Here is a 288,358-nt window from a genome sequence, read left to right as displayed (position 1 = left end):
TTATCCATGCATTTTCTGACCATGACAGTATCTCTCTGCTGTACTCCTGCACAATACTACACTTATGTATGTATATTTTTTTCTAATCCATTTTTTATGTGTAAAATATAAGAACCACAAATGATAAACTCCCCTTTATCAATAAACACTGACTGTGTGTTTTTTACAGGACCTACCACAGATGCCTGGTTGCTGTGTGTGCTAACACATGCCTGCAAATATTCCACAGTCTGTTTTTTTTTTTTTTTTTTTTTTTTTTAATACAGCTGATATGGACACAGTTCAAGGAGCCCAGCTGCTTTAGTTCAAGTGTTTGATCACGGTTCACCTCATCATCGCTTCATTCGCATCAGGACATGGTGTATCCCTGCTTAGAAGCAGGATTGTCTGCATTTACATTCGTAAGTTACAAGGAAATGCAGAGCGTGTAATACATGTGATCGGGTTGCAGATGGAAATCTTTGGTCCAACAGCACTTTATCAAACTGTAATAACGTCTCCTTATGGATATTACTCAGACTCTTCAAAGCAAACATTGACTAAATGTCATCAGCTATTAAAAAGCACCGGTAATCTGAATGAAAAAAGAGGGTAAATCCTTTTCTTTCGTTCTTATTTTAGTTTATTATTATTATTATTATTGTTATTGTTATTGTTATTGTTATTGTTTTTATAATAATAATAATAATAATAATAATAATAATAATAATAATAATAATAATAATAATAATAATAATAATAATAATAATAATAATAAATCAATTTTATATAGTGCTTTTTTGGGACTCAAAACCGCTATACAGAATACAGACAAATAAAGGAAAAAAGAAATAACAATAAAAGTAAAAGAAATGTTAAGGAAAATTGTACATTCATATTTTTTTTCAAAAAGGCAGAAGCAAGAAAGCTTATAGGAGCCTACCCCATATTCTATTATCATTACAAACATACAAATAGCAACATCAAAATGATCTACACACACATATATATATATATATATATATATATATATATATATATATATATATATATATATATATATATATATATACATTATATTGGTGTTTATCATATAACATTCATATTAATTCCCAACTATTACAGAGTTACGTAGTTAAAAAAGAAATATGGTCTAATGTAATTTGCACATTTCTCCAAAACACTTCTTTTATCATGTTTTTTTTTTCAATTGCTCTAAACTAGCAGCACTTTATTTTGTTTTCATTTCATTTTGTTTGACTATTGTTTATTTCTAAATAATAATTCATTTCCTAAATAAGGCAAACATCAACAAAAAAAATAAAACTTGACTTGGTTTTAATCAGACTTTCTCCACTACCAAAGCTGAATAACATCCCTCATATATACGTGCATTATTGTTCAATTTACAGACGTGCAACAGCAGAGATGTTTCCTAAAAAAAAACTTCCAGAAGATGTGTAGTGCTCTCTGCGTCAAACCTCATGTGCAATAAACGTGAAATATTGGAGTGAAATAAGCTGAAAGCATGCTCCAGGAGAAAGACTTAGAGATGAAAACAAACCCAATTGCTCTGTCTGTCTGCTGTGAACGGAGGATTTGCTATTGAAATGTGAAGTAAACCCACAAGAGTAATTCCTTTGTAATAGACTGACAAACAGCTCCCTTTGCCTATAGTTGGTATGAGGACCCCTACCCCATTACCAGCGCCTCCACCCTACCCCTGCCACCCACTTTCACTTGCTGCAATCCTAGTGCGAAATTGAGAAATGGTGTGAACCTGCATGATATTTATTCACAGCTGAGCCCATTTTCTTGTATTGTTCAAAAAAAACAAAAACATTTTGGTGTTGCCGTTCCCTGTCTTTGAAACAAACATGGTTTTTTACATCCACACAAACTTCCAGCACTAAAAAAAAAACCTGTATTTTTAAAAAAGAATATCAATGTTGGGTTAGTATGGTTAAAATACGAGCCCAACAAAGCAAGACCACTCCCAGTTGTTTGTGCACTTCTACCAGATGACTCAATCTACTTTGACGTGGACACAGTATGTTCATTCTGCCTTTAACCTCTGTGCTATGTTTGGCAGATACTCACAGAGGGATCGAAAAAGCCATTCTATCTAATTGCAACGCTGAGCATTTTGATTACACTCTTGCCTTGAAAGCACAACACTGTAAAAGAACAATTGCTCCGAGAGCACCAAGCAGCAGGAGATGCAATTTCAGCCGCTTCTTAATGAGTGAACATATCAAAAGGTAAAAGGGAGGAATTTATACTTTAATTCCATTTTTTTGAAGCAATAAAACATGGGGTTGGCTAATTTATCGGTTTATTAAAGGAGAAACCAAACCCATCCCTGTTTCTAATGTCATTCTGTTTGAGGAATCCTTCCATCTGGGCCTATTTTATCCATATTTCTGAATTATTAACCTCAAAGATTTCCCACAGGGGTTGAATGATGTAATGGATTAATAAAATGACTATTATGCCCTCTCTGCAGCATCTTTGTCTCAGGGACATGCCTTTCACATTAAATTGAACCAGTATAGCTACATTCATAAAAAATCATATCGTTCAGCATCATATTGCATTACAACCACAAACCACATAAACTAGAATAGAGCTCTTAGACATTTCTCTTGGAAGATTAACAATTTTTAAAAGCTCAGAAATAGCAAAAAATGCAGATTAGATAGCTACAATTTTATTTTAACATATGCTACTAAACTGGCCATTCTGCATTTCAGCTGTTAGATTTTTTTTTTCATCCCCTGTGTGATATGCTTATATTTATGGAGCATATCTTGACTTTTAAAAATTCCTTTAGTGAATATATATTAATGCAGAACATACAGTAGGCCTATAGTGTTGGGGCACATTAGTTCATCATTTTTTTTATTTGTTAGTATTAGATTTATTTATTTATTTATTTATTTATTTATTTATTTATTTATTTATTTTTGTACGATGATAGATTTTTATTTTTTGATGTCGTGTGTGTGTGTGTGTGTGTCCATTTTTTTTCGGAATGTGTATCTTATTTATGGAATTTATGAAGCTTTTATTCTAACACAAGTTTGACATTCCAGCTTTAAAAAATTGCTTCAATGTTTGGTCATTTTCCTCTTCTTTTTACTTTTACCTTTATTTAACCAGGAGAGTCTCATTATATATAAAAGAGTATTTTTTTAATGTTGTTTTTTTTTTTTGCTTTTTTTTATAAATAGTTACAAAAAAAAAAGACAAATATCGATATGATTTGCATTTCACCACTAAGTTATATCATTGTTTGAATAGAAAATGAAGAGAAATGTTTTGGTTTTTTTTTTAAAGAAGAAGAAAATGGAAAAAAATATATTTTTTATGAAGATAAAGTTTGAGTTTTTTAGCTAGTTACATTTAACTGTCTTAGTTAATGATAAAAACATAATCAATTTGAAATTTGAAAGTCCCTTGAGATGCAACATCTCATTTTTGAGGAGGACCAAAAATATATAACATTTCATATACAGCAAATTACAAAACATAAAGCAACCAATACTGACAAAGAGACCATTTTGCTCACAACCCACAATCTCCCACCAACCCACATCTCTGGGTAAATATATACATCTACACGTAAGTGTTTTCAGTATATAGATCCACATACATCATACAACCAAATACAGCAGACTTGTACATACATGGCAAAATACATACATAATAATATGTAATAATTAAGATTGTTATCATATAAAGGTCTGAAGTGAGAGCCCAAATACCCCCAATCAGTGTTAATGCCTGAGCAACCAGTGTGCATCTAGTTGAGCCATGTATTGCATGATTTATACAGTTTGTATCCAGTCAGCAGGCAAGGAAAAAAACAACAAACCCTAAAGGTAAACAATGTTGATGCACCGGGACACACTCGTCATGATTAATGAAAGGAAGTCAGATCTGATGCAGATTAGAGCGGCAGAGGACAGCATCCTCTGTGAATGTTAATATCCCTTTAAGAGGTGTTCCCTCTCCTCCAACCATGCACAGTTCACCTAAGAAGGTCACAGAAAAAGCATCTAAATTTATGTGCTTCATTAATGGACTACAATGATAATTAAATCAAGTGCTTTTATTTTTTTTTTTTGTACATCTAGGTGTTCTACAGGATGACATCAGCTTCAAGGAACTTTACATTTTAAAAGGATATTGTTAGAGTTATTCCATAATACATGCTGCCACAGGGGAAGATATGTTTTGGATCACCATATAGTATGATACAATATAATTATAATGTATAAACACGGTATTATAATGTGTGAACAATAATTGCACAGTAAAATATCATGTTTGTACAATATAATTGTATTGTTTGTACAATGTACTGTCATGTTTGTACAATATAATTATATTGTTTGTACAATATACTGTCATGTTTGTAAGAAAACATGATCGTATATTGTACAAAAGTGACAGTGTATAAACATGATATTATATTGTACAAACAAAATAATTATATTGTACAAACGTGATATTATATTGTACAAACATATCATATTGTACAAACAATATAATATCACATTTTTACAATATAACATGTTTATATGAGCATGTTTGTTACAAACAGGATTGTATATTGTACAAATAATATACTTACAGTATATTGTACAAACAACATAATTGTTTTGTACAAACATTGTATTGTACAAAATATTAAATTGTACAAACAATAGGATTTCATGTTTGTACAATATAAGTATATTGTTAGTACAATATGTTGTTTGTACTATATAAATTCACGTTTGTACAATATACTGTAAGTATATTATTTACAATACAATATATGTTGTTTATTACAAATAAGAAAAACATAACATTTACATTGTTTTTTAATAAATCTTTCTGGATTTATTTGTAAACTTTTTTTTTTGTTCTTTTCATTTAGTTTTAAAAAAAATCTTTCCAAAAGCTGTAAATGAAGCTCCAAATCATGCTGTTAAGCAAAAAAAAAAAAAAACTTTATAAAGCCAAGCTCTTTGTTAGGCTAACAAGGAGCTGGCAGTGCTAACCCTGAACAATAGTGAAAGTGACCTTGACAGGTAGCACATACGGTATCACACCCTTACGATGATTGATCTGAGAAGATAGCAAGGTATAGGACTTATCCAGTCCTTTCACTTGTCACTGTTCATGAAGGAACGGAGGAAAAGAGGCGACTTCTGCTGCAGGGTATCACTGACAGAGTGAGTGTGTCTGAAAGATCGGTGAGGGAGATTAACAGCTCAGTCCATCTCTGTCACCGTGCAGCGCTAAACCTTGACACAGCTTAGAGGTATTACGAGGTCACTGAAGTAAATGACATGGCACAACTGGAGGATGCATGTATGGGTGCACCAGAGGAATATGAGGCAACAACGCTTTAATATTTCCTGCATAGCACTTTTTTTGAAAAGCATAATTTCCACCAAGTTTCTTATTAAAAGCAGAAATAACACACATCAACATCCCCCGCCAGATTGGTTCTCATTATAACTCACAATCTTTTCCTAAATGTCCTAAATCTAAGAACTTAAATGTATACATAACAAAATATTATCACATCAGAAAATAAAATTACTAACCATCTTCAACGGTTTCTATGAAAAGCTTTCCTCTTTAAAGATACCATGAAAATAGTAAAGAAAAACAGAACAAGGGCAATAACTCCGTAAAAAATAATTGCGCACTTCTCATTTTCAAACTCCATTAAGGTATTGATACCCTGAAGCCACACCACTGAATTTGGTATCTTATCTTTCACGTTTTTAAGAAAAGCTGTCCCCTTTGAAGATACCTTGAACAGAGTCAAAAAAACGAAACAGGGGCAATCACTCCGGAAAAAAAATTGCGTGCTTCTCATTTTCGAACTCCATCAAGGTATTGATACCCTGAAGCCACACACTGAATTTGGTTATCTTATCTTAAATGGTTTCTGAGAAAAACTGTCAAAGTAAAAAAAAAAAAATGGAACAAGGGCAATAACTCCGGAAAAAAATATTGTGCGCTTCTCATTTTCAAGCTCCATCAAGGTATTGATACCCTGAAGCCACACACCACATTTGGTTATCCTATCTTAAACAGTTTCCGAGAAAAGCTGTCCCCTTTAACTCGGGCGGACGGACGGACAGAGATCAAACCTATATCCCTCTTCCACTTTGTGATGGGGGATAATAATCTATACCTCCTCTCAGCCACAGACTTTGTGTTTCTTTACAGTATATTTGAGAGCTATAACATATTGGAGTCAGGCTACAATGTTGCAGCCAACTGTAATGGGAGAAACTCTACTGAAGAATCAATATTTCATTCAGGGGCAGAAAATTACATGATACATGTGATGCAAGCAGGGTTGGGATCAATTACAATTAGGTCTTCAATTACCCATGTTCAATTACTAAAAAACGTATCCTTCCTCTTGCATTACCTTTCTGGTAGCATCTCTTATGATAACAGGCCAGTTTTGACCCATATCTTAAATCAGCTGTAAAATACAATAAAAATATTATCAATCATCTGATTAGTTTCTCATCTCTTGGTCACCTTTCCAGGCTTTTCCTCAGAAAAAAAATCTAAAATGTTTCAATTTTTATGCCTTCTATATATAGTCCTACCTCCGAATTTTGGGTATTTTTTCATTTTTCATGCCTCAGTACATTTTCACCACAGTTTAAGTGTGCTCATTATATTTGAACTCTTTTTAGGGTCTTATGAAAGCATTATCTCATGTAATCAGTTTTCATACCAATTACAATTACAAAGTTACAATATTACAATAATAATGGACCCCAACCCTGGATGCAAGGGCAGTCATGTTTCTAAAATACAAAGGTGACAGTCAAGATAAGGTTTCAGGGCCTTCAGAGAGTCACAATACCCAAAGTGAAGTGTTGCTGCTGTGTTTGATGGAGCCGAGGAGTGGAACTTGAGAGCTGTGGAAGTTGTATTATGAGGGGTTTTACAGTGCCTACCTTGCTCAACTGTCTGGTTAATACTATCATCAAACAACTTTTCCTCCAAAGATGGACACATACAGCAGATCTGGTTGGAATCTCGTTGTCTGTTTTTGACAGAATGCTGTGAAAGTAAAAGCTAACAAAACTACCAAGCAGGTCTGTCTGCAGATGGCAGCCTGAGTGGTGTGTGTGTTGTGCATCTGCGTGGTGTGTGTGTGTGTGTGTTGTGAGAGAGAGAGAGTGAGCCTTTTATAAAAATGGACAAATTAAACCAAAGTCAAATTAAAAAGACAAGACGCTGTTTAGACAAACACATTTGAATTTAATAGCACTCTATTGTACATTTTTTTTTAAAGCAATACTACTCTCACCATGTCTATATTGTTTTGTTTTTGTTTATTTTGTTTTTTAACCAGTAGAATGTACATAACTTGCAGTGTTTATATTGTTTATATTACTCCTCCCCCCCAAGGACTACAGATGGAAATGAGCTTTTAAGATAAAAAATAATACATCAATTTTATATAGCGCTTTTTTTGGACACTCAAAGTGGCTTTGCAGATTTAAGGCATTATTCTTCCACTCCTCTCTTCGTGGTGGTAAGCTACTATTGTAGTCACAGCTGCCCTGGGGCAGACTGACTGAAGCGAGGCTGCCATAGTGCGCCATCGGCCCCTTCGGCCACCACAAACACTCACTCACACACTACATTCATACTAGGCAATGTGGGTGAAGTGCCTTCTCCAAGGACTCAGTGACAGATACCACTGTCCCCTACTGTTGCACCAACTACTAACCAGGCCCAGACCTACTTAGCTCCAGAGATCTAACGAGATCGGTCAATGACAGGCTGGTACAGCCAATTGAGATAATAATAACATTAAGTTTCTGGGAGAACTTCTCGATATCCTGCCCTCAACAGCTCTACTTCCTCCCTTGCCTCTGCCAATCTACATCTCTATGTTGTGCACAAGCATTGCAAAGTCCGAACTACAAAAACTACACATTTATTGTTAGAGTGCCACAACTTTTGATTAAAACATGTTTATTAGCTGTCCATGAGAAATGTCGCCCAAGTCCTGGTCCGTTCGGAATCATTTTAAAAGCGGCAAGTTCCTCCACCTTTGAAAAGCAGCTCCGAGATAAATCCTGTGGCAGTCTGGAAAATGATTATCCACAAGTTTTGTACCAGGACTTTTCTTTTCTTTTTTAGTAGAAGCGTTGGCAACACAGACTGTAAAACAGATGGATGTGACAAGCTCCTCCAAGCTCCCCCTGCTGACTGGCTGCTGTATAGGTCATAAACCCCGCCTCCTCAATGATAACGGATGGGATTTGGGTCAAACTGTGAAGTTAAAATACTCATCAATAATTTATTTCCAAACCTAAACTCTGCTGTGATCATTAGTTATTATCACCCTACATTGTGTTCAAATGCTAATTTTTCTGTGGTTTGTTTTAAATAAGTTATTTGAAATTGAACTACGGGATTTGACGTCATATATTACGATTGATTGACAGCCGATGATTGGGCAGTACGCTAACCAGGGCTCCTCCCCCGGACCCTACTGCACAGACTCTGGCTCCAAATGATGTCAAATTTGCAAGATGGAAGCGCCCCTAAGCGCCGTATTTTGGCTTCATGAATGTTGAGGGGGATTATGGAGGACATCACGTCCATCTTTTTTTACAATCTATGGTTGGTAATCGTGGGATGGGTAACTGGAGTTTCAGAGCGCTCCTCCATGACGCTACCTGTTTGTTGTTGTGACGGTGCACGTGCATTCACTTTGATTGACAGTGGCCCGCTCCAGGAAGTCAAAGCCTATTGGCTGGGCGAATGTGGCGCTTTCTTGCATTTGTATAGGGGTCTATAGGACGAAGGTAGAACATTAATGTATATGAATGACCACCAGCAGTAGACCATATAAAAGACTAGTTGGTATTTTTTTGCATTTAAAAAAAATGATACATAAACATAGATTTCTCAGAAACTTCGGATATCAGCTTTAATGTAGAGTCTCGTAAAAACATCAGAATCAGAATCAGATGTACTTTATTTATCCCAGGGGGAAATTTCTTGTGTTACAGCTGCTCAGAAAATTATTACAAATAAAAAGAATAAACACTAAACAAAGAAGACACATTACAGTAGTGGAAAATTTTATAAAATATAATAAAATAAATTAAATGATAATTATACAAATATACTATAAATATATACAACAATCAAAGCTGTGAGGTTACAAAGATGAATCGTACAGTTTGATTGTCACAGGCAGGAATGCTTTCCTTTGAGATCATCTCTGTTTTTATAACTTCATGTATAATAAATGTATGAATTAAACCAAAACAAAATAAATGATGCTGGTACACTTCATTGATTTAATCATGACTGTTATTTGGATGATTTTACATCATGTATCAGATAGAATGCAGTGGTGTATCAAAGGTTCTCTTAGAGTATATTTGTGGAGAACTGTCTTTTTGTCAAGATGATCCTGCATCTCAGTCAAAATAAAAGTTGTGAATGAGTATAAAGAGAGAAAAAAAAAAAAAAAAAACTGGTAAACTAAATTGGCCCGGATCATGTGGGGGTGTGTTTTTGTTTCGGTGAGAGAACAATTGAGTCTGGGCTCGCTCATGGTTCTTGGGCACACAGCGGGGGGATGGCAAAAAAAAAACATGAAAAATACACACTTGATACCATTTACAATATGAATAGTCTAAATACTGGAGATGGATTCTTCTACTGGCATTTACTACTAACATAACAGGTGGCCTGGAGCTGACCAGGACAAAGTTGTGAATATCAAACACAAATGTGTCACAAATGAGCTTTGGATGGTAAACTGTCCTCACTGCAGTCCAAAGACAGCACAGACTACAATTCAGTTTGACTGCAACTTAAAACTACTCCTGCAATAACTATTTTTGCAATTCTAGAATGCCTGCAAAATGCATCACGCAGCTGTGAAAAAAAAAAAAATTCTGTCTTTTTCTCTGCGTAGCAATTGTATATATTACCGCTAGGCTCTCTGCCTGCAGCAGCCCGGAAGATAACCAATGGTTCCCCTGAGGATGGAACTTATTACCTTCTTAAACTGTTGCCATAAATATCAACTTGATTTATACTCAGATTTACACCTGTGGAAACCAAAAAGCAATTAAAGGGGACGGACAACCCACTCGGCTAAGTGTCCATTACTCTGTGCATTCATCGAAAAGGGCAGAAATGGCAGAAATGCACTGTAAACTTTATGAGTCCAACAGACATGTGATCACTGTCATCTGTAACTGTAGATCTCCAGCTGTCATCTAACATTACACCTCCTCATACATTTACTGCTCTTGCTCTCTGTGACTTTACAGTATAGATGTGTTTGAATTTGTGAATGTCACATAGACAAATACAAGTACAAATACTCAACGTTATATTTACCCAAAATGTACTTTTTTTTTTTTTTTAAATTAGGATGTGTGTTGATGGTTCATAGTTATAGAACTAACAGAAAATATTTTTAGTGAGAGAAGGGAAATAGATTATGATTAGATTATGGAACTGCCTAAAGGATGAAAATAAACAAAGCCCCAACATAAACCAGTTTAAAATGTGTTTTAAGTCAGTATAAGAAAGAAGAGCAATGATTCTCCCTATAAGACAGCAATAATATATAATATATAATGGTATAAAATATATTAATAACATAACAAAATGTGTATATATATATATATACATATATATATATATATATATATATATATATATATATATATATATATATATATATATATATATATATATATATATATACTGTATATAAACCGCTACATTGGTACAAACTTTATTTATCAATTTATCATGTGCATGTCCCATAGAATTAAACCAAGGAAATTGCACACAGTATTTTATGAATACATACTTCCGGCGGGCACTAGACTAATTAATATTAACTCAAATATTGCCACACTATATTTAGTATTTAAAATGAAATTAATGAAATTTGTGTTGTAAATATTGAATAGTATATTGTTAATATTACGTATGTATGTGTGTATATGTGTGTACGTGTATGTGTACATAATTATTAATATATATTTTTTAGATATTATCTATTCTCGAGAGCCTTTTTTGTGATGGGGTAGGTGTGTATAAGTGTTTGCTTCAACCTGTACCCTATTCTGTTTTTTGGGGTTTTTTTTTTTTTCTTTTTTTCTGAAGACTGCCAAAATAAAATTCTAATTCAAATTCAATTACAAATTCAAACAGAACACAGTCAAATATTATTATTATCTTTTTCAAATGTGATATACATTTTCAATCTAAAAGGAAAAAAAAGTGCATAAACACGGATCACTGAAGAATAAAGAAATCAAACATAATGTCCTTTTAAAACGTTATTTTATTAGGTGCCCTGGTTGTGCATAGGACAGCTGTCTCGAGGCACACTACTACTATTTTTTCCCATACACGAGCCTTTATGTGTCTATTTGTATGCTGAATATTTTTGCTCTCTGCTCAGGAGGGCCAGCAGATATTTAGGAGACATATTTGCCATTACAAACAGTGCCTCAGGGAGACTAACTGAAGATAGGTACCCAGAAACAGGCCCAGCAACTGAAAGCACATTTGGTTTGATATTCCAGTTTGATAAATCCATGCAACATCCTGAGTAAAATTATTTCATATGCTGAGCCAACAGAAAGAAAGATATGCACCGCTCATAAGTTACCCCAGATGATTAGTTTATTACATCTATATTATGGGGCAGATTTAATATTATGATCGTGTTGGCACACAAATGAAATATTTACCAATGCAGTATTATTCAAGTTTCAGGCAATGTGTGTAAATACGCATATATACGGGAAAGCAAACCACATGCAGATCAAAATTTCTATTTGATATATACAGACATTTGTTAGTCATGTTATAAACCAGGGGTGCGCTTGGTTTAAATTCAGAGAGCCCCTCATTGTGAATACAATAAAGTGCATGCATGCATGCATCGTAGTTGTGAAAGTGAGAGAGACTTGCTGATCTGGAACACAATAATAAAGCAGATTCTTGACACTCAGAATGGGAATGACATAAAATATGGATGTGGCAGAATATGTTTCAGCTTTTTGTGTAGATGTCGATTTTAAATATGGAGTTTTACAAAGATTTTCGTGTTTTATTTGTTATATTTCACCTGTGTTGGCCTATCGCAGATGGAGAAACATTCCATAAATGTTGACGTTTTGAAGTCTTGTTGATGTGGACAAATATTTTTGATTTAGTTTTAGTCATTTTCTTTTGGCTAAAATGCAACTTCTTTTTAGTCAAAATCTTGTTATCAATACTATTTCAGTTACAGTCTATTGTTTTAGTCAAATAAGTCAGTTACACATATATTCAACTAGAATATAAACCATAAGTGTATCTATTAAAGATCCAATTACCATTTATCACCCTGATAATGGGTTAATGTTTGTAAAACAAACAGACAGATTTGATGTGATCAGTATGAGATCTGATTGGATTTCGTCCCATATGGCAAAATCATAGTTCTGTTTTTATTAGAAAACATCAATATATTTTGACAGCTTTCGATCACATGTATTGTTTTCTTAATTATTCACTTGATAAATGTAGTGAATGAAAACTGTCAATGAAATGAGCACCTTTATTAATTTACACTGAAATAATTAGTTTTCATTTGGTGTTTTGGGTATAGCACATAACTAAGTAGAAAAATCATTACCTTAAATAATGGGCTTTGTATGTTAATGAAAAAAAATTAACCACAATGAAGCTAATGATGCTAGCCGTTCATAGCTCTTTCGTCATTGTTCCCGTGTGGAATATAATGCACTGCATAATGTACTTCTGTTTGCCTGCCAGGAAATACACAGAAAGACGGTGGTGCACCTACTGTATGTTCTTGCGTACCATTGAGCAGCATTGGAAGATTTAACTAATTAAATAAGGCATGTATGGCGTTTGACCCATAGTACATAATTAAGTGCAGCACGTTCCCCTAAATTATCAGCTGCAGATGGAAGCCACATTTCATTGGTGCAGCTGCAGCGCAGTGGCTTCAGGTATTCAATCAGCTCGGAGGGAAGGACCTTTTCAGCAACTGTAGATGACATAATATGCAAGAATAACACAAAATCCATTTTACTCACACAAGACCCTCATGTAATTGCAGTCAGATTAGGGGAAAAAATGATGTAAAGGCAGCCCAACATTAATAATGTTTCTTTTGTCATTTAGGAGAGAATTATAACTGTGCTTCTCCGGATGAATAACAACAAGAAATTTTGGTGCATAAAGTCACTAATTTGCACTTCTTAAACAGTGTTTAAGGTCATAGTTTTCTTTTTTTTGCAATAAAAAAATGTTTGGTTTTACTTTTTTAATTTCAACATATGTGTAAAGAGGTGTAAAGAGTCCTGATAAATCCTACTTAAGTAGAAACTTGATTCAAATTGTACTCAAGTACAAGTAATTCATACATAAAATACTCAAATACAAGTGAAAAAGTAGCTCAATTATATAGTTCTTTAAGTTACTAGTTACTTTCACCACTCACGTTTTTTTTTTTTTTGGTAATAAATATTGTCATGGTTCCCTTGCATACAGTAAAATCTCATGTAGACCAAATCTTTTTCACAAAAGGCATCTGTATAAAAAAAAAGGTTTGTCAAAATGTACAATTATTTATTATGATTTCAATTCAAAAGGCTCGAAAAAATAACTACGTACATTTATAAACTCTAAAACTGAGAAAATACCCTCCATTCAACGCTGTTTTGGTGCCGTGCATGACGTTTAATCTGGTTGTTCAGTTATGATGTGATGCCAAACAGAAAAGATTGTTGTCTGGTCATTTTTGTAGTTTCACAATGTCAATCATTTACTCAGTAACGGTTGGGTGTAGAAATGTAACAAATGACTTTACTTACTTTAAAACGTACTTAAAGTACAAGTAAAATTACTGATTTAGAAATATACTCAAAAAAAAAAGTACAAGTACCCATAAAAGCACTACTTGTAATCAGTTACTTTCACTTCTGCATATAAATCATTTTCATATTTGCAGTGGAGTAAAATGTGACTTATTATTGAATCCCAGTCAATGTTTTCTACTATGTTTCCACTCACTTTATTCTTATCTTTATTTTTAAACATATTATAACCTTTTTCTTTGTATTAACAGCTTAGATCTGCAGTGCATAGATTCAGAAATATATTACAGACACAAGTTCAGATGCATTTGTAAATTCGCTGTATTAAGTTGAAGGTTTTGCAGATAACACCGGGGCTTTGTGATTTATAGAGATTCCTTTCAGGATGAGTGCAGTCTGTCAAGCTCAATGGCAATAGCCAAGTGTGTCACAGAGACATGTTGCGTAGACACGGTTTTACCACAGCAGGTGTCTGAGAAAACACTTTCAGTAAAGACCTCACGAGTGTATACCTGCCTCGACCAGCTGTCATTCCACACTAAATTGTTATCTATCATTGCTGTGAGAGCCTTTACCTTCTTCTTGAATCCAACAGCATCCACAAACAATACACTGTGAAAATGACAAAATTCACCCAGATGGAAGCATCCTTATGAGGGAGATAGGCCTATAGATAGTAGCAAGATGTTCTAACAAATATAAAGCTGCATGATGGCTCCATCTCTGACACTGAGGAGAAACTTTATTCCAGCAGAAGGATGACAAATATAAGGTGGGTGCAGTGTCAACTATAGAGCATAATGATGATGAATGAGTGATAACACATACTTGATATCAACAATTTCTGGTGACTCCAAAGACTTCTTTTTTTTTTGTCGAGAATTAGTTTTTTATCATGTTTTCAAATATATATATATATATATATATATATATATATATATATATATATATATATATATATATATATTTTTTTTTTTTTTTTTTTTTTTTAACTACATTTTAGTTGAAAGTGAAAGTATAAATTAGAGGTAGAATCATCCAAATATGCCAAGGTGCCAGAGCTTAAAGCATATTTGTGTGAAAAAGAGATCTGCACACTTGGATCAACGCAAGTAAAAAAAAAAAAATCCAAGCATTTGGTCAGAAGACCTTCATCAGGATAACAAAGTCAAATTATAGAAATACAGTAGTTTAGAATTGTGTGTTTAGCATTTAGCACATGAACAAGCTAAATAATAAACAAGCTAAATGCTTGTTCATGTGGATCTTGTTGGGTTCTTTTTTTCTTACAATGGACTTTATAGTTTGTTCAGCGCTTTGAGATGACTTTGTTGTATTTTGCGCTATATGAATAAAGTTGAATTGAATTGAATTAAAAATATATAATAATAATAATAATAATAATAATAATAATAATAATAATAATAATAATAATGAAAACTTTTCAAAAATCAATTTTAATTTAGTGAATTGACTGATTTAGTTGTTCCTGAATAGTTGTCTCTCTCTCTCTCTCTGACAATATATTTCTCTCTCTCTCTCTCTCTCTCTCTGACCCCCTGTAGTGCCATCGCGTACCCCCTTTTGAGAAGCACTACTTCAGACCATCCAGTTCTCCTTGCAGGAGAAAGTTAAAAAGACAGAAAAAACATAAAAACATAAATGACTGTATAAATTAGTAAATAATTCGTAGATATCTCAGCCCTTCAAAATACACACATTCAATAAAACGCCACAATATGTGATGGATCACAATTTTTCCATTTTATTTCATTAAAAAATAAAAAAATTGTCACAAAATCAAATATATTTAAATGAGAAAATCCTGCAAGTACTGATATAGGTCAAACGCCTGAATATTGTCAGTGCCTTACATCCTTTATGTATCATTTATACGTCATGTAAAGTGCAAACTTGGGGACATTAATGTTGAAAACGCTTGTTTTCCCACCTAAAATCTGCGGCCCACTTTAAATCAATCAAACTACTTATAGTATTTGGCCCCTGAAATAAAATGATTGTCCTGGGGTAAAGTTTAACATGTCTGCCTTAAAGAAAGAAGAGGTCAGACACCTCAGAATTTTCTGTATGTATTTCAAACATTACGTCCGTGCTTGCCTGGGTTTTCTCTGAGCATGTGCAACAGTGCAAGACTGCTGGGATGCTTTCAAGCCTGAGAAAATCCATCTGCTGTGTGCGAGTGTTGTTTTACATGGTTCTCAACTGACAGAATGTAGGACACATGCCATTAAAACAATACAGGGATTTGGCATTATCCTCCGACAGCTGCAAAATAGAAGTAAAATATGTTTTTTTTTGGTTTTTTTTTTCCCCTCCCTTCTAAATGTGTATCATTCAGTCACAAAAAGGGATTTTTATTATCATTTTAGGGCGACCATGGCCCAGGTGGTAGAGGCGGTTGTCTTCTAAGTAAGAGGTTGGGGGTTTGATCCCAGTCTATACTGGTTGAAGTGTCCTTGGGCAAGACACTGAACCCTAAAATGGCAGCTCAGTTCCATTGGTGTGTGAATGGGTGAATGAGCTGATATGGTAAAGAGCTTTGAGACTACTTCAGTGTGGGGATAGAGTGTTTTTATAAATCGAGTCCATTTACCATTTGTTTTGTAAAAAAAAAAAAAAAAAAAAAATTCCAAAAAAGTTTACAAATAGGGATTAATTAAATCGGATTTTTTAGGAATATAAAGAGCACATATACAGTAAATGTCCATTTGTTTGAATGTAATAATCAGGCTCAGCATGATGTGATAATATTGTCGTATTAAAGATGCAGTGGGTAATCATTTTTTTGTGCTTGATAATGTGGTGATTGTTAAAGTCAGCTGCAGCTAAAATGTGAATGTGCGTTGCCAGGTGCAGAAAAAAAGCCCACCCCATACTCTGCATCCATTGCTTTATTTTAGAAGGGGTGCTGATCATATGTTTCTCATGCAACCTTGTATTAAATAACGTAACATTTATTAATCACCATAGTGAAATTCTGCGCTGCATTTTACCCATGAATTGTAACTTTGATGGTATGCATGGTTTTGACCACATTTTTCATGCTTAAGAGCTACAAACGAGAAAATGAACGTCGACATATCTCTCTGAGGTGGCTTTTTTTTTTTTATTGCTATATCTAAATGTGTCCAAGTCCTACAAACTCAGAGAAAAGAGTAAAAAAAAAAAAAAAAAAAAAAAAAAAATGGCCATCAGGGAAGTGTGGGTAGAACCAGAAGAGACCGGAAGATGCAGGTGTTTGGCTGCTTTCTGCACAGCAGGTGCAGAGCGAGTGTGTGCATTTGTGCACACTCAAGCAAAAGGATAATGCTAGGCCGAAAAAAACGGTGAAAGAATTACTGACTACGCTCAGATAGAAAATGTTAAAAAATGACGAGGGACACCAGATGATTACCGCATTAAAGTCTTTTCCCCCAAGGTCCAAACACCTGCATGCTACCGCCATTGTTTTTAGCTCCACTGGCAACAACGCATATATGTATAAAGACGCCCCAGCACTCTCTCTGTCTCCCCTCACACAAATAGGTTTTCCACACATCGTTTAATTTAAATGGCCCATCGAACATAACAGGGAAAAACAGTAATTTAAACAAAAAAAGTCCTGGATGCTACATTGTTGCATCATATTTTAGTTTCTGTATAGGCCTCTGCTGAATAAATGTTTGCCCGTTTGCTCGACTACAAATGTCTCTTTAATTTGAATGAATTAGCCAACTAAACACATAAAAGGGCTCACATGAAAAAAAAAAAAAACAATGTTTTTTTTATGCTGTTTTAGGAGAAATTTTCCCTCTCTTGCTCTTGTAATTTAAAAACTATGTCTACAATTACATTTAAATAAATCTCAAAGCAAAGTACACAACTAAACAATATGAAATTGCCTAATTTATTAAATTATTATTATTATTATTATTATTATTATTATTATTATTATTATTATTATTATTATTATTATTATTATTATTATCTTGATAAAAACATTTAAACTAAATATGAATATAATGAAGTTAAAAATGTACAATAGATGTATATTTGAAAAGTACAGAAATGAAGTAGGAAAATTTAAATATCACAGATGTTGATGGTGCTTAATCATTTTGTTTGTTTTTGTTCTGTTTTTCTCAATGGCTCGATTGCAGTATTTATTTGTATTGTTAATTTAGTTTATTTCATTGGATTTTGCAGTTGTTAGTGATGAAGAACGTGGATCGGACTTGACAAGCCTAGGCTTCTGCCTATCCCTTGTCGAGCAAATCAAATTTGTATTATTTTGAATTTTCCTTATTTTTTTATTTCATAGAGATTTCTGTTGAGATTTTTGTATTTGTTTGTTTGAAATAAATTAATAAAATGCTATTTTTTTTTTTGTAATAAAAACAACAAAATATCCATTTTATACCGGACTGATTCCGGTTCTAATTCCAATGAGGAACCAATGGATGATTGAATTTGATGGTTGTGAAAAAAAGAAGAAGCTGCCGCCGTTTACATCCAACTGCTAAATAGAACAATGAAAACCTCTCCGCTATTGCATGGAGCTCCCGACAACATTAACAATAATCTGTACATTGTGTAACACTCAAAGTCAAAATAAAAATAAAAATAAAAAAACCTGAGAGGCCAGTTGAGAGATTCCAAAATGTGGAAATAATGTCCAATGAATAATTCATACATATTCAATGGGAACACAGTGGGATGCATGCTCAGTCCTGTTGATGTTCACCCTATAAATAGACTTTCTCTGCAGCTGAGCCCATTTAAACACCATGGATACACGCGGCTGTCCCATGGGAGAAAGGTGTCATTGGATCAAAACATGAGAAATAGTCGGTGGTTACCATGTAGCCTTCACCACGGTATCGAGCAGTAAACATCTGTGTCATTACGAGTGCGAGCTCCAGAGGACGAGGCCTGGGAAGAATCTGAGCAGGCAATTAGAACAACCTGAGGCCAGCTGCTCTCCATCCCTGCAGCGACGAGGCCTTCTTCTCGTGCAGATAATTACATAACAAAGACTGTCTTTAATCAGGTCTCGCCTGCCCCCATAACAACCACCCCCCTCCCGTTTTTATCGCCTTTATGCAGTCAGTGAAATGGACAAGGAATCTAAAATTCAATGAGAACCTGTTATATTGCATAACTTTAGTCAGGAAAGGCAGCTCTGTGTGTTCTATGTTGGTCAAATTACTTAGAAATAGTCATTATTAATTAGCGATTACTAATCCAAGGAAGTAACCCAGTGACTTTACTGATTACTTATTACAAAAGTAATTAGGTACTTTAATTACCACTTTGTATATTTAAGGTACATTTGATTTGAAATTGAAAATGTAATCAAATGAAACGGTCTCTTTTTAAACCTTGTTTTATTCAATTTTTTTTTTTTTTTTTAACACTTTCAGAATCAGAATCAGAATATATTTATTTAACCTCAAGGGGTAATTGGAATGGCAAAGAGCAACATATATAAAAAAAAACAAAAAAAACACTACTAACAATAATTATACACACGCAGAAAAAAGGAGCAAAACTACACAAAGAAAATGTGCAAATGAAAGATAAGGTGCAACAATAAAAAAAAAAGGCCAGCTGTGGTGAAAAAACACACATTGTATACTGTATACTTATTTATTTCTCATTCCACCAAATTTTACTTATTATTATTATTATTATTATTATTATTATTATTATTATTATTATTATTATTATTAACTTATATTTCTGACTTTCTCTGAGGTAGCTTGATGCCGTTTTTGGCCAGTATTTTTTCTATGATGGGTCGGAATGATCCGAGTCTACGGTGGAAATTGGAAACACGTCCTCGATAACAGTGACGAGCTTCATCAGTTCAGCAGCACCAACTCCTGTCAATCTTAAATTTCTTTTCACCTGTTTAGCAGGAGATGGGCCTTCAGAGTTTGGCTCAGTGGAAGTGGATGTTGTAGCAGCAGCGAGATCTAACTTCTAATGCTTTACTGCCAATCACTGGTTCCTAATGGTTTTTTTTTTTTGTATCCCCAACAAAACCTAATCAGTGTCAAAAAGGGAAAAAAAGCTTCTGGGAATATAATAAATTCATAAAGTGAAGGATAGAGTCACTCTGCAGACAGTGAACCTGGATTATTTAACTGTGAGTCATTAGTTCTAATTAATCTGTGTCATAAAGGGGTTTTTGAATAATTTTCTAAGTTAGTCACAGAAAGTATGCAAATCCCGCCATTGGTGTTTGGAGCGCTGCAGAAACTGACTTCACGCTTGCTTGATCTTAACGATTAGACAAAGGAAGAAAAACAAAACGCTGTATTTGTGATCTCATGTTTGCTAATTTACCACCTTAAAGGACACTGTGTAAAATCTGTATTTACTGATGTCTCTTTGTACATCAAATCTGCACAATTGGATTAGCAGTTTGATATAAAACATAAAACATAACACATTCACTTTGCACTCATTAGCCTTTCGCAAGACTGATGATTAATTACTGAACTACCCTAATCACGTGAATCCTGGGAAATAAAGTAAGTTAAACTCACTTCTGCTTGAGAAGCTACAAGATCAGAAGCACACATTCCTCTAACCCAGACATGGGCAACTGGTGGCCCGGGGGCCACATGCGGCCCTCGGTCTAATTTTATGCAGCCAGAGTAAACGTACAAAATGACAGAAAAATACACAAAACAAGAGAAAGATGACATTGAAAAATACAAAAAATTACAACATTGCAGAAAAATACAGTAAAAGACAAGATGGACACAGAAAATACTCACAAACTACTACGAAAATGAACAAAGTGACAATAGTAACGCAAAATTACTCCAAATAACACAAAATGACAACAACAAAAAATACAAAATTACAGAAAATGACAACAAAAACACAAATGAAAGCGCTCGTGCAGCGCAGACTTTCGAAAACGCCTAATTTCGTTCTTAGCCGTTTTGACATTTTGATAAAGGTCACAACCCGACATCAATTCACCAAATTTGAATGAAATTAAAACTTATTCAAACTGTATAGGAATTTTTCAAAGTCGTAAACGAGCTTTCCAATATAAATTTTCGGACCCGCATCCTTTATTGGTCAAATGTTGCATGTCATAGCCTTACATCATCCTCCAAAATGTTGAATAAATTGATGAAGATATGAGTTGTAGAAATTTTGCCCCATGCTACAGAAAGGGAATTTTGTGATATTTAATATTTTTTGTGACTTTAAAACTTGAACCTACCTTCACCAAAACTGAATGGTCTCAACTGTGCCCAAAAACCAATTAACAAAAAAAAAAATTGAAGTGAATTCGTCAAAAATTGAGGACACAAACAGACACACAAACAAACATGACGACCAATATACTTTTGAATCCCGTTTTCAAAATAAAAAATTACCCACAGTACTAAAAAACAAGCAAAACAACAACAGAAATACACAATACTGGAAACATACACAAAAGGACAAACAAAATGCAATCACAACAAGCAATACAACAACAAACATGCACAGAATGACAGAAAAACACAATTATTATAAAAACTATTTCTTCTTTCCCGTGTTAACTCTGACTGGTCATTATTCTGAAAGTTGATTTTGTGGCCCCCACTGTGAGAGAAGTTGCCCACCTCTCCTCTAATTTAAGAGACTCAACAATGCCTGAATAGTGAAAGTCTAGGTACAGTATATATTGTTTAACAATTGTTGTTAAACAAGCCCTGAAACTCTAGTATAGGTAGAAAAACATTCATCGTTAGATTGTTATTGCTTTGAACAGAATCAGGTTTGTTTAAAGCCAAAGAATGCATTTCATTCATCCCACACACTGACACAGGTTATTGTCCAGGTTATCGTCCACCCACATGGACAAGAGGGCAAAAACTTTCCTGCAAAATACAATTGAGTTAGTGAAGTTTCTCAAGAATAATAATAAATAAAAAAGCTTGAGGGAAATTCTTCAACATTTTAACTTCTTTGTCCTTTCTTTTTTCCCAGCTCATCAATGTCCATGCTGCCGACATTCGACTCTAACCCTTGAGATAAAAACCAGGAGAGGTTAAAAAAGAAATGTTACCAAAAAAGTTTGACTGTTGTTCACAGCTTTTTATAGGTCTCATTTCAATTCTTATTTCTCTATGACAGATATCCTCAGGAAAAGCCAGCGGGAGCTGCTCGTGGCATTGCTGACAAGGAAGAAAGTCTTTACATCATTTCTGAATGTTCATTTCACAATATGCAATATTATTGCTACTTAATTATTCAGAAAACCACAATCCAACTTCATCAGCACCAAAGCCAGATTTTTTTTTATTAACTGAATTCATAATTTCATTTTAAAAATGTATCTGGTCCAAGAGGCACCAGAATAAATATTACACATTAATGTGTGTTTGTTAACCACCTAAACCGCATGTGTCAAACTCATGGCCCGGGGGCCAAATCCGGCCCTTGGGATCATTCAATTCGGTCTGCAGGAGAAAGTAAAGATGGTGGAGAAAACATGAATCATTGTGAGCCCCAACAAATATTTTGAGTTTCATTCACACAGTTTTTCCAGTGCTTATAGCGCATGATTGCAGTCATTTTTAATGTTGAAACTCAAAATTCTTACAAAATCCTTACATTTTCCTCAAATTATGACATAGTATTTCCCTTAATTCTCTGGAAATTGGTCACAAAATCTAGGGAATTTAAAGTGAAGACCCTGTTGCTTGGAATTGCTTGGATATTGTTGGTTTCTTACGTATTTTGTAATTTATATGCAGGTAGAAATGCAAACTAGACACAACGATGTTGAAATTACTCATTTTCCTGCATAAAATCTGTGTCCCCACTTGACATGAAACTGCTCCGTATTTGGCCCCTGAACTAAAATGAGTTTGACACCCCTGACCTGAACAAAACGTTATGTTGAATTGAAGATTCATGTTCTTCAATGATTTTTTTTGTTTGTTTTTTTTAATTCAAAGAAAACATTACATTGTCAGTTGCAGTTCAAAGCACAAGTTTAGTTGGAGTCTAAATATTTTTAAAAGCATGATGGTTTTTTAAATTTGTACCTGCTGTGTATAAACATGTTCACACACAGCCTACATTGTGTCCGGATGGATCTATAGGACCGTCTCTGAGGGAAGTTTACAACTGATTTCCTCTTGGATCTCTTTCGTTCTTTTCGTCACAACAGGAGCCTTCCCACTCTTGTGCTGCCGAGCACAGCCATTCTAAGTTTAGGACCAAACATCCATCACAGTTAATGTTCTTAAAGAAACTCTGGGTTATCCTAATTATGGCAAACATGCGCTAGCACAATTTACTTGTTTAATCAAATTGTGCATTTTGTTTAATTAGCTGGATATGTGTGTGCGAATAGGGAGGGGAAGGATAGAGTTTTGGGACGAGTGAGAGACAGAAAGAGCCAGAGAGAGATGGAGTGAGAGAGATGGGTGCGCATGTTTAAGCACTTTTTGCCCGAGGACAAAGGGAATTAAAAAGAAAATTACAAAGCTATCGTACAATTTGCACTCAAAGCACAAAAAAATTTGGGACAATTCGCGACAAGTCTTGCAGAGAAAAAGGTGCAACTAAATCTGTTCTAAATTAGAAAAGCAAACACTCGACACAGCATTGTTAAAAGCATCACTCAGTTACTGCACTGCATGATACCATGTTTTTATTACATGTTTTTTGCATGTTCTGCAAACTCAAATAATCATGCATCCCAGGCTTGATCTCAGTGTCATCTGGGAAAAAAATAGTTGTCATTGAACGATCTGTTAACGCCATCATTTGTATTGAGTCCAGCTAATCAGCTGTCAGAGGTTAATTGCATTTCTCCTTTTCTTGTGGGTAATCCTCCGTGACTTTGTCGACTGTTTGCTTTTTACGGAGAAATTAAGCAAAATTAAATGTACGTTTGTGTGTGCATGAGGGTTCTCTGAAAATCTGCATTTGTGCACTATTTATTCCTTTCATTAGAATAATTACTATGGTCTCAGTATTTGATATTTAACTTCCTGAACTATTCTGATTAAACCATACAGTCTTTATTTTTTATTAAATGATGACGTGTTTGGAAAAAAAAAATAGATAATTTCTCTTTTTGTGCAAATGAAACTTTTTACATTGCAGAAACTTACACTAATATAAATTTGACCCTAAAGTGTTCCTGTACTAGTGATGCCTACGACACCAATTTACTTCAGTTTTCTTTCAAATAAAATAAAATAAAGAAAATAAGAAAGACATGCCGATTTATTACTAAAGTGCTTCCCTAAATTGTTGTATTTCAACAATGTAATTTCTTGAAATACAACAGATGATGAACAGCCATTTTGCCAGGATGTGATGTGGTAGCATTGATTCAGTGGCAGTTTTTTATATATTTATTTATTTATGTATGTGTCTTCTTTAATGTTGTTCTTGTTTTTTTGTTATATGAATCAACGCTGTGAGGACCATGGGTGCCTCAGTTGTGAGCTTTCCCCAAGTGGAAGATTGTCTTCTGTTCCCTCCACACTCTGCATCCTGCTCTTCACCTCTCCAATCCTGACTCCTCCAATCCAACCCACTACAATGTCAAATGAGATCAATTATGTCTCCCACCAGTCAATCGTTCCCAGCAACTGAACCACTATCAAACTCATTGATTGAGAACAAGGCTCAGCAGAAGGTGATCAACCCCTCACAACTGTTATCAGCCACATTGATTTGTTTTTTTTTTTTGTTTTTTTGGGCACTGCACTTTGAGTAGATAGAAAGACATCGTTGGCCAGAGTACAGTAGATAACACCTTCTGTTAAAAAGTAGCTTTGGATCCTTTTGATTGAACTGCGGAAAAAGTTTCTTTAAAAAAAAAAAAAGAGTTTAGTTTCTGTGGATTTTTTTTTTCCTTCAAAGACAAAATTGGTAAAACACCACATACTGAATCTTCACAACTTCTCAATTATAACAAAAACGCAATCAACCCCGAGGATATCACAGATAATGCTGATTTATTAACCTATTAACAATTTTTACTATTCCATTTATTTCAGACGGTTTTGAGATTGCAGAATGACTGCACACCAAAGCACAAAAATATTAATGATGGAAAAATCTGATGTGAAAAAATCTGAATAGCCCTCACAGAATCAACTCAATATACATCAACTATCACAAATGGAGAGCAGAGACTGTATCTTTTATTATGGTTCATGCCACACCACAAATGCTCTTGAAAAAAAATTGCCAAAATGTTGTCAGATACTGTTGACACTAGTGATGGGCGATTTGGACTAAAAAAATTATCCCGATAATTTCTGGTATTTATCACAATAATGATAAACATCACGATAAATAAAAAACTATAAATAAATTAAACAATTCCCAACTTTAAGGGTTAACAGGTTCCTTACAATCACAAATAAATGTGAATACATTAACAGTAGACACGTTTTTTTTTTTGTTTTTTTTGCACATATGCTATTCTTCCCCACCTTTTCTATTTCCTGTCTTGAGTCTCTCCTCCCTGCTCCCTTTCCCCTCCCCTTCCCCCTCCCCCTCCACTTAGGTGTAACACTGCTCTCCCTTTTTATACACTCCCTATAATAAAAGATTTCTTACCCTTCCTTAGGGAGGGTTGGTGATGGTCACAATTAAGCAATAAAATAAATCAATGTATTTTATTGCAATAACAAAATATGCATTGCTGTCTCATAATAATTGCACTTCCTGTGGTGTTGACCTTTGACAGCATGTGCAGACAAGAGAAAAAAACAAAAAAAAAACAGTAGACATTTAAAAAGGCTATAATAGCTGCTGACTCAAAGAGTTCATCAGCTGATATTTTATGGAACATATTAGTGCATGTGGGTCACTCTATTAGTGTTATTGTATGGAATTTATTTATTTCAGCACTTAAAATGAAATTTTCTAAAAAAAAATAAATTAAAAAAAATACATGAAAAACACAAATAACTTCATCAGTGTTTTTACTGTTGATGAATCTTGTTTATTTCATATTTGATGATGAGTTACATAAAGTTATTACGGTGGCTGGAAAGTGTCAGGTGAATGCATTTACAGAAATGAACACAAATGCAAAAAGGTCACAACACGAATGCAAAATGGCCACAACGGAAGTGTTTCCGACGGACCGGTATTACAGGCGGATGTTTTTAACCCACCAGAACAGTTAAGAACAATAAGAAGACATCGAAACGCGTATGAAAGTAAGTGAAAGTTGATTAGGATACTCTTATATTTTTCATATCAGGCTATCATATCATAATACCCGTCCAACTGTAATACCGGTCCGTCGGAAACACTTCCGTTGTGACCGGTTTGCATTTGTGTTCGTTTCTGTAAATGCATTCACCTGACACTTCCCAGCCACCGTAAGTTATGGTTAATAAATATCTCTGATTTCCTATATTTAAAACAGATCAAGCTGATGATTTAATCATTCAGTGTATTTTGGTGTAACTATCTCAATAGTTATATTAGTCTAATGGGACCAGCTTTGTCTGCGAACATGTGAGATATAATTATAAAATAGTGAATAGTGACATTAGTATTTATGCTAACATTTATTTCACACAACATGTGACATGTTAGCTTTTATTCTTCCATACAAGTGTTAAATCTGACCATAAACAAATCTATGGCTCTCTGTGGCTTTATGACAGTAAGACGTGATATTTTAATCTTTTTACTTGGTCTGTTCCTTATATGGAGTGGTTAGCGTTAGCTCTTAGTCCAGTCTGTGTGTCGGTAGGTTAGCTTAGCATAGTTAACTTTAGTTGAGTTTCCAGTTCATAATCGTTGCTCCAGGCTCATCTCTGCCCTCGTGTTTGTGGGAACTTTGGGTGAATCTGACGGAGGAACTTGGATTGGTTCACTTTGTTGGATGGTCATCTGGTTTTAACCAAGTAGCGGTCCATGATGTATCGCAGCACGGCAGCTTCAGGTTGCCATGACGAGCACCGCCGTCTGTGTGTGTGTGTGTGTGTGTGAGGGCTGAGGGGCGGGAGCGGCGGTGGTGCACACCGTGGAGGCTTCCCTGAGGAGCTTCCGTGAACAGCACTCTGCTGCAGAGAATAATAAGTTGTTGACAACAAACTTGGGGGCAATTTTGGCCAACAAGGTTTTTATGGGCATTCTTGGCTAAATTGAGGGACAAAAGGCCCATGGCCCTCGCTAATTTCCGACATGGGAATTTATTGTTTCTATTGTGGGATTACATATTCTTACCGATGAGAATGTTTCGCACATTCTTAGTTGCCACACTCTCTGATTTTCTACAAAAGGATAACTCCACACTAGACAATTAATTCATTTTTATTGATTTCACCTCTCCTAATTATTACAGCATGTCACATTTTTTTTAATTTCAGGAATCTATAAAAAAAAAAAAATTAATTTTATTTTTCAATCAAAGGCCACCAAATTCACCAATAGCAATAGTATGAATAACTTTATGTAATAATAATAGCATATATTATAATGTGTTCATTGTGTGATTCTGACAAGACATGGGCATTTCTAAAATAAACCTCAAGTCAACATGAACATTTGAAAATGAAGAGAACATAAGCACAGATGGTAGAGATAAAGGCAGCTTTTAAAGTATTTTTAAAACATACAAAGGAACGAGTGTGTTTTTAGTGCTATTATATAACCACCCTATTTGTGACTTGTAAGGAGATCACAGATACTGATTCAGTGAGTCATCAGTTCTGCTGAGAAATGTTTTACTGAAACAAAAGAAGTGTCGCAATTTTGCTAATTCAAGGCTATGCATGGTTATTAAAGTTTTATATATATCCAGTAGCATTCCAATGCATTTTGTCGTGTGCGTGTATTTTTTTTTTATTTCTAGATGGAATATGTATATATTTAAAATGTCTATTGTGGCCTTAACATATACCTGCAAGCACGTGTCCTCCCCCTCTACTCCCCCTTCTTTGAATGGTAACATTAAATAATGCACTCTGAGAATTGTCAACCTCGTCTTTCAAAACTACGTATAGATGTTTTCCTGCTAGGATCCATTATATTCTCTCCCTTGTATCATTGTGAAGTCAGAAAACAAATCTGTTGCCCTTGTTGGAGCTCAAGGACACATGGTACAGTGTGACCAGTGTTATCAAATTGACTGAAGACTAAACCCTGGGAGATACAGGCTACAACTGCCTTGAAACGTGCTTTATTCTTATTTTTGTATTTTAGCTGAAAGTAAATCTTTCCGTGAAGTGATAAGACCTCAAAAGTTTAGATAAGCGAAGCATATATTAGTAAATCTGAATCTGAATGTAGAAACATTCAAGAGGCCCCACATTCCAGCCGCCAAAAAACAATTTCTGGTTTTCACCATCTGTCTCATATTCAGGTAAAATGATTGATTGGCGAACACAGAATTTTAAGTCAACATTTAATCACATATCATGTGCCAAAGATGAACAGAATCTTTCGTGAAATAAATCGGTAAAAATTACAAGAAGGTTATCCGATGATTTAGCCGGCGTTTTGAAACTTGTGCTTTTCACCTGTTGGCCGTCGATTCGAGGCGACATCAAATACACGTTTTTGACCTGCTGTCTCGCGTTTTAAGCCAAAAAATTCAATAGAGCTCCATTTTATTTTTCTGACCCTTTGACTTTCAACTCAAGCCAACTGTGTCCGTCACATTTTTTTTAAATTGCTTTTTAGAAAAACCTACTCGCTGCCGTTTTCAGCTAAACACCAAGGTATGTGTGAGAGATGCTTTCGCAATTTTAGACTGGGTGACATTGGCAGTTATGCATCCGATTAAAGTGATCAAAGCAAGCTCATATGAGGGGACTGGAGGGACACATTTCAAATTAAAAAGAAACACTGCCAAAAAGTTGGATTATTTTTCCTTTTTAACATTTTTACACTCATGTTTGGTCAACTAAGAAAATTGAAACACTTTGTGTGTCTAAACCTGTTTTATAGGGGATTGATGAAGTCCCAGCTATTGTCCAAGTTTCAAACTAAAACATATTTGCTGTTAGGTAACCATGATAAAAAAAAAACATAAGTGCTGCCCAGAGCAGAATGAGATATTGTATTTTCTCTTGGTGAAACCTTGCACATTGAAATACTCACAGGGAAGCTTTATGACCTTTACTTAAGTCACCTGTATGTTGGCATAGTATGTCCTTCGCTGATGGAGCCTGAAGCTTAGAACCTTGGGCTAAAAATAATGGGGCTGCAAAGACACACTAAACACACTCGATTGAACTTTAGATGAATTCTTTAAGTTTCCTAACATTGGAAATATTAAATTAAAAAGGTCTCTTGAACTCTTTTAAAACACAGTCTGGAAATAATTGGTTAGCAATAATGATAAATTTGTCTCTCAGAAGGTATTATCCTAAATCCTACATGCAGTGTCTCCTAATACTCTGGTTTCTCCAATAGCTAGACCATCAATTGGAGATTTATTAGGGTCCATATGACAAAATCAATACATTGGGTGAAAGCTTCTTGCTATCACATTGTGGGGCAGCATTCAGCAATTGCGTCACATTTAAACTAAAACTGACAGCTTCTCAAGAAAATTCTAAAAGCTGGGATCTATATTTTTACTAAGACGTGGTTTCACGCACACTCTGGCGTAGTTGGCCAGACCATAACACGCCAGCTGAAGCTGCCTTCACAATGGCAGATGGACAGGGAAGGTCTTTAAGGCTGTAAAAATTGAAGACTAACAAAGTTTGTGATTATGAGGGCAGGGGTTGCCAACCATTTAGGGGACCTTTACCCTTAGGAAGTTAGAATAGAGTACGACACAATGCTTGTCACAGTGAGCAGATGTAGATGATTGTTGAAACCCAGGCCTTAATTTTCCTGAATGTCAGAAAAGGCTGGTTTCTAATGACTAACTCGCTACCACAAGCCACATTTCTATTTTTCTGGCATTTCTGTTCAGGACAGAAGTAAATAATTGCTTGGCCAAGGCCATTACGCATTGGAATTTGACAACCAATTAACTTTTTATCTTTCTGGCTGAGCAAATGGCGTACTATAATTTGAGATCTTACAGAGTCTGTGGAAACAACTTGCTGTGCCGAGCAGTCATTGTTGGCCAGACAGCCAGAGCTAGAGAAATTAGACTTGATGAACATAAATCAATGTTGCAATCCTAATTCAAGGTGTTCCTTTTACTGCTTTGATTATACTTTTAATTATGTTTATTTCATTAACATTAACAGTTGGAGAATTACTTCAGAAAAGTCTTCATTAAATTAAGATCACATTTTTGCACACAGACCACATTAGATTCTTGTATTGTCAAGGACAAATGTTTGACAAAAATAAAAAAAATAAAAATCAACTGAAAGTAATTATCTTGGCAATGTAAGTAGGCTTCAAATAACGTTAAAAAATCACCATTAAAATGCACATTGAAAAGCAGAAGGGCTGTTTGGAATGGAATAATGTCCCCCTTTTAAAGTTAATGAATTAAAGAAATCAGTGACTTTAGAGATAAGTGAGTTAGTGTGATGGCCACAATCTATCTTCACTGCTTCACTACACTTATTTACCAAATCTTAGCGTTTCTAAAAGGCCCAAACCAGAAAGCACATGTCGGCATGGGTTTTTTGGCAGCCGCGGTCATCAATCATCTCAACTGGATTCAAATACTCCAGAGGCCTGGACATTTGAAACGTTCCAGGGCAGAGCCTCACTGTTTCATTTGTACACGGGAGAGAGACCAGAGAGAGTGAATTCATGTTCTGTGACGACCTAGAGGTATAACAATTCTCTAAGAAATATCTACAGTTCTTTTTTTTTTGCTTGTTTTTTTTCCCGCTTCAATTAAATCAATGTTTTACAATACATGTAAGAAGCAGTGTAGGACTGTACTGGGCAAAAATAAAAGAAAATTGAGTTATTAATAAATAACCAAAACACCAGCACTGATATGAAATGTTTAAAAAGGTTTCTTAACAGAAGTAGCCTTTTGTCTCAATAATTCCATTTTAAATATATGTTAAAGTTTTGTTTATTCACACAGTTTTTCAGGAGTGAACTCATTGGGACACATTAATTCATATCACCTCTGAGGAAGACTGGCAGTTGACAGTCGAAACATGTCAGGAGATAAACATTTCCTGAAAAACCTTGTCTGAATAAACAAAACCTTAACATATAGCCTTTTGTCACCCTACTATTATTTCAACTGTGGTCTGATCAATCTCAATTATATTAAATATTCAGAAACAAGAATGTGGATTGGAAACTATCATTCAAGACAAAAAAAAAAAAAAAACAGACAGGCCATGTAAACCTATTTTTCATTTAAAGTGGTAGTTTGAGTGTCTGAATTAGGGTTCAAAAGCAAAACAAAGAATTTAACACAAATGCCTTAAAGCCAGTTATCATGTTGCCCTTTATAAAGAAAAATGAAAGAACCCGAAATAAAAAATTGCTGGCAGAATGTGCTGAGTCTGACCTTACAGTGATGAGTTTCCATTATTATTATTGTCCCTGGTGTCCTCACTGTAAAGATCGGGTGTTTCAGCTGTCATCACGCTGGTCAGCTTACAGTATGGGAATGAATCGCTCTGATGAGTGACCTTGATGACACCACAGTGTCCAGTGCACAACTTGAAAGAGCAACCTAATGCAGGGGGCAGCACTGCCTTATCAATGATCTATTGATCCATTTTGTGTGAACATGCTTCAGCCAAGAAAGCAGCCTGCCAGCACCTCTCCTCCCCACTGCTGACAGCACCACTTCTGCAGCACTTCTTCAAAAATGCATGGAAATTCATCTCCTTTTTATCTTTTACAGTTGATCAGGCTCCCCTCTATAAATCTTGCCCGACTTTTCTGTAACCATTCATTCAGGCGCCTCCCCAGAGCAGCGCTGGCAGGGGCCCCAGTCTTGCGGGATCAATCGTCATCACCAGACAGATGGCCCATGCTCTGTAATGGCAAACTTCTTAGCAGAGCCTTAAGCTTTCATCAATGAGCTCTTGACTGATGAAGACACTTATCATTCCAGGTTAGGTGACCATTAGCGTAGGATCATGTCATTTATCTCATTGTGACAATGTCTACATTTTCTTAAACGGTATCTTATCTAGACTTTACACTACAGAGAAGCCTATTTAAATAATAATAAAGAAAAGATGTATGATACAGTCTAAAATATGGACTGTATCATACATGTTTTGTTTTTAGTTTACTAACATGTCTTTGAAGAATAAGTTAATACATGTTTTGCTATTTTTTAAGTTATAGTGAGCTTTTTCCTTTTGAGAACCAATGGTAAAAAAAACATTAATTTGTATTTAATAAAAATTCCTGAATGCTGAACTTTTCAATTCAGTTGAAACATACCTCAACGGCACATTTGTTACTATGTTTTAACCAAGTGATGATGTGTTGTTGCAATAGTAATTCAGTGAAATGTTCCTACTACGTAATGAGAAGTAATTTTCATGCACATGCAAACTACAATTTCATGTTCTGACATATGTGTTAGTCCTTTCAAATGGCACGGGAAAGGTAATGTTTTCATTCTTTATAGTTTACAACATTGCTCCTGATTTTTTCTTATTTCTCTGCCTTTTCCTTCTTCTTATTATAGTACATTAAATTCTTAGAACACCAAAAAAAAAGAAAGAAAAACAGACAATAAAATGTCACAGAACCAGCACAGACACTGCATAGACCATTAAACCCCTTTTGCATCGTTGACAGAGTTTATAAACCTCTATTTAGTGTTTTTATTCTTGATTTCAAACTGTTTGGTGCTTTTAATGTTTTTATTATTGATTTTTCAAAATCCTGCAGCTTTATTCATGTATAGCACATTGAAATGGCCTTGTGCATGAAATATGCTATACATTTCCCTTGCCTTGCGTAGATTAAAAAGCTTAAGCATGAAATACCTTCAAAATACTATTTTTACCCTTTGTTTATACTTGCTCCACTGACTTCACTCTAATCTATGCAGAACATTTTTTTTTTTTTTTTTAAATCCCAGTATTTTGTATTTTGATGAATATTTGTCGGAGGAGTTAGGTCAGAAGGTCGCATTAGCTTTAGGTTTTTCTTGTAGCGCTGATTATTTTGCCAAATGTTGATCAAAGTGCAGGATGCGGTCTTAATCAGCTATGTTGTGGTTGTACTCAGCTATGATGAGTAAACTGGGCTGCACACAAGTTTAAATCATCATTCAAGTGAGTTTTTATCTGTCAAACATCCAAAACTCTCAGATGTATTTCTGGTTCTGGAAATGTTTGTGTCCATCAGCTTTAACACAGAATACATAGTGACTTACAATTCCATAGCATTAGAAAGGAAAGAATGCAGAATAGTTTGACTTTGAGGTTGTTACTCTCCGGCTCTGCTATAATCAAACAAGATTACAAAGAGAGTCAAACTTTGGTCATCAATGGCGATGGGCTAATTTTGGTCATTGACTGAGGAATAAATCAAGGTAGAGAAAGAAAACAACATGCCATTCTTGATCATTATTAAACTTTTGGCAGAAGTTCAAAGTGTTAGTCAGAACTGCGGCGTTTTCTTGATCACTGTGTGGTCTGCGTAGGCATGCCAGTGTTTACAGAGAGGGTTCTGATGAAATCCTTTGATTGCATGATGAGCATCCTTGTACTGTGCTGCCGCGTTAGCACTTCATGATACAAAACTCCAACATCAGAATATTCAAGTACCGGTAAAAGTACACATTTCAAGAACTGTCCTGAAAAATAGGTAATCAATTTAATGACGAAAACCAAACAAGCTGTGCTTAACCATATTGTTATGGACATCTATAATCACACTTCACTTGGAGTACAGTATACACTACCACACAAACACAGAGAGAACATACAAACTCACTGCAGAAAGACCAGAGCCAGAGTGTGTGAGTCAGTAATACTAAATGTCCTGGCACCAAACAGCTCAATAGTAATGATAATAATGTACAGGGAAACTTAATCAAGGGAATGAAACAGTCTAGTGATAATTGGAGGTGAGAGTCGATAGACCTGTGTGCAATAACACAAATCCAATGGACAGTAATGAAGAGAACGTAATGAGTTGGACCCCTGAATTAGTTTGAAATGTTTTAATCGGCTTTCACAAACTCCATCTGTTTTCCACACTTTCTTTCTTTTTGGTTTTTACTGACTTTTTTTTTTTTTACATTTGGTTACTAATGATCACTTCCAATCATTTTGTGTTCTTGTTTTAAGAGGCATAATATTCCGATCAAACTGCAAACTAATGTAAAGGAACAATGGCAAAACCCTTACTTTTGACCACAAGAACTTAGTGACACTAATGAACTGATCAGTCAACCTTAATTCTACAGTTTCAGCTTTTCTTCTATTCCCTTAAATGTGTAAAAGGACAAGTTTTAAATGTCAAAAGAAAAAGGTAGAGTAGTCTCTCGTTTATCACAGGGGTTACGTTCGAAAAATAACCCGCAATGGGCAAAATCCGCGAAGCAGTCAGCTTGTAAAACCCCTCACCACACACTTTATATACTTTTCTCAGACAGGAAGTAACATTTGTCTCTTGTTTAAACACTCTTAATGTTCAAACCTTCATAGATTTTAAAACATAAACCTGTTTTCAAACATACAGCACTTCATAGTCACACTGCTAGCGATCAGACATTGATGCCGAATGCATTCAGAGTCTTCAGACAATGACTTCATGTCAACACAGACACAGGTCTGTTCACCCGTTCAACCATGGAGTAGAAGCTGTGTGTGACCACCTGGAGCTGTATGACACGGCCTTTATAACCGGGACCGGACTAGGAAGGATTTGGCGTGGAGGAGAATCAGCGAGGAGGTGGTAGCAGCAGGTAAAAGTTCTCTCTGTGGTTTTCAACTTTGAAATTCTACACTGAGCTAGGCTAGCATTAGCCGCTAATCACACCATCTTTTTTCACTCGTGGTTTATGTTTACGATAGGAGAAAAAGGAGCACAGCTCCTCGCTTCAGTAGGCAGTGAAACTCACCGAGTTGGATGTGTCGCTGGTGGGTGAACGCAGCATTAGCTAATCAGGATGCAGAACACAATGCACGTTCATGCCCTGTAAAAAAATGCATCAAAATTGCACTGTAAAAAAAATCCGCAAAACACAGAGGTCGCGAAAGGTGAACCGCGTTATAGTGAGGGACTACTGTATATTACCAACAAGTGCAAAACACACCCTCTGGATAAAACACGTCATAAAGATATCGGAATGTTGCTCGATAGCTATTTTTGAGTCTCTAGATGTAGCTGTGAAATAAAAGAAAGAGAAATGAAAATCTAAAATTTTAATTAGAAACATACAGTACATGTATGATACAATATGTATTTCAGAAGAACTTTAATAGAATATCTTGTCATGATTACCTAAATCAACACATCAAAACAAGGCCCAGGTAGAAATGGTAGTGCCATTAACACGTATCATCATCAACAACAAAGTGATCATGAAATAATCCAAAATTATAACTGACAAACCTAAACTGAAAACCCAGCTGACGAAATCTTTCATATGCACACGGAAAAATAAGTTCCAATAGCCGAGGATGTACAGCAAAAGTGATTGAGCTTATGTCTATCTCAGCTGAATGGAAACTTCATGTGAATGCAATCAGAATTTCAATAAAGCCTTTCATTTGACAGATATGCAGTAAAGCAGACTTTTAAGATGATGTAATTATCTTGCTTAGGTTTGTGGTTACGGGTCAGTAACAAAAAGCAAAGTGTCACTTGTTCGTTTAGGACCATGTGGCCAAACACAGCAGTGACATGATATGGTTCAAGGTGTTTGTCTTATTAGAAATGATTTAAGTGACAAAATAGTTAGGAAGAGGCCCCCAAATGGAGTGAAATAGGTTGTAAAATGATTTTTAATTTTCAACTTAGACACTTCCAATTTGCAGTAGGACAGTTCAATGGCAACTAGACATTCTTTAATGCATGACTGATCCAATTCTCCAAATGGAATTTAAAGTGGTTCAGATGCCTGAATCCAGCACTCACTGTTTGCTAAAACAGACACACCAAGCAATACCTGGGCCTTTATGGGTGAATTCCTGATTAGCTCCTATCAACATTAATGATTCCCTCTGAAACATAATTTCAAGCCTTTGACAGAGTATGCACCAATCTTCAGCAATGTTATTAAGTGAATTGAAACAGAAACACACCACTTTGTGGTTTCTAATAGCAAATAGCAATGCCAGACATGTTTTGAGGGTCAACTGACTGGGTGGGCGAAGGATGGACGACAGGAGTCATTATTTTTTAAGCCACTGGATCTGAGCCCAGACTCTTTGAATTGGTGCCTACCAGGGGATTTTAAGGAGAAGAAATTCATCAAGGTCTTCACTTTTTATAACTTTTTATGCGACTCTCGACTTTATGATGAATGACGAGCCCACTTTTTATGGCCTACTCAGACCAGGCTATAATGTATCTTAGCATGACAACGTTCTCCCTGCATACAGATGTTGCTGGCTGGAATATAAAGCCCGGACATCAGCTCAGGCTTTTGACCTCGGAGATTACTTGGTCTGACAACTGCAAATTCCTAATACCATGTCCTAAGCCACAAGTGTGACGTGAAGTCATTAAAAGAGACCAACATTTTTTACTAGTTCTGGCATGCATATGACTCCCAGCATTCAGGCACATACTGTATATATATATATATATATATATATATATATATATATATATATATATATATATATAGATATATATACTGTATATATATATATATATATATTCCTCCATATGTGGGAGAGGCCATTTGCTGGGATTGCCTCAGGGCTCTTAGAACTGGAGCAGTGGTTTGAGCTTTGCTTTGCAGTCAGGAAAAGTTGGGGTCAAATCTGTTAATGATTGGCCCATTTTGCCCAACAAGGTGTGGAAGTGTCCCTGTGCCCCACAGCCCACACTCATCTATTTTTGAATGTAGTGTCCATCTGGCTGAAAAAGTACTTGCACCATGAATGTTCTTTTTTTTTCTTTTTTTAGGTAACTGGGTCACAAGATCAATTTTCTTGTCTTTAAACAGCTTAAACTTGTATTTTAATGAGTGATATAAGTCGCTTTTTAAAAAGTACACTACGGCAATAAAGATGGATATAAAATAAAGGTGCATTTTATCCCAAATTTTAAACATTATTAAACCATTTTGTTAAAAACAGTTTGTTAAAAATTATAATTTGTTTAATTAGTTAGTCATACTTTCTAAAGTAAGTTACTCATATTAAATAGAATAGAATAGTTGCAGCAACACCATAGAATAGCAAAAGTAAACAGTAACAACAAAAATAAATACCAACATTGGATAATTGTGCAAATTTACAACTGTTGGATGAAGGTAGGTGTGGATTAGACATTAACTTTGATTAAATTTAATCAGATTCATAGACAATATTAACAATAGGCATGCATAAATGCATTCTGATCAATTATTTTGTTGCTTTCACATAGATTCGACTTTTAGTTTAGAACTGGCTGTATTTCACATACCGGCTCAATACGATTGATGTCTGAACACAGAAATGAGAAAGTAACAGAACATGCCACACATGTGAATTAAAGGACGAAAACAGAACAAAAGTGTATAGTTGTATTAATTGATATTTGGCATCACATTAGTTTTCTTGCTTTAACATTGAAGAATGTTTTTAGTTTCTTCACTTTGCTTCTGTGTGTCACAGTCTCATAGCATATGATCATGTGACCTAAAGATAGCAGAGTCATTTCTACATGAACCAGTTAAAAGGCATGGCATGGTTTTCTTTGTGTGTAATAAAGGTGCTTTACTTGTCACCATTCAATTCAAGGTCTTGGTGGAGGATTGATCAAGCTGATGCAACGTTGCACAGAGCAGACACACACACTCTCTGGTGCTGGCCTTGAAGCCAGAAAAGTGATAAAGGAAGTTTATGACTTCCTGACAATGTTCCCAAAATCTATAAAAGATTTCTTTCTTTTTTGGAGACTTCCTGAAGTTGATGCATTTAAATGCAAGTTAATCATGTTAGCAATAATCACATTTGTTATCATGCTTTAATTCAAATTATGTGATTACTTCAGTTACTTGATATAAAATAAAGACATATTGTTGATCACTAACTTTGAAACTACATTTGATAAGCTGTGTTTTTCTTTTTTTTTTCTTTACCTGAATTAAACTCATCCCTCCATTTCCAAAGATAAGTTTTCAATGCAAAGCCTTTCTTCCAGGTAAACTGTAACGCAATATAATTAACTGCAAGTCTTTGATCTTCTTCTAACAAGGGATCATTCAGAGGGAAGAAACCTAAAAAAAAAAAACAGTCAAACAACACCAAATTTATGGATTCAGGTCTTTTCTCTTTCCCCCCCCAAATTTAGCACACCATCTTTTGCAGCTGCTGTTTCTTCTTTTAAAGCTGTACCTACTGTACTGTAGTAATGTACACATCTCAGTCCAGAGGCGTTTTTGTTATGATGTTTTGAAATAGCCAGTATGGCCTTGGATGGTTCTTAGCATTTCCATTGCGACACAGAACAGAAAATCACACATCTCTGCATTACTAGTGCTAAAGGAATGCCTGCTGCACACTGTTCCTTTCTCTTCTGTGTGGCGTATAGTATCTATTTGTCAGAGTATTAGGAGATTAGTCATGTTGGACCTTCCTTCCTTTGAGTGTTATCTGTGAATTATTGCCTGTGAAGGGCACTTTTACCAGCCATCAGAAAAAGAATCTTTCACGTTTGCATATTTCTTTTTACACACATTTTTTATGCTCAATGGGCCCACATGGGGAGTCTTTAGCTGGTCTCTACTCCCAAAACTCTGCCAGTAGAATCAAATCTAAAATGCTACATGATCGAATCAGGCTCACAAAAGGAAATATTTGCTTCTATTAGATTTTTTTTTTTGTTTTTTTTTTTTTTGGATTTTTTCCGTCAAACTTTGGAGAAAATGCAACTCATCCATGACTGAACTCCACTGGAGGAATTTTCATCTCTGCCTTTGGCCAGTTTCACGGGTCAAGGTGACTGAGCGTGACATGTGGAGGTAAGCTAATGCTGTTAAAAGTTAGTGATGCATTTTACCAAAGACGATGAAAAAGGCTCTGCGGATTTAGATCACTGTCGACAATATAGTATATTTGATTTGCTCAATTTCCCTGCTGTGAAAGTCCAAAGAGCAGGGTGTTTTCAGAATGTCAATGTTGTGTATCATGGCTATCATAATGCTCACATATCCATCTTCAGGACACTAAGGTCTTCTCAAAATCCTGTGCACACGCTGAAACGAGTGATTCTCAGAGATATCCGAGGATATTGCTTTTTTTTTTTTTCTCCCAACAGATGAGACTATTTATGACCAATATGTCATTTTTATTCCAATCTGTTTTCAACGAGCATAGACGACAGGTTCTGACATCTGTCAGCCCGAGCAGATATGTTCTGCTGACCAGCAAATGCTTCATATCGAGAGATAAAGATGTTGCTCCGTGGCACTTTATTAGCATCTTACAGCTGACAGGGTCACTCAGCAGATTAGGGACACATTTCAGAACTGATTTAAGCGTGGAACAGTTCCCCGTCATCAGATTCACACAGAAACGAAGCTTCAAATCTAGTGGTGAAAGGCCAATTAAGACCATTGTGTGCTGCATCAAATTGAATGCTCCTTATTTCATTAAACACTGTTTAAAGTAACAAAATAGACATATATAGCGGCAACGAGATACGTTCCTTGACGATAACATTTCCAGATCTGTTTGCAGTGGCAGCTGGCGAGTACTCATTGAGAACATTCACTTTTTTTTTTTTTACAAGGAGTTTCTATTGGGAGTGCTTTTGTGCAGAAGGAGACAGCTGTTCCTGGACACCCTGTGACACTCTCCGCAGCAATAGCTTGATTAGGGTTCTTCAACTCATTCTACAAGTGAGATTCAAGCAAGACTTTCATATCAAAATGTATTTAAAAAACAAAAACTATTAGAGTGTGTTGTAGTTTTGTGTTGACATAACTGTTGCATTGCCGCGGCTTAAGTTTGAATGTTATATTTGCACAATGCACTTTTTCTCTATATGTAGATCACTGCCACTTAAAATTGTTTCCTGAGCGTGCATCTATTTTACATAGCAACATAAACATGTTTTATTCAAATGATGAGCAATAAGAGCACGGGTGGAAGCCATAATCCCCTCAGTGCCAGCAGGCAGGCACGTACACAGATCCAGCCTTGCTGAGTAAATTGTCTTTTTTTTTTTTTCTAGCAGTAAACTGGCAAACACATACACTTAAACACACAAATGTGCCCACCAGGTTGACAAAAGGCGCACCATGGTGTTGTCAATAACAATGGCTCCCTATGGCTTATTTATTTTTCTATCAGCTTTAATCAAACTGTGTTGACAGTGACATCTGTGCTGAGCAATATTCAAACGCTGTTAAGGTTCAACTAAATGTTTGTTTTGTTTTGTGACATATGCTGGCGACGCATAATTAGGCAGTTGTGTTTAAAGACTTAATTTTAAGGATAGTTACAAATGTTTTCGAAATGACTTGTTTTGAACCTGAATATCAAACAAACAAACAAATGACCTTTGGACCAAAACTTCACAAATCCATATATTTCATATTGGATCATTGTGTGATTGCAAAAATACCTAAAAACTTTAAGTTAAATTGTGCTTTGTTGACTTCGAAACTTTGTATCAGTGAAAAGCAATGACATTGAACTCATCACAATTTTGGAATTAATCTTTATTTGTTTTTCATTAATGTTAGTTTTGGAAAAGTTTGTTTTCTTGAAAAAAAAGTAATACACACTAGGTAATAATTCATTTTTTGATCAAAAGTTTTATGGAAGTTCAAGAAAGTTTTAGACAGATCTACCTGAATAATTTCTTTTTTTGCATGTTCATGTCAAAAGTACTTAAAGATAGAACTTTTGCTATTAAAGATTCCAATAAACTGTAATATACTGATTCTGGAACAGTTTGAAAAAGTTTCTCTCATCTCTCATTATTGGCAAAATTTTATAAATTCATATCTCGGTTTGTTATTGACCATCCTTTATGAAATTTGAGGCAGTTATATCAGGTTGATTACTCAGTTAACCCCACTGAGTTTCATCTGGATCAGATCATGATTGTGCATTTTATTACAACTTAAAAAAAAAAAAAAATGGGGGTGCCCATAGATTTGGTTTGGACCAACTGTATCATTATTAATGAGGATACAAGTTTCTTCCAAGCCATTAAAGTGTGAATAATGATGGAACCATGATCAGGATCATTGATCAAAATATTTACAATATCTGGAAAAGAGGATATACTATGTTGTAAATTCTCTTTAAATGATTGTACATGTTTGACCAATGGAATTTTTCTTTTTAAATACGAACACAAGAACCAAATTAATCAAAATATTACACCTTTTAAAGGCACACCGCAGACTTTTTGACTATACAGAGTTGACCCATATGAGTAATTTTAAATGATTCCTCAGTATAAATGACAGTATCAATGCGCCGAGCGGAGCTTCCCTCTTGAAATATTGACTATGTAAGTTTGGAGAGACGGACCGTCTTTGGCCACGTCATGTGACCTGGAGAATGGCTGGAGTCATGTGACCACAGGTTCGGATATACTCATTGGGCTAAGGCTTTTGCTAGGATTTTTTTGCCTGTTCGACTCCTGGTCATGGCCGAGGCAAGCAAAAAGTTTAAAACTGCTTCTGAGGAGACTAAAAAGACACCGCCGAGACCCGGCCGCCTCAGCCGCCCAGCGCATGCCGGGTTGCCCATCCCCAGTCCGCCCCCGACGACCGGCGAAGGGGGCCGACAACGGCGGCGAGGCCAGGGAGTGGGGGGGAGCACCGGGCCTCCGGCGGCGGGGGGGAGGAGGGCGGTGGCAGCTTCTGCTCCTCCAGCCCAGCCCCGCTTCCCACCCCAGCCCGACCGACCCAGCCCTTAGAGCCAATTCTTATCCCGAAGTTACAGGTCAACTATTGTCTGCATACACAATCAAAAGACAAGGGAGGCTGGCCCGACTGACGGTTTGTTGATTTTTGCAACAGTGCTACAATGCTTGTGGCCTCTAGCGGCGCTTGACGTGAAAGTTACAGGACTTGCACCCCAAGTGGCCAAAAGTTACACAGTGTATCTTTAAATAACATCAATATGCCTGGTCTTTGGTTATCTTATTTCAAGACCGTCCGTTGTCTAAAACTTTCCCTCTTAACCCGGGTGATCTGAATGTCAAAGCTGTATTTATGAAGTCAAACTATCAAGGGCTTTTGATTTCTGTAAAACACTGAATAAAGGCTGTCCAATATTGATTTATGATTGACAAATGTATGAAAGTTTAACACAAAGACTCCAACCTTTTGCCCTCTGGGATAGCTGCTGCTTTTGGACAGCTGTATGATTGACTGCATCTCCACTGAGGAGCACATTTTTCCACTTTTCTGCCTGGCTCAACTGCCGGGTATGCTGTGAGGCGTTTGCCTGTCTTGAGAAGTGACGCTGGACCGGTGGGTAAATTTGTGTGTTCGTGTGTGTGTGTGTGTGTCTGTGTCCATACAGTTCTGTGTAGTATACGTGTATCACCCATGTCTACCTCTCTTACTTGCTGAATCATATCCATCCAAATTTGACAGCACGGGGGCAGACAGCCATGTTACAGAATTCTGATCATTTAAATGCTCTGAGGCCGGCTTGAATAGCAGAGGTGTTTAAAAAAGAAAGAAAAGACACATAGTGAGAAAGATGGAGAGCAGCCCTTCAAATGCCTTCATATCACATAAGGGACTGCCTGCCACGTTCCTGTGAAAATAATGCTCGCCTGTCAATCTTCCAAGAGCCAGCAAGATAGCCGCCAGTCCCATAGAGACCTATTGAGGTGTATACTTTGTTTCATCCGGGGCACGCCTCAAAGGAGTTTGGAAATGCTGCATTTGCGATTCGCCTTCAAAATAAGAGGCTGGATTTGGTAAAAGCCTTGAACTGCTGGGCTTCCACCCGCCAACAAAAGGACTTTAAACGTTTACACTGGCAAGAAGAAAGACTTAAAGTAAAGACTCTCAGGCCAAGTATTTTTCAAGTTTTGATAAAAATATCAATATATTAGAATACAGTGAAACACAGGTACTATAAACCTGACAAACTATTTCAGAGAAAGAAACAATTCAAACACGTGTTTGATTAGATATTATCACTGACCTGATCGCTTTACGTCCAATCCGAATGTATCTATAAAGCACCAAATATTACACAGTCATCTCATTGCACTTTTTATTTCGTTTTTAAAAATAGAAAGTGGGAAAGCCTGGAATAAACTAATCAAAACCATATATTTTTAATTTAATTCTACCATCATTTTGAGCCAAGAAGTTCCTGAATTAAGCATATACAGTAGCTACTTACTGATGATGAATTGACCAAAACATGGTTATAATATGCAATTTTGTTATGTTATCCCAGGAAAATAATCTCTGTTAACCCCACAACATTCTGATTGTATGGAGTTAGGTATCTTTGCAAAAAGAGAGAAAGAAATGACATTCTAAAGTCACCTTAATTGTAGTTTCAGATTACACAGCACCAATCCAAATGAAAAATAATGCCTGTTGGGAAATGAAATTTCCGCAGCAGAAGAATTGTTTTGTCAGCAAAGAGTAGAACTTGGAAGAGATTGTGTCCCTTTTATCCTATGAGCAGACTAAATTATTGAAATTCAAACAGTCGTCGTCTTCTTTTTCTTCTTCCATTGATGAAGGTGTTGGATGTTTTGCACTGTTTTCACAAGAATATTAAATCACAGTGGTGGCAGGGTTTCCAATGATAGGACAGGATGCTTCCCGATATTTTAATAAACATGTCTTGAAAAACAACAGCTGCAGCAATAAAAGCCTCTGCTTTAAAAAATAAAAATTGATAAGTTAATGTTCAAAAAGGAAAAGCCTGAGCTTATTATTCAAATTGTTCCTGTGAAATACATCAGCATCTCAATGACTTTATTTGCCCCCATTGTAGCTACACTATATGAGTATACTCTACTTCATTTATCTATATTATGTCTTTTTCATATTACTCAAAATGAGATTTCTTTCTTTTCTGTCTTAAAAACCTTCACATTTCATCGAGGTGATGAACAGTGACTGAAGAGACTTCAGGACATTTGCTATGGGTCAGTCAACCAAATACTACGCAGTATGTGACAGCTTCATAAAGCATTTTCGCATCATGCAGTGACGTTTTAATAATGATCACCAGGTATGCCGACACAATGAATGAAAGCTGTTAATGGAAGAACGACTGAATATTAGATTTATGAAGAAAGGTTTGTCATTTTTTGTCATAAGCAATTCCAACTGATTCATTGCCCAAATAGATAAACACCAAGAAGCCTCAGTGTGGATAGAAACTGGCACTATTATCACTAATATGATCTGTTTAGGACAAGATGTTGATTTATTATTATTTACTACTTAATCCCCTGGACTGGGTCACAAGGGTCTGCTGGGGTCCCTCCCAGCTGAATCTGAGTATAAGGCAAAAAGATAATCAACAAGACTCCAGGCTATTACTGCAATACTACAAGGAGAAGGTCAATAGCTAGGTTTCTATTACAGATTTTTGCAAAATAAAAGCAATATTTCTAAATGTTGACAAAGTATAATTGTATTTTGAAAGTGTTTCCATTGAAGGTCGTTTTGGGCAGGCGCCTCATAACTCCGAAGATGGAGGCTCCTAACCTCCTTTTAACACTCTGCATTCCTTTGTTGTTTGATGTCTAATGTGGTAGTAATGATAATAATGAAAGCACAATACTTCGAAATGTCCTGGTCTCCTCTTCTGTTTCCACGTACCGCGCCATGTTTTCTCGGAGAGAAGTGGTCATACTACCAGGTACCTCACATCATGTGACTATGTACGTCACGTTCCGTGATTTGTATTTGGGGAAAAAGTGTTTCCATAGCGCTTTTGCAACATATTTCAATATCAAAACGTCTGGAAATCCTCCTCATGAAAGCCGAAAAACCTTTTTGCAATATTTGAGTCTTTTTTCTAAATTTAAATTTCCTTTACCAGTTTTTATTTCGCTATTTAGATTTTGCGCATTTCCAAGGGTAATGAAAACGCAGCTCACGTCTTGCACACTATAAAGCTTTTTAGTCAATTTAGAGTCTCTAACAAGAGCATTCAGAGAAACCTCAAAAACCTTCGCCAAGCACTAAATATCCTCTTTGCTAGATATTCTTGAACTTTTCTTGCTTGGACTATGTCCACCAAACTGTACAATTAGAAAAAGGACAACAAACCTTTATTGATTTAGCTATAACATTGGCCAAAAGAGTGATTGCTTCCTCATGGAAGGACACCAAGTCTAAGGGAATGGTTTTCTGAACAGTCCTCGACACTGCCCTTAGAGAAAATTACATACATTGTAAGGGGTAAATAATCTCTTTTTGACCACATCTGGGCCCCCTACATCAACTATCTTGAGAATTCAGGAACGATACACCTGGCAGGAAAATCTAGGGATGAGTAGTTGTTCCTCAGTAGTTCCCACATTATAAGCACGATATTGACTGATGTAGAACTTTGAGGCTCTCCATTCAAGGACATCCATCTTTATATATATATATAATATAATGCATTTGTATTCTTTTCATTTTTGAATTTTATTTCTATTTTCTTTTTATTTATTATTTTATATTTTCATTATTATTATTACTTAGAATCTGCATGTGTGTATACGAGTATGGACACAAGAAATGTGTTATGTCTTTTGTTATTTGCAAGCTTGTTTGTGTCTGATATGTTGGTTGTGCACAGAATAAACAATTCTGTGTGTACAATTTGTATGTGTAAAACTGTTGTTCAAAAGCCAATAAAAATAATGTTGGAGAAAAAAAAAAAGTTTTTTAAGAAATGTATTTCCCTGTTATTAATGAAACAGTGTAAGTGTATGGGCACCCTTTCTGAAAAAAAAAAAAATCGCAATGAAATGCGCAATCTGGATCTGACCAAAGAGTCAATTTTCATGGAGATAAATCATTAACAAACTGACAATTTTTGAAATTTCACGAATAATGAGGGATAACGATTTTTTTTTTCTGTGTAGTCGTGATTCCCTCCAAAATCTAATAGAATCTTTAATGATGTAAAGGTTTATCTTCAAATATAAAATATTGTCAAGTACCGGTACTTTTTTGTAATCCTGCTGACTGTCAATTAAAAAAACAAATCAATAAATGAATAAATAAAGGCAGGTGAAACTACCACCTCCTTTGGCAGAAGTAATAAACCCAGATCTGACGCAGAAGCACTAACCATCACAGCAGCCAACTTTCAAGTTTAGGGCGCAGCCACACTTGCAATCTGTGCCTTTGCTGTGTCGAAGTAGGAATTTCATCCAGATGGCCTGCATTCACACTTCCCTCCAACACATACATCATCACGTTCATATATGACATAAGCATCATTGGACTTTTTCAGCAGAACAAGTCTGAAAACATGTCTCACACTTTAAAGACGGTTGGTCATTTTTCAAGACTTTTTTTTGGATCGATTTTAAGAACCATCAGCACTCGCAAATGATTTATTGCGGAGAGTTGCTTGCACAGTCGCATGTAATCACTATGTTTTGTACGTTAATGTGACGTAAGTGCGTCCATTTGCGACCACGCATGCCAAATGGACCACATCCAGAGAAGCCAGCCTTGCTCAAGAATCTACAATCAAACAAGCCAAATAATCTGGATTTTAGGTGTCAACTGTGAGTGCATGCACCCTTACAGCTGATTACTTTGACTGCATATAGATCCAAAAATTAAAGTACAAGGTTTTGCATCTTGTAAAAGTGCAGCCAAGAGACTGATGAATAATAAAATTGTGTTTCTGGCATGTTTTCAGAAATGCAAACAAAACCAAAAAAAACAGCACCAGAGTCATGTTATCATTTATGTATTCTGTCTACCTGGTTTTGTCTGTTAGGGCTTTATGTCGCTAAATCTTTGATGAGTGAGAAGCCTTGGAACAAAATACCTCACATCTGTTGCAAGTGAGTCACAGAGAAGACAGTTAAGACAGATAAACACTTGAAAAGTCGCCCCTGCTGGGTATTTGCTAATTTTTCTAACCAAGATCTTGTCCTTGAAAAGAATATAATTAAGCAGGGAACTAAGAAGCTCAATAAATTAATTTAAATTCTGTCAACACTGATAACTCCAAACCATATGTTTTAAATCTCAGCCCCAAAAATGATATCTAAACTCTTAGGTCTTCATTAACCTTGATCTTTAAGGTCAAGTTACAATGAGAACCCTACAGGAACAACACTGGTAAAATGGTAATAGTACAATGACTGAAGGGAGGTGAGATTACTCCAGCAGATACTTCTGTTGAAGGCAAACATCACCTTATTCCCCCCTTACTTTGTTGCACTTCGTCATTATGCAGGAGAGCAGCTGTGATGGTTAACTACACAGAGACTGGGTGAGAACCTGTGGTGACTCTGGCTAATGCAGGTTAAAGGAAATGACACTCAATTTCCCTTTTTTTTTTCCTCTGGGCTTTTGTTTTAACCTGATTCTGTTTTCATGACACTTTCTTGATTTGATAAGCAGATATACACTAAGCAGGTCAAAGATAACTGCACATTTGTGACCAATACATTTATGAGTACAGAAAAGTAAACCTCTTGTATTCACTCCGCAAGAGCAAGTTTAGTGATGCAACATTTGGATTTGTTGTGCAAGAGGTACACAGTAAATTAAGTTTACCAGACTTAATTACAATAAACCATAAGAACTAAATCAAAAGCAGGCCAGCGCCAACAAAAACAGCAAAAACAGGGAGCCACCAGAATTGAACCAACAGCCAGATTAGCTGACAGTGAATACTTAAATAGTCCATCCACTGGGTGACTGGCCAGGTGCTCCCAATCAGTCTAACGAGGCTCCACCCACCAGTCAGGTGCTCCCAATCAGTCTAACGAGGCTCCACCCACCAGTCAGGTGCTCCCAATCAGTCCAATGAGGCTCCACCCACCAGTCAGATATGTGAATATGACTTTATTTTTGTAACCTGTAAACTAATTTAACTTAAATGATGAACGTTTTTTCTTCTGTGCATGATCAGCAACTCTATACTGCACACAGTGTTGGGACATTACCATTTTTATTTTTTTTAAATTATATATTTTTTTAGCCTTTGTTTAGTCAGGAAAACCACAGTGAGAATAAAAATCTATTTTACAAGTGTGTACTGGCAGCAGTACATATTGTGCGAGTGAGCCGTACATATTTTCTAATTTATTTATACGAGAAAGTGCAAACTAGAGCACAATCATGATTAAGTTACTAATTTTCCTAGCCAAATACAGTGCACAGAAAAACAGGAGTAAACAGCATACATGCGTGTTTGGATGAGTACTGAAGGGGGCGTGTTCATGGGTGCGTCTGACAAGCTTGGAGTTTCTTAAAGAGACAGAGGCGAAATTGAAGCTTCATGGATTGTGTGCTACACAATCATTGCTGCATTTTCCCCAAAAATGTGGGTAGCATAGCTATTTGAGTATGCTATAGATTGGTACAATTTGCCTGAAAAAAACATGATTATCACCCCAACCTCTCGATCAGAAGATGACCCTCTACCACGGCCGCCCATAATAGTCTTAGTAAAAGTAACCAATGATCTCCCTTTTAGCCTCAGACAGAGGGTTGATCTCGGTTCTGGTGCTCTTAGTACAAACAGTCGGAACCGTAGTCATTGTTCTTCTGCGTAACGACTCATGGACTATATCAATAAAATAATAATATGGGCAACTTTACTGTCGATTGTATAATGCCTTAATGTATTATAAAATGCCAAGTTCATCAAGTTTAGATTAAATAAATAGGGAACAGACAGATAGAGACATAAATTAACACGGGAGCACCAAACAAATATGGACAAATTTGCTGCTTAGCTTTGTTTGGAACCAGTTGTGTTTTTGTCAGCTGTTGTCAGATAGTATTTCCTCTTTCTGCTTTTGATGGCTGTACACTCACACCAAATGCTCCATCTGTCACAGTAAACATGGAATATTTAGTTTACAAACCAGTGGGTGGCTACGCCACAGAGATGACATGGAGAGGTTTCATGCCAAGTACAGTGCATCGCTTAATTACGCTTCTTACTTTCCTTTTAATCCATGACCAGTATAAATGACCGTGAAGCGAGCCTTGCGAGTGCCCGTGAACTGATTGCGCTCTTTTAATCATTTTGTGATTCAGATTAGTACGTTCTCTTACAAGCTTTTCCAAATAGGTGACAAATGGTGTCGGCCACACAAAGACGCATCCAAAACAACAGGAGTGATGTCAACTTTTCCGAACAGATGAAATGAATTATTCGCAGTGGCTATGAGTAGACTCGTCATAGCATTGCACAATAGTGGAAAGAGCAGGGAGTTTAGCATGAAATAAATGACCTCAATTAGTGCTTATCTGCAGTATTTTAAGAACCGCAATTCTGCATGGCAGATTTAGAGCGATCATTGTCACTCACTGTGAGAGACTTTAACAAATGACATTATCTCCTCTCCACCAGTTAGTCATCATTTTTTGAGGGCTTACTTTTTATGTGTGTGTGTTTTTGTGTGTGTGTGTAAAAATGCAGACGTGCAACTAAAATGTGGTTGTTTTTTTTCTTAAATGAAACAGTGGAAGTCAGCATTTTCCTTCTCTGCGTCTTTTCTGAGGGTGTTGATTAAATGCAAAAGGTGTAAATATACAATCTTGAAAAAAAAACAAACAAACCAATATATATTCATGAAGTTAATTATAGGATGTGCTAAAATTACATCTTTTGACTATTACATCAATTGTCAAATGAGAAATAATTCTAAAAAAGTATATATACACATTGTAACTTCATCATTTATATAGATATAAAGAATTTTTTTTACCCCATTTAAGCAGGTTTCTGAAGCTGTTAAACAGCAACACAGAACGGTGTCTTGCGAACATGTTATTTTAATTATTTTTTTTTAGTCTTGGGAACATGTAGTGGGTTAAAAATAAAAGAATATATAGTAATTATTGTTTTTTTTTTTAAAAAAAATGGATATACTATAACCTATATGTTTTGCTAAGAATATAACCTGTTCATCACTGACATTAGACATTTATTGTGTTTGAAAAAATATACCATTATGCAGACAAAGGAATGTGTTCAGAAGTTGCCTAACAACTTAAACAATATTTATTGCATTTTTTTGCATTGTAAGGTATTTACTGCAACCACATATCTTTTTTACCTCTTACCTTAGGATGCTAAAATGAGCCTATAATCATAGTTTCTTTCATTTCAGGTAGGAAACAAAATGCTCTGATTGCATACTGATTTGCAATTGTGTGTTGCAATTGGTTGTGTTATATGTATTTCAACCAAAGAGGAGCTTGTAAACTAACTCGGGTCCAGAACAACAAACAAGACGAGCATCGCTGCACAATTACCCGTTTCATTATTCAGAGAAGCCGATATGTTGTTGATTAATGTCGGTAAGCGAGTATGTGTACAGAGGTGCTTGTTAATCTTCTATGTCATTTTTAATCAAGTGGACCTGTTGTTTTGTTTAGCCATTTAGTTTGTCTGCCAGCCGTGCACTTTTACACTGTTATCAGGTATTGATCTTGACGGAGGGAGAAAAATCTGCAGAGGGCCTGAATCTAGTCGACTGAAGTGTTTTATTTCTCCATCCACTTTCCTCTCTATATCACCTCTTATCTGTTTCCTCACTCAACTGTTCTCACACTTTCCCCTTCCTGCAGCATTCAGAGAGAAGCTGTGACTGTATACAGCAGTTTATCATGCAGTGGGGAGAGTGCGCACCTCTGTCAGCCGGGCCTGACCCAAGTGGATCTCTGCCACGATCGACCGAGTGACCCATTGTACTTTAAGAGAAAACAACATTTCCGCGGCAAAGTCCCTTAACAGTGAAAGGCGAAGCGGCAATGTGACTGACACCGGGTGACAAACACTTTGAACCCAGACAACAGGAAATTAATGCAGGCAGAGAAACTCAAGGCACAACCCATCTCATGCTGCACTCTTAAATTGACACGTCTATCCAGTTGACACATGTTGATGCTACAGCTGTGGCCTCGTCTTCACTTGTGATTCGCTACAATTGGTTGTCCTCCACCAATGCAGGCACACAGGCCACATAAAGACAGGCCTCACAGATAGCACTGCTGCCCTTTGAATATAAATGTAAGCAGTCTACTTTTTACAAAATAGCACAAATGTCAACATAGCGCCAGAAACTCTATAAGTGTAATGTAGAATCAACAATGGGCATTGTGTAATAAAATGACCTGAATAAAAGTCACTAATTTCAGGCTTTGTTGCAATCCAGTTTGAATGCCGGTGCTACGGTATCTGGTTTTACGCCCAAGGGTCCTTTAGATTTGTAAGTGCTTAATCTTGTTTGCCTACTGAACCAAGTGACTCTTTGTCAGAGACTCTTTGCACGGACTACTTGAAAATGCAGGCTTAAGGTGAAAACAGCCTTTGTCAACAATAGCACTGTTGTAGTGTGTACACCTGCTCGCAGCAAAACTTTTGCCCAACATAAATCATGGACTAAAGCTACCATCTGAAGCTTGGGTTACCATCAACAGAAGGTTGTTGTACCCAGAGCCGTTTTGAGAAAGAGTTACGACAACAGAAGTTCGAAATGCTGGAACATCACGTGATTCATGGAGACTCCAAATAGTTCCCGGAAGTTATTGGCGGGCAATTTAAATCCATTGATTCCGAGTAATTTGTCATCAATAACTGCATTGATTTACATAATTTATACAGTACACCGTCCTATGTATGTAAAAATTCATACAAGTTTATTTTCTTCCATTTCAGTAATCCCATGGTAAAGGCCTATGTAATCTTAATGATTTAATGTAATCTTTGACTTTCAGATAGGACAGATCAGAGCCCTTGAAAGAGCTCTGGGACAGACGAGGACAAAAGGAGTCTGACAGGTGACTATCAATGACCGTCAACTGACAGCACAACAGGTCAGCAGAGATTAGCATCAGCAGCATGATGCTGTTGCGTTGTTCAAGAAATCCATTTCAAATACATTGAATTTAATCTTTCTGTTTACAATTTGCATGCAACCCTTCCTTTCATAGCACTATGTATACATCAATACATAATATTTACAAATTCAGAATAACTTCACTATCTACTTTATGTTTTGCAAAAAGCAGAAATATATATTTGGCTTGCATGTGCAGAAATCTGAAAAAAGGACTCATTAAAAAACACGCCACATCTAGACTGGACACATTGAAAACATATTAATGTTTATACATGTATAAAAATAGACATTACTATGCACTTATGTACCAAGATGAATGGATTAAATAAATGTCTAACAAAGTCAGAAACATGAATAACTTGTCATGCAGTTTGTCTGTGCCTTTCATACAGTACCTGGTGTGTAGTCACTGTGTTGCTGTGCTGCATGAGGATGCTCCAATTGCTCCGAAAAAGGAGTAAAAATGTATGGCTTCCCAACCGAACCAGAGAGGAGAAAGAAATGGTTAGCCAAAGTCAGCAGGAACAATAAATCTGGATCATAACACTGAAAAAATATTTTAGGTGAACATATTTAAAGACTTCATTTGCACTTTTTCACAAATAACACAATTGAAAAACTTACTGTTTGATTAAAAAAAAAAAAAAAAAAAAAAATTAAATATGTAGCCTATGTGGGTAGATAAAACTGAGGTGTGTGTGTAGAGTAAATGCTGTGTATCTGCTAATGATCGCTTAATCTACTAGTTTAGCAGGAGATAATCCACTAACATGCTTTAATGCACACGTTAATGAGTTTAGATACGCTGATAATAATAATCATAATAATAATAATAATATCCAATATGATTATTTAAACGTCTTACCGTTCAAAAGTGCACCACAAACTATCTACTCCGCTGTAGCTCCATTGCCTTGCAATAGTCAACTGCTCGCTTCCAAGAACTATTGATGGTTCTATGAACCGCCATTGCTATAAAAAAAAAAAAAAAAAAAGGGTTCCATTGGTGTTCTTGCAACTCTCTCTACACGGCTCTGGTTGTACCTGTAGATCATTCTGTCACAATGATTAATATGTGTCTTATCAGTTTCCTTACTTGTTATCTGTCTGGTTATCTTCCCTCGCAGGTAGTTTATGGATACAGCCACGTTGTGAAGTCGTGATTACAAGTTGTCATTAAACCAACTAAATACTTACCATGAACTCCTCACACATTTCTACAGTACCCAAAGATTTTTCTGTAACACTTTACTTTAAGTTTTATACATAAGGCTGACAATACGCTGTCAATAGCATGAATAGGTGCCATGAAGGCTGTCACTAAGTGTTGCTCACTAAAATATGACACCTTTCGCTAAATTATGATACCTTTGGAGTTATGTTGGCATTGGTGGAGGGATCTAGTGGGGTTAGGGTTAATGTTAGGGGTTAGGGTAAAGAAGGGTTAGGTTAACTAAGAGTTAGGGTAACAAACAACACTTAATGACAGCCTTCATGACACTTTATTCATGCTAATGACAGGCGTCATGTCATAATAATGACCATGTAATGTCAGCCTTTATGTATAAAAGTTACATGACAGTACTAACTATAAAGCACCTAATATTAAATGATTCTTATCTTATGCCAGGATGCAAATTGATCTGTTTTGTTGTAATTGTACAACAAAATGAAAAGCTAAATGTGTCAGTGGGAAGGATTGACTCCAGCTGTTGTGTCCATGCACTGCACCACATTTAAATAACTATAATAACGCCTTCTTTAGTGGAAACCGGAGCACCTGGTGAAAACAAATAGGTCGACCACAAGAGCTTCATACGGCGAAGCAGAAGTGCGAACCACTAATGCACTGTAGCTGCCAATAGCCAGTACTAAAACACAATCACAGAAACACACAAATTTACTTCACTCAAGTTTTGGGATTTTTAGAGGAAGCCAGATTCCACTTGTAATCAGAAACAGAAGCGAAAAGATCTGGAATTCATCTGATCTCTGTGTTGTGCAGAGGTAATGCAAAGGTCTGACACACACACACCCACAAATGCACATGGAGAACGCTGTTTAAACACACATTCGATGTCAGTGATATCGACGATACTTAAGCTCTACTAGTGCTCAACTATGTAGTATACATGTAGTCAACTTTAGTTCACTAGTACACTTTACTAGTGAAGTAAAAAGTGTTACTAGTACTACAAGTAAGCTTTATATGCTAATGAGGGGGCGGGGAAAAACAAATTCAGGTTTACCATTGGTTTTCAAAAATATTACAACAATTAGGGTTCAGGATGTTGATATAATCCCTCCGACTTTGCATTAGGTCTTCAATAGTACTACTGGTGATTTTATTTTTTTTTGCTTTATTAGTAACACTAGTAGAATGAAAACTCCTAGTACTAATAGTGAGATTTTGATTCACACACACACACACACAGAGATCTAATTTCAGTGATCGGCTAGTCACAGCTGTAAGCTGTAACATCAAAGTGAGTCATATGCTGGCTCCTGGTTGATATCATCTTTAAGCTGAAAAGCCCCGGTGCACTCAAGACAAAACAACCGTTCCACATCTGTTTGAGCCTCCCTGGCCCAATTTGAAAACATTCAAACAGTAGTTGTGCATGGTGAGAATAATGTGAATCCCCAAAAAACAGATAGCAAAAACGAGCTTTTGCCATAATGATTGCAGAACACTGAGGGCTTAGGGATTGTCAGACAGACTGCAGTCTGACAATAAGATTATTTCCAGTTAGAATACAGGAAAGACTTGTACCATACATTAAGGATGAATTTAATCAATCAGGTGGCAGCTCCATCATATTCCATTACTCTCAGCATTATTGAAACGCATTCATATTAAAAAGTCTATTTCCAGGGCTTGTGCCAGAACCCATAATAGCCCCCATTCACAGAGCTGCGTATCAATACTGTGGTTATCACAAATAACATAAAAGCAATTTCCCCCATTATTAAAGGCAGAATGACTGGCCATCTGACATTACAGCTCTGATCATTCAAATCTATTTTTGATTGCTGCGGATATGACACTCCAGTTCAGTTATCATTAATTGCTTGTCCTCCTTTTTCAGACAACATAATACTTTTCCTCCTTCCTCTTTGCAACGTGATCCATTGAACATCAGACGTAATTTAAATGACCGAAAAGACATTTTATTGTCATCTGTGAGACACCAGACTTAAGAAGTTGAAAGAGGAAGCTCTAAAGGTCATGCTAGTAATTTAATCAGCTAAGAAACTTACAGTGAAAGGATCTCAATCTCCAAACTGGATTCATTGTGAGCTGCATGACAATTATCCCTGATGGTTATTCCTCTTCCAAAGCACTTTTTGAATAAACACTTGCAAACTTTACAAACTAGGTTTTGTTTTGTTTTTTCTTACATTCAACAGTGAAAATTATTAGAGGTTAACCAAATGGACTTGCATAACCAGAAATCCAGGCCTGATCATTGGGCTGGGTCTAGGTGCCCAGGGCTCTGTAAGTGTTGTTTGTTTCCAAAGTCCAAGATCTTGTTGATTTTTAACATTAGATTACATGCCAGTAGAGTATTGTACCCATTGGGTATAAAGTATTGTGAGGCTCACAGTTACAGTAAAATTAGTTCACAAATACGTAAAGTATTTTGAAATGTCCCCTGAACTAAGTTAATATACTGTATATACAGTAGTCCCTTGTTTATCGAGGGGGTTACGTTCTAAAAAATAACCCGCAATAGGCGAAATCTGCGAAGTAGTCAGCTGTATTTTTTACTACTATTTTACATTTTTAAGGCTGTAAAACCCGTCACCACACACAGGAAGTAACATTTCTCTCTTGTTTAAACACAAGTTCAAACCTTCATAGATTTTAAAACATAAACATGTTTCCAAACATACAGGACTTCAGAGTCACACTGCTAGTGATCAGACATTGATGCCGAATGCATTCAGAGTCTTTATAGACGATGACGTCAGGCCGTCAACACGGACACAGGTCTGTTCACCTGTTCAACCATGGAGTAGAAGCTGTGTGTGACCACCTGGAGCTGTATGACACGGCCTTTATAACCAGGACCGGACTAGGAAGGATTTGGCGTGGAGGAGAATCAGCGAGGAGGTGGTAGTAGCAGGTAAAAGTTCTCTCTGTAGCACTGAGCTAGGCTAGCATTAGCTGCTAATCACACCGGCTTTTTTCACTGGTGGTTTATGTTTGTGAGAGAAGAAAAAGGAGCACAGTTCCTCGCTTCAGCAGGCAGTGAAACTCACCCAGTTGGATGTGTCGCTGGTGGGTGAACGCAGCATTAGCCAATCAGGATGCAGAACACAATGCACCTTCATAGGCTGTAAAAAAAAATTGCATCCAAAATTGCACTGTAAAAAAAATCTGTGAAACACAGAGGCCGCAAAAGGTGAACCGCGATACAGCAAGGGACCACTGTATAGTCAAAAGAACTGTTGCTATCAATGAGCTACTCAGCTACAAATGCTATACATTTACATGGGCAGAATAATCTAAAGCGCTAGTTTATGAGTGAATTAAACAATTTCAAGTTCTTCTTCTTCTTCTTCTTGCTCTCCAATTATATGTAATTCTGCGAGTTCCCTCAATTGTATCCACAGCACAAATTATGTGTATTAGAATGAGTTAATGTGAGTAGCATCCAGGGCAGAATGTTCCCCACCTTAAACCCGAGGTTCCAAACCCCATGACCCGATTGGTCCTATAGAGAAAAATTCATCCAGTACTTCATACGTGGGTTCTATTTCTTCATTTGCTATGGTATGAAGTTCACAAAAATACAGCTTAATCTATATTTTGTAAAATAATACAACAAATAGGATGATGACAGGGGTATAAACGAATGTAAGATGTAAGTAATACCGCAGAGATTCCAGCTCAAAACAGAAAATAATATTCCTTGAGATGTATGCATGCACACAATATCTTAGATCCCGGGGGACAACTTGCCTGGGATTAGCATGGCAAGATTCTACTGCAAAGGCGCCTCTGAATGTTAACAAGAAACCCCAATCCAACAGAGACCTTCATTATATATTTTTGTATCTTTCCTTGCACATACGCCATCGGTGAGGAAACTCCACATCAATATTCAACTGTGATGCACACCAATGTGCTGAAGGTTACAACTATTTTCTGTTGCTCAATTATGAAGAGAATACCTGAACATAAACATGTGAAGCAGCTTTGAATATAGATCACTTATGAGTTACCATTGATGTGTTACAGGATTTAAACACAAAATAACTTTTTTAACTGGTTGGAATTGACTTTTGAATGTTTTTATTGCTTTATATTTACTTTGAGAGGTGTCAATTTGTCTTTTTATCCAATTTTGTTTTCATGTTATTTTGCTAAGTGTTAAGTTTTTAGCAACAACATGAATCATATGTTGTTGGAACAGGTTTGTTGCATGCCCTGTGATAGATAAGGATAGGACATGCATGTATTGCAGTGCGTTGTTCAGTCAAACAGCTTTATGCCTATGTATTTTTTCTTTTCAATTAGAATGTATTTGAAACAAGGTCACAAGTTGTTTGAGTGTAAATAAGTTAGTTCTCCTCCACATACAATACAGTATATGAAGTATCCTTAAGGAGGTATTATATTTGCACAAACTCTTTCCCCTCTTGACAAATGATGATTAGATGTTGATGCTCTGTAAGAGAAGCAAGACAATGAAGTATTCTGTACGTAAACTATGGAAATCATGTTCATGAAGGGAAAAATGTAATTATTTTGCTCCTTAACTGTCCATATTTGGCAGTGTGGGGCCTCCAAAAGGTATCCCGTTTAGGGCCCCAAGATGTCTTGGGACCGCCATAGATGTGATTCAACCATGGATAAATGCAATATTTATATGTGAAACACGATTTTAAAAGTACTCGGATCGGGCCATGTGTGGTATCAACGAAAAGGTCTAGTCCCCCCAAGTCCGGAATAAAGTGTTCATTGTGTGAAAAATGAGGTATTAGCGGACAGGTCCCCCCCCCCCCCCCCCCCCCTGAGTCCGAGTAAGTGCTTGGTTTTCGGATAAAGTCTGAAATGGGCCCGCTGGAGACCCCGGAAAGTCGGTACGGCATATTTTATTTTGAAAATAATCCCCCCTCATTTCCGTTGTGACTTTTGTTGGTGTGTTGTGACTTTTGTTGGTGTCTTGTCTCGTCTGGTCCTGTCTTGTCCTGGGCCACCGTAGTCACAGTTTCAAACCTACTTGTTCAAAATAGAAGTATCTGTGCTGACCAACAACAAGGTAAAACTTAAAAAGGTTTGCCTAAAAACAATATGCATATTGTTAGAATGTTCTATAGAAATAAAGAGGGCATCATACATGATGCATTTAAGCAGATCCACTCCAAGGAATAGAGAAACTAGTTGGATGTGTGTACAGCTAGATTCAGTTTTTATTATAAGTCTTGATGAATAACTTCATACATGTATCCGCTGATCTCAGGGATTTAACTTCCTCGATCTCTTGTGTCTTGTTAGCTTGTTTTGTTCTTATTACAAGGGCTTTCACAGGTCTCACCTTCAAATTGTGTGGTAAGAATTAGCCATCCCTCCGTGATGTAAGTCAGTACTCAGTATCCTGGCAGGGATACGGAAATGATTCATTTTATCTTTTCTTTTTTCCTAAGCCAGACGCTCTCATCCCTTTTTCATTTGAAATCCTGCATCTAGTAATTTCATAATTATGGGAGGGGATTATAATGAAGGCAGCTGGAGCGGCAGGTTAATTGGATTTTTCACCTCAACGGGACCAGATCTAAGTCGCCCATGGGCAGGAAATCTGCACATTTGAAGTTGGGAACAGGACAAAAGAGGCTGGGGGAAGAAAAGTGTAAGCAGTTAAAGGGTCCCCTTTGACTTCAAGAGTTTGGGGAAGTTACTTTTGTGCTGCCAGTTACTGTTTTCAGCTTCAGAGATTTTCCTTTTGCATGTAAACAATCACTTTAATCCACAATGATGGCATCTTTAATTGGCAATCCTTTTCATTCTCAGGAGTTACTGCTACAGTCACTACTTACAACCCTTCCGGGGTTTAAGGAGAAACTACTTAAACTTTCTACAAACACATCAACATAGGCTTATAGCTCCATTAAAGCCATTCCACAAATTTAAAAAAAGAAACACCTCTCTGGGCTCAAGGCTAAGTACATTCTTGTGTTTGTAAAACTGGAGGTCAAACGAACCTACGGTATAGTAATAACCATCCAAATTTGAAGTTTAACGGAAAAAACAATACATTGAGTTATTTACATTTGGGTTTTTATTATACTAATAATTCAGTTTTTGCTAGATCAACAAGATCAATTTTGCACAAACAACCTGGAAGCAGAGGTGCATTTCTGCTGTTGGGGTCAAAATGTGGAATTCTTTACGTAGCGAGATAAAGAGCTGTTTTTTCAGTTTAAGAGTACAAAAAGAGACTCCTAATCAGGGTTGTGGTTATAATTGTAATTGTGTAATTGTTAATAATTACAATAATTATAATACATTTCATTTAAAAGCGCTTTTCTAGACACTCAAAGACACTTTACAGCTTAAAAACAAGAACAAGTACAGTGATTAAAGAAAATATGAATCAGAAAAAAGACACGAGTGAGTGGGTGGTTAAGCGTTAAAAGCCGAGTGAAACAGGTGAGTTTCACTCGGAGGTCGGTGCAGTGGATGTGACTTGGGAGGGAGTTCCAGAGGGTGGGGGCAATGACAGAGAAAGGTCTGTTCCCCCAGGTTTTGAGCTTGGTCCTGGGGACAGTGACGTAATTCTAATTGTAATTGTATTTGAAAAAAATATGTTGCTGTTATAATCACATAATTGAGTTGTAATTGAGTTCAGATAGTTGACTTTGTAATTGTAATTGGCCTGAAAACTAGTAGTTCAAATATGATGAGCGCACTTAAACTGGGGGTGAAAATGCAATAAGGTATAAATAGGAATATTTATAAATTAGGAAAAATGAGGAAAAACACCCAATTTACAGCGGTATGGCATAAAAATGGGGGAATAATGGGATTATTTATTTATTTCAAGTTCGGTAATTGAGAACATAATTGTACTTTGATGCAAAAAAGAAAATAATAATTTTAATTGCAATTGTAATTGTAAAGTGATCATAATCATAATTGAATTGTATTTGAACATGGATAATTGTAGTAGAAAAATGTAATTGACCCCAGCCGTCCTAATAAATATGAACATGCTGATTATTTTGTTTTCCTATTTTGGTACTGAGAGTAGGTGTGTACGTCCTTGAATTTGTTAATGCATTTTTTTCTTCTTCTAATAATGCTGTAATATCATAATCTCAGTTCGTGTAAACTGGGCAGACCAATTGTTTGAGGTTTTTATTGAGTAAGGGGCATGCATTATTAGAATTTTTCTTCTCCCTGCTCCTTTCTCGACATGGAATGTATAACGAGGTTGAATATTCCTTGTGAAAAAATTGTGATCTCTACCATGACAGAACGAACGGGAAAAAAAAGAAATATATCACAAATATGTTTAGTTTTCCCATGGGCTGTGCAGAGTTTTCGTTTCAGCCAAATCCTGGATTTAAAAACTCAGTCCAACCTTTGATCAAAAGCAAAGTTTGTTTCATGAACTTACATCATAACGGTATTTCACAGGTCCTGGTAATTATTCATGACATGACAGCCACAGCTAATACACATTACGATCGTCATCTGTTGTTCATTCCAATGCTGCAGAAAGTATCGTCTCTCCTCGTGAACCCTGCAGCGTTCAGCCCCTCAGCTCGTGTCCTGCTTCTCAATCAATGTTTGACAAAAGGTGAGTTTCTCCCAGAGCAAAGAAAATGAAGAATTAGGAGTTTCTTGCATAGCGAGACGGTCACACGCAAAGCAAGGGGGGGGGGGGGGGGGTATCCACATTCTTTGTCACGGACGGGCAGAGATCATATTTCCCTGCCCCTGATAATAAAAATAAACCTGCTTACCCACAAAGTTTATCCAGTCTGAGTTGGCGGTGTTAGAATAAACAAAGTAAAGTTAGAAAAATGAGGTGAAGGAAGGTTGACAATTTATTATCTAATGCTTAAAGCTGATATCCAGAGTTTCTGAGAAACGTCTCGATGTCCCGCCCTAAACAGCTCCACGTCCTCCCCCTGCCTCTGCCAATCTACCAGAAGCCACGCCTCTACTTTTCTGCACGCGCATCGCAGAACATAACAAGGTCACATTGATATAGGTCTATGGGTCAGCTAAGAGCCAAAACCATATTTACCTGTTTACTGTTGTGACACGGCCTTGTTTCTGTGCACAGTTCCACATTCACTTTGATTGACAGTCTCAAAAACATAAAGTCGAAGCCTATTGGCTGGGTGCACTCGGTGATCGTTTCCATTTGTATAGGGGTCAATAGGACGAAGGAGGGACTTATATACATTAATGTATATGAATGACCACCGGCAGTAGACCATAGTAAAGGCTGGGATACACTGTGATTTTAAGAGAGAGTTTAAGGTCAGCGGGTCCGTGGCACTGCTTCAACTGTGAGATACCCTCACAAGGAACGACTAGATTTCAAACATATTTGATTTCCTCAAGACCATACGATCCCTGATAGGGAGGTGTTGATCGCTTCTTGTGACCCCATATATACTACACGATGCCTGACACACGATCTAGCAAAGACTCGCACGATCCCACAAAATAAACGCACAAGTCGAAAATCGGCTCAAAATGGACCAAAAATCGCACAGTGTAGGCCTGCCTTAAAAGACTAGTTAGGTATTTTTTTCGCATTTCAAAAGAATCCTACATAAACTCCGGATATCAGCTTTAAGGAAAAAACTGCATCTGACATCAGTGAAATATAAGGTAGTGCTAAAAATGTCTGAGAAATTACAACTTTTATTTTTATTTGCTGGAACCAAAATAAAGATTAAAAACAATGAACAAATGCAGACTTATAGGTGACAACACAATAAAAAAAAAAAAAAAAAAAAAAAAAAAAAAAAAAAAAAAAAAAAAATGAAATGTCATTGTGATCCACTGCTGTAAAAAAAAAAAAAAAAAAGAAATGTGCAAGTGTTTCATTCTCAGCTGATTTCTTCCGCTTCGACGTATTTATTTACATATTTTTAATGTTTACTTCCACTGAAAAACCTGGAAGACAGCATTTACTTTCTGTTAAGTAATAAAAGAAAAACATACAAATACACAAATCTGTGTGGGGAGACTTGATAAGCCGTGGCTACATGTTTCCGGATGTAAAAGAGAATTTATATTAAAAAAAAAAAAAAAAAAAAAAAAAAAAAAAATCTTTTTATAATGCATGCAAATAGGTCTGCCATTTTAACAGACAACAATCACCCTAACCTCCTTCAAAACTGACATTCAAGAGGTCTGCACAAAAGATTATAAAAAGAACAGCTTTTTTTCTTCTACCATTTAAAACTGAGGATAATTGCATAAAATGTCACGTAATTGTTGAAAAAGTCACAACAACGTGTAGCCCACACAGCACTATGAGGAGCGACAAAGAGCATTTTTTTTTTTTTTTTTACGAACTTCGGAATTATTTCCTGCAATGCCAAATGATAAACAGTGCAATTCCAGCCACCCTGCTGCGAGCTGTCAGTCTCCTTCAGCTGGTGTTAGATTAAAAAGCTTCATGAATTAGCATTACCTGAGGCACAAAACTTCCCAGGCTGTTGGCTTCAGCAGCAGCAGACATTAATTAGAGCAAATACATGTCATCTGAAGGCTGTATTACATATAATACTATTCTGCGACGGCAGCCAAGTGTAACACTGACCCCTTGTTAAGTCCGGAGACATGTTCCAATTTCTCACAGAATTAAAGCTAACATTTACAAGATCTCTGGAGCACATGAACCTCTAAATGAGCCCGCAGTCTTTTGTTCATTCAATAATATACTAAGTGGACAATGCTTTGAACCAGTGTCATTTTTTTTTTTTTTTTAACCTTTATTAGTTTTACAACCACACAGAGGAACATTTACAATGCAACTTTTTTCCTACCTGAGTTTTTTATCTTTGAATCACATGGAAAGATTTGGCTTCTCTAACACATACGATGAAATGAGCTCTTTCTACTCTGCAGTGATTGAAGAAAAAGCAAATCCAGAATAGCAAAAAAACAAAAAAATAAAATTATCAATTACCCTTTCAATGTTGTGGGGACCTATTTCAACCTGAGTCAAAAGTCTTATTTTGTCCTTAGCAAAAATAATTAAGCGTGTTTTCTCTAATACGTCCAAAAACACAAACCATTAAAAAGCAACTGGCATTTGACAAAAAAACTCACATTTATTTTCATTTGTTAAACAAGTGTTGAAATTTACATCAGTCTTTAAAGTGATGCGCCCCCTTGGTAACATGTTTACATAAAAATTAAAATTAAAAATTAAAAATTTAAAAAATGAGCTACGGTACAGCATGTATACCAGTGCTGGAAAATATTCACACATTTCCCATTATTATTTTTTTTGGAAAGATTTTAATAAATAAAATTCTCAAACCCAAGCGGAAGAACTACATTTATGATAGAAATATTCTTTTGTGAAAAAAAAAAAAAAAATCAGCTTCATTTGAGTTACTAATGCCATGACCTGTCAAAATATCTATTTCAGAGTTACACACAAAAACATGTGCAATGCGTAAAATCACCTTAACAAGGTTTCTGCATTCCTGGTCTACTAAATGCCACTTTGGCATAAAAAAAATACAAATAAAAAATAAAATCAAGTTTGAATGGGCAAAATCCATAGAACTTATTATGCAAGAAACACTGTTCACAAGTGGAAAAAGTGATATTTCATCTTTGTAATTTGTTATCTCCTTTCTTTATGTTCAAACATACTACAAGTATTGGAACCATAAACACACTGTATATCACATGTGCAACCTCTACACAATAGTCTCTCAAATGTTAAACTTTGCGATTCAAAAGTTTCTTCATATTTACGGAAATCAATGATTTTTTTTATTTTTATTTTACATTGGCAATACTACAAAATATATTTCTTAGCCATTTTCCTTGACATCAGTGTCAAGAGACAGTTGAGAAAATATAAGGCCAGGGGCTTGATTGCTAGTGGTTATACAATCCAAACTTGATAAAGATTGTGGCGTTCCAGATTTACTGTTCCTTTTGTTCCACAGTCTGCTCAGGAACATTTCCCAAGAGTCTGAATCCTGGGTGTTGGTCTGTTGAAAAGCTAAACAGAAAACTCAACAAAAGAAAAATTCCAAAAAGGTTTCAAGTAGGAGTTGGGAGTGTATGTACAAGCTTTTAATGGGGGCCTTGCTGATTGAATGTACTTATTATTATTCATTTTTTTTTATTTTTTATTTTTATATACTTTTGTACCTTAAAATGTATTCAACAGCAGCAGCACATTTAAATACGTAGTTGGCTTGTCTCTTTAAATTGAAAATTAACTTTTGTATTCTATGTACAGACTGACAAAACCTCTGCACTGCCATTGGTGTGCTCCAAGTCTGTTGGTTTGGAAGGCAGAAAGAGTGGCATTTTTGTGGTAAAAGTGACATGGCAATGCAGACGAGTTTGTAAATGGCTAGGGTATGTGTCAGGGCTGCCAGACTGTCTTTAAAAAAAAACACAAAAAAAACAAAAACCAAATGTGTCCTTTCCATTCACAGGTGTGTGTTTCATGACGTCAGTTATGCAGAACGGCCGGCGGAGGTTTTCCCGGATGATTTCAGAACATTTAAAGGCTTGTCACTAACTGCATTTGTCCTTCTCGTACATCGCCTTCAGGGATGCACCCATCTTTACTAATGGGTATAATATAACCGTCACTGCTCCCTCTGCCTATCTGGTAATAGGCTTGAAGTTGGTGGCCAGACCCAAGGTTAGGCATGCTCTTGTAGTAAATGTCCTCGTTCTCGCTTCTCTTGGATGGGGACAGGTCCTCCACAACTTCAGGGCTGCTCTCGGGGAAAGGAGAGTCTTTGAGATTAGGCATACTAGTGTACAACGAGTCTCTGTTGGGGGACTGAAGATCGTCGTCTGGCTCGGTGGGGTTCAGCTGGCTGACCAAGGTGTCAACTCCCCCATCGGTTCTCACCTTTTTCTGCGGTGCGTACAGAAGCGAATGAGTCCGCTGGGGGATCAGCGGTGCCTCCAGCTCCTGCTGATGGTGGTGGTGGTGCAGCCCGAGGCCGACGGCATCGCCCACGTGGACCAAGGACGAAGCGTCGGCTACGATGGCGTCATCGTCGCTGCTGCTGCCACCGACAACTGTCACCTTGGGCGGAGCCCGCTCCGTGTGGTGGTGACGGTGGTACTGTGGTGGTGGCTGCTGCTGGTGGTGGTGGTGGTGGTGGGGTGGATGGTGTAAACTGGGGTGCTGCTGCTGTTGGTGGCTTTTGTTACAGGCACGCAGGTTGTTGTGTACTAACTCAGAGATGATCATTTTCTCAAAGGCAGCATCGTCCAGACTGAGGCCACAGTCTACTACCTGCACACTGTCGCCAAAGTCCCCATTGCGTAGTGAGTAGCTATTATTAAAGTTACCATTTAGCGGTAGAGTATCCATTGCACTTGTATCCCTCACCGCATGGGTCAGTGAGTGCCCTGGGAAGAAAGAAAGATGTGAAGGGACCTCACGTTAGTCAGTTTCAATCACTATGAAAAGAAGAAATTAGGTTTAATGCTGTTTAGGATGCAGTTTTTGAGTGGACCCAAGTCAAATTAAGCCATGCCATAAATTTGTTAGTGGGGCACAATTCATAAACATGCATTACTGTAATGGGAAATCATTTTACTTTCTCAAAATATACATTTAGCCTTTTCATCTTAAATACTGCCTTGAAATAAGCAGGGTATTTAAATCTGCCACAAACGTGACAAAGCGACGAGAATGATCCCAAACAACATTAAGACACAAACGAGAAAGCAGTTAACACCATCACAACACACCGGGCAAAAGTAGATGTTCACATGTATGATGCCACAAACGGGCGAGTTGCAACACTTAAGAGGTTTGCTAGCAACAAGTAGGTTGAATGTGCGGATGTGAACAAAAACAGAAATGGGGTAAAAAAAAAAATTCAAAAATGGCAGACAAAAAAAAAAAAAAAAAGGAAAAGCAATGATAACAAATTAACAGGGGCAGCCATCTTTGTTCTCACTACAAGGGGAGCCCAACAAGCAGCACTCCATCACCACCACACACAGCAGGTGAAAAGACTCACTTCGGACAACTCACATCATGTTTGTCTGCTCAGCCTATCTGGTCTAAGAGCAGCTGATGTACAAAAGAAAGTAAAATGATTTATTGTAACATGAAAAAATCGCTTAAAAGAATAACAAAATGTAAAGTAAAATTCTTAACTGCAACTTAGCAAGAGCAAGGGTTCAACAAAGGGAACGTAACAAAGCGATAAACCAGCTTTGACTTTAGGAATTGAATGCCATCGGATCATTTTAAATACTTTTTTTTTTTTCCTGGTACACTTGTTGTCCGTTAGCTGGAAGTCTGTGCACCCGAGGCTAGCAAAGGGTCAAAGCTAGCCCACAGTCCAGCACTTGGCATCAGTCACAGTAACAGTCCCCAGTGAGACCCCCAGTCACTAGCATAGCCGTGCACAAAAAACGCAGCCACTGCAGAGGTCAGATGCAGTCATGTTAGGAATTTCTTTAAGCATGGAGGTCATGGAAAACCACAGCACAAGGATAAATATTAGCTATGCCATGATTGAGAGAGCAGATAAAGGAAAATGTGCTTTGGGTTATCATGCCTCCTAGTAGAATAACATGTGAAAAAAAACTTTGGGATTATGTTGCAGTGCATGGTATGTATATACAGAGGGAGTGATGATTAAAGCATGAAGCATTGTGGTGTCTGAATTACCATCTCCACTGCGTAATAAATTATTTTTTAAACAAAACAGACTCATTTACAATATAATCTTCGTGGTATTTTTTTAATTTGTCACAAGTTGCCACGTTTACATTATGTTTTTTAATTATTATTCTGAATAAAATCATTTGGAATTAAAGTGTTCTGCTTCGTGTTTACATGGAAGTAGTAGGGCCGGGCAACTAATCGATTTATCGAATTTGAAGATAAGGCTTTTTCGTGTTCCGTCCTTGTGGGTTACCGTAGCGCGATATGTTGTTTACATGTGTTTGCCCTTTGAGTAGTCTATATGTGTGCCACACATATAGATGTGTATAGGCATGTTTCATTTTTTATTCGCACTATGCTGAGATGCTAAAGGAAGAGTTTATTATTATTATTATTATTATTATTATTGAATGACAGAGCCTCATTTACTTTTTATTTTGGGGTCGTTCTATGGATTTTAACATTTGAGGACAATCACAGCAATAAAGTTGCACTTTTGACAATATATCTGCAGTCATTTTTAAGTGCATTGGAAAAAAAAAAATCGGAAATCGAATCGAAACTCAAATTTGTTTTAAAAAAATCACATATTTTTCCCAGCCCTAGGAGTAGTAATTACAAATTGAGATTTACATGGATAGCAGGTTTATTCGGCTTTATTCAGTTCGGCTTTAGGTCTGGGGGTTGGGAAGGGTTCTGATTGGACAGGGGGAAAACGTGACGTATTCACGTCTACCGGGGAAAAAAACACAACAAACCTTTTATTGTCGGCTACAACATTGAAGACTGCACGAGAACTGTTTTCACTTTTATTTGTGATTTTGAAGCAGCAGCTAGACAATAACACACGGTTTCACTTTGGTCAGCTGAGAAGGAGAACGAGATAGAAACTAATCGCGGCTAAATAAGGCAAGTAAAACTCCAGAAAACAATAACTAGGAATATATATTTGCTTCCTGGTAAAGATAGTAGCTTTAACAACCAGTACAATGATAAACTTGGTGATATACAGCTGTGGATGCAGTACGGGGCCACATTTATGCCGCCTCCGGGTTTTAGTATCACCCATCCAGTGAAGCCTGTTCCGTTTGCCGAGGACCGTGTCAATGTCCGCATGTTTGTGCTTCCGTCCATCCACTCTTTTCATTATATCCATGTTTTTTAAGGCTCTTATTAAATAAATTGTCTCGGCTCGAGTCCAGGCGGCCATCTAAGATTATGTCGTCAACAGTGCGTCATCGCGACAAGCCGAGAATGCGCAGAACAACCGGAACGGACTTAAAGTGGAAATAAACGTTTACAAGATATAAATTATAGAATTATTTGATTCAGAATTAAAAAACGGAATAAACCAGCCACCTAATTTGGATTTAAATTTAATTTGGAATTACATTTGCATTTGGAATTAAGTGTTTACAAGGTCAGTTTAAAGAAGAATTAAAGCTCCCATGTAAACGTGGCCAGTGAGTGGTGCCTGTTTAAAGGCAAACCAATAATTATTCAAAAGCGCTGGAGGCGTAAACATATTTCAAAACTGCAGGGTGTTTGGGTGGAAAAGGGGAAAAGAAAAAAGAGCAATTATGAACAGCTGTGACCATGACATCCATGTGTGTGTCTTTGTTCAAAGAGGAAATTTAGTGTCCAGACAGGTGTTGTCTGGTGAAAGAGTGTGGGGCGCACCGCTAGGCACTGTAACTGCTGAATACCACATAAGAACGGACAAACAAGAAATCAATAACAAAAAAACTAAACAAGGAAAAAGGAAAGAAATCGGTTTGTCTTGCTTGCAAAAAAATAAATAAAAGTTGAACCAAAAAAAAATGGAACAAATATGGTTGAATTTATTTATTTATTTTTTTTAAAAAAAAAGATCAGATTAGAGGCAGATTTGGAGTAGATAAATACTTTTGTGAACCACTTGCTCACAGTGAGTGTGTGTGCGTGTGTGTGTGTGTGTATTAATGGTCTAAAGTAAACCAGTGACTGTGCCGGGGGTTTCGGTTGTTGTTTTTTTTTAATAAGCATGCTGTAAAAAATTTACATTTGATAGGCAAAGTTAAGTTTTACTCCCATACTTGTCTCTCTGTAGGTCACTAGAGGGAAGCACAAGGGAAAAACAGAGAACATGACAAAAGATGCCATTTCAGTATCAAAAAAATAAAAGCTCATATAATTGCAGGGCAGCCTTTTAGTGTTTAGATGCCATCTGATATGCCTTTGTGTTCATCACTATTAAAAAACTATTAAAAAAATGTATCCGTTTTAAACAAACTGCTGTAAAGCTTTGGGCAGAATATTTTAGTTTTTGTGCATATGTGAATGAACATATTTTTGAGCTACATAAAAACAACAAATCATCTTTATAGTGAAGTGGTTTACTTTACAAATAGATCACTAGACAGGAAATGTACGGCAGTGAAAAAATGTTTTGGAAAACACTAATTTTTACTATTTAAACTATCATAAACATAAAAAAAAAAAAGTCTTTCAAATTGCATAGTTTTGCCTCACAAACAAACAAATGCTAACGAATTATATGTTTTAACTAATAACAGGGTTGGGGTCAATTCAATTTTAAAATTCCAATTACGTTTTCAACTATCCATGTTCAATTACAACTCAATTACTATTAGGTTGAGCAGCCTATTTCCCCCAATTACAATTATTGTTTTACCTCTGGAATCAATTACAATTATTATTTTACCCCGGAATCAATTACAATTACATTCTCAATAACAAAAGTTCAATTACAATTAATCGCAATTACTGAGCCTTTAATAAAAAAAAATCTTATAGAAAATCACCTTCCTCTTGTGTTAGCATCTCTGATGATAACGTTTCAGTTTTGACCAGTTATGACTTACATCAGCTGTAAAATACATAAAAAAAGATTATATATATCATCTAATTTCTGTTCCGTGTCTTTGTTACCTTGTTAGGCTTCCTATTCAATGAAAATATTGGTATTATTATTTTTAATGCCTTTTTCTGTTTGTGTACCCCTAGATTTTTTTTTTTAATGGTAGAATGATCGTGGGTAAACTTGATATGAAACACATTTTATAATGGTTTACTACATACAGTAGGCCTATGTGTAAACCATAGAACTATAACACGGTTTCCCAGCTTTGTGTTTAATTACATTGTAAAATATCCATGCCAATTACAATTACAAAGTCAATTACCTGAACACAATTACGATTACAACAGCGATATATATTTTCAATTATAATTTCAATTATACTTAATTACCTATTACTATCATTACTCAATTACAATTATAATTGACCCCAACCTTGAGTACTAGTGGTTCCAAAATAACATAATACTCATGATAAGTAGCCTATTTTTGTTACAAAATTCAGCATTAATTTATTGGCTTTGAGTTCTAACTCTACTAATATAAATGGCACGCTGAACTTTTAAATAACTCTGCACTATATATTACATGATAAAACCTTTTCTCACTACTGAGGTATCTCCTTCCTGTGCTTGTGTCCTTTTCAGTTTGAATAGCGCACTAATGTGAATAGCAGAGGCTGCACCAAAGGCGTACCACAAACATTGCACCTGTGCTTAACATCCTGTGTGTTTTTGCACACACAGGGCACACATTAAATGCATGCAGTATTTTAGTCTATGCACACACACACACACACACACCCACAGTCTCACAAACATGTACACCCACACACCAAGTACTGTATGAAGCATTTGGATGACAGTGATTCAAAAAGGTACGGCAATACTGCGAGAATCCTGCTTTACCTTTGGCCTGCTGTACATTCAACTAAACAGACAGAGAGCGAGAGAGGGAGAGGAAGAGGAGACACACACGTGAAAGTATTAAGTAAGCACACCTGGCGAGTTAAAGACTGGAGCCGTCGGAGTGTTACATACGATTGTCTCAGCCAGTAAGGTGTTATAAGGGTTGTTAGTGCCTTGTGGTCGGAGCAGAGGGTTTGTTAGTAGATAGTTCCCGGTCATTCCTAGTGCAGCAAGACAGAACAGGAGCAGATGAGTTGGACGCTTAGAAAGAGTCACAGATAAAGAGATGGATAAAAATGAGCTGGAGGATGTGTGTTTTTATTTTGTAGTGTGATCTCATCAAGGAAAAAAAAAAAAAAAAGTGTAAGTTATCATCCATACGTACACGAGCCAAAAATACCCAACTTTTGGCTGGCCTTTGTCTTAAGGTCTTTGTGGGCCACATCTTTAATAGCCTCTTTATCCACTAAGCATTTTTCAGCCAACCATGCTCATTATTACATTGTCATCTGTCATATTTTTCATTATCGTGATGAACCATCACATTTATAAAAAAAAAAAAAAAAAAAAAAAAAAAAATTGGCCTCAGGCAAAGGTTTATCTGTTAACAAGGGGAAAAAAGTCCACTTTTACACAGTTATCATAAAACAATGGTGTATTTTTTTTTTTTGCAGTTTTTGCCTTACAAGTGTATCCTGTCTCTTATTGCAGCTTTGGGTGTGTGGTAAGGATCTGAAGTGTTTGCCACGGCTATTTATCACCTGGGTTAAATGCCATCCGTCATGTTGAGAAGTCTCCGGGGATGTTTTTAATGACAGGGAAGTGCTTCTAGGAGATAGAGCCCTCCTTCAGTGCACTGAAACACCAGGATAACTAGGCTACTACACCCTGGAGTGATCAATATCCCAAACCTTCACATTAACATCACCAAGAAACGGCACAGGTAAAGAAAAAAAAAAAAAAAAACCCCATCTATGAATTGTGCAGCTTTTTTTTGTACTTTTTAGTAGTGACAGCGAAGACAGAATGAGTAGGCACAGAGTGACAGCAACTGCTGCAGCAGCCAACAGAGGTTAGAGAAGGGAGGGAAGTTAAACTACCACAGTGTAAACCCTCTCCACACACACACACACACAAACCCCCCCTCCCTTCGCATGCATGGAAAACCATTTTTGAGGCAGCAGAAAGCCTAACAACATACTAAAGCGCTCCAGGTCAGCCAGAGTTGAACATCATCTTCTCATCGTCATATTTGTCCTCAAACTAAATAATGAATGATCGTTTTTTTCCCTCCCTCTCTTTCTCTCTCACTTGCGTACCCTCGTAAATCTCCTTGTAAAGAATCAGAGGTCACCTATGGCAGCCAACAAATAGCCTTTTACTGCGTTGCGTGTACACATTTTCAAAGAAATAAAACTTTATTACTCTCGTGTTTTTAGTTTTTAGCTATTTTTCCCCCCAGAGTCCAAGTGTGAGCTTTGAACAGCCAGCACGTTGAAAAAAAAAAAATGCCCCAATTGGAAACTGACATTATTACTACCAGCGTGACAGTGCAGTCACGGCGTATTTGAAGATGGATTTTTGTAATCCTTTGCGGGGCGAACAAGGAGACGACACTAACGGCCTGAATGTGCCAGCTCATTGTCTACACGACACAGATCTGACTTTTTGGAAGCTGAAGGCGTTTATTACAATTACCAGAGCCGTAATCCTACGATGGTGAGATCACTGGAACTTTGGGAAAGGTTTTTTTTTTTTTTTTTTTTAATCTGGATGATGAAATGTGTGGATCGTGTGTGCATGTGGAGAGGGATGGTGTGAACTGACCTTGGTTAAGGGTGGAGGTGCTGTTGATGTCACCTGAGATAAAGGAGGACTCAGATTGCTTTCTTACGGTGTCATTCCACATTCTCCTGATACGACTCTGTCAGGTCAACAAGGGACAGTCATTAGGACTCTGAACAAGTCCGCTCACCTTTCAGGTCAGTTTTCATTTATCGTCTAGGCACATAGCACATACTATATCACTCCCAGACGAGCCACTTATACGCACTTAGGCTTGGGCGTTACTATTGCTAATTTCCTTTGCATTAATCAAAGCTAATTTAATGGAAGTCACCTTTTGCACACTTTCGACTCCAGATTTTTTTTTTTTTAATATGGCTTGAAATAAAGTGTAAAACAGATTTCATAATTAGATTTTTTTTTTTAAAACAAGTTTCCTTAATATGTACTGTATTAGGATTTAATTAAAAAGGACAAGGAAATAGGTTTGCTTAAGAAATTTGTCTCCTTGCAGAAAACTGCGGCTGCATCGGTCCTTAAAGGGTACAGCTGTTTTTTTCTTGTGTGCACATAATGTTAGTTTGAGAAAAAAAGATAAAGCAAGTGTTTAAAAGGCAGCAGAACAGAGGAAAGGAGCTCATGCGGTACCAGTGGATGCTGCTCATGAAATACAGAATAAATGTGGAACATTTTCTGGGGCTAGAATGCTAAATAATGAGTTGCATACAGGGGTGGACTGGCCATCTGGCATAAAGGGCATCATCTCGGTGGATTGGTCGGTCCGGTCCACTACGTGTTTTCCTTTTTTTTTTTTTTTTTTTTACAAGCAAGTGGACACAGACGTGGTAACAGGTGGCTAAAAATGGTGCAAAAAACGTGGCAGGAAAAGAGTGAAAAGTGACTAAAATGGGTCAAAAGCATTCAAGAGTGGCTAAAAAATGGGTAAATAAAGAGGAATCAGGTGGTATGTAAAGAAAAAATGTAGCAAACAACAGTAAAAAAAGGGCAAAATGTGCCAAACAATAGTGAAAAGAGGCAAAAATGTGGATCAAAAAGAGGCAAAATGGAAAGGAGTGGTATTTATTGGGCAAAAGGTAGCTTATTTGGATGAAAAGTGGCTAAAAAAAAATGTAAAGAATTTCGATAATTGTCAAAAACAACTTCCAAAAATTGACAAAAAATAGGAAAAAAAGGGATATTTATTGGAAAAAGGTAGCTAAAGTCTGAATAAAGTGACAGAACTTGTTGAAAACGGGCAAAATTTCAAGATTCTCTGAGAAAATAATTAAAATTAAGACATAAAGAGCCACATGTTGAGCATCACTGAATTAATAACAGCTTCTACATGGTGTCTCGGATAATGTAGTGAACTGGACACAAAATGCCAGGGCTGAATTGTTGTCCCAGTCCACCCCTGGTTGGTTGTACAATATCACCTAAAATAAAAGTGACATTTGCTAACCACCTGTTTATCCTAATGGGCTTCAATATTAGAAATAAGCCAATGCTAGCTGGGTCTTGGTTGGTGCAGTGTGTGTGTGTGTGTCAGTGTTGCTGCTCTACCTGTGTACCAGAAGAATAGCGTGCGCTGGTCCGTGTAGTGGAAGTCTTTGCAGAACCGTGGGAGCTCTCGGTGGGAAGGCCTCCGCAGCAGTACGTGTGACGGAAGCACTTGCTGTACTCTTTGCGGACCTGCATGAGCAAACAGGAGTGTGTTTACATAGAGTGATGACTTTACATATGACTTAGCCACAAGCCTGAACCTGGCAGTGTTTGTTTTTTATATCAGCATGAGGCGCTCTGTGAATTCACTATGGAGGAGTTTAAGGTTTGGCCTTGAATACTAGAACTTATAAGCCTTTCACCTTGAGAGAAAAATCAACACATTTAAACACTGCAGATAACAAAGGACTTACTTTTTTCTGGAGAAGGCAGTGGAAAATGAAGATAAACATTCCCTGGAAGGTGTTGAAAATGGTGAAAAGGTATGCCATGACAATGGAGGCCTCGCTTATGAAAAAGAGCCCAAAGGACCAAGTGAGACCCAGTAGGCACAGCAAGGCAAAGGCTCCCATCACCCAGGATCTAAAGGAGAGAGGAACACACAAGAAAAAGACAAAAAAAGAAAATGAAAGATGAAAAGTTTAAAATAGAATCTTAAAGAAAACGACAAAAAACTCTATTTGTTTAAAATTACCAATAGAATCTGTTTTTGCACTCACACCTTCAAAGAGACGACTCTTCCACACCCCTTCCATCGTCCCACCCTGACTCCCTCTTCCCTGTTCCCTTCCCCCTCACATAAGTGTAACACTGCCTCTATTTTTACATTCTCTCTCTAATAAAGTTGTTCTTACCTTTCCTTAGAAAGGGCCGGTGATGGTCACATTTATGCAATAAAATACATTAATTTATTTAATTGCAATAATAAAATGTGCATTGCTGTAGCAAAAACATTGCACTACATATATAGTGTTAACCTTCGACAGCATGTGCAGAGTAGGTCGAAAAAAAAAAAAAAAATGCAAACTTAAAGAAAACAATAAGAACTTGAGAATCTGAACTAGAAAACAATTAAAACATGCTGTTTTTTTCTGTTTGCTGTGCAAAACTGCCCTCTCTTTTTACACTCTCCCTATAAGAACGTTTTTATTACCCTTTCTCGGGGAGGGCTGGTGATGGTTACAATTATGCAATAAAATAAATAAATTCATTTATTTAAATAGAATATAATCTGAAGTACAAAACAATTCCTGTTTCTATTCATCTTTATTTAAACATATACAATATTAACATATTTCTGGTTTTAGGAAGTTTAGAGATAATCTACAATAATAAAAAACATCAACAAAAATGACCTCCAAATAACCCACTGCTAATGCATACATATCCTCCTGTCCAATGCTATTAAGGGAGAGGAAATTCTGTTCAGTATGAACTTTTCCCCCCAAACAGCCTTAATAAGGACCACCTATTTTTATAACACAACCCGAAACAAACATCCACAACAACAACAACAACAACAACGGCAACGACACTGGTTCCACTGGCAGACACAGCGAGGGTGAGCGGTCACAAGGACAATGCAGTGGTAGCATTGGAGCTACAGACAGGGATAGAGACAAGGAAAAGAGAAAAGAGAGGAAAGGCGGAATGCAAGAGTAAAGGAGAACAGAAGGCATCATTTGTAAGCTGAAAGGGAGACTTCTGGGCAACATGTTCTTACTTGATAAATCGTTTATTATCTTCATAGCTAGCGAGCATGACAGGCAGGAAGAGAGAGACACAATTAGATCAGAGCGCACAACAGCGGGGGTTAGTCGGCATTTGAATGAGATAGGCATTTTTTAACTTTTTAGACTGGAAGCAGTAAAAGTAAGACCTGTTTTACTGTAAATACTTTTTTTTTTTTAAACCAAATTTTAAAACAAAGTATTCAATCTGAGGAGTATAAATAATTTACTTTACATCTTCTTGCCCAGTAGGCAATGATAGAATATTTGTAACAATATCTGACGTGCACAGTATGAGCTTACCCGGGCAAATCTGTATTATAGTAGCCGTCACAAACGCGATAATTACTGGTGTGGATAGCAGAACGGAGAGAAGAGGAGAATGAGAGGAGAGAAAAAAAAAGAGGGTATGTGTTAACTTTGCCTTTACAGGCAACATGCAGTGCAGACTGGCACAAACATCACAAAGAAAATGACCACACAGGAACCAACATTATAACACAACTATAGTAAAATAACATGAAAAATACATGAATAAATAAAAGAGCGGCGATATTTATGCCACCGTGTTTTATAAAACTTTCTTCTGTGTTTTTTTTGATAAGGGAAAAAACAACATTTGAAATACCAAGGACGTTTCAGTAAACTGTGTTTTATTTGTATTCCTGACTGCAGGTTTGCCATGTGTTTGTAAAGCTGAAGACTTCAACAAACACAAGATAAAAAACCTTTAAGACAATGTGCTGAATATGATGGAACAGGAAACGCTAAATAAATGAAACTAGCATGCTAGTAAACAGTATCATAAAGGTTAAACAAATAGAAAAAAAATAGGAATTCATATAAAATTATTAAGGGCATGCAGAAATAGGTTAGAGAAGAGGCAAGCACACACACACACACGCACGCACAAGCTGAACCCCAACTTGCAGGAATCAATATTTAAGCTTCTGCTTTATATTAAAACATTATGATCAACATGCAAATATTGCAGGTATTTTTTAATGTCGTATAATACCATGGTAACACGTTATAATAGTAACTAATCCCCAAGGTTTTGTCTGAAATGCATCTATGCTGGAAATTTAAAAAAATGCCTTGCTCATGGGCAGGGCTCCTGGATCTCTTAATACACGCCCAATCTTAACTATAAAATATCCAAAGAACAATATATTACTAACCTACTCAATTGTCTCAATCCAACCTACTTGCTACAAACTGCAGTAGACAAGTGTTTTGATAGGGGGGCGGGGCCAACAATGCTGGTTCGTGACTTACGAAACCACCAAAACGTCACAAACCACCATTCTCAGCCGACAGCAAAAAAATGATTAGTAATAGCCTGTTTTCAACCCATAAAGGCATTCACTCTTTCTTTTTAATTGTTTTACATTATACATCTTGTTCAGACATAAAACTTATGAAAACAACCTTTAAACAAGTTGCAAACACAAAGGTTCAGATGATATACTGCTGATGAAAAGAGGCAGAAAGGGTTCAGTAACACGCTTCACTTACTTTATGTTCTCTAGTCTGCTCGAGTCTGGTTTCAAGGTGGTGGAGTGCTTCACCATTTTGTACATTGTGATCACCAAAAAGATGAGGTTGAGCTGTCAAAACAGAATAATGGCGGTGTTATTACACAGATATGCATGACTCAAGAAATGGCAGACAGAGACAGAAATGGTTAACTTGTCTTCAAGTATTAAAAGAGGAGAGCCTTCAACTGTCTGCATGTCCAGAGCCTAATCCAATAAACATCTATCGCTCCTGGTAGTCTCAGTCGGGCCAACTGGCGCCAAATTTAGTGTCATTCTATATCAATAAGAGCATGGAAATGCATTAAAATCCATCACTGTTTAAAAAAAAACAGCCACACGGCAGCAGTCTGGCAACGTCAAAGAGGCTATAAAAAGTAGCAAGGGAAAGAAGAGAGCCTCTTGTTGTAAGAAACAGCTGCATATCATTTTAAACAGCGAAATGTTATTGTACAATATAGTACCGTATATAGTGAAACACTGAAAGGTATAACCAACGACAAAATACGCAAGGGAAACAGTATATTTCCTTTGATTGTAGTCTGTGGTAACATAAAAACAGAACACAGAGCAAGAGGGGCGCCTGCGTGTACAGGTTGGAATGTGTAAAATCAGGGGTGTCAAACTCCTTTAAGTTCAGGGCCACATACGAACCAGTGTGAGTTTTAAGTGGGCCATAGATTTTAAGTGGAAAAATTCAACATTAATGTGCCCTGGTTTGCACTTCCACGTATAAATGATCTATAAATGATTACGTAAATCTGAGTACATCAGTCCATGAAGGAACTTCACTTAAATTTCCCTGATTTGGGAAATTTTGTCAAAAAATTTCAGGAAAATGTGCCATATTTTGGAAAAATTTAAAGTTATTTCAACAATTTGAGATAAAAATTGACTACCGTCATGTGATATAAACACTAGAAAACTGAGCTATGTAAATAGTGTGGCGTTCAATTGCATTTTTGAATTTGGAAGGGCTGAGATATCGACAACTGGATTAGTTGGTCCTTTACATGTTTATTTTCCATCGTTTTTCCTTTCTCGAGCGGGCCGAATTTGATGCTCTAAAGGGCCGGATTTCACCCCCAGGTCTTGAGTTTGACACGTGTGTTAAATCATTAAGGAATCAGTGGCACGCGACTCTTTGACGTGACTTTCACATGTGTCTGCAGGAGATGTAGCAGTTTTTGTGCTGCAACAAAGGCATGCATACGTAATGTGAAAGAGTATATCTGTGGAAAGAAAAACTTAAACGTGTGCCACCAGTGGAGAAAACCAAGACATCAACAGATATGAAGTAGAAAAGCGACATCAGTGACAAAAACCTTCGTGTCGATGCTGAATTGAACTAAACCGAAGCTGCAAACATTATATTTACAGCACAAAACACTGTTAAATAAAAGTAACAAACAACCAGGCTGACATTCTCTTGGCTGTGCAGCGAACCGTTATCAAAAGACTGCTGCAAATCAATACATCACTTCTCCACATGCAATCAACTCATGGAGCTGCTCACAATGAGGGTTTAAAAAAAAAAAAAAAAAAATGAGAACAGCAAATAATAAAAAAAAAATATATAGAAAAACCAACAGGGACCGGAAAATGGCAAGGCCTTTTGATGTCACAGACTGAACAGCAACTGTGTTTTCTTTAGCAGCTCTCAGACATTTTCTTTTTGTGCGATACGGACGGTAAGGGTGAGGGTGAGGGATTGGTGAGGACTTTTCAAAAAATCTCTTCACACAGCCTGAAACGATGACATGGATCCAATGAGACAGAGGGAGCGGGCTACAGTACTTTAAAGTAACCTAGTAGCATGGCACATGTTCCCACCCCCACCGACATGCTTTTGCAGCCTTTCCCGGGGGGGGGGGGGGGTCCCTCTTTGCTAGAGCGGAGCTGCCATGCCTCCATCCTTCACTCTGTCTCTGAATCATCACTGCCAGTCATGCAGAAGCACCGTGCCACATTGGGACCGAGGAGAAAGCTTTTTTCGAAAGTGGATTGTGTGTGTACACACTGAACTCCAAATGAACTGCTGAGGATAAAATATTAAAGGTGCAGATGGACCTGTCCAGATGATAAGAACTCCTCGAGACGTGTCATGATCTAAGAAGCCTTGTGTTGGAGTTATCTCAAGCATACTAATGGCTCCCCCCACCAGTCATTACTTCCATGTTCCCCTTTCATGGAGCTAATACCTCCTGCGCTCAGAGACACGGCAATCTTTGCCTCAGAGCAAAGATCTAAATGCCTCCACCGCAGCTTGTGTTTTCAGTCGGTTGGGTAACGCTGGGACAGGAAAAAACATGACAATACTGGGTCAAAACCATTGGTACTTGGTGTGGGCAAGGCTTAGCTGCCATGAAGGGATTACACTATAAAATAATTATATTAAATGTTGATCTAAACTTGACAAAAATAGGATTAAACAGAAAGCTTTATTCATTAGTTTAGTTTATTTTTGAGTAGTTTGCATTCTTAACTTTTTTTTTTTTTTTTTTTACAACATTCCCAAATTCCCATAAAAGGAGTAGGCAATGCATTGCTGTCTTAAAAAAGATTGCACTTCTCGTAGTGTTGACCTCTGACAGCATGTGCCGACAAAAAAGAGAGAAAGAGAAAGAAAAAAAAAAGGAGTGGGCTGAAGTTATAAAGCTTATACTGTCTACGCCTACTCCGTAATCAATGTAATAAACATTTACAGTTCCCAATGACACAGCATAATACAGTCTGTATCCAAGATAAGAAACCATACTACAAACATATTGTTGAATAGGATGACCATACTTCTAAATTTACCCAGACATGTCCTCTTTTCACGTCTTGTCCGGTGATTTTTTACAAATTAATTAAATTGCCCAGGTTTCCCAGGGACCTTGAACGCATCTCGGGGCACGCGTTAATATAAAAGACCGTAACTCTGCTAATATTTGCTCTATATGAGAAATTCTACCAGTTTCTGAAAGCTAAGGAGCTGCTCTTTGAAATCAGTTGTGTCATTACTGTAATTTTACTCACACGTGACAGAATCATTAAAAGTGCTGATTTGTTTTGATTAAATCATCATATACGAGGACAAAAGAAAGAGGGAGAGATTAAAGTCGACCAAATAACGATGGATTTAATTGAAAAGGTTATTTATTGAAGTGCATATTTAATGATTATTTACTGTTCTGTAAGCCTTGAGTGTTTTGTTATTGTTTTAATATCTAGGAGGAGATATCTTTAAGAAGGTATAAGATCTTTTTCAAGAATAGATTGTTATATTGCATAATAAAGGTGACTGACTGAGTCACCACTGATTTCAGATTTTTTTAAAGTCTTGGTTATAAAGAGATACATTATTTTTTAAGCCTTATTGACAATAACAACTTATTTATTTATTATATTGTTAACAGAACTTTAAAACGCTCCTTAAATCCCACCTTTAATTACTTGCTTTTCCTTAACCTTTCTTTTACTTTTATTGTTATTTCTTAATATATATATATATATATATATATATATATATATATATATATATATATATATATTTCTATTTTTCTGTATTCTGTAAAGCAAGTTTGAGTCCTCAAAAAAGCGCTATATAAAATTGATTGATAGTATTATTATTATTAGATTCATGAAAACGTGGAGTACTTTGAATATGAGTTTGGCCCATATTTGGATTTCTTTTTTGGAAATCAAAACATGGTCACCCTACTGTTGGAGGTTGTCCAAACTTTCAGTCACCACGATCAAATATTTCCAGCAAGTTCATTTTGTCTTCTTTTTCTAAGTATATGTTTTGTTTTTTCAGACAATGTTTTTCAGGGCATTTTTTCTCCTGACATGTTTCGACTTTCAACTGCCAGTCTCTCATAAGAACTCGTAGGAATACATCAAAGCATTTCACCTCTGAGGAAGACTGGCAGTTGAGAATCGAAACATGTCAGGAGAGAAAAAAAAAAATCCTGAAAAACCTTGTCTGAATAAGCGAAACCTTAACGTATACGAGATAATAATGTAAATAAAGTATTCTGCCCTTGGACATTGATGCAACGACTGGGCTGGAGTGTGATTTGTAAACTCAACCCTTGGGTTAATGGATGCTACCTCCTGAGTTTTGACTCTTCTTTCTTTCTCCTCTGTGACTTTGCATGTTCTACTATTTTCTCTCATTGACAAGGACAAAGGCAATTTGTAGGAAAAAAAAAAAAAAAAAAAAAAAAAATCAGGGTCACAGATTGTGTGGACAAACCTTGCTCCAGCTCTCTACCCTGGGGCGGCCCTCCCTACAGTACTCCATCTCTTTGAGTCAATTGTTGCATATAATCAAAGGAATGCTTTGCTATTGCCAGAACCAGAGCACCCCCCCCCCCCACCCCAAAAAAAGTCATTCCTTCTACACATGATCTCAGCTACAATAAATCAGCTTCTCACAGGGTCAAGATCATATCGAGACGGTCATCACCGCCGGGATCCTGATCATTGTCTCCACAGCAGATATACTTTTCATGTACATCATTATGAGGATAACATTTGATTGGTAAACAATGAGGGTACGGTTAAAGAGAGAATAAATATATTCCTGTGTGGATCACAGAACACTTGCTGTAAAGGTAAGAAATGCAAGCTTGTTTGAAGACATTTTCAGCTGTGGAACTATGAGCTCTATGATTCAAAACATGTACAAAAGGAAGAAGAAAAAAATCAATGGGAACAACAAATGAGTGTCCTTCCTGCATTTACAGTGAACCGTCCCTCCTATCTCCTCTATTTTTAAATGCTACACCGAGTGGCAGTGGCTGTCTTTGAAAAGTCCAGTGAACGAACTCGTCTTTTATTTACTCCCTGTACCACACGGACAAAAAGGCAGTACATTGCTGTTACTTTAAGAGCATGCTCACAGACTTGTTGGAATTTGACATGGCTACCCATTTTCTCTTGTATATTATCCGGAGTCATTGTGCTGCTCAGCAGAGGTCACGGTGTCTCTAGACACTGTACCAACCATTAGGGCTGGATAATAAATACAGCGCTGAACAAATATCACCCATCCTCCCTGCTCAGCAGTGAGGCGAGTTCGCCGAACCTGCTCATCTTCTGGCGTGTATAAGGTCAAAGCGTTATATGGTTTTTGAAGGCCGTGAGGAGATATGTGAGCGAAACCACCTGCTATTTCCTTTTTTTCTCTCCTTGAGCTGTGAAGCAAGAGTCCCTAAGGTCTCATTGTCTGATGGAGCAGGAGATAATAATGTCATGACCAGTAAATAATTGCATGCCTCAATGGGGCATAAGTCAATATGATGATGTATGTCCTTCACCTTTGATGGTCCTTGGCCAAACAAAAAAGGCATTTTTGCATTTCTCCCTACTGACAGTGCCTATTGGCTATTTACAGACATACCAAAACACACACAAAGATGAGAGAAAACGAGTCACACACTCGCTGTATTATAAATAGTTTCCATTTCTATCATAAAATGTTTAACCTAGAGGGCATCCAGGGATGTCTGTAATGTGAGTCATTACATAATGTGTGAAGCGGTGCAAAGGTTACGAGTACATTACCAACTTCTGATCCTTGTCAGGTGGTGAGGGGCATACGAATTGCTGGATGCTTCAAAAATCTGTCCATGGCACTAAATTAACCTGTCATCACGAAGGAGACATGGCGCAGGAATCCTGCTGACTTTTTCCTTCGGTTCAACCCATCTCACTTCCTTTATCTCCTTTATCTCATCCTCTCCCTCCTTTCCTCACTCTGTCAGTCCTGACATTCAAAGGAAAATATAACAGCTTACCATGATGATAAAGGTGACGGGTCCGATAAAACTCCATATGAAATGATTATCCACACTTAGCCAGCACCTGTGACAAACACACCAACACACACACAAACATATTAACTTTCAACAACCCACATTAGTCACAAGACATTAATCCAATCAAACCACTGCTGTTAAAAGGCTAATAAACATGTTTACATTGTTGGTTACTAGGTCTAAATTTGTGATCTTTAAAATCTTCTCTTTATTTGTAGAACTGGTTTTTAAAATAGAGTTATTGCACGAGTCAACATTAACACAGCCGGATAAGGGAGACATAAGACCCCCAAGTCACCTCTCCTAATAGCTGAGTCTTCAATGAAATACGGCCATTAATCTATGTAAAAGGCTTTTTTCTACACTATGCTCATCTCCTTAAGAGAGCATTTGTAAACAAGAGGTCACAGGAGGGTCTTTGGCCTGAAAGGCATTAATGTAGCTGTTCCCCCACCTCTTGAAACAACCACAGTGTTGAGTCTGGCAGCCATCAAATGACATAAAAAATTCAACAGCTGCCCATTTTGACAAAAGAGGTTATGGTAGAGTCTTCAGAAGTAAGGTCGCAGGGCTGATAAGAAGATTTCTTTTAAAGATTTGACATAAACAGACGCAGCAGGAAAGCCCCCCAAAAACTCTAGAGGATCCCGAACGTGTGCTTAGCATTTCTAAGACTGCATTAGCAAAGCTGCACTTACGCTCTTTCTGTCCCATAGCTTTTGTAGTCGATGGCTGCGGAAACGCAGACGACGATAGCGGGGAAGAGGTAACCGCACACGTAGTAGTACTTCTTGCGGGAGTATTCACTCTCAAACACTTCCACAAGCATGAGATACAACTGGACGCCTTCAAGACACATCCAGGAGAAGGAAGCCAAGAAGAAGAAATGAAGGATTCCTGCGATGATGGCGCATCCAATCTGTGATGAAAGAATCAGAACCATTAGAAAATGTATTTTTATTGACATTGTTTAGTGTAAAATATTAGGCGTGTCCAAATCCAATATCGATCAGATATTAGCCTGAAAACAAAGATCGGATTCAAAATTTTCCAATTTTTTTTTTTTTTTTTTTCCAAATTCATTTTTTATTTATTTTATTTAATTGTAGGATACTGTAGATATTATGTTGAAGGTTAAAATGTATGTAACCAATTGGTTAATAATAAATGGGTCAGTTTATCTCATACCTACTGTCGCTGACTATTGTTCTCTGTTTGAGTAACATCACGTGATCAAGCCTTTTCTAACATTCCACACTACACAATAAGTCATTTCATTTTTTTCATTAACCCTCTGGGGTCTTAATACTGTCTTAATACAGTATGTCATGTGAAAGAAAATACTTCTCAGTCACATTTCGGAGGTTCTCCTGAAAATAAATGATACCAAACATGCATATATGAAATATGCTTATATGAAATATAAAGGTAAAATCAAATGCAGTGAAAAAACAGCAAAAACACCTCAGGCCCCAGAGGGTTAAAAAAAAAAAAGTATGTATGATCCATGCTGATATTGGATCAATATCGGTACGCAAGGCTGGAATATCGATATCATATCGGAAATGAAAACGTTATATCGGGACATCCTTATAAAATACCAACAAACAAGTTAAAATATTATTTTTTGTACAGCATCCATGTCTTCTTTTTCTCTCCATCACAGAAGAGCAAAAAAAAAAAAAAAACTACTTAAAACTTTTCAGTTACAGTTTTTAAATATGCAATCATTCTAAACACCATTTCATTGACATAAATGTCCTAAAATGCCATTTATATTCCAAGGTTAGATTTCAGTTTGTCATTTGATGGTAATTGTGAAAAATATTGTTATATTTCCAAGGACTGAAGAGACTAAGTCGGTAAAGCAAAATAAAAAAAATGATATTATACAGGCTCAGCCCTGGTGACTGTGGATCACTGTGGTAAAGGAAAAAGGACATTTCCTATTATTAATAGGGCTGTCCCACTCATGTCATATTGCAGACAATGAGGTAAGGTTGGAAACAAAAACGGTTTAAAATCTCATTTATTTCACTCCTAAAGACGTCGTTAGCTTTGAGGGGGGGAAAAGAGGCCAAGTCAGAGGGAATAAATCAAAAATGAAATCAATAAGGTAAAATCATTGCAGCTTACCTCAGGTTTCGTCATATCGATACCAATTAGGAATATTAACTCTGCAATAAAGAGATTAATGCACAAGTTCTTGTGGATGGTGTTGCGATCGCTCTGCAAGCCTCGGAAGAAGCAGAAGGTAAATATGCTGATGATGAGACAGACGAGGGACACCACAATGCCAACTCGTGTGATGACAGTCAGGAGATACTCATGTGGGCTTCCATTGGTCTAGGGAAGAAATAATAAAGACAACAAGGAAATTAAAACTCTTTTGATACTGAGGGAATCTCGGAATATTCTTAATTACAATCTTGTAAAAAAAAATGGCACCAAAATGTTTTTAGACAATGAACTAATGGTATGTGTTCATTAAACAGAATACAAACAATTGTTGGTGTAATATACTGTATATAATGCAATATGTACTGTATGTATGTATGGTCCTTTGTTTCGAATTTTTTATTTATTTTTTCTAGACGATCAAGCACTAATTGCCCAATTATGTTTACCATTTAAATGTATTAAATTATAATAGAAACTGCAAAAAAACAAAGATCTTAAATATTGGCCAATACTTCAAAGGTCACAATAAACAACAATACGTAGGTTCAGCAGAAAAAAAAAACAATTAGAGATGGAGCAAAAAAGGATAGAAGCGATCCCTGAAAATTGGTCTGAGTCTGTCACAACGTGGGTGAAAAAAAGAAGAAAAAAAAAAGAAACAAAACCTGAACTAAACTCGTGATAAGAATGTCTGGTTCTCCAAATAAAAAGCTCGTCCCACACAGAAGAATGTCAAGGTTTCATGTTAAGCCAAAATCTGAAGTGTGGGAATTTATTTTGCTTGTCTGTTTTCCTTCATTGCCTTTTATTTTGAAAGCATAACCTTCACACCATCCATTTTCCTAAACATGGACCTGCCATAAAACTGCAAATTCACAAAACAGCATAGAAGTAGAAAAACAAGCTGAAAGCTTCTCTGAGTAACCCCACACCACTCTGTGATGATTTATGTAGGTGACACACACAATATCCATGTAAACCCGGAGGAAGCTTAAGGTAAAAAAAAAAAAAAAAAAAAAAAAAAAAAATCACTTTGAAACTTTTGTTCTCCAAACAAGCTTATTGTTGTTTATTTTGTGCTAGCAAGTAGGGTCGGGCATCATTTGAATTTTAACGATTCCGATTCTCAATTTCGATTAATGTTCTGAACGATTCTCGATTCTGATTCTTTGAGTTGTGCAGGTGAACAGGTCACATATTTCACAGAAGATTTTTTTCATTTGAAAAAGCCTTTACACAGGCCATTTTTATTCATTCACTTAGTAGATAGTGGATGTGAAACTAAATGCAACAAACTTAAACCCTGGAGCAGTCATGTGACAAATCAATCAACAGTTCTTGTTGAGGAAAATTATTATTATTCTGGCAACTACGTCCTGCACGACCTAGTCACTCAAAGTTGAAAAATTAGATTTTTTTAAGCGACTTCAAGCAACAACTCCCACGGCCGTCACTGTCTGTAGTGTCGAGGCAGGAGCCCCTCCCTCCCGTTACAGTGAGACAGCTGCAGCAGAGGGCTGTACTACACTTCCTCAATTTACCGGGGAAAAATTAAAGCTGTTAACTTCTTGAATAAGCCTACATTCTGGGTGAACTCATCCTTTTAAACCGTAAAAGCGGTGCTGTCAATGATATGGCCGGAGAAGAAGTGATCAGCCCTCTCTCTCCCCTGTCAGCAGCTTCGCAGACACAAACACACACACACACACACACACACACACACACACACACACACACACAGTCTGTTCCCTGGTCGTCACATCACTGGAGCAATGAAGTGACCAAAAGCGCCACTGTATTAAAGTGACTTTTTTTGATTTTGCAAATTCGAGCAAAAAAAGAATATATATATATATATATATACAGTACATCTTTATTTTTTTAAAATTATTATTATTTATTTATTCTATTTTATTTTTTTCCCACCACAGTTTTTTCTGACTTTTTCGCATTCCGTCCTTGTGGGTTACCGTAGCGCGATGTGAGCCAGCCAACAGTGTTTGTCTGACTCACAATCACAAAAGCTGCTTAAATAGCCATGTGTTTTACTGTAATGTGCAGTTTTTTTGCTGAAAAAAATAACAAGAGCCGTTGTGTGGAGTCAGCGTGGACAGACACACCTCCTCATGAATATGCATGAGTAGTTTTAGAACTGCTCAGAAACTCACTTTTCAGAGGGCTAAAACTCTGGAAAACAGGCGAGTTTGGGAAAATGAACCCCAAACACTATGTTGTTGGGGTTCTTAGGACAAATGGAGATGAGTGAAAAATAGCATAATACTCGAGCTTTAACTTTTTTGAAGAAGTAGCAAAAAAACGTCAACACTAAGTTTACCGTGATTTCACGATGAGCCATGAGAATTGCAAAGTTGGTGAGATGACTGCATGAGCAGGTTGTGTGTGTTTTATTGGAGTCCAGGAGTTTGCAGCCTTGGGTGGACCAGTGGCCCATCATGCTTCTCTCTGAATAATTCCAGAAGGAGCAATTGGAGTTGAAGTAGTGCTCCATCTGCAGATAACAAGAGATATGGTTAATTGTCCAAATAATTGACTTCCTGAAATTGAAGCACATGTAGAACACAGAGGCCATTTATCCCCTACTGATACAAAGTATTTTTCTGCACTGATATGGATGGAGATTTTCCTCACTTCACATCTCTTATTAGAGCTCATCATATGTTGTATCTCAGTTGGCACATGCTTGCCAAATCAAGTGAAGCGTTGTTGGGTATGTAGGCCCTTGATAACAGTGAGGCGTAATTGTTTGAGGGCATGTCTTTGGAACGGAACAATTTCTCTGCTAAAGGATGGAGACAGTCACAGCCCTCTGGGAACTCTAGTGACAACTTTAAAAGATTAAAGGTAATTGGTGCTCCAGTAATTCCATGCTAGATTGTAGGGCTAATCTAGGAGTTAATTTCCCTCACCATAAAAGAAAATGGGTATCATTTATATCCCTATGTTGATTAAAGAATTAGTTTTCATTAAGAATTCACTTAGGTTGTGGAGACTCCTTTAATTTGATGTTTAATGACTTAAATAAACTGCCGACTGACCTAGCCAGACATTTAGAATTCAAATTGCAGATCTCTGTCTACTCTGGATGTTCCCTCCTGGTGTTTTTCAATATGACCCGCTAATATATTCTAGCAGGAAGACTCACATCAATGTGCTCCAGGGTAAAAATCACTGGCTCATTAATGAACACGCGGCTGGACTCCTTGTTGATTGAGGCTGCAATGATGTCTGAGTTGACAGCCACAGAAACGTTACGGCCATAACCTTCATTGGCCATTTTGATGGTGGCGTTTTCGGTGCTCAGGAACTGGCTCAAGTTTTTGTAGAGCACAAAAACCAGTTTGGCCACACCTGTAGAGGGCAAGAAGGAGAGTCAACATAAAAACATTTCAGCCTTTCTTTTGACAGAGGAAAACAGTTATGACTAATAAAAACAATGTGTAATAATCAATAACTTCATTAAAACTAAATTAGAATATCCAAGTATTGCATTAAATGAAGGATTAAAAGTTCAAATATGTATATCGCGATTTGGCGATATATTGCAATAATAAGTCACAAGATTCTAAATGCATTCATGTCAATTTTTTTTTTTTTATTAAAAAAAGTTTTTTCCATTGCAGGAGACAATGTTACTGCACAAAGAAGTGCGCTGAAACCTGGTCATATTGACCAGCTTGTGTTTTTTTTTCAATAAAAGTACTAACTTTCTGCATTTCTTTGTTGTTCTAGGCATATACGTACCTCAGTTAAGTTGTACTAAAGTCATGTTGCACTAAAGTCAAATTTGGTTTAAAAGCCACAGGCAGATTGTATGTTATTTTTTTATTTTAAGTTTTTGGCACATGGCATGTTAAAGCCAATGTTATGTTCTCATTCATGAAGGTGTACACATTTACAAATTAGTTGTTTCCTAAGTCATATATATATATATATATATCGCAATAATCACCTTATACTTTGATATTGGGATATATTGTATCGTATGAATCGTATCACCAGATGCCAGGCAATACACACCCCTAGTTCTAACTAATATCTCAATAATTAGAACTAATACACATAAAGATTATGCTGGGGTGCCTTCATCAACTATCTTGAGAACACAGGCACAATGCAGCTGTTGGTCCTCTGCAGAGCCCACATTACTCTATAATGCTCGATATAGACTGATGTAGAACTTTAAACCTCTCCATTCAAAGTCATTTATTTTTACATTATTTTTTTTTATTTCATTTTATTTTATTGTATTTTTTAAAATTGATTTCTGTATTATTATTTCTGTATATGTGTATATATATATATATATATATATATGGGTATGAACACAAGAAGTGTGTTATGTCCTATTTGTCTGTGTTTGATATGTTGGTTGTGCACAGAGATAAATAATTACGTGTATGTGTAAAACTGTTGTTCAAGAACAAAAAAAACCCAAAAACAACAACACAATAGCGTGCATTCATTATTACGGGTGCTACAGACTACTTTGCTACAATGGCTATTTCTGCCATGCCACTTGAGCTTACCATTGCGACTGTTAAGTTTCACCGTATTGGCTGACAGGTGGATTGAGATCCCACCCTTGCTGGATTGTGGGAACTTAAAATCTTGGACCTGACCATCAGTGCTGAGGACATACACATCCAGGACTGAACCCAGCAGACAGGAGTATAAGGAAGACAAAGAGAGCAATGTTTGTTAGGTATTACAATGAATATAATAATAATGACAAGTAATGATGAGTTTTTAAATATCGTAATATGATGATTAATACTAGATACCGAAAAGATCCCAACAAAACATAACACAGATCACACTACAATCCGTTATTGCGATTATTATTGTGCTTTCTAATCATAAATGTGCTAAACCTTACATATGAACATTCAGTAGTGTGAGCAATAAAAAATAAGACGGTATTGTTCATTTGAAGCCTGAACTAAGCTGAATAAAACAATACTGAGGGAGAAACAACTGGCTACACGCCTCTTTTATTGCACCACCAACTAAAGAAAAATAATATCAGGGAATGAGGCTGAGGACAAACTATGTAATTTTTCTGACTCTACAGCAGGCTAATGTTCACATTAATGTATAGACTTACAAGGTCTCGACGCATACATTTATAAAGTAAGCGTGAGCAATCAGAGAATCCAGTCTATTTAATTGTCTGGTATTCATCACTTTGTCAGTAAGCGACTCGTTTCACCTAATATGCGTTGTTTTTCCTCTTCCCTCGAGGTTTAAATGCTTATTATGAAAACAAAGTTGCTTTTTTATGAGCCGGCCTTGTTCTCTTATCACAGGAGTTATGCCTTCATTACGATATAAGTAATCAAATTTGCTGCGCTCGCATCCGTCTTAAGTAGTCGTCAGCTGCTTACCACATTCTCGGCTTACTTACTTATGTTGTCTGCAGGAACTTTAACAATCGCAGGCTCCATGAGGTTGTCGGCGAGAACAAAGGCCCCCTCCTCTAAAGTATCTAGTAACATGGTGGCTGCGTGGGTCTGTTCAGTGCTGTTCATGTCATGCCAGGACTTCAAGGCTTCTGGTCGCAGTAGATTATCTACTGTATCCACAATAGCCTGAGTCACATGCAAAAACACAAACAAACAGAAGCAATCACTTCAGAAGGTTGAAATAAAAAACATGCACGAGAATGAACTAAGGGAAAAACTCTCATCTGTATGAATTTAAAACAATATGAATGTAATGGATCACATGTGAAATAACTATTCTAATAGTACCGTCAGGGTTGGGGTCAATTCAAATTCAAATTTCAGTTACAGTTATGTTTTCAATTACCCATGTTCAAATACGATTACAGTGACCAGCATTTTTTTCCTCAAAAAGTCAATTACAATTAGGTTCTCAACTACTAAAGTTCAATTACAATTAATCACAATTACTGAGCCTGAAATAAATCACCTAATAAATATAGACGTTCCTCTTGTGTTAGCATCTCTTAAGATAACAGGTCCTAAATCACCTGTAAAACAAATATGTATCGTCTAATTTCGTTCCAATCTATTGGTTAGGCTTACTAATCAATGAAAATATAGATTTTAATAACTTTGGTGTCAGTATACGCATAGATTAATTTTTTTATAAAATGTCAGGAAAGCTTATTATATTTAGTATTACATTACTACATATGTGTAGAACTGTACATAGAACTGTAACATGGTTCCCCAGTTTTGCGCTAAAATAAAATGGACAATTTTTATAGAATTTTCATGGAAATTCTAATTACAAAGTCAATTATCTATACTCAATTACAATTGAAATATGATTATGACAGCAACAAACTTTTAAAATGACAATCCTAATTACGCTATCAATGTAATTAATTATCAATTACGTGATTACAATTATAATTTTTAAAGCTCTATCGTCTATTAAAGAGGAACCTTTGACAGGTGCTCAGAGGTGATGCTTGTCAGTGTCTTAAAAAAAAAAAAAGAAAAGTGAAATCAAGGCAGACACTTAAGGACACACTTTGACAGAAAGTGCAAATGTCAAAGTGGAAGGAGCGGAGAGACTTTTAATTATTTAAGGTGGGGACTTATTCAGCCTTTTGGAACGTGGCGTAAATTTCGACGGAGCAGACAATGTCACATAATTTCATTCACGATTTCTAAAGAAAATATCCGTCAGTGACGAATGGATCATTTCCCAATTATCGTTGCTCCCGCTCTTGTGGCTCAAAGGTGAGCGACAGAATATGACAGCTGATGAGCTCTGTCCCAAAATCAGTCCTTTACATCTGCACGAGCAAAGCACAAATATACTGTATGTGCAAGTTCAATTTCAAACCTACGTGGGACAATATTAGGGCTCCAATGAAATCAGGGAAATGAATCAAATGAATGAGCATATGCAAACTAAATCAATCTAATGTATCCTTTATTGTTTCCTTGGCATTAGTGTTTGCTAGTCTTACATATTTCTCATCTGAAGTCTGATGGATAAACAGTAGATGCATGATTCAGAAAATTCACCAATTTATTTGGGGAATAATCAAATTGATGTGTATAATCATGTAATGGAAACTAGCGACAGCTGGTGGATAACACCGTGGTGGTGTGTGTGTGTGTGTGTGTGTGTGTGTGTGTGTGTGGGGGGGGGTCTGGCTGATGTACGACACCGCTGGCTAATCTCCTAAAATTATGGATCTTTTCGTGCAAATAATGGTCGGAAAATGTTAGTGGGTAGTTGGATGTATGGTATGATCCTTTGCTTTTGAGTCTGCAAAACAATTAATTAGCTGATGAGCTAAATCGACTTAAATGCCTTCCAAAAAGAGGGATGTGGATTGAATAAGACAGTGGACGTGGGTGGACCCCCATGATATCTTTAATAATAGAGGGATAGAAACATTGGAAATGTATTACTGTGACATATCTACTCAGTAGAAGTAATTGTCAGAAAATATATTGTTTTGACCTAAACTGACATTAAAAACCAGAAATTTGTGCAAATATTAGCCTTTCAATTCAGAATCAAATGATTTAAAAAAAAAAAAAAAAACACCATTTGTCCTTGAGGAACAAGAGACACATTTTTTTTTTTTTTTTTTTTTATCCACATGCAATGAAAAGTCAGATGATGGTTCTGAGACATAGCGTGGATTAATAAATCTCATTTGCAATTGTGAATTCACGAGCGCAGCATACTGCAAAAAGCACATGTAAAAAAAAAAAAAAGCAGTAAACCCTTTATCAGATGAATAATGTAAGAACAGGATGTTTACTTCAGCTGTGTTGCAAGCATCCAGGCATGCAATCTCATGTAAATACAAAAGGGAGAAAATACGAAATGAATGGAAAAAAAAAAAAAGAAAACAACTGCCAATGCAAAGAGAGCAGGAATAAGAAAAAAAAACAGAGACAATATGTTGACAAAAAGCTGCTTCGCAATTTCCCAGTGACTTCAAATACAAGGTGTAAGAAACAAAACAAAAAATAAATAAAAACTGGAAGAAAAGTGCGTGTGCGTGACAGTGCAGAGGGTGCATGCTGCTGGTTTTTGGGCTGGGGCAAACACAGTGATAAGGGATTAGATGGGACAGCAGCGAGTGGAGTGGGCTTTAATACCTTCATGTATGCCCTGCATGTCCTTTCTCGTTTTTGAAGCTTTTTTTAAAATTAGGAAAGAAAAGAGAGCACATACATAAATCGATACACATAATTTGTACATGTATATATATATATATATTTTTTTTTTTATATATATGTGCCGTCTAAGCTTAGAAACTGATATCTAACCAGTTCTGGTTTGGTACTGCTCCTAAAAATACAACAACTACTTCAATGGTTACCTTGTTGAAGCTGCGTCCGGCTGAGTCCTTCTCGCTGGGTCTGAGCTCCTGCAGCTGTGCATCCAAGATGTCCACAAGTTGCTCCATTAGACGCACAGAGGAGCTGACGTCCCCAGCAAATATAGGGCCTTTGGTGTGCTTCGCTAACTCATTGGCCAAGTTAGCTGCGTTTTCACCGCTACGGATCTGCACGAGTAAGGAGAAAATCACAATATTCACAACAATAAAAGAGGATGAACGTGGGAAGGCTCATATGAAGGTCTGTTTTTGGCATGAAATTACATTTTAAAAGAATCTTTGAAATGCCAGTGTTTCTTCCTTTAAGCGGGGGAAGTTGCTGTGCTGGCAGTTTTTTTTTTTTTTGTTTTTTTTCATCTGCGTTTATTCAAAAAAGGAATAAATAAAACCTGACGCAGAGACAGCATCAGAAAGAGCTCGGGTGTGCCAGCAAATGACAAAGCTACCAATTGTATAAAGGCGGTGCAATTAGTACATGATGATGGATGCATATGTAATCTTTGTGTCTCAGCAGAATTTTATTACTATGGTGTTGTTACTGGAGCTTTTAATCAGATTGTAGTGTACATTATTCAATTGTTGAATCCTGTGATTTTTTTTTATTTTCTGAATTGATTTGGTTTTTTTTTGCAAATGTTTAATCAGATGATAATCTGCAATAATTCTACTCCTCTGAAAACACAGCAAATACTACTACTGCTACTTTCCAGCTAATGTGACCCTGACTTGTTTTTCTAGTTTCTTTTTTTAACCAGAAGTCACCGATTCAAGTTGCTTTGCATGCAAAGGTATAAAAAGAACCCCTCAGTAATTTTGGTAAATGCATTCTACCTTGGGCGAAAAACAGTGAGAGCTACAGCTCAGACAAACCTTCTGGGCGACTTGGTTGACCCAGTGGGAGGTGCAGTTGCTGAGATCAGGGCCCTTTGGGTGCCAGTCCCCAGTAGAAAGGACACATAAATAAGACGCCGTGCCTTGCAGGAAAAACAAAAGCATGGGTGTCAAGTTCATTCAAACTTGTTTTTGCAATGAAATTGTTTACGCGACACATAAGACAACAACTTCTGCGGACAACGTTGCATCGAGGTTAAGCAAACAAATATGCACGGGAACAAAATTGGAAATATAAATATAACTGATCCAAAAAAATGCAGGGAAAACACAAGACAAACAAGAGAAAAGGCCTATTTTTGAAAATATTTTCAGTATAATTTACAGTTTTTTCCAGAAAATGGCAACAGTTACTTCTGTACAAATTAAAGTCTGAAAGAATGGGAAAGTGGTTTCACACAACCGAATGAAAAATGTCCCCGTGGAGGCTCCCTGGGAGACAGCTGAGCCCGCCAGTCTACAGCACTGAGGTTACACATTGCTTTATCATGTTTCCACTTAGAATGGCACAGCTAAATATGAACTCCATAACAGTTGTCACAGAATACACAACGCGGGGGCACTTTACAGATTAGACATTATGGCGTAAAAGAAATATCGGACAGATCACACAAAATCAGGAATGCTGTCTTGAGATGCTTTAGTTAGTGTTGGACACGGTGAGCACGTGAGGGGGGAGAGCTCTGTTTACCTCGGGTTCCCTTTGGGCAAGGTCGCTCCACCAGCATGCCTCTCTGTGTCTGAGGCCACATTATGTCTCTTTTTTCAGTGGCTTTGCAGAAACGCTCTGGCAAAGGAAAGGACTCCAGGGATGGAGGGGAAGTAGTCTGCGGGATTACAGGAGGTGGCTTGGGTGCCCCCCTGCTTCCTTCTTTGTGCCCAGCGGTGGTGGTAGTATTGAACACACCCCAGCGCACTGTGGTTGTCGTGGTGGTGGTAGTGGTCGTTTTCTGCAGCTGAGAAGTCGTGGTAACTTCTGATAGAGGCGGTGCTGGGGAGGGGAGGGGCAGACAGGGGAAGAGATTTAGGTTACGTTTGTTCATTGGTTACCATTTTTTCTGCTGTTTTATTCCCACTGGGAGAACTCCATCTGTCATGATGCACCAGCGTAAATAAAAATAATAAGCAAATGGTAGCTTGACCTGTGCAATTGGAGGTCAGCTCATTAATGGGGCACCCCTGCTAAGCGAGACGTTAAAAAATACACAAGCCATTTTTCAAAAGCTTGACCCCGGGTTAGACAAGATTCTTTGATGCACTTCTAAATCTTAACCCTGCCTCCTGTACGCTACATTTCTATGTTCTTCTCTCCAACAAGTTGAACACTGAAATGCTTATACATCAAAGTGCCCTGTTGTGTAAATTACTGCTAAGTGCTTTGTGCAACAAGCGTATTTGCTTTCCCGTTGACTATGGCTTATTTAAGGCACTCAGTCTGCAGCGAACAAGACAATAATTACAGCAACATCCTCTTGTCTGGCAATCATTTTTTGAACGGGAGATTTTTGTGGCATGGCTGATTAAATTTCACTGGAGCAACTCCGAAACTGTATGGGCAGCCACGGTGTATAAGAACATCCATTTTACAGTTGTTTCTCACTACATCTCACACTAGGTGTGCAGTAACTCATGCAACACTCCAGGCAAAAACAATACGTTTTGTCAGAAGTAAAAAATAGTGGAACCTCATTTAGCAAAAGGCCTGAAGAAAAAAAAGATACAGACAAGATTATTTTTTTTTAGGGGAATAAACAAAAGAAAGTCTGTAAATACATTCTAATAAAGTTTGACAAAAATTATATTTCAAGCAAGAAATATTGAGTAAGAGTCTATAAAAATGTGTGTTACATGTGCACATTTTGAAGAGATATGAAGAAAAAAAACAAACAAACATTCGTTTGGTTGAATTCGAAGGGACACATATAAGCCACATCAAATCAAAGGAACCCTGATTGGAATGCAATGTGCATACTGACTCTAATCACATTTGAGTACTTTGATTCCCTCCATTAAGCTGCCTGTCGAGCATGCAGAGAATGTGAAGAGGTGGTGTTGAGCACAGTCACTCTTAGGAGGAGAAGAAGAAGAAGAAAGAAAAAAAAAAAAACTCAGAAAAGAAAGTGTAAGGAGGCAGTAACTGAAGGAGGAAAACAAAGAGAGGCAGGGGAATTTAAGCCACAATCAGAGAAATGGCATATATTTCCTAAAACAACCGGACTAAACTCAATAAGCTTTTCGCCTTACGGTGAATTGAGAGACAGGTGAAAGTCGAATCCAGGCAGCAAACCCCCCCTAAAGTCCACTTTGCCATTGGATAATGAGTCTTGCTGATAGCAACCTCCACCTTCCCCAGCACGTACGCACACAACACTTTTACTATCACTGTCGGCGCGACGGTGTAGATGAGAGGCTTCAGCTGAAGTGAAATCGCCTTTGAGGTTTGGCTGCTACCTGGGGCGAATTAGACTCTACTGACCAGAGAAGATGACACTGTGTGCTCCCTCCTGTGGTGGGCTATGGAGCCTCATACACACAAACACAGTCATACATACAGGAAGGCAACATGTTTTGACACTGAGCTAAACTCAAGATTTTTTTTTTTTTTGGGGAGGGGGGGGCGTGCTAGCTTCACTGTCTGCCTCTTGTCACCCACCCCCCTCTTCTTCTTACCCGTGTCTTTTTACTCAACAGTCAAATTCAGGGCTGCACACACAGCCTGTCAAAGCTGTAGAAAGACAACCTCTTCTTAGTGTCCTTTCAGCACTACCATTTACCTGGCTGAGGGAAATGTCTCTGTTCTGCACCAGTACACTTTTATTGCTAGAACTTTTTTTTTCCCCCCATCTGGTTTAGAGGGTGTTCAAGTTAAAAGAAATCTGCAGAAACAAAACCACGCGATGCTTTAGTTTCATCCAAGGGAATGAATGTGTGGATGTGTGCACTTAATATATAATTATCTTTAAAACATGTAGGTCAAGTCTGTTTGGCCAACTTCCAGAAGATTCCAGAGAAACGCAGGGGCCCAGACCGCAGTAGGTTTCTCATTTCCAGAGTATGAAAGATGATAATGATAAGATCCGGGCCTCTATAGGTGGGGGGTGGGGGGAGGGGTGGTTGGAATCCAGACAGAAATAATATAAAAATGAATTGCAGTTCGGAAACATGATTTACGATAAAGGGCTCCCAACTACAGACTATAAATCACAAAGGCATCGGCTGTAATCCAAGCACATTCCTTTAGCATGTTGGCTAACAACTGTATCTTGTCTACAACTCTCATTGAACAGGGCAGCTTGTTATAGCACATGGGGAAGTTGGATTCAGTCATCTCGCTTCAACATTCATAAACAAAAAAGAAAAGAACCAAAGTATTTGAAGTCTCCGTCTGTTGTTTTCGTTGCTACCTTCCCCCCACAGCATAATTGCAGCAATAATTAATGTTAGAGTCAATTATTAGAAGACTATATCTCATACGTGTGCTCTCAAGAATGTTTCTTTCTATCACAAAGACATTGCCCAGTACAAGACAAGATCACTTTTGGAAAATATGGGAAAACACTTCCCGATCAAAAAGAAACCTTGCTTTTATTGTTTTAAATATGTCTGTTAGGATTGTACGAAATATAAAACGGCTGTATTAAAGAGAGTATTAAGGATGAGAATTACTCGGATGAGGAACTATTACATTAAAGAGTAAAAAAAAAATGTAATCCTTTCAGGAGGTTTCATGCCATGTTAATGACAAACTAATCCTATAACCTGAATACATTAGAAGCTTACTGTATGTGAATGTGGACTATATTTCCATGAGATTCTTGTGACTATTAAACAATGCCGACTCTCTGACCACCACTTCTTTTGTTTACATACCGTGTCAGCCCATAATCCTGCCAGCAATACGGTACAATAATCTTGTTACCTCTCTGCTTCGGCGTGGTTTAAAATAATCCAATGAATTAACCTTTCGGATTAAAATGGACGCCCCTTTCAGGTAGTCATTTCTTTACAGAAATGTCCAAGTGGATGAATTTAACTCTACACACTGTGAGCAATGGTTATTGATTTTTTTTTTTTGTAGAGCTGCAGCAGAATTTTCCAAAAGCCTTTCTGATTCATGACACGTACAGGGTTTTTTTCTGCCTTTCAGTATGGCTACGTTGGTCTGACACACCACTGAATACATTTTTTTTTTTAACAATCACTCTTTGATTATGACAAAAGGAACAGATCCCAGGTTTGGGCTATATTGGAAAACTAGGACAGGATCCTTGATTATTATGTCTTTGCTGCACTCAGCCGAAGGGTAAGCTTCAATTAGCTGTCATAGTCAAGTGTTTGGAGTGATATTCTCCAAAGCGCCGCCAATAGTCAGGAAAGACTTATTCATCATAACCTCTTTGTGCGTTTCGCCGCCTACACACAGTTGCACTTGAATGTATCACAGTGGTTCTGTTATTACCACTGGGGTTAGAGGTCTTGAATTGATGACAGACAATGAGCTGGGAATCCAGGAGAGGTGCATAGCTTGTTGAGTGTTGTCGGAGCATATGCACACGTGTAAGCACTCAAACACACACACACACACACACACACGTACAAGGTCTAGATGAGGCTATACCAGGAGTCCATATGCACGTTGAAATGACAAATGAAAGCTGACAGGATGCGTGTCTTTTATATTATGCATAATGGCCGCACTTTGAGTAGGCCCTGCGTGTTTGTTCATTAGGGTAATTTTTTTTACACATTATCGGGTGGTGTTTATCTGTGAGGGAGACAAGGAGGGTGAAGGGACATACATTGATCAACTGGTTAAGCTAATTTAGCACATTAAAAAGACAGTAGAATGATTGACTGTCCCTTCCCCTCCTCTGTCCAGGAGAATTCAAATGAACGCGTACATTTGCCTAAAAGATTTCAATGTTTTCATTACGTTTACAGCAGCCACACCAAAACTGGAACCTGGAACCCAAGGGGAAGACATCTCGTTTAAGCTAAAACAGTATTTTTTATTGTGAAAGCTAAGTTTAAACTAAATACTGCATGTTTTTTTTTTTTTTTAAGTTTAATAACTACTTGCAAGAGTCATGTGGTATTGTAGTGGTTAGCACATCTGCCTCACAGCAAGAAGGTCCGGTCTGGAGTTTAAATAAACCCTAGGGTCCATCCTGTGTGAAGTTTCCATGTTCTCCCCGTGCTTGTGTGAGTAATCCGGACTCCTCCCATTATCCAAAAACATGTACGTAAGGTTAATTAGCGTGTGCCCTTACAAGTGAATGGAATGAATGAATGAACTATTTCCAAATTAGGAGAATTAGCCAGAATAAAGAAGCCAGTGAGTGAAGCCTCTACATACACAATTTGAAGTTTGTTTCAGATTCCAGCATTTTTTTTTTTTTTATTGGCAAGGACAAATTAAGCTAAAGTTCATTAATAGTACAAATTGTCAGCTTCTGAATTATTTTTTAAAAAGCGAATAATAATAATATACATTTCACTGCGCTAAAGCAACTGAAAGACCTCATCTGTATTGCATGGCACCCTCCACCTTCTGTGAATACAGCCATACATCTAGGTTCATATGGAAATGAAGCCGTTGTTGAGATGAGACATGCAATGATTTATAATACATTTGTGATGCATCTTGATATCTGCCAATAACAACAATAATACACAAAGGAAATTGGATTACATATCTCTCGCTCCGCATTTGTCATAATGGAAGGAAACTTGGCACGTGTTTGCTTGTGCGCGAGCTGTAAATATCAGGAAAGCTGAGTGAAATTTCAAATAATTTCCCAGGAGTCACCTCCTTGTGAGGAGCGAACACTACACTTCCAGGTGAATTTAGGTGGATTATGTTATTGACTATCACGTTTTAATATTTTTTTTTTTGTCTTACTCCAAAAGTCGTAGATCACAAGGACACAGGGAGGCCCCTCCCACTCACGGCCAAGCAAACACTGCCATACGTGCAAACACATACACACATTTGTGTGTAATCCTTCACACACGAAATGACACCAAAGTATAGAGAACAGACATTGCAGCTGCCAGACTACTGCTTCATCCCTCCCTTTCCCCCCTGCTGCGTTCTGTACAAGACGTGCCTCAAATTTCAAGTATTAGCTCGAAATGTGCTGAGCATACAAATACACCCTGCTACACAGAAGACAAGAAAATGTCTTTTTTGAGTTGGTCTCATGAAAACATAAAATAATAACTGATGCAGACCCACATTTACAAAGAATGAAGAAATAATTACTCCAACGGTTACAGTATTCAAGCCTGTGCAACATAAATCTCCTCAAAGGCTCGTGTCAGGGAGTGACGGGGACCATTGTGATGTCTGAGTAGTAATTCTTTTAATACGCCTTGTTTCACAGTCAGACAGTAATCAAACAAGAGACTGTGTGTGAATCCCCTTGGCTATAAAGCACCCAGTGTAACTATAATCACATCCTTCCTCTCCCTTTCATGTAAAACAACTCTTTTTGACATTTTAAATAAGAAGCTCAGTTCGCTTTTGTTTAAATACTTGTGTTCCATTATTGGCGTTCATTGTGCACGCTACCTGCACAGCAAATTATCATAAAAAAACAAAACAATGATGCTATGAAGAACATTAGCTTGAGGTGCAAATGTTTTAATTAAGACTAATATTATAATAAATACAAATTAGGGCAGAGCGATTTTGCCTAAAAAAAAAATCCTCTGAAAATTTGAGTTTTGATTCGATTTTCGCTTATTTTTTTTCCAATGCACTTAAAAATGACTGCAGACATCAGATATATTGTCAAAAGTGCAACTTTATTGCTTTGATTGTCCTCAAGACTAAAAATCCATAGAATAATCCCAAAATAAAAAGTAAATGGTTCTGTCATTCAACAATTTCAAGCTTTAACCCAGGTTTAAGCAAAAGTGCAACAGCAACTTCACAGTAGCTTCGATTTTCTGATTAAGAAATCAGATAACTACATATTTTTTATAACATATAACTTTACAATTGGAAAAAAAATAATAAACTCTTCCCTTAGCGTCTCAGCATAGTGTGAATAAAAAATGAAACATGCCTATGGCACACATATAACCTACTCAAATGTAAACAAAGAGCGGGCTGGCTCACATCACGCTAAGGTAACCCACAAGGACGGAATGCGGAAAAGTCCGAAAAAACTGTGGTGGAAAAATAAATAAATAAATAAATAAAACTAAATGAAATGAAATAAAATAAAATAACAATTTTTTTAAACTCAAATTTGCAAAATAAAAATCATTTTTATCTACAAATTCGATAAATCAATTTTTTTTGCCCAGCCCTAATACAAATGTATTGTTATTGAAAGAAAAAAAAATACATGATTAAAAAATAGAATTAGTTTTAGTCTCGTTTGATTAAAATAAACTAATGTAAATTAAGAAGTGTATTTTAAAGTATTTTAAAATAAAGATGTACATGTTCTTACTTAAATACTAAAACCATATTCATTTCTGAGTCAGCTGGGGACACTTTAGCAATTCAAGGGTTAAGTATCACCACTCGAGTTTGCATGTTCTCCCATACTTGAGGCCTCAGATTTGACTTCCCACTCAGATTACATCTGATGACCTCATATCCCGTCATGTTACTTTTACACTCTCTTTCTCCTACTTCCGAAACAATGAATTATTTCTGTCTCGCCTTTAATTATTAATGTGGTTTTGAATCAATTTTGTCAGTTTATTTTAATCCATTGCTTTTGCATTTAGCGTGTGAGGTGCAAACATGCTATTAGTCAACACAAGTAGCACCGCAATGCAAACATTCAACTGTCTAGCAGCTTTAGCTACCTTGAAAAAAGACCAAAAATGATCGCTGAGATGAGCCATACTATCAGCCAATCAATATTATCGACCAATTTTAGCCATAAAATGTAATACCGGTATCGGATTTTCCACATACTGTATATTGACAAATCGATACGTGTTATTGTTTCAGACACCATATTAAAACAAACGAGACGTTTTCCTTTATTAAAGTTGAATTATTATCCCTTTTTTGCACTTATGATGGGAACTAGAGGAATACATCCAGTGGGGTATCATACTAAAAGTAGCAATAACCAGGTTTTTTTCCATGATGAGATATATTATGTGACCTAAAATAAGGTGTAGGAAGAGGTAGGCCTGGGCCGATAATCTATAAATCAATTAACCGGACGGTAAATAAAATGAACTCGGTAAGTTTGCCGGCCTCGGTTAATTGCCATATTCATGCGTATTTTGCGGCGCGCCAAACCATTTTATCTATTGCTTTGGTTGTGTGTGGTTTTGCATTTGAGGTGGGGTTTTTTTTCTTAACAGAGACAGGGTCTATTTTATTGTTTTTGTTTGTGATATTTATTAAAGTGCCATTTTTGGCGAACAGAGACTGAGAGTCCATTTTATTTTAACTGTTTGTTTTATTTGTTTAAAATATTAAATAAAAAAAAAATACTAATGAGAAATACAAGTTGTTGCATTTGAAAGGGTGTACTTGCATTTTTATGATATGTTATCATTACATTAGTGGTTAATTTGGTCTAAAAAAAAAATCGACAATAATATCATTTATCGGCAATAATTTGTGGGACAATATTTCGTCCAGCAAAATCTGTTATCGTCCCAGGCCTAGGAAGTTGGGGGTCTATATATATATATATATATATATATATATATATATATATTGGTATCTGTTAATATCGGAAACTGAACATTTTGCGTTAGACGATGTTGGCATATCGAACATAAATAGCAAATATTGCCCTTCACTAATCATCACCTCCAACCCAAAAAAAACCAGGTGTAACTTTATGCAACTTGCAATTTTTATGAGCTTCCAAAAATAATGATAAAACAGGTATAAAACATATAGAGGTACAAATTAATCCAAAGATTAAATTTCTAATAATCCAATGGAAAGACCAGAATAATTGGTTACACCATGTCATTTTCCATCTATTAACTCTATTAATACAGTGATATATATATATATATATATATATATATACTGTATAACCACTGTTACCAGCCCCTTCACCATTTGCTACTGGGCTGCAAAACAAAGAAGAACATTTGAAAGCATTATCTGCATTCTACATGTGTTACCAGGAGCGTAGTCAGTAGCCCTGTAGCCTCCTGTAGATTTGGTTAATATGAAAGGTGTCCAATGCAAGCTGTTCAATACATGCTACTGTAAAATAATTATGTTTTTAGTCCTGCACTCAGTTTGGTCAATAACAATTTTACAAAAAAGTTCAACCTAATCTTTAATGAGTGTGATTGATATCCTGGCCAAGTTCTTTGTGTGCCATTTTTCGAGGAAAGTCTGGGATTTACTTAAATCCTCTCATTTAGAGCGCACAACTCGCACTGAGCATTATTTAAGCTGTCTGACCAAGGCTTTGGACAGGCTTCAGGCTGGAAGGCAAACAGACACATTCCTTATGTGGAGCTACTGCCTAAAACAAGAATGAAAAAAAAAAAGCTTATTCTGTAGCACAGATAAGAAGGACTTAAAGAAAAGATGAAAGTCAGCTGGAACATAGAGGAACACTGGACACAATGGAGGGACAAAGGAAGACACAATGGAACCAAATTAAAAAAAAAGGGATCTGGGACTTGACAAAACGACAGCAAAACAAAAACAAAAAGGGAAATTTTCCACATCACTACCCTCTCCTTTCATAACACAATGTCCACTTGGGCAACTGACAGGGGGGCGATAGAAGAAGAGGAGTGTTGTTCACGCCAACAAACAAATTGGCTTCTTTTAACTCGCGCTGATCTTTCTGTTCCTCTACTGAGCCACTAGAGAAGAGATGTCTGCCATTTTACCTGGATGCCTGTAAAAGCCAAATGTTGATGGCGCTAGTCTTTCTTTCCCGCTATTCTTGTTTTCTTTCTAAATTGCGTTGAAGTTGACCATGTAAGCACTGCAGAAGACAGGAATGAATCATTGTACTACTTATTCTAGAACTGTATATTCATCATTTAAGAGGTAAGCTCTCTTGGGTGACTACTAATGCATACAAGTCACCAGCATCGGTCACAGCTGACCATTTTTGCATTGTAAAGCACTTTCAGAACACACAAACACCCAGACATTTTTGTTTTTTATGGCCACATGCAGCGTGTAGAAGCTAACTGGCACGTAGCTTTAATGGAGCCACATAGTTTGAAACAAATTGGGTCATATTCCGTCTTACAATCCCCACTTGTAAATGTATAATTTGCGGGTGCAGCACAGAAGGAAGCTGTATGTAAATGTATTGACATTTGAACAATTAAAGAGGCGGGCTTGATTTGTGTGGGTGCTAACCGCAGCGCTAAGGGGCTTATATACATCCGTAATTTAGCAGCAAGGGATAAATAAATAGTTTGGAAGGCTCACCTGTGTCCCATCAAAGCAACGTGGCTTTGTGCAGCCTTCTGGTGAAGGTTTCTTTAGATATGCTTAATGAATAGCTTGTGTTCAAGTTTCAGGGCATAGCATGAATAGAGAAATAGTCACATCATGTGTTTTTGTTGGGAAATACTTATCTAAGTCAATTTAATTACCTTTCTTACAAGATGTGACAAAGTAATAGCTCTTTTTTATGCGCTAGTATACACAAGAAGAAAAAAAATATGCATGTAGCCTTGATAAATGAGTGGATTATAGTGCTGCTGGTTAAAGCCAAAATTGGGGCTTACTGACCCATTTAATGTCCATTTCTAATAGAGCTGCTTGTTGGATGTGACCCCCATTCCCTCCATAATCCTACAAGAGATGATCTCGTCTCTACACGAGCAATATTTTTGGACTTGACAGGAGTCCAACTGTTTTTGCTTTAATTTGATAGTTTGACTTTGTATTATTCCATGACAAACAAACAGATGAGCTATCTGTGGACTTAAAAACTAAAAATAAACCAAGAATTTGTAACAAATATGTACAGAAGGAAATATGTTTTCGACATCACAGATGAATCCTCGTTACTTTGAAACGATACCGATTTTGCAGCCTTGAATATTAGCCGATACTGATTTCGATCCGATACGACATCAGCACGAATCATGCACACTTTTATTACTTATTTTGTAGTGTGGAATGTTAGAAAAGGCTTGATCAAGTGATGTCACTTGATCAAGCCTCCTGTTACAATAGTCAGTAACAGTAGGTATGAAAAAAAAAATGACCCATTTATTATTAACCAATTGGTTACATACATTTGAACCTCCAACATAATATCTACAGTATTTTACAATTGAAAAAATATAATAAAATATATATAGAAAATTTTAAAAATGCAGTCCGATAAAATGCGATATTCATTTTCTTGTTGATATCAAACCAATATCCAATATCAATATTGGGTCGGGACACTCCTAGTATCCACTGTACATAAAATAAAAAAAGAAAAATTTCATTTTTGAGGCTAAAAGGTGAAAAAAATGACCACATTTTGGGCTTTTTATGGTTAGATTAGCATCTGCTTTTTAGCAGAAAGAAGCTTGATTTCTCATGTGTTTACAACTTCTAAAGCGTTGAGCTATTGCCTCTCTGCTGTAGATTAAATGTAGCATACATGTAGGATACATGTTCTCTTCATTTAGCTCAGTGAAGGTGAAAGGGTTAATTGTCTGCAAACAGCGTTTTTCTGCATTTGCAGTAAAGCTATTACATTTACAAATGTGAAATGATTTGAGCATGAGCAAACCTGAGATGCTCCTTTCTGAGTTGCTTTATGTTTGTTTCTTTTTCTGCCAAAAGTGCATACCTTCAACTTTCGGCAGCACAAAAGCCTTCTAATAGCTTGTTGCAGTGCCTGCTTCACTAGGCACTGAAACAAGCATCAAGATGTCAGAGAGAAGGCGTCCAGTGACAGCAAGAAAAAATGCCATCATTTATGTGTCAACATCAGCTATGTGGGAGGACAATTTTATTGACATCTTGATGATCAACCTGGACCATTCTTCCCTTGCACTTATTGACTAAAGCTCGACATATATTATTCAGCAGTGAGCTCATGCCTTATCAAGGATGGCCATTGTCGACAAAATAACATATGTATACAGAACTTCAATGGAAAAAAAAATATGAAAAACTTTCACCTTGTTGATCATCTGCCAAACTGTGCCGAAAATCTGGGGAATTAACCTACAATATGTATTTCAAATGACAGCTGCATTTACTGCAAAGCAGGGAATGTTTTTGAAAGGGGATTTCTATGCAAACTTAAAAAGTCTGATGACATAAATTAAGTCACATGTAAATGTTGTGTTCCTGTAAGCGCAAAAATCCCACAAAACTAGGGGTGTTGAAAAAAAATGATTCGGGGATATATCGCGATATTACGTTGCACGATTCTCGGATTGATTCCAAATGCATCCATATCAATTTTTTTTTTTTTTTTTTCCTTTATTTAACCAGCAAAGTCTTTTCAACTGCAGGAGACATTGTAACTGCACAAAGAAGTGCACTGAAACCTGGGCATGTTGACCAGCTTGTGTTTTTTCAATAACATCTAAAAAGAAAGTACTAACTTTCTACATTTATTTGTTGTTCTAGGCATGTACCTCAGTTAAGTTGCACTAAAGTCAAAGTTGGTTTAAAAGCCACAAGGCAGATTGTATGTTATTTTTTTATTTTAAGTTGTTGGCACATGGCATGTTAAGGCCAATGTTTTAAGTGTAAAATATGCCAATAACATATTTCATAATGTTCTCATGAAGGTGTACACATTTACAGATTAGCCTTATACTGTGATATCGGGATATGTCGTATCGTATCGTATCGTGACCTATGTATTGGGATACAAATTGTATCACCAGATGCCAGGCAATACACACCCCTACACAAAACCTATTTTAAATCAAATTGTAGGATTTTACAATTAAATCCCAACATAAATAGTTTACAGCATTTTACATGGTCTCCGCTATTGCAGTGACTGTTAGACGTAGTAAAATCTGCTTGTTTTAAATGATTTTATATGTATAGAATTGTACATTTTTAAGAATCAAAAAACTTTTTAAATTGCTTTGCAGTTTTACTAATATACGGCAATGATTTATATAGCATAAACACCAAAGAACAAACAGTTTTTCTCTTCCGTGGAGGGAAAATGACACTTACTTGATGTTATACCTGCACTGCAGTCCATATCACTGTGTAGCTTGTCTAAACCTGGCGAGGCGAATGTTGTTTTACTAGATGAACCCAATTAAGCAGCGCTAACCCATGTCCTAATAATACCAGTGCGTACAAGCCAACACATTAATAAATATTGAGCTTTTTTGATATTTAGTGGAAAAGTGGCCTGACCTCTGTGGCTCATCACACTGTGCTAAGCATTACGTGGATTTAGGACTCGAGGTGTGGAGGGGATTAGGGTAATTACTGTTATTATATTCTCAATGAAGAAACTATCAAAGGAGCTAGGCTAGCCTATGCTCAACTCTTGACAACTAGATTAAAAACGTACACTGCTTTTGTGACCTCCAGTGTTTGATCTTTCATAAGGAAACAGGAATGTAAAGGTACATTTCTTTGTTTTTTTTTTTTTTTTTTTAGCTCATGGGGATCCAGATTTTGCACCTGGCCATACAGGTATAATTCCAAAGGTGAGAGTATGTCTCCCTAGCTCTGCTGCTGTTTTACTCCTTCTGCAAAAAAAGGGATATGCTAGCATGAATCCCTCGAGCCATAGCACCAGGGACTGAGGGAACGCCTGGATGGTAAACCTCCCCAAATCCCACAGATACTGATCCCTCATGATATGGTAACTGGCTTCGAGGTGTTGTTTACCACAAAGCCCGGCTCACTTCACCCTCGAGATGCTTTCCAACACTCTAAAGCGTCCAACACCATATCTGGCACATATTAGATTCTAAATTAAAAATCAGTCAACTGTGACACTTGATACATAGGGGAAAATAGCAAAGGAATATCAAAGAGCACGAAAATGACAATCTCAGCAAAGCAATTTAAAGTTATTGTGTGCAGATGAAGTTATTGGAGGTTTTGAGCACTTACCATGTGCTGGATCGGGAGGCCCAAACTCCAGGTTGTACCGCAGGATGTAAAAGTTATTCCATACATAGAGCTGGTTGTCTCGCGGATTATAATCCACTGATGCAATGTACTGGTACTGGTTGGGAAAGTGGAGATCAACATATTCCCCACGGTTCTGTTTGGTGTTGTAAATATAATCAATCATACTCTTGCTGACTTCGCTTTCATTATCTTCATAGGTAGAACGGACCACATACAGTACTCCACAGATCATGAAGGCATTTGAGGCTGAGCGCTTATCATAGGCCGTGTCCCAGGTAGCCTCAAATCTCAGTGTGTAGGGGTTTAACTGGCTGATTACGATCATGCCGTTGTTCTGCTCTGTGGCGTAGATCACCCACAGTCCATTTTCATCCACGGCCAGATCAATGTCTGTTTTACCTCCCCACTTGTAAGGAGACGTGTCATGATAGTTGGCGTTGTTGATAATTGCCTCGCCACTTTTGATTCGAGTCCGCAAGTCAAACTTAACAATGTTGCGCGTACGCTCCTTGTTGAAGAATACGGCCCCATCGTAGACCACAAATCCAGTCCCATCTACCCTGTGAGGCAGTTTGTAGGTGATGCTTTGCCGAGCGTTTTCAAAGTCATCCAGGGAGGTGTACTCAATTAGAGTATCTGTCCTATAGGGAGTCCATGGCATGAAGTAAATTTTGTCTGCTGCTTGTAGTGGGTCTTTGCACCAGGCACCAGCTTGTTGCTCCGCTTCAAACAGAACAGAAGGATCACCAACAGCTTTCAGAGTCCCGGGACAAAGAAAAACTAGTATTGGGAGAAGAGTAGAATGAGAAGACACACACTGGTTAAAAACTAAAATATATGACCATAACATTTAGTTCCATTAATCTCTCATCTTCATTTTTTTTTTTGTTTGGACAATAGAAGTCCAAATAAATCTTAATATGTGGCACAACTAACAGGTATAGCCAATGTTCACAAGCAAGCAATATAAGGATTTTGGTTTGGTGCATAGAAAGGAAAAAAGAAATAGATAGTGATATATATTAGGTAGTCTGAAACAAAACAGGGCTGGCCTCATAGACATTTACTGTAGAGTAGAACACAAATGAGGGGAAGCAATACAAAAACAGAACATAACCAAACAATTGGTCCTGTAAACAAAAAAAAAATATGCAGGCAGCTAAAGTCATTTGGCAAAAAAACGGGAAAGGTTATGGTAGAGCAGGATGTAGCAGGGTCCGCAAATTGTGTGTACTTTAGTGTGTTTACACTTTTTCTTCAGCAAATACCTGTGAGGTTTGTTGTTACAGAGTTGTGCAAATGTCATGACCATTAAAATCTTTAGATTTTTCCTTAAGGTCTGTTGGGGTGTTTTAGTTGTGTTCAGGTGGCGTAGGAATCGACAGGGAAACGAGCAGAAAATGTTCAGGTGGGAATAATGTGAAGAAACGAGAGCTATAGGAGTTGGAGAAAAGGGGCTGTAAAAAGCAATAGCTTGAAAAAAATGCCAACAGACAGTGTTAGCATGGCATGCTATGGAAAAGGGTTTGGAAGCCAGGCAATGTGAGTATCAAAGATACCCAGAAAAATGAGTAGAAGAGACTCCTATTTACTGTAGCCAAATACACCCCATTTTAACAGTTTGTGCTGCTAATGCCATCTTTTAAAAGGGTAGTCTTACATCCCTTATAGCGCTACTTGGCTGTTGACAGCGAAGTCAGGCGATATCGAAAGCAAAATTTGTAAAAAAATTTTAAAAGCCACTATGGGGAGAAATTGGGAGTTTACAATCAAATGCCACAAAACAAGGAGCTAGGGTTTGGATCGTGTCTGTTTATTTACCTTTTTGCTCCACTTCTATTTTAAGCGTTGGGAGAGAGGATGAAAAGGGTGCAAGGGGGAAGAGAAGAGATTAATAGGAGAAAAGTGTCATCTCTATGAACACATATGCAGAGACCTGTTATGAGACATGAACAAAACGGGTACTCCTATTAAAGCAGAGAAGCGGTGAGAGATGTAACACACAGCCATAAAGATTCTGCCATTGAAAGATTGTTAGTTCTTCACAGCAACATACAGTATATGGATCACCTCACATTTGTTGGTGGTCGATGGATTAGTTTTTTTAATTCTGTTTGAGGTATGTGAGGGTGGACAAGCATTGTAAGCAATTTGAATTTGATCCATTTTTGGAAAAATGTGCATGATAACTGAAAAAGAAAAAAACTATGCCTTTCTAATCCACCCACCACCATATGGGAAAAAAAAAGAAATATATATATATATATATTTTTTTTTTTTCCCCCAACTTTAAATAAGATAACACGCATAACAGGATCTGCAGTTTTCAAGAAACACATTAAAAACATGTCTTAATTTAGCATTTTCAAATATTCTGGTAACTATGAGCGCATTATTAGCAATACTTTCATTTTTGTCCAAATATGATATGAAAATACAACCCGTTTTAATGATCTGATATAGAAACAGGCTGTGAAATGTTCATGTAAAGTTAGCAGTTAGCATTTGGATGAAAAGAAGATTAAGATTGATTCTTTAAAGACTGTGTAAAGCAAATTCTGACATTTTTTTCAAAACATATTAAATAGGTCATAAATGTATTCCTTAAAAAAGTTACAAAGCCATTCAACCATTTATAATTGAATTATGGAGCTCGGCTTCAAAAACTGTTTCCAATTTCTGTGTTCAGGATTTAATGGCGGGTCAGAAATAAAATAGGAATAAAACATGTCCGCTGGTGCCACATTTCCCATGAAATGAGCAAGTTTATACACCGCAATTTTGTTTTTCGCCTCTAGCAGGTGCAAAATTTGCTTCCGGGAAGGAAACACATATTCCTACTTGGGCGGAGCAGACCTTTCTGCTAATATCTCATTTGGCCTGATCCGAGCACTAGGGATGTAACGATTAATCGTAAGGCAGTTAAAAATCGATTCACATCGATTCTCTGAAAATTGAATCGCAGTACTTTTTTTAAACAGCAGAGGGCGTTAAATATTGATCCTTCTCTTTGTCCAAATGCTGAGGCGGCGGGCGGAATCTGCTATTATTTTCTTTCTGGCCGCCTTCTACTCTTAAACAAGTTCATAAATGATTCATTACCCCTTTAGCACCGAAAGAATATCTGTAATATTACGTGAATATCTGTAAAAGTCACGTTTTTCTATTAGCTCTGTCTGCTAGCGCATCTCATCTCTTCTTCACTGCACAGAATAGCTGGATCCCAACCGACCACTGGGTTACCAGCGCCCTCTGCTAGTCCAAACAAATATCTGACGTAAATACAATGCAGACTGTTTTATACAGTTTTGTATTGTTTACTATAGAACCAGAATTTAAATTAATAGGCTTCTTCTTCATTTATATTATTCCTTTATTTATTTCATTCCAGATTTATTAGTTAAATTGCATTGTTTTGAATAGTTTATCAAGGGATTCTTTTGACAATGAAAAATAAAAGGAAAATAGTACAGTATTTTCTAGTTTTTTTCCCCAAAAAACATAAAGGAATATTTTTCAATCATCATTTGTCTACATTCCCATTTTGTAAAATAAATCGTGAGAGAATCGTATCGTGAACCCAGTATCGTGAATTGAATCGTATTGGGAGTTGAGTGAATCGTTACATCCCTATTGAGCACTTTTGGAAGCACTATCGACGCTGGAGCCGCTTTTACATTGTTCTCTCCCATAAACACAGTAAGGAGGGCGTGGTTCCAGCGCCTCTAACTGACACGCCCCCAGCATCTCAGAGCAGAAAGAAGTGCTTGTTTTTCCATGATTTTGAAACCTAACTTTATATACTTTCAAATTTGGCTCAGTGGTTATATGACACATGTTTCTGTGGTGTGACAAACTCTTAGGATACATTTATTTCTGCTTTACACAGACTTTAAACAAGTCAAACTTGGAAATTCTACTAAAGTGGAAGTAGATTGTAGTCATCAAGAAGTTTCCACAGACAGTTTGAGGCCAAGGCCAGGTTTTTTTTTTTTTTTTCAACTCTTTTGACAAATACACATTACTGAAAATCTCACATGAAAGACAGTTGTTGAGCATCAGATGCAAGCATTAAACTACATTAGTAAAAACATGCAAATGACATTTTTAACAAACAAATCTATTAATGTAAAACATTAAAATAAAAAAATAAAAAAATACAAAATTTATCAAGTCATACTGAAGACATTTTATGTGGACATTATTAACAAACTAAACACTGGTAAAAAAAAATAAAAAGGTCTGGATTAGCTTAGTGTGAATGAAAATTCCAGCTAACCAAAGACCTTAAAATCTAAAATAGTATTTCTCACTCTGTGTTGTGGTCTGTGGCCCTGCTGTAATTGACTTGTGTACTTGCTGAATAAACCTCTTGTTAGTGTGTCAAGACTTGTGAATTTTATTTTTACAGAAATTTAGAGCAGGGTAACAATGGTTTAAATTTTTTTCTTAAAAAATCAATAGTTGTGTTGTGATTGGCTCATTGCTTCCCCTTCCGCTCATCCTGGACAATCATTTTTGGAAAAAAAAACCCCACAATTGCCTATAAAATCGGTTGAACGGTTTAGATTTCCATTTTTGGTCGTGGCCAGTTGAAGAACAGTGTGAAAGTAAATTAACCAAATTAAGGTGTGACATTTTTCGACACTCCTCTGCCAATTAAAGCAAGTCCCGCAGGCTGTCCTGGTGTGAAAGCACATGTAGCCTTATTTAAATCTTGTGACTTGCCGTTCATTTTGTAAAGTGCATGATGGTCAATAAAATGTGCTAAACCGACGTTAATTATTCGCTTCACCTTTTTGTTTTAGCAGGGTTTCACAAACAAGCCTCATACGTAAGGAACGAGTCCATTTAGGAGGTCATATGACGAGTTATGCAATCACTTTTATCACCAGCTTTTTTAGTTTTTGCATTCTTAAATCAAAGAGGCTTTATGCTTAAAACACAACATCAAAAACTACTTTCAGAAGGTTCCTTCATATTGCGTTCAATCTGTGGAAAAAATGTAACTGTTAAAGCATTCTAAGAGATCACATGACATTAGGAAGCAAACAACTTAGAAGTTTACAGAAGCGGTGACAACCATATATGAAACAGTAGGCAGGCAAGTATAGAGACCGGACGAGAATCTGAAAAAAGAATGGAAAACACGGCTGAAGACCTGATGACGTTATTTGTAAAAGGAAAAATAGAAAAAAGTAATCAGTGTGATTAGTATTCAGTTAGTGCATGAAGAGAGCGAGTCATACAGTCGAGGTAGTATCCTGCAGATTGCACAGGAGAAGGGAAGAAAATTGGTCAAAATTTCTTTTGCAGAAAAACATGAAAACAAAAACGAGACATGTTCCAACCGACAATAACTACATAGTCCCTCCCCCGTCTTCAGCCTACCCTCTACCCATACCCTTCCAGTTATCACAGATCCTAATTAAGCTGTCATGATCTGAATGTTTTGTGTTAACAACCTGACACTTCATTCTGATATAAATGAATGTCTGCTTTCAAGTGCAGATTCATCATTGTGCTCCGGCGCAGAATGAAATCCAAGCATTGTACTAATGAAAGCGAGTGAGAGGAACCGAACAGAAACACTACACATTTATACTGTCTAATAATTGGTGTAGTGTCTATCGTAAGATCTTCTGAACATGTGTATGTTTAAAGGATAGGATTGTTTAGAACCATTACCATAAAACCTGCAACACTTTTCAGAATGTTGTTTTAATAAGAATTGCAAAGGCATTATATTCTGAGTCGTCCGTTTTGAGCAACTACTGGAGCAAATTCTGCGAATTGCTTCTTGCCAGGTGACGGCTCTACTTACAACCTTGGCAAGAAGATGAAAATTATGTTGTTAATGAAACCAATGAGTTACAAGAACCAAACTATGAATATAAAGGGATGAAAATTATAGAAATGCTAAATTATTTGTATGATGTTAGAACACCAATCAATCCACTTCTAGCTAGTAAATACGTAATGTGACAGATATTTGAATAGTTATTATAGACGTTGCTCAAAAGAATAGTCCAATTCTTGATCAGCTTAATGGGGATTTAAGACATGATTTTCCAAAACATCCACTTGAGTCTTGTATCCTTGCAAAGCTAAGACATGTTAAGCTTCAGGGCAGAGGAAATGTTTTTAATCACAAATCTTCAAACTTGGCATTTGGTTTATTACTTTTAAAAACTAGAAGAAGTCTTGAGTGCTTTACTATCCTACAATATATCTTTAAACTCTAGCAACTATTTCCTCTGGTGGTCTAAAGCTTTCTAAATCTCCCTCCATAATGATCTTTTTAGATAGACTGAATGAAATGATGTTGGGTCTACAGATTAGCATTGGGGGGGTTCAGAAAACATAGGATCAGTGTGAGGAGTAAAACAAAATGGGGGAATTATCTATTACATAAATTCTGTCACAACCACAGAAGGGTTTGAGTAGGAAAAGTCTGGGTCGGGACTGGAAGGGACTCGCTCAGACTGGGAGAACTCTATTGACTTACCAGGGCAGTTCCGATAGGATACTTTCTGTGTTCTTTGTCCTATTCCTGTTGGGCATGGACCTTAAGAAGCAAACAGATGGGGCTACAGACATGCATGTTGAGGTGAGGACCTTCCTGTCTGTGATTTTAAGTCATTAAAATACTTTACTGGGACCAAGAGATTTATACAGAAATGCACTTTTCACCACACAAGATTAGTTTTGTCTCTAGGCTGCCACATAAGGTGTTTACCGACTGACCACAATCTCCTCTGGAACATAGAACTTCTCCCAGAATTGTCTATGTACTGACCGGAGGAACCATGGCTGTAAATCTTGCCCATGGGAGTTTTTCAGGGCGTTGAACATCTGGGGCTTTAGCTTACTATTTAGAAAATGGAGGCTCTTATCTACCGCTACAAAGCTCAACCATTTAGACTATAAACAGGAGACTCTTACCTACCGCTACCAAGCTCAACTGTTCAGACAGACCATTTGGTCCAGGCACTCCTAGCCTTTTTTGCAGAGAACAAGGTTGAACGTGACCTGGCTTTCTTAATATGGAAGGATCACACAATAATAAATGTGTTCAAAAGGCAGTTGTCATTTTTACATTTAAACAGCTGCATGTCTAACTTGCTCAAAGACTAGAACAACAAATGTGTTCAGCCCCCAGCCTTGGCCAGAAACGTCCATTTATTCCAGAGATAGGTAACTTTTATCAAAGGGGGGTCCGCAAAAATGTGATTGTCTGATCCATAGGTCACATTATCAACATTTATGTTGGCATTTAGAATTATAACCAATCTGAGCTTTAATACAGGAAAAAACAATAAGTTTTGTCCTTTTGTGTTGGGTGTTTTTTGGGGTTTTTAGACATTTTGTGTGTTTTTGAATTCATTTTGCCCATTTTCCTGTCAATATGGTGAATTTTTATTGCCTTTAATGTGTGTTTTGAGTCATCATTTGTGTTTTTGTTAAATGTTTTTGTGTTATTGTTGTAATTTTGTGCCCTTTTCCGTCATTTAATGCAGTTTTGTTGGCATTTTGTGTGTCTTTGAAGTCCTTTTGTATATGTTGTTGTTTTTGTGGTCATTTTGTGTATAAGTGGCTGTTTAGTGTGTCCTTGTTGACATTTTGCAGTCATTTTCTGTGTTTCTTGAGTTTTGTGTGTTTATGTTGTTCTCTGTATAACTTCCAACTTCATGAATTACATTTTCGTTTTGGGGGCGGCACAAAATAAGACAGAGGGCCACATGTGGCCCCTGGGCTGCCAGTTGCCTATGTCTATTATTTAATCATATATTGTTTACAGTATTGTTAGCTGAAACTGCTTTAAGCATTTGATTACTTTAATAGCATGTTTTTCCCACTGCTGTTTCTTGCATCATTGTTTACATATACACAGTATTTCAGTGACTTCAGGTTGTGGTTGAAACGCAGACACAATCAGGCTGACGATTACTCTACACTTTAAGCTCAAAAACTGTAGGTTCGTAAGCAGCTATTGATAAATAAGAACCATAACAGTAATTGGATAGAATTGGATCCCAACACACAGACCGCTATAAGATTTGTGGTAATGCTAGAGGGCTTAAATTTAAGTTCTTATGAAAGTTCGGTGAGTAAAATAATCATAAAAAAAACACATTGCAAAATCAGAAGGAGCTTAGGGCAAATGCTGCAGAATACATCCTTGTTGGATGAGTTGGATTCCTCTCCCACAATTATGTCATTTTTAATTACAGGTCCTTAAAGCCTTAGAGAAGTTAACCTTTAGGTTGTGATGAGTTTCACCATCTAATGATGTAAGGGGTGGGGGGGGGGGGGGGGGCTTCAGCTTAGACCGTAACGTAGGTAATGAGCATTGTAGAGCACTTGACTATAAGTTCTGTGCTTTTTTTTGCTGATGATTTAGAATTGACACATCACATAAACATTATTTAGATTTATAATTTATCATATCATATCCTTCAATTATTCCGTAAGTAATTCATATTTCTGCCAATTTATCTTAGTCATTGTCATTATTCAGTTTGTAAAGGTTACAAGAGGGAATTTCCATCACAAATTGCAAATGTGCATGCATCTTAAAGGAAAAAGAGGGATTTTGTTACAAATACCTATTTATTGACTGCGTGGAGTTGTGGATTTCATTCATTATTTATTTACTATATAAGGCCTACACAAAATATCAACATCCCATGAAATTAAATATTACATTCCTGACTTAAAAGTGGAGATATTCTGCTACATAACAAAACAGCTGCACTTGTTTATGAATTTGTATCAGACCATTAGTATTGGCTGCTTGAAAAGACTTTTACACAAGACTAGAGTAAAGTAGTCTTTTGTTGCAGACTTCTTACTGCCCTTCCTGTTTTTTTTCCGACAGCTTTTACCCATGCTCGTCTAACCACGACAAACATAGTGAGCGCATCAATATATAGGGAAGTGCAAAGTGAAGACCAAAGGGTTTTTAAAAAGGTGTAATTTATAAAAGAAGAGTTCATGATGTGATACAGTTGGATGAGGGGACAGTAGATAGGGTGCTGCTGAAAGGTGTTGCAAATGAAGACACCGGTCGACGATGTAGGGAAAAATATAACAGATACATCTTTAGGTCCAGGACACACCAACTAATGCACGTGTGCAGCTCAAAAGCTTCTATATTTTGTACTAGTACCTAAATATGACATGTAAGGTTAATATGAGGTAAGTCATTCAATAGCTCTTCTGCTATCTGTCAGAAAAATGATCGACATGATTTTATATTTTGGTCAGACTTTGATAGTTTGGTACTTTGATTAGGACAATAAAGGTTAAGCATTTTAAACTTTGTTTTTGTACAATGTTTGTACAAACAATCATTCCCTTCCTGAAAATAATAAGGAATAATTTTTGGTAGATGGTGTGTCCGAGTCAAAACACAAAACACAGACCAAGGGTAAAAACACAGTAAGTGAAGATGTGAGGGTGGGGCAAAGGGATAAAGGAAAGGTTGTCAGTTTATGTCAGAAAGGCCTTACTTACTGTAGGGCACACACTCATACTGGACCTCAAGGTACTTGTAGGTCCCTGGGCAGGGGTCTGGAAAGACATCTGAACCTGTGATCACAATGCACTGGGTCCGATTGTTGCATCTGGAAAAAAAACAAAAAAAAAAACAAAAGGGTAAGAAACATTAATTGCTGTGCCCTAAAATATTGTTTGAGAGCTGTTTCAAACAAACTGCAAGTCTGAATTAACTGAATGCATGCGCGCTGTATGTCAGAGCAGTGTAAATAATTGACACAAACTCCTCTATTAAACGCAATCATGTTTCCAGACACAAAAATTGCTCAGCCAAAAAGGTAAGAGAAAAACACTCAGAGAAATGCACTGTAAACTACCGCTGTCATGGTTGACACTATAATTTTTCATTCAGTGCTAGTCTTTAGAACTGGTCATGTGAGAGCTGTAAACCAGGTCTTTTGTAGCTGTGCGAGTCCATGTACTTTTCTCAGAAGATTGGAAATGTGTATAAATTTGTACCAACGAGGGTAAAAAAACAAAAACACCAATAGCTTTGTAGCATTTTTCTCTTACCAATTTCAAATATTGCACATGAGAAACAGTAATTAGTAATGAATGAATCTGTGTACAATTAATTATTTGGTTATTCCATTTTAAAACCAAATCAAAATGACAAATAAACAGTTAGGGATGTTCCGATTCAATATCAATATCGGTCCGATATCAGCCTGAAAACAAATATCGGATTCAAATTTCCGATTTTTTTTTTTTTTGTTCCCAATTATTTTTTATTGATTTTTTTTAATTGTAGAATACTGTAGATATTAAGTTGAGGGTTAAAATTAATGTAACCAATTGTTAATAATAAATGGGTCCGTTTTTCTCATACCCCTCACATCACTTGATCACGCCTTTGATAACATTCCACACTACAAAATAAGTAATCTTTTTTTTTTTTTTAAATTTAAAAAAAGAAAAAAAGGAATAAAAGTATGTATGATTCATGCTGATATCGAATCAATATTGGTATTGGCCAATACGCAAGGCTGCAATATCGATATCATATCGGAAATGAAAAAGTTGTATCAGGACATCCCTATAAACTATGTGGTTATTTTGTTTTACTGACTTAAAACCAAAGCAGAAATACAGAAAAATCTTAAACCAGATAAGTAGAGTTTTTCTGTTTTAAAATTAAATGTTTCTGTTTGTGTGATATTTGGATATTTACGGGAAACTAGAACTAAATCTTCATGTTTTAAGCTCACCACACAGAGGGGACCCACAGATGGGGGCAAACTTTTACTCAAAAAACAGGAGCAACGCATAAGTCACATTAATGATGAACTGTTGAATAGAAACGTTATTAATACATAAATAAATAAAAACTAACAGTAGATGTTACTAAAAAGCATGCACATGATATGTGAATAAATGACCCAGAGGTGGTGTAATGAATCTACTGGTGCTCCTTGTTTCTTGTGATCAACTTCCGTGTGTGTTGACGGCTGCCGTTAGTGGCTAGTCGTATTATAACGTGCAAAATAAATGTTTTTACTGCCCTCAAAAAAGCTGTACATTTGTTTTTGCAAAAAGTGTCAAATGATAAAAGTTCTAACATCTATTATTGATCACACCAGCCTCACAGTCAACAGACACCAGTTTATTTGGATACTGTTTGGACCATAACACGCTCAATTTCCCTGTAAATATCAAAGTATAATAATAGAACAAGATTTAGTTCGGAAAAAAAAAAAAAAAAGCTGCTTATTTAGTTTAGTGGTTTAGTGGTTTCTGTATTTCTGTTTTGGTTCTTACGCAGTAAAACAAAATAACCACACTGTTTGTAATTTTGATTTGGTTTTAAAATGGAATAACCAAAGAACAAAGGGTACACAGATTTGTATTCGTGAAAAATCGTGATCCATGATATAAACAAAGATTAGAGGAAATACATAACGTCTGATGCATTGGGAAGTACAATGACAAAGGGACCCCATGTGAGGCCCTCACATTGTTGTAGGGTCTCTGAAATGTCCCAACTTATTGATTTAAACCTGCTCCTGCACTGAAAAGGGTTGCATGCTGAGTCGCCAGATGAGAAACTCAAAATGTCATCAAAGGTCTCATCAATGAGCAATCGGAAAATCCACAAAGCAACCACAACAAATGAGTAACCCATCAACCACCATAGTGATATTTCAGTCAAATATAAACTCTTGATAGACTTTGAAAAAGCTACACTGCCAACACATAGACAAGGCACATAAAAAGACTTGTCCTATTCAGTTTATTCTTCCCACTGTCGCTAAATGCTTGTTCATGTGGATCGTGTTGGGTTCTTTCTTTCTTACAATGGACTCTTATTTATTTTTTTTTGTTAAGCGCTTTGAGATGACTTGATTGTAATTTGCACTATATAAATAAAGTTGAATTTAATTTAATCTAATTTACCTAAACTCACTTTTTTAAATTGAATCTCCCCACAGCAGCAACATCACTGACATCTGTACAGCATCTGTACAGCACAGTATACAGCACAGCATAAACAACACCTATGGCAAGCTGTATAATGGCAGCTGAGCACTAAAACCATATAAACAACATCAATACCCCAAACAAGGTCTACTTTGCCACCAAGGAGACTAAAAATTACATTGGCGGTGTGAAAGTCCCGATCAATAACTCTTCTGCTGATATAGCAAAAAAAAAAAACAGAAGAGATAGTATTTGTTCCTTCTTATCACAGATCACTGCGCCTATTTACAGATCTTTGGAAAACATATTACTATGGCACTGCATTGGGGCATTGGGGTTTTTTTTCTCCTCCATTTTTGGCTGCAGAAGTCATCAATGCTGTGTCCAAATGTTAGTAATATAAAAGTCGGCTCAGTGGAAGACTTTTACTGTTGATAAGCAACGCAATGAAAGGATATTGGAGCAGGTGGGAGATTGCTGGTTTGGTTTCAAACTGGAAACAGTACCTTTGAGCAACGCATCATGAATTCAGAAAGCATGCAAATGAAAACACGTTTATTTATATCACAACAAAAATAGTCGTATTAAAGAGGGTCCAACCCCATTTCCCCCCTGCGTAAATACTTGTGTCTGCATCTATGAGGATCTAATGTAGCATTTTATTCCATTAATAATCTCCATGAGTAAAAACACACATAATACCAGCGTTTTGTGGCTGCTCTTCCTAATATACATTGGTGTTTTGAAATTACATGTGCCTCACACTGCTATCTTCATATGCTATACTTGCTTTCAGGGCTTGATTTTCATACATCTTCCGCACTTTCCATATTTTATATGGTCACTTTGATGATTCTGTCTGCTTTGCTCATGCATAAGCATATCGCGTACAAGCAATATAAATTATGGTGCTTTAGCTACCAGATTTTAGTGAGACTGGGGAAATGAACGCCTGGTTTATATTCGGCATATGAAACAGAATTATATCAGAAAACGCATTTCTGACACTAATGAGACACATACTTCTCATCATAAGGAAAACACATTGTGCAACAGTAAAAGCACCAATGAAATATCGTAACTCTCATGGAACAATGTTGACACATTAGTTGAAAGCTCTTTCTGATATATTACGCTAATTTTGGAGCAGTGGAGCAGAGGTGTTGTGATCTATGGAATTATCTGGCTCCGATTCCATCTCTTCTGCATTACCTCCCGAGGCCAATTGTAGCACTGTAATTATTTCTGTAACATCGTAATGATTATGCATACTTTTGACCCTTAATTTGAAAAGAATGATAAAGCTAAAAAATATGGAATAGTTTTTTTTTTTAGTTTTGCAGGACACAAGTGAAAAACACATTAAAAAACAGTACATGGAATAGAATACCGGTAATGTGACTTTTGGTCAAGTAAAATATGAAGCACAAGATTAATTAATATTTATCAACCTTATATGGGATGGTAATAAAGTTTCTAAAAACACAGAGACAAATTTGATCGTTGTTATCTGAACACTATTGTGTTCAGATAAAATAATAATAATAATAAAAAAAAATCAATATGGATGCATTCTGAATCAATCCGAGAATCATGCGACGCAATATTGCGATATATCACCTAATCAATTTTTTTCAACACCCCTAATAATCAATGTATACAATATTTACATTTGTATAAACATAAAATGCCAAACAGTGAATATTGCCCATATTAATATATATATATATATATATATATATACATTTAATATGGGCAATATTCAGTATTTGGCCTTTTTATTAAAAACTAATTATTTATTTATTTTTTATTTATTTTTAACTAACAATTAGGGACTTCTACTCAATTTAAAGGAAATAATATCTTAAAGGCTGTTAGTTGTATAACGTGCAATACTGCGATGCCTCTTCAGGTTTGTTATCATTTCAAGGTAATTTCTTTCAAATCAGATGTTTCTCATCTAGTGTTTGGCATTTTCCAGTAGAATGTCACTCATATAATGTCTCATTCATAGTCTTCCATGTGATCAGTGGAAGAGACCACATGAGCCATTTTACGTCCTTAAAACACTATCAGCTTACTTGCTATTGGACAACTTACCCGAAAGTCCCGCCTTCCAGGCCAAAAAGTCGTTTTGATTGGACACCTTGTCAACTAATTTGAAGCTTCATAAAACTAGCCTAGTTCTGAATGGATTTCATTCCAGATGAACGTCATAGCTTCGTTGTTGATCATTAACAAAAGTATCAATATATTTTGACGTAGTTTTAATTCACATGCACTGTTTTAAATCTAGTCAGTGTTTTTGTTTTAGTATTCTTGTGTGTAAGGGATACAAAGTCAAAAGATCAATTCAATCACTTTTCGTCTGAATGAGAATTATGACCTCTACAAATCCCTTATTGTTCCAGTAGAGTTTTCAGGAATTTGTAAATTAAATGCTCCTTGTATTTTTAAAAAGTCAAATAACTATACATTTCATTACAAGTCTTAATTTGTTAATTCAATTCAATTTTAAACATTTTTATCAAGCTTCAAACATAGCTTGATAGATAAAAAATATGTTTTTAAATTAGGGTAAAAATACAACAACAAAAAAAATCCACCTGCTATTTGAATGAAAACTAGTGCAGAATGGAAATTTTGCTACTTGATTGCTTCGTTTCTCTAACCAGCTTGTTAATCATACTGAAGTATTCCAAAAGTAATCCCATCACATCTGTGACCTTTCGGAGGAGCTAGAAGTCAGTACAATTACAGTGACTTGGAAAAGACTCCTTGGCTTTTAATGCAAATCTCTTTTAAAAATGAGCACTTCCAGCTGACAGCAGAAAGGGGTGCAATAAGACGCCAACAAGGTGTAACTGATGGCCCATGCATCCACGTGCAATTTAACCTTTTCCTCTACAATCGTAAAACATGTCAGATGGCTAATTGAACATGAAGATAATGTGCTAATTGAATAATAAATTGTCTTGGGTGAGGACTTTTCCACAAATTGTATTTTTAAAAGCATATATAGTAAAACAGTGTTAACAAATCCATATCAGATGCTGCTATGTGTAGCCCATCTTCTAAAGGTCACCTTTCAACTAGTTCCAATAATTTGTATAGTTTTTTCAAGTATCGTTATTTTAAATTTATCTATGAATCCTACATTCATAGTTAAATACATATTTAACTTCAGTATATAAATAATGGGTTACAAATTACAAGTTCAATGGCCAATTTCTGGGGGTGTCACAATCCTTTCCTTTTTAGCAACCACATCACCAAACATAATCCCATGGTGTGTTTAATGTGTAGTTTCATTACTTTAAAAAGTAATTAGAGAAAGCAAGTTATTACTGTTTGTTTAAAGTGTAGGTTTGCACAAAAATGTGATCATATTATTTGCTCAAACTTCAACGCGATGCAATCAATGTTGACAGCAAACATCCTATGTACTGATCACATTTATTTAAAGTCATTACCTGTAAAAAAATGGCAACAGTCAGGCTTTTTTCGTAGTATATTTTTCACTCTCAATTTTGTTTGCCGACTCATTTTTCAAGGTAGTCTCTGCGTAAAGCCTCTTAAAATGCTGTAAAAATTGCCTTTTTGGAGCATACAATAATGGAAATGTTAGTTTGATTAATCAATTAATCAGACATTATACCTCAATCTACCAAAGCCTATACATTGAGGGGCGAATTCACTAAAGGTTTAAAGGTATTAAAGCGTGTGCTAACGCTGCTGCTCTAATAAGCCGTACAAACCCTAGGGAATCAGGAATGTGTGGCTGCTGCACGTCGCAATGTGCCCTCAATTCACTTAGCGTGTTTCCATCTAATGAATATGTATAGTAGGCGGAGCTCACAAGGCGAGCAAAAAAATGGGAGGAGGACATGCAAATAGATTAATGCAAGGGACGCAATGCGATTCAATGCTGCCTCTGTTTTTCCCGTATAAATTTAGCACGGCTCACAACCAGGTGGTGACTGTCGAAGCTGTTTGCGCAGTGACGGCAGCAGTGATATTTGTGAGGAGCCGAGGCAGGGGAGAGGAAAGACGACAGAGGGAGGGCATTTTCAGACCTCGAGTTAATATATTTGGGATGAATTAATTCACAATTTTAAGAACGTGTTTAAAACTTTCCTGTTCCGTCTCCCCACTGTGGCTGGGGGGACACAGCCGAGATCCGCACTCTCCATAGCCGGAGGCTGCTTCTCCTCTGGGGATCACTCCCGTACACTTGTTAAAGATAGTATCGCGTAGGAAGAACAGGCCGTTTTGTTGTTGTAGAGCTGCACTTTATTATCTGGCTGCACTATAAACATAAGCTTGCTACCTGTCCCGATCGAATGTCGGGCCCGCACACACATCTCTTCTCCGCATGCACCCCCATCACTCACATCCACGCACATTTCCCCACTGCGGGATGAATAAAGAATCTATATATCTATGTCTTTGCTGTAATTCATCCATTTTTCAATATGCTTCCTCTAATTCTGCTGCTTCAAATGTATTTTTTTGCTTCACTCAGCTCTTCTTCACGCTCCATGTTCAGCATAACATGTACAAGACGCTCATTTAAATAGGGCGGTCTGCACCACTTCTGCACGTGCACTAATCATTGCTGCAATCTTAGTGAATTCCTCGCAGCAGATGAGGAAACTGTGTCACCAAAGAATTTAGGGAAGCAACTGGTTTAGCACCCTTTATTTCAGATATGAATCCGCCCGTGAGTGCTTATAGATTTGTACCTGCCTTGCCTAAGCACCTGCTGTGCATGGAGCAGATGATATTAGGAAACAGTAGAAAATACAATTGATTTGGTAGGAATGCATGGCCCTACTTCAGACATAGGCAACTGGCAGCCACATGCGGCCTTTAACCTAATTTAATGCGGCCCCCAAAGTAAATGTACAACATGACAGAAAAAGACACAAAATAAAAGCAAGAATACATTAAAAAAAAAAATAATTACAACATTGCAGGAAAATACAGTAAAATACAGAAGAAAAACAGAAAATACTCCAAAAACACACAAAATTACTCCAAAAATGAACAAAACGACAACAGTGATACACAAAATTACACAGAAAAATTTACAAGATTACAGAAAATGACAACAAAAGTACACAAAAAGACAAAGAAAAACACGATGAACCCACAGTACAAGCAAGCAAGCAAAACGACAACAGAAATAAACAAAAAATCACTCCAAAGAATGCAAAATGACAACACAAATACACAATATGATTCCAAAGAACATATATTTTACAAGAAAAATACACAAAAGGACAACGGAAATGCATAAAATGCCTGACAACAAACAAGACAACAACAAACAGAATACACATACACAGAATGACTGAAAAAAACACACAAAATTACTATTAATACTCTTCTTTGTTTCCTGTATCAACGCTAAGATCACTCATTCTTCTAAATGCTGACATAAATGTTGATAATGTGGCCGTCTGATAAAACAAACACATTTTTGTGGCCCTGCTGTAATAAAAGTTGCCTTCCTCTGCTCTACTGTTTCGCTCAAATATTGTGGTGTCACTTCTCTTCACACTGTGGGCTGCTAATGTGACCCACCAAGTGTCGACTGAAGGTTAAGATGCCTTAATTGTTGTGTGAGAGATGCCAATTCTTCTGAATTCCTCTCCTCTGAACACTCAAGAAGCACAGCATCCATTTGTAATTCAGAATACAAAAAAAAAAAAAAAAATGTCACAATGAAAACAATAACTGTGTAACTGGAGGAGAGAGAAAAAGATGTGAGTGAGAGGAGCACATTACAGAAAAAAAGGCCCAATCTACTTCCTGGTGCTCCCAGTTTGAATTTCAATCAAATTAGCATCTCTTAAACTCAAAGTGACCCGTCTAGCTCCATTTCATCTGAAATGCTGATTAGGTTCATGACACAATTATCAAGGCAGACATCTCTCTCAAGAGGCAAGCCTGTTGATAGCAGACAGGCCATTGAAGAATTAAATCATTTCCAGGGCCAAAGAGTCTCAGCTAAGGAAACAATCTGTTGTAAAGATGAACACACACACACGCATGCATGCAAAGTATAATCCCCTCATGTACCAGTATATTTAGACCAATTTCTCACTTGGTGGCCCAGTAATGTTTCAGGATGCAAGTCATTAGAAATTAACCATTAAACTTCCTGCATTCGGATTAAGGTCTTATCTAAGATTTAGGCCAGGCATCACAGAAATATGTGATTACTGTCATCTGTTTGTGTTTATGGTATATGTACCAAAGCTGCAAATAGTGCTCAACGGGGGGAGTCGAAGGCGCTTAAATGGCCAGCGTGAAGCCAGTCTGACTCATTTCCGCCCATCTCGTCTATTGATTTTCAAACCAGCAAAAGTATACGGCTATGCAGCTGATGTATACTGCAATAGGAACGTGATCGTCAGCTGGTGGAAATGTGACCTTTATGGGACAACCCGATGTGGGGGTTTTTATTGCAAAGACGAGGCAAAACAGGCACAGGCATCAAAAGAGCAGAATAATGCCATAGTGTGTTGGGATTCCCGGATGTGAATTTAATAAAGGACTTAAAGAATGAACACGAAAAAGGCTGGAAACAGCTCAGGTAAATGTGGAGGCGTGGGATGCAGCACATAATGAAGCGGCAGAGGAAAAAAGAAAAAAAAAAACACAAACTCAATAAATAGAGAGCATTTTACAAATGTTTTACACTAAAAGTGATTGTTTGTGCAAAGTGGGAATGATTGTTTAAATGTTGCAGTTTAGCATTTGACAGAGATAGGAGAAGTTGTTTAAATATATGTAGCTTGTTTTTTTCTTTAGGTTTTTTGTGATTATTATGAATTCAAATAATTATTATTAGCAAATTGTTTGGTTTATTCTGTAGTCTGCAAAGGTACAACTTATTATATGCATAGCACATTTGTTATAAGGCACATGTGTGAAACTCAAGGCCCGGGGGCCAAATCAGGCCCTTTAGAGTATCAAATCCAGCCCGCAGGGGAAAGTAAAAATGACAGAAAAAAACATGAATCATTGTGTAAATGACCAAATAATCTAGTTGTAGATGGACAAATTCAGCAATTTAAAGAAACTCCACTACATTTTTAGGGGCTTGCATGTTTCCTTTGTTTATACCACATGAATGCAATCATTTTTAATTTTAAATTGTGGATCTAGCACTGGGCAATATATTGAGATTCAAGATACATCAAGATTTCTATTGTGGCTATATAGAAAATTACAATATCGCCTATATCAAAATATATATATATATATTTTAATAGCTTATTTTGTATTAAAATACTCATTTTAGGAGTCGCTGCTTTTGCTACTACTCAGAACAGCATGAAAAGCACAGTTAGATGGATTTCTGAGTGTGTCTAAACCCAGACCTTCCCCTAAACAAGCCACACTACAGAACTCACTCACACATGCTGTCCTTTTAGGAGAAAAAGCAAAAAGTGTCACATATTGTACAGGTATTTGTTAATAAATGTGCCTGTGTGGCAACTTTCATCAGCAAATTCAACCCAGAATTGTTTTGTCTGGTCTGACTTTTTTTGTATTAAAAATATTGAGATTTATATCGTATATCACCATTTTGCAAAAATATATTGAGAAATTAGATTTGGTATGGATGTCCCAATACAACTTTTTCATTTCCGATAAGATACCGATATTGCAGCCTTGCATATTGGCCGACACCGATCTTGATCCGATATCAGCATGAATCATACATACTTTTATTACCTTTTTTTTTTCCTTTAATAAAAAAAAAAAAAAAAAAAAAAAAATTATAATGACTTATTTTGTAGTGTGAAATGTAAGAAAAGGCTTGATCAAGTGACATCAATAACGGATCGGGACACCCCTAGTATCCACTGTACATTAAACAGAAAAAAAATTCATTTTTAGAGCTTAAAGGTTAAAAAAATGACCACATTTTTGGCTTTTTACGGTTAGATTAGCATTTGCTTTTTAGCAGAAAGAAGCTCGAAAGCAGTTTTGGTCCCTATCGCCCAGCCCTAGAAATAACTCTCAATTTGTGACAAAATCCATAATTTATTAAGTGAATTGAACTGATATTGAAAACCAGGGCACAATTATGTTAAAAATGCTCCCCCCTCCTCTATAATCTTGAGATCAAACTGGTCCATATTTGGCCCCTGAACTAAAATGAGTTTCACACCCCTAATATAAGGTCTGACACACTCTTAACTCTTGTGTAAAATGTATTCTCTCTTAGCTAGTAATAGATGACAAATAAATAGACCCGTGACTTTGGATACAATACATTTTGCACATCATCCTCATCTTTTTCACCGAGAGGCAGTTTCATGCCGCGTGAACTTTTGCACAGCCCTTAGAAACACCCGAGCCAAATCTGGAGCTTTATAAAATCTTAATTTGTGTTGCTTTAAATAAACACCAACAGTACAGTGCAGGAACAAGGCAATGTGCTGTCAGGCGGCAGCAATGCAGCTCCACAGAGAGCCTTGCAAGCAGTCCTGTCACTGATATAAATAGTGGAAGTTGCATCATATACAGTTAAAGAAAAATGTGTTTCATATCCATAAATATAAAAAAAAAAAAAAAGGTTGGAGAAAAAAACAAAAAGTGTTTCCTATTCAAGAAAATAAGTTATAGTTAATATCTTAAAATGGGAAAAAAACATTTTAGCGTTGATATAGTCCTGACAAATGGAAACAATCCCAGATCTGAGTCGTCATGGGCATGATAATATTATTTTTGTGATTATAGATAATGATGGTGAAGTCATCTGACTGATGAGTTTAATCTTCTCTGTTAGGAAGCGATCTGCGTTGATCACTTAAGTTTCATCAATGATATGTTGGAAAAGCCCATGATCCACAGGCACGACGGGAGCTAACCATGTTATGTTACTGAGATCAATAGTCCTGTTATTGAATACTTACAATGAAGCTCATTAGTCAAGGAGAAATCAATACATGCAAAAACACTTATTGATAGCATGAATGCTAATTTATCCTTTTTGTGGAAAAAACGATAAGTTAAAGGTGTGTCACCTGACTAGAGGTGGACTTAACGCCTTAAAGAATTAGGCAGGAGCAAAAAAAAAAATGAAAGATGTGTGATCATTAAAATCTGACAAAAAGAAAGAAAAAAACGAACCTCGGTGAATCTCATTATTATCAACAAATGAATTATTTTAATCTTTCCTGCCATTGCGTTTCACATCTGCTGGGAGTTGTCTTCATGAAACATTTCAGTACAGATTATCACCCACTTGAGTTGACTAATTGCTTGCAGCTGAATGTTCTAATTGAGCCACAACAGTCCTAGGGCTATTTTCATAAAAACCATTGTGCTCATGAATATAATATTCCAGCACGATAGAAAAACAACTCATCGTGCCAAAAGGATGCATCAAACTCAGCAAAGCCTCAATCCAATTCTCCACACTTTGGGGCCCACATCATTTACACATGTTTGTAAGTGAGCACAGAGACTAATGAGATTTTTGCCCAACTCACATAAACTTGTAGACCAAAGAAAATCATGGCAATACATATTTTGGCCTCATCAATTATATAATGACGTCTGCTCGACAGTAGAAAAAGGCAGTTCATGCGGCGGACTGTTCCATATTGGGGAAAAAGTGGGATTAACTTCAGCATTAAACCAGAGGACAGGCCGGATTTAAAGTGGTGAAGATGTCAGGAGCTCAGACCACATAGCAATAAAACAGAACGGTGCTTTTTTCTCTTTCTTTCCACCAGAATGATTAATTCTGGCAGTACGGACGTTCAATACATATGTTTTCTATTTCAGTTAGTAAATGTACACGGAATAAGAAATGACTAATTAGTCCCATATGCCATCTTGGGTAATTGTCAGACCATCCTTGAACGTATTTTCATGACAGTGGAATGCTTTAGCTTTCATGACATCACATATATTAGTATTTAAACCTATGCTTCCAATGGATTTGAATTAATTTATGTGCTCTTACATTTCCATGGTAATGTCTCCTGAGAGGTTTCGCATGAATAGAAAATACATGTGTATGGCGCTTAGAGGTCACCTGGTTTTGTGCAGTCTGACAACATCATCATAGGTGCTCTTTTGAGATATTTGGTAACACCAGGGTTGGGGTAAATGAGCCTTTTCACACTCTGGAAGTGCGCATGCGTGACCTGCGGGGGTCATATGTCAAGAGGTGTAAAAGTGTAAATAAGAAGCTGTTTGTGTTCTGCTCTGAGATTTTCAGCGGACTTTTTGTACGATAAAGGGAGGCCTAATCTATCTGACGTTCCAATATATTGCAAGTGCAACACTCAGACTGCAGTCACTCACTTAAACCAGCTTTCAATTAATATTTGCGCTCTTTTCAGGCTACCGGACTTTATATTTTGATAAGCACATTGAAATGACTTTGTTGCAATTTGCGCTATACAAATAAAGTTGCATTGAATTGAAAACGCCACGCACTTTGTTCTTCTTTTTGTTGTGTACACTAGTTAAAATCGCTACTCCTCTGTTATTCATGAACAAATCGGGCTGAAATTTGGTAGCTATAATCTATGGATGTGTACGCATCGACGCTTGGAGCACGATTTTTTATTTGTTTTTAATGGACGACGAGTCGCAAAAAATAATGTGCCTGGCATAATCTGTGGTTAGCTGAATGTGTCAATAAAATTGATGAAAATAAATTATATATTACAGTGCTATAAAGGGCACTGTTTTATTGGCTGCATTACAATAATTTAGCAATTTTCTAACGTATGCCGCACCCTATTGGCTGATGAGGGTGTCCTTCAGACAACTTGGCCAATCAGAATGGGCAGGTAGGCAGGCTGCTGTACAAGTTAAGTTGTAGGGAAATGTCCGCGTTTCAACTGATAAGTTTCCTTTACTACATGAAGTCTCCTCCTCACTGCCCCACGTCTACATATCAGTCCATTTAAAGCTTTTTATGGTCACTTTTTACTGGAGCCAGACTGATGCACCGCTTCGTCTGATCTTCTTACCGTGAACTACCGCGTAGCGATCACAGCGAGTCGGACTCTTGCGTCAGAATACGGATGCTATCTTCTGAACAAATCCAACGTGGTGACATGTTGTTATGCTACTATTACAAACTGGCAGACTTTTACTATAGACGAAGCGGAGATCAAAACATCCAGACTCTCACTCTCACTCTCTCTCAATTTTTCAAAATCACAATTATCATTTCCCCCTGAAAGTCAATTACAATTATGTTTTCAATTACAATTAATCACAATAACTGAACCTGAAATAAATAAGCCCATGAAACATAATCTTCCTCTTGGGTTAGCTTTCTATTAGCATGTCTTATGATAACATGTCAGCCGTAAAATACACTAAAACATATTATCTATCATCTAATTTGTTTCCATCTCTTAGTGACATTGTTAGGCTTCCTAATCAATCTTTAATTGTTGGTATTGATATTTTTGGTGTGGGTTTTCTGTCAAAAAATGGTAAAATGATCCTCAAAAGAAGTGACAGATAATGAGAAAACTTGTTCTGAAACCTATTTTAATAATAATTAACTATGTACAGTATGTGTGTAAGTAGGGCTGCACAAATAATCAAATTTGTGTAATAGTGTATTCATTCAGTTAGCCTTTGGTACAATTTAAATTGTTGGGTTAATTTTTAAATCATAATTTTTTGATTAAAATTGAATTTCAAAGATTAATTTTGCATTGTAAAAAGTACACATTGTTTGTTTTCCCTAATAAGATCAATAATTGTGATTATAATTGGGTTTAAAATATTGATCAAAATAATCGCGATTATCATTTTTGGCCAAAGTTGTCCAGCACTATGTGTAAGCCATGAAACTGTAACATGGTTCCCCAGGTTGGCGTTTAATTAAAATGTAATTGTAGTTTTTATATAATTTCCATGCCAATTACAATTACAAAGTCATTTATCTGATCCAATTACAATTACAACAGCAATATACTGTATTTTTAAAATACAATTGCAATTATAATTACACCATAATTGTAATTCATTACCAATTACGCAGTTAAAATTATAATTGGGCCCAGACTTTGGTTCACACCAAAATACATGTTTTAATATTTGCTTTCTTTGTAGAAGGAGAGTAGTTTTGTTTCTGTTCTGCTGGCAAAAGAAAGGCAAAAAACCTATTTCAAGTATCATCTGAACTGCAGCATCTGGCCCTTTCAGGATACTTATATGAGGAATGAGACCAGTGGTGGGGGGAGTAGAGTGAAGAGACTATTTGGGATTTGTTGTCCGGCCCCTGCTGGGCCCGTATTTTGGCTCCGTTGCACTGTTATTGCACAAGAAAGTCCAAGGGCACAGCATTACGCAGAGAGCAGGCAGGATGCAGCCTTTGGAGACGGACAATGTGAGTCACCTATCTGACTTTATCAAATGTTAGCGACAAATAAAAGCCCCTTGAATACAAGGGATCAACAGTTTTAACTTTTTTTTCCCTTTATTTCCCAAGGAGCCTGGGTAGAGCTGCTGACAGCCCCGTAACATCTAATACCGAACTCTGTTGTAGTCATATGTCATTCCATCCGGTGCACTTTGGCTCCCACGGTATCCCTGCGTGACAACTGCTCTCATGTACCATGTCTCATGTATACAGCTTTTCCTGGAGGAACTCTACAGTTGCATGTGCACTCACAGGTCAATATGGCTCTGTTGGTTTGTTTGTCCATGTTAAATCATACCGCCAGACACATTAGTGTCAGCAACAGACACATGGTTTTGAATTAGTGGCATCTTAGTTTTAAAGTCTTCATCAACCAGAACTACAGAAGACAACATGTTGCTAATGGCCTTTGTTCACAAAACCATTGAGGATGAAGTCAATTTTACAATGAAAATGGTAAATAAAATAGATTTGAATCTACAAAAACTAGAATTTGATGTAGGAGACAGCAGACTTTTTTTTGTATTTCACACTCAGTCATGATTGACAACAAACCCAAACCCGTAAGTAAATGTACTTAAAAAATCACAAGAGCTATGGTTTTAAATTTCACACTCAAACCAGAAGACAGCATGTACCAGTAACTGGCAGAAAATACTTGAGCCCAGTAAGACATGCCAGACGGCACCTTTTGATTATTTTCTAAACTTACTTGGATTCTGTTCAAGAGTTTCTTTCTTTGGAGCTCATTCGTATTCAAACTTTCTTTTTTTTTTTTTAAATATATATTTTTTTTTGTTCAGCTGACTTCAAAGGAAGGCGATAATGGTATATTTTGGTGTTAAAAAAAAAAACTACTTTAAAGCTGCTACCTGCACGATAATTTCATAGATCAGTGAGTCGAACATTATTTACTTCAAAAAGACGGAAAAAGGTCAAAATTGCTGCTCAAAAGTTTATTTCAGTCTTCACTGTAAACACTCTCTCATTGACTTTTTTTCTGAAAAGTCAAAACACTTTTACGGGACTCACATTCAACAACGAAATGTGCAAAACTTTTCAAAAAATGTTAATAAAATAGTGCTCGAGTGCCACTTTACTTTGGACCTTACCGTAAATGATTAGTTTTATGACTAACATTAGCATAAGTATCTGTTATAGCATTTTGGTGTACCAATCAAATCAGGGACAACATAATGACAACAGACCAATACCAGAAAACACCAAGCACGATATAATGAGTGGGAAATATTAAGATAGAAGGTGAACATTGTGTCCTCATAACGGATGTGCTTGGCAAGCACAAAAAGATAAGATAGTTTGACATGGGCCAAATTGTAATGGATTAGAAACTGAGTCAGGAACTTGTAACTTTTGTGAGCTATAACCAGTTTGCAGTGGTCAGTATCTTTCAGAGGGGTCCCAGTCATTGGTAGCCAAGGCTCTTAAAGCATAGGAGAGACAAATGTTGGCCAAAGACAAGGTGTTGTAGCTAAAAACTGTGGTCTAGTGGTTATATTAAAGGGCCTATGTTATGCTAAAACAACTTTTCTGTGCTATAAACATCATAAAAGTGCTATTTGGACTTCATACACATGCCCAAAGTGGTTTATTTTTTCATTGATTCCCTCAATCAATGAGGGTGATTTGCTCCTTTCTTACTACAGGGTGAGCCCAAACACCTCATTCCAATTTGATGACGAGTTCCCACTTTGATGACGAGGAAGCTCTCTGTCGTGATTGACATGTAAACAAACACGCCCACGCAGGTGAGCATTTCAGCTTCCTTCACGCAGTGCAATGTATGTATTTTCTACAGTCTATGTATGTACCGATGAACGCCCCGCCCCCACGCTTTGTCCCGTGTTTATAAAGCAGCATGAGCTCAGCTACGGAGTGGGTGGGAGGAGGGCGGGCCATCCTCTGGCCCTACATCACCCTGCGAGGAGGAGGAAGTCAGTGTCCCGTCTATAGACACGCCCACTCATGAATATGCATAAGTAGGCCGCAAATCAGCCCGATTGTGTAGAGTTGCTCAGAAAGTGACTTTTCAGAGGCTAAAACTCTGGAAAACAGGCGAGTTTGGGAAAATAAACCTCAAATACTATGTTTTTGGGGTTCTTAGAACAAATGGAGATGGGTGGAAAATAACATGACATGTGACTTTTAAGGACCTTTTAAGATCACAATGTTATGGTAGATTAATGGAATAATTTTACGCAAGTGTAGGATTTAGTTTTACAGAAAAACACAAGCAAACTAAATAAATAAATGAATAAATAAATAAATAAATAAATAAATAAATAAATAAATAAATAAATTTATCTGAGTGCAAGTCCTTCTGGTTGACCATTTTTAACAGTTAATCTAAAAGGCACGCCTGATGTTATTGGCAGTCATTATAAGCAGAAGATTACTTCCTGAAGAGCGAGAAGAGAAAAAGGCCATTTTGAAGTTGTGTTAAAGATAAACAAGCATCTTTGAAAAGGTTTTTGAAACGCTCGTTTGTGTCACACATTCTTGGAAAAGTTAATTTGTCTTTTGTTGAGTGAAACTGCTCCCATTGCATTGATTTGTTGTATTGATGCAGAGAGACCTCTCAAAGTTTGAATAGTTTCCAATTAGAAACTGTCAGGAAAAGGGACTGATATAGCCCCAATAATAAGGACAGCAATAAAAAAAATTTAAAAAAAGAAAAGAAATGTGAGTGGCCAACAGTGACCCAGAAGCAGGTAATCCCACCTGACTGTTTCCTGTCAGGTAGTCTTTAGGAGTCTAGAAAGGGCACAGAAATCTCATTTGGATTTGATGTTGTTTTTGACACTGCAGTTGTTACCTTTGTGACATAATCTTGAAGGCGTCTGGTAGATAGCAGTTGATGTTCTCCATTTGAAAAGGGTCGGCGTCGCAGATCTTGTCATCCGTTCGGCCATAGTTGGCACTTTCAATCATGATGACATCACTTCCTGGACACCGCAAATCGATTGGGTAGCCCTCACAAGACAGCTCTCTCCGCACTAAGCCAAATGGCAGGGCCGCTCGGCTAAACCCTGAGAGACAAGAGGAATAAATCAGTTTTAGTTCAAACAGAAGGTAGATGTGCATCTGCACTGACACTGAAAGACAAAGGACGCAAAACAACAAAGCTGAACGTAGACAAAGGAACACAATTTTTAATGTTTGTGCTTTATAGTGTACTGCAGATATAAATCACTGACTTTCAACACAGCAGAGGTAGGCAAATGTTATTACAGCGGGGCCACAAAACGGTGTTTGTTTGATCAGAAGGTCACATGATCAACATTCGTGTTAGCATTCAGAATAATGAGCGATCTGAGCAATAATCCAGGAAAAAAATATATTTATGGTAATTTTGTGCATTTCTGTAGTCCTTTAGTGTATTTTTCTTGGAAAATATATGTTTTTTGGAGTCATTGTGTTGTCATTTCGGAGTAATTTTTTGTGTATTTCTGTTATCGTTTTGCTTGTTTGTTAGTACTATGGGTTTGTGGAGTAATTTTTCGTGTTTTTCTTATCTTTTTGTGTATTACTGTTGTCATTTTGTTCATTTTTGGAGTAGTTTTGTGTGTTTTTCTCTTGTCTTGTACTGTATGTTTCTGCAATGTCGTCATTCTTTGTATTTTTTTTCATGTATTTTTGCTATTGTTTTGTGTATTTTTATGTCATTTTGTACAGTTACTTTGGGGGCCGCATAAAATTAGATCGAGGGCCGCATGTGACCCCCATGCCGCCTGTTGCCTATGTTTGCATCACAGCTCAAATGTCTGGCGCTTGTACTTTCTTGAGACCATCATGTTAAGCACACAACATAGAGGAATCAAAAATCAAACTGATAAATTAAGGATACAATAAATGAAAACCAAAAAAAAAATTCATGTCTTTGCTTTGTGTCAGTTTTGACTTTGTCACACTATTGCCCCATGTTTTATTTTGGTACGGGAACACTCTGTCATTTCAGAGTCCATCATGGGAGTAAACCGCAGGGGTAGCCGACTTGCAATGTTCATTTCTCGATACAGAATGAAGAGAGAACAGCAGAATGTCAAAATGAGACTCATCCAATTCACTTTACAGCACTGACAAACGGGGGGGGAGGGGGGGGATGCTCCACCGAGGCCAGGAATGGGTCTGTGTCTTTGTGAAGGAGTGTGTGAGGGTGGAAAAATAACATAAAAAACAACTGAGATCAATATTCAGAACTGCAAATGTCAAAAATGCTTGTAGATATATATAAATATATATATATATATACACAAGTACAAATACTTTGTTACTGTACTTGAGTAGTTTTTCTGGTATCTGTACTTTAATTGACTATACATTTTTTGGTGCTTTTTATTTTTACTCTTTACTTTTTCAATCAAATATCTGAACCTTCTACTGGAGGACACCAAAAAGGACACATCCCCATTCCAGAAACCTAGACAATAATGATTATTTTTTTAGGCTAAATTAAAAATGTTAGTGAAAAATGATGATTTTTTTTCTGTTCGGCAGAAAATGGTTAACATTTTCAAGTTCTTGGAAATGTTCAACTCAAAGCTGCTCTGGGTTTAATTGAGCTTTTGCATTTTTTTGTTTTTTGAAACATTTCCTTCACACATTCTATCTATAATGAGTGCTAAATTCTCTAGGTGTTCAAAGGTAAGAGATTTAACTTGTTTCCATGTACCAGTTATCTACAAGTTCTTAAAAATGTTCAACTCAAAGCTGCTCTGGGTTTAATTGAGCATTGGCACTTTTTTTTCTCGACAGAAGTTCTTAAAAAAAGAAGGCGTCTATTTGCTGTACAGACAACCCACGGTGCTATTGGTATCGGTTCCCGAAGTACAAGTACGCGTTCACACCGAATGCGTCTTCTGCGGCATCGGACGCATCTGCCGCACTAAATATTCCGCAGGTTTTGCAGGATCAAAAAATGTCCCCATTCGCTTCATATGTGCGTTTGAAGCGAAGCACTGCCCACCAGCGACACATCCAACTCAGTGAGTTTCACAGCCTGCTAAGGCTCCTTCTTCTCCTCTCGTAAACATAAACCACCAGTGAAAAAAGCTGGTGTGATTAGCGGCTAATGCTATCCTAGCTCAGTGCTACAGAGATAACTTTTACCTGCTACTACCATCTCCTCGCTGATTCTCCTCCACACCTAATCCTTCCCAGTCCGGTCTCGGTTATAAAGGTCGTGTCATACAGCTCTAGGTGACAGACGTCATCGTCAACAAAGACTGGCTTTCGTCATGCGAAACAGTCGCATGAGTTCAATATTATCAACTCTTGCGAAAATGCAAATGTGACGGAAAATCGGGAGCACGCTCACACGGCCAACGCTCTTGATGTGCAGATCGGACCGCACCATCGCACAGGAGAGATTTCTCCTCTGCGTCTATCCATTGACTTTGTATGTAATTTGGACGTATGGACATTTTGTGACGCATCTGGTGTGAATGCAGCATTAGGATTCGGTTTAGCTTATAATCCAATATCGCAACAATTTTTAGGGTTAGGGTTGGGGTTAGGTTTAGGGAAAGGTTTAGTCTTAATCACGTGACTTCAACTGGCCAAATAGGGGCGCTGCATATGAATAGAATGTTGGTATATTGATACAGCAACCGTACGGATAGCCACTGCCTAAAAATTTCCTGGTTCAAAAACCTGTCTCACATTTGTTTTACTTTATCACCTATAAGTACATTTAGTAGCATGTACTTTTTTACTTTGGCTCAAGTAAGTGAGCAACGTAAATACTTTTACTTTTACCAGAGTCATTTTTTATTCAAGCAACTATACTTTTACTTGAATACTGAAGACTTTTACCACCTCTGCACAAGTTATATAACATTAAAGGGACTACAATTTCTACTTTATACATTGAAGAGAACTGTAAGTGCTGTTGCTAATGACTAAAATTATCTTTCTTCCTGCATGTGTGTATTTGCTGTGATATTCTTTATTAGCAAATTACTTAACTTTGCATATCAAATTAACCAGGAACGGCTGGGCTCATTTATCTCTTTAAACTCTTCATCAATTCATTAATTAACAAAAGAATTATCTTTCTTCGACTGCATTTAATACTAACCTACAGTAGCATGGAATTAGCCTTGTGTATTGTGCACTTCACCAGAAAAAAAGGCTATTGCGGTTTTACACAAAGAAAGATAAATGTCGTTTTCTATTGCCTGATCCATTTAGTGTGCACCAATCAGGTGAAAGTCCAACTTTTAAGGTGCTTAGTGAAAAGCTTTTGATAAACAAAGGATATATTGTCTGAATGAGGGCAGCTGCCTTGGCCTCGAAAACCTCAATAAGACTTTGTTTTGGAGCATATGATCCACTAAGAAGGATCTTGAACTACGACTTCATTTTTTGCAGCTCTTTTTGCTCTGAAGTCTAAAAGATCTGCATTAGTAAAGGAACAATCTTTAGAGAATATGAGTGAAAAAATCAAAGGAAGAAAACTCAGCATCACAAGTTTCTGCATTTCATTGTAAAAAGACCAAAAATAATGGCACCGTAAAGTCCACTCTATAATTTGTCTTTTACTAGTAACGTACAAAACGTTATAAAGCACTGAAGCAGACAACTTTTTTCACAATGAAATTGAGTTAATATAGATCCCCGAGCGACACACGATATGCTCAAAGTGCATCTAAAAATACAATAAGTGTCATCAACATCATTATTTTTGTTTTATATTTATACCTGCTCAAATCTTGAAAATGACCACTGCCAGTGGACTTCAACCAAATGTGTCCCACAAACATTCGATGGATTAATTGGGTAACAGTTACAAATGGTTGGGTGACATACATTTACTTGCTCTGGCCTATTTTGTGGCTTGGAGTGAGTTGTTTTTTTTGACCATGTGCAAGACCTTGGAGTTTGATCTCCAAAGCCACTGGTGCTCTGTGCTCCAGGAGCCCTGCTAAAACACTTAAATCCCTCTGCACAAGCTTTGCAGCTCCCTGCTTCTGGTTTCATGATTTGGAGTCAGACCAGTCTGTTTGATTTAATGGGAAAACTGGCTGGAGCAATGAGGAGATAAATGCATGCTCTGGAATATTGTAAGCTACTACTGAAATACACTCGCCAGCATGCAGATGACAGGCTCTGTAATAGCGGAACATTTTAATGTTCAAATTTCAGGATCTTAGACAAAATTGGTCTCCTTGAAGTGTATTTTATTCACCACGTGGTTGAAAAAAAGCTTGCTTTGAGTATCAAAGACCAGAAATCCTGCTTGCAAAACAACCACCAAAAGCCTCTCTCGATTGATTAGGCCTGAGGCTGAGCTATTTTTTTTTTTTTTTTCACGATGGTGTCAGATGTTATTTTTGGTTCGTGTGGAGATGACGGACACTGATAAATCAATACACGAACACCCAATAGTCCCATAACAAATGTCAGTGTAATACAGTACATACGCCTCCATCTCCTTAGACTAATACCAGAGGTTTCCAACAAAGAGTCCATGACTCTTATGCTGCCTGCAGTCATATTATTTGGGAACTTTAAAAAGTATTGTGCTATTCTCTCCATCTTTGACATCAATCATAAAAAACATTAAATTGTGTGCTAATTTTTAAGAATTTTCAAGTAGCAGGCCTTAAAGTCCCTTTCATGGATGGCCCTTTACATGTGTGTAAAAAATACAAAATAAAACCATGAATCTTTCCACTATTGTAACATAGAAAATAGGAATAACCATGATTAGCAGTGTCACTAAAAGGTAATCACTCACTTTAATTTTCACATTAATGTTTGATAGTGAAAACATCAATTTTTACAGCTTGTTTGCTCAATTTTGCAATTGAAAATGAAATTTAAAAAAACATTATTTGTGTGTCTTTCATTCACATTTGTTTTTGGATTTGATATTCCAAAAAAACCTCAAATTTTTAATCTCTTGAAATTAGTAAAGAAGAATGTAACTATTGCACTAAATGCTGAAGAACCAATTTTTTTTTTTTTTTTTCGGCCATGTTCACTTTTATACATTGAATTAGCTGATGCAGTGTAATAATAATGGAGGTTCGTCTTTTGTGTTGTAACGCCACTGAAGCTGAGAAACTAAAGGACACTTAGTTGGAAATACATTAATCAATAACTAAATCACATGCTTACTGTCTTACTTAACTCAATAATTTGATTATTCAAATGAGCCAGAAAAGTAATAATGATTTTACTCAAGGCGTCATTAGCATAATTATTCAAGGAATGCTTGATGAAAATTACTAACCGTCTATATGGCAACAGCAGATCACATCAAGAACATCAAACTGTAGTAAACATTAAAAGACAGACTGGGTTTGTTATTGATGCATCTAGCTCCACCTACAATCGATTTTGATAAATTGGACAAGATGCAAAAATCATGTTTCAGGAACATGAATAGTTCTTGTTTGTTTAAATTAAAGTTGCTGCGCCGAGACAAAAATGAACCCTACTGATGTATGGATGTAAGAACTACTATTAAACTGCAGCTGAGAAGTTTTCAGTTATGTTCATAAAGCACTTTCAAAGTGTAGCAAAGCGAAGCCTGGCACTTTCCACTTCATATGCAGCTCACACTTCAGGCATCCGAAAATCTGCAACGGTATTTCTCTAGTTTTGATGTAGTTTCACTCTATGATAGCACATCCAAACCTTTAAAATAGTGGTACAGGAGTGTTTTTAAACCTAAACACACCCAGGTTTCACTCTTTGCTTTAATTAAACAGCAGGAAACCAATGATTAAAGGATAACTAGTGTAAAATATATTATAGAGAACCCCAATACACAAAGCCTTTGTAACAAATAGCCTGTCATTGGCAAGAGAATAACATTCCAGCTCTATTTAGTCATTACTGAATTGAGTAATCATTACACATATTACGTTACAGTTGTTGAGCTGAGACTTTGCTTTTCCTTTAACATTATAGTTACTCCATAAGACGATGTGGCAATATGTCAAAACTTAATATGCGAAGCAGCCATTTGTTTAAGTTTCTAAATCATTTGACATACTTTTATTACCTCCGCCAAGCGCAAAGCGCAGAAGCAATGTGCAAAGCGCAGAGTGGTAAGGTTATGTTTTACCCTTCATTTGTCTCTCTCTGTCAGTGTGTTAGCAAGATAACTTGAAAAGTTAACAACGGATTTAGATTACATTTTCAGGAAAATTGATAAATAGGACAAGGAACAGGTGATTCAATTTTGGTGATGTTCGGGCAACCAAAAGAAAAAAACATATATATATCCCATTTATTTTCAAATCCACACTGTGAAACTTCTTGTTGATGATGTCATAGGTGCTCTCAAAGTCAACAGCTCAATGTTGACAGGTAGTCGTGGAAAAAAATGCTTAATGTTGACAGGTAGTCATGGAAAAACTGCTCAATGTTGACAGGCATTCATGGTAACACAGCTCAATGTTGACAGGTAGTCATGGTAATCTTGAGTTTACCGTGTCACAGTGACCGGAGCGTGTGAGCTGAGCTTGAGGTGCTCGGCGGAGGTCTACGCTCTCTGAGTGCTTTTCTAGTAAATACTATTAAAAAGAAATAGCCATACAGCAGAGGGTAAAGGAATTCATATTTTCATGATTTAAAGCACATTAACACAGCAATTATCAATCTCCACTTAAATATTCCCTTGCTGTTTTATTTTCCGGGCATGTGTAACCCTTTGTAATAATAATAAAATTAGCTCCATGCAGAGCTTGCTGATAAAGAACAGTGAGAAACCGCTGTATGTAATATGGACCCATTATGCATCGTCTCTTTGGTGCTGTAACGTTTTAATTATTATTTTTTTTCCAACAGATGAGCCAAATCAATTGGAAAGTGACCATCTGGTAGGATATGAGTGTCACTGATGCAGAGGTAATGAACAAAATGTCTTCCTATTTCACAGAAATGAGGTGTCATTAGGATATTCTTCAGCCATGTAGAAACGATCTACTTTGTATAGACACAGGAAACCAGCCATCGCATGATAGAGCCCAATGGGACTTCCATCCAAAGACAGAGTGGATGAGCAGATAAAAAGGCAGGGATACAAGTTCCAAAATAGCTGAGTGTTACTCCACTGAAACTACTTTAAACTTCTTTTTTTTTACAACAATATGCTAATATTTCACTATGACCTTGGCCTGGTTACATTTACTAAAAACAATGGATAAACTGCTGTGTTTTGCACTATATTGTGTCCTGTTGGATTTTCGTAATATAAATCAGTGGTTCTAAAGCTTTTCAGCCCGTGACCCCCAAAATAAAGGTTTCGGAGACCCCCAAAGTCATGTGGAGACAGGGCCATCTATAAGGGGGAATAAAGGGGAGAGCTTTTTGTGGCCCATTTATAAAGTCAGCAAAATGATGGTCCATTGTTCAATGAACCTGTGATAACCACATTTATTTATTTATCTGAATATCAACTGTGATCCAGGAAGTTTGTTATTATTTACACCATAATATATAGTCATCTTAAAGATGTAAATTCTTGTTTTATTCTGAAATTTTAAAAAAAAAACAGAAATTGGTTAATAGTTGCAAATTAGAGTGGCCAAAAACGGGCAGGAAAAGTTGTAAAATGGGTTCAAAGTGTCAATATTGGCAGAAATGGGAAGAAGAATTAGTTTAAACTGGCAAATAATGGGAATGACAAATCGTGAATGTGGTTAAATTGGCAAAAATAAGCATGAAATATGGTACAAAAAAAAAAAAAGGTTAAACGTTATAATAATGAGTCAATAAATGTGACATTAGATGGGAAAAGTGGTGGAATGGGTTTATAAGTGTCGAAATGTCTTGAAAGTAGAAAAAATGTAAAGAAAATTCATTAAAATTTGATGAAGTGGCAGAAATGGGAGTAATGTAGTAAACATAGATTAAAAGGAGCAAAAATATGGCAAGAAAAAGTGAGGGATATAGGTTAGAATATGGCATGTTTGGTTTAGTTGCAGAAAAAGGGTAAAATGGCCTCAAAATGGTCAGAAAACTTTCTTAGTTTCTTGAAGGCATCTGGCGACATCCTCCCAGTGTCTCGCGACCACAAAAATTGGCTCCTGACCCCAAGGTTGAGAACCCCTGATATAAAATGTTTTTCTCCAGTTAGTCCAGGGCCGGCAGCGGTCCATCAAAAGGCCTTTTTAGCCCCTCGCACTCCCGTCATCGTACCCACCGGGTGCACAAAAGAAATCTCCAGATCATTTTGATGTAAAACCAGATAAATTTTTTTTTGCTGAGAGTCAATGGGAAGTGTGACGGAGACGCCGCTGATGCTTGTCGTCTGCCATTATTGCAGCCCTTTGATTTTTCTCGCTGCTCTGATGGAAGCTAAACAGCTGCCTTCTGAATAAGCTAGCGTCGCTGCTTGGGCCAGCTATTATTCTGTGCTCCAGTGCCAACAAGGTCGCTTGCTGGGGGGATTTGGGGTGAAAGAAAAGTGTGGCCTATGGCATCAGCTTGGAGCCACAGCTTGAGTCCTGGAGCTTCTGACCCCCACCCCTTTTCTTCCCATCTGTAGAACAAGCAAAGGAAGTCTGGGAAGAAAAATGAACCTCTCCCCACAGTGCTGATTCCATAATCCAGAAATATCCTGTACAACAGCATGTATTCTTAAAAAGTCAGGCTCACGTAGGGAAGGAAGAAGAAAGACAACATTGCATATATCCTGCAGACAGCCGGGTTTGCTACGGTGTCGAACAGTGATTTTCAAACTTTTTTGGCTCAACTACCCCTTTCTCTAACTTTTGAATGCAAGTACGGTGTACCCCCCTTTGTCCGACAAACACATTTTGCTCAGAATAGTAAAAAAAACAACTATAGAGTATAATGATGGAATGAATGAGTGATAACACACATTTTAAACAATCTAACATTGTAAATAAGTATTTAGGGGCCTCCTGCAAAGAGTTATTTATATTTATTTATATAATCCTGTTCTAACCAAGATCATTTTGTGTGTTTTCTGTGTCATTTTGTGTATTTTGTTGTCGTTTTTGTGTGTTGGTATTATTCTAATCATTCTCTCTAAGTCTGCATGCTTTTGATGTGGATGTTTCTCCATTATTTTTGTGTATTTTGTAATGATCGTGTGTATTTTTCTCTCATTTAGTGTGTCTTTGTTGTCGTTTTGTGTGTCGCTGCTAATAGTAGGTATTTTTCTCTCTTCGTGCGTGTGTTTTTGATGTCATTTTGTTGTTGTTTCTCTGTTCTTTTTATCACTCAGTATATTTTTCTCTTATTTTGTCTGTTTTTGTGAGTTGCTGGTCATATTTAGTATGATTCTAATTTTTAACTAAAAATAAATATCATAAATCCCCATATCGTCAATGCTTTCGGTTGTAATTTTCTACACTTTCTCTCTCAAGTACCCCCTGTAGTGCCGTCCCCTTTGAAAAACATTGGTGTAGAGTAAAAACTACACTTTCTTGACAGATATAAATATTATGTGTCATTTCTGCACAGTAATCTAAGACTGTGTCCTTTTTTCTCCACTTTGTGCATTGAATGCTGATGTAACTATTGTATATGGATAACAGCCAACCCAAGCGTCACATATGTAAAGCTCTATAATTCTGCCCCACACATCTGTAGACTATTGAACGCTGCGGTAGCTTCAACAACAGTATGCATCACAATGACTACCTCAGTGCATCTTGCCTCATATTCACGACAGAGATTATCCTCAGTGAAAAAAAGAAAAAAAAAAATGATATCCTTTTTTCATCAACTTCTTAGCGCATCACAAACAATGCCAGACGTGACGGGTGGGGAAAAAAGGGGAAGGCGGAGGGTGGGGGGGGGTCATGTCATGTTATGTAGAGTTGAAAATTGTGTGCTCAGTGTTCAGGCTTGGAAATCTACATGCTGGGAAAGAAGGAGAGGGAAAGAACAGAAAATGAAGGTTTGAGCCTCATTTGTATTCTCCACCATTCAGTTCACTCCAGTTCATTTACATCTCTGCTACTTCCATAGCAACAGCGGTGGGGGGGGGGGGGGTGGTTATTAGGAGCATCTTTGATAAAGGTACACAAGTAAAACCGAGCGCCTCCTTTAACTTTATTTCACCAAGGAAAACAAAGCCCTTTTCAAAACATCTAACCTAGCCTCTTTAAACAAGATATTTAGATATTTAGAGACTTCCTACTAGTGTGTTTCTCATCTTTAAATAGCACTTGTTGTCGCATAACTGTGCACAGAAAAAAAGTCCTGATCCTTTTAGTTGAATTTTTCTTTTTTCTTTTTTATTCATGTGAAAACCCTTCAAGAGACGAGCAATCAGGTAGCAAAATAGTTTTATATACCGGTAATACTTCTGTGTTGCCATGGCACACAATAAAAAAAAAACCAACATGACTTTAGCAGAAAAAAATCAGCTCAATCAAAGTATAACCTTTTGGCATAATTAAATTCTATTGGGTACATCAAGGCCTTTTTTTTTTCTATCACCCAATATCGAGTAATCTGCACATGGGTGATGTCATCGCTAGCATAGGGAAACAGTGTCTGATGCCAAACACAGTGTGGATAAATGGGTGTGTGTGTGTGTGTGTGTGTGTTTAAGAAAGAGAGTGAGTGCATTTTAGGTCACGCATAATTCAACAAAATGCTACAATGATCATCAAAGACTGCATATTAACTCGTAATTTTGAGGCACTGCTCAATGATAGCTATTAAAATTACATTTCTAGAATGACAGCATTAATGATTGCAATATATAATAACTCCTAAAGCAATACGGATTTCAAATGTAATGATTAACTTTTACTTTGAAAGCCCAACGTCCTTATCCTGTGTCCCAAAGAGATGTAAAATAAAGCAGCAGCCCAGTGCTTTTAAGTGACACAGTGACACATTCAGATCAGGAACTTTGATTATCCACATTTGTCAAACTTGTTTCCGACAGAACTTTTAGGGTTGGTTGTCTACGTATTTGTCAGGTCTGGTTTACATCATTTCTGCAGGTTCTATTATGAATATAAAAATGGAAATAAACACATTCTGTAGCCTGGACTTCTATCTCTGCTCCAGTGAAGCATTTGATGCCAACAATTCAATACAGAAGCATTTCCCAATGGGTGACCAGTGGCAGTACGTACAAATGAGAAGTGTCCGTCTGCTTGGTTAGCATTCCCATAGAGTACGTCGTCAAGCAGACCACCGCACTGGTTTGCTCCTCCCAAGACTCAGCTCTCATGTGTATGCATTTGTGTCATATTATTCAGCAAGTGCTTCCACTGACCCCCACCTGGCATCTGAATTCCCCGACCAGCTTGGTAGTCACGCCTTGATGACACAACGGCGGCTCCAACTGAATTCTTTTTTACAGCTCTTATTTAGACCATCAGGCATTTCACTTAAATCTGCTGTTCTCATTCAAGCAAAACAGAGAAACAATAGATAATTCTGTCTCATCTAAATAAAGTGTACAACCTAGGCTTGTTTTTGAACAGTCTTACGCCTCGCTCTCTTAGCATACTCTAAATCAGGGGTCTGCAACCTGTGGCTCTGGAGCCTCATGTGGCTCTTTGACTCTATTGCAATGGCTCCCTATAGCTTAAAGAAAATATTGAAATAAAGAGTTGTTATTTTCATACAGAGGCTATTAATGATTAATGACATTAACACCAAATAAAATCATGATATAAAAACGTGTGCAATAACTCAGCCACTTTCCTACTTCACCTCCTGCAACATCTACAGACCTGCACCTGCGTCCAATCTTAAGTTTGAAATCCCTGGTAAGATGACTAAACCAACAAAAATAGAAATTTTAATTGTGTGGGGGACAGATTTATTTAACCGCCATGTGCCGACTAAATATGTATGCTTGATATGTGGCCAGAAATGAGCAATTAGCATGTGTTGACCAAAATGATTATATGTGATCAAATTTAAGCTACTTTTTGCAGACTTTCAAATACATTAACTCAACTTATTTAATATTTTGTTCATGTAAACTGAGATGCGTAAAAAGTTGAAGATGCAAGATACTGTTTTGTTGTCATTTCTTGATGTTAATTTAATTTATTTTATTTATTTTAAACTGTTTTTAGGTTGTCATTTACATGATTGAAATAAAAAAATCAAATTAAATCAAACATTATTCTATATCACTTTAACTGTATATAATTGAATACACTGTATTGTCTTCATTGAGAAGGTATTTTTTTGGCTCCTTTGAGAGTAAAGGCTGCAGACCGCTGCTCTAAATTTCTCATTTAAGAAGGATTTATTAGACGATTTCATATCTATCAAGCCTGATTTCTGATTGATGGCTATTCCAAAAATATTATGTGACTTTAAAGCAGGAGATCTGTGTGTGTGGTAATATCAGCGCCCTTTACACAAACAACAGCACAGCTGTAAGGGTACTATAAAAGTTGACTTGCTTCAGTTTTAACAAACTTCAAAAGAAATGTCTCTGATTACTTGTTTTCTTCAGGCTGTCATTTCGTCAAGCGCGAGCCTTAAAAGCGGAGACTCAAGCCCTTGGCATGCATACGCACTCAGGGGTCATTACGACTCGCCAGGTCAAAAGCTTGGTCACACAGGGTCAGATTGTAGTGATCAGTCAGAGTGCAAATGACCAGGGCTGGTCTTTGTTAGGATCAACAACGGGAAGTAAACCAACATTTCATGACTTCAACAGTAAAAACAAGGAGTAGTAAGGAACCAACTTCATTATAGAGATAAGCGTTTTCTGAAATTATGTGGTGAAGTTGGCTTCACATGAAAGACAATAAAAAAGTTTTAAAAAGATGTATGTATATATTCGTGAAACCTGTAATTTTGACCAGCCATATACATGGAACGAGCTCTTAAAAGGTGTTGCTTCCTAAACTATGGTAGTATTTTCATCACCTTTCTTTTATAAGGACCGCCTCTGGACTAATAGCTGCTCTGATTCCAGACTGAAAGCAAGAGGACAAAAATAATTCTACTAAGGCTAACCAGGGCTTTCTCACATCTGACTTTTGAGAATAAACTGGAAAATTAGTGAAAGCGCTTGTTGAATATATTGAGTTCACCCTGCTGGCCAGCATTATCTCTGATCTATTTTTCTTGCAGGAGTTCAAAAATCATGTGCACACTCCTGAGTGAGCGTGTGGTTTAACAGTAAGTGCACAGTGAAAATCTAATTACCCAAAGACATCGTTTTTAACCCAGGGATCGCATTAGATGGTTAACTAAGGCTGAGATGATTTTTTTACTAGACGACACAATATAAAAACATTAAAGTAAACAAGTATTTTCACATTAATGAGTATCAACCTTTACGTGCTAAGATAAATCTGTATTCATTGAATGAAAGGCAACACGCTGTGATCCATGTGACCTGACGACTGGAGCCAAATCATCTTAAAATTCCACATTATTTCAAGAGCAAACAGGAAACAAAGCTACATTTGGCCCTTGACCAGCACAGCGGCTTCATTTGTCCTGCATCAGGTGTTCATGCTGGTTCCTGTTTAAAAAAAAAACCATCCACAGTGGATAATCAGAACAATTCTACTCATCCCTATCTTCCTTACAGACACACTTCATCCACAGTGGTTTGGTTGCACTCCTTGATGTCTACTACAAAGACTTCAAGTATTAAAAATAAATAAAAGAGAGAGAAGGTTATCAGAGGAGAAGCTTTAGGCTTTCCTGAGATATTCTCCTTTTTTGTTGCATGGTTAAAAGTTGCATTAAATTGTGCAGTTAATGTATTTCCATGCCACAGGCAACTATAGAACATGGTTACGAAGAAAGGAAAAACAAAAGTTGAGGCATGTCTCTGACAAATTGAAACCTGCTTATACAACAAAGCTCACATACTGATTGTCACATCTGCCATGGTCAGATCCGAGACAACCAACAAAGGCACAAAACAATAAACGCTCCGTGAACAATAAGGTTTTTTTTTGGTTATAGACCCCTGCTCTGAGAATAGAAGTCATTGTTGTTTACTCGTGTTCAAAATAGTGACTCGATGGGTTATCAGAATGTGTTCTAGAGATTGTTTAGGACTCACAGGATCTTCTACTTGGGCCAGAACAAAATAAGACAAAGCTTGACAATAAAATACAAGAAATCTAGCGACATGTGGGTGGATGACTAATCTTTGGTTCCTGCGATCCTACCCAACAAGTGTTTGTTGAGACTGTGAGAATGTCCATTATCCACAAAGATAAGCACTGAAAATGACAGAAGAGGGTTGGTTTCACACCGAGTCTGATCATGCTGACCAAATCTTCTGTCGAAAACACACCTAAAGCCTAATTTAAAGTCTGTGTTAAAGGTGAGGCAACATGATAACAAAGAGCCCTATTTTGTGTCAGAAATCAGACTTTAAGTTTTTCCTGCATCAAATCCTTGTTTATTTCTTTGACATTCAAAGAGGTGCGGAATTATAGATGACTAAAGTACATTGAATAAAAAGTGGAATCATGTGTTAATGCAGTATTACAAGATAAGAAAAAATCATGAGTTTTGAAAAAACACCTTTTAGATCAAATTTTCCAAGTATGAAGGATACCAAAAAAGAAAATATATCTGAATTTATTCAAAGAATAAATTATATAACAACACTACAATGCAAAACCTTCATGAAATACAACCTAGTGACCCGTGAGTGGCACATGGAGGACAAGAACCGGCGCTACAAAAGGCACCGTCTTTCCTGTTTGACATGCAGCATCAATGTCACAGCCAATATCCCAATGTGAGTTATATATGGTGACAAAATACATGAAATTAATGATGCTTCTCAAGGTTACGCCTGCATAAATAACCCTTAAGTAGAATGCTGATGCAAGCAAGCCAAACTGTCAGTCACCAAACAGGCCAAATGAGAAATGAACCTTGAGCAGATGAAGCCAATGACTGTTTGAAAGACTCCTTTCAACAACCCTCCGTTGCCAGGTGAGAGGAGAGCCTGTGTTTGGGTGGGTTGGGAGAGGGCAAAGATGTCAGCATTTTGTTATGCTCTTGCATGACAAACACCAACCTGGAGCCAGCTGTGACAAAGCCCTAATCCAGAAAATCCCTCCTTCCTTTGCTGAAAAGCCTAATGAGGATTTGAAGTACTCGGTAGGGAGGAGACCCGGGGGCTGTGGTTACACCTTGCCACTGCTTGCTCTCCTAGTTATTGTCTCCTTATCTCCTTACTGGCCAGGCCTGGCTGGCGATGAAAGAGACAAGACAGCATGGTGGGCTTTCGTACACAAGACCCCATTCCTGCGTGGCTCCACAGGAAGCCAGATTTCGTAGTCTGCCACAAACACAGGATGACATAAAGCAAGAGGTGGAAAGACGGTAGAAGTCATTGGAGAGACAACAAAAAAAGACAAATTCTGCCCTTGGGCCGAGACGGATTTGGTGTTGTTTCCAACATTAGGTAAATTGAATGCTATAAAAACGTAGCCAACAGGCAAACGGGCATGGTTTAAAATAATTACCTGAAAATAAATTTGTTTCTATATACAAATTAGCTGTGGGGCAACCTTTTTAAAGCGCTTGGACTACCAAATTAAACAGTCAGGTGCTAAAAAACTGGTAGACTTTCTTTCTGCATTGACAGTCGACTTCCACAAAAGATTAGTTACAGATACGGCATCTCTGTCTTCACAGAATGGCCAGATGATATCAGGTGTTATGTTAACTGATTAAATGTACCTATGTGATTATTTTTCTTCTTCTTTTCATTACAAGTATAAGTCTGTTCCAGTAAATATTAATAGGAGGATATTGTAAATAAAATAGGTGAATGTAAGTCCTGATGATGTGAATAGAAAGTTTAATGGTAAAAAAAAAAAAGACTAACCAGATCAAAAAGTTGGTGGAACAAAACTGGCAAGAGCTGAAATGTGTTCATTCAGGTTTTTGTCCATATTAGGCCCGAGGAAGGTTACTTTCAGTAATTTCATTTCAAAACAACGTCATTGTTTACTCCCTTTTGTTGACTTTGAGATGAAGGTTTCATGTCTATTTCTCTTTGTTCTCCTGTCACCCACTATAAAAGGTGAACTTTCCTGTTGCTCCTGTAAAATGTGGAAGTCTTGATTTTGGGTTTTGAGTAAAGACAATTGTGAGGTTTCATGGGGAATGGTAAGAAATTCGCTGAGATAGCCAGGGTTGGTTTGCCAATAGAAAGCAGATTTTATACATCAATGAAAATGGATGAATGTAATTAATGAAAGAGAATTCTTTTTAATATACACTACACTGAAACTAAATAAAGGAAAAATTATGAATTGATGGCAAACTGGGATGTCTCATAGGTATTTAACATTACGTATGATGCCAACTTTACCTAGGGCCCTATAAAGTGTGTGTTCGTGGACGGAATCGACCAATGAAAACGATTTACAAGGAAATGGACAAAATCGGCATGAAACCCCGTCACTGTGGGGCAAAGAAAGCCATCAGTTCCCGTTTAACTTTGCTGTGCCTGTAAAGCTCCACCCGTTTTTTGTGTAGCGCAGCGGCGCTCCGTGAGAACATGATCAGCTTTAATCATCTTCACCTGCTCAGTGTTTGAACTGTTGTGCCTGGCTAACTAAGAATAACTCAGTCCGTGTTGTGCTTTAGTTCTTTTTATTCCAGCCTTTTGTCCGTACCTCGTAGGTACACATTCACAGTCAGCAAGCTACCTCAAGTACAACCGTTTCAATGGGAACTTCTGGTTTACAAAATAAGTCAGTTGGAGCAACGTTATTAGAATGTTACATTCTAACAACATCTCATCAAAGCTACAGAAGATAGGATAATTTAAATTAGGTTCATTTAAACTAAACATCAAAACTTAATCATTAAACCTGCTCAGATTCAGTACATCATTGATCCCTGAGATAAAATTGGGTGACATTAATGTTGTTCTCATACATCTTTATGACATATAAATAATGAAAAAAGGGGCAGTCAGAATAATCCATGCAACTATAACTTATATCTACCTTTTAAATGTATCTTACTTTATTTTTGACATACATTTTCGTTTGAGTTTTTTTTAATTTATTGGTATTTATTTTGTTTCCCCACGAGTTAAAAAATTATATTTTCTTTAAAAAGAGAAAAATATTTGTAAAAAAAAAAAAAAAAAAAACAGAATTAAAAAAAAATTAAAGTGGAAAAAACAGAATTAGGGAAAAAATAGGGCCCTATTTACCCTAACCACCTCTTGACACAGAATTACTACTTAGCTCTGAAAGTCTTCCGTGCCATTATGTTAGGCAAAAACCTTTGATAAGCACACATGGCTGAGCCAAAGTGTCAATTGTTATTCCGTCACTGATACACACAAATCCTCTGAACCCTACCAGACTTGACTAAAATATTTTGGAAGTTGCCAGAACCAATTCAATCGTGTCTTGTAAGGGTAAATCATCACAGGTTGCACAAAATATTATTACTTCCTAAATTACAACCTCACCTCATTTCCAGGGGGTTGCTATGGTGACATTCACAGGGGAAACCAGTAAGGACAAAAGGAAATAAACCTGCTGCTTCAAAAAAGATCACCCTGCATGCCATAGGGCAAACTCATCTTTATGCAAAGTAATCTTCAATCGATAAACAGAAATAGACACAAGTCTGTGACTTCCAGGGCTATTGCACCTGCAATTTGTACAACATTTACTGTTCAAATGTTGGAGATATTGATTTTAACCTCAAACATATTGAAAAAGACAAAACCTAACATAATTTGTGACAGAAGGTATAATGAGTAATTTTGTGAAAATGGATAAGGTGACAGATCTTGTGTTCAAACACCTTTTTATGTTGTCAAAGTTTGTTTTTTAAAAAAACAAACCAAAAACAAACTTTAAGAAACTCAGATATGCATTCACAGTATTTCAAAGGACAAAAATATATAATAAAGCAACCATCCGCCTCATTGCGAGCACTGCTTGGTATGAATCAACAATCAGGCTTCTCAGAGGTTGTCTCCCCATCAGTAATGAGACATAAAGGTATTTCATCCAAAAGTTATTAAGGTGCAACTTTGGTAACACTCTGCATGCGGATTGTTCTCGCTCTACATCACAAAGTAAATGAAAGAATTTAAACACAATCCCAGTGGGGAATGTAGAAAAGAGCACAACCGCATCATCGACAATGCACACTGTGCTTTGTGTATATTGTGAGACATTAGTTAACACCCAACGATAAAACATCCTGCAGGTACGTATGGAAGAACTAAAACTCCTGATAATTACGTACAATATCTTATGACTAAACTAACCTACATTATTGCACAATAGCAATTGCTATTAAAACCAATTAAAGTAGCATCTTTGTTATGCATTTACCTTGTGTAGGAGAGCATAGCATGACTAATTCCATGTACCCTACATTTCGATACGGCATGCTGGTAATTAGAACAACAGCAGAAATCTGTTTCAGGAGCCGATGCGAGTGCAGGCTGTGGTTACGCAGCAACATAAGCAATTGGTTATGTAAAAAAGAAAAAAAAAAAAAGAAAAAAAAGTGTGAAGAATAAAAGAGAAGTGCTCGATGAAAACCTTTGAAGTGCAGCGAGGCAGCAGAGTGAACGCAGGCCAACACAGACACATTTGTCAAAGCTAATTTAATGAACAAAGTTCAATGTCACAATGTAAAATGAGAGAAACTTTTAATTTATACAGAGGTTAAAGACGAGCTGTCAAACGTTGCTTTGTTTAAGAATATGTCCTGAGAATAATGCAGGAAAAAAGGGGAAGAAACAAGCAAAGCCATTTACAGCATTGCCCTAACTCATTTAATTCAATTATAAAAATGCATTAAAAAGATATTAGGAGTAGATGCAGTTTAATGAGGCATGTTTACTTGAGGATATTGTTTGTAATGAACTGTTTCTGGGCTGATCTCTGTGACTGAAAGGGGAAACGTAAAGGGTTGAAGAGGGAGTAAAAGTTGTCCAAAGGGAGGAACATCTGAATGACAAATGTCAAGATGATGAATTTGATCATTACAGTGCTTATTTATTACAGCCGTAAAACTAATAATAATGGCTTTGTATTCAAGTGTAAGACTCCGGGACAAACTTAGAGACCCCTGACAACTTTCTTAAAATGACTACAACTCTGTGACATTCCATATATGGATCTACTTTGAACAATCCTAAGGGTTACACAGCTTTAGATCACAATCCTTTCTTTCCTTTTCGAAAATGGCCAATTGAATTCAACAAAGCGATCAATGAGCACCTGAGGCGCTGCATCAAGTATAAAAAAGCAACCTTCCTGATGCCTAAATAGATTTACTTGCATAAACACAGGTCACAACGTTTCTAACTTTGATCCTCGCCGAGTTTGAAAACTTTATATCCAAGAGCTGACATTTATAGAAATCATTACTTTAAGGAGGAACATTTAAGGTCAAACTGAGATATTTTTCTAAATAAACCAAGGTCTCAACAATCTTTACAATTCTGACATAAATATACCAATATATGTTACTTATTTAATGAAAATATCCTTTCTACTCTAATCAAGACTGCTGCATTACAGAGAAAACAGATGAGAAGAGCCAGTATATTTAGCTGTAGGCTCGAGTTTGAGCCGTTAGAAGAACTGATAAAAATATACTGGATCAACTTAAATTGCGCAACGAATATACCCAAATTTCTTTTACTCTCACTCCAGTCATTAAACATCTAAAGCAATTTAGTTTTAGTCTAGTATTTAAGCTGTAATACACAAAGGACACAATTTATGTGATGCATCTTTGACAAATAAAGCTTGGAATTACAAAAGCCAAGAGCGAATTAATCACAACTAAATGCTGCATGATTAAAAGGCATTTATGTTTTTTGACACATTTTTTTTAGATGCAAAAAAAAAGGTGTATGCCTGCCATGAGACAGGACACTTTAGTGAGGAATTTACAAACAGATCTATCTCTGATGCCACTGGGAACAACTGATGCTTTCAAGCAGAAAATCTCAGACAAATCACAATTTACGAACTAATGAGACCACTCAAGATTATCCCCCCATCGCCTGTGCCGACTGACTGCCAAGCTCAATGCACTCGGAGAAGCACATTTGACCTGAGTCGTCGTACTGTATATAGTTGAATAAGACAATAACGCAAAAAAAAAAAAAACAACAATATGACTGAGTGAACTTGACAAAACCCACACAATTAGAAGATACCAATAAATATATGTTTATACAGGGTTCCCATACTTTTTTCACAATTATTTATCAAAACTTTTCCAAAATATTTTACCAAATTTTTATGACTTAGTTCTGAACTGCCAAGATCTATTCAAGACCATTAGAGTGCAAAAATGAGCATGCCTTTCCAGTGTACTAGTGTAACAGAGGTCTGCGAGTGTGCCACGGTTAGTAGAAAAAAACTTCTATCATATAGCATCGTACAATAGCGCAATTGCCTTTGTCACCTATTTTGCGATATTTTTAAATAACGATGCACCAGCTATTAAATGTAACATTAAACAACAACTAAGCCCTACCATGTTTAATTAAAATATTATCAGATTACAATTTTAATTAACAGACACTTTTATCCAAAGTGATGTACAAAAAAGTGTTTTGAGGGACTTGCTTGATGTTCTATAGTACTAGCATAGGTTGGATTTTAAACATTAAAATAAAAATAAACTGGGCTATATTTCCAAAACGGTTCAATTATTCCATAAATTCCTGTGGAGACCCTGTTTATATACTGTGTCTGGTGAACCCAGAGGTAAAAGGACAAGTATCTTGTATGGTTACTTACCCTCTGTGGACTGGACATGGGCCAGAGTGATGAGAAACCAGCAGAAAGTCTGTAGTTTCCACAGTGAACATGCCATGGTGTCTGGTGTAAACGGTTGGTGTGCAGGTTTGCGTTGTGACTAACAGTCTCCGATTAGAAAAGTCAGAGCAAACGTGTCTCAGAGATGTTCATCATTGATCCTTTCACCTGTGGAGCAGATCAAAACAGACATTTACTTCAACTGTGAAATGTAGTCAGTGTACAGACTTCACACACTAATTCACCCTGTAACGCTCGAGTCACGGGACACTTTCGGCCGCGCATCCATTCCTCTGCCGAGATGTGAAAACGTTAAGCTTTAAAATGCTACAAAAAAAAAAGCCCAGAAGGTTAATAATCCTGAGAAAGGAAATCCCTTAATGGCAGCTAAATGCTAACCATTTCACTTGTAAGGGGGGGGGTAGAGGAGTGGGCCTGGGGAGGGTCCACCAGCACTGCCATCAAACAGAGATCTGTGCTGTTCACCTCCTCGTGATCAGTAAGTGAAGCTAACCTTATCCATGATGTGTCAAATTCAATTTTCAGTCTCTCCTGCAAGCCCTGTAAATTTACTTTTACTTGGAATGAAATCTGATGTTTTTCTAAACCATCCCATTGCACAAAAATGTATTTGAGGACAAAGACTTTGATCAATAGTGAAATGTATCTGTGTGATTGTTAGTTGTTGTTGGGTTTTTTTTTTTTTTTTTTTTTTTTCAAATTCCTTCTGTTGTGAAGCAGAAGCTTCCAGATCACTGACATTTCAATCTAGCCACAGTCTTGAAGAGTACAAAGTCTCTTAACTCTTCTGAAAACCAGAAAGTGCAGTGACTCAGCATTAGAACGCAGCAGCTAAAGTGGAATCAACCAAATAACTGAAAGCCAGATCAAACACTAAACTACTGCACAACAAAGGAACAGAAAATCAGTTGATAACCTTGAGAGAGCGCTCGCCGCGGAGCTTTCCTTCCTGGTTTGCATTAGGTTGTCCCTTGCCTTTGTTTTTTTTCCTGCATAATTTTGTCTTCATCCTTTTTTCCTGTCTGAGAAATCAATACAGAGCATGTTTTCGCTCGCAAAGGCAAATGAAGAAATTTATTTTTAATCAATATGGATGTTTTTCATTATACGTTTTCTGAAGTTTTAACAAACGATGAAGAAATACACAAAAAAAAAAAAAAAAAAAACTCTTGCCGAGTCAGACTTTTGATTGCATTTGAATTTGAATCAACTAATCAAATTTCACTTTTCCTGGTTCACAGGCAACACTGCAACACTTCATCTGACAAATTCTTTTGCGACTCCTCATACCCCCCCCCACCACCACCACATCCCATCCTCCAGGCCCGTGTCAAACAAACAAACACTCCACAGCAAATGGTCACTTGTCTTTGTTTTGAATGACCACAAACCTGCCTTATCACCGCGGCCCTTCCCCTCATGACCTCCTCCCTCTCAATTCACATCTCTCCCCACCAGAATTCCTTTCTCCCCACCTCATCCATACCTGTCTCTATAGTACCATTCTGAATGTTTGTTTTTGCTCTCTTTTGCCACAAAAGCAAATGGTCTCCTCCCTGTCATAGATACAGTGCTGGAGCGGTGTAGAGTGAAACTTAATGCCTACCTGCACGCCCAGGCATGCGTTTCACACTACTAACGGCTCCCTTTTGTCTGTATGTTTACACCGCCTGGCTAAGCTCAGTCCTCTCACTCCCTTGAACCATTAGCACATTCACCATGGGATATGGCATCACTCCAGCAACAAGGCACACAGGAACCCATTAGAAACTGCTATTTTTCTTCGTTTTTAGGGCATTCAAAAACAACACTCCATGTATTTTTCCGTGTCCAAAGCCTGCAATCGGTTGGTAAAAGTAAGAAAAACAAAAAAAAAAGTTAAGAGACAGACAGAGTGCCTGCATTTGGACACTGAAACCAGCTTCAGCACCATCCTCCAGTCCACACTGATGAAATTCCACAACCTGAGAGGACGTTGTACCGTGTGTCATAAATGAGAAATGTGGAACCAACAAAGTAATAATTAAACCTGCCACAATCAGCTCATGTATTGTGACATCTCCCCTCACCTGAGACCTTTAATTTCAGAGCCTTCTAAAGGAGGTTAACAGGAGCAGAACGCAAAGAGCCAAAGTGTATTGGGTTACAATGGAAAAATGTGCGGTCATGAGGCTCGACAATTGAAAGTTGATCACAGACACCAAAACATAGTCCAAATATCCTGGAATCCAACAAAACCCTAAGCCCTGTATTTTTTTTTTTTTTTTTTTATCTGACCATGTGGCACCAATTAAATTTATCAGGCAAGCTGCCTCATATAATAAGCCTAGATTTAAAGTCAATGCAGTATAATAAGACCTTAAGCTGATTGTCTCTGGTATAAAGCTGTATAATGAACATCGGGTTTAAGGATCTCTATTCATGTGGACAAACTCTTGGATCTTTCATGCAAAAACAATGACTTCTTGAATAGTTTTTTTTTTCATTTTAAACTGTGAATGATGAGATTTATTTATTCAATTTAGATTTCCTAAAAACGTGCACAACGACTAAACAATGACTTTCTAAGGAAAGCTTTCACGACTTCTCACAGGCTCAGGTTAGGTGGTCTATTTTTTTTTATTTTAGTTAATATCATATCCTTGTCACTCTTTCAACAAGAATAGTTCTATTTTGCATGCAGTGACCTCTGCTAGGTGTGCAGTCGTTTCAAATACACATAATTCCCATACAGAATAGTAGTCAGCTCATGCAAAGTGCAATTTCATAGGCTGACGTGAGGCTGACTTAGTCTACAGCCTCGGTGGAAGTGAAATAACCTGGACATGGTTTAATAATTTCAGTTATCGCTACACTGGCTGGGCAGAGAGAGTAAATGAATAATTAAAGCGCTTGTAAACACAATGATTTCCTCCACTCAGCTGATATTAACACTGGAGAAACTGTAATTACCTCATCCAAACATTATTCAAATTCATTGGACAGCGTTTTATCATCCTCTGTCAAACGGAATCCCCTTATTAATGCCAGAGGGTCTTAAGTCAAAGTAAAATATGTAATAAGATTATGTGAAAACACATATTACAATAACGTTAAAAACTTTTAAATATGAGATTTTATTGAAACTGCAAATAAACAAAATGTGTATTTATGCAAGGTCTATTTATTTATTTATTTAAAAAAAAAAAAAAACATAGTTAAAACTAAGCTCCGCCCACACGAAAAACCAGTGTTGCTACGTAAGCAGAATCACACACAAATCTCCAAAAAGAAATCAATCGGTATTTTTGTTCAGTGTTTTGACTGAACATTAGACCTGGGCAATATATCGAGATTCAAGATATATTGAGTTTTCTGTTTTAGCGATATAGAAAATTACAATATCGCCTACATCGATTTATTTTTATAGCTTATTTTGTATTAAAAACTTCACTACTTCTCAGAACAGCATGAAAAGCACAGTTGGATGGATTTCTGAGTGCATCCTAACCCGGACCTTCCCCTGAACAAGCCACACTACAAAACTCACTCACACGTGCTGTCTCTTATCGGAGAAAAAGCCAAAAGTGGCGCATATTGTGCAGCTGTTTGTTAATAAATGTGTCTGTGTGGCATTTTGAATCAGGAAATTTAACACAAAATTGTCTTACTGGTCAGACTTCATTGAGTTAAAAATATCAAGATTTATAACGTATATTGTGATTTGGAGAAAAAGTATTGAGATATGAATTTTGATCCCTTTTGGTGACATTTTTGTACACCTGTTTTAAATACTCTTTTTCCATATATGTAGAGGAACATCAATAGTGGTTCTAACATCAATCAAACAAAGTTCTCACAATGTTGAATATTCTTAATACCTTGTCATAAATTATAGTTAAAAGGTTCATCAGATCATAAAGACAAAAACAAGATGGTTTGAAATGCATGTTTAAGGTAACGGAGACCCTCAGCCTTGAAATAAATGCTGTACATGGATCTCTAGCACAGAGTGATCATGTGTGTTCTGTAAATCGATGATAACAGTCCCATACTTTAATACATGTTGTATCATGCTGTGAGTGTTAAACATGCTGGAACACCAAAGGCTAAGACTGGAGGAAGACCGTCTGACTACAGTTCTCCTCATTAAACGTGTGGAGGTCTCTCTTCTCAGCTGGGGGTTTCTCATCTCTACCTCGCCCGCTCTCTGCTTTGCAATGCTAACTGACAATGATCATAGCTCCTATGTTTGCTTAAATAACCCTACACTTGTGTGTGATCTCAACAAAAACCCCAGCAACTGGAACAATGCTTTTGTAGATTTAAAGTTGACGACAACAATAGTGCACATATGATAAAATGTATTCAAGTCAAACACATCAGCCTCAATGATCAAGGTAATGTTCCGTGATTGTTAAGCACAGATTGCTAAAATGTCAACAGGCATCACACTGTTTTGGCTAAATATGAAGATTGCAGACAGATGTTAAAGTACACTGAGAAATGGAGAAACCACAGGGGCACTGGCCCACAGGCTCTCAACATATGTTTTCTTGATATATTCACAATAAAACAGAACGGTTTATAGTCAACAACAGAGTGACAAAAATGTGAATTGTGGGAGCAGTTGGTCTTAAGAGGAAAAAAATAAAAGTCTTAGTAACTGGGAGGAAGGGGGTTATTAGAAGGGAGGGGAGGATGGGTGATTGAAAAGGACAGTTTGAAATTTAAATGCAGCCGGAGCCTGAAAACAAAAGGCAGATGTGAAAGAATGTTGGGCGTCTCAGACAAAGCTTCTGGTTGTCCCTCTTTAGCTGTTAGAGGGCCACAGGAGAATAGAAGAAGAGTTGGGCCGTTCTATAAAAATGAGGTCTGAGAGAAAGGAGGAAAGGGGGGCCCAGAATAAAGAACTGGAGTGGGGGAGGGGTACTCAAGTTACAATAAAAGACTGACAGCTTGCAAGTCTTGGTTGACCCTTGAATTAGCCCCTGAGCTTTCAACAAACCTCAAAAAAGAGTGGGGATGTTAATTGTCAAGGAACATCACAGGGATGCAAAGGAAGGGAAATGTAGGGCCACCGATTCACTGAAATGTAAATCAGAACCAACAGACCACCACATGTTGAAGCACATTTGGTTCTTATTGGGCTTTCCCAACAGCATTATCATACATGAAGTCATACATCTCATAGAACTACTCTTATCTATCTTTTTTTGGCGCACTTTAAGGAGAAAAAATGCAAAACACCCGCAGACAAAGAGCTCAGCCTGGGAATATTCAGGGGAAGTATTTTAACCAGGTTGTATGCTGACGATACCCAATTTTCAAGTATTGACCAAAACCAGAAAATTCACACACCATAGTGGTGAGATTGGATTGATGATTAGATGAGTCTACTGGGTCCGATATGGAACATGGGGGGGGGGTGATGAGGAGATGACCCTTCTGCTGAGGGAATGATTGAGAACAACATAAGGCCAGAAGACAACGAGCCAAGCACTGTGTGACTGCTGCGGCCCCAAACCTCAGGCCCCGACCCTGACAGGAGCTAAGCCAGTGAAATATCAGGTCAAACACGCTTGCCGCGCAACAGGACTTCTCAGCGGGAGGTGGTGGTGATTGGGGGGGGGGGGGGGGGGGGGGGCACTGAAAAGGAGAGGACGGTTGAAGGAGTACAGAAACAAAGCAGAGTACAGGGCTGTTTTTTTTTTTTTAGAAAGGAAATATCATCAGATAACATTGGGACATCTGGTTAGCAGAGATTTCTGAACAATCTCTTCACACTCCTTATATAGTTGCATTGTGAAGGATGAGATATCATCTTTCCATTTCATCACCCAGTGGCACATAAAAAACAACAGATATGTGTCCATCACAGTGTTGGGAACGAACGAACCAGTGGCCAGCAGCACTGTCACAGAAGCTGAACAGACAGGAGCGTTGCAGGAGAACCAGAGCGCGTGACAGAAGCATGGCGAGTGTCATGCTCGATGCTTTTAGAGTTTACAACCATTCGTCATTTTTACGAGCCACTCAATTAATCGATTAGAGCACTCCCCACTGGACAGGGTGCATGGCTAGGAAACAAAGCAATCATGAGTCAAACAATCCCTGGAACACTAAAGTAACACTAATACAATATACAATACAGGGGGGAAAAAGACAGAAATGCATTGTCAGAGGTGTAAAGAGTACTCGTATATAATACTCAAGTAGAAGTACTGTTTCTTGAATGAAATTGTACTCAAGTACAAGTAAGTCATACATAAAATACTCAAGTACAAGTACAAAGTAGCTCAATTAAATAGTACTCAAAGTAAACATTACTAGTTACTTTCACCACACCATGATTATTTTTGGTATTAAATCTTGCCACGGTTCCCATGCATACACTTAAACGTCTCATGTATAAACTTTAAAAGGAAAAGATTAATTCTTGCACAACTGGAACTATCACTAGCAGCAACTTTCCTCATGTTGGCCTGCAGGCTAACTTTGGCTTTGAGAGGGGCGGGGCCAAGGGGAGGAACGTGCATGTGCGTGGATTAAACAACTCAAAGTTAGTATTTATATGCGTGTGCCAAGCTTTGCTATTTGTAGATGTCCAAAATAGTGGGTTTGTTTTATTTAGCGAATAAAACATACAGTATGTGTAAAAAAAATAAAAATAAAATAATATATATATATATATATTATTTATTTATTTATTTTTTTTTTAAATAATTGTTTTTTTCTCGTTTATATTTTTTTAATTGATGGGTGTAAAAATCTAAATCATAATCAAATTTCGATTAAATTGAGCAGCCCCAATTGGAACTTAATTTATTTTCCACAAAGGCATCTGTATTAAAAGGTTTTTCCAAACTGTCAAATTATTTTTAAAATAAAATAACACCAATCAATTCAAAATTAAAAAAAAAGCTAAAAATTTAAGTAAATAAAAGTATAGTTATATTTACAAACTCTAAAACTGAGAAAATAACTGGCATTCAATGCTGTTTTGGCGCCGTGCAATACGTTTAGTTTAGTTGATTGGTCGGCTATGATAGTGATGCATTTAATTGTTGTATGGTCATTTAATTTTTTGTAGATTCACAATGTCTATTGAGCATTTTAAAGCAAAAAATAATAATGTATTCAGTAACGGTTTGGTTGAGAAATGTAACAAATTACTTTAATCCTTTTAAAACGTACTTAAATACAAGTAAAATCAACTGACTTATAAATATACTCCAAAAAGCACAAGTAACCATGAAAGCAATCCAATTACAGTAATGTGAGCACTTGTAATCCATTACTTTCACCTCTGCTCGTCAGTAATTATTTCTTTACATAAGATGATCAAAATATCAGGTCAATCTTCTCTACTATAACTATGTCTAGCCTTTATCAGCCCTTGCTTTAATATACTGTATATTAAATCCATATACACCCATAATCACATCAACAAAGACACAAAAATCCTATTAGTGAAAGAAGATCCTGATACCTATCCGTTCACATGGATTACAGTCGGATGATTTGCCACAGTGACAAAGTTTTATTACAGGTCCCATGCATTTTTGTTCTAATATCCATGTTTTACTGGGAAGTGAAGTGGATTATCGTGAATGAAATTTCAAAATGTCATTCCTACTCACTGATAGCACAAAACTATTTCTTTCAGGTCTGCTGAGATAAGAATGATTCGTCCAGGGCTGTTAAACGGTGTCTTTGCCAAACGCTCCTCCGCTTAGGAATTAATAGGCTGACATTAATACAGCAAGATAAATAGGCAGGTCAGGAATGGGAGCCTTGCCATTATATGGCCATCTCATGGTGATAGTACCTGCCAATCAAGTCCAATAAGTCCTTGACACGACATGGTTCACCTTGAAACACAGAATGCTTGCACAACATTGTAAGCTGCTACCTGTTAATAACACAATCTGACTCGTGTGTGTGCAAAAAAAAAAAAAAAAGCTTTGCAGGTTTATGGCCAGAAAGCCCATCAGTGCTCAATAAAAGACACATTCTGTTGGATCATTCAGTTTGCAGTGGGGATATTAGTCAAAACAAATACTGGAGTTTTATCATTTTATTTTTCCACAATCATCCTCTCAGTGCCAGCATGAGTTCATAATAATTGTTTCCATTAGGAAAAGAAAATACTGCAATTCAAATTCAATTAAAGGGGATTAAAACATGGAGAGAAAAAAATGTTCTACCAGGCACGACCGCCGGGATGAAACAAGGTGCCCTCCTCAGTCATGTTAGCGTGCCTCAGAATGTAACTCTAGTGACCATATTATTATCATTAAAAAAAAAAAATTAAAAAAAAGAATAAAGAGAACAAGGCTTGGAGATTTACTTTGTCAACTACATCAGCGTTGCTTTGTGTGTGGTACAACATACCCTCCCAAAAAAAAAACAAGAAAAACATGCTTGTCAGTGGAAAATAAACCAGGACCTTTTGGATGAGCAGGGCTTGGTTGTATTTTATGATTTTTATGTGCCGTATTTACTCAGATATGCACCAGTAAGCCGCTTCTGTGACCCTCTTTCCTCCACACACACCCTCCTTTAAAATGAGCGGCTGAACGGTTAAAACCCCCTCTTCATCCGTCTATTAAGGACCCCTCACCATCAATAATGCACTGTGATCGTGAGGCGTTATTAAACAGGATGATTAATTTTTAAGGTAGTGGGCAGCAACAAAAAACATGGTGGTAACGGAGAAGATGACTGGTGAGAAAAAAACACACTGAATGGATAACAAGCAAGCAGAAACACAAGCCTTTTGTCATATAGTATTGTAGGTATCACAAAACTAAAATATGTATAAAATGTAAAATGCATCGATGAGGGACTTTTTTTTATGAAATTGTGTCATGGCTAATTTTGAAAAACTCACATTTCTATTTTGTGAAAGTTGAATCTGGTTTTACTTGTTGAAATTAGTTTTTATATATTTATTGAGGCTGTATATGTTGTATACTGTTGGTAGAGACGGCTATAATTTTTATTTATGTTGTGAAAATTCATATAAAAATATTAAGTGTGTGTGTGTGTGTGTGTGTGTTGAAAATCTGTCTCCTGACTGTTTTCTGGATAATTACCATAGATAACTACGTTTTCTTAGTAAATTAGAGAGAAACACAAATACAAAGTGATTTGTTTTAATTTAAATGTATAGAAATCTTGAAAATGAGCCATTAGCTTTAGTAACTAGTACAAACAAAAACTTAATAAACTACTTTTTAGGAATATGTTTTAACTGTGAATACAAAAGGTATTTTTTATTTATTTAATTTTTTATTAAATATGTATTGGACATTTATTTCAGACACTTTACAAATATCATTGATCAATGCCCATGTGTGTCCATAATTATCTTTTTTTTTTTTTTCCGTTATGCCCTTTTATATGTGTGAGGGGAAAAAAAACTTGGCTCAATGTCCAATTGAGTCTATGACCATTAACTGAAAAAAGGAGATGGACAAATGTGCAAAAGCAATTTATTACATTATATGATGTGGATCCACGCTTGCCTCCTTCATCCCAGCATATTGTTAACCCAGTCTATCTATTTTCAATCTCAAGGATGACAGAAATGCCTTTGTCAGACAGGAGGAGCAGCATATGTCAAGCTAAAACAAGGTATAGCACTGTGCCTTGTCAGGAAGTGCAGACAAAAGAAGTGGGTGTAGCCATTCCTGAATGTAATCACTTGTCAGCCCTAAATCTCCCTTCAGTTCTGCCCTGACTGGTAATAGCGCTTGTTAAAGCAGATGAAGGTATATTCATTGCCCTGTAATTTCCAAAGATACTGAAAGAATATTTGAAGGAATTCTACTGCTGCTGCCCCCCCCCCACCCCCACAAAAAAATGAAAAAAATGTTGGACTGTGAGAAATAAAGTTGGCAACGTTGGGCCTTAAACCAGTAGCATGACAAAAACCTCAGTCATTTTGAGTTTTCAGGCAGCTCCATTAGATTTTCTTGAGCAGTTTCAGTGTCACTGCTCCACGGCCTCTCCCCACGTTTAGCTGGGGAAGTAGACGGAACAGTGTTTTTGGGGCTGAGCCTCCTCCACAGTGCTGCTCATTTACATGACATCAGCGCCGTGAGGGTGGATTGTGATGCAAACAAGCCCAGATTGGCTCATTTCCCCGCTCGATTTTAATAACTAAGGTGCTGTAGGTTCTCACTCCTGTCCGTTCACACTACAATGGATCAGCCTCTTTTACGACGGGAGACAGAGACGATTTTCTCAGAAAGAAATAGAAAAAAAAAAAAGTTTCATTAAAGCTGGAATGAGAGAAGGCATCGAGAAATCCATTTATATTCAGCAGTGAAATGGCTCAAATTTCAGCATTTCTTTTTTTCACATCAATCCATGACTAGTATTTTACTTGTATGAACGTAGATATATGTTTTGTCAGGTAAAAGACACCAGGCAGGTTTTCATTGTGCATTTGTGCTGCACGGCTGCTGTTAAACCCAATATGCACACACTAATTGAAGACAAAGCAAAGTAACACAACTTCGTAGGAGTTCTTGAACAACATCTATTTTCCCATTATACCCTCCAAACCTACAAAGCACCATAGATTTTACAGGAAACTACACTTAAAATAACACTGAAATGCTCATTTAAATTAAGAAAAGACAACATGCATGTATAATCTAGATCAGGGGTTCTCAACTGGGACCCACATTTTGCCAAAGTCATTAGATTGCGACCCACTTTATTTTTTTTTTTTAGAATTCAACCAACCAAATTTAGTTTTTTTTTTTTTTCTTCAAAATAGCAGAAAACACACATACTGTATTTTATATATCTTTTATCTATATCATCTATGTATTTACCTGTGCGACATATTTCACAGCATGCCTGTCAAAAGAAAGTTTCAAAATAAAAGACAAGTCCAACATGAAGGACATTAAGTATTTATTTATTTTTGACCAGCTGTCAGCGACCCACCCAGTACAGGTCCATGACCCACTTTTGGGTCTGATCTAGATATAACAACGATTCCATTTTCTATCACAGCAGCTTTTATATCAAGTTACAATGGTAACATATCCTTATTATTAATATTATTAAATGGGTTAGACGAGGTATAAAACAGGAATATGATAAAACACTGAATGTGTTGTGAACTTTGGAAAATAATCTAATTGCAATTTTTTTTTCCTCAATATTGCGATTGCGATTTAATATGTGGTTGTTCAAGGGCCTCTTGTCATGTTTTTTTCAATGAACACAAGCAATAAATCAATCTGTTTCACAATAAACAATTTCAGATTAATTCAAACTTTAAATAAAAATAAAAAAATACATTTTAAAGCACAGATTACAACAATAAAGCAAACAAAACTGTGGCTTTAACTCTTCCACGTATCTAACTAACTTCACGTTTCGTGAAACATGTAAACATGTGGACTGCACTTCATAAACACTCTCTGAACTTAACAGGACAGTCTATAAATAAATAAATTAAACAGATTTTAAAAAAAATAAATAAATAAAGCTTACCAATATCCAGTCAGTAACATCACACATATTAAAGTGCAGGAAAAGTAAGGAGAACTAATATGGTAGATCAGGTTTAGGTAAATCAAATCACTCCCAACGAAATTAAAATAAATACCAAAAAAAAAAAAATGCAGCCTTTGCAATTAGAAAATTGTGTTTTATGATATTGCGATAATATCGCAAATGCAATTCTTCATTCAGCCTTATTGTGAAGTATCAACAGACCATGATTGAGACTTGAAACAATTATAAAAAATTATGTAAATCTATCTTTGGCAAATGTTATCGACTCTGCCTCCCACAGTAAGAGAACAGATGCAGCAATCTGTGCTTTTGTACCTCGTGTATGTTTAATATAATAGATTTTTTTTTTTTATAATAACAATATGGTTGAACATTGAACAGGCTTTAAAAAAAAATACAACTGGTTCATTGGAAACTGGACCAATGTTGGGGAATTTAATACAAAAGAAAAACATTAAGATAAAACCCACTGTACTGACTATTTTTTTTTTCCCTCCCATCACGAGGCCCTCGTGTTTTGAATACCAAAGGGATTCGGATTCTCAAACAAACTCCAAGAGGTTGGTCAAATGTATGCAATGCCAAATGATAGTGAAATGCAGTGCAGATCCCTCCTTTGAACCACAGCGACGCAGAATAGTATGGAGCCCAGATTTGAATCTGCCCGTGTCTGCAGAGGTAATCCACCCACTGAAGTGTAATTGCGACAGTTCTAAGTTATACAAAGTACTGACAGGCACATAGGACTCACTATGAATATGAAGTAAGTGTGATAACACAGTCCTGCAGTGAAAAAGGAAGGCAATACTTTGACGAGGGCTCTTATACTAGGGAAGGATATTCTCCTGTGAATACCAAGCGTCAACAGAAAGGTTGTTTCTGAATGTGGCGCTTCAATCAAAGTAATGTGGGGAGGAAAACTTGTGCGCATTTGATCTATTAAAAAAATTAAAATAAAAGAAGAAGCCACCAGAATGCATCAGAAAAGAAAAGAGAGAATCAAATCACATGAAATGAAATAAAGTTTCCTAATTGAACCTTCCAAATATGCTTGTGTCAACGTGCATCTCTCTAGAGTGAAAATGTTCTGGTAAATCTGCAAAAAGTGTAAAAGCTAGTCAGGTGTAAAATGATGCCTGTGAAGAAAATCTGTTTTTTTTTTACCACTTTTCCAACAAAAAGTTGAAAAGGTTTAAAATAATCATCTATACATGTTAAACAGCAATGTTTTTTTCTTTTGTTTTTTTTTTAATTTGCAGCTCAACACTGTATCAAAATAAAAAAAAAAAGTGAAAATTAAGTACAAACGTGCATACAATAGAAAATATATGTTTTTTTTACCACTTTTCCAACAAAAAGTTGAAAAGGTTTAAAATAATCATCTATACATATTAAACAGCAATGATTTTTTGTTTTGTTTTTTTTTTAATTTGCAGCTCAACACTGCATCAAAATAAAAAAGTGAAAATTAAGTACAAATGTGCATCCAATAGAATCAGAGAATATGACTTCAAAGAGAAATCTCCGTCTACAGAGATAATTAATATTCAGTAATGTCTTGTGAGCTGCCCCCCCTCCCCCCCCTCTCTGTCATCTGTCCATGATTTATTTTTAAAAAGCTTTAGCGACAATTAGCACTTTTGTGTTAGGGCTACAACTCCGTGATTCATTTATCCTACTGCGATTTGGTTTAATCTTCAATCAAATTTCAAATATAAAGGATGCACCTGTGAAAAAAACGGTGACTTTAGAAATGCAATTCTCACTGTCCTGGAGGCAGTGTGTGCACACCCCCTCCTGCAGCAACACTGCTTCCATTATGAACAGCAGCCCATAAGCCTTTTCAGGTGAGAGAATAAAAGACCCTTTTTTTTTCTCGCTTTTTTTTTTTGGCTCCGGCAGTAAAGTGGAAAGTGAGTAGGCGTTGCGGCGTCACAACATTCAGCATGGCACTCTGGTTGTTCAAGTGAGCTTTTGGAGTCTGCTGCTACATTTCACCACCAACGTTAAATTAAATGTTCCTCTCAAGCCGATCATTTGAAACCTATAGATGTTTTAAATTGAATATAAAACCTCAGCTGCACATGCATGATTGCATGGGTCTAAGCAACCAGAGACAACGTATTTAATCTATAGGTTTCGGCCTCTTTGAGCTGCAGTTCCTCGGCTGCCCCCAGGCCTGCTGATCCTACTTCTGATGGTAACGGCTGCAGGAGTCGCATCCTGTCAGCCCGCTGCACACTCACAACTAATCAGCCCATACTGATGATTACAAAAAAAAATGCAACCAGCTCTTTTTTCTTGCAAAAATGCATTGCTTTGAACCCCACCACCACCACCACTACTACTTTTTTTCCTATTTAAAATCCACATTTTCATCACCTCCTGCAGAAAAGCAATCATTACATATAGATTCCACTTGAATTCATATTTCCAGGTATACAGTAAATGTAGCACTTGGGAATTTGTGCAGCTTATTTAGAGTTTTGTGACGGGTCGTCAATGAACTTTACTACAATTGTACCACTTAGTAATTCTTGAAGATGAAAACATATGTTTAATCTGATACGACTAATTGACACAGTGGACAAAATAATAAATGAATATTGAATTTAATGTAATTCAATGAAAGGTATAAAAAAACATTAATTTATGAATTAAAATAGGGTTTTTTTCTATTTTAATGAATACATACATGTAGGTTTAGAGTCTAATCAAGATATAAACAAATAGAAAATGCAAGTTGTAATTAACAGGGACATCCCGATTTAAAATGTCTTACTTTAGGGCACATTTTTTTTTTTTTTGGCAAAAGAGGTTATGCTTAAATATGCTGATTTTAAAGTGCATATTTTATAACACAGCAGATGTAGGGGAATCTGCATTTTTTTCACACTTACCATCTTACCACTAAAATTGCTTGAAAAGAGGCTGAATTGCGACATTTCACAAACATGGCAGTGTAATGGCTAAAGCGGTCAGGCTATGTGTTATTTATAGCAGCCTACACACCAGCAGAGCACCGGGTTTAAAATAAATAAAATAAAGGCATGATGAACTATTGGTGTGGTTTGTATATGTATTTTTTTTTTCCTCTCTAAATGCCAAGATGATCAAATCAACACTGTGAAAGCACTGGGGTGTCAATACTGTACAACCCAAATTTCATTATAAAAACATGAATAATTTGAACTCTTTCTCCACATGCATGAGTGTGCACACGCACGCCTAAGATGTTATGATTAGCTCACCCCCACAGCAGTGTAGGAGGACTTTGGATCCAGGAGTCAGCAGTGAATGCCAGCACTGGCACAGCTGTACAAGCAAGGCTGTAAAGAGGAGTCACCGGCCACTGTCGCTCAATCTCTGCCTGTGTTAATCCCAACACTATCTGCATTCACATCCACCCCACTCCTCGCGTCCCTTCATTGCATTTCACACTCTTCGCTACCAATTTGGCACCAACATGGACATGTTGCATCACATCTTTTGGCTTGAAAAACCTTTGTTTCCTTCCAGGATGATAGCTGTTATCTTGGTACAATTGTTTAAATTATCTATTTCTTTTTAGCTATATTTGGGTTCGGTCTTGTCGCTGATGTATATAAATGGTGTGCAAAATGATCAGAAGTGTATTTGTGTATCTTCATAAGAGATCACAAGCTTCATGACCTTTATCATTAGCATTCGCAAACAGAAGCTGGTATGGGGTTTAACAGCTTTTAATGCCTCTGAATATCTTCTTAGCTGATCAGATCATCTTCTGAATCCTCAATGCACAAGTAGGACACGTGTGTGTGCGTGTGTGTGTGTGTGTGTGTGTGTGTGTGTGTGTGTGTGTGTGTGTGTGTGTGTGTGTGTGTGTGTGTGTGTGTGTGTGTGTGTGTGTGTGTGTAAAATCAGCACTATGAATCTGTTTTCAGCATTTATATAATTCAGAAGAGGGCAACTTGCTACAGGCTAGGGCTGAACAATTTTGGAAAATAATCTAATTGCAATTTAATATGCGATTATTTATTTCAAGGGCCTCTTGTCGTGTATTTTTCAATGAACACAAGCAATAAATCAATCTGTTTCATTATACACAATTTCAGATTTATTTAAACTTTAAATAAATGTAAAATTTTAATTTTTAAAGCACAGATTACAACAATAGAGCAAAAAAATCTGTGGCTTTACCTCTTCTACATACTGTATCTAACTAACTTCACGTTTCATTGAACATGTAAACTTGTGTACTGCACTTCTTAAACACTCTCTGAACTTAACAGGACAGTACAAGACTGGACAAGAAAATACATTTAAAAAAAATTAAAATTAAAAATTAAAAAAAAAAAAATTGCAGCCTTTGCGAGTAGAAAATCACGTTTTATGATATTGCGACAATATCGCAAATGCAATTAATCGTTCAGCCTTACTGCAAACTGCACTTTAGTGCTGCACGATTACGGCCAAAATGATAATCACGATTATTTTTTATCAATATTGTAATCCTGATTACAATCACAATAACTTATCATATTTTCGTATTTTGTTTTTATTACACTACTTTTAAACAAACAATATGCACAGTTTACAGTGCAAAATGAAGCTTCTAATAAGAATTATAATTAAAAAAAAAAATATTTGAAAATGATTTACCCATGAATTTAAAATGTGCCAAAGGCTAACTGAATGAATACACTATTACGGAGTTCAGAGCCCGTATTATAAACGTAAATACTGCAGACGATCAGGTTTATTTAATCACGGCAACCAAAATCGTGAACACGATTAAAATTGTATTAATTGTGCAGCCCTACTACACTTACAGCAAAGTGTAGCTGGACAAATGCACTGAGAATCCAAAGCTTAAGCATTGGCCATCTTTAACCCAAACACTTTTTTTTTCCCCCCGACAGAATTCATAACCATGCACCAGTCGTACTAAATCCTGGCCTTAGGGGGCAGATTTTTTTGGGGAGGTTTTAACATCTCTTTAAAGAGCTGACATTTTTGTCCTATGTTTCCAAATGTTTTCCCCCCAAGAAGCGTCTCTCCAGTTGACCCAAAGCAGAGAGGCCGACCATCGCCTCTGGCTTGTCACGAACAGAAGAGTGATGTGCTAACCAAGGGTGAGGCAGAGGAAGGCTCTGTCCTGAGACAGCAGCAGGTGCAGCTGTGACAGTTGCCGTGTTGTTGCATTGCCCCGCACTGTAGTCACGATGAGGTTCACAGATGGAGCCACTCAGTGCGCCTGTTTATTGGCCGGATGAAAACAATGCGTCTCTGTCATGAACAAACCCCTCTTAAGGCCATTTCAGTCGGGAAAAGGACAGAGAAAAAACGGATTCTGACAAACAAGGTCAATTCTGCTCTGCAGCAACATAATCAAAGAAACCCACCCTCCCCCCTTCCCCGCTCTGCCAATCAACAAAAACATTCAAACTGAACCAGACCACATGGAATATGAAGGTTGAGAATGGATTTGCAGGTTTTGTAATCATATAAACAATTATTATTATTATTATTGGAATTGTTATTACATTTTATTATCATTATTCCAATTATTATTACAATTATTATTATTATTATTATTCAATAATATTAATTAAAATATAATTGTATTATCATATTTGCAAATGTAAATTAAAACTTACTATTTTTTTTAAATGTATTTCCTAATTATTAGAATAAAACAACAAAACAAACGCATTACTTTTATTTTGAAATCATTGAAATGTGAATTGATGGAATTAGTTCCACTCCTCTTTGATCTTCACCAAGCTTTTCCCCCAAAAAATGTAAAATACTCCTGAGCCAACCAGTGTAGCTGCACTTCACACCCTGTACGCTTTAAAGCAGTGTTTCTCAAATGGGGGTACGTGTACCCCTAGGGGTACGCAATGGCATTACAGGGGGTACTTGAGAGAAAAGAGAGGGAGAGATAGTGGAAAATTATCAAAAAGTGTCAGTCTTGGTCCCACCCCAGGTGTTTTTTTATTTATTTTTTAAATTAAAACAACATACAATCTTAAAAAACTGTATTTCTATATTTTTATTTTGTAAAATATAAATCTAGTTAAACTAGAGTCTGAGCTCAAACATGATCAAGAACTATGATAATTAAAAAAAATGATCTCAAAATGTGGTCATAATCCAAAAGTGGTTGGGAACCATTGCACTAAATACTGTTTTTTTTTTTTACTCATTTAATTTGTGTTATCACTCATTCATTCCATCATTATGCTCATAGTTGTTTTTAAATAGTTTTCTAAGCAAATTGCTGCAGTTGAACAAGGGGGGGACTTGGATTCAGAATTAAGAGAAAGGGGGCACTTGGGCCAAAAAAAATGGTTGAGAACCAGTGCTGTAAAGCATGTATATGTTTCAGTATTTCTAATTTCAACAAAATATTCAAGTAATGGCACTATATTCCCATCGTGACCCTTTCTTTGAAGGGAACTTTTTCTTTAACTTGACTCTCAAAGTTAGTCCCATCAAAGTGAAGTCCAGCAGAGTGTTTTGTTGAGTCTCAGAGTATAGTGAAGATCAGAGATAATAATATGACTATTGTTTTCCTGTAAAGCACTGAGCAGTGTCTGTTCGTTCAATTACTGGAAGAAGCCTCAACAAGGGCGGTTAAATCATTTGCAGAGACATTATCTACGCACAGAGAAAGACAGTGAAAGAGTGGGAGGAGGCGGGAGGCAGACAGAGCCAGAGAGGAGAGAGAATTAGGAGCGCAGGCGTACAGGCCAGACTTTAGTTTGGAGAGGAAATAGAAACATTTTGGTGGACCACACATGGAGGGGGGTAGAGGGGGGGTTTGCAAAGATAAAAGAGGCACAATTCATGATTCACTGCAGGAAATTAACAGATTAATAGTTCCTTTAGTTTCAACGCCAAAACCAAAGTCAGGGATACATTTATGTGACGATAGAGATGTATGAAGTAATAAAATGTTCCCAAACTATGGACATCATGCGTTCCTTTCCAAGAACCTACTCATAACCCGTCCTTTGTCAGCGAATACATCCATTAAGACGTCAGTTTTTTTTTTGTTTTTTTTTTGGTTTTCGTCAGTTCTGGCTTTGGTGTCTTTGGCATGGCAGCAGTTGTACAGACAATTATTTTGTTGATTAGCTTATTTTCTTTTTTTTTTTTTTTTTTTTAGCAACTTACAATGCTTGTGATATTCCTCTGAAACTCCCAGGCCAGACGCTCTACTCCATCTGACTTGGCAGCGACACCAACGAGAACAAACGCTTTCACACTCACCGACTAAAGACTGTAGGAAATTAATTGTCTATCAGTGCTTCAAGCCACCAAATCAATCAACTAACAGAGTTGATGTACAGAATCAAAGCAGGTGTGATTACATTTGCATGAAAAACATGAGCTGTTATGTGTATCGGGAAAACTATCAACTGTAAAACTAGTCACCGTGCCACGTTTTGGCTTTGGATTCACAGTAGCTTCTTCTGGTCTCACTGTTTTTTTTTTTACACTTTGATTTTGTGTATGTTTTTACATTTAAATATAGAGACGCTTTTTACACTTTCTCCTAACAGCTTCAAATCGTCAACCACCTTATATATAAATGCAAAGCGACGCGCAAAGCAAGTATTGACTACCTATACATTATTTATGAATATTGAGGGTTTATTTTTTATTTATCTATTATTTAGGAATTGTCCTTTTAACTCAACTCTGATTTTTGAGAGGATCACAAGTTACCGTACTACTAGGAGTGATCATTTTTCACAATGACAGGCTCATATTGTACATCAGAATCACAAAGACTTTATTTATCCCAGGGGGAAATGACTTTAAATATTACTTTGAATTACAGTAAGATTGAATTCCAAGAAAAAAGAAAGTCTAAAATGGTGCCAAAAAAAAATACAAAAACAAAACTAAAATTTAAAAAATTAAAGTGGTGCCAGCAACACAACAGTGAAATTAAATGTAATCCTTGCTGACTGGTTTAGTCATTTTCACCAGAGATACCACATATTCCATGTAGGACTTAAATTATACTTAAAAATTGGACAAATTTTATGTGAAATAACCATTTAGTCACTATTGTGAAAAACAACAACATCCGTTAAGGAGGAAATATATTGGCAAGTACTTTTCATCGATTTTCGTAATTTTTTAATTTTTGCTAGAGATGCCACAGATTCCATGTAGGACTTAAAATTATATTTAAAATTAAAGAAAAAAAAATTATGTGAAATAACCGTTTAGTCACAATTGTCAAGGACAACAACATCCGTAAAGGAGGAAATATATTGGTGGGCATATGTACGCAGACGGTCCCTAAATACCAGGCCTGTCTTGCGGAGGAAAAAAAGAAGCTTTTAAGTGTGGAAGTGCTTCACTCTCCTATAATCCAGCCGAGACTTTTCTCCTTCCCCAAGCAGAGGTCCGCGTATCTCCCTCCTCTCCCAGTCAGGCCTTTCTCTCCACCACAATAACTGCTGTTTGCTTAGAGCCTCCATCGCCTCCCAGGTTTCCCTCTGTCACCGTTTTCCCAAATAGCGTTGCAGCTGTGCACAGATAAGGTCAAGTTCTGTTCGTGTGTGTGTGTGTGTGTACCAGACATACATCTAGTTACTTTTTTTCCCATATTTATTTATGCTCATTTTTAAAGATCATCCAAGTTTTTATCTTAAAGCTCATCGTATCTTTAAATCAACATGAATAAATCATTTTCCTTTTTTTTTTTTGTTGTTGCTAAACTAACAAAATATAAATATCCCCCAGATGGCTTTAGAGAAGACTAAAACACACACATATTGCAAACAGGAAACACCAGGCTCGTCAATGTGTGACACGATGGCTGCGATCAGAAACCAGGCCAGTGTGTTACATACACCCCGATCATTATACGACCTGACAACACAGACTTTACAACCAAGCTCTGCCCTTTGCACTTCCGTCTTTTTAATATACCTTTCAGGGAAGCAAACCGTGAAAGGAGATGCCAGATAAGCTCAGAAATCCTGCCACTTAACCAGTGCACGACAATCCAAAGTTTCCAAACGGGAGCAACCGGCTACTGCCTATGTTGTCTCTTGGTACCAGAGTTTGAATTAAAGCTCACATTCCTCCCACTGTCCCCCTTTGCCAAGTGACGCTCGGCTCGAAAATTATTTCGGCAAGCAGAAAGTTTCACCTGCCATTTCAGGGGGTACCAAACCCCCCCCCACCACCCCACGCTGCACCAGAGGCCTTTGGCAAGTGGAAACAAATGATTCACAAAATGGCAGAGAACACAGTGGGTGCACCACATTATACCGATTACCAATCGTAAAATAAAATCTGTCATGAAGAGTGGAGTGACCCTGGCACTCAAAAGGCTTGCACATAACAACACATTTGTCATAGTTTTCTTTTACAGCCTTGTTTATTCCCCTTTTCATTGCGAGCAGTTATTCGCACAGCGTGGCTCCGTGTAGGTGGTTAGCAACAGAAAAGGGCGCATCACAAAACACAAACCCGCAATTTATACGCCAAATAAGCAATGGGACGTAAATCTAAATGCTTTATTACTCCTTCAATCCACCTCGACTCACATCATGGTCTCCATCATTTCCTCTATTTTCCTACGGTGCAATTAACACATTTACTGAGTAACATTTGTCACATTGGTCCCTATTTAAAACCACACAGCTGCCCAGCAAACACAAGAGTGCTCCAGAAGGACAAAAGGACAAAAACAAATGCTACATTTTGGTGGTGTACACAGTGGATAAAAAGCACTTTATCATGTTTCACTGGAACACACAACCCATTGAGCCTCTAAACAACATTTAAAGCACTCCCAATTGACTCCAAATGCAAAAACAACAGGCTTGGGTCTACGCTCCAAAGACTGTGTGACATGAAAACAAAGTGAACAAATGATGCCAATGGTCAGCGTGCGCACGACCCTATTGAATTAGATCGATAACAAATTACCTTAATAAAGCTGGAGAGGAACTGCAAGGCTTGACGTTATAATGCAGCAATTTCTAGATGCTTTGAAAGATGCACAACAATCTCTCAAATGCACGTGTCAAAATATCAATAAATATTAGAAAGATCTCAGCGGCTGTTCTTCTAAGGAGAAACATCTCGGTAGAAAGCAATGGCGGTCACAAATTTGGACGTGTTCACACACCCATTCACTTGGACTTGCTTGGGGGCCAGTGACAGTATGATGTATTAAGATGGAGAAGAAGGGCGATTTGTAGCACGCGGTCTGCCTAAACCCTTTACTGAGGTGCACTGGGCTGTATTGATTTGTAGGTAGGGACGAACAAACGGGCAAAAAGAGGTCTATTCTGGTGTTCTGGTAGATCAGAAGCAGCTATGGGCTTTCTGAAATCAAGACAAACTACACTAAATCAAAGCCGATGATAGAAAATAGTTTTCTCGCAAAGGGATGAGAGGTGAAACATTGGTACAAGAACAATAAAGCCACGAACAGCGTTTGCAACTATAACTTACAGTAAAAGACGTAAACACATGCGTAAGTCCGGCTCCTCTAACAATTACTTCCCCCAAATCATGTCGGATTTATGATTCCCCTTAATGAAAGCCCTTTCTTTCTTTCTTTCTTCGTCTTCTTCACAGTACTAAGGCGAATCAAGTTCTCCTCACGACAGCCCAAATAACAAAATAGCTACGAGTGAGATTATGCTGCACACAGATGTGGATGGAGACCTGCTTCCATGAATGAGGAGAAAGAAAATGAGCCTTTCAGCTTCTCACTTCACACTTTCACTCTGAAGCCTTTCAGGCTGAGCCAAAAAAAAAAAACCAGTGGCAGAAAATACGACTCCTTCAATTGTATAAGAGCTCTGACCACTTTGATATGCTAATCCAGTGTTTCTAAACAGCTGTAATAGACTCATGAATTCATTCAAATGTTTTATTGAGAGGAGGGTGAGACTTGTAAAATACAGATTACAGAAGAAGAAGAAGTGGAGAAGGTCGTGGAGCCTGGTAAAGGAATGCATTCATCTATAATTCCTTATGAGTCAAATCAAACCTTCTTTAGACTTTCTTTGTTCTGGTTTCGCCTCATCTTTTAAACAGTGTTGGTCTCACAGCTGTGCACGGAGGCTTTAAGGCACGTTTGATTAAAGAGACCCAACTGAGTGTCCCATTTATTAGGTCACAGTATTTTGATCATGAGCAGCAATGACACATGATCTAAACATTGACTAATACATAACGCACGAGTCAGATTTCTGCTATATTTCCCCCTCATAGAGTCAGATCACAAGTTTAAAAAAGACGAAAGGGAGAACATGAGCATAGTGGGGCTGAATCTACTGATCGATGACTGGGGTTTGTTCTGCCATGCATCACCGGCACAGCGCACACACCGACCCGCGTGCGCGTCTACCGCTGCATGGCTGACAAGACACGTCCGCAACTGTGGACTTTTAAATAATAAATGTACAGTTAAAGGATCTCATTTTGATGCCACCACGCGAGAACTGCTTGGGGTAAATCCATTTGCTTACAATTCTTTTTCTTCTTCTTCTTCTTACTGTTTTTTTTTTACACTTTATATCTCTTTTTACTCTATTAAATCACAGGTTAGCTTTTTACACACCACTTTCATTTGTGTATTCTTCTTCTTCTTCTTTTTTTAACCCATTTTTTTTTTTTTTTTTTTTTTTAAATACTACTTTAATATAAATAGGCTAAAATATGCAGCACCAACTAGGTCACATGATTCCAACATAAATCCACTTTTCAAACAAAGATGTGACCAACCAACCAGCGCCACCCCAACCAACTCCACTCATAACTTTTTGGAGGCATAAATTATAATTAAATGGTTGCCTTACATGTTCTGGTTCACATCAATGCACGGCAGTGGTGCCCTTCCTCCCCCCCTCACCCCCTACTCTCCTTCACTCACTTTTTTTTTTCTCCTTCTAAATAGTTTCCATTCAGCCGAACAAATCGATCCACATCTGGTTATGTTTGGATTAACCACGTTTCAATTAAAACACGGGCACCCGCTGCATAGTTTGAATGACCCCCTCAAAAAAAAAAAAAAAAAAAAAAAAAAAAAAAGCATTCAGAGCTGTACTTTAATTCTATTTTAGTACTTATATTTGTCAACCTGATTTAAAAAATAAAATAAAATAAAATAAATAGGTGGTTTAAATATCCACATCATGGAAGTTGCGACAGATAATTAGAAGTTTCTGACTTCACTTCTGCCGTTAAACTTTTTTTTTTTTTAAATGTACGGGTTAAGTTAAGAAGTAAAAGTCGCTCTTACCGTTCAAGAAATGAAGACAGTCGAGGTTGAAATAAGTCGGACGAAGGAAAACTGGAGTATTGTGAGAGTATGGTTGGATGGGATCTCCTCAGCAGCGAAGAGCCCGCAGGTTTGGGACATGCTCCCCGAGTCTGGGACGCAGGCACTGGACCATCAGGCATCAGGTTCCCGGCTCAGCCCGAGCACTCTCCTACGCCGAGCGCACACTTCCATGGCACGCGACGTAGCCAGTGCGCGCGCTCCTCTTTTCCCTCATCAACACCTCATCTGAAACCCGGTGCTCCTGTGTGTGTGTGTGTGTGTGTTCGTGTGTGTGTGTGCGCCTTTCCGCAACAAAACAACAAGACAAGCCAAGGACCAAAAAGAATGACCCAAAGCGATACAACAAGAACAAAAAAAAAAAGCTGTTTTTCAGTGTCTCATCAAAGCCAGCTGGAGCTCTTCTACTGGAGGTGGAGGTGTCCTGGCTTTTTACGCGGAGTGTGGATAAGTTTCAGTGGGTTTCGCCTGTGGAGAAGATCCCGCTCTCAGTGTGGAGACACTTGGTGAAAGCAGCACGGAGCGGGTTTCCAGTCAAACAGCGCCAGTGCAATGCAGAGCAGGTCTGCTGTCTGCTGTCTGAGCCAGAGCTGCACCAAAACCAGGCATGGACTCCACTCCAACACTGGCCTGGAGTCTGCACCTGTGCAACAGATCCTCACGTCACCAACCACCACAGGCTTCACTCTCATCAGCATCACATCATGGATGACCTTGTGAAAGAAGGATTTTATAATGTTATTTTCATTTTTTTTTTTCTCCTTTTCTGCTTTTGTTATAAAATATAAGCCCTCGCTCTGTCATAGTAGGCAGTCACCCCATTCCACCAATGACAGAGGACTTATTCTACTGTAATTCTACCAACCATCAAAAGGAACATAGTAGTATTGAACCCCCCTTCCCATCACCACCACCCTAAGCATCCCCTCCTCCATTTACAAGTGTACACTGACCATAGCAGCAGCGGTCAAGCTATCCAAGCAGTTTCTCTGCTCCAGTAAGGAGATTTTTTTAAACTTGCAGTGCTTTTCTTTTACATGATGCTCATGCTTGTGAGAGCACTTGCTCCCACAATAATAATATGTATGCCCCGCCTCTACATATGCATATATCTGTATTCTTTATATATATATATATATATATTTTTATTTATTTATTTATTTATTTATTCTATTTTCTATTTATATTTATGTGTACCCTCCATTATTGAATTGTTTTATTTTTCATCTTCATTGCGCTATTTTTCAGTTGTCTTTTTTTGTATTCTGTGAGTTGCCCTCTGTTGTCTTTTTTTATTGCACTTTATCTTGAGCTGTAATGTATGAATGCAGATATAATGTTAGTACGACATGCTGTTAGGACGTTGAATGATGTTCTTCTGTTTTAGTTAATATTCAATAGGTTAAGGATTTTACTTGTTTTATTTATTTTATGAAGAACATTGTTTTAATTTTCTTGTCATTTTTGTTGGGACCCCAGGAAGAATAGTCTTCACCAGGGTAATGGGGACCCTAATAAACAATAAATGACAGTAAATTTCCCCACTGTTGGATCAATAAAACTACTCTATCTAATAATAATGATAGAAATAATAATAATGGCTTGGATTTATATAGTGCTACAGAAACCATTATTCATTCACACCAGTCAAACCGGTGGTGGTAAGCTACATTGTAGCCATAGCTGCCCTGAGGCATACTTACAGAAGCTGCCATTTCGCACCTCTGGCCCCTGTGACCACCACCAATATTAATGCACAATTCATACCCATTCATACAAGGCAATGTGGGCAAAGTGCCTTGCCCAGGATAGAGCGGGATTCAAACCCCTTACCCTTTGGTTATTGGATGTCCCTTTCTACCACTGACCCACAATCGCCCATACAATCCTCACATGCTGCATTGTATTAGCGAGGTGTAGTGTGTGTGCATATAGAACGTAGTAGATGACTCCAGTGCAACAAGGCACATCATTTCAAAGTGGTTTTACTTTGAAGCCAAGACCCCAAAAACTCATCTCTGCAAGCCAGAAAATCTTATTTTTTCCCCCCTCTTACATTTTATTCTCGAGGCTTCCACCCTTTTTAATCAGGTTCATCTAAAAATCAACAACACAGGCTAGCCACAACTGTTTTGTGTTTATTTCTGCATTTTTGTGAGGACTCGGAGCACGCTATGATCTGGTTTGGGAATTCCATCCAAAAAAACATCAGGAGTAGTGTCAGGATACACCTGGCTTCAATAAAAACTGTCTTTCACCCACTGTTGGGAAATTTGTGCAGTTGAGTCATGCTTGCCAGGTGAAGGTGAAGGCAAGAGAGGGGCAGACTTATGTTTTCATAAGCATAATTTTACATAATAATACCGCTGTTTTTGCAAGGGACAAAAAAGAGAAAACAGATGTAATAAAAGGTCACACAGCGACAGGCATCCATATCTGGAGAAATGTTTATTTATAAGCTCAGACTCAAAACACATGTAGTATCCTGGGTAGTAACAGTTTTAACTGTTATTTTTTGCATAAATTCATTTGAATATGTTTCCGCAGATTGTCAACAGAGGGCATAATACTTGTACTTATTTTCTTCTGAACAGCACTGTGCATGCAGGTTATTCAAGGATGGGAAACTCTATCACATCGGGGGCCACACATTTGGGATTTTATCTGATCCGAGGGTCACATCATCAACATTAATGTTAGCATTTAGAATAATGACCAATAAGAGCATTAATACAGGGGGGGGAAAGGGTTTTGTCTTTTTTGTCTTTGTCTGTGGATTTAATGTTCTGTCATTTTCTGTGTTTGTTGGAGTCATTATGTGTGTTTTTGTTATTTTTTGTGTTCTTGGTGTAATTGTGTGTATTTTTCTATCATTTTCTGCATTTTTTGTTGTCGATTTGTGCACTTTTGGGGCCACTTTCTGCATTTAATTTTTGTTTTCTGTATTTTCCTGCCATTTTGTGTACTTTTGTTAACAGTTTGTGTGTCTTTGGAGCTATTCTGTAATGTGCTGTTTTTTTGTTTGGTTAAGTGGTTGTTGTCTTTTTATGTTTTCTGAGTATTTTTTTTTGTATTTTGGAATCTTTGGTGTGTTTTGTGTAATATTACAATGTCTTGAATTACAATTTTTTGGAGATTTGCTTTGGGGGCTGCAAAAAATTAGACTGAGGGCCACATGTGGTCCCCGGGCTGCCAGTTGCCCCTGTCTAAAGCAATTCCTCTCACGAAGCTTAAAGGACATCATTTTGAGTCAGATAATAACTTCACATCTTTTGCTAATTTGAGGTGAACTTATTTGAGAATGGGCCCGGCTTGTATAGTCATTACTTTGACGAGACATGAGTCGCATATAAATAATCCATGTGTGACTGATGCAATAAACCGTCACAGTAATAAATTTAAAAAGGGGCACGGAATTACTAAGGATCACCTATCAAATCTTGAACAGACAAACATATAAAAACAAGGTTAAAATCTCCTTTTTTTCCGTCACAGATCACAAGTATGCGTGCGCTCTTCAAGGGATGCGTTTGAAACGCTGCATGCAGGTAAGTGCACTGTCTGACTTCATGTCTGTTGAAATTGAATGCAGATGCTTTAGACAGATCTCAGTCATCCATGGTGAGAGCAAACATGTCGCCTCATTTCCCATGTGGTTCCAAACTTGCCTCTTAACCTTCGATTGTTCCACTAACAATACTTATTGGGGTTTTTTTCCCCAAAATATTTGCTCTTGATTGACATCTCAGGCACACATGACCAGTCACAAGACTCCTGCTGACCCTTGACAAATCTGACTCCTTTCACTGCAAAAGACAAAAGCTTTTATTCTCAGAGCACAATTAACAAAGATGAGGTAAAATCAGTTACCAGTTGTTTGTTTCTAATATCTTTTTTTTGTTTGTTTTTTTTAATGTAGAAAGGTTTCACACACTCAACTGTTTCTAATTTTCTGCTCACTTAGGAAACAAAGTACCTTCAATGACGAGAGAAGCCATGAGGTCCGGCTGTAAATAGTTGGACACCCACAAAGCCCTGATCTGCTGCTCATTGGGATTAAATGAAGACACAGAAGAGGTAGAGATCAGCTAAATCCACAACAATCCTGAGATTAATTCAGGCCTTCAAGGACTCTTTAAAAAAAAAAAAAAAACTGTGTAAATGTGTCACTGACCAACAAATAATGAGATAATTTTAGCGTTTTGCGCACTTTATTAATTAACAAGAGCACTCAGGGAGGGCAAACCCTCGCCAAGCACAAATCTCCTCATCGCCAGATATTGGCAGTTTTCTTTTAAGGCCCGGAAGAAATGTCTATTCCTATTAATGATGATATAGTATAGGCCAAAATGTATGGGCACCCCCATTTTTCAAAAAATTGTGATGAAATGTGCAATCCACATCTGATCTGGATGAAAGTCGATGGGGTAATTGAGGAATCAACCCAACATAACTGAGTCAAATTTCATAAAGATTAGTCTATTACGTCTATTTTTTTGAAATGTTGCCAAGGATGAGATAGCCTATAGGGATTTTTTTTAATTCTTGAAACTGATCCAGAATCAGTAAATAATTGACCTGGATCTTCTTCCAAATTTAATGGAATCTTCTTTCTTTGGTTGAAATTTTGTCTAAACACTTTTGACGTAACCCTGCTAACAGACAAATAAAGTAATGTCATATTAGTTCAGTTGTTTCACCATGCAGCATGCTTGTTTTGGCACTAAAGCAAAGTTAATATGTTCTTCCTCCTGTCACAACTACAATGGCTAAACTAATGACTGACTTGATTGCTCTGAGCAAATACTGACTCATGAATCACCTCACGTTTTTTTTTTCCAAAAACAGGTTTTCTCCCCTTATTTCCTCTCAGCTCACGCAGATGAAAAGTTGGAAGGAGAACTTTAACTATTTGAAATGTGAACCAGTGATATTTCTTCCCATGCTTCATTTGTATGAATCTGTTCCAAATCAAGTGTAACTCCTCCTGACTACCTTGTAGTCTCTCATCTATTTTGTCGAGCTGGCTTCAGCGGTCTCCTTGGATGTCAAACTCTGGTAGTAGACTGGTAATCAAAGAAGACCTCACCTAACAGCAGAGGCTCGGTTAATATTTATGTAGCCAGGGGCAACCGTGCAGCGCAGAGTTTTTGACCTGGCTTCTCTAACACCTCCAGTAGCTGCCCTGTTCCTGCACTGCACTGTTCAGGAGAGACTTTATTTAAGGAAGCAGTCAATGTAAAAAGTGATTTAATGGTTAAAAAAAAGTTACACTTTGTTGACAGTGTTTTGTCACAGAGCAGGTTCTCTGTCGGTTGGAAAAACAAATCTCAATTTTCCTAATCTTGTAGGTGCAGACTATTGTTACTTTTTACTTTACTTGTACATTTTCAGATTTTTTTTTACTAATTACAAAACATTTTTGTGGAACATTTACTGTGACTTATACCTGTTCCCAAAGAGCAAGACTATGATAATCCAAATTAACAGCATTCTTTGTCTCGCTTTAAACCAGTGGTTCTCAAATGGGGGTATGTGTATCCGTAGGGGTACCTGATGGCGCTAAGGGGGTACCTGAGACAGAGAGAGGGGAACATTTACAAATTAAATCATTAGAAATATGGGGTTTTATAATGTTAATTTTTAGTAAAAAAATAATAATCATACTAAATATTACCAGCAACTCTCAAAACAACAAGAAAAACACACAAAATAAGAGAAAGATATACTCAATAATAAAAAGAACAGACAAACAACAACAACAAAAGACACTAAATGAGACAAAAAACACAACACACCTGCAACACACAAAGCAACATTAAAGACACACTTAATTAGAGAAAAATACACAAAATACAAAATACACAAAAAACAACAGAGAACCATACAAAACGACATAAGAAACAACCAAACAACACCAAAAACACACACACTGAGACCAAATAACCTAAATAATACCAACATCACACAACAATAACAACAAAAGCACACAAAATAAGAGAAAAATTTACTGAATAATAAAAAAGAACAAACAACAACACAATACACAAAATGACACCAAAACACACACAAAATGATGATAGAAATGATCTTGATAAGAATGTTGAAATGTTGGAGTTGGACAAAGGGGGTACTTGGATTCAGAAATAAGAGAAAAGGGGGTACTTGGGTCAAAAAGGTTTGAGAACCACTGCTTTACGCAAACATTGATTCCTGTCTAAATGTACATCAGCAGTTTGTGCAGACTTGGCACCACCAAGTAAAAATATTTGCAAGTCCCAATGAGTGATCTCATCCTCCTGCTCTAATTTCAGTCATTTAATCAGTCCATTAGGAGGAAAAAATGCAGCTATAGCCAACCTCCATCCTCCCCCCCCCCCGCCCTCTTTAAGGAGGGCTGGACTTATAATTGACCCAGCAGACAGGAAGCAATTAAAAACAAGTCAAACACATGAGGGCCTTTCAGATCAAAATTGGGGGAAAAAAGCAAGGTCCAGTGTTGGCACGTCGGGCTCTGCCTTGCACAACTGTCAAATAAGTTGATTTTTAAAAGACCACAGTTCATAAACAAATCATTTAAAAAGAAACAACTGTGTCCTATATCGTAAACATTAAAAAAATCTTAACACATCCCAACACTTTTCCGTGATCAGAAGCTTTTATTTGGCTACAAAATAGTGTTTAGGTTCTTAATGCAGGCTGGTTTAAAAACTACAGATACAGGTGAGGAATCTCTATTCAGATGGTTTGTATGAAACGTAGTCAAGTGAAAACAGATGTGCTTCACTCATGACCTATAAAAGAATGATATATGGTCACCAGCAATATGGTTCAGCAGAGGCCAGCAGTTCCAATTTGCTTCACTTTGTCGTTTGGTACTCTGTGTTGTGTAAACGTGGACACATTTTACAAAGCCAAGATTGAGGGTTTTGCTCTGTGAACCCTGCGGATGCTTGCTGCATTCTGAAGGGACTTGCTCGCAAAAACTCCCGTTATTTATCTTTGCTGCATTACTAAAACTAGAGGGGATTTGTTTTTTTAGAACATGGTAGTTTCTTTTACAATCATAATTCATCATGTTGATTTATTACACCTCCACACAAAGAGTACCTGTGATTTTTTTCACCAGATATTCTCAGGAAATCTATTTGCATCTTAATTATTTTGGCATCATGCGCTCTTAAATGGTGCTATATCGCAGCGGAACCTTGAGTTGGTGTTCAGGTCTTTTCTAATATATAGTCTGCACATTTTCATTGAAAGCACTTTCCTTATACTCACTTCTCCTTAATAACATGTATGTTAGAGGTGAATGGGGGGTTCAAATTGACCATACCCAGTAAGGTGTTAGTGATTGTCTGTCTATTTGTGTTAGCCATGTGATGGAACTGCTCTATTGCCTCTAAGAACCAAATTATTGGGAATAAAAGAAAGGATAGATGATGGATGGATGGATGGATGCTCTGTAAAAGACATTTATTCAGATTTTACATTGCCATTGTGACCTGAGTGTGGCTCTGTTGCCCAATGAGCCTGATCAGAATAGATGGATACTAGACATGGGTGATATTATTGGCCCACTGATATTATTGGCCTATATTTACCATAAAATGCAATATCAGTTGACATCAGGATCGGTTTTTCCACAGATATATCTATAAAAAAAGATATGTGCTGCTCTGCCTCAAGCCTCGTGTTGCTGAATTTATGATGTTACAGTGGTAAGTAGTGGTGGAAAATAATTCATTGTCATTGTCATTTTTTTCCTTCTTTTTTTCTTTTATCTTATTATTTTATTTATTATTATTTTTTTATTTCCTGTCAAAACCAGGAGTAGTGGAACGTACTCCCGCAACGTGGTCACACCAGCTAGAAATGACTTGTTAACCTCTATTCGATCTGTGAGCTGAAGCAGCGTCTTGCAATATGTTTTAGTAATTTTCACGCTGTAATATAGGTTGTTGTTCCCAGTTTTGTATATATCTCACTAGCTCACGGGCTAACAGCTAAGCTGACGCAAATTTGCAGGGTAGGAAAATTTGCATGGTAGGCAGGGTAGGCAGGGCCTACCCAAGGGTGAATTGATATTTTAATTATTTGTTTTAATTATAATATAATTATAAATTATTTATTTTTCCATTTCCGATAGCCTACAGTATATAACAAGCTGTTATAAACTATCGAACAAACATTATAAGCAGGGCTCTCAAGTTTCTCGCATTGTGCGTGAGACACATGCAATTCAATACACTCAAATGCTGACACGCCACACACTAACATAGAATATACATAAAAGACATTAGCAATCTATGAATGGATGAGACGGAGGCAGACCCATCAGCCAATCAGATGGAATGCAGTGAAACGCGTAGCAAGACGCAAATGCACAAAGAATGCGCTGCCCGCTACAGGCGGTGCACATAGAGGACAATGAGTTCTCGCAGAAGGAGAGAAAAGAGAGCTGTAATGTAAGCTTATGCGTATACTGTATTGATACAGTGATTGACAGCAGTCGATGTCTGATCAATCAGAGGTTGTTGAAACAAAACTCAGTGAAAAGAAACACCTGAAATGCTCCTCATTAGAAAGGATAAGAATATCTGACTCTTAAACTGGAGAAGAAAAAAAACATTTCAGAGGCCCTGAATAACATTTATTGAATGTGTTGTTAACTTAATCTGATTGTTTGAGAAATTTCTTGTCTGGACTTCTGCTGAAATTTCTCAATACATTATCAGGGCCATCAAACAGCAGCAGCATAAATGCTACTAACAGTTGATTCTGCTCTTTACCAGCACACTTATAAGCTGTTGAACAGGTTGTAAAAGGCACACATGCACGTCTAGTTCTGTTTGCCATCAGTTTGAAATTATTCCTATTTAGTATTTGTTGGATTTTTTTTAATCATACAGCCAAACAACTGTAACTATAATTACAGCACTAATACCAATGAGGGTTGTTAAGTTAAATGCATGTTGTTATACAGTCATTTTGTACGATGATACATTAGGCATGGGTTGAGTTCACATCCACACACGACAGAATAAATCTCACTCTGACCTGACATCAAAACTTGAGAGCCGTGGTTATAAGTTTAATGTTTGTTGTTCACTGCTGAATAGTTTTTTTTATTCTGTAGTGTTAGAGTTTCACAATAAACATAAAGACTCCTTGTTTGTTGTGGTGTACTTATAATTGTTTTAACTGCTTGGATAATTAGTCAGGATGATCGACTACTGAGGCCAAAAAGCTGTTGTGTGAGACAACATGTTAAAAACCAATATTGCATTTTTTTTTTCCATTACTGAAGTGGAATAAATATCTCCTATTTAGCACAGATGACATTTATTTGTGGAATTTATCCAGTGATGCGTCACAATCAAAGTAAGCGTAACCTGTTTTTTTCCATGGAAATATACTGTACGTATTTATACTGTGACCTAAAAATAACTTGGTGGGGAGGGGATTAGTGTATACATCGGTATCGGCTAATATAAAAATAATTTCTTTGGTGTTTTTTAGTGTCAGCAAAAAGCTAATATCGAACATTTCTATTGGATAACAATGAAAGATATTTGACACATTGTTTTTCCATAATGTTCACATATAAAGTGTGTTTCTACGTGCTTTATGATTTATTGTACACTTATATTGTATTATATTCCAATAATGCAAAAAATAAAAAAAAGATCAGCTGCGAAAGTAAAACCAAAATACTAGCAACAGAAGAAATTCACTTTCCATTGATTTTCATATTGACACAAATATGACCTTCCTGTCTCTGCAGAGAAGACATGTAAGACTAATAAGCATTGATGAGAGGAAAGAGTAGGTCAACAGGAAGACGACTGTGGTCCAAAAGTTTCTCTTCACCTGGACAGTCAATAAAAGAAATCAACTTATTTAGTGAACTGTGCAGGGGATAATCTGTTGGCGTTAATGCCGACTCGTATGAGTCCAAAATGCCTGCAATTGTTCTCTCTAATGAAGATGAAAACTCCCCTACACAGACAGAGAGACCTCACCAGTCCCTTTAGAGGTCAATAATCTTTTGAAATAATTGCCTGAAAATTTAAATGAGGCAAAATCTTGCTTAAGCGTTCATCACTGTGGTCGGTCATTCCTTCTCTCAATTTGGCATTCTGATTAATTTTGTTAATTTAAAAGTGACTGCTCCGCACTAGCATAAAGGAACACAATTAGAAGTTTTAAATACATATAGCTTATTTCCATAAAACATTTTCGTTTAAATACCGAAGCTGCTCATCGGGGCATTAAAATAAGACCAACTTCATGGTGACTAATGCTGCAACAACTCATTACCAGTCAACAACAATCCTGTTCCGTTTTCCAATTCAAAACTCTCACATCAGACTAAACAAATTGTTGTAAAAGGAAAAAATTCTCATTCAAACTTAAGGAAACACAGGTGTTTTGCATGTGTGCATGGCCACATGTAAATGCTTGAAGCACAAAAAGGCTTTTCTTTTTCATTGCACCCATCGCAGTCATCAGACATTAAGACAAATAGTCCATTGAAATGTTTTCTAGACAATCACAGAGTTTGCTTGATTAGCACTTTGTTTATTCTGGTACAGTGAAGAACAGATAAATCCAACGGGGAGAAAAGAAGGCAAAAAGAAGGTTAAATCCAATTTCTAAGGACAATGAACTAAATTATTCTGTCCCAATTTCTCAAGAGATCCTCTGTAATCATGACTAATTAATGTTTCATTGTAAAGTGGAGAAGGAAAACTATGGTAGTTGTGTCAGATGTTGTGAGTTTGCCAAATTAACTTCATTTCCAAACTTTTAACATTGTAAGTCTGCACACATGAAGGCGGTGGTAAGTGTAGCATGAATTATGGATGGACCAGAACTAGCAGATAAATATGAATGACTGTATCAAGAAAACTAAAAAACAGTAAAATCATCTCAAACTATCCAGAATACTTCTGTCTATACTTAAAGCTGTTGATGATGTTCTTCTTAAAATCAGATAAATGCATAGTGTAGGTTACATATATCAAAATTGAGCATAATTTGCTCGGAAAAGGTTAAAGCAGAGCGAAGTAACTTTTTCACCTTAATAAATACTTCTCATAGTCACTGTGAGGGTAATACAAGTGTTTATGGGGGGATTGTTGGGTATTTCATCTCTCCCTGCTGTCTCTGGCCAGAAAACAGCACTTGCAACTTTCCTCCGACCTGGTGGCAAGACGCACTGCTTTACGGCAGCCCAAATTCAAACAAATGCTAGATTATGACCAGCTCCGTGGCTGCACACGGTTGTCTACACATTCACTTTTCTCAAACTTATATCATGGCAGAGTCAGCAAAAAAAGACAGAGAAGATCTTTGAGGAACAGAGCAACTCCAAGCAGTGTCAGCTCAGCAGCAACGCAGCAATCACACACACTGTGCAGGCACGCACACACAATCGCAACCCAGCGCTCCATCAGGCAGCACACACACAAATATCCATGCATCTATCTATCCATCCATCCATTCATCCATCCACCCATCCATCCATTTTCAGAGTTGCTTTGTCAGCACACAAACAAACAAACACATCACACATTTCCACACTCCCTTTCGTATTACTCCCATATCATTCATTTATTTTACTTGTCTCTCTTCCTCATACTGTTCACATGGTCCCATGGGACTATATGTGTGAAAGCCACCTCAGTGTCACTGTTGTATTAGGATTTTTCAGTGATCGGTTGCTACTGTCTTGGAAGAGCAAAGGTGCGCATGTAGCTGTGGGGTGGGGCAGGCGACTGGGGTGTTTACGACAGTGACATAACCAAAAGGGACCTTTAGGGGGAGCGCTAAGCGCAAGTTACTTAGTTCTGCTTTAAATTTCCAACTAGAGATTTTCTCTCTCTTATTGTTGAAAAAGTTTCACGCACTACATTGTGGGATGTGGCGTACAGTAGACAGATGCATAGAAGTGTTTTTACTGCATTATTACTGTGATATCTTGTGTTTGCCCCAAAAACTCTGCCAAAGTCACTTCCCAGCACATTTCTAATGTTTTCACAGACTGAACATTGCGGAAAAACAATGAGAGAGGTTTATTGCGGGGCTTACACTGAAAGATCTTAATCCGGCCAAAATTGAATGTCTCGCAGAGTGATGTGATATCACGGGGAATACTGGGAACAAACTAGAACAAAAATGGTGTCAAGCCAATCACTGTCCTACTTCTCTGTCAAAGAAACACAAGAAATCATGGTAAAAATGAAGTAAAAACACTTCTTTGCATCAGTGTAATGGACTCAACATCCCACAATGCAATGTGCAAAACTTTTCTGACAATTTGGATAAGTGTTTACAGTGAAGATCAAACACAGTTTTGAAAAGAAATGTCAACCTTTTGTATCGTTTTTCGAACAACTTATCTTTAATTTATTGATCTCTCCAGCAGCTTTAAGTTTTGTATAGGCAATATTATAGGTTCACTCAAGCTCCAACACTGTCCCAAAAAATGCCAGGTGTCCAATGTGCAATACACCCAACATAGCTGAATAAAAGTTGATCATTGAATGTACAAAATTTTATTTACATTTGTAAAAATAGCAACAAAAAAAAAGAAAAAAGGAAATAAGGTTGTGTAAAATGTCAAAGTCTAAATGATGCTTAACATGCTTGAATCAACGTCATTTACACAGTCATGTTCACAAACAGTACATACGTACATAAACATCTTCAATCTTATAAAGAAAAACAAAGTGATAAAATGATAAAATGTTAAACTGAGCCAAAATCCAAATAGTAAATAGTTTCAAGAGAAGATGAAATACTCAGCAACTCAGTAAATCTGTCCAGTGTGGCAGTTTAAAGCAACCATTTCCACCATTTTCAAGTACCAACTAAAAAAAAAAGCTTAACCTTCTCTTTGATGACCTTTCTTTTGGAAATCCAACAAGAACTAATCGACTAATCCAAGACAGAATGGAGTGTGCTGCTACAGCAGGTCTGATAAATACTGTGGCTCAAGTCACTGAAAACAGTGAACGTCTATCTAGAGAATTTTGAAACAATTTTAAAGAAGATATATAGAATATACATATTCTTCAACCCACTCTTAAGGTTCTCTCTTGCTTTTGTAATCATAAGATATGTTACCAAACTCCCACATGGATTAGTCAGCACTAAACACCACACAACTGTGTGCACAATGGGTTCAATGAGGAGAAAAACTGAGCCTAATGTCAGGATGATCATCAGTGCCTCGAAGAAACAATAAATAGGGGTCAGTGTGATTAATGCATCAAATGTTCCATGGTAAAAAAAATGGAATGGTAAAATGAAGTTTTTGTAATGGATCCCATTCATATTTCAGATGATGGGATAGGCTTGCCATGTTTAACCTAACACACGGATGTTTGATTAACTGTGTTAATCATTTCCCATCTGCAGTGGGTTCTTGTCTCTGCCTTTTGATTAAATTTCAACTAGTCTTGCATTGTTCATTATGTGCACTTGTCAAATAATTGACTGCTCGCAGGCAAAAAAAAAGAGTCTGCGCCTTTCAATCTTGATGAAAAAGTGCTTTAATATTACTCTGTTCACCTTGCGTGACTTGTTCCGTTGTTGAGTAGAAAAGACGAACCTCTCCTACAGAACCTATAGATAGGGAAAAGATGATCACAAATCAGGCCTATAGGGTTTTAATCAAGCATTTACACCAAAGGTTTACATTCAGTGTCAAACACACAGATAGTAGTTGTACACACAAATGACACATGGTGGAAATATTCTTGGAACGCTGATGAGGGGAGTCAAACTGAGTGACTGAGTCAATACAAAATGACAGAAATAACTAGATGATTTGCATGTTCTTCAGATGCAAGTGAGGATGCAGGCGAGACAAGTTTCACAAGAAACCTTAACAGTCAGAACTACCCCTCAGAGTCAGTATAACCTCGTTATACCCATCAGGATCAGTATAATGCCACTGTTTGAGTGACAATAGGTTTGAATGGGAAGATTTGCCAATTAATCAATAACCGTTAAACTTACAAAAATACCAGGAGATGGCAAAGGTATCCATTCTGTACACTGGTGAATAAAATTTAACTAAATTTGAGGGACAAGTAGTAATAATAATAATCTCAAATTGCTTCAGAAAACAGGGGCAGAAAAAACTATTCAACAGATGAAAAAATAATAAAACCAACAGCGAATAAAATCAATAAAGCATAATTAGCAGAATGCTCTTGTTAAAAAAATAGGTTTTTAGGCCTTGTTTAAAAACAGCAATAGTCTGTGGGGCCCCGAGGTGATCAGGGAGGGCGTTCCACAGCCTCAGAGCAGCAGAACAAAAGGCCCGGTCACCCATTGTGCACAGCTTGGTTCTGGGGGTTTGAAGGGTGTTGGTGGTTGTAGAACGGAGGGTGCGTGAGGAGATCTGGAGAGTAGCTTGAGGTAGGCAGGGGCATATCATGCACTGATAGGTGTTCTATAATAATAATAATAATAATAATAATAAAGAACAGAACATTATTGTGAGGATGCTTTACATTCTCACTATGGATTACAAACAATGGCTTTAATCAATAGTAATATTGTTTTGGGTCCTTATTTTGCTGGAATGTGATAAACTCTAGCTGCCAATCTTCTTTTAGCTTTTGTCCATCACTGAATTCATTCACACACTAAATTTTTGTTAGCATGCATTTTAGATTAGATGGTAAGGCTGTGTTCTGGGACCTTTGTGCCATTCCAGCAGCTGCATGGAAAGCCCAAAGCAAAGGAAGCTCCCCTCGCTCTTCCATGAGCTACATGGAGAGGCATAAGCAGAGAGAGCGGTCAGAAGGACCACCTGGAACAGAAGCACAGATGCCAATAGAAGACACTTTTTAATTAGACAGAAGAGTAGGAGCTGGAGTGGGGGTGGGTTGCGAGGCGTTTGCATGCGAAGCGTGCAGAAGTAGGCGTGTTGCAGTTGTTTAAATACAGCGCAGTGACTAACTCTAACCAATGGCAAGCATGGAACATGGTCAAATTGGATGATTAACTGACTTTGGGGATGGCTATTGACAGCTGATGGGGCTGACTAGCTTGACTTCCGTGCCAGCCTGAACAATGCAATGCTTCATTTCATGAAAGACCTAAAAATGTTTGCAATAGAGCTGCATTCGAACCGACAACCCATCAGATATTACCCAAGCATTGAGCTTCACCTCATTTCACAAATGATAACATAATTATTTGAATGTGTGCTCATTTGCAGCATATATAAAAACATAGAATAATAGCCCACATATACAGCATGATTTAGACATATGCACTTTGATTATGATTAAAAATAGTTACGCTATCTACTTCCCATATACAATACACTACAGTCCTGGCTTTCTTTTTAATTACTTCACTGCACAACGGAAACAAAATCATAAAGCTGTCAGTGTAAGCATCACTGAGTCTTTGAAACCTGCAGCGATAATGATACCTGAATCAAATGACAGCGCCATGCTGTGTCATTCCTGGGGTTAAGGGTGTGCAAAGCCAAGTCATCTCTCATCATCTTTGTTAGTCACTTTTAATACACTCCTATTTGTCTAATCATTAAGTAAAAATAAACGCTGCCTTGTATGCAACAGCTTCCCAGGAACTCTTTACGGATAGAAACACACCATGCATGATTTGCCTTGTAACATAAATTAAACTCAATTGAAGTAAATGTGGGGGAAAAAAAGGGACATTTAGAAAAGCTCACAGCCATGTAAGCTTGTTATTAGCCACTATCATCACATTGGGCTAAAACATTTATTTGTGGGGAAAACCTTGTTTCCAGCTATTTCTTCAATGTGGAAGTCGAAGGAATTCACTTGCTGGTTTGCACAAAAAACCATTAAATGAGCTTTTAATATTATGGCTCCCCATTGTCACCATCTTATTTGCTGTCAAATCTGCAAGCCAGCCCGGATTTAATTAAACAACTTCTCCAAAATGTAATTTCAATAGCTATGGCAACATCCGAACACCACTTTGCTCGGCTGCACCGTTTCACAAAGAAAACTTGTGTTTTATTTTGTGGCATTAATATGTTGTTGGAAAAAAAAACAGCTAATAATTGCATCTTTGTTATTTACTTCATATTAAAGAAAGATCTGCAACTTTTTCATTTCAGGCCCTGTTAGCTCTTGGAATATGAACCAACGTTATAAAATGTTGTTTCGTCTCAGTTGTTTTGGTAAATATCTTTGCTGGGGCACACAGAGACATGACAGCAGATTAAATGGAGCCGTAATGAGAAAGATAAGAGGGTATACCATGTGTCTGCGTCTGAATGTGGGAGGCTCTCCTCCAAATTACCAGAGTGAACCTTCAGGTCACTGGTTTGTCATGGTAAACGTAAGCTGTTGAAAATGAGTTCAGGAGTTTTTCCCACTAGCCTCTCCGAGGTGGCAAAGGACCCAACCACCACTGCATTCTTCTGTGTCTTACCATTAAGACCCAGTGAATACTTTGGCGACAATGGTCATGTGGTCAAAGAGGAGGCGGCGGTGGAAGCAGCTCAGACTTGGGCAAAGGGTGAGGGTTCCAATAGACTCATTAAGTCACAGCTGTTGTGTAGAGAACAATGAAGCCAGGACACTTCCCCAGCCTCCCCAGTCCCCAAACATAGAAAACCTCAGCTGAAGATGTGTTGTTGAGTACAATTCACAAGGGCCCGGAGCAAGCATTGTGTCAAACTTTGTCTTTGAGAACTTGGTAAATATTTATGTGGATGTGTCCTAATTGAATTTCTTGTAACCTAAATAAGGAAACACGAAGGAGTTTTTTTTTTTTCTTTTTTGTTTTGGGTCATATGTCAATACATAGTGTTTTTATATTCATTTAAAAAAAAAAAAAAAGCCAAAAAACCAATGTAATCCTGTTAAATGCTATGTAAATGCGTTTTGAGTAAACACAACCACCCATAATGCTATAATTGTATAGTCTTTTCTTTTCTCCTTGTGCCATGAGATTCTCTAAGGCTAACTTTGCCTTTCATATCGCTACAAGCGTCATGCCTCGTGTCAACACAGTTGGAGATGGCTTGAAAACCAAAAGCCAGTGAACTCTATATTTCTAGGACTCAGAATGATAATACCACATCCTTCTCTGGACAAAACAGTCCCCTGCTGCTGCAGCCTTGGTACTGCAATGCCAACATTATGGCAGTAGATTGGATTAAGGAGATAGCTAACTGTGAGATGAAGCCCATGCTCACAACTAGTCCTATTTCTCATATAAATGGCACAATGGGCCTCAATGCCCAGCTTAATAGAGCGAAAACAACAGAAGCAAAGGTTCCTTTGTCTGCCAAATTACAAACTGTGACATCACCTGGTAGGGATCTTTTTTATATTTTGGTTTTTGTTGAAGTCATAGTGCCTGGAGAGTAACTAGTGGAGTAAGCCCCAGACTCATGTCATACTTCATTACTCTGCAAGTGGTTTCCTTCAAGAATGGACCTCTGGATTTGTTCTTTGTTTCCTTTTTCCTTTCCGCCCTGGAGTTGGCAGTGTTTGCTTTGGAGCTGACGGTTGACGTTTTAGGATTGCGGAAGTTGGCCCACCAGCAGTCATGAAACTTTAACCTGGAACAACAAAGCTCCTACACCACCACATTCATAGTACAGGCAATAATGACTTTTTTATTTTATTTTATTTTTTGGTACATTTGGTACAGAAAAGATGTGTGGTTGGTGAATGTGGTGTTAAAAGGATGACATCAAGAAATAACTTCTGAAGCTCAACTGCAAATCATGAAATCCAGAGTTCACACCCTGTCACATCAGTGAACGTGAGTAAAGAAACCCTCTCTCACGATGACAGGTGAGCTACTTCTACTTAAATATTTATTTGTGCTTGAGTGTCTGCATATATCTGCTTTTGCTTTTGGGTCATGGCCTATGTGAGATCATTGTTGCACATCTTTACCTGACACTGCTTCACCTAAGCCCTTTCTCACATTTTTTTAATAAGGCCCACCTGGATCCCATCACTGCAAGTATCCAGAGCAGTTTGTCGAGCGCAAAATGTAATTAAACTTTGTATTCTCTCATGGTGCTATCACAATAAAGTCTGGTCCTTGTGCGCCTGATTACTTTGTTGAAAAAATAAACCATTGTTTGTGTTTATCTTTTTGAATTAGCCAAAACTTACTTCAAAATTAAGTTGGATCTCTGAGGGTCTTTTTCTAATCATCACAAACCCTTGCAAACACATGAAGTCATGCTTCCTTACTCGCCATGTGGTGGAGCTTTTCTAAATCTCCACAAACTTGTAGTTTGTTTATGTTGAGGAGCAATATGATAAGACATCTCCGGGGAGCTGGGAATCAGCTGCCTTTTCGGTTAAGTGCAGTGTTGTGTGCTGCTTAAGCTGATATTGGACCATCTCAAATTTGCCCCCTCGGTGTCAGGAAAGCACACGCCCTCATCCACCCACTCTGCAAACTGCACCCCCCACACAGCTGTTTGCTTCCTCTGGGAGACTGCGAGGGCCAACTGTGCAGCCACTGAAATGAGCTGCTAATCCCAGTACAGGCTCTCAAGCATATTACAATGCGCCAAGCTACTGGCCCATCGGCCACTGTGTGAGGTGAGCACGATTAGTCTCCATGCAGCACGTGTGTGTGTGTGTGTGTGTGTTTAGGTATGTGTCAATCTGTCTAAGAGCCAGCTGCATGCAACTGTGTGTGTGTGTGCGTGAGAAGGTGAAAATGATTCTTGTTTCTGTCCTGCGTGACCTTGGTAATTGCTCCATATCCCAATGCCTCACTTTCTAAGCGTAGCTAATTGGTATTGTTGACAGAAAGCTACACGTTTCCAGCAAGTGTTCCAACATCTTCTATTTCCCTTTTGCTAGAGCTAATTTAATACGGTTGTTATGAAAGTGAAATGAAGATAAGTGTAAAGGGATGGATGGAGGGTCAAGACCCAAAGTTCTCTGGGGAGTGAGCATGCATAAAATGATCCCCTCATACTGATAAAGAAGTACTCAAGATCTCTCCTCTCTCTCTCTCTCTAGCTGTGTTTCCATTACAGATTTTTGCAAAATAAAAGCGATCTTTCTAAATATCGACAAAGTATAATTGCGCTTTGAACGTGTGTCCATTGAAGGTTGTTTTGGGCAGGGGCCACGCAACTCCTGTGAAATCTCATCCCGCAGAAAGACGGACGCTGAGAACCACGTTATAACACTCCATATTCCTTTGTTGTTTCAAGTCTAATGTGGCAGTAATAATTTTAAAGTATTATGCTGAAAAATGTCCCGGTTTGTTCTTCTGTCTCCACGTACCGTGTCATGTTTTCTTGGAGAAAAGTAGTCATGTGACCAGGTACCTGACGTCACGTGACCATGTACGTCACTCTTTGTGACCTGTATTTGCGGAAAAAAGTGTTCCCATAGCACTTTTGTGACACATTTTATTATTGAAACGCCTGAAATACCTCCTAATGAAAGTATAAAAACTTTTGAGTGATATTTTAATGTTTTTTTTTTACAAAATTCAGGTGTTTCCATTACCTTTTTATTGCGCTATTTAGATTTTGCGCATTTCCAAGGGTAATGGAAACGCAGCTTCTCTCTCTCTTTCTCCTCACAACCGTGATATGTTTGTACCCTTACTGCTCGGGCAAGAAAGTCGGAGCTTGGGGCGAGAGAGGTTTTTAGAGAGGCATAAATAACCCAATGCTGAAATAGTCATTTTAAAGAAATAGTGAGTCTGCTTGAATACTGATGGTCTTATGAGTTTGCATTTGATTGTTGTAAATGCAAAGGTGAAAGTTTGTTTGAATGGGTTAATGTTGTTATCATTGGTCTGTTGAAAAATCATGCATTTTTGAACAAGGAGAGCTGATGATGATTTCCAAATAAAAATTGAAATATTTATCAGTGTGTGCGTGTGTGTGTGTGTGTGTGTGTGCGTGTGTGTGTCAAATCTGATTGATAAGAGGTGCATTTGAGTGAAGGAGTGTGAGTAGCTTTTGTTTTTTTGTTTTTTTGGGTGAGCTGTTCTTCATCAACTTGCTTCAACAGACCCCAGTAGAGATTGGATGAACTATCCTGTAGCAGCAAGGTCATTTGTGCTGCTCCCAAAATAGGCCTGTGTTCTTTCAACATTTACCGTCAGCAAACTATTCAAAACATCTGCTCTTCTCTTCAAGCTTTAAATATCCACGTAAATGTCAGTGAGGAATCAACGTCTAAGTAATGTATTGATCATATTCTTCTTCAGTTCATCCTTATTACCAAATAACGAAAGGAATGTCCATGCCCTTTGTGTATTTATCCATCATTGTCATCATTATCTAAAGAAAAGTAAAAACCATGAGCTTTCTTATTGCATCTGTAGCATTTAGCCAAGATATTTCACCCAGAGATATTAAGTCTGTAAGGGTGCGTAGAAGAAGTTGCAAATATCATACAAATCAAAGTTAATAATAAGTGTTCAGAGAAAATAATCAGGAATGAACAAAAACCTAGTTGCAGGGTCTTGCATGTGCAGCTGAGTTAGGCGAGACAATTGTCTGTTTAATCAGCAATTACTCTAATGACAGTGTTGACATGTGATGTGGCGTAATGTTGGAGGGTATTTGCAAAGGGAGAGCTATGTGAGGGGAGGAGCTTCGCTGGAGGGAGGTCCGCTGCGAGCTCTGCCAGAGTCTCTGAGTGATGGCTTGTCAACGACGCACTACTGTTTCAGACAGAGTCATGGGTCAGGTGGCTCCAGCAGGCCCTTCTACCTCCGCATGATGTTTCACAGGTCACACCCGTCCAAACGACTCACACACTTTTCCACACTCCTCTACATCTGTGGCGCATTCCTTACATTTACCCATCTCGTCTTTGATTTTCACATCTATTTTTCATTTACAATCCCTGAGCTTAGGCGATTTACATTCACAAATATTTGATTTTGAACATGATAGTACCGCCAAAAGAACAGACATGGATACCGCAACTACAAGAGGCTTTTTCGTGCTTTGATGTTCTGCTTGAACACAATATGTTACATCAAACAGTTAAGCTCGAAAATCTGACGAAATGGGAGATCAATTTGCTTTTATTTGGATTTGGCATTATATGCATTAGCGTTAACACACAGGCATGTGTGCAAAGTCAGTCCAATTACTGAATGTAAAAAAAAAGAGCCCAGACGAATAATTCAAACATAACATTAATGTCACAACGATTTGTGATTGAATGATTTATTTGTGTCATGAACTTTGAGAATCAAGAATAGAGACATTTCTTTTTCTTATGTGAAATATTCTGTATTGAGAAAGCGAGGGTGCATTTTTTTGTCACTGTATTTTACGCACCCTCGCTTATGAGACCAGGCTTCATGACATCTCGACGAGAGTGTGAATAGTCAAAGCTCTTTTCCTTGCTTTGTGCTCATTGCATTACATCGGCTAAGCTCGCTGTGAGCTGTGCTGAATCTGCAAGGAAGTTAATGTGCGTCTCTCTTTTCAGAGTAACCCTACAAAGGTAAAAAATATTAATCATTTCTTTAAAAAAAAAAGACATCTGTAGCGGCAAGGTACTCAATCCAACATGATACATTTTTAGAGATAGCTTTAGTAAAGTCAATCCTGACTGAAAAAAGCAACAAAAAACTGATAAAAACAGTCCTTATAATGATTAGATACTTGGCATCAGAAATGTCTCGTCACCAGTGTTGGGAACATTATTTTAAAAAAGCAATTAGTTATAGTTACTCACTACTTGTTCCAAAAAGTAACTGAGTTAGTAAGTGAATTACTCTATAACAAAAGTAACTCATTACCAAGGAAAGTAACTAATTGTGTTACTGTTAAAAAAAAAAAGTTGCTATATGTCAAAGAATTCAGATTTTTTAGATGCATGTGTCGTTGTGAGGTGCTTCATTAAATTTGAGTTGCTTTCAACGGATGTCGACAAAGTCTTCTGTCCTAGATATAATGTACACTTCACATACACGTTCTTGCCTTTCACCACAATTAATTTAAAGTAGTGTTTGTATCGCCACCTTAAAAATGACAACTTTTCATTGGACTGCTCAACCCTCGCCATCTCTGCTGCTTCATCCAATCTGTAGTGGTTGTGTGTGTGGCGCGTGTGCTGGCACATGTGTAAAAACACTGGCTCTGATTGGCTACCATGAAACATGAAGCCGCCTTAGCCAATCACCTTGTTTTTAACCCACCTCCTCACTACAGCTGCGTATGAAGCCAGGGATGCTTTCTGATAAGAGTTTATTCAATCAATGCATGTAACGCTCCGCATTTAACGTTCAGTAACATTATTAGTTAAAGTAATTAGTTAGATTACCTTGTTACTGAAAAAAAAAAAAAAAAAAAACGATGTTACCTAACACTGTTATTTTAAACGCCGTTATTCCAAACACTGCTCATCACCACGTGAAAGTTGAAAAAGTCAAAATCCTTTTCTGCTGCAGCTGATGATGTTTCACTTGCACAGCATGCGTCCCTCTGTTGATGTGTAGGTGTATATGTATATGTCAGAAGGAAGGAAGATCTCATGCTGTTGTCAATTCCTGTCTGTTGTGATTGACCTAATTATGTTAAACCTGCATTAGATTGTGATACGTCTGAATCCGTTTGTCACCACTGCAAAACACACAGAGCCATGAGGCAGCAACTGAGGTAACATTTGTTTTTGTTTACTTGAAGGTCTTGACAGGCTCTCAGCACATAAGGTGTGTCGTAGCAGTTCATAAGTCCATGTATGTCAGATAAAAACAAAACATACTCAGTGGATTGTGCAGTATATTTTGTGCTACGGGGTCGCAGTAACAGGGCTCGTATCAGCGACATAGCAAAATGCTTGACTGGGCAACTTTGAAGCCTGGGGAAAGTCGAAAAGACAAAGGGAGAGCATTGGGAACAAAAAAAAAAAAAACAAGAAGCACAAATAAAAAGAAATATCTATTGGGAAATACAAGAGAGAGCATAGGTGAGAACTGAAATGGCACAAATACAATCAGAAAAGGAAGAGGGAAAACACACAGAGAAGAAAAAGCTTGAGTCACAAAATATCCTCCATGATGATGACATTTCAATTAAACAGGCTTTTGCAATGACAAGTAGCAAAATCTAAGTGGAAATCTGTCACCACAGGAAAGGTGGCAAACTGCCTCCACGAAGCAGTGAAACGAGAGATGGAGGACAGAAGAGTCGGGAGAACAAGAGTGCTGCATGAACGGCTGGACTTGGCCCTCGTATAGAGGCACGTGATGAACGTTATTGCATTAGCTTCTCACCAATTGCATAATGAACTCTCTATCAGACGAAACAAAAGTGCTACCACACCCCTGCAGCACAGGAAAAAGCTTGAAGGATGCGATCGGTCGGATTAACAATGAAGGAATCTTGAAGGGAGGCAGAGAGAGGTCTTTTGCCAGGAAGAGATAGGAAGATTCAGAGGCTTAGTGTTGTCAAATGTTTCATTCAGCCATGGCCATGACTACGGCCAAACAGATTAACCTGTTTACCAAAGGTTCTCATTTAAGAGATAAATCTTTAAATGTTGGATTTGGCAGAGGGAAGATGGGCAGCGTTCATGTCTCGCTTAGAGGGAGGGGGAATGGGGAATGATGTGGTGGGTTGGGGGTGGACATGATTTACACAAAAGAAACAGGGAGCTTGAAACAAAACTTCTCATTAAGTCTTGACCTGTCTGAAATAATGGCAGCTGTAAGTAGACAGTGATCAATACGACTCAGTAATCAGTATATTCCCTAGCTCTGGGTGAGGCAAGGATTCAGTTCACACTGAGCAGGTTGAACGGCTGGGGTAGATAGTGGGCTGTAGTGTAGTGTGGGTGGGTGGGAGAGGAGGGGGAGGTTGGAGTCTGTGCTCTTTGTTGTAGCTCAGTGGAATTCTGTGTTCCCTCCACTCCTTCCCTCTCCTTTTCACTTCTTTTGTTCTTGTCTATTACAGTGGGGTGGAGTGGGGGGTGTGGGAGCCTTCCCCTGGGTGTATTAGCATAATCATCGGCAAGATGTTCCAATCGGGCAGTTATAATTTTAATGACAAGTGGAAAAATAATAAATCACACAAATCACAAAAAAAAAAAAAGAAAAAAAAAAAGAGAGCCAAGTTATACATGTGACATAAAATAAACTACCTAATATCTGTCATGTAAAAATCTACATGGCTCAGTCCTGTGCCATTTGCTTTCCCCCACTGTTTCTGTCTCAGTCAACTTGTTTGAAAAAGGACCATGCCAACCATTCCACACCAATTCCAGTTAATGATGCTGCTCTTGGCAGGAAAGTAGTAAATGACTACCAAGAGACTTGTTTTATTTTCCAAAGATGAAGTGTATCGTACAAGCTTTCGTTTCTCACTCAAGAATTGATAACGACGAGATCCTATATGACCCAGTTTCTTGCTAATGAGAGGTCATCACAGATCGGCTTAAATGTCAGGGGGGGAAGCTGTCATTTCAGTTGGACAATTTTTCAGCGTTCCATGGACCTTATGGGACTGAACAGGTATTCCTGAAAAGTGTATGAGTTACGGACACAAAAGGACAAACTACTGTGGGACACATTTTAATGGTACCAATGGGACTTCGGTGTAAACACACACACAATATATAATATAATGTATTTATTGGAGATGACAACTGCATGTTGACAACACCTCAGTAGAGAATGAGTGACAGATGAATTGTTGAGATACTGTGTCCCTCGCTGACCATGAAAGTTTGGAATATTCAAAATGCAACTGTCATTTCTCTATTGACCCGTGGGCAATGAAGCACAGTTTTTTTTTAGAAATCCCATTGGCCAGCCCACTATCTTGTTTAAATCAATAACACATCGAGCTATCACAGCTGTAGAGTGAGTGACCCTCCAAATTGGAAGCCAGATGTCCTGCAAATTAAATCCAATCAATCCAATCAATGCTGAACACCAAATGTTGAGCAATGTTAATAAATTCACAGCAACTTAATCTTTTCTTTTTTTTTTTTAATACTGCTCTGGTTGTCAACCTGGCTCCTGCCGAGCACAAGATTGGTAGTGGGGAAGTTGGAGCATTCCAAGTCACTTCAAAAGTGCAAATCTGAAAATTAACATAGGTCTTGACATGTACTAGCAGGGAGTTGTCATAGAGGGCCATGAATATTCAAGCCTGTGACCCAGTTTGATACGCTCAAGCAGGACAGTGGGGTGCTGGCTAAAAATCCATTGAAATAAAGCCTACAACAAAAGTGTGGTATTATAATCGATGTGGGTGGGATTTAGCTTAATTACTCAGTCAACTGTTGAGTTGCTTCTGCACAAAAAAAAATGGATTTGTCTCCACTCTCATATTTTTGACAAACTAAAACAAAAAAAAGAAAGCAGCTAAAAAGGATTATCTTAATTTATTTATAAGTAAAACTACTAAACGCTCCAACCTGTCCCCCGCATAAGATTTGTGCAAGACAAAGTGTGAACACCCTTCCTCTGAATGATGAAGCAACACACTGAAGTACACAAATGAAAAGTGTTTCATTCTTGCTAGACCATAAGTTAATAAAAAATCCACTCTGTTGGCACCAGACTGTCTGACACAAACTCAAATTGATTCATAATTGAGTTTGTATAGATTTTTATCCAGCTTTTGCTGGTTACATTAGGGCTACACTAGTCTCATTTTGCAGTGAAGTGTAGAGCAAATGCAACCCCTGCTTCAGGCTTACTGTGCATCGCAATAACTTGCTTAAATAAAACTCGGTTTTGAAGGACAAGGCTGCATTTTTCTACTAAATGTGCTGCTACTGAGGGTCAATTTAGGTTCACCATTTTCCACTTAAGCAAGCTCCATTTAACCCTCAGGAATGGACACACATTTTGCATTGAAATGTTGAAATAAAAAGAACAAATCGGAAAACACAGGAATATATCTTTAGATTCAAACATTGTGTATCTTCTAAAGAGTACTACAGGACACCGACTAGCCATTTGGTTTAAGTTATTCAAACTTGGATGGGGTTTTCTGCTTTCTAATAATACTAATATGGGATTAGAGATTACATTCTTTAGTAAGTAATTTCTTGTGATCTTCACCAGAGAAGGAGGACAATGGTTAGTTTGACACCATTTTTGTTCAAGTTCCTAGTGAAATCACCTCACTTCACGAGACATTCAATTTCGGCTGGATTCTGAATCAATGAAACCAATGAAACCAAAGAAATCAAGGTAAGAATGAAGTAAAAACACTTCTTTGCATCTGTCTGTGTAACTCCACATTTAATTGTGCGAAACTTTACTGACAATGAGTGTTTTCAGTGGAGATGAAAACAAACCTTCAAGCGGCAATTACACCTTTTACATGTTTTTTGTTTTTTCTCAATCTAATTATCTTTGATTTATCAATCTGAGGCCTATACTATGGATTCACCTGATGAAAAGATTATTGTCTCCAGCATCTTTGATTGTTTACTTAGGGCTTCGTAATTAATTAATCAAAATGAATCACATTTTAAGTGCATAACAATATTTGCCCTAAAAAGCAATGCTTTTCAATCTAAATGGATTTTATTATTATTTTCGAATAATAAACACAGACAAAAATACAGTAAACGCAAACAATTTTAATGTCACAACTGTGGAAAAACAAATGAAAAATATCCCAGGCCAAAATTTTTACAAATCTAAGTAAAAGTGCCAAACTAGCCGGTTAACATGCAGGCTTCCTCATCTGAATCAGAGTCTGTAGACAAGGAAGAGAAAAGGAGACTTTTTTTTCCTTGCTGGCTCCTGTGTGGTGGTGGTATCTTTACGTTGTTCCTGCAGCAGAGCCTCAAGGCTGGTCAAAACCTTTTCTCGCTCTCCCCTTGAAAGACACTTTAAATCCTTAAAGTGTGGGTCGAGCACAGTAGCCATCTTGAGCTATTCACGGTTGAGTGTAGCAACACGTTGGGACAAGTCCTTTGTGAACGCAGTTTTGAATTTCCCCATGTAGGCTGTGTCCTCATTGGAGGTCTCCATGGTGTGTTAGAGGTGGCAGAGAGCAGGCAAAACCACTGAACATGAGACGTACAGTATGTCTCACCTCACAGATCTGCAGATGACAGTTCAGGAAAGACATTGTTAATCTACAAAACCACAGCCAATTATAGAGAAACAGTAACAATTAATCCCATTAGAAATAGTTTTTATTTACCTGCATGTCTCAAGGAGAGTTGCCAGCTTTTGGAGTTTTACCAGCTCTGATGGCATTAACATGACCAGCTTGTGCTTCTGTCTGTCTAAAGCCTACAGCCTCTTGATTCTTCAGTAGACGAGTGATCATTTGAAGCGTTGAATTCCATCTTGTGGAAACATCCTGTATAAGTGGCTCTCTTTCTTGCCCCGGTCTTGTTTGTTCCTGCTGTAGTTCCTCTGTATTAGCAGGGCTGTGTTTAAAGTCACCCACTATCTTGCAACATTTTGCAAATGTCTCACTAAACCCACAATCAGCAAGGCTAACAGTGATGGTTCTCTGTAAGATGTGAGCAACACAAGCCATGGGTTGAAAAAGTAAGTGTCTTACTGCAGCCATCATGTTCCGTTCACTCTCTGTTCCAATTGTGGCAACCTTTTGTTGAATTCCCCGATCCTCTGCCACAGAGAGAAACTGTTCAGCGCAGTTTTCAGCATAGTGTCTGGTGTTTGTCTTCTGCACAGTCAGGGCAAAAAGACTGTAGATGCCATGTCCCATCTGTGACATCAGCAATGTGCGCAGTGACACCGACAAAGGTCAAATTACTAACGGTGGGCCAATGACCCCCAGTCGGAGCCACGAGTTCAGCTTTCTGCAATGCATCAAATTTTACTTGCTTTTAAGTTTCATAAAGCTGTTGGATCTTGTTTGGAATAGATTTTCTGCACGGCAGCTGGAAAGTTGGATCACACGTTGCCATCTGTAGCACATTTTCTGTGAGTTTATTAGACGTTGACTTACTAATTTTGGTCCTGAAGCCAGTCATTTGGCCTCTTGTTTGTACTCGTACCGGTGCTGCTAGCGCTAGTAGCTCTGGTGGTTTCTGTGCTCGGTCCGACATGCTTTCCATTGAGATGGTATCGGAGGGTTGAATTGCTTCGGTGGTATGCAAACTCTTTTTTGCACAGTTTGCACAGAACCACGCTTTGATCAAGGCTACTGTCAGGTCGTTTCGTGAAATAAAAATGTCAGCACGCTTTCATGTCACGTATGCATCAGTGTAATCGGCATACTGGAGAAAACGTGCAATGACAAACAGTTCCGCGCTGTTTATGAAGCAAACTGTGATGAAATACTTTAAATTTTTGTAATGTGCTATTTGCTTGTACTTAATTATTTGTAGTTAACGCGTTAAAGTCCCACCCCTAATTATGACATCTCTTTTGCACTTGTTTGCTACACAAATGGCAAAGTTGCATCTGTGGTACACCAACTGGTGTAGACTCTAAACTGAAACAACAGTAGCATTCACCGTCGTGCTTTTTTCCTGGTGCCACCACATTGATTGTTATTACTGTCTCTCTTGGTGAGAGTATTTTGTGATTAGGAAGAGGGCAGGCCATTCATCAGACTGTGCTGTCCATTCAGTCCTCAATAGGGTAAAGTCATATAGGCCTCTCTCCAGCCCATGAGCTATGGTCAATCTTCTAGCAGACAGCCAACTCCCTTTGTGATGAAAAAAGACCACGTTTAGAATTTATGGCCGATTTCCACAGGCCCGAACATTTCCTGAGGGAAGACATAAAACACAAAGGAAAACTGACTGTGAGCATCTGTCTTTTATGGCTCGATGTACTGATAATGATGTTTGATTTTCCATTATGTTCCAATGAAGAGTGAGTGAAACCTAGACTCGTATTTTGAAGTCCTTACCCGATGCTGTCAATGCCCTTGTTTATAATGTAGCTTTTTTTCTACTAGTTCCAATGGGACAGAATTCTTTCACACAGACAGTCCCACCAGGGCCCGAGGTGCTCATTAGGTGTACCAAGTGAACAATATCATCATAATAAAAAGGATGTGCTGAATATTATTGGTATATGATGGTGTTGTTTTTCTTATGAGGAAAAACCCAAGATGGCCCAGAGCAGCTCATCGGTTGTAAATGCCAAGTCTGCTACCATCACTTACCCATCCTTTGTATATTAGGTATTTGAAGGATCATGTGCATATTTAAAAAAATATTATATGGGTTTTGCATTGACAGTGGAGCACTGTTATTTCATTCAGAGGAATCCCTCGTGGCGTATTTATTGGTTGTCCCTGGCAATACTGTGGAACATTAATAAAGCACACCAATGTTATTCAGCTCGTGAGATAATTAGGCAGCCAAGATCTTAGAAGATGCTACAAGGCATAAATTCTATTAATACACACTATAGTGGTTCAAGATCTACAGGGCCAAGATCTAAACTAAAGTGAGAGTGGCCAAGGTTTACAGCAGACTTAACGGAATAAGAATGAATAGACCATGTCATCAATTCAAGTTGAGGAAAAATGTTACTTTTTATTTGCTAACAGCGTCTGATTAAAAAAATCTTACCTCCCACAGTTTCCTTCCGATGAGCTCATTTGACATAATGTGAAATGACAAAAAAAAAAAAAAAGTCATGTCCTGTGTTGTTAAAATTTGCATGTAGTTGTAAAAATCTGTTCTGAGTGGAAGTATTCTTTCCAAGTATTGTTATCAGGGTTTTTATTTTTTAGTCACTCAATCTTGTAACAGATTTGGTCATCACTCCTTTGCTTGTAGTAAGTCTTATTGTAGCTTTTTGTCAATCAGAAACATGTTATTGGATTGTTTTTAGATAAAGAAACTAACTTTTATCTATAGTTAAATATTTACTTAGATTATTTATGTATGTCATAAAAGTCCTTGGGACGTCCTTATCAGTGTTGGGGACGTTACTTTGAAAAAGTAATTAGTTATAGTTACTCACTACTTGTTCCAAAAAGTAACTGAGTTAGTAAGTGAATTACTCTATAATAAAAGTAACTCATTATCAAGGAAAGTAACTAATTGCGTTATTGTTAAAAAAAAAGTTGCTATATGTCAAAGAATTCAGATTTTTTTAGATGCGTGTGTCGTTGTGAGGTGCTTCATTAAATTTGAGTTGCTTACAACGGTTGTCGACAAAGTCTTCTTGTCTTTGACCACAATTAATTTAAAGTAGTGTTTGTATCGCCACCTTAAAAATGACAACTTTTCATCGGACTGCTCCACGCTCGCCATCTCTGCTGCTTCATCCAATCTGTAGCGGTTGTGTGTGTGTGCTTGTGCTGAAAATGCCGCCGCCTTAGCCAATCGTAATCGCTCACCTTGTTTTTAACCCACCTCCTCACTTTAGCTGCGTATGAAGCCAGGGGTGCTTTTGGATCACAGTTTATTCAATCAGTGCATGTAATGCACCACCTTTAACGTTCAGTAACGTTTACAGCGTTGTAACGGCGTACAAAGTAATTGGTTAGATTACCTCGTTACTGAAAAAAAAAAAAACGCCATTACCTAACGCCGTTATTTTAAACACCGTTATTCCAAACACTGGTCCTTATAGCAGTAAATGTTACACTTTTAGAATACTAAATTATGATTTGTGGCCAAAATTATTGATCCGATAGTTGTCACTGTGTGTGTGGTCAGATATTGGATCACTCTTGTGATTGGAGAGAATTGACAGTCTGAGCTTGTTTCCAAGTTTTTTTCACTGAGCAGCATAATGGTTCTTAGCAAGACTATTCAGGAGATGGACAGTAGTGTCACAAATGGAAGCCCAGGAGGACTGAGCCACCAGCGCTGACTGTCTCCAACCACTCTGGTCATAATGACCTCACTGACAGAGAAGGGGAAGAGGTAGGATGCCGGACAGCACTTGGATTGCAGCAGTGCAGCTAAAGAATAACAGGATGGTGGATAAGTAGAGCCATGAGACATGGTGATGTGGTGCAGAGCTGCCTGTTTTGATTTCATCACCTAACTTTTTGTACTTTGCCACACAGACATTTGTCAGCATGCTGTGATTGAATAAGCAACTGCATTTCTCTTGGAGGAAGTTTCTTCAACCTAATCACAAATAGGATCAGCCATCCTCTGGTTCTAACAAATAACAGGAGCTGCTTTACTTGGAGAGATAAACAAAGACTGCCTACACAATGTTCACCAAACACAAACAGTTAGCTGGTTTTATGAATGCATCAATGAGTTGTATAAAGAAAGCTGCTGCCACGACCACAAAAATGCACTAAAAAAACTATTAATCAGTGGTCTGTGGTTGGAAATCAGAGGTGAAACTAAGTTTTGCTCTGCCTTGCATTAAAGGAGTAAACTGAGTCACAGCGGGTGTATAAACTCAAAAGCCTATCATTTGTAAAGTGGATACTTTAGAAAATAAATTTGATTGCTAATGATTGAGCATTTTGCCATGCATATTGATTGCTTGTCAGACAGTCAATGTCATGTCTTGTGTGTGACCCAATTCATCTTGCAGGTCACTTGATGTTGCTAGAAGTAACAAACTTCCCCTTGTTTTACCAAGATAAATAAATATTGTATCTGCTGTTTATATAGAAAATAACGTTGTTTTTTTAATTTTATTTCCACTAGCACTGTTATGTTCTGATGTTCATAATTTGAATGTCATAAATAAGGGGTTCGTAATGGTTTTGGCTCAGACAGTTCAGGTAGATATGCTGCTCATTGAGTTGTGCTATGTGCTAAGCTAAGAAAAACATGTTGTTGGTATGACGTTCCTTGTCAGTCTCAGCAAAAGACGACACATTCATCTGCAAATTGTGGAAAAAGACTTATTTTTCTTGTTTTAATGTCAAAATATGCTTTGATGCTTCATTTTGATACAGTTTGTGTGCAGCAGTTATTTACTGTAACTTTGATGGGCTCTTCCCTATATTGTTTGTTAAAGTATGGTAATAAATAGAGGCAAATGTCATTAACTAATGCATAACTACTGTTGTCATATTTCATATAAATATTTTACTGACCTTTATTCCAAATTAGAAAACAGACAAAATAATATAAATCAATAAATCAGTGGTTCTTAACCTGGGTTAGATCAAACCCCAGGGCGTTGTTGAGTCAGTCTAAAGGGGTTCGACAGACACACACAGTAAAAATGTGTTACAAAAAATAAATTTGCATGGTAAACCAGTTTATTCAAAAATAAATGACAACACTGTTAAATTTCATTTTTTGATATTAATTTATATGAATTTGGGGAACACTTTATTTGAAGTTTTATACATGAGGCTGACATTACACTGTCATTAGAATGAATGTGTTACCAAAATTTGAATTATAACCATTTTGATAAAAGCCCAGCCAATGTTTTGAAGAAATCATATTTTATTTATCCAATTACAAAGGGTTCAGTGAATGCAGTGATGAGGCTCGCAAGGTTCAATTCCCTCAATGAGGTTAAAAACCACTGAGAAAAAAAGCATTTTTTGTTTATAGATTATAATTGGAATCGATTAAGTTTCCCATTTTTTGATACAAACATTTTCCAACAATTTATTGATTTGATTTGAAAGTCCACGTTAGGGTTCTCTACATTTCGGCCATCACTGAGGAGCAGTGGGCAGTGATTTCTCACAGGAGATTCAAACCACTAACCCTGTGGTTACAACAGTTCTTTAATCATCAGACCATCACTGCCTATTTTACAACATTAATACTTAGTTTGTTGTCGAGTGTAACAATAAGAAGCAACATTCCCTCACAACAATGAGATGAGTTCATGTCTAATAACTCAAACGTGTCTGTTTCCCTGAGTGTGAGCACGGTTTCTGCAAACACTCTTATTTGCTTCCACAGCTCCAGTGCCAGCTTTTGAAACTTGCTCCAAAGACTGAAATATTAGGCCTATTCTGCTTGCAAACTTTCTTTAGATATAAGGTAAATAATTATGCTTCACAACCACACAAGAAGCATCTGATTGTGAGTAAAGGTGTAATCTAGCCCACTATTTTTTTTTTTTTTTGGTTAGTGCTTCACAAAAAAGATGTAAAGCATATTTAATATGACGATACTTTTGAATTTTCAAACAATGGTGGACTTCTACTCAGAGTATCTATTTAATATTCTGAGATCAGCAGGTAAAAAGACCATAACCAGACACTGGCTGCATCCTGACTCCCCCACAATTCACCAAAATGAAAATTTGAGGCCAAAGCCGAATAAAATATAAACGCTTGGCCGAATACCAAATATCAAATGCGGTTGTTAAGTTTTTCACTATTTTTTTAAATAGTGCATAAATAGCCTAGAATAAATTTTTTAGACATGTTTTTTTTAAAGAAAGTAAATGTCTATTGAATATTATGACTTTTTTTAAAAAATATTCCAGTAGTCTTTGCTTTTCATAAAAAGCAAAACAAAGTTTTTCATTTATATTAGGCCTTCAAATAAAACAAAACATGCATCCAAAAAAAAGCTAAAGTGCATTAAAGGGGAGGTATGATGAAAAACTCACTTCATAATGATTTTACTACAGTGATATACATTATTTTAGCCTCATTCAGAGGGACAAAGTTAAAATAAGTTCTGTTTCCTCCCTCCCTTGTTATTCCACATTTCGTAAAAAGTCCGCTTTAAACGGGCGAGTTGGATTTTGCCCGCGTTGGCAGGTGACGTCACCTAACACGCCTCCTAGAATGTGAGCTCCTCCCTCTCCAACTATCTTACAGCTAAAGCAGCACTGCAGTTTAATATAGAATATATATTATGCTTTATTGCCCTATATTTAAATGCAAACTGCACTACTGGACGCCCAAACTGCACTACTTTTGCTGCTGCCGATCGTGTTGGGAGTCACTGCTTGGAGCCACGGACCCATTGTTTACACACATCAGCTGTTAGCACTGCATGCTAATGCTACACCAGTCAGTGTAGTGTAACAAGGAAACAATGGGGATGTTTATGAATTTGTGGCTCACAGCGCGAACAATGGACTCAGTTGTGGAATTGGACAGTTTACGCGGTGGCAGACGACGGAGAGCAGTAAGGAGAGAGTCTGGCTGTGTTTGTGTGTGGAAAGGAGGAATTGCTGCTCCTGCAGCAATGCGCACACACTTTTCCGTCTCAAAATCACTGCATGTTGTTTGATTGCATCGTTGCGTCACACGCTATTATTCGGCCTTGCTTTTACCTCAAAATCGAAGGCCGAATGTAGCTACTTTTGCAATATGTGGCCAAATGTTCGGTGGCCGAACATTCGGTGCATCCCTAATTTATATCATGGAAAAAAAGATCACATTCCCCCTCCGATTACAAACAGAAAGGTTTACCAAGCTGTGTACATAACCTTTTGGATATTGGAAAATTATTTGTTGCTAAATTGTCTCTGCATCTATTTGTACTGTATATTACATGTGTACACACTCGTCGGTTATGTTTGTAAATAGTTATTAAAGTAAAAGTCTCAAAAATGAAAAAAAAAACAAGGGGAAGGGGTATACTGAGAGAAAAGTGTTTTGAGTAAGTCATGTCAGAGACATTTTATTTTACTGTTTCTTTTCTAATGTGCGTAAACATGACTGTTAATGTGTAAAATGCTTGTGAACCTCCCATAAATAAAGAAAATAAATACAATTCTTTAAAAAACGTGGATTCTGTTGTAGTCAAAGTGTTTTACAAGTGATATAATTGCAAATCACATTGAATATATTTGTTTTATTTGGTTTAGGCTAGATACGTACTGGCAAAACATTTCAGGAGAGAAGAGAACATTACAAAAGATCTTAACTCAACCACTGAGTGTTCTGTCCTAAACTTTTCGGGTGTAGAGCCAAACTTTCACAGTAAAAACTATATATTTCTAACAATCATACCATCTGATCTCTGATTGAGACAGATTGAGACATTCTTGGCCTCGAAACTATAGTGAATAACACTTGAAGTGTTTTTGTGACATTTCTCGAAAATAGAAGTTGATAAGTTTGCAGTGTCGTGATTGGCTGATGTACTTTGTCCCCAGCCTTCCTCCGGCATGTCTGGCAGCCAAAAAAGTGACTACTGTCTGCACCGGTGAAGTGGTGGAGTGACCACTTAAGACACAGGCAGAGCCAAAAAAAAAACGGATCTCCTATGAGAAGAATACATTGTCTGCTGTCTCTTGTCATGCAGTGGTGCTGATTCACTGATAAAGGTTGTGCCAAACTCCCTTCCTGTGACACTCCTGATTAGCCAGAAATCTTGAGGATGCCTTTTTAAGACTCCCTCCCCCAGTGAGGAAGTAAAGGGACCTTAACGATAATTGTGACAAGCTGCCGACCCCCGTGCTTAGGTCAGATTTCTTCAGGATAGGGGCCACTTCCTGACCAAAAACAAACTATTCAAGTAGAATCAAAACTGTTTCAACTCTGTTATACTATCAGATAAATCATTTAATCCCCTGAGACTTATTTAGTTATCAGCTTCCTTGGTAAGGCAAATCTCACAGATAAACTGCTGGGTTTGACTGCAAAGGAGGTCTTCTATTTTTGGTGTATTGTTTGAGAGCGCATGGTAAAAAGTGGTCAAGATAAAAAAAACAAAAAAAAACCCAGACAGTATTAACACCTTGGTGACCCAACAAAATGATAGATACAAACCAAAGTTTACTCATTAAAAAACCATGCCTTATGACAAAAAAACCAAAACAAAAACGATTATGTGGAGAGAATAACAAACGATACATCCTTGTTTGGCAAGAACAACGCGTATTCCAAGTAAGCTACTGAATAGCGAAGAAAAATGGTGGTCACCAATTGATGTAGCAGCAGCGCTCCCGCTGACACAAAATACGCAAATGCATTCCTGCCAAAAGCATGACATTAACTGATGATTTCCCTCTCCAATGGTTTGTTTAGGGTCCTAATGTATCTGAGCTGTGTCAACAGCTAGTTTCACATGTCAGCAGTGTTGTATATTTAGGCCTTTTTAGCCATTTGATTGATGGTCTTAATGAGTGATATACCAGGCTTGAATTTGTATAGTGTTTATTTCTAATCCTGAAACTATGAGATCTGCAGACCCATACACATCTGGAAGATTAAACTGTGTATACTACTTGAATAATGAGTCATTTTCAGCATAATTATCTTTTTTTCATGTTTTTTTTTTTGTTTTTGTTGGAAATCTTAAACTTCTTAAACAAATCAAGGTTGATTTTTTTTCCATACTCTATACATCACTCTATTGGAAAATAGTAACATTGAGTAATTACTGTAGAGTCAAAACCTGTAATTTCACTTTAGGCTCATGTTATGCATTAATTCTAAAAACTCTCGTTTGATTTGCTAGAAATCTAAATTTAGAAAAAAGACAAGATACAATTATTTGTCTACTTTTCATTCACTGCAGTTTATTTAATGGATTTGGTAAAAAAAAAAAAAAGAAACTTTTTTACTTGAAGAAGTTGAACCCAAAAAAGTTGTATTTTTTATGCAGTTTTGTATTGCTTTCTCAAACAACAGATGGATCCCCTTTCAAATGAGAGAAAAAAATAATAATAATAATCTAAAACTTGGCTATTTTGCTTGTGGCCAAAATAAATGCCATTACAAAGAATGCTGGCACTTCTTTGACCTAATTCGGAGCAGCTTCCCTCCACTTTTAGGGTTTACTGCTTGTCAGAACGTTGATGGATCACCCTTGACATCCTCCTCTTCCCATTTTTCACTGGCTTTTCTCCAACAGAAACCACAGACAGACATTGGATACAGTCTCGCAGATTCAAAATTATTTTGTGACCAAATTGCAGCGAAAAAGGAAATCCTTCTCAGGGTGTATTAATTAAGTGGATAATATTTGTCAAATTCAAAATATTTTTTAAATGTAATAACTATAGATTAAGCCATTAACTGGGGGGAAAATAGCAACATCAACTAGAATCTGGCTGTAACAGATGGCCTGATCCCCCTCCCACTAAGCTGTGATCTGACCACCATGGAATGAGTCCAGGATAATGAAAAAAAAATAAAGAAGACACTACAGCTACTTAAGGACTGTGGTGAGAGAATGTCGGCAACAACCTCCAAAGAACCCCAGAAGAAAAAAAGTAAAGGAAACCTAAGAGAATTGAAAACAAGGGGCTAAAATATTGATTTTCTCTTCCTTCTAGAAATTACAGGAGTCATTTTTTTATGTGAGCTGGTAATATTTACAAACAGCTAGGAAGTTGTGGGTCATGCCTTGGTTTTCATGCTTATGGTGTTTTCTTTGGGTACTCCAGATTGGAGTTTCCTCTCACAGTCTACAAATGTATATGTAGCCAGAGTAAATGGCAGTTATTATAGATGATTGCTTAAGAAAATGTTCACTGTCGAGAGAATTTGACCATGTATACTGCAGGCGAAAGAGGAAAAACAGTTATTTGTGGACTTAGTAGAGTATGCATGCTTCAAATGTAGTGAGCGCATGCACAAAGCCACCTCTTGAGTCTTATGTAAACATTGGAAGCAGAACAGATGGGTCTGAAATCAAAGGTCGTGCTGTCATATCACAAATGGACTTATGATGCTGACATATGCAGCAGCTCTTTAGAGCTTATGAGTCATGTTGTCTAAGGTGGCAGCTAAATGTTTGCCTTGTTTGTAATCTACAGTGCTTAGTGTCCTTAGGGAGGCACTACAAACAGTGTCTGAGCATATAAGCGCTAACCTCAGCCACACATGAAGCATTTTAACTGTAGCCATATGAAGGGCTAACAGCACCTGAAGATCCAACCTGAATAAAAATCACTTATGACACCAGATTCTGAAAGATTAAAGTCTACTTTCATCAGAAAAAAAAATAAATTCTTGTAGCTTGTTTAATTCTTCCGTAATCAGCAGTTGAATAGAGCAAGTTTTACACAAATTGCCAGTTCCTGAGCAAAAAGCTGAGAAAACAGGCTTTTTCTAAAAATAAATCTCTCAGTGACTTTAAAGCAATTATTTTTTTTGCTTTATTGAAAACTATAACATCTGAACATTGGTTTCCTTCTAAAAAAAATAACAACAACACTGGAACAAGACTTATGATGGCAAAATTATTATAATTTTGCTATTTGACTCACGTTTGACTCCCCCCGTCAATCACACAGACGTAACTTCCTCTTCCTCCCGACATGCAGAGATGACCCGTTTGGCCCGGTTTGTTGATGGTTTCATCTCATGATCGCAACATTATCGATAATCCACTCAGGTCCACACATGTTCTGTGTTAGTATGTGGTGCTGTGAGCTGCTGGATACGTCAAAATATCACTTCATAGCGCCATAATCTCTCTTGTCCCTGCTTCTCCCTCCTTAGCTAATGGTAGCATCAGTGGCTAATCTCACATCTAAAGGTGCACTGCTGCCACCTTCAGGGCACCAGTTGGTCACTACATCACACTACAGCTTAGATATTGATGAGGGACCTCCGCCAGGGTGTATTCTAGTGATCTCCATGATAAAACGCATTTGACGAGTTTTCTTGTCAATGGCACTGAGTGTTTGGATTTGAAATGACAAATTATCTCGTCAATGGCACAAGGAGTCACGAGGAAAACAGGGACCATGGGACAAAAACGCAGTAGCACGCGAGGAGGGTAACAATAGCTGAGTTTCCAAAAATAAAAAAATAAAGTATAATTGCGCTTCCATTGAAGGTTGTTGTGGGCAGGAGCCTCTTAGCTTTTGTGAAATCTCATCTCGCGAGACTTCGCTGCAGAAATTTGATGCTTCAAATCCCTAATGGGTGATTGACAATTTCAAATTAAGAATTAATTAAATACCATCAATCAAAATATGAACCTACCTATCTGAAACGCTGGTCTATGAGCAAGGCTATATATTGTGGTACGTAGGCAGCTATTTAGTAGTTTACTGGTTGAATGCTCAGGCCAGGTTTATTTGAAGGCCCTACAAGTCAAGATGGAAGTCATGAATGCCTTTAGGTATTACACAGACCACCCACAAATCCACCAGAATAAAGAAAATCTTATACCTAATGCAAAATTTCCTGAGAACTGGAACTTTGGTCTTGCCTTTACACAAAATTTAACCAAGGTATTGTCTATCTGTAGTAGGCTGCCACACAAAACCGACACAATACGAGGTAAAACATTAGCCGATAGCCCTGATTCGGTGTATCTACAATGTAGGATTCAACCTTCGTCAACATGTATTCTTAATCTCTTTTACAAGGTCATGCTATAATCTGCAAGAAAGAATGGATAGTAGAAACTCGCACCTAATCCGAGCACATTATGGTGTATTAGAAATAACTATTCAACAAATGTAGGGAATTACCTCTAAATAGCTACCTTCTATTGGGATTTGGTAAGCTTCCACATTGTGTTAACAGATATTATATTATAGCAGGAGTCAAAAATCACAGAGAATGTAAGAAGAAAAAAATGTAGCTAGAAAATGGCGAACTCTAATAAATATCTGATACGGATATGAAGACTCATTTCTATCTACAGAAACATCCCATTTAGTACTTCTATAGACTTCCATTATGAGGTGAAATAAAAACAGTTTATTGAAGGGCATCCTTTTTTTTCTTCTTTGATTTGCGCTTTATTTGCTTCAATGCTCACAATGTTTGGTCCTTATCTTTGATGGAGCTGCAGCTATTAGCGCTCTACATTAGTCTGAACTGGAGGGGCTCTACACAAAGACCCAGACACAAAATGGCTTTACAGTTGATAGTTTTGAGTGTTGTGCTTGTCCTTTAGGTGATTCCTCCCACAGTCCATTGACATTTAGCTTTGGTTTGCTGGAAACGAAAAGATGCCTGTAGGTGTGAAGGTGAACCTGTCTTCTCTGTGGGTTAGCAGTGTGATAGATTGGCAGGTGCTTTCCATGCATTATTATCTGGTGCGTGCTGAGATAAGATTCAACCTTACATAACCCCCAAAAAGGAGAAAAAAGATATGGTAAAAGTGATGGATGAGTTTGGACATAAAATTCTAAGTCACAGAAAGAGTGAGCGAGTCTTTATCCCAAAATGTTGAAACCAAAATTAAGTTGTCACTTGTGTCAATAATCATTGCTTTAAAGCTGTGATAGATGAGCAGGGGTGCAATGGAAAAGTGTGCAACTTTAATAAGTTGATCTAAAATAATCCAGCAAATTGTTTGATGCAAAATGCTACCACTGCCTTCAACGTTCATAGACTGTAAATAAATACACCTGCTAGTCTTTAAATGGCAATAGATAGAACAGAAAGGCTTGAAGGTGCTGTAAATTCTTTAACCCTTCTATTATCTTCACATATTACTAACACATTTTAAAATGTGTTCTCCTCTACATCACGTTCACTGTGAAAGAGCTGTTCCAAAACCTCACTGACAGTAAACTTTTTTCCGAGACGATCTTTTCAAGAGAGAGAGAGAGATAGCTAGCAGATTGCAATACACACAGAGCACAATGACAGAGCTTTTATGTTTGTTCCTCCCTTAGTTTGCATGCACTGCAAATGTCCACACACAGACAGACACGTTTTACACAATTAAAACAGATCACAAATGTGTGCAATATGCGTTCAGCCTATTTGAAAAATATCATGATAATTGTATGCCTAATCAATTGTACCATCATCTTAGGAAAAGTTATGAAAAAACCCAAAGTGAACTTATTTTTTGAATGAAAAACATTGAATGGGGTCACACTGACCCCAATGATAATAGGAGGCTTAAGTGACTTTTGTACAATTAGTGAAGATAAATATAATGTAGCTCACTAAAGCCTAAAAATACTGGACTAGAGCTTTGTTTGTGTAATTGGAAAGGCTATATCTGCATATTTACCTTTTGTTACAACAGCAAATTTGCTGCAGTTGAACATAGTCTTTAATGTAGGTAACAGATGGGCTGATGCTGTGTGCCTCGGCAGATGCTCCAAACATGGAGAGGAAAATCTGAAGCGTCTCTCAAAACAAGGCAGATAACACTGAGAAGAAGAAGAAGAAGAGAGAAAAAATATCTGCAATGTTGTGATTGTGTTGAATATTCATGAAAAGCAAACACAAACAGTTTGCTGGTAAATTTTCAACTCAGCCGTGATTTCGAATTTCAGTTTTTTGTTTTTTGCTCCATTTTTGTGGGGGAAACATATTCAATTCTTGTTTTTCTTAAAAATGAAAAATATGTTTATTTCGTGAGAACCTCTTTTAAATTATTTGGATTGTTAATTTATGCTGATTAACTGTTTTCCTCGTAATTATGCACAGTAATTTGGAACATCATTTTTTTTTCTTGAGATATTTTTTTAGTGGCAAACTTTAATTTGAACACATAACCCATAACACAGGTGACACAAGGGGGAAAACAGTGCATATTGCGCTTCTTCAGGTGGTGATATGACATGCTTTATATATGGAGGAAATAAAAGTAAAGTGATGGGTTGAAATGAGGGCAAAGCCTCTGGTGAACCTCCCATGATCGGAGCTCAGATGGTGAATTTTAGAACAAGGATAAAAGGTCTCAACAGGGGTCTGAGTGCACAGGAAACCATCTGCAGGTCTATCAAAAAATGGCAAAAAGAAATCTGCTGAGGTGGGCTCATCTACATTCCCCTGACACTGTGCGAGACCCGCAGAGAACTGGACAGGACATAAGAAGCTGTAAATGATTTTCTCAGCACCGCGGGACCTCAGGAGGAAATGACCAGATAGTTTGAGATAAAGGCAAAAGTGTTTCAAAAGCCTCAAGAGCCAAGATGAGGTGAATTACAATCTAAAGATAGTGTGGCAAGGGACAAAAGGGAATCAGAATGAAGCCAAGGACAGGAAATAACATTTCTTCATCATTTTGTTGTCATTTATGTGCAGCTAAATGACATGACCTGATGGTGAGGTCATTTATTTGCAAACTAATGTAGAAATAAATGAAGAGCATCGAATACCTGAGGAATAGTTTTTGACGCATGATTCTTTTCTGAAAACTGAAAAATCTATTCACTATATTCTGTCTATCAATATTTAACTTGGCTCACATATCTATTAGCTCTCTGGATATTGACAAAACTTGCACCCGACAGCCTCTATATTCTAACCTAACAAACCTAAATTGGAGAATTGCTGAATAAACGTTGCTTGTAATCATATACATATTTTATTCATGTAATGATACACAATTAAAGCCTATTCCTTCTATGTCAGCGATTCCACATGATTCAAAACGAGGGTCCAATAAATATTTGAAATATGGCTCTGAATTCAGGTTATTTCAGTTCAGGTGTTTCTTTTAATCCATACTTTCATACTAATACAGCACAATACATATAAGAAACATAACAATAAAACATGTATCAACAACCACACATAACAGAGTAAAATCATAAAACCAATTAAAAGCAGGGCCTATTAGTAAAGAAGGAAATTAAAATATACAAACTCAAAACCACATAAAATTATGCAGCCAACCTTTTCTCAGGAAAGACTCTACATTTGATATCTTTACAATGTGATTAAGGCATTGTCAGTGTCACTGTTACATAACTGAAACAGTAAGAATTAATATTCATACATTTTCTCACCCATCTGAAAAAGCTTTGTTACTTGTTCATGTTCAGTTGATTTTCGTTTGATTCTAATATTAGAAATAATTTACATCTTATATAGTTCCATGCAATTTCCTTCCTTTTTTTTTTTTTATCTCAAAGACAAGTGACATGTCACAACTTTAATTACGGTTTTCTTTGTTAGATGGTAGCTAGCAACACACATTTATAATTCCATTACATGTTTATAAGTTGGGGTGTTTGAACCTACGATCCCTGCACAGAAATTAAACCTTGGTAGCCAATCATCTATAGCAGGGGTCTGCAACCTGCGGCTCTGGAGCCTCATGTGGCTCTTTGACTCATTTGCAATGGCTCCCTATCGCATTAAAAAAAAAAATAATAAGAATTAATTGTTTTTTCTTACAGAAGGTATTGGTGACTAATGACATTAACTTCAAATAGAATTGTGATAAAACAATTTGTTAACCTAAAAATAAATCATATACGTTACCTCCTGAAACCTCTACAGACCATCAAGTTACCAGGTTTTAAATCCATGGTAAGATAACTAACACAAAGAATATTCTATATAGATTTTTTCTTTTTAAATTTAGTTTAATATCCAGGTGAGATTAGGCAAAATGGCTCCATTGAAAGTATAGGTTGCAGACCCCTGATCTATACCTATATGGACCCAGCTAAGACTATCCTAGCTGAGCAGGTGGGTTACAAATCGCATAGTTCTTCATGCTGTATGCACCCAGTATTTTCTCCAGTCCACAATAAATCCTGGCCCAACACTTGGGTCCTTTCTGTGTGTAGTTCTCACGTTTTCCCCCATACTTCCTCCCACCGTCCAAAAAACATGTATGTCAGGGTAAATGGTGACTTTAAATTGTTCACAGGAGTAAATTAGAGTGTGACTGGTTGTCTGTCTTTTTTTGAATGCCCTGTGAGGGACTGGCACCCTGTTAAGGGTGCAGGCTACCCCTGCCAAGCTCTGAGAGAATGCATTATTAGGCAAAGCCAAAATGCTAATATAAGGAAAACATAAAAAGATGCCCTAAATACCGAGTCACTGCTGCTAATTGACACAAGAGATTGTTCAGCCTGCAGATAGGAACACTAATGATACAAATGTAAAGGTACTCATATAGGATAACAAAAACTCTTATTTACATATGTATTACAGGCCCTTCACAGACACATTATAACAGACATGAGTTTTGGCTCAAACCCACAATCTTCCAAATGTGAGGCAGCGTTGCCACCCACTGCCCCAAAGAGCAACCCTTGAGACATAGACTATTTTGCAACTACACACATGGGTTCATTTGTAATAAACACAAGCTTGGGAAGCTTCCTGCTATAGACTTGTGTGTGTAACGTAGGTATAAACTTACAGCGATTTTGATTCGTTTTCTTCCGCATGCTGCTGTGCCCTGATGGCAGAGAGTTGTGTATTCACTACATTAGATGGTCGACAGTCACGGCAATGAAGAGTTTTCTTTAAAAACAAAGCCTAAAGGAGACATGAAGGAAATATGAACATGTCATTATCATGTTTGCTGTGTCACAGTATCCTGAACCGGTTGCAAGCCCGGCATTAACATCACAAGCAGGCTGTAGAAGAAAGAACACCTACAAAGACATTCTCAAAACACTGACCGGTGATCTGTGTGGACTCCCCACATGGCAGTGTTACTTTACTAGTGCAATGGATGACAAGAGGTGTCTCATCTTAGCGAACGCTGATTTAAAACTGATATTGTACATATAAGCCTTTTCACACTCTCGGAAAGGTGGAGAATACACAAAAATTGTCACGGTGTGGTGTGGGTGTGGACCCTAATGCAAGGAGAGATGGAGGAAGAACGCAGGCATAGCATTCTCGGAACCAATCCATGTTCATTCCAACAAAACTAAATTCCAAAAAGGCAGCGTGAAGAAACCAGGGAACAAAACGCAGCAGGACAAGAGGAGGGTAGACAATGACGTAAGACATTAACAAAGATCCAGCAAACACACTGTGGCCAAGCACTCAGCTAAATAGTGGAGGAGGCCTGATTGGGAATGGGCCACACCTGGGTGGAAACATGAGGGACCTAATCAGTCACCAACCAAGCACACAGACATCACTGGGGGGGTGGAGCCACAAGCAGGAATACCTGAAACACAGACAAGAGTTAAACACAGAAGGCCAGACTGAAACAGAATAAACAAAGACACAGAATAACTTAAAGAGGACCCCAAGGGCTAAATAACAGAAACCAACCTGACAAAAATATTTAGTCTCAGTGTGCTTCAGGTTTTTGTCAGGTTTTGTAGGTTCCAAATGCATCTTGGGGAACTCATCAGTCATCACCCTAATCCTACTAATAGTATATAATGGACAGTATATACTCTATGAGTTTGTAGTGTATAGTACGGAGTGTGCCATTTCAAACACAGCCATTGTCTTTATTTGTCTACATGAAACACTTGAAAGCTAAAGATGCTCCATGTCACTCAAACATTTTCATGCTCAAACAACCGTTTCAAATGATTCACATTTTACATCTATCTGTTTAGTGATGAATTCAACAATGGCCACAAAATTAATGAAGCAGTACAGTGAAGTCATTTATTTAAAGGAACAATAGGGAACTTCCAATACATTAATTCATTTGTATCACACAGCTGTGAGAGCATGAAGCCATAGTGAACAAAGCTGTTTTTCTTTTTCTTTTTTTTTTTTTAACTGTAAATAAAATGTATCTAAAGTGTTAATTTAGACTGTAATGGAATAATTATGTGTCTACAAAGTTTCCTCACAGTGTGTTTAAGTAACACTGGTTATCAAAGCTGGTTACATCTCCTAACATTCACACTGTGTGTATTTGCCTGAAGCACAAATTCCACTTATAATATGTAAAATAAATGTAACACAACGAAAACATTATATTTCCTCACTTTATCCTCTTGTTAAATCAGGCATAGGAATAAATGACACTCTTCTGTAACACAAGACATATACAAACGTGGAGATATGCACAAATAACATGACATGTATGGAAAAACGACTTAAGTTGCATCAGAAATGTACCTAATTAGGACAGCTGTTGTAATAATCTGTAGTTCCTTTTCCTTATTTTCCAACTGCCAACATTCAAAGTTAATGGAAGAGATGACGTCGAGCACTTGCTATTGCGAAAGGATCTATTCAATGAAACCCTTTTAAAGGGTTAAAAAAAAGAACATTCTTTCCACACTGATGACTGTGTTCATCTATGTAGAGTTTTTTCTCGTATGGGGTTGAGCTGGTGGTGATAATAGATTTCAGATTTTCATTTGAAGACAACTGACCTTGTATTTAAGGCAGTGGATTTGAGACATGCTAAGCTGCTGGTGGAAAGGAAGAAAATGTCAAGAATGACTCGTGTTTGATGAGGAATGAGCTGAAAAGTAAACCGAACAGAGGGAAAAATATTCCTCATGCACGACATTGCATTTTAATTAACTGCATTCTCAACCAGTGGGGGGATTATGATAGTCCATTTGTCTTGGCCAGGCCTTCACTGTTTGGGAGATATTCTGTCTGTGCGTCTGCACCATGCAAAGTTAAAAGCAATGCTGGCGACGGCTGCAAGTCATTTGTCTCTTCTAACAGTGGTTCACTCGACCTCAGCTTTAGTGAATGATACATTATTGCCATCACGTTGGCCTTGTTTAATTATGTCCTTGTAGGGGGTCTTATCTATCATCAGAAACTTTACCATGTCACATACTGTGTTTGACATAATACGTCAAAACACATTTCAACAATAAGCTAATAAACAGTGTGGTGTCTCGATAGCTAATCCATTGATACTGTAGTGTACATCTTATTCTGTCTATGGAATACATGTGTTTTTTTGGCAAATAGATGAAATATATTCTGATAGATGGCTATAAAGATCATCCTTTTCAATTTTTATGACTGATTTTGATTTAAACTGCCTTTTTTTTTACAGTCTTCAGAGTAGAATTGCACAAAGTACTCTTTGTGCAGCTTTATAACATGCACATTGACTTAAAGTCTCACACATTCAAAGAAAAGATATGGATTACACAGCAGACGTGACAGTAACTGATTACAAGTTACTGTAATTGTGTTGCTTTTATGGGTACTTGTACATTTTTGAGTATATTTCTGAATCAGTCATTTTACTTGTACTTAAGTACATTTTAAAAGAAGTAATTAGTTACATTTCTACACCCAATTGTTACTGAGTTGTTTTAAAATGGTTAACAGACATTGTGAAACTACAACAAATGAAATGACCAGACAACAACCAAATGCATCACATCATAGCCGACCAATGAGATTAAACTTAATGCACGGCACCAAACCAGCATTGAATCAAGGTTATTTTCTCAGTTTTAGAGTTCATAAATGTATCTATAGTTAAAGCCTGATATATATATATATTAATTGAATTAATTAATGTTATTTTATTCCAAAAAATATTGTACATTTTTGACAAACCTTTTATTTTATCCAGTTTCTATATGAGATGTTTACTGTATGCAAGGGAACCGTGGCAAGATTTATGACCAAAAATAGACATGTGGCGGTGGTCCAATATAATTCCGTTAATTAAGTTATTTGAGTTCAATCTTTCTCCACATGTTCCGGCTCCTTATCAGTTCTACAGCTAAATGAATAAATCTCATATTGTGATTTTAGAACAACTTACATTAAAGGCAGTACGGTTGCTGTATCAATATACCGACATTCTATCCCTATGCAGCGCCCCTATTTGGCCAGTTTAGGTCACGTGATAGGTCAGTCATTGGCCAGTTTAGGTCACGTGACTAAGACTAAACCTAATCCTAAACCTAACTCTAACCCTAACGCTAAAGAATTGTTGCGATATTGGGTTATAACCCTAACCCCAAGACGCTACGTACTTGCACTCTGGTAGCCGTATCAATAGCACCTGGGTTTGTCCGTACGGCAACCGTACAAATAGATACTTTCTATATTTAATGTATGAGCACTCTTTTGGAGGAGCTATTCAGTTGTCCAAAAAGCACAACTTTGATCTGTGCACAACAGTGAGTTAAAGCGTCCCAAGGACATAAAGGCAATGTATTAGAATGAAGGAGGATTCAAACATCAATCCTTCAAGTTATTGAATGACCTGCTCACTCTTTCCAGCCAAGTAACATGATTTAAGTTTCCCTAGGCTCCGACACTCAGGATACAAGACAGAATAAAATCCTGGAACTGTCTACTGATCAGTTAGAGATCTTTACAGACTGAAGGACCAAGTTTAAAAAAAAATGTATTTAAATGTTTCTTCTTTCAAACACTTTAAAACTGGCCAATGTAGAGAAAATGTTTCATTCATTCTTTTTTTTCATCTCCTATGCTCGTCTTGTTCGAGAATCTGTTTGACCATTTCCCAGCAGACATGATGTGCAAAGCGAACAGGAAACCAGTACTGTATGTCTGAGAGCTATAACACAGACAGATGATCACAAGCACAGACCTGTACACTACTAAGGCCAGTTTAAGGTTTATTGGTGTAGGACAACCAACCATGCACTACCCATACTCATTGAGTAGATCTGTTATCCCCGTGCAGCAACTTAAGGACATCTGATGGTTTTTAATAAACTTGTTACAAATCTGGTCTGACTTTATGACTAATAAGTAGTAGCTGCAGGACATTTTCTTCGCAGAACAAAAAGTAAAACACAAGAAACCAAACAAATGAAAGAAACATGGGTTTATTTAATTGTGCACACTCTGGGAGCTTGGTGTTTGCTCTAGTTTACATGATCCAAAGATCACATTGGCTATTTCTTATTTGTAAGCATTCCTCCTGCATACTGTATGCAGCTATTCAACAACTGCACTTAATGATTCCTTTTCTATCTTTTGTTTCTTAATAATGAATTCCATTCTGTGTTTCTTTGAGAATATATTTCTGAGCAGCCCAAATGCAACACATATGTCATAAAAACAAAGATGACTTAAAAAAAAAGAAAAGTGACTGATAGTTTGTCCTTATCTCTGTTCAGGAGTAAAATAAAGCTGCACTTGGAGTTCACCGTCTAACTCAATCTCTCCGTGGATGACTAATGTGTTGCTGGGATGGGAGCTTTGCAATGTGTGGTGAGATCTCCCAGGGCCTTTGTGGCTCTCACATGCTGGACATCTCCATTGAGACAGTAAAGAATAGGTGGTCACTAGGTATGAAAACAATGAAACAGATCTCAGGCTCCGGAACAATTGCTGGAGCTGTCACAGAGTGACAGAAACTGTAATTAATGATATTTTCTATTTTCACGGAAGAGAATGAGCATCTGACATGAGCGTTATTAATGAGTGCTGCCTTGTTGAAGGGGAATAATGGCAGTTTATTAGCAGTAAGACAAATTTGAAAGATCGACCTCCAACAAAAGGTTTAGACACATTGAAAAATGGGGACAATCTGCTCCGAAGATCTGATGGGAGGGAAATCTCAAATGCAACAAAAATGTCTGTATTGCAATCTCTCTTTTTCTTTTTCCTCTCAAACCTAGCAATAAAATAAACCTTTTCCACTATTTTGTCTCAATATTTTTTATCTTAAACGGGGCCAGTTATTAGCAAAGTGCAATTGAGAAAGATATTTATCAAACCCTCTATGTCTGTAATTAATCAACAAAAACTAGTGGACGAGTGCAGAAGTTTGCTTTGCTTCACTGGCAAAAGATTACATCACCCTATAGTGAGGGTTGTTATTATATATATATTTCTGATGTTTAATGTATTCATTACATCTGCTCATGGGACAAAATAATGTGTTTTTTTTTATATCACAGAGTCGGTTTGTAATGAGACCCTATTTGAAGAAACATGAGGGAGCTCATCTTTTTTATTTGTTTATTTAATTATTGAATATTCACCACTTTATGAATTCATTACAATAATTTGTGAAGGAGCTCATTCAATATAATAGACCAATAAAAGAAGTAAAAAACAAATTGGATGATAATTAACATATTTGAACTGGAAAAAACGATATATTATAATAAGGTGTAAACTGATAGATTTAGTCCAGGATGAGTTTTGCAGGCATTTTATGAGCAAGATTTCCTCAGATTCCAACACATTTGTGTGGTGTATTCTGGCAACGCTTCAACAGAAACTCTTTTCCTTTTCTCTCGACTGAGATTTAGCTTGCATGTGATAGGAGAGGCACATGCCGCTGAATAGAAGAATTTGATGATTCCCAGAAATGAACTGAGACCCCCTCCCCAAACCTATATTCAGTTCCTGTAATTGATTCTCATCCAGCAAGTTTGACTGTATTATGTTTGTTTGAAAAGTTAAAAGAATCCAGCTAATTTCTCCCCAACCAGGCAATACTTAACCACAGTAGAGTGGCCACTTCAAGCTTTGTTGATGTATCCAAGTGAGGCAGTGCAGCCCAGCTGCAAAAACTGATCAAAAGAGAGAAGGGGAATGTGATATCAGTATCAAGTGCCACAGTGAGTGACTCAGACAAAAACATTGCAAAAAAATCATCATTATTCAACACTTCCTTTACCCATGTTTGGAAGTGAATATATCTGTTTCTAAAGCAGCTGCGTGCATCCATAAATGGTATTGATTCATACTTTAACCAGCGTTATAAGGCTCTTCTCCTTTTTGCATCCTCTTATTGGTAATATGCTAATGACATCCGCTGTGATTAGCGATTTTCTTCTAATCTTTATTCCGTGGTGGTCTGAGCAATCACAGAGGTAGAGCTGTGAGATTTATTGCAGAGAGCTTCTTCTCTCTGCTCTTCCCGTCTTTCCCGATTTGATTTGATTTGAATAATAAACCCAAAAAATCGGATTCAAATGCCACTTTAGTGCCTAATGTGGTGATTCAGGAAACACTCACAAGGGAAGTTTATTCCCCCCTTCATGACCTAACTAAATAGGTGTTTAAAGAAGGAAGTTCCTGGTTCAGCACTAATGCTTTAAATGATCATTTCTGGGATTTGGAAGTGTTTAGACTACAGTGATTTAATTTGATTTTTCTCCAGCTTTTAGCACCTTTTATGTCATCACTAGCATCAAACAGGCAAATTAGATGCACAAACTGTAACAATAACATGTAAAAACACACCGATCTTTTAATGCAGAGATGGCAACTTCTATCAAATGTGACTGTCTGATCCGAGGGCCACATTATCAACATTTATTTTAGCATTTAGAATAATAACCAATGGGAGAATGAATACAGGAAGGAACAAAGGCTTTTTTCTTTGTAGTCCTTTTGTGTGGGTTTTCTTGGTTTTCTTGGTTTCTTTTAGTTTTTAGACCATTCTTGTCAATATTTTGTGTTTTTTTAGAGTCATTATGTGTGTTTGTGTTAGTGGTGTCTTTTTGTGTGTTTTTCTGTAATTGTGTGCCTTTCTATGCCATTTTGCTCAATTTTGTTGGCATTTTGTGTTGTTGAAGTCCTTTTGTACATGTTGTTGTTTTCTGTTTACATGGTGGTTTAGTGTGTGTGTCTCTTTGTTATCACTTTGTGTACTTTTGTTGACATTTTGTGCATTTTGCTGTGGTTTTCTGTGTTTCTGGAGTTTGTGTGTTATTAGGCTTCATATAATTTCCAATTCCTGAATTAAAATTTGGACTTGGGGGCCTTACATGTGGCCCCCGGGCTGCCAGTTTCCTTTGTCTGTATTAGAGCGTTGCAGTTCTGCAGGTTTTTCCGTCCGTAACCCCTAAACTGTGTTTTACACATGAATGGATTATTTGAATTTCCTTTTAACTTTTAGCAATGAAAAGAAAAAAAGGATTCAGCAGGAAATGATCCACACAGGCTGAAAGTCATTTAATACTCCTCCTTAGTATATTAGCAACACATAATTTTAAAGTTCACCCCCCAAAGCTCAGTACCGAAAGGAGGCCTAGTATTTATTCCAGTAATTCAAATATTTTCAAAAGTTTCTCTTGAAGTCCACCTGTCATAAAATGTCTTTGAATAGAGACACCACAGGGGGCAGTTACTGGTGTGAGTTTGCACTGAAATTCACCTGGAAGCCTTCTCTAATTGGCAGCCATCTCATTTGGCTTTGATACTGCACGCCTTAATCTGCATGAGCAGAGCAGGCCATTGTCTGGGGAGGAAATACAGGTGAGTAACAATCTAATCACCAAAGAGAGCGCGAGCATTGCTGCGGGAGAATACAGAAGTTCAACATAATGGCGTAAAGCAACTCTGAAATAGTGTCAATTACAGCGTGTGTATTCATAAAATACTGGACACCTATGCATTGCTTTATCTTAACTTGTCAGTAACGGCGTTATATAAAAAGGTAATGTGGGCAGTAAAATCCGACTCAAGACAGCGAGATCCAAAGACCCTCTAATTAAGAACACTATCTCAGCGACAACATGGGGAGTGATCTAATGGTGAGTGGTCATGCATGTTTTCACCTAGAGTGTGCTTTATCTAGCACTGCCTCGCAGCGGGGCCTCAGACAAACCTGTCTATTGCTTTACTGCTGAGATATAGACTTAAAAAAACAAAAAAAACACAGGCTCTAGCAAGCGGGTGAAGCACTGTTAGAAGTTGAGTGAAACAAATGGGCAAAGTGTGAATGCTTGGCTATAGAAACTCTACAGTATGAAGAATCGTGGGTTTGTTTTGGATTTTGATACAGATCTGCAACCGCGCATGGTGTGGCAATAGCCGTCCCGCTGTCGACAGAAACAGACCTCCTGCGTCTTATTGATTGAGCGAAGAGCACAGTCATGCTAACAATGCTGCACAGGGTTCACCCTGCCCTTGGCAGTTACCTGTGTCCTATCACAGGAACGCATGACATGATATGAGATGAGATGAACAGTTTTTTTGTGTTATAACCTCTTGAGGTACAATGTTAAAGGGGACTGAATCAAATCAAAACAATACATTTTCAAATAAAATAAGTCATAGAAAAGCATGTTACCTATCCACATTTAGTTACAACACATATGTGCATCTGTGCAACCCAAACGACAAAGAAAGCTCACCTAAAAGAAAGTTATTAGTAAACTTTACAAGTTGTAGGAATGAGAGTCAATTTAAAAGCTGTATATGCAATAAATAAAAAAATAAAATAAAATAAAAAAATCAATTTTAATAGTACGCTTGTGGAGGTCGACATGTTTGACTGTGATTACTCAAGGACGTATATACGTAAGGTAAGTGCAACATTAAATATCCATCTACTGTAATTGTCCTGATCTTTTTAACAATAATCTCATAATGTCCAAGGAACTGGAACTGGATAATAACTTAATTACTAAAATGATGGATTGAAATGTTTTTCCACAACAGTTTTCACCATAGAGATGCATAGGACCATCCATTTGTAGGCGATTATAATGTGAAGAGAACATGATATGTAAAAGGCGATGCCCACATATAGAGATATTAAGAATATTCAATGCTGAAAGTTGACAGAAATGACTCCATTGATAATTATTCTGACACAAATCAGTAACAAGCTATTATTTTTCAATTTTAGACCTGTCATCTAAAGTGCAATGAGTTTGTGTATACACACACACACACACACACGTACCCTATGAATATATATCTTGTGTTTTACAATACATTACAGCAATAGTAAAGTATGTACAAACTATACACTATGATGAGTACAATCTAAATAAGTTCACATATTGAATTATAGAGAAACCCGATATAAACAAGATATTGTCCCAATAAATATTCGAACTAATAAAGACATTCATACATTATGCAAAAACATAAGAAATGTCAAAATGAGCACAAATCCATGCAGCTTGAAGCAAATACAAGCTTTAAAGGATTTTTTTTTTTTTTGATTATTGATTGTTTGGTTGTTATTTAAATTAAATAGTTGCGGGGTATGGACGTGCTATTTGTTGAATGAAAAAAACAAATATTGCATGATTTTCTGTATGAGTGTTGTATATTGTATAGAGTAGATTTTTTATTCAGATAAAAATTGTGCTGGATTAGATAAGCTAATACTCCTTTTCACTCATCCAAACAACGATGCTTAAGAATTCAAAGATGCAAGTTAATATTTATTTCAATTTCTAGATGGTTGGTATTTAAATTTTTTTTAAAAAATTTGTTTTGAAGTTGTAATTTACTTGACTTAAAAAGAAATCAAACGGAAAAAATATATACTTTTTCTTTTTTTAATATGCAGCGCCAAATACAAGTCATTTCATGACACTCAAAATCAAATATAAAATAAGTAAGTTATTAAAATATACACATGATCCATGTAAGCAAGCATCAGCAACAATGGAGAGGAGAAACTCATTTTTAACAGGAAGAAACCTCCAGCAGAACCAGAGTCATGGGCATCTGCCAGACTGGAAGAGGAGAACACACATAATACACACAGATACTGAAGAACATCAAAGTATCACAAACTGGTGGTCCAATAAATTATTTTATAAAGCTAAAGGCACTGAGAGCTCCTTGCTTCAACAAGTAGAATGGTTTCCTGTAGATATTCATCCCACTTTGGATGCGAGTGAGTTTAAAAGTGATTTCTTTGGGCTTTGTCTGTTCTTCTTCTACCATAACTGTAATCATTTCAGAAAATCTATCAAACTCGAGGGACCCTCACTTACAAACTGTAACTGATTGACTGAGTTTACCGCAGTTGCATTGAGCATGTTGATTTATTGACCAACCGAATAGCAAATAGCAAATAAAGAACAGTGAGATGGAAGAAAGGTTCAGGATGACCATCTTATAAGAATTACTCCCTAGACAGGTTATCAACCTCCAGTCTATTCTACAGCCCACACTCTTAAATCCATAATATAATATACTTTAAATAAGCACCACCGTGTTGCATGTTTTGCAGAAGGTTAACTTTGTCAGACATCCGCGCAACATTGTATTGGTGTGTCATGACTCATCTGAGGGCTGAAAAATGGATTTAGTTAAGTGCAGGAAGTATTATGTTGAGCTCAGGGCAAAGTGTTCTGTTGAGTTATAGCAGTCGATTACCCATTGCTCTGGTCTGGGTCTACGTGGGGTATTTGTTTACACCAAAGGAAATGAAACCATTCCATTTAACTGCACTGATTATTGGTCTTCTTTGCCTTATTCCTTAATATATGTAAAATGTTTCCCACTGCTGGAACGGCTCCCCGCGCTTTAACCACAGCAGAAGGAGAAAAAGACGAAAATCCAGAGAAAAGGAAATAAAAAAGGTGTGCATTACATGAAGCATTGCAGAGAAACCCTGCTTCCCATTATGTCTTTACAACTGAGTGACTTTTTATGCAGAGGTGCTGATGCAATTAGTCGCTCCTCTCCTCAAAGTGTGCCGTTTCGTGCTTGGGTTTCAAAGAGTCAAAGAAACACTATCTTTCTCCAATTTCAGGGGATCTGTGCTTAATTTGGCCCTCCTTTATCTAATAGTCCTTCTTTTTTGAACGCCATGTGGTTTGCTGTCAGTAGAATCCAAATAATAGACCACAATGGTCAGCAGCAATGGGGCCCACAGACTGATGGCTTATCTACGATAGCGCCACTTTTTTTTTTTTTTTTTATGTCCAACTCTAACAAGTTTATTTGTGAGAATCCCCAGAGCAGCAGTGATCCTTATCTCTCTCTCGGGCTGAGAATACAAAAAAGTATCCGTGCTGCAAGCGACAGGAGAATTATAGGAACGAAAAAGCAGCTTTTTTTTTTTATTTAAACAATAGCAGTGTGTGCAGTGAAGCTTTCAAATTGAACACAGAAAACTGTTTTTTCCCAGCTTTATCTCGATCACTCAACAACAGAAAGCTCCACATTTGGGTTTTTTTTTTTTTTTTTTTTTTGCGTATTGGTGCTACCACCGTATCAGCATCATTCTCACTAGGAGTGGAAGCTTCATGGATGGAGAGAGGTTGACTTTAATTGCTGCTAAGTCTAGACGCTTTTTAATATATTCTGTTCATCAATGAGGGATATGGACTGTGTAAATACTTTCTGGATTTAGCATTTTAATATTCTTCTGATGTAAATCAATGTGTCATCCACAAAGTAAATACTGAATAACGATTATAAACTATTGTTCCGTGCGTCAGATATTTAAAAAAAAAAAACAAACAAAAAACAAATCCACATGTGCATGGAGGATATTCAGATAAAGAGCTTCCATTAAAACCACTTTGATAAAAAAAAAAAAAAAAAAGACTTTGACTTCTCCCACATTTGACGTCTCCTCTGAAATGGCAGTTCTGGAATAAATCTACAACCCCCTGTCTCCGGAGAATAAAGTTTTATCCACCCCTCACGCTAAGCGCAGATGCCTCATCCACCGGGCAGCTGGTGCACGCAATTTTCCCTTAATATTTCACATTAGCCTTTAGCGCTACATCATACCAGATGATTGCTTGTCTGTTATGGTATATTATGAGAAGTGTTCAGGGTTGCTAATGTGAGACGTCTCTGTTTACCAATTTGATGGATGGCCTCCTTGATAGGACCTGAGTTGTGTTCTAGGTTGTCACAGGAAAAAGATGACAGGTGGGACAGCTGTTAAAGATATCGACACTTTTGACCAGGACATAAAGACATTAATCACAGCATTGTGGGAGAGCGAGGGACTTCGGTTATTGAGGCACGAGTAGTGACAGGGAGGATACTCAGCATAATGGATCGTTCCGTGATCAAAAGTTATAAATATTACGGGACAAACCGAAACAAAGGCGATGCTGAAAGCTGTGAAGAACTCCAGCGACCCAAAGAACTTATAACATGATTAACTGTCACAAGAGATTAGAGGGCAGTAATAAAGATAAACAGGAGGTTGTTGTCATTGTAATATAATATTAAGTGATGGCAGGGAGCCAGAAGTCAGTGTCAGAATTTAAAAAAAAAGGAAACTAATGGCTTTTTTTTAGATCTTCAGTAAGTCACAGTATGTTGTGATGCCGATAAGATTCAAATGCACACAGTGTGTCTCTGAAAATGGAAATTAAGAATAAAGCTGCTACCTACCACCGCGATAATTCTTTTAAATCAGATAAAATCATAGTGTATGCTTCATATATCAATGAATCCAACATTATTTAGTCTTGTGTTGGCCTCAAAAACTCTGCCAAAGTTACTTCATAACATATTTCTGGTGTTTTTTCGGACTGAAAGTTGTGGCAAATCAATGGCAGATGTTTATTTTCTGGGTTAAATGGAATGATCCCAATCAAGCAGAAATGGATTGTGTCCCCACAGAGTGAGGTAATAATACCGGGAACAAACGAGAACAAAAATAGAGATAAAAAAAACAAAAACAAAAAACATTTAGACACTTTTATGCCTTCATTTTCAGAACTCCACATCCCACAATTGCAATGCACGAAGTAATTTCAACCTTTTGCTTGTATTTTGGAGTAAATAATGTTCAATTAATTGATCTATGAGGCATACAGTATGATTTGAGCTAATTAGAAATATTGTGGGTGGCAGCCAGGGTTGGGGTCAATTATATTTTTCCAATTACAATTACTGTACGTCTTCAATTATCCATGTTCAACAACTAAATTATGATTATTGTGACCAGTATTTTTTCCAAATACGATTAAAATTCTAATGATTATTTTTCCACTGAATGTCAATAACAGTTACGCTCTCATTACTAAAGTTAAAATTAAATTAATCACAATTACTGAGCCTTTCATAAATGAGCCCATAAGACATAACCTTCATCTTGTGTTAGCTTTCTGTTAGCATCTCTTATGATAACGGGTCATGTCTTAAATCTGCAGTAAAATACACTAAAAATATGATTAATCATCTAATTTGTTTCGCATCATGTTAGGCCTTTCTAATCCAATTTCTGCTCAGTACAGCCCTCAATTTCAAAATTTATTTAAAAAAAAAAAAAAAGAAAAAAGAAAAGGTAAAATGATAATTAAGAGAACTGAAATGAAATGGGAAAACTTGATATGAAATATATTTTAATGATTATTAACTATGTACAGGTATGTGTAAGCCATAGAACTGTACCAGGGTTCCACAAAAAGTCAATATCTGAAACTCTATTACAATTCAACTAACATTACAACAGCATCAACGTTTTTTTTGATTGGCGTTATGTTTGATAATTCCATTTCGCATTCCTGTTGATACTTTATTGATGCTGTGGTCCAAATACATCTGCAATATGGAGTCCATCTTCATTTGTTCACACTCCGTCTGTTCCTTGAGGTAATAAAATAAGGCTTTTTTCATAACTCCTACGTTAGGTGCCACCTTCTCAGTTTTCTCGCAGATTGACCAGACCAGCTGCCTGTCACTAGCCCTGGAGCTTAAGAAGCACAAAATAATATCTGTAGGCGATGGAGAGCGGAGAGCAATGATGCATGTGTTCCACTGTCTCTATCAATCTGCCATAACAGATGTATAGCAAAGTGATCGTAAAATCGACTTCAAGGTGTAAAAATGCGCGTTCACAGTTAAAATCGATTTGGACTTTAGATAATCCAGTGCAATGATGTAATGTAAAGTGCAAAAAAGGAACTTCCCCGCCTCATTGGCCAAAGTTAAGATGTTTTTTTTAACTTCGGGATTAGTTATTCCGAATTGAATCATTCGGAATTAAAGTGTTCTGCTTCGTGTTTACATGGAAATAGTAATTCCAGGACTGAGGTTTCCATGGAAAACCAGTTTATTCGACTTCAGATAATTCCGTTTGCGGTCTGGGAGTGGGAATGCTCTGATTGGACAGGGGGCAAACATGACGTATCACGTCTATCAGAAAAAACAACGCAACAAACCTTTTATTGTCGGCTGTAACACAGACGACCACACACGAGAACTGTTTTCACCTTTATTTTGATAGTAGTTTAGAAGCAGCAGCTCGACAATAACACACGGTTTCAGTTTGGATCACAGAGCAGAAAGGAGATAGAAGCTAATCATCGGTAAAAAGCCCAGTAAAACTCTGTAAAACAATAACCAGGAATAAATAGTTTCTCCCTAGTAAAGAGATCTAACAACAGGTAAAATGATAAACTGGTGATATTACAGCCTGTAAATGCAGTACAGGGACGCATTTACTCCGCCTCTGGGTCCTAGTGCCAGCTGGCTGGTGACGCCTGTTCCGTTTACCGAGGTCTGTGTGTGTTTAATAAGTCTGTGTGAAAGTCAGCAGGTTTATGCCTCCATCCATCCACTCTTTTCATTATATCCAGGTCTTTTAAGGCTCTTATTAGTTAGTCTCGGCTAATAAGTGGGGATGATTAAAACAAGTCAAAAAACAAGTCAAACTGATAATTTCTTGTAATATCTGTTATAAAAGTTTATCGACACCACAGTATTACATTATACATGCTCCTGTTTTAGCAGATACATTTGTGTTCTTGCAGTGGCGCGTTATCTTAAATGACTGGAAAATTGTCAGAAATTGAGGAAAATGTGAAAAAGTGAGATCACACAAAGACGGGTCATTATTGTGGCACTACAGGGGGTAGGGGTGGGTGGGTGTGGGGGGGCTTGTTAAACAACTGCTGTATTGTGTTCACATGATCTCAGGTGAAAACCAGCTTTTATCTTATTTCCAACAACTCAATGTATCCTATGTAGCGTGTGACTGGCTACCCATGGAGCTGACTTCTGCACAGCTTGGTATTCAATAGAAATCCCAGTTAGCATCAAAGTGTTACAGCAGCCAACACTCGACAACAAAACAAAGCAACACAAACAACTCTATGGCATCATCTTTACATTTACCCTGTAAAAAACTCCTTGTTTGTTTTCTGTTGTGAGTTGTTATATCTAAAAATAAAAATTCAATAGATTCCATCACAATGTTTGACATACTGTATAAATAACAACTGCCAGAGGGTAGATAAGGTGCAATATTGGAGAAATAAAATCAGAGATAAATAGCATTGCATTAATATTTCTCTAAATTGCATCAGCCATTAGTGTAGTTGTACATAATTTCCCAAAAATATGTCTCAAATGTTTTTTCAGCAAAGAATTAGGAAGAAATATGACATGTTCCTCGTATGACATACCAATTTGTAGGCCATGCATTCTTCTGTTTACTATAAATATGGGTTCATCTGTCAAATCCTGACACATGTACTGTGGTTTAACATGACAATCTTGCATTAAAACCAACTCCCACAGAGCCTATGATCCCTATATCAATCAAAGGCATTTTATTCAATAGAAATAAAATGTAAAAAAAAAATAAAATAAAATAAACTAATCTCTCAGAACAAGTAACAGTGCTCCGGTGCAGAATAATACAGAAGCTTAGCAGATGAAGAGAGATATAGAGAAAAAAAAATCTACACTGACAGCTGCTTTCTTCATGCTTCTCAATGTTGTAAAACTGTTACTCTCTGCACTGTACTGACACAACTGACCCTATTGTTCATGCTGTAATTAAAGAGACCACAGCTGAAGACATCAAGCCACATGGTCAAACTGGGGCTTTCCACACGTTCTCAGTTCACCATTCTCTGTAGATCTCTGACGAATGAAAGGATGAAAGCAAGGCTGGACTGGGACCAAAACATAGCCATGACATTTTTGGCCATAGTGGCCCACGCCCATACAATATGCAAAAGCACACAACATACAAGAAGATATATCTGCACATTATATTGTTTCAAAAAATCAAAACAAGGTGTAGCAGCCTATATGGAAAAGAGTAACCAATTAAAAGTTTCATATGCTGTTTCAATACTATAAAGACGCTTATGTTGGGAGAGCTGACCAGTGTCACAATTCCCATCTTTAATGGAAAGTGGAAGTCAAGGCAACACTGCTAGAGATGTATTTTTAGTGTTTAATGAAATATTCTGTTTATTCAAATACACAATTGTGACCACATTAAGACCATTTATCCATGTAAAATGATAATATAATATACAGATTTCTGTCTCTTTCTCACACACACCATGGTGACCGCCTCCAAACTAGCAAAGACAAGGTTGTAAAAAAAACTCTAGACTATTAATTATGCATGTAATGAGTTTGACTGAATACAGTGAGTCTTGTTATAATTTACTAAGTTGAACATTTGTATACTTTAGCCTAAAATTTCCCCAAATATTATTAAGGGAAGATGTGTCTCTAATAATCTTTAATAATACTGCAAGTGAATTAATTCAAACTGCTTTTCTTTTCTTTTTCTTACTCTTTTCTGTTTTAATTGATAATGATTATTATTACAAACATCCCAAAACATTTTTTATTGTTAATTCCACGAGCTATCATTATCTAGACAGTCCATACAGTTTTTCTGACTGCTTAGATTTTAGCTCTAAATATCCTTTCCCCTTATTTTTTTACACTTTCATCCAATTTTTGTTCTTTCTTTACCGTCTTTTTGCCATTTCTTTCAAATAATAAGTACCTTTTGTTTTCCAATAAATATACAGTTTCCTTTTTTTTCCCCTATATTTTGCCTCTTTTTGTTCCACATTTTTGCCTTTTTCAGAATCAGAATCAGAAGTACTTTATTTATCCCTGGGGGAAATTACTTGTGTTACAGCCACTCAGAAATTCTCTGGTATTCACTAATGACTTATTAGACACATTTGTTGCAGACTTCACATCCTTTAACACTTTAGGCAGTGGCTATCAATATATCCATATCCATAAACCAGCGTTCTATAGGTGCACCACGTGATCTAAACTGGTCAATGAGACCACCACGTGATCTAAACTGGTCAATGAGACGCTACACACTTCTACTTCCATTTGTATTAATACGTCAAATACGTTACGGACTAACTAACCCTAACCCTATCCTAACTGTAACCGTAACCTACATTTCGGACTAACTATCCCTAACCTAACCCTAACCTAACCGTAACCCAAACCGTAACCTACGTTACGGACTAACTAACCCTAACCCTATCCTAACCGTAACCGTAACCGTAACCTACATTACGGACTAACTATCCCTAACCTAACCTAACCTAACCGTAACCCTAACCTATGTTACGGACTAACTAACCCTAACCCTAACCCTAACCTACATTACGGACTAACTATCCCTAACCTAACCTAACCTAACCGTAACCCTAACCCAACCTACGTTACGGACTAAGTAACCCTAACCCTAACCATAACCATAACCTTAAACTAAGTTATGAACTAACTAACCCTAACCACACGAAATCTCTTGACTTCCGGTGAAGTCATCTTTTGTACAAACAGAATGCGTATTAGGATACATCTTACGTACTGGGAGACACTTCCAACACTTTTTGGAAGGAGTGATTTTGTGGCGCTTGTGATTGGCTGATTATTCATGGTGACTTACTTTGTTCCTTCCCCATGGGGAACGCTAAAATCTCAGTTACTAATCTTACAGAATGTGTAACTGTGTCCCATCCAGCTGCTCTTTAGGAAGGTAAACTCGCTGTCCTATTTTCCAAGGTATTTACACCAGTTCTTTGTTTTTTTTTTCACCGGTACGTCTTCTTACATACATTCATCTCTCCTCAGAGTTGTTTCCGGGTTTGGTCCAGCTGTCAGCACTAATCACGCTAGAACTGCCATCCAGGCCACAGCGTTCAGTTTGGAGAGGCAGAGGAATGTTTATTTATTTATTTATATTTTAATCATTACTCCATTCAAATGCAGAAAATTTACAAGAAAATACTAATACGGGACGATGGCGAAAAAGAGGGATAGAATACGTGAGTTTCCCGGCTAAACCTGGTTACTTGACAGGTATGGTCTGATGATGGGTCATGTCAAAACATTCATTAAAAAAAACGTAGCGCACCGGACCGGCCCACTTCGGGTCGACGCCCACCGGGCATTGCCCTGTATGCCAGATGGCCAGTCCATGCCTGGATGAGAGTGCTTATTGCATATTCACAAAGTAGATTTTCAGAACCGAAGACACATCAACTAATTTTCTATTTTAATCCTCATTTTTTTACACATCATTACACAAAATATGTATGCACTGAATAACTGTTTTGTTCATGTAACTGCATGTAATTGTTTTGCACTTGAAACAATGATGCTAAAAAAATTATTTCTTCCAATTTTTGAAATTACATTACATATTTCCCTTTTGAACTCACAATTTCTAATATAGAAAATCAAAACTTACCTATAGCACAAAAACGTTATGCATTCAAAGCTGTAATCTGTTCATACAAAAACCCTGATAAGGTGCACTAGCTTCAGCTTTTTTCTCATTGCTTATTTTTGAACAAAAAAAATAAATCATATTTACTAGATTTGACACATTCTTTGGTCATATATGTTCAAATAATTGAACACCTGTATCATGTCTGCTTTATAGTGTTGCTCAAATTTCACCATCTGCAATCATGGCCCTTTTTTTTGTCCAGAAGCCTCGCCTGAAGCACGTGGTAAATCGAGTAATTTCACAGGAACGAGAAAATCTAAAGATAGGCTTGCAACAATGTCCAGCGAGACATAGATTCACATTTACCCATCAGAGAGACTATTCGATACAAATCTTCTGTAGCTTTGAAAATTGAGACGGCATTTTGAAAATTCTCCACCTTCTGGTGACCAGATAATGACCGATCCAACTTCAAAACACTGTTATAATTAAAAGTCCCTGTGCAAAGGCAAAGCCACATTCCACAGGTGGCAATCTGATGAAGCGTGAGCATTCGCATGAACAGGTCGCATTTCAGCGCACTTTGATGTAGGAGCTATTCATTCATTGCCAATCATTCACCAATCCTTGATTCAATATCAGGTACACATTTGATATGTCTCATGAGTTTTATGAGGAATTAACAACACAGCGGACAAATAGTCAAGCGAGTTACTAAAGCAGATTTGTATTTACGTACTCATAGATTTATTAACATTTCATTGATTCAGCTATTTTGTATTTCATGTATATCTATTTTGGTAAACATATATTTATTTAATGTATATTCACCATGAGGTCAAGGGCTGAATAACTACCGGTGCATGTCTGACTGAATAAAGTCATGTACAGTATGTTCTAAAACAGGGGTGTCAAACTTATTTTAGTTCAGGGGCCAAATACAGACCAGTTTGGTATGAAGTGGGCCACATCTTTTAGGCAGGAAAAAGAGCAATTTCAATATTAATGTGCCCTAGTTTGCACCTCTAGGTATAAACATACATACAAATGAGGTATATAAGACAATATCCAAATATTTAGTCACCTTAAACTTGATATCATGAACAATTGTTATTTAATTTAGTAGAATAAGGAATAAGGAAATTTGCAGGATTTTGGAAAAAAATTAGTTTTTTTTAATCAATTTGAGTTTGAAAAATTATTGCCGTCATGTGAGATAAGCATTGGAAATTTATAAATGAGATATCTAAGATATCTATAATTGAATTATTTTGTAATTTACACAATAATACTTGTTTTTCTCTCATTTTTACTTTCTCCTGTGGGCCGAATTAGATGCTTAAAAAGGACGGATTTGGTCCCCCGGCTTTTAGTTTGACACGTGTTCTAAAAAAATCACCATTACCTCTTTCAACAATTGTTCAGCTATATTTCAGTTTTTCCCTACATTGTAACTGCTTTTGTTATTGGACAGCCTTGATGTTTATCAATAATGACACATTATTGATTTTTCCAGACATGATTTATTTCATTTTCCTTTGTGATTATTTCTTCTTTTAAAAAAGGAAAAAAGTATACATATATATATATATATATATATAAAATATAAGTATTTCTCTTACAAAGTGTTATTTACGTATACCAATTCAATTTAAATACAAAGTCTGGTTATGAGTTTAACCCAACAGGCTTTCTCTCTGAACAGGTTTCAGCTCTAAAAACAACTACTATGACGCCATTTATGGATTTATGAAATTGTAACATTTTGGCTTTTAAAGGTTGAACTGCCAACTGTGGGGGCATGTTGAAAATGACAGAGTGGTAAAGCTGGAGCATTTAAAAAAGAGCTGAAAATGGTCAAACTCAACCTTGGTCAGCATGGGCTTTTTTTTTTTTTTTTTTTTTTCAGGGAGAATAATTGCAACAAATCTTAGCGCCAATCAGCCAAACAGGTGTGTTTTGATACAAGTCTGAGCCAAACGCATTTGATAGGTGTGCATTAGTGGAGCTAAGTGCTGGTTGAGAGCTTTTTTTGATCCACATACACTTATGTCACATTGATGGAGTAAAACTACAGTTTTCAGCACATATTGGGTAGAAAACTGCATCAAACCTGTACTGTTTTCCAAAGTCGCTGCTTGTTGGACAAAAGACCTCTGTTTAAACCCAGACCCTGGCCTCCCAGAGGAGAGACTAACCTTTAGCTTTACTGACGGATTACCTCCAACTGCTCCAAAACATATACATCTTCTTAAAAAGAACATTAGGCAAAAAAAAAAGGGGGGGAAAGAAACACATTAGTTATTTAAATGAATTCAAGAATTTACTTGCTTAATTAACTTTAAAAAAAAAAAAAAATATATATATATATATATATATATATATATATTGGCTAATTTCATTTTGTAAATATAATGCAATTTTATCATTTTTGAATCACTATTATAATGTATAAAAAATGTGTTTACCCACACCCCAAAAAAAAAATAAAAAATAAATAAATAAATAAATAAAAAATGTGTTATTGACCAAAGGTCATCATTTTCCATCAGTGGAATTGGAATTCCAGAGATCATTACATCATGTGTTTGCCTGTGATTTCTTTCCTTTGTCTCTATGTTCTGTGTGAGCAGGTCCAGTGTGTACCCGGCAGTAAGTCAGTAACGTAGATTCTTCCGAGGGAAGCCTTTGCGTAATCAAGCTTAATAATTGATTTGAGGCTTTAATGTAAAGCTGTTAAACAGTTTCATAAGCGAGACATTTGGGGTTCTAAAGTTTTGTTGATGTTAATGTTAGGATGCTAGCTTGTGTTCAATTACTGAAAAGTACAGCTACAGCAAGCATATGTTAAAAGAATTACCTCCAAAAAAAGTTCAGAGTAAATTCACCTCATGAATAAAAAAGCTGAAGCTTCATTAATCAACTGCCTTCAAATCCACACATTTCTGTAAATGGAACGACGAACAGGTGGCACAAAGTCAAAATTACCTACAAACATTTTAAGAGGTGATCATTTGTAGTTTTTAATTCCCACAGTGTACAAAAGTGAACATCGGTGCCAAAATGTGTTGTGCTGACTTTCTATTAATCAAGCCGCTGTGGCTAGCAGCCAAACACTCCCAGATGCAAGAAACGGCTACAACCTGGGCACTATTTTTTTTGCCCGGTGAGTTTAGCCCATGCATCACTGTTTACAACCTAACACATCAATTGTAGCAGGGTGACAGAAAAATGAAAACAGGACAAAATGAACAGTGGGACTATACAGTTATAATGACGCACAGCATTCTTGTTGAGATAATCCTTCTGATAAAAGTATCTGTTTTTTCTGAGTAGATAAAATTAAGCTACTAATAAGATTCACTATTGCCTTGAGCAGGTATTACCAATTTTTCATATTATGACATATTGATTTCAGTATTTATTAATTTTTTTTAACCATCCATACATTCTCTGACCCGCTTCCTCCTTTATTCAGGGCCACGAGGGTCTATTGGTGTTGTTTATTTAGGTTTTTTCCCAATGTCAGCATTGGGCCTGTACTACAAAACTGAATAAATATATTCGGCATATCTCTCCGTCAGCAGGATTCATCTAACCAAACATTTTCTGTCACAGAAATGTTGCTGTTGTTCTTCGAATGACAATGACAATAAGTATTGATTGATTGATATATATCTGCTGTTGATATATATCAATCAATCAATACTTATTATCTGCTGTCCTGTACTATGAAGCTGGATATCAACACATTCACTAAAAACTAGTGATTTCAGCCTGGCTACGTGCACGTTTTAGTGAAATGGGTGGAGATTGCAGCGTCAGACCAATCACAAACACAAAGAAACTGTGTAGAGCAACTTACGTCACAATTGAGGAATAATTTTTTGAAAATATGAAGAATTAAAATCCATTATTCAGACCAAAAACAAGACTGTTGCTGCAGAAAAAGCAGGAAGAAAGGAACGCACTGCCGACACTGTTAATGCGTAAAAGTGTGAGATTATACATTATTAATCCATGGATTGATAAACCCAATAAATCCTGGAAGTTAGCGCGATCAGAGAAAATCCAGCTTCATAGTACAGGCTCATTTTGTCAAAAGTTAATATGCTCTGCAATTTTTTCAGACAGTTTGTGTTGTTCTTGCAAAAAAAAGTAAATAACATTTAATATTTTTGCTTGATTGACTTCACTTATTTCACTCTTTGATACATCTGAGTAAGTCTTCGAACATTTTATGTATGCAAATTATTCTTTCCCTAATGCTGCGTTCACACCAAACGTGTTTCGGGCGTCAAAATTGTGCCTCTTTCTTGTAGTTGGACGCTTGTGCTCGTTGAATCAGACGCTTGTCACCAGCGTCGAAGACGCTCTGGATGTACGTCCAAACAAGTTGGGGAGGGGCTTCTCTGTTTCCGGTGGTGTTCATACAATGGATGATATCGTGGTGATCAGTTACATCCATAATTCACCCAGTGACTGTGATATGGTGGGGAACATTGTGAAGGCGTTGTTTCCGGTCGGATGTATTTTGGTGTGACTCAGTGTGTGCACTGTGATGTTCATCGGCCAACTACAGGCGCTCTATTCCAGCAGAAGACAGCCTGTCCATCTGTCTCCGGTTATTGTTTTTTTCTCATTATTCTGAATACGTCGCGGTTGGAGAAAGCTCGCGATTGGTTGATATGCCACGATATGCCCCAAAAGTTCAACAATCCCAACTCCAGCGTCAGCCACGTTGGAGGCGCCGGACGCACGTCAAAAGCTTGAAATCTCAAAATGCGCAGCGTCCGCCGTGCGTAAAGCTTCAAAACGCAGCGCACAGGAGGCGCGGCACATGCAATCCTCACCCTATCACCCATTTTGCAAAAAAACCCCAAAATGCTTCACTGAATGAAAAAGAGATAAATCAGATTGTCGCAGTCTTAATCAAGTGCCAAAAAGGTTAACAATGCTGGAAGGAAAAAGGATCACAGACAACCTGAAGTAAGTGGTAGTGACAGCATATTTGTCGAGGCAAGGTTAAGAAATAATTCTCACAAAACCTGAACCTCCAAGTTCCAAGAATTTAGAACAGTGAATCCAGATCTCTCCAGGAGTGGACAGCCTGTCAAAATATCAGCAAGAGCAACGATAAAAATAATAATTCAGGTAAAAACACGGATTTGAAGACTTCTCTTGCTTCGCTGGGACATGTGTACGCATCAACAATGACAAGAAAACTGGTCTGATCACAAATCTGCCAAAAAGCACTTGGAAAATACCCTGAAGCTGTTACAGGAACTATACTGTGCATTGAAGATTTTTAAAAACAAAAGTCTTTGTTACTAACAAATACGCAGTTTTTCTTTTGGTAAGAAAGTGAATGAAATTTAAATGACGATTGACATAAACACGTAAACAACCTCTCCTGATTAGCTACATTCTGCAAAAAAAAAAGTATATTACAGTAACGGTAGTGTTACAAATTGTTTCATTTCCCTTTAGTACTGATGCAGTGGGAGAAAAACAGGCTGTTTTGGTGGCCTACAGGTGTTTTGTAACAGACATGGAGAGAAACAACACCCTAAAACATTTATTGTCAAAAGGAACATCTGTTTGCTGCAAGTGTCTTGTAAACTGTGACTGCCCGGATTAAGGAGCTTCTCCTCCCTGAAGTTCTGTCATCGCCCCTGGAGTAGAAGTGTTTTATATTACGACGCACGGCACATTTGTTCCTCATCATCCACCTTATCTCACACAACTCTGTGCCTCATTCTTTGGACCAAATAGTTCTAAACTTTTCAATTCATCAAAAACACACACGTTATTCCATGGTGGAAAAGTAAATCAGGTTTTTGGAAGTGCTTGATGTTAGTCTTAAGGTGTGGGCCATTGTGAATCTTCTAAAAAAGAAAATCCATCCACTCGTCCAGTCAATTTAGAGGTACCTAATCTGAGCCAGATTGCAGCAGACTGAGAGTCTCTGGGGAGGCTGCAAAACCTTCACTAGCACCGGCATGTAAGCGAATCAGTAAATGGGTCAATACACTGTGATTAGAGACCACATAAGATGGGAGGAGGTCCATTCACCATCATTGCTGAGGCTTTTATCACTTCTCGTGCAGTTCCAATGCACTTTACATTATCAGCCACATCCACTCATACACACATCAGTGTTCACAGCGCTGCACTGATCAACAGTTATGCTCCGTAGAGTTCAGTGTCTCACCAAAGGACACATTTAAACTTGGATAGGTATGGTCTTGAAATAAACTGGCCAACCTTTGGAGGATAATCCATCTCCTATGGTTGCATGATTAACCCATATCAAATCAAAAAATGATTCTTTATTGAGGGGGTTTTAAAAAGTCAAAATCGGAAAACTGATTTTTCCGTTTAATCAGGGTTATTTTTTTGTAAAGTCTATAAACACAGCGTGAACTCATTATTCTTTATTTTAAATATCGAGACAAAACAATGTAATTCTGTGACACAACAAACCATTGAAAAAAATACAACCCGTTTTAAAAATTATAATAATACACTATAATACATTTTAACACCTACAGGTATAGTGCAAATATCCTGAGGGAAAAACAAAAGCAATGGTGCAAAATCCGAAGCCAATGCAAAACAGTGCAATCAAAAGTTAAAATCAAATATAAAAGTTTTAGAGCAAAGACATTTCTACTTTCCTGTTTGGTTTTACTAGTCAGTAACAAAAAAACAAAAGAACACAATGTGCAAACAACACAATAGAATGATATAGAATAGAACAAGAATTAAAATAAAACAAATATAAATATGCATAAATATGGATAAATAAAGATTTTTTTATATTAATATTTAATTAAGAGAAAACATGTACAGTGGGGGGGGGGGGGGGGGGCAATGTGGGGCCCCTCCAGCAGATGACGCTTTAGGCGACCGCCTGGTTTGCCTGGCGGGAAGGCCGGCCCTGTGTTCAATCATGTGTAATCACGACACGAGTCTCTCCCTTTACAAACTGTTGAAAAACAAGTTTCAAATACACGTTTAATGTGATAGACCCCCGCTACAACCTCTTTTTTAAAATGTGAATTTTGTAAGGTTTTTTTTTTTGTGTGACTTTTTTTTTTTCTAATGCAAGGTTCTTTTTTTAAAAATGCTGAGGGATTCATTTTTGGTAAATCCCACAGTGGATTTAACATTCTTTGTTCAAGCTTTGCAGTTGCACTTTATTCCCAATATGGATATTTGTTTTCACTTTTTCAATTAAAAGAAAATACTTGCAATAATTGAATCCAGTGTCTTTATTTAAAGGGATAAAAAAAAAAAAAAAAAAAAAAAAATTCAAAATTTTCAAAGTAAAAAATTAGGATTTTGTTTTGAGCTAAAATCGTGCTGCCTTACCATCTCCTACCCAACAGTGGTCTGCGTCCTAGTTTTGATATTCTCCAACAGTTTTTAGTTTTATCGACGTTGATTTTCAGTGGAATTCAAGTCAGGACTTCAGCTACCCTTGAACTGCTCGTTTACAACTCTTTGCTCTGGGTTTTAGGGTCAATCTTCTCTTTGAAGGTCACACATTTATATTAGTTTGGTGGAAAAGGTTTTTATGAGGAAAAATCCCTGTACTTTGCTCCATTAAGCTTTCTATCATTCCTGACAAGTCTCCACCTCCAGCTGCTGAACAACAGTTCCGCTGAATGATGCTTGCATATCAAATCGACTGGATGTCTTTGAGGCGGGGGAACAACTTTTCGTTAACTTTTTTACATATTTAAATAAATTAGTTCATTCATCATTGGTAACAACAAGGAAAACAGCTTCCATCAGGGTTCTTGAGCCTGTTTAGCATGTTTCGACTGTCCATCAGCTCTCCTACCAGATAACTATTTTGTTTTTTTTTTTATTTAGGGAACTTTTCCACGTAGCATTCTTCTCTTCCTCTTCATATCCATTTCATTTCTTGGCTCTGTATTCAGGAACAACTAGTTTGACCTGTTGGCTTGGTCTTCATCTTCATATGTACAATCACCTGTGAGACTTCAGAAAGACAGATGTGTGCTATTCTCAATTGTTTCCAGTCAGCTCGACTTACCATTGATTGAGTCCAGAACGCCAGAGCCAAGACGAAGGAAGAAAAAACAACGTCTGAACACTTATGTTGATGTGGGGCTTCACATTTTTCTTTCTAATCAGTTTCCAAATGTAAATCGACTCTGTTTTCGCTATAGCGTTTCGGGATGTGTTGTTAGAATTGGTGACGGAAGGAGATTCAAACAAAAGTTCACAGACTATAAAATGCAAGACAAGTGAAGAGTTTTAACAATCAAAAGCAGAGCGCAGCCACTCGCAGTGTTAGACATTTTCATTTGACTATAACATCTGTGTTACTGTGTTGTTAATTGGTAAAAGGTAAATTGTCTTGAAAAGAACTTACTACTCCTTAGAGCAGTAAAGGGCCACTTTTATCAAAGTGGGGGCCACGGAAGTCTGATCCGAGGGCTAAATTTATTAACATTCATGCACATTAATGTTGATTCTGAGCATTAATACAGGAAAGAACAAAGGATTTGTGTGTTTTTGGAATCATTTTGTGTATTTTTTTTAGAATAAATCTGTGTGTTTTTGGAGTCATTATTTGTGTTTTTGTTGTTATTTTATGCGTTTTTGGAGCCTTTTTGTGTATTTTTATGTGTTTTGGAAGTATTTTGCTGTTTTACTATGTGTTTTACTGTCAGTGCTGTGTATATTTATTGTTTGGTTTATTTTTGGCTGCAATTTTGTATCATCCTATCATTTTAATGTATTTTGTTGTTGATTTGTGTGATTTTGTTAATGTTATATATATATATATATATATATATATATATATATATATATATATATATATATATATCTATTGTGTATGCATTTTTGTGTGTGTGTTTGTTGTTTTGTGCATTTTTTTTGGACCAATTTTGTGTATTTGTGTATTTTGGAAGTCATTTATGCATTTCTGTTGTCCTTTTGTTAGTTTGGAGTATTAGTATACATTTAATTTGGTGGGGGCTGCACAAAATTAGACTGAAGCCCATGGGTCATCAGTTGCCTATGTACATTATATATGTAAATGACTGCTTACTTACTTACTTGCAGTCTGAGGAAATTGGAGCCATTTCCACCATAAACAAACAGTTTGAGTTTACTGATAAAAGTACATTTGTTCCAACGAGATTAAACAAGATTATCTATAAAACAAAAAGGAGCGTTGCCGTGTGCTTTAAATAAAGCAATTGACATAAACACATGATTTAATCCACCTTAGTGTGTTCATTATTTAACATTATAGCTTTCCACAAATCTCTTTAAAACCTTCTTCTTAAGACCCAATCCCTCTTAGATGTGCCAAATTGTTTCTTTTTTTAAAGTTTCTGTAGGAGTGCAGTGACTGCGCCGCAGGTGCTAAGTGGAGGACAAAATTAGCTCCGTACTCAGACTTTCAGCAGGACTTGTTGTGCGAAGACATCTTAGAGATAGACATCTCTGATTGCATTACTCAAGTGAAATAATCTTCGCCAACAATTGTTCTGATACGAGAAGGACAATTAATAAGGCTCAGTGCCAACATAATCTCCAATGACTAATGATTCCTAATATCTACTAATTATACGTAGTTTGTCTTAACCACCAGTTACTCAAAAACAGCCAGATCGATCAAGAAAGTGTGACAACTTTCAACAATAAATAATATTAATTATAAATATAAATATATATATATAATAGTAAAATAGCAATGTCTCGACACAACTTTTTCATTTCCGATTTGATACCGATACAGCCTTGCGTATCGGCCGATATCAGCCTGAATCATACATACATACTTTTTTTGTTGTTGTTTTTTTTTTTTGTTTTTTTTTTTGTTTTTTTTTTTTTTTTTTTTTCTCTCTTTTCTTTAACAAAAATAATAATGACTTATTTTGTAGTGTGGGATGTTAGAAAAGGCTTGATCAAGTGATGTTACTCAAACAAAGAGCAATAGTAATTTATTATTAACCAATTGGTTACATACATTTTAACCTTCAACATAATGTCTACAGTACTCTACAAGTGAATAATAAAAAAATAGAAAATAAAAATGATGAAAAAATGAACAAATAAATAAAAAATAAATTTACTACTACCATTTACTAATTTCAAATAATCATTGGCTTCATCATAACATGCATTAGTAGAAATAAAAATCTACACTATTAGATTCCACTGCTATTTATTATGTGTACATTGTTGGATCAAACCAAAAGTCACATTTTTGCACAGCAAATCGACAGAATGTGCTGCCTTTTAAATCAGTATTTAATAGCAGCTGGTGCTGCTGCTGCAGGTTACAACTAGTCAAATGTGACAGAGTGCAATATTATCCCTCATATAAATAATATCAGCCCCAATTTCCAACAGCTACATCATGAGAGGATGATGTGTCTGAATTATTGATACATTCTCAAGGTTGAGTGCATCTTGCATTTTAAGGCACTCTGAATGCAAAGAAAAGGGTGTTATAGACAAGAAGCGCATTCAAGTCTGAAGCTCTACAATTACTGATATGTATAAGTATGTATAAGTACACTGGAGCTATACAAGGGTACCCTTGCAGGGGTGCAGAATGATAAAGAGATGCAGCTCTTGATGACCACATAGGGCCCGTGGATTGCAAAGAAAGACGCTTCTCACTGACGCCCATGTCTTCATATTCCTGTTAAATGTGTGAACGCTGCATCCCACCGACACGGAATGTGTTATAATTAGGTATGAGAAATGAAGCCATTATACTCAGATTATAATTATTCAAGCTACTTTGGAGTTTTACTATAGGATCTGAGCTCTCATGTGTATTTCTGTCATTTGGAGACATTAACATGCCATATACTGTATTTGTGCACTACTGAATGTATAGTTAAAAATCATGGACAGAGGCCTTTGTTGTACATATTTTAGCCTTTTTTTTTTCTTCTCTCTTCAGTAAATATCTCATTAAATTTGATTTGATTCACTGTACCAGGAATTTCAATTACGAGATCAAAACATCAAATTCAGGTCTTTTTATGATATAAAGTAGATCAGCTCATTCAGATCAGCTTTTTTTTTTTTTTGCATAACAGAAAAACTGTGTCACAATTTGCATTGTATATTTAGCACTTGGTAGCCAATTATTTCCCTCTGTTCACCCTGTAGACTTCCCGTTAGGTAGGAAAATAGGGAAGAAGTATGCTGAAATGCGAGAACCTCTTTCTTGAAAGTGACTCTTTATGTTGAACTTGCAACTACTCAAAGTTGCGAGAATAATGTGTCTGTGTTGTCAACCATATTAACAAAGTGAACAGTCCATTAAACAATGCCATTAACCAACGACTCATGCTAATGTCTTCGTTTAACTATCAATGACGCTTAGCTTACTGGTCTGAAAGGAAAATCTGTTTTCTGCATTATTAGTCCAAAATAGAAAAAGTCAGTGAGCACTTCCAATGTTGTTGTGACTCTTGTAAGGGTGAATTGAAATAATTCAAATGGCAAGGATGAGACATGTAGGTCTACTTCAGATTGTTTTTATTGATGTGTTTGTGAGTGTTTAGCACAGAGTCAATGAATTGGGTGTCTCTTTTATTTTGTATCCTGTGCAATATCCCATTTAGCATGCTCATCTAAATGCTAATGGGATGAAAGCGGTTGGAGAATCGCTCACTTTACCTGCTGCGGTAATTCACTGATTGCTAACTAACTGTAACTTTGTGGCAATTTAAATCCAACTTGAGACACTAAATCCTCACTTTAGCACTTTGTTTGTCCTCAGATAAGTCAACAATGATCAGCAATCTCCAGCACAGGCTTTGTCTGAATCCCTTCTTTTACTATCGCTGGATTAAACCGTCGTCTTTATTGCTCAAGTCCCCTTTAACAATTAATGGCTCACGTCCCACGATTACTAGTCTGTGGATATAAGAGCACAGAATTTAACATGACCTCTTTGTACTCAAGTAGCTTGTATGGGTACTTGTACTTTTTTGAGCATAGTAAAGTAAAGTAATTCATTAAATTTCTACACCCAACCGTTAATAAGTAAAATATTTTTTTTTTTGTGATCATAATTTTTTTTTTTTTATTATTTCCATTTCATTGTCTCTTCATAAACGTTTATAAATGTAGCAATACTTAGAGCATGAAACTTTTTTATTTTATTTTGAATTGAATTAGTAATGTAATTTTATTTAGAAAATAGGTCTATATTTTGACTAACCCTTTATTTTATACAGATGACTGTGGAAAATAAATTAAGCCAATTGTGCAAGATTTGGCCTCTTCCTTTTTATGTTTATACATGATATTTTTACTGTACGCAATGGAACCGTGGCAAGATTTATTACCAATGAGTACTATTTAAATAATCTAAAATCAATTACTTATAAATGTCTTTTTTTAAAGCTTTTAACTTATGGAACAAAATGCCTATGAACCTGAAAGACATGTCAACTTTACGTATATTTTAAAAAATCCTATTTTTTTTACAATATTAATGTATATATCATGTATTTTATTTTTTATGTATTTGTTGGTGTAATGATAATGTGTCTTGATGTACCTTTTTATGTAATGTTTTTGTATATTTTCAACTGTTTTTATTTTTTCTGTTCTTATATGTACTAGAATATTTTTTTTCATGGAACCCAGGAAAATTAGCAATGGGGATCCAATGAACAAATGACAAATAATTGAACTACTTTTTACTTTTTACAAATGACTTACTTGTACTTGAGTGCAATTTTAAATCAAGTAACAGTATTTTTTACTTGAGTAGGATACATCAGTGCTCTTTACGCCTCTATGCGGGTGTGTGACAATATGACAAAATAAATCGAGATATATATATTTTATAATGTTACATAAAGGGAGACCAACATTAAAATGATCGGAAAACTTTTTTGTTCACAAAAGAGTTGAAAACCAACTTCCATTCTCTGCGACTTTAGTTCCTGTGTGACAATTTCATTCAGTGGCTATATTAATCAGCCTCAGCCTGGAGGCCCAAACAGATGGCTTTGATAACTCGCTTAAAGCGATTCAAAACTCCACAGATAGCGCTACAGTAAACTAAACATTCATCTTTGGCTCCACTCGTTCCACTCACTCCCCGTGCAAACAGAGCCATTATACACATGGCTCGGAGGAGAGATTTCCTGTCACAAACAGCCTAAATCTGAGCCCTTGTCATCTATGTTTCCTAAACTAGTCAGGTGAAACTAATATTAAGTGGGCAGAGCTGGCACTAAGTAGTAAAAATCTGACATTCAACCCTTTTTTTTTCCTCCAAAAAACCATTAGTATTCAACTTGAACTACACACTGAGCTGTCAAAAGCGCTATAGTTACTTTAAAGACAAGTGTGATTTTGCTCCATAGAAAAAAAAAAATACAGGCTGTATTTTGATGAAGGAAAAAACCAACACAAATGCATTGCATCAATTAATGCTTTTTAAAATAACACAATTCATTTTGTATTAGCTCGACTTTTTTGTATTATCTGTATCATATTTGTATATTTGTGTTATTTTTTGTAAATATCTGTATCATATTTGTATATTACTATTATTATTATCTATCCTACTTTATTTTTTACTACTGTAATGTGTGTGTATCTGTATTTCACTTATTTATACACTTATTGAACACTTATTCTTTCTTTCTTCTTTGTTAAACATTTTTATTCTTTTATTTGTGATTTCTTTTTCTTAAGGCAATTTTCCCCTAGGATTATTAAAGGAATTCTGATTCTGATTTTTATATATATATTGAAAAAATTCCTTATCAGTCACTTCACAGACAGTTTTAATGCAATGGTTTGATCCACATGTTTCCAAAGACAACCATTACGTCCTCCCATCATTATGCAAATTGCGATTTTTAAAGAAAATGATTGTAGCTTCATAAAAGATACCTCAAGTCACTTCAATTTATGTGAGATTCAAATACATCTACAATCCTTTGGCTCTGGGAGCGTTATTTTCAGGTAGTCCCACATTCAACCATACAAATCTCTCTTGCATTTTTAATGAGAAGAGAACCGTACGCTGCACTTTGCTTGGATAATTGTGGAGTGATACACAAGTAATGAATGAGCAAACCCTAAAATTAAAACCAAGGTAAATCAAGGGAGCTTCAAACCACAGAATCACAGGTTTAAGACGAATCACTTAGACAGTGATGCGACTACATTTAGCTGGAATTAGAGCAGCTATAGACATGTCTCAGCCCAGAGGCGTTTAGCGTGCTTTAATGCTGCATGTTTTAACTGTTATGTCAACTTTTGGTATGTTTCTATGGATAATGCTGTTATCTGATAATCAATGTCAAACACAGTTGCGAGGTATTTCATTCTGAACATGCTTTTTTGAAACGTGTCGCAGTATAACAAACACTACGCAGGCCTTTGAATCACATATACGGAGTCATTTATATTACTATATAATGCTATAATAATTTGAACCTTCATCAAATGTTGTTTCTAAGTTGAAATTCTTTATTTAGTCATTTCATTGTCTTTTTCCCTGCATATCATTTTGCATAAAGTTAACAGTGATGTGTAACTGGGGGAGAAGTTGAGTTCTTCAAACAAAAATGGAAAAAAAAAAAAAACATATAAAAAAAAAAACAATTTTTTTTTTTTTTGTTCAAAAAGGAGCAGGAAGAAGTATAAACTTGTTCATTGGAACCCTGTTATCACCTGGTAACTCATATATAATAACACTGTAATTGTTATAGAATTGTACTGTATATTACCACTATCAATACATTACAACATTTCACTATCCATATATGGCAAGCCATTTAGGTAAATATTTATTGACTCTGGGAATTAATGGAATGAATGAAAAGTCTGAATATATATATATATATATATATATATATATATATATATATGTATATGTATATTACAAAGGACTTATATCCAAAATTGTCTGTTAAAATAGGGGCAACTTAAGTCAGTCCATTGTACCTCTATTTTAGCATTTCTTTAATCAAATCTTCTTTTATGATGGAAATAAAAAGTCAATGCTCACATTTCTATAGCCTATAAACATTCCTCATTTGAAATCATCTTTGCTCTTTTGTCCTCTGCCTTTGCATGAAGCATAAACCATGCGATCTGAAAACACTTCTATAAATCTGCTGAACTCAAACTGACCCTAAATGGTTGAGAAACACAGATTTAGGATGTTGGCTTTGATAAAAGACACCCTAAAAATTCTACAAGGAGAGAGTAATGATAAAATTAGCCGATAGCAGAAAATCAATACAGTGAAGCAGCCTCGGAGCAGAAGCATTCAATGCAGCCCTGCTGTCAGACTATAGAGGGAGATATGTATGCCAAGTTACCTCACAGCACATAGTTTAAAAATACAGCCCTGTAAAATATGATCTAATAATTATTGATTGTAGTATTTTCTGTGGCTGTCACACCTAATGTTAAAAACAAATGTGTGGCATTTCTCCTGGGTGTGTTTGCTGGAACGTGATAAAAGGAGCAAAATGTGCTCGGAAATAGAGAAGGAACAGTGGATGAGGCTATAGGGGCGCACCAATACACACAAAAAGCGACAAAAATCACAATCAGAACCTTTCTTTATCTCATGAATAAATATTATCACACCATCATTTGAAGACGGTCCGTGTGATCACACTTATTTATGAGAACAGAGGCTCTCCTCCACAAAGCAGCAGAAAATGCACTACAATTCCAACTCTTTGCTTTTCCAGTATACATACACATCTCCAGCATTTGTTTAAGATAGTGTGGTAACCATAATATCCCTTAGACAAACACAGTTAAAATGTTAAGACACCAGCGGAAGCACATGCAACTCGTTCAGGGAGCCAAAAGCCACAAGAGTGACTTTTCAAAGATTTTCTTGGTTTGACTTCCTTGATTACAAGTCAAACATTGGAGATCTGGCTCTGCTCCTTTATAAGCAAACCGCTTTTCCCCGTTCAACTTTAGAGCTGCTACCAAACACACACACACATTTCATGCGACTGCAGCTACATTCATGTTGTAAAACATATCATTTTCTGCTCGTGGCTGTAGCTGGAGCAATTGGGCCAGATTTCATATTAAGTTCAGACTATTTTTTTTTCACTCTCACAAAACATTTAGTGCTGTTTGACTGACCTTGCTAATAAATATGAGACCAGATTAGAAATTGCTTCATTGGAAATCTGAAAACTGGGCAGCCAGTGACTGGTGGGCAGATGGGTAGTGGATAAAGTCTTTTATTTTCCACCATTGAGCAGCTCCACACCTTGGATAATAAGAGCTATTTCAGTTCAGGGCCTAAAGAGGTTTATCAGTTCTTGTCAGCATGCCCTGCAGGGGTGAGGCCACAAATAACAAGCTAGTGGAAAAGGAAAGTGGCAGGAGAAGCCCAGGAGTCCCTGTTACCTTTGAATGACTGCCATGTGCAAATAAAAAATATAATAAATAAAAATAAAAAAACACTCATTTCAGTCTGTTCTTCAAGATTTAAAAAACACGACTGCTTCGAAGGAGATATTGAGATCAAGTGAAAGAAGATGCTCAGAAACACACATGGTCTACTAGAAATGTGTCAATTATAGCAGAACGTTAAGAAATATAGTTAAAATGAATTCAATGTTGGGGAAAAAACAACAACATTGTGCTTAAAACGTAATAATATTCTGTAACACTTTGTTTTTTTTCCATATGCTTTTACTGTCACTTTTTGAAGTACCAATCTAGTGCTCTGCTGAGGCAAAGATTTGGTTTGGAGGAAAGTAATTGTATATTTTTTTGTGAAGAAGAAACCACTCAACACCTCTTCTTCCATTGTACATTTTCACAAGCTCTATGGTCTTATTTTCATGACTGGCTCTCCACTAAAATCCCTCAAGTAAATAACATTTCAGAAAAGGATCTTATTTTTGGTTCTCAAACTCAAGTACCGCTTTCTCTTATTTCTGAATCCAAGTCCCTCCTTTGTCCGACTACAACATTTTGCTCTGAAAACTATTTAAAAACAACTTTAGAGCATAACGATGGAATGAACAAGCGATAACACACTCTTTAAAGAATCTCATTGTGTAAATAAGTGGGAAGAAACGGATCATGACACCATTTTGATGTCAAGAAGTTCTGGTTTCTGGAATCTGTTTCTAGAATCTGTTTCTGATCATGTTTGAGCTTTTACTGCATTTTAATTGAACTAGATTAGTGAAAGTATAGACATACGGTTGTTTAAGATTGTCATTTTATTTTTATTTAAATAAGTAAAATTTTAAAAATTCAAAAATATGTTTCAATTTTTCAGAAATTTGAGGCGACCCCACATGGGGTCCCGACCCCAAGGTTGAAGAACAATGATTTAGTGGCTCCTGGATAGATCCATTTCTATAGTTTCATCTCACTTTTCCTCTCTCACTCTTTCTCAAGTACCCCCTGTAGTGCCATCGAGTACCCCAAAGGGTACATGTACCCCCATTTGAAAAACACTGTTTTAATAAATAAATCACACCACGACTTCCTTATCAACAAAACTATCATACTTGGACGATTTTTAATACGCAAAATGCCTTTCACAACTCATTTCTACAATATTTTGTTTATATTAATTCTTTGTTATACATATTATATATATATATATATTGGTATATTAATTCTTTGGGGTTCAATACGTTTTTCTTCTCCACACTCCATTTCAAGCATCAGTGTATGTGATTATTATTGTGTTGCCTATACTTTTGTTTAGTTCTTGCCACATTATTTGCTTGAAATAAATGAAATTAAATGAAAAATTAAAAAAATAAATAAATAAAAAAAAACATTTAAAATCCCTTAAAATGCTAAAAGAAATAATAAAGAAAAAAACACTTCTAAACATGACTGAATAATTTTTATTATTAGAAAAAAAAAACATAGCCCCCTTTAAATCTGTATTCTACTGTACCATTGATTTATTCCCTTCAAAAGCCCTGATGTACTGTATGTATTATTTATTTTATATTTTTCTTTACTTGCGTGTTGCTGCTTTGTTTGTCTCTTTATTATGTTCCTCTGTGTAAAGATTGAACTTGTTTTCAAAGTTTTGACTTTAATATGCTATAAATATTGTACTATTGATCATTGTATATGACATTTAAGTGCATTGTTTGTACATTATCTCAATCTTCAAGTTGTTGTGTTTTTTGTCATTTTAGTAGTTCTTAGAGAGTAAAGTCATGCAGAAATCAAAATTAGGCTAAAATATGATTTATTTAGTTATGCAATAAGATTATTGAGATAAAATGAGCTCAATGTAGTACACAGAGGCCATCTAGTTTCTCATCTACTTATTTCTGGAGGGAAAACCCCCAGTTTTTTTTTGTTTGAAGGCAAACAAATCATGTTATTGTTGGCTTTTGGTTATTCAACAGGCCTCCGACCTGCCAACATGTGATAATAAAAATGTAACCATACACTCTGAATGATACCTCTGGAGTTGCAGTCAGAATAATAGAGCATGTTGTTAAAAAAAATAAAAAAATAAAAAAAATAGCTTTCCACCATACACCATTGGCTTGGCCAGATTTGAAACTTTACTGCACTAAAAAAACATTAACACTGACAATTTTCCCTTAAATAATTGTCAGCTTTCATGTCGATGGGATTCAGTGATATTTGATGAGCACTTGGGGATGTTCGAGGCTTATTGGTGTTGTATTTTCACGCTTTCTATGAAGCGCTATTGTGTATCGCAGGGGCTGGTGTAAAATGTATGTATAAAAATATCTGCAGATGTGGAAACGATTGAGACAAAAATATTAGCGAAATACACAATAGACAGATTTTAACAATGTCCACTTAGCCTAACCTCAAGAGTAAATGACTTTTTTTTTTTTTTGGCAAAAAATATAAAAAAAGAGGGATTAACAAGCACCATCTGAGAAATTGAACTTGAATTTTAAACTATGTTTTAAACTATGTATACTTTTTTTTTCTGATTTTGAGAAACTGTTGGAGGCACAGTCGTGAGAGCTCTTCCACAGTTTGCCTTATGTTTGCTGGAATAAATTGGTACCATATGGTGTGATGACAGGATCACTCAATCTTCTGTGTACCTGAACACCACATTAATCATTTTTTGGGGAATATTTTCTTCCTTTCATCACACAGGAATTTCTAAATAGCCCCTGCTTTTACTTCCCTCACACATGTAGTGAATTTACATACACATACTACATACGCTGCCCTTGTTAGGAGTCAGAGCGTTTGACCGAGTTCAAGCGGCAGAGAAAAACTAAACATTATAAGGTCAGGTGGCAGGTGAGAAATGCTACTCCACATCTTGACTGATTTTCTTTATAATGTAATGCAGAGGAAGGCCTACCAATGAATATATATATTCTACGTAAGATCAGCTTACCCATCCAGCAAAATATGGTTGAAAAGCTATTGAAAAGATGTCTATGACGAACGTCTAAACAACTTAAAAATTTGGTCGAAAAGTGAAATGTGAAAAACTGTTGTTTTCTGTTCGTTGAAAAAAACGTCTTTATTAAGACGTCCCATTATAGTCTAAATATGGTTGAAAAGTGAAAGGTGAAAAGATGTAGTACTATGCACTCAAGATGAATTTTGTAAGAATTTTATTAATTAATTAAGTGTTACATATTACCTTCTCGAAATTTAATAACTGTGGGAACATTTGTAGTCAACTTGTACCAAGATCATTGATTGAAGTTGTTACAATACCTTTTCTTCTTATTTTTTTTGGCTTATTTGGTCCAAATTGGCCAAAATAAAAGGATTAAAACTGTTCAGCTACTCACCCCAAATGAGAAGTCATATTTCCAATTACTATTATTGGATTACACTTGAACCAAATGTGCTAAATCCAATGACAACTAAATTTCAACGACTATATTGGGGCAACATTTGGACCAATTTTGACGGTAAAAGCCCCCCTAAATTCAACGGCTAAATAAGGGCTAAAATTGGACTACGTTGGACGGTCCAACAATAACCTAAATTTAACGACTATATTGGGGCAACATTTGGAACAATTTTGACAGTAAAAATACCCAATTTCAACAACTAAATAAGGGCTAAAATGGGACTACGTTGGATGGTCGAATAATAACCTAAATTCAATGACTATATTGGGGCTAAATTTGGACCAATTTTGACAATAAGAAAACCCCAATAACTTCAACTACTAAATAAGGGCTAAAATTGGACTACGTTGGACGGTCCAATAATAACCTAAATTTAACGACTATATTGGGGATGAATTTGGACCAATTGTGACGGTAAAACCCCCCTAGTTTCGACGACTAAATAAGGGCTAAAATGGGACTACGTTGGACGGTCCAATAACCTAAAATTTCCACAATCTGTAACTAGTGATCTCACAAGATTGAAATTCTGCCAACAATTTACATGAATGGCATCAAAAAGAAAGAAGGAGTAAAAAAAAAAAAACAAAAAAACAAGAACTTTAGTTTCTTGCCTTCTTCATGATAACATTTCCACGTACATGTGATGAGTGAGAAAATAAATCCTTTAACACTAAGGAGACACACAAAGCTCTTTTCACTAATTCAAGTGAACAGTTTTCAGTCAGAGAAAGGTAAACACAGAAAGACGATAAGTGAGTAAGGGGTGAAGTGGCCCAGAGGTGAAAGAATAGAAAGAGAAAGAAAAGGTTGGAGAAAGAAAAGGACAATAGGGATCGGTCTTCATAACAATGTCCACTTGATGAATCAGACGTGTCTTATATGTTGGCCTCCACAGCCGAGGAATTTGCATTGATTATTTCCCCCTCAACAGATACATTTAAATCAATGTGGCACAGTGCAGCCAGAAAAGTGTGAGAAAATGTGTGAGGAGACACACGGTGAAGCTGTAAACCTTGGTCAGACAGGAGGAGCCACAGCTCCCCCTTCATGCCAAATGGATGAGATCAGGACTAAAAGGACAGCATCATATCTGCCTTGAAATCTCCTCGCTGCACCCGTGATAACTTCTTAGAGCGAGTCTATCTACATTATTCTATTCATAGATTGATTTTTTATTATTTTTTTTTCATGTATTTGTTTTACACAAATGTGCCACACAGTGTTTCCCTTTATTAGTCAAAAAAAAAAAGTGAAAAGCTTCACGTTTTGCAGTTTTTCTATTGATACTTTTCTTCTTCTTCTTTTTTTGTTCAGAAACCTGAATCACTAGATCCATCTGTGTGTCAGTGTGCGTCTCATAGTGATTTTGGATTTTTCCAAAGTTATATCTGGGTCAGTCAAAATCCAATTTAAGTAATGTAACGTAACACTAAAGGAACTGCTTCAATCTGCGAGGATTGAAGTGTTAGGTTATAAGTATTCTTGTCAGAATGAGATTTACTGAGAGAAGTAAGAAAAGAAACTCTTGTAAGGCAGCTGGTTTCCTTTATTCTCAATAATAGAGTATTGGCACAAGGTCGAGGGCAGTGTTTTTCAACCTTGGGGTCGGGCCCCCGTGAGGTGTCATCTGGAATTAAAAGGGGGTCGCCTGAAATGTCTAGTAATTGATTTAAAAATAGATAAATAAATTAAAAAAAAACTTTGGTAAAAACTTATTAAGATTCTTTTTTTTTTTTTCAATTACTGATATATCAAATAACTGTATTCTATACTTACATTTTATTAAATATAAATCTAGTTCAAATAAAATGCAGTGTAAAAACATCTGAGGTGGAGCACTTGTCACTTTGTGTACTAATCCCACTTAAACAAACAGGATCAAAAACTAATTCTAGAAAAAGAAAAGTCTCTGGTGTCGCCACACATTTGTGATATCAAAATAAGGGTTACGACCCCAAAAAGGTTTAGAACCTCAAGTCAAGGGTAACCTGTCCCAACCAGATCACCATCACAGATTCAAAACATCTTTGAAATACTTCTAGAAATACTATTTCTGATGTGAAAGGGCTTGATGAACACATAAATATTCTTTGTATGGAAACAAATGGGCTATTTAATGATAATTTCTGTTCTAATATAATATTAAAGACAAACTAAAAATCAATATTGAGGTTCAAGGTTTTTTTTTTACAGTTAATCCATGCTAATTTTCTCACTTATAACTTTATTACACAATTGCAATGCATTATTGAATGCATATTTATTTATTTATTCTTTTTATTTAGGTAGGGACAGTACATATCAATGAACATTCAACAAATGTAAATATGTCAGATTATAGCCATTCCCATCTGTTGCCCTTATATTGAATTTATTGAATGTATGTTGTAAAAATAGTAATATAAGATATTTTGTGTGTGTGTGTGTGTGTGTGTGTGTGTGTGATATTATCTATAGAACCTTGTTTTGTTGGGATGGGGTAGGTATAAAAGCTTTGCTTCAACCTACACCCTTTCGACTGATGAATTAGATAACTGAGTGTTTTTTTTATTTCGGTTTTGTTTTTCTGAAGACTGCCAAAATAAATTAAATTAAAAAAAAATCTAATTCAGATTGCAATTCAGTGAATTCTGCCCCAAGCCCATCATTGCATGGCCTCCCCTCCTCACCCAGTTGTCCAACAACTGTCCAGTAACACGTCCACTTTTCACCAAAAATTGAAGAATTCATAATTTATCCTTTTCATTCAGTTTTTGCTCTTACACAACCACTCTGCTTGCACTGGATCATACTTGCTTCATCCCAGGTTTTACACTTCACTTTGAAAAAAAAAAAAAAGTTGCACAGTGCCCCCTGAATTAGATGTTTGAAGGCAGCACGTGTGCAGAATACACCTTAAAGAGAAACTGTTACTGTAAGCTTACTGTTTAAGAGAAATGAATACGAAAAGAAAAGAATATAAATGTCTCAAGTATAAGATTTTACCCAGATTCAAGAGCTGTGGGGAGTAAATAATGAATAACAAACTACAATTGGAAAGCATCTATGTAACACACACATGCACACATACGCCAGCACTCCCAACTCCCCTTTTTTTCTCTCTGTCTCTCTCATTCCCCACCTCATTGATAATTTCTCCTGGAGCTTCAGCTTCTCGCTGTGAGATCAAAGTGGCTGTCACACACTGCCAGTGCAGGATGGTTCAGGAGCAGCTCCTCACAATATATTATTCCTCCATGGATGAGGATGATGATGATGAAAGAGTGTATATGCTGGGGTTTTGCGATGACGCTGTTACGAGGCAAATGCAGTGGGGAGCTGAGAGTTTGGATACCCTGGCATGGGATTGGTTCGCGGCACAGAGAAGACTTGCGAATGATTTGGGGGTAAACCATCCTCCAAAATGATGGCTGGGCCAATCATTGCAGCGCTGGGAAATTGATCTCCTATTAATGTTGTGATAGATGCACATAGAATGTAATGTAGTTAGATTTTCATGCCACGAAGCACATACTTGAAATTAGGATTCGTCTGCTTACAGAGGCCCATTTAGAACAAATGTTGACAATGGTTTGTTTTCAGCATTTGTCAAAAACAACAGATAAACACAGCAATGACAGAAGTTTGCTCACCAACAGATTTGGTATTTTTTTGTTTTTTTTCTCCTCGGACGCACACACACGTACGCCAACACACACATACGTGGTTTCCCTCTGTTTCCTGACTGTCTCCCCCCTCTATGAAAGGCACATCTTAAGTCTGACTAAGGCGTACACTCCTCTCTCCCTGAGGGTGCAGCGGCAGCGGTGCAGAAAAAGTGAACTGCCGAGGACCCCACTGTTTAGCAAACACTCCTACTGAGGGGAGGAATTAATTATTCAGAGCCAAGGACCACGGCAGCTCCATTTGATTGAACCACCTGCTTCTGCATCCTATCATGTGAGGGGTCACTAACGGTACGCATTACTGTACGGTATTCTGACCAAACAGTTCAATTAAAAAGACCAAATAGTTGTAACCACTGTGTCACTGGAGTAAGATCGTGGTGTTACTAAAACATGTGTGAAAGGCTTGAAGGATAAATACAGCTGGTATGATCGAGTTTTTGTTTTATGGTAATTATCTGAAGGTGTTATTTATTCATTTATCTTTTTAGGAATTAAATAACAGGTCAGTAGAGTGAAAACGGATTGCACCTGAGGCAGTTCTAGTTCAAATTCAGCAAACAATATTGCATTGCTTTCTCTTCTTGGGTTAGTAATTTAGCCATTTACATATTTGAACAGCTAAGGGCCAAAAATGGACTTCAAATCAAACTAATAAGGCAATTCTAATCTTCTGCAAATTGGCCTTTACAGGAATGAGGTCTAATGTTTCAGACTTAGCAAACACAATAAAGAAGTCTTTGGTAAAAAATTAGCCGAAGCTGGTGAAAGTTTTGTCCCCAAGTCCCCACGGTATCATGTACACAGAGAAAAGCATCATCTGCATAATCCGATCACATTTCACTGAAAAAAGGACTTTTTTTTTTTCTTTTTTCACTCATGGTGTAAAGCCTGATTTTCATCGAGTTTTTTCCCTCCATTACGAGCCCACAATGCCTACTTCACGGAACAGATCATGAACATTCAGTTGCTGTGCGACCAAATTCAGCTACAGGATCTTCAGGGTTTATGGAGTAAATCTGCTGTTAAAGTGGAATAGTGCCGGGGCCTGCTGGCATCCTAGTTTGTTGGTGTAGGTTATAATCTCCCAAAAAAACTGAAGACAAGGCCCAGCAGGGCAGAAGATGGAGGCTGGAAAGCAAATTTGACAACCATGCAACAAGGGTGGGGGTGTTTGAGGGGGGTCACATGCGCTCACTATTGGTGCGGCTGGGATTCACACACGCAGCCTAGCAATACTATTGGCCATGCTCAATGCTCTGTCAGCCAATCACGTGTCACCCAGCTCAACCATTCCATAGAAACCAGGCCTGCACCAGTAATGACATCGAGTACAACTCAATTGAGCTCCAGTGTTCTCCCAGTAACCCGACCGCAGCGCACAGTAGGATTTTCCAAAGGTCATGAAGAATTAGGATAAAGTGGGACGAATACACACGAAAACCAAAGTACGTCAACATCATTTTATAAAAGATATGACCGTGTAAATTCATAATTCACCCATGAATCATCAGGGAAAATATATAAAATATCGCCATCTTATACATTCAATTCAATTCAACTTTATTTATAGAGCGCAAAATACAACAAAGTCATCTCAAAACGCTTAACAAAATATAAAGTTCATAGTAAGAAAGAAAGAACCCAACAAGATCCACATGAACAAGCATTTAGTGACAGTGGGAAGAAAAAACTCCAGTAGAACCAGGTTCAGAGGTGGCAGCCATCTGCTTGACTGGTTCACTGTTAATTAGATATTAAGAACTTGATCTTATAGGAGCATTACGTCTAAATTGCCATTCATGGAAAGTAAATGTGTCTTTTCATCAATGATTTCTTGCAGATGGCTCATCTATTTCTCATAGTTGCTGGGTATAACTTAAGAGTCATGGCCAAATGAAGATGAACCTACTTCTGTTGTTCCAAATACTCTACAGATAGGAGTTATGCCATTTTGGTGGAACACTACATTTAATAAAAATATACATATTATAATAACAAAAAATACATTTGCTTATTGATACTGTAAAATGTGGATAAGTGTCCTGATCATGCAAAGAACAATACCTTAGTATAAAAAATTAAAGGATTTTATGTAAGTATAATGAAAAGGAGTATGTGACTAAATGAAACTGTGCAGGTTTAAAAAAATACAGGTTGAGTATCAACATAGAAATTCATAGATTCGGCTCAATTGCAAAGTATTACATTCTTTCACTAAAGCTGAAGTGATACAGTTCTTCTTCACAGATGGATGCACAGCCGTTAAAGGGGCACAAGAGAAAATTTATTCAAGATGGCCCAGGTATTATTTGTAATAGCGAGTGCAGCCTTATCAACTTTGAAGGCGGGAAAACTACCCCGAGCTGAGGAAATATGAAAGCTCCTCTTCCTGATAGCACAAGCATTTCATCACATTTCACACCAGAATATACTGTACTGTTAGCTACTCACCATTCTCCACCAAATCAAACACCAACCAGAATGTAACACCCTGACTCTGCTTGACTGTCACACACTCCAGAGCTGTGCCTGTGGCAGCCACGCGAACCTCTACGAGGCAAAACAGCAACACAATATTTCCACTCATAACACAAGCGAAGATCTCAGGAGCAATAAACTGATTTTGAGAGCTCTCATCAATCTTTAATTCTTCCTTAGGCTCTGAAAGCCCCAGTGCAGAGCAAAAAAAACCTGCCAGCAAAAACCAGAACAAGGCCAGATTCTACTACATTCCAGTTTCAAGAAAAAAAGATGGAGAAAGCTTGGGTAGAGTTTCCGTGTTGATTCTTTTATTCCTTCTCAGAAATTTCAGCAGTTGACTGCTGTAAAATGTGCCCTACAATTTATGAATAACGAAGAGGTTTTTCAGTCATTTATCACATAAAATAAAATTCAATATATTATTATCACTGATGGGAAAGGATTAGAAAACATCCAAGCAGATCAATAGTTCCTGTTCTTAAAAAGAAATGACATTTGCAAGTGAAGAAGAGGGACTACTTGAAAGGAGTTTAAAGAAATCTACTGCCTGGTGTTCAAACGCTGTTGGCACTCTTTCCCATGCATTCAAAAGTGAAGGACACATCCTTAACTGGTACCACTGAGAACAATCTGAATTACTCTCTGTGTTATCATTTCAAAGTGCCAAACACAGCAGCTCCTTCAAACCGGTGAGATTTTGCCAAATGGATGTGACAATTCTCTCTACCGTAGATCAGCGAAACCAAGGAACCTTGCTGAGTCTACAGCAAAATGATCAAAAATTCATCTGGGCTTCAAAAATATTGAGTGCCCAGGGAAGAGTGTGGTCTCTCCCTTGAGTTTGAACTAATATGTGTCTATTCTGAGTGTTACAGTGCACCCTGTAATTTGACCTAAGTACTGTTAGCTGACGGGCTCAGGTTTGTTGTATTCTCTACAGTTAGAATTCACTGATTGTAGGAAAAATGTTGAATTTTATATGAAAAATAGATAAATTATACAATAATGTATGTCTAAAAAGGTCACATATCTGCTTCCAGGGAAGGTTTTTACAGTTGTAAGTATTTATGATTTAATTGTATTTATTTTTTTCCTTGAGCGTGGATTCCTCTTAAAAGAAATACAACACGCTGTGTGGAATCTTTGGCACTGCCACCAAGACTTCCAACATCAAGGACAAGAGCCTAGAGAATATGGCAGGAGCCTAACCAGCATTGTTGTACAAAGAAAGATTTCACTGTTTACTTTTATTATTTGACAACATTTATTTTCTGGGGTAAAGCCAATCTATCTAGATAGCGACTTGCCCCTAAATGGCTCAGCGCCCTGATTGGGGTTTGCTTCATAAAGATATTATAAGTGGAGAGGCCACAGTGGGAGGGGGGCCTACACGAGTTCGGCTGGTGCAGAAGCAAAGCAGGTGGCTAAGTTGATGACAATGAACAGACAGCATTGGTGGCCTAATTTCTTCATGTCGAACAACACCATATGGCTCCTCCGCTCTCCTCCACCTATTTAGAGTCTGCATCCACATAGGCATGCAGGTATTACTGTCTTCACAATTAATTAAAGTGAGGAGAAAACAGGATGCACTAACATCTTCTGTATACGCTGTGAAAAAAATCTACTATCAAGCAGAAAAGCAGATCCCCTCAGGTATTTTTTATGCACATTGAGTGACGTGACCTTGAAAACAGTGTAGTTTCAATAGAAAACACGTTTTCTTTGCAAGACACTCACTAGAGTTCTGCATTAAACAGACACAAGGCCCCACTGCTGTAGAGCACTTCAATAGAAAAATGGAATAACTTAAATAATCTCAAGTTATGATGGATTCCTACAATGTCTAGAAAACTCTCCTTACCAAAGTTCCACACATTCAACTTAATTTCTGTTTTTTTTTTAAAGTCGTGTATTAGAAAAAAGTTAACATAACATGTAGACCCTGTTGACCTTCAACGAGAAGTCCATCTTTGTGGTTCTGTAATTTTATTGATAACCCCTATAATAATTTCAAAATGACTGTCACCTTAATAATGAAAAATAACAATGTCAAAAATTCCACAATGGATCCCTAAAACGATCCTAAAAATGTTTTTCTCCTAAAATGACGCTTTAAACCATTTTGTCAGCGTACTGGTAAGAGATGCTGAAGGATATGACCATTATCAGTTGAACATATTCATAACCATGTGACTCATGACAGTGATTGCTGACACGCATTCCCTCAAAGCTAAGGTGGTGACAGGTAACAGGCTAAACTAAGCGCACATTGGAGTCAGGCCAATCACTGAAGTGGCAGCCAAAGAATATGGCGACATATGATGCATGCAGTCCAAAAAAGTGCAACACATTATTTATTATGGTTTCTATCTAACGTAACATTTTTCAAATGCAATAAAAGACTATCCTGATTTTTCCATGTATCATATATTTAAATACATATTTAAAGTCACAATATGCCTGCATCTAGAACTTGTCAATTATTCCAAAGTAGTTTTATTTGATCAGCGATGGCATAAATAAAATAATTTGCAAATGAAATATGGGTCGAGATTAAAACACAGTAGACGTTGTAATATTTATTATCACATTTATTCCAGCTAATTTGAGTTCCATTTATGTCAACCCTCTCGGATCATTCCCAGGTCTCACCTTGACACTCAACTAAGACTGCAGTCAAAAGCAGAAAGTTTTCAGTGAGAAAATGGAGAAGGGCTTGTGTCACCCCCATGGGTTCACAGCAAAACCATTCAGCAGGGGACGAATAAAGCAGAAAATGGGTTTGTGCACCATACAATAGCATGCAGATAACTAGAAGGACAAGTATTGAAAATATCCTATTGGGACAAGTTTTGAAGAAATGCTTCAGTTCTCCGAGGCAGCTGAATGCTAGTTCTTAATAGCACACTAGCGGGGGTCACCATTAAGTGACAAAACAATATCAGTGGGGAAACGTTTGCATCACGGCGTAGAAATATGCAAGTTGTCAGGCATAGAGAGCCTCGCCTTTTCAGTGTGACAGCAATCCCTTTAGGTGTGAGGAGAGCGCAGTTCAGTGGCGCAGGGGACAGCAAGAGATTTGGTGGTGGGGGACTGCGGAAGTTGCATGCAGTGAGGTGTGTGTCAGGGCACAAGAGACAAAGCAATGATTACACACAATGAGTAGAGCACTGTGCATGCTGACACTAATGCAGTCCAAGGGGAGACACAAGGTAGAGCACTTGTGACAACTGTGAGAGGGTGTCACTCCTGTGAAAGACGGCATTATGGCTACCAAAAAACGATTTTTTTTTTTTTCCTTTCCAACCTCAACACCACCAAAGTTCAGAAAACTACAGAAAACATTTAATTAAAAACAAAAAGTTCCTTTCAGAAATCTGCCATTAAAAATGACATGAAATTATTACAGTTCAAAAAAACAAAAAACAGTTTCTTTTAACACAAGAGCGCTTTTCTGTAGCGGAAAGTGGAGTAGTCAGTATTTCTGCATGCAGAGACTTAAGCACTGTCTTTTTTGCAGTTTGCATGTTCTCCCCAGTTTGTGGGTTATGTCTGTGATAAAAATTTGATATGGGTCATTCCATGTCATTTCACAAATTTCCAGTGTTAGGAGCGTTACTTTAAAAAAGTAATTAGTTGCAGTTACTCACTACTTGTTCCAAAAAGTAACTGAGTTAGTAATTGAATTACTCTATAATAAAAGTAACTCATTATCAAGGAAAGTAACTATTTGGGTTACTGTTTAAAAAAAAGTTGCTATAATGTCAAAGAATTCAGATTTTTTAGATGCGTGCGTCGTTGTGAGGTGCTTCATTAAATTTGAGTTGCTTACAACGGATGTGGACTAAGTCTTCGCTTAATTTAAAGTAGTGTTTGTATCGCCACCTTAAAAAATGCCAACTTTTCATCGGACTGCTCCACGCTCGCCATCTCTGCTGCGTCATCAAATCTGTAGTGATTGTGTGTGTGGCGCGTGTGCTGGCACATGTATTAAAAACACAGGCTCTGATTGGCTACCATGAAACATGCTGCCGCCTTAGCCAATCATAATCGCTCACCTTGTTTTTAACCCACTTCCTCACTTCCTCGCTTTTGGATCACAGTTTATTCAATCAATGCATGTAACGTTCAGTCACGTTAACGGCATAAGTAATTTATTAAATTACCCCATTACTGAAAAAAAACCAAAAAAAAACCTAACACCGTTATTTTGGCACACGCACTTCAGTCTAAAACAATTCTGAAATGTTTATCAATTGTTTTAAATATTTTTCAAGAGTCAATAGGTACATTTTTAGTTTGATCGGATAAGATATGGCCAATTTTTCTTCCATTTTCAACTTCTAATATCTCAGGAGCCACATCACATAGGAACCTGAAATTTGGTCAACGAATAGAGCGTCACATACTCTCATAATTAGTATGGAGGTTACTCTTTCTTGGGATTTAAAACATTTTTTTTTTTAATTTATGCAACTTCTTCTTTATATTTTTGAACCCAAACTTCACCACTCGCAGATATTGAAAATCATTGTAGCTTGCCTGTGTTTATAATCATTTGTTGTTTATTTGTTTTTCACTGGTAACAAAAATGTATATGGAATGATCCATACATAAAATATCCATCAACTAATTTATAAACCTTTAACAACAAAAAAAAAGTCTCTACCCCTATACAGGTGTAAACTACTAATCACTAACCAGTTATCACTGGTAATCCTAGAGGTACACGAGGGGGACATGGAAACATTTATCAAAATATTCAACATAAGACATTTAAAGAGTGAGTTTTATATTAGAAAATATATTTTCATGAATGACAAATTGAAGTATGACTTTTTGAAGACTTACCAAAACCTACAGACCAAAACCACAAATGGCCAAAACATCATAAATGTATGAATAAATGACTTAAATCTGTAATTAGTGCCTCATTAGGTACAGGTTGAAGGTTAAGGTGAGCCTGCTGATGCATAAAATCTCACAACAAAAACCAAGAGGAATATTAGGGGACAAAACACAAACGCGAAGTCGTAGGATGGACATGACACAAGACTAAAAAACAGGAACAATTTAAAAAAAAAAAAAAACATGTAAAAAGTGTAATCTCATAGGATTCACCAGTGTACAGCAACTTAATCCTTTCAAGAAGGTTGTTCAGAGAACATACTGTATACCTTTAGCAGACAGACTAATATTAAAGCAATGCGTCAAGTAAGAGATCATTGATTAAATGGCATTGCTCAGAGAGAGGAGATCAATGTCAGCTATCACTCAAGGTAAGGCTTTAATAAAAACATATTTCATAAAACTGAAACCGTGAAAAAAAACTAAATTTGACAAAAGGAACAACAGAGAGGACAAATGAATAAGTTAACAACTTTTTATGGCGATAAGTTACACACGAGTTGGTCACTTGAGTCCATTTCAAAGAGCTTGTTTTTATATAATTTCACCACAGTGGTGTGAATTTTGAAAGACATCAATAGAAAAATAAATAATAATAATAAATAAAAAATACCAAAAGAATTCCTAGATTACAGAAACTATTCATGTAAAATTTTGAAGTACTGGTTTTATATTTAAAGGAAAAACTTTGAAGTTACAAACCATTGCATCACAATGATTTTCTATAAACAAAGTTGAAGGTTTTTTTTTTTTAAAGAATATAAAAAGCTGGTTTAAACTGTGTGATCAAGAGATATGTTTCTTTAAACATGACCAACTGCCACAGAATGTGTGATCACGGATTCTAACGATCCATGTGACAACCATTTTGAACAGGTTTAGTTACATTATCCATTGGACAATATTACTTTGTGAAAGAGATTCGGGAGAAAAGGGATCGCTAGGATTGCTAGGATCATTATGTGTAATTGTCTTCCTTGACTGCACATTTTATTTTTAATATGAAAGCCAGCAAAATCAGGAAAAAAATAACCCTATCCCTAGAAGGTTTCTGACAACCCCAGTAGTTAAGGACCATTGCTTCACAGCATCTAATTAAAGATGATTACACATGAAGCATCATTATTGATTTAACTCTGTATACTTGTGTGAGTTCCTCTGGCCCAGCTTCCATTTCTCCATGACAGATGGGGTTCCTGATGTGTTCCTGTATCTCACTTAAGGGATGTGCTTAGGTGCCTTGCGTTAAAACAACACCTGGTTTCCTTTCTCGCTCTTTCTCCGTGTGTGAATGTGAAAAAAGACACACCAATGAAATTATGTCATTTCAGCATCAAATAAAAATAATGAAGTTTACATCTGGTTGGCCTTAAAGCCCAACAGCCCAGAGCTCAGTTTTCAGTAGAGTTTTTAGTAGATTGTAATTGTAATGTTAAACAAAAGCACCAAGCTGAGAGGTTTTTTTTTTTATTTCACTGTATGAATGTGAAGTTACTGTTTGATTACAGAATTTAGACAAGATTTGCACCACCTAGAGATGTCATTTAGACTCCCTGGAAGTCCACATACTGGGGCCTATATCAGTACGGCTAATGTTGAGTTCAATACAACTCAGACATTTCAAAGTCTGAACTTCCAATCTCCATCTTCAAGGTGTTCCAGACGCTAATATCTCTAAAACAGGGTTGACCCAGAGAGTATTTACAATAAAGACATCAATGTTTGTGTGATTGGTGGAATTCCAAAGCAATTTTCAAAAATCCTGAGTTCCGATTTGCAGCAATTCTGCGTCTTGAGGTTTTGCTCCTTTTTCACACCATTTGCACACCTCAACGCTAAATTGCGGCAGCGATTTTAGCCTGACTGCATCCCATACAAAGCCCCTATAAGTCAAAGGCAGGTAAACAGTTCATAATACTCATGGAAAAAGCTTTAGTGCCTGGTAAAAAGGGCTAAAACCATTTTCAAGCCAATTTCTACCAAACAAGACAAATTCAAGGATTTGTTTTAGGTGGAACACTAATGAATATATACTCCTAGTGCATAACTTGTCAACCTAGTGCTTTTTCTTTTTTTTTTTTGTTATCGCTAAGTCAACAACTGTAAGTAGTTTATGAAAAGGAAACAGATAAGAAAAATATCAACCCAATGACTGTTCCACTGTAGTAGCAGCACTGTATCTTAATGACAAATCTAAGATGATAAGTCAAAGCGCTCCTTATCATTCCAAAGTTTCAGACACTTTTATGCAACAAAAAAAAGCACAAAACAGATAGTGAATAAATGAGACCAGAATCTAATTATTCTCACTTTGCAGCCATTTTAGGACATAGACACCTAAGGATTTTGCTGAACTTTTAAAAAAAATAATTAATAATTCCTCAGAGTTTATGATAATAACTGTTTATCTAGAACAATATTCTCATCCTCCGGGACTAAAATAAATCACTCCTGATGATTTATACAGCAAAAAAAAAAGGAGACATCTCACATTTTACTCACTAAAATCTACCTATAGGTTACAGAATTATCCATTCCTAAAGGAAAGTTTAATCTATTTACTCACACTGTCATACATTAAGCCCAAAGGCAACAATGTCAAACGGAAAAGAATTACCTCAGCAAATGACAGATGATTCCTATGGAAACATAATGATATTCTTTACTTTAAACACAAAGCTTGAAGAAAGGACTGGACCTCCCTGAGTGCCAGTCAAGGTGTCACTGTAAGCTCCTCTCTCTTATGACTCCTGACTGAGAGACACTTTGGGGAAAATCAACAAAGGAGAACTCTTCATCATCTTGGCAGGCAGGTCTCTTCACAAATTACCTTTTCCCCTCCATCCGTCACACAGGGGAGTTTACCTGCATGTGTAGCACATTGCTCAGCTATTCACTCCCTTTGTATCGCCCTTTTCTACACCTCATCTTAAAAAAAGTACTGCTTCATTATGTCTTGAGTGAATGTCACAAATGCTGTGGATTTTAAATAAGGTGGGAGAGAGTGTTAGCTGACACACATTTCCAGCTGACACAGGGGACAAAACTGAACGCGGATTTGTTCCAAAACTGTTACAATGCACAACGAGCAATATTGTAGCCTCCTTAATGAGCATCTTAAATATTCCTCCGAACCAGTGATTGACCGAAGCATGAGGTCATTATAGAAGTGGTGCTCGAAGCAGCTGTTGAAAGGGGCACAGGTTTCATTCCTTTCGTTTCCATTTGCACTTGAAAGCAAGAACTGTCAGTCTGCTGCCAGGTTGTTCTGCACCTCATTCACGTCCTGCATTCCATGATTAAGCCAACGTGAAACACTAATAAGCAGCAAGCATCACCCGATGGACTTGCCTAATTGGGTCAATCAAAGATCATCTACAGAGACTTGCAGCAGGGAGAGAGTGAGGTTTTGCAGTATACCATTGGTTCTGCATATCCGCACAGACCCTCTGTAAATTAACAGGCAGCGGATTGTGGACTCGGTGATGAGGAGCCACTGATTGAAAGTGTCTCCTGATAGCCCGGCGGTGACAATGCATATTTCATTGGCTCTCTTTAGATCTGACATCTCCTTAAGCAATCCCTCTCATTCTGTGCTCGGAGAAAAGGAATGGTTTAGTTAAAATGTGTGAAAGGCACTGGTATATTCGCAACCCCCCCTCCACTGGTGAAGTCCCATAAGACTTGTGATGCTGGAGCTTCTTGGCCAGTGCTTTGAATGCTGATGGACCGAGTGTGGAGGCGTGCAGCTGCCGCTTGGGCAGCACAGTGCACGGGGACGCATTTGTTTCTCATTAGGATTTATCTGGCCTCTTGAAAGATGAAATGTTGCGTCACAATTTCAACAATTTTATTTTAAGGCCTTCCCTGCCATTTACAGATGACCTCAGAGAAATCCTATCAAAGCACCCGAGGAAAGAAGCCTGTTGTAAGTGCAAGATTAATATAAGATGACACGAAGTCACTGCTTTGGGATTTAAATAGGTGAGACTTATGGGTGAAGGCAGGCATACACTGTGCAATTTTTGGCCCATTTTGAGCCCATTTTTGAATCGTGCGACTATTTTGGGGACCGGGATGAGTCTCTGCTAAATCGCATGTTGTGCATTGTGTAGTATACATGGGGTCACGAGAAGCGATCAACACCTCACGACCAGCTTCTGATCAGCAATCGTATGGTCGTAAGGAAAACAAATGTTTGAAATCCAGTCGCTCCTCGTGAGGGTATCTCACAGTTGAAGCAGTGCCATGGACCGGCTTACCTTAAACTCTCACACTGAGCATGCACAAACACCGTAGGACCTAGGATTGACGGATTATACTGCCCACGTCTGTCAAGCCAGTTCCTGGATCCTCAAATCGCCATGTTTTCTTTTTGCTAGTGTCTCTCCACTTTTGGGTTCTTCTTTTTCATCTGTTTTAATGGCGACGCTTCGGAGTTCTTCTTCTTCTTCTAATTTGTACGTCGCATTTCCGGAAAACGGGACCACGACATGTCGTGTATGAACGTACAGTCAGATTGTGTCAGAGTGTTGGTGTGTGATAACATGTATTGTGAGCTGCGCAGTGTATCCCAGCCTTTACAGAGTTAAGTTATCCTCGATAAACAAGGACGACAGTATCACACGTCATGACCAAATATACATTTTAAGTTTTATTCCATTTGAGAATTTGATATAGAAACACTTAAAAAACTTCAGCCAAGAAATCAAAGAGTCAATCAATAGTTGATGGTTTTAAAACATAGTCATTCCCTTCAGTTATTCAATCTCCAATCGCTAATTTATTTACAAACTAATGTTAGGTAAAGCTGTGCTTTAGAAGAGAATAATACATTAAAAAAGCTGTGCAATTGCCTTCAAACTCAACTACACCTTCAACGCACCTTTTAAAACAAGATAATACTACAAACGTTTTTGGTAGCTGTTTGGCCGAACCTGAAAGCGAGTCATTACAATCTGTGATGAGCAAAAACTGTGAAATAAAACGCTCAGATATTGCATCCACCTCGCTCTAAGTTTGGAAACATTGAGAAACTTAAGGTACTGGTGTCATCGGTAAGAGAAATGACAACACAGATGGTCTCTCTGTCCACAGGGGAAACATCACACAGACTGTACTATGTTTAAATATAGCACAAGTGATTATATTGGAGAAGTGGAAAGCAATTAATTACTCCAGCACTGTATGTGGGAAACACGTTTCCATGCTATACAAAGTGTTTATGGAGAGCTTGAAAATAGGTGAAGCTGTTTCCCAGTGGACCTAATTTGATGACAATTATGTTCACACTAAAATATAGCTGAGAATCAAGTTTGTCATCTAAATTTAGCAACAGGATTAACACATATACTGATTATGATACAAAACTGAAAGCTCTGAAGGGCTGAGCTCATGTTTGAAAGTGATGTCTCTCTAATTTTTTCTGTATTTTTAACATGATGGTACTGGCATCGTTTTATCATCAGTCAGAGGTGTACATTTATTATAACTTAGGGTAGCGACACATGCAAAGAGAGAAAAGTACAGTTTGCTAATACATTATTTACAATGGACATGCCCATTTCAGATGCAAGAAGTAGAGTATACATTCAGATGTAAATATGTGCACTAAACCCTTACAGAACCCTCAGATGCAAGTCGCTTTTTCTCTTCATTCTCCTTCCCACCGTCTGACAATTACATAATCAATGGAACAAAGAAAAGTGACTCATTGGGAAGGTTTTAGATACATTTAGCTGATTTTCTTTTTTCTTTTTATATGAATCTTCGGATCGAAAGGTCATGAATTGATATGTGTATTTTTTCTTTTCTTCTGTTATTAAACACCATAGAAAGTTCTGTTCTTGTAAGTGTTGTAGTATTTTAATGTAAAACATTTGTTATTAATACATTCCTAAAGATGTACACACATAAAAAAAAAACACTGCCTCCATGAAAAGAACTTGTTACAGATGCTTCACACTGTACTAAACACGGCTTAAAGAACAATGGACTCTGCTTGGACAAACATTACAGGTAACTAACAGTGTGCTTTGAATGGATTGAGCTGTTGTGACATCTCGATCGCCAAAAGGCCTTTAAATTTTTAACTGAACCTTTTTGTACTCACGTGCAGTAACAAAATCATGACTTATTCAACATGAGAAAGTTGTTTTAACTCCTTTTTATTTTCTTTCTTTTTATTTTGGCTGGGTCTGGCAATTGCCTAGAAAGCGTGTCATTTTTTTTTACTTTGCTTCCCATAAAAAAAACATTTCTGCACACAGAAGCATGGCTAACAGGTAATCTATCTGATTAAGGCTAGGGAGGGGCACCACTGTAAAATATTAAACAGCTTCCATAACCTCTGTTTCACCCTTCAGTGTACAAGCTTTTTGAAAAAGACACACTCTGCAGAGAGAATGCAGTCAATCTGAGTAAGCTCTTCAGCTATTTCATTTACTGACCTTCAATGCAATATTTTTGACATTGAACAATCAAATCAGAGCTGTGAGTATACTACATTATCATAAATATGTAAAACCACACAAGAACTGCTGAGCAGGAAATGGCAAGACAATGACAAGATTTAAGTAGTTTATATTAACAATGACATCAGCTAACTGTGGCTTGTGAGACCCTTTTATTCAACGCACCAATCAGTGACCACCACACTGATCAGGATTTTTTTTCATTGCATTAAAGCTTTGGCATTCAATGGTCAAGGAGGAAATTTAACCAGTGATGGACTGATAGTTCTAGGAAAGCCTTCACTACTAACCTGAACACATTCAGAAATAGGGAATCTAATTCATTTGATCGTTTGATCGTAAATTACTTCACAATTTTCTTTTGGCTGTTCTGCTTTGTGGATATTTCTAAAGGAGATTCCTCCAATCTTTTGTTTAGCTCTCATCTCTTGCCAGGCATAGAAATACTGTATCCGCCCAAGGCGTGAAGAAGTGGGTTATTGTAGGATGAAATCAACTACAAGGAGCCTGTTGCTTTAACCAATCACATTTCAAGAAAGCATATCAGTGCCTGCATGCATCGGAAAAATCAGCCAAGTCTCGGCAAGTCTCACGCCCTCAGATTGGCAATTTAGAGGGTGTACCTCAACGTGCAAGCTCTATAACCAGCCCTGTTTCTGAAACGGATAGCCAGGATCCAGGGACAGGCCTTCCATGGGGACACCTGCTTCCCCTGCAATCAGATTGGCCACCACCAACTGATCTTAAACAATACTTAAGAGACACGTGGTCAGCTTTGCAGTTCAATATCAAAAATATGCACTTTTCGTCATGTTTGTGGACGCTTTGTCATTGTAGAGTGATAATGAAAAGGAGAAAGGGAGATATCAAAGATTTACTCATTAAGTAAACACAAACTCAGAGCAGCTCAGTAGGCTGAGTCAGCCTGAATGCATGCGGCACTCATGAACCGCCAGGTCAAAATACATATACGAGGGGACGTTTTTCCAAATTTAGTAGTATGTGTTGTTCTGCAGGATTTTAAGTTGCTCAGTAAACTTAATTACCTACTTTCATTTATTTACTTATTTAATTTTGGGGTGTGGAGTGCAAGAGAGCCAGCCAGGGCAATCATAGATTGAAAGTCTCTTTTTCAGTACATAATGTTCAGCTCTGAACAGTTAAAGCAGAACTAAGTAACTTGCGCTTAGCGCTCCCCTTAAAGGTACCTTTTGGTTATTGGTTGTCGTAAAAACTCTGCTTCCCCAGTCGCCTGCCCCACCCCACAGCTACATACGCATTTTTGCTCTCCCAAGACGGTAGCAACCATCACTGAAAAATCCCAGTGACACTAAGGGTGCTTTTACACACATGGTTCCATGTGACCATGTGAACAGTATGAGGAAGAGAGACAAGTAAAATAAATGAATGATGTGGGCATAATATGGAAGGGAGTGTGGAAATGTGTGTTTGTTTGTGTGCTGACAAAGCGACTCTGAAAATGGATGGATGGATGGATATTTGTGTGTGTGCTGCCTGACAGAGCGCAAGGTTGCGAGTGTGTGTGCGTTCCTGTTGCCGCGACAACAGTGTGTTTATATTGGGCTTCCGTAAAGCAGTACGTCTTGCCACCGGGTTGGAGGCAGGGATAGTTGTAAGTGTGGTTTTTTGGCCAAAGACAGCAGTTTGTGATGAAAGACCCCCCAATCACCCCATAAAGACTTATTATATTACCCTCATAGGGACAACGAGAAGCATTTATTAAGGTGAAAAAGTTACTTAGTTCTGCTTTAACATTTACAGTAGGTGTCGTAATAGTTTTATGAAGAATAAACATCACTCAAACTCAGAGTCCAATTGTGAATAATAACAGCAATATCCCATACTTTTAATAAGAATATACAATAATGTTTTTCACTGTGAGAATTTATGGTTTATGCTTATTCTGCTCAACAGTTCTTGCTAACTACAGAGTTGAGGTGTATTGATAATCAAAAATTGTAATAAGTATAATCATTATTGCAATACATGATGTAACCATTGACAACACTGTAAAGGCTACTGTTGGTGAGCTTAGTGATGGCACATATGTGGCATATGTTGATGAAAATATTGTATAAGCAAAAAGAAAAGTCCAATGTTGACAGTGAGAAATGAATGTACCGGTAGTTATTAGCCTACAAATGAAAGATGAAGACAAAAATAAACTGTGGAACTGTACAGTTTAAATCAATTGTTTCCAACAGAGGTTGTTGGCAGAGATCATTTTCAAACTCAAGGTTTGCAACCTTTTTGTGACTTGTAAAACTTTTCAGCTGCACATTTTCATATTGTCTATTATTGAGATGTTAAGTAATCTTTCTCTACATTTTGAGGACCACTGACCTCGCAGAGAATGAAGGATGAAACTGTTTTGTGCATGAATTTTAAGCTTGTCTTACACAATGCAATAATCAATGTAACATTATAGAAGCCTTGACATTTATTTCCATATGAACCCAAGGCATCTTCTACGCCTGTGTTGGTATTGCCTTGAAAATGACATGCATTTTTATTTCAGGCATTTCGACGAGTTTTACTTGAGCTAAAAGTAGGATGGTCAAATAAAAATATAGCACCTAGGTTAAAAAAGAAAATAGTATGTGTCTTTTCAACAGTGTAAAAACTGTATTCATTATACTTGGCGATTGTACTTACTTCACATAAAATGTTCATAGATGGGCTCATCCATCCACAGCCAGGATAAAACTACAGTTACTCTATACAGCCCATACTGCAGTTGACCCAAGATGCAGCAGCAATAATATAATATATACAAGCAGAATAGAGCATATTTAGCCAGTATTGTCCTCTCTTCACTGGCTTCCTGTATATTCTAGAATATAATTCTCCTGTTAACAAACAAAGCTCCATCTTACCTTTTAGACCTATTAGTGTCATATTTTTTTTTTTTTTGAAATAAATGCTCCCAGATTGCTGGTTTCCTATCTGGTGCACTCAGCAGTTCCTAACTTTTATACCAGATTATTTGAAATGTTGATGCTTTACTCCCAGTGGCTCATAACCTTATTGGAAGTACTGAACCATGCAGCCTTCATCAGTGCATTCACTGAACCTTTCTTAATTGGAAAAAAAAGAAAATATGATTTTTCTTAAAACATAGGTATATACTGTATGGGTTGGCTGGGTGGATTTTTTTTGCTTTGTTTAAAAAGCTTTTAAAGTTTTATAGATTTATATTTCAAATTAAAATGTCACATTGTTTTCATAATGTACTGTAGCTTTGATTAAAATAGTTTATCTTGGAAATCTATTTTGTGTAACACTTTTACTGTGTGTCTTGGCCCCTGCTGAACTGCTGAGAGTCTGAACTTTCTCTTCTTCTCTTTCTCTCTTCCTTTCTTTCTCGGTATCTTGGCATAGAAGCTGACAGTGTTTGATACTCCTCCTGTCCGCTAACCCCCAACCAGTCCTGCAGATGGCTGCAGATAGTGGGTTTCTTCCTGTTTAAAGCAAATTTTTCCTATTCCATTGTTGCTGATGGAATGTTCATGTGGGAATGTGGGTTTTTCCCATTAAAACATGTCTTCATTCTTTATTAAAAAAGTGCCAAGAAGATTACTTTGTTGTGTTGGGTGCAATGTAAATAAATAAATGACTTTAATTCATATTGTGGCTGAAAACATTGGTGTTTTATTATTTCCAGTTGCAGATCAGTCAATTCCAGGGGCCACTTTACATCTGGAAAAGGAGGAGCGATCTTGTTGTGGTTCACAGAGATCAGAAGTTAGTGTTTGACCACTTACAAGCGGGTCGCTTGTAAGAAGATAAATGGAGAAATCTGGCATCAGCAGGTCATGTTTAATAAGCATTCATGATTAATGTCTTTGAAGAAGAATCACCTCGGGGACTCTTTAAGCCGATCAGGAAGCCACACTGTGATATGATGAATGCTCACTTCTGAGTGAGAATGCAAACTCTGACTCCTCTAGCATATGGGAGACCTCCTAGCATGTCTAATTGCTGTGAAACAAAAAGAAGACCCTGTTGATCTAAAATTGTCCATAAATGTTGGACTTCATACTGATCTTTTACATTGCTGGTGAAAGTGTGACAATATTTAACACAATAATAAATGCTGCATACTTAGTTTTTATTTATTTATTTTTATTTATAAAAATAAAAGTTTCAAAAAAAGAAAAACTGTTAATTAAAAAAAAAAAAAATGCATATATTAAATGACTATGTTTTGGAACAAATTGACCAAGGACTAATGTCTTAACTTATTGCTCAGCTAAAAAAAAAAAAAAAAAAATTAGATAAAAATCAAAAAGGTCCTTTAAAGTTGATTTGCTCCTCATGTCCCAAAAGTGTCTGCAAGTAAAGGTTGAGTAAAACCCATAATTCTGACAGTTTACCTAAAAAATCCCAGACATCCTCACGATCTGTCAAGCTGTCAAGTAACAGATGACAAGAAGCCCAGAACAAAAAGACATTGGCAAAACTTTCTGAAAAACACAGTCCGACCACTTCAAGAGTCTGACAGGAATGTGAGCGAAAAGCTCAGAAAACAAACAGAGGGTTTAAGTTCTGCGACCAGATTTTATCATTTATTATTATTATGTTAGAAATAGTCTCTTTTTCTCTAAGTAAAATTATTTTGAGGAACTGGGCACAAAAAGAGTGATTTCAAACTATTTTTGTTTTGTTGCATTTATGGTTGTTCAATAAGTGTAAAAATCTATATTACAGTGATAAAACTTTTAATAAAAAGTCGCTGCATATTTTGACTCATTGCCATGCTGATTATTAGAGTTTAAAGTTAAATTATTTGGCGACCTGTCCAGGATGTACCTCAGAGATCACGTTGTAATTCCAACTTGCAAATTATGCTCTTTACAACTTTTTTCTAACTATTGGAACCGCAAAAATATTTAGTCCATGCTGACAGAAAGAACAATTAGCATTTCACACTGAGTACACTGAAGGTTAACTTACATAAATGCTCAGACCCTGCATGCTTTCTTTACCATAATGTTGTTTTAGACTATTGGGTTAAACCAATATTTTGTTTTATTTCTTTCCCATTTCTGCACTTGTCATCTTAGGCTACAATGATATATATATATATATATCATATTGCATAATTGTGTCACCAGTACTTCCCTAAAGAATGGTATGGTAAACATTAGAAAGTTTCATCTCTTAATGCTAAACACACTTAACACGAGCTTCATCTTTTAGTCTTTCACAATAAAAGGCTCTTGTTGATTACACTAACACTTAACCACTAACAAAGTATTGTAGAAAGTCGGTAACTTCACATTTGCACCATTGAGATCAACTTGTCATCTTATTAATTGTTAGACTAATTACATTTTGGGGTATTTTTGCATTGTGTTGTTTTGTCAGTATTTTCTGTAGTCTATGTTTTGACATTATGTCCCTCTGAGAAATCGAAAATTTTGTCTGAACAAGGCTACTTCAATGAAAAAAAAAAGAAAAAAAAAGCTGGTATTGCTTTTTATGAACAGCAGCTTCCTGATGGCAAAGAAAACCTCTGAAATATATGTCTTTCTCTTGTGCTCTCTCGTCTTTATACATTCCTATTACTCAAAATACCTCCTGTTGGCTCTGAGGGCAGGCGATCTTTGACTACCTTCACGTTGGCGATTTCCCCGCACAGGAAAGAATGGCATGACATTTAGCAGGGCTGCAAGGCGGTAATACATTTTTTTCTTAAATAGCGGGGCTAGAATATGCAAGGCTGAAAAGACCCACGCTGGGCCCCACTGGGACTCCTTCACACTCGCCCGCTAAGCTCATTCAGTAATTACAGCCATGGAGGCAAACTGATTCAGACAAGATGTAAAGCACTGACAGAATTTTCTGGTGAACCACTTTCTTTTCCTGATGTAAATTAAAATTATACCTGCAGCTCCATGCTTACCAATAAGCAATAACATAATAAAAAAAAAATTATTAAAAAATTATTAAAATCAAAATTTAAAGTGACATGCACATACCAAGCAATGCTCGGGAACTGAAGAGGCCAGGGATGGGGTCAATTAAATGTTAGGCTTCCTAATCAATGGAAATAATGGTATTAAAGGTCCAGTATAATGCTATTTTTCACCCATCTCCATACGAGTCGTCCCACCCGCCCAACCAAGCTCCAGTATCCCTTATATTTTAAGATAGGTGTACAAGAAATCTAAAAAAAACCACATGTCAACCACTTACTAAATACAATTATGTGATTAGAATCTGGTAGGTCGACCTTTATGAACATTAAAATGCTGTGAACATTCCTACTAGGGCTGATTGATATGGACCAAAACTCATATCTCAATATTTATTCTCAAAATGGTGATATATGATATAAATCTAGATAATTTTATCAAATAAAGTCTGACCAGAAAGACAATTCTGGGTTAAATTTGCCACAAAACGGCACACATGGACATTTATTAACAAACAGCTGCACAATATGAGCACTCTAGTATCTAACTTAGTATGAGTATCTAACTGAGCTTTACATGTTGTTCTGAGAAGTAAAAGCAGCGACTCCTAAAACCAGTATTTTGATACATAATAAGCTATTATATATATATTGATATATGAAATATTATAGCTTTCTATATCGCCAAAATAGAAAACTCGATACATCTTGAATCTCGATATATCGCCCAGCCCTAATTCCTAAATTATAAAACAGCCTAAATAAAAACATAAATGTGTATATGAAGCACGTGTGTTTATTTAATATACTTACAGTTCATATACAAGTCAACACGTTGCATATTTACTGTTAATTTCACGTTGCTTGTCTTTAAATTAGAGATTAACATTTTATTTTCATTATATATTGTATTATAATTTCTCATGCTCTCTCGTGTGGTTCTCTGGTATTCACTAATGACTTATTAGACACATTTGTTGCAGATTTTACATTTTTTAACACTTTTTTAAAGCAGTGTATATTTGTGGCGCATGTGATTGGCTGATTGTTCATGGTGACTTACGTGGTTCCTTCCGCTGTGGTAGACGCTAAAATATCAGTTATTAATCTTACAGAACGTGTAACTGTGTCCCATCCTGCTGCTCTTTAGGAAGATAAACTCTCTGTCACATTTTACAACGTATTTACACCAGTTCTTAGCTTTTTTCGCCGGAACGTCTTCATCTATCTCTGTTCTGAGTTATTTCCGGGTTTGGTGCCGCTGTCAGCACTAATCTCGCGAGAGCTGCCACCAAGCCAGGCCATTTCAGGTGGCAGTTCTGGCGAGGCTAGTGACGCCGTTCAGTTCAGTAAGGCATCTTTTAATTATTATTACATTAAAATACGGGATATTTATGGGATAATAATAATACAGGAAGATGGCGGGAAAGAGAGTTAAAATACGTGAGTTTCCCTGCCAAAACGTGATACTTGACAGGTATGAACTTATAGGCATGAAATTAAGGTCAATAATTTCAATCGGGGCCAAAAATGTAGCTTTTAAAATGTGGACATTACCAAGTTAAAAGTAGGTAAAGTGACAATTGCAAAATGTGATAATAATAGAAATGAACATTTGACATGTGAAAATATATTTATTGAATAGATGAAAATTAGTTTTAAAAAAAGAAACAAAGAACAAGTGTAGAAATGAAGCAGTTTTAGTCGTCTGGCTCGCTGATGGGGTCTGTTCCCGGGTCCAAGTGTGGTGTTAGAGATGCTTGATTTGTTTCTGTGTGGGTATAAAACACATGTTTTAGGTTACAATAAGGTTACATTGTGTAATATTTGGGAATGTGTGTTTGTGGTAGAAAGAAACACCAGTACTTACCCAGATCAGGGGGAATTCTCAGTGTA

The 288,358-nt window shown here is 37.0% G+C and overlaps 1 protein-coding gene across 32 annotated transcripts; it reads right to left on the bottom strand.

Moving 5' to 3' along the window:
* Window positions 1-63,437: 63,437 nt before the first annotated feature.
* adgrl2a (adhesion G protein-coupled receptor L2a) lies at window positions 63,438-181,159 on the bottom strand. 32 transcript variants are annotated; one of them, XM_028445709.1, is made up of 28 exons: window positions 180,518-181,159; window positions 156,676-156,861; window positions 135,771-135,984; window positions 118,045-118,154; window positions 110,347-110,361; window positions 108,505-109,305; window positions 95,158-95,457; window positions 94,446-94,549; window positions 93,558-93,743; window positions 93,334-93,372; window positions 90,639-90,822; window positions 89,761-89,883; window positions 88,377-88,582; window positions 87,549-87,722; window positions 85,169-85,378; window positions 83,731-83,951; window positions 83,012-83,078; window positions 77,203-77,294; window positions 75,988-76,032; window positions 75,678-75,704; window positions 74,368-74,536; window positions 74,015-74,143; window positions 72,494-72,590; window positions 70,799-70,887; window positions 70,667-70,688; window positions 68,974-68,991; window positions 66,257-66,295; window positions 65,485-65,622 (listed from the first exon to the last, which is right to left on the bottom strand). In XM_028445709.1, exons 2-27 carry the CDS (start codon window positions 156,749-156,751, stop codon window positions 66,258-66,260), a joined length of 3,756 nt encoding a protein of 1,251 aa, XP_028301510.1. In that variant the 5' UTR covers window positions 156,752-156,861; window positions 180,518-181,159; the 3' UTR covers window positions 65,485-65,622; window position 66,257. The 32 variants fall into 32 exon arrangements, with proteins under 32 accessions (XP_028301496.1, XP_028301493.1, XP_028301497.1 ...); XM_028445712.1 differs by having other exon boundaries at window positions 65,529-65,622; window positions 66,243-66,295; XM_028445695.1 differs by lacking the exon at window positions 66,257-66,295 and having other exon boundaries at window positions 63,438-65,622; window positions 180,518-181,156.
* Window positions 181,160-288,358: the final 107,199 nt, after the last annotated feature.

The sequence above is a fragment of the Gouania willdenowi genome, chromosome 4 (genome assembly GCF_900634775.1).
Source record: "Gouania willdenowi chromosome 4, fGouWil2.1, whole genome shotgun sequence".
Lineage (NCBI taxonomy): Eukaryota > Metazoa > Chordata > Actinopteri > Blenniiformes > Gobiesocidae > Gouania > Gouania willdenowi.
Note: the sequence above shows the minus strand (reverse complement) of the source record. Positions and strands in the feature narration are given on the sequence as shown.

Coding starts and splice junctions, on each gene's coding strand:
- adgrl2a (XM_028445692.1), bottom strand. CDS start 156,751: ATGGCATGTTCACTGTGGAAACTACAGACTTTCTGCTGGTTTCTCATC. Junction 95,458..108,504: donor GCCTCCCGATCCAGCACATG/GTAAGTGCTCAA, acceptor TCCCCTCCCCAG/CACCGCCTCTATCAGAAGTT. Junction 70,888..72,493: donor CACCTCCACCCTTAACCAAG/GTCAGTTCACAC, acceptor TTGCTGCACTAG/GAATGACCGGGAACTATCTA.